General features: G+C 39.2%; 16 protein-coding genes and 1 long non-coding RNA gene across 21 annotated transcripts; 6 read left to right on the top strand and 11 right to left on the bottom strand.

The window, feature by feature from the left end:
- Positions 1–1,856: 1,856 nt before the first annotated feature.
- On the bottom strand, positions 1,857–8,265 carry emc4 (ER membrane protein complex subunit 4). 2 transcript variants are annotated; one of them, XM_028564148.1, is made up of 6 exons: positions 8,106–8,265; positions 4,379–4,526; positions 3,686–3,791; positions 2,800–2,953; positions 2,477–2,637; positions 1,857–2,137 (listed from the first exon to the last, which is right to left on the bottom strand). In XM_028564148.1, the coding sequence occupies exons 2-6, from the start codon at positions 4,480–4,482 to the stop codon at positions 2,102–2,104; spliced, it is 561 nt and encodes a 186-aa protein (XP_028419949.1). In that variant the 5' UTR covers positions 4,483–4,526; positions 8,106–8,265; the 3' UTR covers positions 1,857–2,101. The 2 variants fall into 2 exon arrangements, with proteins under 2 accessions (XP_028419949.1, XP_028419950.1); XM_028564149.1 differs by having other exon boundaries at positions 4,379–4,505.
- Positions 8,266–9,386: 1,121 nt separating this feature from the next.
- On the bottom strand, positions 9,387–21,771 carry cyld3 (cylindromatosis (turban tumor syndrome) 3). Its single transcript, XM_028563591.1, has 17 exons — positions 21,662–21,771; positions 21,199–21,431; positions 20,343–20,460; positions 19,555–19,712; positions 18,390–18,881; positions 17,614–17,719; positions 16,065–16,510; positions 15,151–15,316; positions 14,397–14,538; positions 13,751–13,873; positions 13,572–13,663; positions 13,398–13,461; positions 12,390–12,588; positions 12,035–12,143; positions 11,708–11,826; positions 10,813–11,020; positions 9,387–10,721 (listed from the first exon to the last, which is right to left on the bottom strand). The coding sequence occupies exons 2-17, from the start codon at positions 21,367–21,369 to the stop codon at positions 10,537–10,539; spliced, it is 2,898 nt and encodes a 965-aa protein (XP_028419392.1). The 5' UTR covers positions 21,370–21,431; positions 21,662–21,771; the 3' UTR covers positions 9,387–10,536.
- Positions 21,772–21,966: 195 nt separating this feature from the next.
- Positions 21,967–48,236, bottom strand: LOC114545315 (adenylate cyclase type 4). The gene is made up of 26 exons (XM_028563590.1): positions 47,955–48,236; positions 44,987–46,185; positions 37,417–37,614; positions 37,145–37,306; positions 35,237–35,386; positions 34,515–34,666; positions 33,390–33,501; positions 33,143–33,270; positions 32,204–32,362; positions 31,894–32,053; positions 31,357–31,533; positions 31,115–31,146; positions 30,812–30,874; positions 30,166–30,229; positions 29,917–30,014; positions 29,145–29,229; positions 28,634–28,771; positions 28,429–28,506; positions 27,222–27,397; positions 25,203–25,287; positions 24,919–25,077; positions 24,266–24,412; positions 24,071–24,178; positions 23,834–23,948; positions 23,422–23,546; positions 21,967–23,206 (listed from the first exon to the last, which is right to left on the bottom strand). Exons 2-26 carry the CDS (start codon positions 45,758–45,760, stop codon positions 23,072–23,074), a joined length of 3,780 nt encoding a protein of 1,259 aa, XP_028419391.1. The 5' UTR covers positions 45,761–46,185; positions 47,955–48,236; the 3' UTR covers positions 21,967–23,071.
- Positions 48,237–50,797: 2,561 nt separating this feature from the next.
- On the bottom strand, positions 50,798–53,029 carry LOC114545900 (uncharacterized). The gene is made up of 3 exons (XR_003690953.1): positions 52,944–53,029; positions 51,483–51,577; positions 50,798–50,924 (listed from the first exon to the last, which is right to left on the bottom strand). It is a non-coding gene; the product is annotated as an uncharacterized LOC114545900 (long non-coding RNA).
- Positions 53,030–56,275: 3,246 nt separating this feature from the next.
- Positions 56,276–68,769, bottom strand: khnyn (KH and NYN domain containing). Of its 3 annotated transcripts, none has more exons than XM_028564712.1 (9): positions 68,351–68,769; positions 66,792–67,025; positions 65,548–65,682; positions 62,388–64,189; positions 61,339–61,469; positions 60,840–60,936; positions 58,742–58,849; positions 57,683–57,784; positions 56,276–57,158 (listed from the first exon to the last, which is right to left on the bottom strand). In XM_028564712.1, exons 2-9 carry the CDS (start codon positions 67,014–67,016, stop codon positions 56,780–56,782), a joined length of 2,979 nt encoding a protein of 992 aa, XP_028420513.1. In that variant the 5' UTR covers positions 67,017–67,025; positions 68,351–68,769; the 3' UTR covers positions 56,276–56,779. The 3 variants fall into 3 exon arrangements, with proteins under 3 accessions (XP_028420513.1, XP_028420512.1, XP_028420511.1); XM_028564711.1 differs by having other exon boundaries at positions 66,792–67,053; positions 68,320–68,768; XM_028564710.1 differs by having other exon boundaries at positions 66,792–67,053; positions 68,351–68,768.
- Positions 68,770–71,185: 2,416 nt separating this feature from the next.
- ripk3 (receptor-interacting serine-threonine kinase 3) lies at positions 71,186–86,668 on the top strand. The gene is made up of 13 exons (XM_028564680.1): positions 71,186–71,326; positions 73,321–73,484; positions 73,558–73,726; positions 75,089–75,244; positions 76,109–76,257; positions 77,566–77,615; positions 80,129–80,290; positions 80,385–80,467; positions 80,582–80,645; positions 81,475–81,539; positions 85,089–85,140; positions 85,269–85,426; positions 85,811–86,668. Exons 2-13 carry the CDS (start codon positions 73,327–73,329, stop codon positions 86,006–86,008), a joined length of 1,464 nt encoding a protein of 487 aa, XP_028420481.1. The 5' UTR covers positions 71,186–71,326; positions 73,321–73,326; the 3' UTR covers positions 86,009–86,668.
- Positions 86,669–90,668: 4,000 nt separating this feature from the next.
- Positions 90,669–96,290, bottom strand: si:dkeyp-74b6.2 (cerebellin-1). Its single transcript, XM_028563646.1, has 3 exons — positions 95,985–96,290; positions 94,298–94,417; positions 90,669–90,866 (listed from the first exon to the last, which is right to left on the bottom strand). Exons 1-3 carry the CDS (start codon positions 96,288–96,290, stop codon positions 90,669–90,671), a joined length of 624 nt encoding a protein of 207 aa, XP_028419447.1.
- A 4,570-nt stretch (positions 96,291–100,860) lies between these two features.
- LOC114545372 (E3 ubiquitin-protein ligase TRIM47) lies at positions 100,861–102,571 on the top strand. Its single transcript, XM_028563645.1, has 6 exons — positions 100,861–100,890; positions 101,076–101,313; positions 101,440–101,821; positions 101,977–102,072; positions 102,184–102,417; positions 102,509–102,571. The coding sequence occupies exons 1-6, from the start codon at positions 100,875–100,877 to the stop codon at positions 102,569–102,571; spliced, it is 1,029 nt and encodes a 342-aa protein (XP_028419446.1). The 5' UTR covers positions 100,861–100,874.
- A 20-nt stretch (positions 102,572–102,591) lies between these two features.
- Positions 102,592–104,444, top strand: LOC114545971 (pyrin). Its single transcript, XM_028564596.1, has 5 exons — positions 102,592–102,672; positions 102,780–102,806; positions 102,916–102,980; positions 103,364–103,486; positions 104,021–104,444. The coding sequence occupies exons 1-5, from the start codon at positions 102,597–102,599 to the stop codon at positions 104,420–104,422; spliced, it is 693 nt and encodes a 230-aa protein (XP_028420397.1). The 5' UTR covers positions 102,592–102,596; the 3' UTR covers positions 104,423–104,444.
- A 7,511-nt stretch (positions 104,445–111,955) lies between these two features.
- On the bottom strand, positions 111,956–162,009 carry LOC114545371 (E3 ubiquitin-protein ligase TRIM47-like). The gene is made up of 8 exons (XM_028563643.1): positions 161,783–162,009; positions 161,296–161,677; positions 160,980–161,075; positions 160,644–160,877; positions 113,073–113,224; positions 112,939–112,965; positions 112,765–112,829; positions 111,956–112,385 (listed from the first exon to the last, which is right to left on the bottom strand). The coding sequence occupies exons 1-7, from the start codon at positions 162,007–162,009 to the stop codon at positions 112,808–112,810; spliced, it is 1,140 nt and encodes a 379-aa protein (XP_028419444.1). The 3' UTR covers positions 111,956–112,385; positions 112,765–112,807.
- On the bottom strand, positions 115,416–121,853 carry LOC114545507 (tripartite motif-containing protein 29-like). 2 transcript variants are annotated; one of them, XM_028563823.1, is made up of 3 exons: positions 121,354–121,853; positions 116,204–116,362; positions 115,416–116,089 (listed from the first exon to the last, which is right to left on the bottom strand). In XM_028563823.1, exons 2-3 carry the CDS (start codon positions 116,287–116,289, stop codon positions 115,624–115,626), a joined length of 552 nt encoding a protein of 183 aa, XP_028419624.1. In that variant the 5' UTR covers positions 116,290–116,362; positions 121,354–121,853; the 3' UTR covers positions 115,416–115,623. The 2 variants fall into 2 exon arrangements, with proteins under 2 accessions (XP_028419624.1, XP_028419623.1); XM_028563822.1 differs by lacking the exon at positions 121,354–121,853 and having other exon boundaries at positions 116,204–116,498.
- LOC114545508 (E3 ubiquitin-protein ligase TRIM21-like) lies at positions 150,449–152,544 on the top strand. The gene is made up of 6 exons (XM_028563824.1): positions 150,449–150,783; positions 151,004–151,099; positions 151,204–151,427; positions 151,519–151,666; positions 151,774–151,800; positions 151,910–152,544. Exons 3-6 carry the CDS (start codon positions 151,245–151,247, stop codon positions 151,990–151,992), a joined length of 441 nt encoding a protein of 146 aa, XP_028419625.1. The 5' UTR covers positions 150,449–150,783; positions 151,004–151,099; positions 151,204–151,244; the 3' UTR covers positions 151,993–152,544.
- Positions 162,010–165,653: 3,644 nt separating the features above from the next.
- LOC114545505 (zinc-binding protein A33-like) lies at positions 165,654–170,248 on the bottom strand. Its single transcript, XM_028563821.1, has 10 exons — positions 170,195–170,248; positions 169,299–169,536; positions 168,798–169,209; positions 168,514–168,609; positions 168,178–168,411; positions 167,939–168,086; positions 167,808–167,834; positions 167,634–167,698; positions 167,103–167,225; positions 165,654–166,093 (listed from the first exon to the last, which is right to left on the bottom strand). Exons 1-10 carry the CDS (start codon positions 170,211–170,213, stop codon positions 165,692–165,694), a joined length of 1,764 nt encoding a protein of 587 aa, XP_028419622.1. The 5' UTR covers positions 170,214–170,248; the 3' UTR covers positions 165,654–165,691.
- Positions 170,249–189,618: 19,370 nt separating this feature from the next.
- Positions 189,619–191,536, bottom strand: LOC114545370 (erythroid membrane-associated protein-like). The gene is made up of 4 exons (XM_028563642.1): positions 191,512–191,536; positions 191,202–191,266; positions 190,959–191,081; positions 189,619–190,005 (listed from the first exon to the last, which is right to left on the bottom strand). The coding sequence occupies exons 1-4, from the start codon at positions 191,534–191,536 to the stop codon at positions 189,619–189,621; spliced, it is 600 nt and encodes a 199-aa protein (XP_028419443.1).
- A 940-nt stretch (positions 191,537–192,476) lies between these two features.
- On the bottom strand, positions 192,477–194,187 carry LOC114545369 (E3 ubiquitin/ISG15 ligase TRIM25-like). Its single transcript, XM_028563641.1, has 5 exons — positions 193,970–194,187; positions 193,495–193,864; positions 193,227–193,322; positions 192,715–192,948; positions 192,477–192,632 (listed from the first exon to the last, which is right to left on the bottom strand). Exons 1-5 carry the CDS (start codon positions 194,185–194,187, stop codon positions 192,477–192,479), a joined length of 1,074 nt encoding a protein of 357 aa, XP_028419442.1.
- Positions 194,188–208,033: 13,846 nt separating this feature from the next.
- Positions 208,034–214,304, top strand: LOC114545367 (E3 ubiquitin-protein ligase TRIM39). Its single transcript, XM_028563640.1, has 7 exons — positions 208,034–208,621; positions 209,614–209,709; positions 211,000–211,233; positions 212,386–212,533; positions 212,706–212,732; positions 213,551–213,726; positions 213,870–214,304. The coding sequence occupies exons 1-7, from the start codon at positions 208,034–208,036 to the stop codon at positions 214,233–214,235; spliced, it is 1,635 nt and encodes a 544-aa protein (XP_028419441.1). The 3' UTR covers positions 214,236–214,304.
- Positions 214,305–219,288: 4,984 nt separating this feature from the next.
- On the top strand, positions 219,289–226,100 carry vbp1 (von Hippel-Lindau binding protein 1). The gene is made up of 6 exons (XM_028564016.1): positions 219,289–219,429; positions 220,909–221,033; positions 223,896–223,962; positions 224,538–224,636; positions 224,901–225,039; positions 225,945–226,100. Exons 1-6 carry the CDS (start codon positions 219,349–219,351, stop codon positions 226,019–226,021), a joined length of 588 nt encoding a protein of 195 aa, XP_028419817.1. The 5' UTR covers positions 219,289–219,348; the 3' UTR covers positions 226,022–226,100.
- Positions 226,101–235,379: the final 9,279 nt, after the last annotated feature.

The following is a 235,379-nucleotide window of genomic DNA, read 5'->3' as shown; positions in this document are numbered from 1 at the left end:
TTACATATACCTACACTCTCCGTCTCTGTAAGATTGGGAATAATTGAGATTTCTCTTGGCACAGCTACCAGAAGACTTACAACTTTCAGACACGTTGCTTACGTCACATTTACGTTGTATCTGTCAGTTAGAGGCTGCGCAGTAAAGCAAGTGATCACCGGAAAAGTGCTTCTAATAGCCTTCACTGGTCTCCGTCCAGAGCAACGGGGTCTATTGGTTCATTGTATGTATGTCAATGCACCTAACATTGCCTAATCCTAGTGACTTCCAGGCATAGCTGCCTGGAAGTCGACGTTGGGGGCTTAAATCACCAAACACCGCAAGAGATTGGTCAACACAGACAGTAATTCGTCTTAGGTTTAACAACCTATGAAACTAATAATGAACAATATGAAACTAAAACAACATAATAATAATAATATTTAAGCTTAATTTAAAATGGCTTAGGAACTATAGGCAATTTAGAGGTGGATAAACTCAATTTAGAGGTGGATAAACGCTATTTAGAGGTGGATAAACGCTATTTAAGTATCGTCTCTGTCATGTTTAGGGATGTTGGTCAATTTGTGTAAATGTCCACCTTTTATACCTATTCATTCATGAATGTAACAAAAGCTGTACAAGTGTTCTGATTCTCGCCTCTCAAGTTTCCCCTTCGCCCTACCTGACTGCTTTTGTTCTCACAGCAGGGTGTTGCTGCAGATACCAAACACACCCACATTCAAGAAGTTTAACAAGCAGAAGGAAGAGAAAAAAGAAAAGTTAGCAGAATTTTTAAAAACTGCTTTTTATTTCTGGTAGAATTTAACATAATAATAATAATAAAAAAGTTGCCACAAGGTACCACACATGGGTTGCAAAATTGTCTTGTTTATACATGCTCCTTTAGTAACTTTAGTTATATTCATCCTGAAATGGATGGATAAAATATGGATAAAATACAATTATGTATTCAATATGTACTTTTCTTTTTTTAATCCATTTATGGATAAAATAAGCAGATAAAAATGGCTCTTTGGCTAATCCAGCATTAAATACTATCAGTTATTCATCACATCGCCTAAGCCATGTAAAGTATAACCCACAATGGCCTAAAACAACCAGATATCAAAGAGAATTTGACTATAAACAGTACATTAGTGAAGAAAATGTTCTAATCAACCACCTCCCATCATTTATAATCATCATTCAGTCATATTGCAAGACTTGAATTGTTTAATTATGTTATCTTTGGCTTCTTGTGGTTGTGACTGAAATATCGTCTTGAGCAAACAAATTCACGTTTTTCCAAAATGATTGCTCTATCTACATTGCTGACGATTCTCTACTGTAGATGCATGTTGGCTGAGCCTGATTACCGGCAATGTTTATGATCATAATGTACTTTAAAATGGGATGTTTACACACCCTTTGGGCCCTAAAAAGTACATAACATACAGAATGAACCACAATTTGTCCCATCATCTCTGTACAGAAAAGTCATTTTTTCATCCAACACATTTAGTGAGATAGTTGAAAACATGTTATTTTAGCCAATGAGGATTTATTCATTCATAGAACATGTTCATGTAGCAAATCAGTACAAATTAAACCGACTCATAAATTAAAACATATTAGTAAATGTTGCTGGCAAGCATGCTGAAAACATGTGTGTCACTACAAACTGAGAAACAAAAGCAGAAAAAGTAGTCTAGGGGAATAAAACCTAATAAGACTTTCTTTGTGACAAAATGAAAATGCTTTACAGACTGTTACCGCCATTCTCAGGAGTAATACATAGATTAAGTTCTGTTTTAATGAGGATTCTGTAAAATAACCTCATAAACAACCTGTTGTTATTTCAACTGGAAAGAAACTCGCTTTTAACCCTTTATTAACAGATGGATGAGGAACAAAAGAGGTGTAAAACATGAAGCACAGCAGCAGGATAAAGTAATGAAATATTTATGTTTCTGTCAAAGAAAGGCAAACAAAATAAATGTCTTGTAACTGCCACTACAAGGGGTTCAATCTGTCGTGGTTAAGAGCTTTAATAGGCTAGAATGGACAGTATATAACATCTGTAAATATCTAAATCTGGTATGTGCACGCTCCGTCCTTTTCACAACACCATCCCTCCACCCATGATCTCCATCCTCTGTTGAGGAGAAAAGAAAATGATTAAATCAAGTCTGTTTGGCCATTACTAGAAAGAAATAAAAGGACAAAAAACATGGATGACTGAATTTACATCATTTTTACTCTTGTTTATAAAGGGAAATAGCTTTCATCATTTTTATTTATACTTATTGGCTTTTGTATTTTTTTTATTATTACTCAATGTATTCAATGTATCATCTTTTGTTGAAAATTGCCTTAAAATAATCCAAATAATTGCAAAAAAAAAAAAAGCTTCATTCATTTAGAGGCAGTGGATCAAAATGAATGGATAAACAAAGTGAAATGAGATGCGTGCAGACAGTCTGCAACACTTTACCTGAGGCGGTCCTATGAAAGCCAGCCAATCAGAAGAGTGTGTTGGAAGCAGTCCCATTGACTGACACTTGTAGATGGCCAACGCCGAGCCCAGCAGGTTGCCGACCAGGTAGACCAGACCCTGAAGCCACTGCTGACTGGAGCTCTCCAACAGCTTGAAGGCTGAGACACAAGAGGTCAAAGGAATGAAGGAGGGCCAGAAAACAGAACTGAACATGATGTGAGCTGACTATAAAACTGATTCTACAACAGTAGCTGATCCAGACGAGGTGAAAAAAAAACACACTGGGTAAAAATGCTAATTAGGACTTGCTAGATACTCACTGGCAGACATGGACATGAGCGCCTGTATGGGCCTCCAGGCCATCATGCAGACCATCATGATGGGGAAGATGGAGATTGTGTTGCCCGACATGTACATGATGAACAGGTTCATGGGGATCTGTTTCAGGGGCCCCAGAGCCACGTCCCAACAACGCTGCACAACCAGAGTCAGAGGTACACTCTCAGCATTTTGTATTTATTTCCGGTCCAACATTTTATCTTCTCTCACGTTACATACACTCCTGTATGGATGATTAATATTATAAAATGCTTTCTTTGTGAGCATCACACCAAAAATTAACAAAAACGGCCCTTCATTTCTTTTTTAATGTTTAAATCTCACTTTTTTTTTTTTTTTTTTTAAAGATTATTTTTTTGGGCATTTTAGGCCTTTAATTATAGGACAGCTGAAGAAGTGAAAGGGGAGAGAGAGGGGGAATGACATGCAGCAAAGGTCCGCAGGCCGGAATCAAACCCGGGTCCGCTGCGTCGAGGTGTAAACCTCTACACGTGGCCGCCCGCTCTACCAACTGAGCTATCTGGGCGCCTAAATCTCACTTTTAAACTCACTTTTATCGTATGGCTTTTCATGGTATTGTCGTATTTATTTTCATCTCGTTTAATAGCTTACGTTTTGGATTTTATTTACTTTCATCATGTCATCTTTGTAGTATTTCATTTATTTATTTGCTTCTATTTGTGTTTGCCATTCATTTACACATTTATTTATATATGTGTATAGAGGACATAACCTAAATGTAACCTGACTTTAGCAGGTGCTCAAGAAACAGAAGAAACCCTGAGAAGAGAAAGCACTGGCAAAAAGAAGAACAATCTCTATATCCAAAGAAGAGAAAGAAAGGAAAGGTTTTCCTCCCTGCTTTACCTTCTCCACCAGGTTCTTGTCCGTCTCCTGGATGCTGGTGTCGGGGACGGGTTTCTCAGAGTAGCCGATGGGGTGAACGACGTCGCCCTGACCGCCGCCACGACTCCTGCAGCACAGAGAGTTTAGCGGTTATTCCCTGTGAACGACTAGAACGCTTTCAAATGCCTTGTCCTTTTAAAATATGTAGCTGTTGTCAGGGGCGTAGCCGTAATTTCCGAAGTAAGGGGGAGAGATTGTTAAGGAAGAGGATTTTTATTGAAACCCATTTGTCTCTCCAAATTGCAGATTCCAAGTAGTCTACATTTCATTTATGATTAATGGAAACACTGACGTTTCCATAAATCGTTCCATACTGCCTTACTATCTTGCCAAATGGGAGATTTTAACTGGCCACATAGAGGTGGAGCATGCCAATGAACCAAATATGTGGTACTAAGTTCCTCAATATGCAAAAACATAAGACATTTTTTCACATGTGAATCTATTACTCACAGGGACATTGGAACTATTTTGTGGGAGGGGGTGCTGTAAAATATATATGTGTGTGTGTGTGTGTGTGTGTGTGTGTCATGTGTGTGTACCCCTGTGTCCGCTACGCCCTTGGCTGTTGCCACTGTCAGTTACTGATCAATGAAAAAGCATAGAAAGCACAAGCCACAAATGTAAGTGTTTTGATGTACTCTGTTTGTTTACCTGGTGTTGCCCAAGCTCAGCTCCAGAGCCCACTTCATCCTCCTGGCCCCGCTGCCTCCTCTCGTCGACAGAGCTCCTCCTCCTTGTCCCCCTGGAGACGTCATGGCAACCGGCTTCACTGCTGGACCTCAGAGACAGAAAGCGATACCTACATAAAGACATAAAAACAACAGAAATCTGATGGGCAGTCGTTCCTTTTCGTTTAGCCCTCTACCAGCATCCGCACGGTGATCTCTTCCTGGGTGTAAACAGTCAATAAACCATCAAAATAGAATAGGACACAAATATACAAGTATCTCAGGAAAACCCAAACAAAACCTGAGAACTTAAAAGAACAGGTGAACAGTAACAGATATGTTTTTTTTTAATGAAGTCAGTGTCAAGAGAACATAATTATGAAAAACATCTATGCATGCCTCCGGCGGAGCTTTTCGTGCATCCCTGTGGAGGCTGGGGGCATTGAACCCGAGTGGACAATGTTCAAAGTTTCCATTGCTGAAGCTGCAGCGAGGAGCTGTGGTCTTAGGGTCTTAGGTGCCTCAAGGGGCGGTAACCCACGAACACCGTGGTGGACACCAGTGGTCAGGGAAGCCGTCCGACTGAAGAAGGAGTCTTTCCGGGATATGTTATCCCGGAGGACTCGGAGGCAGTTGCAGGGTACCGGAAGGGCCGAAGGGCTGCAGCCTCTGCCGTGAAAGAGGCAAAGCAGCGGGTGTGGGAGAAGTTTGGAGAAGACATGGAGAAGGACTTTCGGTCGGCACCAAAGTGCTTCTGGAAAACTGTTCGCCACCTCAGGAGGGGAAGCGGGGAACCATCCAAGCTGTGTACAGTAAGGATGGGACACTGTTGACCTCAACTGAGGAGGTAATAGGGCGGTGGAGGGAGCACTTTGAGGAACTCCTGAATCCGACTAATACGCCCTCTATGTTAGAGGCAGAGCTGGAGGATAACGGGGATTGTCGTCGATTTCCCAGGCGGAAGTCACTGATGTAGTCAAACAACTCCACAGTGGCAAAGCCCCGGGGATTGATGAGATCCGTCCAGAAATGCTCAAGGCTCTGGGTGTGGAGGGGCTGTCCTGGTTGACACGCCTCTTCAACATTGCGTGGAAGTCTGGGACGGTGCCAAAGGAGTGGCAGACTGGGGTGGTGGTTCCCCTTTTAAAAAGGGGGACCAGAGGGTGTGTGCCAATTATAGGGGTATCACACTTCTCAGCCTCCCTGGTAAAGTCTACTCCAAGGTGCTGGAAAGGAGGGTTCGCCAATAGTCGAACCTCGGGTTGAGGAGGAACAATGCGGATTCCGTCCTGGTCGTGGAACAACGGACCAGCTCTTCACTCTCGCAAGGATCCTGGAGGGAGCCTGGGAGTATGGCCAACCGGGTCTACATGTGTTTTGTGGATTTGGAGAAGGCGTATGACCGGGTCCCCCGGGAGATACTGTGGGAGGTGCTGCGGGAGTATGGGGTGAGGGGTCTCTTCTCAGGGCCATCCAATCTCTGTACAACCAAAGCGAGAGCTGTGTCCGGGTTCTCGGTAGTAAGTCGGACTCGTTTCAGGTGAGGGTTGGCCTCCGCCAGGGCTGCGCTTTGTCACCAATCCTGTTTGTAGTATTTATGGACAGGATATCGAGGCGTAGTCGGGGTGGGGAGGGGTTGCAGTTTGGTGGGCTGGGGATCTCATCGCTGCTCTTTGCAGATGATGTGGTCCTGATGGCATCATCGGCCTGCGACCTTCAGCACTCACTGGATCGGTTCGCAACCGAGTGTGAAGCGGTTGGGATGAGGATCAGCACCTCTAAATCTGAGGCCATGGTTCTCAGCAGGAAACCGATGGAATGCCTTCTCCAGGTAGGGAATGAGTCCTTACCCCAAGTGAAGGAGTTCAAGTACCTTGGGGTTGTGTTCGCGAGTGAGGGACAATGGAGCGGGAGATTGGTCGGAGAATCGGCGCAGCGGGTGCGGTATTGCATTCAATCTATCGCACCGCCAGGACGAAAAGAGAGCTGAGCCAGAAGGCAAAGCTCTCGATCTACCGGGTCAGTTTTCGTTCCTACCCTCACCTATGGTCATGAAGGCTGGGTCATGACCGAAAGAACGAGATCCAGGGTACAAGCGGCTGAAATGGGTTTCCTCAGGAGGGTGGCTGGCGTCTCCCTTAGAGATAGGGTGAGAAGCTCACTCATCCGTGAGGAGCTCGGAGAGCCGCTGCTCCTTTGCGTCGAAAGGAGCCAGTTGAGGTGGTTCGGGCATCTGGTAAGGATGCCCCTGGGCGCCCCCTAGGGAGGTGTTCCAGGCACGCCCAGCTGGGAGGAGGCCTCGGGGAAGACCCAGGACTAGGTGGAGGGATTATATCTCCAACCTGGCCTGGGAACGCCTCAGGATCCCCAGTCGGAGCTGGTTAATGTTGCTCGGGAAAGGGAAGTTTGGGGTCCCCTGTTGAGCTGCTCCCCAGCGACCCGATTAACGGATAAGCGGACGAAGATGGATGGATGGATGGATGGATGGATGGATCTATGCATGCTATTAAATGGCCAACAAGGTTACAGTGCAGATACAGTACAGGCCAAAAGTTTGGACACACCTTCTCATTCAATGTGTTTCTTTATTTTCATGACTATTTACATTGTAGATTCTCACTGAAGGCATCAAAACTATGAATGAACACATATGGAATTATGTACTTAACAAAAAAGTGTGAAATAACTGAAAACATGTCTTATATTTTTGATTCTTCAAAGTAGCCACCCTTTGCTTTTATGATAACTCTGCAAACCCTTGGTGTTCTCTCAATGAGCTTCATGAGGTAGTCACCTGCAATGGTTTTCACTTCACAGGTGTGCTTTGTCAGGGTTAATTAGTGGAATTTTTTCCCTTATTAATAAAAAAAGCAAAGGGTGGCTACTTTAAAGAATCTAAAATATAAGACATGTTTTCAGTTATTTCACACTTTGTTTGTTAAGTACATAATTCCATAGGTGTTCATTCATAGCTTTGATGCCTTCAGTGAGAATCTACAATGTAAATAGTCATGAAAATAAAAAGTGTGTCCAAACTTTTGGCCTGTACTGTATATCACTAGTAACTTTAGGTTTCATCTTGATGTGTTTTTGTAATGTTTAGTCAGTTTGTATACCCTGGTCGTAAAAAGAAACAGTTCAGTAGTATTTGTTATGGTCGAAATGACACTTCTTCACTCTCACTTCGTCTTTACTTATTCAATAATCTTTGTGACAGGTATTTTGGAAATGCTTTAATGGTTTTGCACCTGCAATCAGGACCGTTACAAGAATTGCGACTCGACACCAAAAGATCGTATCGGTGTAGCTAAGCCTTCCAACGAATATGATCTGATGTAGTAAAATGCTTTCAGCCATGTTGGACAGTTTCCCCTAACAGTACTTGTAAGAAAAGAGAAAAAAAAAGGTCAAAGGGAGGCCGTTATAAGCAAAGGTTATTGATTGCTAATAAAGCCGATTTGAATGCAGCAACATCGCACAGTTTCGCCTGTTCGAGTAGAAGCAATGTTAGCACAACAATTCAAACTGAAAAACAAAGACAATTTAAACGACCAAACGCGATGGCAAAAAAATGAGGATGTTACTATCACTTGACGTCGCTGTTTAAAAGCAACTCCATCCGTATTTACATATAACGTCATGTTGGAGCTGCTCTAACATGACGTTATATCTAAATACGTCAATAAGCAGTAATTTAACATTCATTTTACCTTATAGAAACATTCAAACGACCGCAATCTGGTTTATTTGTCGTTATTTCTGGATGAAATTAGCAAAAATATAGCTTGCTGTGCAGTGGACTATGCCGACCCTTCGTCGCTCGCTCGTCGATGTGGGGCACGCAATGATGACGTTGTTGACGTTACCCTGTGATCCGGATCTTGCGTCAGGTCATCCCTTCAAAATAATTTGTTTTATAAACAAATGCTTTTAATTTGGAATAGATATATTCTGTATAAAAATAAATATAAATACATGTTAAAAATAAATGTTTTCTTTCAGAAGTGGCTCAATAATATTTTATTACTTTTAACTCTGCATTTATGTGGTTTATTCAGCACTATAGGATCATTGTTATGAATCCTCAGTTGTTTTTGGTGCTGTCCCCCCAAGCATTATTTTATATCTTCAAGGTTTTAAGGAAAATGGCAGTCAATATTTTTTGTTGAATGCAACTGAAAACAGCCGTTGGGGGAAACATTTTTTTTTAAGAGTAAATATCAGACAATTCATCAACCAAGACATATTGTATTGGTCCAGTTTTATTGGAAATATATCGGTATTATTTGTCCCCCCATAAACAAAGTCAAAGTGGTATACTTTAAAGAAAGACGATAATGTAAGCTGTACTTTTTTGTGGGAGGCTCAAAAACATGTTAGCGCATTTGTTTTGATCTTGCCTTTATACAAGACTCTGAATTGAATCATCAAGAATTATTGCTGATCTTATTTTCCCTCAATTTAGATTACTTTGAGTATGACAGGAATTCTTGCTCTCAGTTTTATGTCATTATTTGTTATTCTGACCAGAATTTATATTCATAAATCAAAATTTACAAGCAGGGAAGCCAAACTTTGAACTAATTAGCTGAACGTACAAACAAAAGAGTTGTTAAACATAAAACACCTACGTACATTTTACACGGTCATCCAATTAGTTGTTCCTTTTGGTTGTATATAAGTTGTATACACAAGGTATACTTTATATATTTGCTATATTTGTTTTAATAAAGGGAGAAATACTTCAATCACATCATTTAATGGGTAAATTTACATATATTATATGTATATATTTCTTAATATATTATATATATTACCTTAAAGACTAATCAAAAACAAACTTATTTGGTAAATGTTTTTATATTATTTATATTAAGGTATTTTATTACTTATTTATATACTCTATATTATTTGGTGTGATGTCTGGATGCACCATAGTACCTTGTATCAAGCTCCATCTACATGTTTGTGGGAACATTAAAAAAGAAAACTAGAAGAGTATCATTTATTAGTCAGGACTGTTTCCCCATTGTTCACAGCAGTATTATATTTAACAACCTGGAAACAATAAAAACGTTTAAGCATCTGTGTGTAATCGTTACAGTCAGTTGAAGGCAATGCTATTATATACACACATACTGACATGTAAGTGAAGCAGTGCAAATTGAATTGTAAAGTGTACATGTGTTATAAGTTACAGGCACAGAGGTTCTGTACAATATAGCAGTATTAAGACACAGGTAAACTCAGGTGTGAAGACTAAGTACTGCCACCCATCAGATCATTTACTATCAAGTTCATGAGTGTACATGTGTACTACAGGCTGTTTGTGCATTAGTCACATTAGATCATACTGCTGATCTTTATTTAGCTTACATGTACTGTAGTTCTGAGGCCCTGTTCTTTCCTTTTTCAAGCAGATAGTATAACTAGATATGACCTACAGTAGATCCAGGTCAAATTGCAGTAGAAAAAGTCTCAAATGCATTTCGAATGAGATCCGATTCAGAAAAAGCCAAGCATCCAATTTGCTGTAAAAGAAATACTCTGCAATCTTTGAAACCCAGAATGTTATTTAAAAACACTTTTGCAGTTCTGAATGTCTTAACCGAATTCTCTAAAAGAGTCTTTTAACCATCTGGATGAAAACATGTCCCGCCTGCTTTACAAAAAAGAAAAGAAAAAAGGTATCCAGTTTCAAAGTCACATCGGTTTTCTATCTAGGAAGCTGGAAATGACATATCTCGTTGGTCTTTTTTTTTTAAAACTCAAATTAATAAAAAGTAACATTAAATAAAGTGATGACAAAATTCTTAAAGTTTAGTTCACATTGTACAAATTGATTATGTACATGTGTCATCATTGTTTGGATTAGGAAATGGAGTCGGGGAAACTCCCGACTATTTAGGCACAAACTGATGCATTTTACTGCAAAGTATGAACAGGGCCAAAAAGAAAATCGGTGTTAATGAACATTTCATATTCTACTGAATAAAGTAACAGGGGCTCTGATTATCATTACCCAAAAGTTACTAATTTGGACGTCATTTGACAGTTAAGATAAGACTAAGCCTGAGTATAATATGTCAGCATCAGTTTGACAGCATCTTGTTCCACGCTCACATCTGTGTGTGTGTTGGGTCACTTGTACAGGCTGAGCTCGGGGCTGTGGTACAGACACATGTAGGAGTCACACAGCAGGCGGCGGGCGGACTCCCGTAAGGAGACGGGGTCAACTCTGCTCAACGCATCCTCTGATAGGCTGAGGTAGCGGCCCACCTCCGGACACGCCTTCACCCGGGGGATGTTGAAGCCGTTCTCGCCACCTGGGTGAGAGATATATACGAGCGCTTTAACAGTGCATGTTTTTGTGTTTTAATCCTGTCACTAGAATGTATCGCAGTGAGGATCTCTCACCTTCCCGGTCTGCCATACTGTCAAAGAACAGCCAGTCGGTGGGGAGGGGCCCGTGCTTGACGAAGCTCACGTAATGGCTGGTTTCGATGCACGTCACGGCAAAGAGAGACATTCGTTGGCGGGTGCAGTGCAAAGGGCCGGTCCACGTTCCCCCGGGGACAGCAATCTTCACCGGGCCGTGGGACGCCCGCTTCCTGTGACTGTGGACCTGGTGATTAATAGAAAAGACCATCAAAGCCAATATGTAAAGCAAAAAAAAAGACACTAAAGAGACTGAAAATGAGGGTGAAGCTTGATTTATGCTTCTGCGGAGGCTCCACGCAGAGCTTCGCCGTAGCCTACATAAGTGGCCTGATGTTAATACTTGTGCGCTGGTGTGTGCATCAAGCCGGTGTGTGTGTGTGTGTGTAGGGAGTGTGTTGTAGAGTGAGGGAAAAGTGATTGAGTGACGGCGATTAGCTTCGGAGCGAGTAGCGACTCTAGAGTCATGGTGAGAGAAACAAAGTGTCTCCCCGGTTCTTTCTGACCACGGTGGGAAATCTTTAGCAGGAAAAGTTAACCCTGTCCTTGATTTCATGTTGTTTATGGAGAAGGAGAACCAGGAAATGAGTTGGGGGAAATGCAACGCTACCAAGCCACGACGTGCGTCGCCGCGACGTGTTGTTACATTTTTTGAGAGGTGCACGTCCGGTTACGGCGTAGGGTCCGGCGTAGATTCGTGCCTCCACGTACCGACGTATGTAGCCACGTAGATTTTACGCAGAAGTATAAATCACCCTTAAAGAGTGCTTTACATTGAACTTATACCGCTTTCTTTTTTATATCATATAAACCTGCAATCATTGTTTTTTTAAGGCTACAAATTAATCTCAGATCCACAGTAAGAAGTGGGTACCTGTGTGTTGCAAGTCTGGCAGTACTGTTTGAGATGACCGGGAGTGATATCTGGGTCTTCATAACACTGGAGACACTCCCACTCAGCTACAGCCTGACAGATACTGCACTGTCTCAGGGCTAAAAAAGACAAAGAGAGACAAAAAGTACACTGCAATTAAAACTAAACTGGGTACAGAACAAAAACTGATGTGAAACTAGCTAGATCTTAAGATTGCTTCAATAAAAAAAATCTGATCTGTATTCATCTGAAACTAAACCTAGAGTGAAACCAGGACCAAAAACAAGCTAAAATGTAGATTTCCCCCCCCTTAAAAATTGTCTTTACTGTCATCCAGCAGGTCTGTGATGTCCAGGCTGAGGGTGGGCAAGATGGCGTCAAACATTTTGAACTCCTTTCCGAAACGAGGCATGAGCAGTAAGAGGCAGGAGGGAGTCTGGTGGGGTGATCAAAACACATTGCCTGATAGTTAAAGTCTTGGGTGACTCAAACAGTAAAATATAGTCATTTCTTTTAACAACATGTAACAACTTGTTTCTGTCACGCTCGATGGTGTTTTAAGCCCCCACCGTCGACTTCAAGGCACCTAACCCTAAACCTTTGCCTAACCCCAGTGCCTTCCATGCAGCGCTGCCTGGAAGACGACGTTTGGGGGCTTAAAACACCAAACGCCTTCTGTCACCTCGACAAACTTGAGGCCGGCATGGAGGAAGGAGGACTCCAGCAGCTGCTGGACGCTGGCGACCCGCATCCGACTGGGCGAAGGCGAGGTGAGAGGGATGGGGGAGTCAACTGGCGAGACGGTTGAGGGCGAGGAGGGAGGAAGTGTAGGCGGGAAGAGTTGGTAGAGGTGACACTCCTGAGGCCGCTGAGTCATCGATCTGAAAGTACAAGGAAAGAGAAAAAGATGTGGGTAATTGAGATTTAGAAATGTGTCAAATGTGGGCATCTGCTAAAGGGGGGAAAGTTTCTCTGAGTCACATTTTTAAAACAGGTCACTGAACTTAACATGAAAAGAAAAAAAAAAAAAAGATGTTAGACACAAATTACTATTCCATTAATAGTATTTTTATGTCTTAAACCATGTCTAGAGGGGATCTTTAATAATGTAAATTAAGGGAAAATCTCATTGTTCTCAACCTTTTTTGGCTCTTTAAAATAAAAAAATATCACCAGTTATTATTTTTTAAAGGTTTTTTTAGAGGCTTGAAGAGGTAAAATCACTCAGTAATTAACAAGGGAAAAATATAAATATTAGAGGAAAGTCTGAAGAATTGGTTGAAATTTGTTTTTCTTGTGCTTCCCACTCTGGTAATCATCTTGAAACCACTGATTCAGAGTTAAGATGAGACAAATTGCAAATAGATTTGATTCTCTAGGTTTAGGAATTCACTGGTTATGAAATATCGGGCTCATTTTCAGCCTATGTGACATTTTACTTGAGCAAACTTTAACAAATAAGGAACTAAAACATAAGCCGGGTCACTTCTCTGTGATGGACTTAAGAAAACGACTTGCGAGTGTGATCACAACATTAATCACCTTCTCACAGCAGAATACAGGAAACGCAGCGGAGTTGACTCCCAGCCAGCGTGAGAGCCTTTTCAACCTCCATTATATCAAAGAAGAACATTTGGCCTGTGTGATAGTGAAGCAGAGTGTGTGCGTGTGTGTGCGTGTGTGTCATAACCTGATCTTGAGGAGCGGCTCGACTCGGAGGAGCTGGAAAAGCTTGTTGAGGAACTCTTCAGGATCTGTCGGAACAGAACAGCGTGACAGCATTCCTCAGTCTGATCACATGCACACACATACACCTGCTGTGCTAATGGAAGAGGTAGGACAGAAATCCAGAGTACACATGTACCTTTCTCCTGGTTGGTGAAACCTGTGTCTCTGTTCGCAGCCTCCAGAAGTCGTCTTAAGGCCATGGTCTTACTGGCACACACATAGCCATACCTTAAAAACACCACTGATGTATCATTAGGAGCAAAAATGCATTTGCAATAGAACTGTAGTTACTTGTGTGTATACACAGTTACACACCTTCGCAGGGGGTTGACTATCTCACAACGCAGCAGGTCCTGAGCCTGACTGGAGTCTTTGCCAGTTTCGGGGTCAGAGGGCCAAAACAACACCCAGTCTGCTGAACTGCAGCAGGAGAACAGACTGTAGAGCACAGAGAGAGAAACAGACATGCAGGTGATGACCGGGGAAATATAATAATCTATTTGTTATGGATACATTTCAGCATAAATTTACACCTCAACAGCTGTAAGATCAGATTTACCAATGTAGTATCCCAGTGAGGCACAGAATAGAATTGAAGTTTCTTTTTATTATCCGTTAGTTCATTGGAGCAATCCGTGTTGATCCTAACTAGCCACGTCTTCTGTTTATTCTGAATTAAGCTGGAAAAAAAAATCAATAAAAGCCACCGCTTCATGTACAACACAGACTCTCATAGAAAGGATCAACCAGAGTTTTTAAAAATAGATTTAGTGGCTTTTAGTTGAATCACCATTACATTAATCAGAAGCAAAGAGGAGCTATAAAACAATGACTTTTAGGAACATGCTGCATAATATTACAGGTCGAGTAAACTGACGTGTTTTTGAATTTGATGTTGATATATTTAATATACTTTTTACCCTGACAATCCTCTCTGTTACTACCGAGTATGTAAAGTTACCTGAACAGCGTAGCGTCCAGGTAGCAGGAGTTGAGGTGACCCTGGATGCCTCTCTTCCAGCCCTGGTAGAACTCAGTGGCCTCGTCCCCGTCCACAGGAGGAGTGTTATCCTCCACACGCTCACTGCCCCACTCTGCAAAGGCTGGGAGCCACACAAGAGACAGGATTACATAATTAAAACATTCTGATACACTACATTCATATACACACTCACGTGGCACGCAAATTTTATGGCTGGAGTGAAGAAGTGTATTTAGAGCCACTTCCTCCAATAGCCGTTAGATACTAGGGGTGAGGGAAATCGATAACAGCATAGTATTGCGATATTTTCCGTGGCAATACTGTATCGATACACAGACGCCAAGTGTCAATCTATTATTATATACATGTGTTGGTCAGTTTGTCTGCTTGACAATCCCATTTTGTTGCAATACAACTGAAGTGAGATGAAGAAACAGAGAAATGTATCCTTTTAGATAAAAACAGATACTGACAAAGTTTCCTTTTGGGGATATCATTTGAAAATGGGAAAAAAAATAAAGTCGGAAAAAAGGTAATAAATTGCAATATATTGCAGAATATTGCATTATGTTTAAAATCGCAATAATATCGTATCGTGACAATATCGTGAGGCCTCTGGTGATTCCCACCTCTATTAGATACTGGCACTAACGTCTCTCTTAAAGTACTTTTTTTTTTTCTCTCACAGTAGTTTAGTCATTGTGCCAGACACCACCAGACCATGCTTTCCTACCTATAGAGTTGCATCGCTCCACTTGATTGACAGGTGCCTCAGGGGCGGGAAACCTGGAGTCCCGTCTGCAGTTGCGAAGCTTGACAAACAGCCCCTTGTTGGCCGGGCAACGGAAGTGGCGCTCACCGAGATAACTGCCATCTGTACCTGCAGACAGCTCCTGGTCCTGACACACACAATGGGTTTGTTTTTTTATCAGTGTGATACACTGCGATACAATATCATACATTAGTTTGCTGTTGTTGGAAGAAAAAATTATATCAGAGGAATTCCATGTGTTTATCATGGTTTTCATCTTTAATATAAAAATAGAAGAAACTAAGTGGTGCCAAATGCACACATGGTTAATAAGTCATCCAAAAGAAAGAGCTGAATTCCTGTAGAATGGCAGCCACAAAGAATCAAATTCACAAAATGAAACTACACTACAAACTACATCTTCACTCTCGAGCCGCAGGTGGTAACAACAAATCAAAATTCAACAATTTCTTTACAAAAAGAAAGCAGTGGGAGTAATTTACTGTTATCACTAGGGTTAAACTAAACCATTAATTTTAAGATATATGAGAAAATGTCATCCTTGTTAAAGATTTTGAAAAGTTACTGCCAGTACTTTTTAAATTTCTTAAATCTTTCTACAATTCACATCCCAACGTAAATGCACAGAACACAACACAAACTTTTTGAAATTCCAACACAAAGAAAGTGGAAGGTAACGGACACCCGGCCGAAAAGACGGACATCTGGCGGAATTTCCGAAGGCACCGGAGCAATCCCAGAAGTGCAATGTCGTGGATATAGACTAGCCTTTTGCGGACATTTGAATAATGGATTGTACTTTAAGCTTAAACTATGAAACAGGTATAAAAACGACGCAGTTTTAGTGTTAACAGCTTAATAAACTTTCACCTTACCAGCTCAATTCCTGCTACTGGCTCTAAAATCCCACCGATCCGTCCAATCCAGCGAATAACCCCAAAAAGCGGCGGGTCGTTCACTTCAACCATTGAGCCCACCTCCAGCTCGCCCTCCAGTCCTGCTTCCTCCTTCTCTTCTGCAGCTACACCGTCGGGTGGGTCGGGTATGCCGTTGAGGTGCTGCAACTGGTCGGTGGCGGTCGGCGACGTAGGGCTGCGGGGTGCGGGAGGGGGAAGAGGCGGAGGAGGCAGGGCCTTTTGGGTGGGTTTGGGTGGCGGCAGTGGTGGAGGTTTAAGGGCTTGTTTGCTGGGGGGCATCAGGGCAACTTTGGGAGCAGAGGCAGGTGGGGGCATGGGGCCTGGTTTAGTGACGGGGGGCAGTGCTGGCTTCAGGATGGATTTGGTAATTTGGTGTGGAGGGTTGTGACGGTGGGATTTCGACTCTGAGGACAAAATGGAACAAGAGTTAGATGTTGCCTGAAATGTTTTCACGACAAATAGGTGTAAAGTCTCCTGCATATGAAGTGTTTTTTGTGTTTCCATGAAGCACTTTTACTGCCTCATAAAATATATAAAAAAAAATATATTTTATATGATCACGACAAAACATTTAAAAAGGTCCAATGTGTGGGAATTTCTCCCATTTAGCGTTGAGATCATATATCGCAATCAACTCTTTCGCACCACGCAGTTCAAAGTACGTATTACAGATACCGTAGCCTTCACGCTTCAAAAAGCCGGTCTCTTTTTATTATCCTTTTTCTGGTCGAAGAAGAAGACTCCTGATCCTGAAATTAGGATTTTTAATACGTGTGGTCCTCCATGTTTCCTTCTTCAAACTTGCCAGGGCCGGGAAGCTACGATACCCATTAGCAGCATTAGCAGCACCTGCGAGTTTATCATGTGACAGCGAAAACACGAAAGGCGGAGCAGTGTGTCCTGTATGTCCCTTACCGGCTAACGTATTTCAAGATGGCGCACTAATATGGGTCTACCCCAGTTCGTGCGAATGCAAATGTAACATTTCAACACTTGGAATTGATGCTGGTGGTAAATATTCATGAAAAAAAAACAGTTTTCACGTTTGTGAACGGGCAACACAGATTTTGATAATGAACAACGTTACTTTTATGGCACCGAAAAAAAATACTCCAATCCTATGAGTATCGAAAAATTATTTCTCTTTCGGTGCCAAATTTCAGTACCAACAGCGTCTGAGTGCATAAGCGCAAGCTTATCTGTCCTCTCTGCATATTGACAGATGCAGTTTTGTTGAAGTCACAGAGAGTCACGGTTGGTTTCAAGTGTGGTTACCGTTTTTTAAAACTTCACGCAGACACCGTTTGCTGCGATGTGATATTAATGGCGAGCCGAAAGCGGTCGCTGTGCTGTTAACGTTACACTTCCTCTTACTAGACAAGCAGGCACAGCGGTGGTTTCTCTGCCCAGATGACTGACTGACAGGCTGAGCCGTAAACAACAGTAAACTCTTACCGGTTCCCTGATTATACTGTAAATGGCGACTAAAAACATACTGTGAGTGTACCTGAGGAAACCTTGGTGATTGGCAGAAGTAGTCCATAGAGGGGGGAAGGAATGTGGCAGAGCTTCTCTCCCTTACAAAGCCCGTCCCAGTTACCAACAGGAACGTCCTGTAACACACAAAGTCAAACACAAAGCTGCAGACACAAGTGCTTCTCAAAGAGAAGGGATTCAAATCTAGTGGAAAACTATTCTAATAAACACATATGATTGCCCTAATTAGGAATACAGTAATAATTTATATCACAAAGGCATAGACTGTGCTAGGGATAATGGCTTATACATTATTACAACGTATTTCTATCACTTAGAAGGAAAATGAGGACTATCTACATCATCCAACTTTATTTGTAAGCCTGGAGTTTTTTTTCCTACAATTATTTTGGGAATTTTATGCCTTTTATTAGAGTCGACAGTAGAGAGATGACAGCAAATGAGGGCAGAGAGAGATGAGGTGTGACATGTGACAAAGGTTCAATTATGCAATTGTCTTAATTTTGTGCTTAAAAAAAAAAAAAATAATAATAATGTAGCTGTCAATGTTTGAGCTTTCATTTTCTCAAAGGCAGAGCAGGATACCCAGGGCTCGGTTTACACCTATCACCATTTCTAGCCACTGGGGGACCATATATTAATGTTAAAAAAACCTCATATAGTGACATTTTCATGCCATGGGACCTTTAAGATGATAAATGCAACTAAAAATAATTAGAATTATTAATGATAAAAACTTAATTTGGAATCAGACTCTTCATATAATCACAACTTTGTCGTACTGACCAACAGGACTCCGACATACATCCCTGACGAGGACCGGCCGGGCAGGAGACCACAGTAGCGCACCTCCCCCCCATAGACATTGTCTTCCAGGGGAAAACAAACCCGCTGGCCAACGTGGAACGGCGGTGGGGACGTAGGGCCTCGGACCTGGACCTGGTTTTTAGCTGTGAGGGGCGCCGACTCCGCCGTCCGAGGGACGATGCCCAAGGGGTGCGGCTGAGGAGGGCTGCTGGGACGATGCTGGTGGAAACTAATGTGATGACTGTGCTGCTGCTGATGAGGATGGCGGTCATCGTTGCTCTGATGCCCGTTGCTGCTGCTGCGGTGGACTCGCTCGCGGGGTCGCTCATGTGCGTCGGAGCCATTGTTGCTAGACCAGTGGCGGAGCTTGATGTGGCTGATCGGGACGAAGAGGGCGCAGGCTTCGGGGCAGCTGAAGAGACGGTGGCCCTTGAAGGAGCCGTTGCTCACTCCTCTACCTACTGCTGAACCCTGCAGAGGAGACAGAGAGTGGAAAACACACAACAAGGTGATCAAGCCTTCTTTCCCCTGATCATGTAAATCAACTGTACTTTCAGGGTTCAAACTAAGCACCACCTAGCCAAATGCTGGTAAAATATGCAATTGGCTGGATTTGCTTTACTCACCAGCCAAAAAAAACAACGGTAATCTAAATCTATTGAATGGATGGTAAAAACTGAACATTCACTAGCCATTTGGCTGATAGATGAAAAAGTTAATTTTGAACCCTGTATGTAGGTATGAATGTTTTTATTTGGACATTTGCTGTTTTTTTTATATTTATGTAGCTTTAATCCTTAAGATTTGTATTAAATCAAACCGCACACAATTTAGGGTCACCATTTTTTTCAGCAATACTCATTCAATGTATGTACAGTCTGTAAATGCCTCTCTATACTGTACTTTTTAATTGTTAGCAGATGGATTTTAAATTTGGGATTCAAAAGGAAACAAGGCATGCATGTGATCCAGCATTACTGTTTTTAATTTTATATCACTCTCCTCCTAATGTATCAGAGCTGTATTGCCAAATCACCCAGGACTGAAACCTTAGGGATTATAACTTTGATGTTAATAGTGTTACATCCTCAAACCTATGTGGGATGCTAAAAAGTTTCTTCTTATATCCTGGATTCAGGTTTACCTTGAGCTGTACCCCAAAAAGCACAGCGCTGCTCCCTCTGGTGAGCGGTCCAATGTATTTAAGATCTGCCTCCGCAAGCTCGTCATGTTGGCCTATTTGGACCCACAGTGGACAATCGACAGGCAAAGTAGCAAAATGATGCAGCTTCCCGGGATTGCCTGGAAAAATACAATGAAAACTAGAAAGGGAGGAAAGAACTGATGTACATATGCTGTTAGTTATCCCAGAACATTATCAAATAGGCCAGTATCGAAGGGACAAAAAATGTAATCTGGCTTTACTTCCCATTTCCCACTTCAAAAACCCACATTTTAACTCCGTCCTCAGAGCCTTTATATGTCACGTATGTCAATAAATAAAATAAGTAAAAAAATTAAAAATACAAAAAGTCACACAATTAAAACTACTAAGACAATAAATTACACCACAAAAATCTCTTTTCATAATTACTACTAGTATTTCTTCATTATTGCTCCTGTCCCCATGTCTATTAATACTACTACTACTACTACTACTACTACTACAATTGTCATTAACTGCTACTACTATTACATTCATCATTACCACTATTTCATGACCAATTGTTCTAGTTTGTTTATTATTATTATTACTACTACTACTACTACTAAAACTACTAATACTCTTACTTTTATCAATATTTCTACAACTATCACTGCAACATTTCCAATTGTTTCTCCTCTTATTAACACATGCATGTCCAGTATAATAATACAAGTACATGAGCACAGTACTGTAACACTACTACTAAATAACAATTAATGAATTACTCAGAAGTCTTAGGCGAGCCTCTGGGTCAGATACAGGCTCCAACAGGCCGTTAAGGTCAGTCGGGACTTCAAGCAGGAACTTCCTCTCTATTTTCAACATGATGTCATTGTCTAACACCTGTGGAGAAAACAGGAGGTGGAGAGAAAGACAAATATAAGGGAGAGAAGAGGAAAGAAATTAGGGGTGAGGCGCATACACGACAGAGTACTACACTCAGAGGGAGTGAGATTAGTTAAAAAAAAAGAGTGCCATGATAGGAGACACACTTTAGGATTTAAAAAAAAAAAAAAAAAAAAGATAGCTGGTTCCCGATCTGTCTCACATTATGCAGCCTTTTAAGTGACAGAGTACCAAAGGCCAGGTCTGACCGGTGAGAAATTATTTTAACTCCATCAAAAAGTTTGAAGAAAAAAAAAGTATCTTTATTGATCTTAAATAGGGGTGGACAACCATTTGTTATCACAGGAACCATGTAAAGAGGTAATTATTCTTCATAAAACGACCTGAAAAAGATCCCTGAATGATAGAAAAATTTTGGAAGACAATATAGTTCCTCTTTGAAGACAATATAGTTTAGTTGATGTAGCTAAGTGACTAGTGTTTTCAGTATCAATTGACCTACAAATTATATTATATTTTCTTTTGTTTGGTTTAAAAAATGCCAGAACTTAGTAAAAATGCCCATTACACCCAGAAATATTACAACTATATGACAAAAAGCAGCAAATCCTGACATTTTTGCTTTAACAATTACTATGTGTTAATTATCGAAATAACTGCTAATTAATTCAATTAATTGTTTACCTTAAAATTAATTATGCCGCCTTAAACTAATGTAGGTTACTGTGTCAATACCTTGAACCAAGGGGCGTCACCTCTGTTCTTGCCCGAATCTTGCTCCAGGCATATGTACCCCCGCAGCAGCCGAATGGTACCTTCCAGCTGGTCCTGGACCTTCAGGTCTGTCGAGAGCAAGAACATTTTTGGGGGGCGGCGCTTCCTGGTTTGCTCGTGGGCCCCTGACATCTTACGCGTGTCTTTATAACGTTGTGTAGCCGGTTCGCAGAGGAATTAAATCCTTCATTTTCCTGTAAAATTAAGAAATATAATTATTTAAAAACCAAACGACAAGAGGGCCGAATTGTCCGCCCACCTAAAGTGACGGTAACGGTTAGCTAAGGTAAACTAAGTAACTAATAGCTATCGTTCACATTTAAACTGTCTTAAATTTTCAAAGAGAAGTCCATTTGTGAAAACCGTTTCATTACCGTCGACGAACAAACACGTCGTTAACTTTGTTTAACATTTGTACACTCACCAACTTCATCAACTCCGACCGTCAACATTTCCCCTCACATTTAAAGGAGCTGCGCTTCAATAACAAACCGCATCGTGAAGCAGGAAGCAGCGTGACGAATGTTAGCGGGAGCAAATGGCAAGTGAGAAAAGTTCAGCGGGTGAGTAGTTCTAGCCAATTAGAGTGTCTGTGGGCGTTACCGGTACGGGGGGATTACAGTCAAAGGGGAAATTCCACTTTGTTCAAGATACACATTTTATTTTTATTCATGTAAGAATCTGGTATATACACACACACACACACACACACAAAAAGCACGTCAGTGGTTGTATTTTTTTTTTTAAATTACTTTATAAATAGAATAGAAAAAAAATGTCCCTATACTGAACATACTCTAGCTCTTTTTTATATTCACACTTCATATCATCCCTCACAGAAATACTTTAAAGAAAAGAAGTATTCTGTGCACAATCAACATTCAGATTGTAATGCAGAACTCCCTTTCAAAAATAAGAACATATTAGAAAGTGCAATGCAAAATTTAAATAATAACAATAAAGAAACCATGATTTAAATCAACATGGCTGCAATAAATCTCTCCGGGTCCGGACCAGCGGTGAGCATTTAAACCATTGGCCAATGGTCACTTACGTTTTTTGGTTTGGGACACCTTAAATAAAATAAAACAGTGTGTACTTTATGTATGTTTACAGTACATATATGCATGGGGTGTACAACCTGTAAACTATGACTGAGTTTGAACAATTTTCAATGGGCTTAATAAGTAGAAATATCCAGGATTTCACAATACAAGCATAGAATAGAGAACAAATACCATTAAAAAACTAACTTTAAAGAAAGAAAGGAAAAAAAAACTGTCTAAAACGTAAATGCTGTTTGTAACTTGTAACAATGTAGTTAAAAAAAAAAAAATTCAACCTAAAATAAAATGTTTTTTTGCTTATTTGAATCATAAATTACTATAAAGTATAATTTGAGATGATATGTTCTCAGAAACGTCATAATACAGTGAAAAGTGCTACTCTAGTTTCACAGGATAACCCAGATACAGTACAGATACAGATACAGTAAGCAACATGGTTTGCCAATAAATGGTCCATGAGTAGACAGCTCTCTGCTTTCAGTTCAATTGTAGTCTTCATTTAACCGGTCAGGATTTTATTTAGTGTCTTATCCAAAAGACAAAGGCAGCTCCTATATGGATGTAAATGATTAGCAGGTGATACATCTTCGTTTCAGCATTAAGTCAGTGCATAGGTTTGTGATGAATACAGGTAGTGACAGGTTAGTTCATAAGACCAACCCAATTTGGTACACCAAGTTCATTTAAACAAACACTAACAAGCATTTGCAGCTAATATTTGGACCCAGGTCTGAGTGATAGATCTGTGCAGCATCTGACTGTGGAGGTCAGAAGTGAGGAGACGACTGGTCCGTGTTAATAAAGTAGGTGGTGAGTTCCCCTTTGCCCTTGACTTTGACTACTCCTCTGAGAGTGACGGTGTATCCCACGCTCTCGACAATCTGGGCTGTCTCCTCCGTCACCTGGGTGCAAAAAGAATAGTACTAGTACACAGAGAAATGCGTGAGGTTTCACTGTCCCCATTAATCCATCCATTTTTTTGGACTCAATAAGCCTAGAGCTAATGAACACACCTGACATGCGGCATTTCCTGTTTAATACTTTGCATCCACTGATCTATCCACAGTGGCTGACAGTGAACTTATACATTTGAGCCACCTCCACCCTTCCTACTGACCTGTATCTTGTCCAACACTCCTGTGCTGTCCATCCTGCTGGCCACGTTAACAGAGTTCCCCCAGATATCATACTGAGGTTTATTGGCTCCAATCACTCCTGCAATCACTGGACCGTGGTTTATTCCTGTAAATAAACAACAGGGATGGATGATTAAATGTAAACATAGAACATGCTCTTTCCTAAAATTCCCTCCATGGAGGTTTAAAAACAGTCTTGCATGCACCAGAAAATATTAGATGGAAAATATTGTGTGATTTCTCTGCCACTTTCTTTCTTCCATCTCACATTTTAATATATATTTGTTAGTACAGTTCAAACACTAAAGTGGTGCACAGGAATCTGCAGTGTGTACAAATTATATTAAGAAAATATGTTATGAGTTTGTCAGAATTAATCTAGTATACACTCACCGATCCGTAGTTTGAAGCTGTTAAAAGAGTGCATGTTGATGAGCTCCAGTTTGCCCATCAGAGCGATGGCAAACTCCACCATGGAGCGCACATGGCTGTAGGACACCTCCACTTTCTGTAAAGGGAGCCAGGGATCATGTTCATGTAGGGCAGGGTATCTTAACTAGTTTTGATTTACATTGCAATGATTGTTTTGCAAAAATAGGTTAAAAGTTATCTAAGACAAATCAGGCAAACCTTTTGTTCGTCCCGTTGAGGAGCGTGTCTCAACCCCGCAGCAGCCATGTACGTACTGCCGATAGTCTTAATCTTCTCCACTGAACAGAATTTGGGCTTTGAGAGAATCTGCATGAGAGAAATGGAAAACAGAGTATAGTTGGAGACACAGACTGAATGTAACACTGGCAGGATATCATATCTTCTTCCTTGTACCTCATCAAAGTCTGATATGATCTCGTTGAGGAAGCGCAAACACTCCAGACCGTCCCTGTTGGCGCTGCTCTCGCTGTAAAATTCTTTGAACTGAGGCACCGAGGCGAACATCACACACACACAGTCATATGACTGGCTGTACAGGTCCTGAAACAAAAGTAAAAGGACTTCATTCAAAGATATCATGCATTCTGCATAATTTGCAGTCAGAAGTCAACAGCGTCAAACCTGTATAGTAAAAGATTTTTTTTTACTTTAAAATGAACTGAAATCATCACCTCAATGACAGCATTTATTTCTAAGTGTCAATTATTGTCTCAATGATGGATTTCTAATTTTGGAATGAACCCTTTCAAACAGGTTAAAGGGTTAAGGTAGAATAAAAACATATTCTCATATAAAGACAATATCACAAAATCACAATTTTTTCTTTCTCAAAATTTCCTAATTTTTTAAAAGATATGCTTTCAAATCTTTTCGCAGCTTACTTTTTTGTGATCTAAAATGTATTATGCCTTATAATTTCAAACAAATGTCACATTCTGTGTACAGTAGAAAACGATGAATGAAAGTTGGCATGGCTAACAGTGTGGCAGGATAACCAAGGAACAAAATTGACTGTACATCTATTTGCTGTGTTTTGTTTTCTTTACCTGGTTGCGGACAGTTTTGCCCATAAAGAAGGAGGCGACATGGAGCGGCAGGACGTTCTGAAGGAGGAGCTTGTTGACGTTCTCCATGGTCTCCATCTCCTCTCTCTCCGTCTTGAAACAGCGGTCCAACAGGAAGTCTACTCTGCAACCCAGCTCGTCCTGGCAGAGAAGGACACAGAGTACAAATAAGCATGAACAAATTTGCATATACAATCATTTTGTTTCAAAATCCTTCATTAAATGACAGAAAATACATACTGTATACTCATTTGTGAAACACGTACCTGTCTTGCCAGAATGAGGCATACAATGTAAAAGATGACCAGCCAAACCCCAGACATGATCTGAGGGTCCTTCAGCACTCCTGGTCTGTAGAAAAACACATTCACATATTTAGAGCCATACTCACTCTTTTTTTTTCCCCCATCCATTACATAATAGTTCAGACAAGAGTGTCTTGTGTCTCTCAGTGAATGGGGCCTGGACCCCCACGCAGGCCTCTTGCCATAGAAAGCTCTTGAATAAATGATGGTGAATGGAAACTCCAGACAAGGATTCACAATCTGAAGTGGCAGACAAAAGACAGGAAATTTAACACCTTGGCTAAGCAAGACGGACAGTGTGATGACTATAGATAGCAGTGAATGAATGTAGACGAGTGGAAAGTGAATTTAGGCAAGATTACTGTGTGGACAGCTAGCAGGCTTGAGCCATATATATATATATATATATATATATATATATATATATATATATATATACAGTACAGGCCAAAAGTTTGGACACACCTTCTCATTCAATGCGTTTCCTTTTTATTTTCATGACTATTTACATTGTAGATTCTCACTGAAGGCATCAAAACTATGAATGAACACATATGGAATTATGTACTTAACAAAAAAGCATGAAATAACTGAAAACGTCTTATATTTTAGATTCTTCAAAGTAGCCACCCTTTAACTCTAACTTTTTCCCATAATGACTGTACAGTATGTTATGACTGTAGCAGGGTGACCATGAGGTTAAAAAGATTATTCTAACAAATGCTTTAAACAACTTAATAGTGCTTGAAGTTGTTATATGGTTATTTTTGCCTTTACATAACCTTTCTTTAGGAAAGTACTATATAAATAAATATTTACATTCTTACTTTTATGGCCCTAAATTGAACTAAGAGGCAGTTTGAGTCATTATCACGTTAAGTGCTGTCAGTGAATTTCACACAACATGCACATGTTTTAAGTCTATCTGCAATAGGATATACTGAAGGTAAGCATCTAAAGTAGATGGAAACCTATAGGGCTGCAACTATTAATTACAGTATTGTCATTTCATTAGTGATCGAATATAATAAGTGTTTAGTCTACAAGATTTTGGAAAAAAAGTGAAAAATCTCCAAGAGCCCAAGTTTAAGCCTTAAGTTTATTTTCCATGTTCAAAAGACTGCAAAACCCAAAGATATTCGATTTATAATGATCCAAATCCTGAAATTTGAAAAGCTGGCAACAATGTTTTTTGGCAGATTTTCCAAGTTTATAATTTAAATGGTAATGCATGAAACTGTTGAGTACTTTTCTGTCGATCGTCTCATAAAAATTAACTGAGTAATCGTTTCACCACCCGAAGGCTGCTCATTGCTGTTAGGGAGGCAATCTTAAGTCTTATTTACATGTGTCAATATTCATAATCAGGACTTCATTTGGCAAAAAAGGAAAAGAAAACAGAGCAGCCCTGCAGCTGCTTCATTGTAATTTTCAAAATAATGTTAAGGCACATAAAGCTACATAGAACCCCAGGTGTTTCCATGTGATTGCTAGCCTAGAAATCTAAACGCACCCTATCGGCAGCAAATGTAATTTGCAGCCAGGGGGTCTTCTAGCAACTCTCCGTTGGCTCGCGAGCTGGAAAAACCAAACTCTAGTCAGGCCAATCACATTGTGTATAGAGTCGGTGGGAGGCCTTAACATAATAACGGCAGAGTTACGACGGTTCCGTGTGAATTCCCTGCTACTTGAAAACAAAGACGATGGCTGCTGCTGCTTCAGAACGGCACTGAAGTCATTCTTAAAAAAAGAAGATGTGTTCGGAGTTTTGCCGACCGAATACGGCAAAAGTTTAATCTATCAACTAGCGTTGCTCTACCGGGTTGTAACGCTATCCTATTGCGTGCAGAGGCAATTTGAAAGACAACCGTTTATCCCGCCCCTCGGATTGAGCTCTGTCAATGGTGAGTTCCCAGACCCAACATCTTGATGTGGGTCTGGCTTGTCAGGCTATGTGATTGCATTTGCAGTGTCACTCACTGGGTGTTGTTGTAAAGCAGGTTAATGAGGCAGTAGGACCTCGGTGCGTAAACATAGAGGAAGAGGGCCAGGTAAACCACCACCGCCAGGGTGAGCAGCAGGACCTTCGCTGACATGCTTGTCCTGATGAACACGATCACTCCCAGCATGGCCAACAGGCAGCAGTAGAGGTAGTACTAGATGTTTGAAGAAAGGAGGAGAAAAAAATGTGTGTTGCGACAAGGTTTGTCGGTTTGATGTTCAAAGCTTGTACTAAAGCGCTCAACATTCAAACTAATAATGAATCAATAAAGAACCTTTCTTGGGGTTATAAACTATCTTTTTTAAGGTGCAGTTCTCCTTTATAAGTGAAAAAGAATGAAGGCCGTCGTCTCAGCAACAATTATTACATTACACCCTACTAAGGTTCACCAAACATGTACCTACACCATGCCGGTCATCCAAACAGCCATACACCATCCATACACACATTTACCCTATATATGACTTGCACATTTGTACATTAAATCTTCAGTCACACCAACATTTAACATAACTGTTGTATACATTGTCTGTGAATGTCTGTAGGTATGTTTGTCTATGTAAGTGTATTGTTTACTCTATTTGTCACCTTTTTGTTACACAGTATCTTCACAAATAAAAGAAATTATAAAAAATATGACGGCAAAATATAGTTTTACCCTTCAACAGCAAAAAGAAAACTGACTGTTCATCAAGGGCTGAGAGATGGCTGACGTACTACTAAATGCCACCTACAGACATGTGAGGGGGACGCTACATGCATTACCTGTAAACTAAGTTACCTAACTAATTCTGTACTTTTTGATAAAGAAATGCAACTTGTAAGAGTATAATGAACATATAATGAACAAACAAATGAATAATACCCATTTTTGCTCCGTTGTTTTGTCTTTTCTTAGGGTTTTGTATGTGTATGTATCAATGTATCTTTTGTTTTGCTTCTTCCGTCTTGTGCATGTGAAAAATGAAATGAAATGAACAAGTGCTAAAAATTACAACATGTCACGGAAGACATAGAATAGTTAAAGTTTTTAAAGTACTGTGTTACATGCAGTTCACTGAAAGGCAAGTGATAAATCAGGCCTGATTACAGCATGACAATATTTTCCTTCAGGAATTATAAGCCATATAATAAGAGGACATATTGATTAATAACATGGTGAAATGTTAATCTGGAGGTATTTACAGGCACAGTGTAGAGTTTGAGACCCTCCAGCTCTGTCCTGTTGGTAATCGATGTGCAGTTGTTTCCCGGAAGGAAGACCTGAGAGACAAAAACAGGAGGACAACAACCGAGAAAAAGTGATTGATAAATGTATCTATTGATGACAGGAAATAGAGCAAGAAGGACAATTAGGACAGAATAACTGGCAGGCAGAGGAAGAACTCACAAAGTTGAGGATGGCCATAAGCAGGGTGATGAGAACACAGAGAGTGACCACAAACAGACGCAGCGCCGCCTTGGTGGCGACGCCACGGGACAGCCCCGAGATCCACTGAACATTCAACGGCATCTTTGATCGCCACTTCTGAAAACAAACATACATTCAAACATTCAGACATGTTGATATAAAATGAAACTAAGTAATGACAACCAGTGAATATCAGGAAGATAAGAAACTTTCCAAAAACTTGCACTACATTAAAGGTAATAATCAGCAATAGTGTACACACAGTTTGTAGTTAATGTTTCAATACATACAAAACCACCAGCAACAAATTAATGACCTTAAATCTGTTATTCGCATCTTGAATTTATGTTTACATAGGCGGAAGAATGTAGTTTTATCACCTCATCTACAGTAGCATTTTATTTAGATGCACCTGCTTTCATTTGCTGCTGTTGAACAAGCTACTGAACTGTATACTTCTTACCGACACAGTGCCAATATGTTCATTTACCTCCAGGTATCCAGTGAAAGCGATGGACAGAAGCAGCACCAGCACAGGGAAGGCTGCACCGTACGACACTGCCATCTCAAAGTTACTGGGAGGTTAAAACAATTGACACTGTTAAATTAAAGATGTGTGTATACGAGTTGGTGGAAGAAGTATTCAGATCCTTTACTAAATTGAAAGTAATAATACCACACTGTAGAAAATACTCTGTTACAAGTAAAAGTTCTGCATTGAAAATGTAACTTAAGTAATAGTATGTACGTATCATTGGGAAAATGTACTTAAAGTATTAAAAGTAAAAGTACCCAATGCAGAAAAATCCTCACATTTTAGAAATTAGAAACAATCAAAACAGTTCTGTCAATCAACTAAGTTGATTGGTCTAATCATTTCAGCTGGACTTGTAGGCCGTTATATTGTTGGGTAGTTTAATTTAAATAAAACATCACATTTTTTAACTACATGTGTTTTGTGCGCAACAAACTCTGTAAAGTAACTAGTAACTAAAGATGAATGTAGTGGAGTAAAAAGTTGAATATTTCTCTCTGAAATGTAGCGGAGTAGACGTAGAAAGTAGAATGAAAAGACTCAAGTAAAGTACAAGTACCTCAAATTTTTACTTAAGTACAGTACTTGAGTAAATGTACTTAGTTACATTGCACCACTGCATGTATATGCAATGGTGAGCAAGAGACATAATTTTACTTTGATTAAATTAAAAACTTAGTATAATCAAGCGAAAATGAACTGTGAATGTGACCGAAGTGCTACTCACTTCTTAGAGACAAGCATTTGGACGGCAAAAAGAGTGACGAAGATCAAAGCTATGCAGCTCATTGAATGGTGTACACCCTTTACCTCCGAAAGGCGGAACTGGAACACAAACTCATAGACATTAGACAAACAAAGAAATAATCAGACACACAGGCACACACACACACACACATACTGTACATTCTGCTCTTTCATGCATACATAGTGCCCTATTTATGTCTTCTTAAATTAGACCAGAGAATGAAACTACCTCTCTCTCCAGGCTCAGGTCGTTGAACAGCAGAGTCAAACAGTTGAGCTTCTTTGCTCTCCTCCTTAATGAGAAATCAAAATCAAAGGATGCATGATTGGAAAAGAAACTGGCAGGTTTAATCCCAAAATAAGAAGTACAGCCTGAAAAACATACAGTAGTAGTAAAATAAGGAAGAAATCAATGGAATTATCTATTTTTACAAAGATCAACACGGCCTAATATTTCAGAACTTATATTCCCAAATTCAATATATATATATATATATATATATATATATATATATATATATATATATATATATATATATATATATATATATATATATATATTTTAGGGCTTTTCCACCTTTAATTGATAGGACAGCTAGGTGAGAGAGAGGGGGAAGACATGCAGGAAATCGACTCAAACCCTGGACCTCTGTGTCAAGGAATAAGCCTCTCAGTATATGTGTGCCTGCTCTATCCACTGAGCCAACCAGGCCACCCCAAATTCAATTTTAACTAGCCTTGGTTTAATGTTTTTCACAAAAAAAGAAGTAGCTCAAAAACGTTGGCCAAGACAGAGAGTCTTGTCTTTTTCCTCCTGGCATATCTCTGCTGATTATCTACCAACTAAATACTACTTGCAACAGATAAAAACCTACCCTGCATTATTCAGTGGGTCCAGTGATCCCAGTGATCCCCTAACACTATTATCCACAACCAAACTGGAACAAAACAAGAACACATTAGAAACAGCCGCAACCAAAACAATATACAATGTAGTCCTGATTTAAAAACACTCATGTAACCAAAAAGAAAATGCACCAAATGTGATGTTTTGCTTTCTGTTGAATTATATTCACTTTGAATGACAGAAAATGGCATGCTTTGTTCTTATTCTACTTAAGTTAATAAAGCTGGTGTACTAAATTTCTCAGGTGTTTTCAATAGACCTGGGAACTTACCAGTCGGAGTTGTTCTGGCAAGGTGGTCCTTCCTGAAGCAAACGCACGCACGCACGCACGCACACACGCACGCACGCACACACGCACACACACACACACACACACACACACACACACACACACACACATACGCACGCACGCACACACACACACACACACAGTGAACAAAATGCATGACCTAAGGACAACAGGAAAACAATATGATTTACGCAATATGTACTGGAAGCAGCACAAATACATACTGCAGACAGCTGTGATTGGTTCATGGCGAAATTGGTGGGGACTTTTTTCTTCTTGGAGGGTGTGGCATTAGGGTCGCTTAGGTCTGCGAAGGGATGGATAGTCCGCCAGGACTGCAGGTACTCAGACATCCGGATTGACGCCCGCAGCCTGGTCTCTCCTGATTTAAGAGTGTTTGCCTGAAATTAGGATGGAGATTGCTTTATTTTACTTAAATTTCCCCCCCCCTCAAGAACTGTAATTTATTCCTGCATTATCCTTCCTGAAGCTAGATCACAGCAGAGAGAAAGATGCCCATGTAGTGCATACAATAATGATAGACAGCTTTTCAAAATTAAGGTTAATCTGCTTTCTACACACGTACAGTCTATGTCAGGAAGTTGCATACTTACATTGCCTAACCAGAAACTTGATACCTTAGTTTGTCAATTATGTAATCATGTATAATTAAAAAAATATATATTTTTCTTTCATAAAATTTAATTTTGAAAGCACAACTTCAAACATTAAAGCAATGCACAAATAATGAGTACACCTACCGATTTCGGTATACTGGAAATGCTGTTCGGCTTGCAGGGGTCCATCACCAGGTACGTATTTCTTCCTTTAAGAAGAGCATCCCGACTCCCCCCATCCCCGTTCTCCACTATATATGCTCCGTTTAAGTGCTGCATTGTCTCCTCTGTGATGTGGACTCGCCTATTAATAATTATAGTATTAATAACAGTAGAGAAAAGTAGAGAGGCAACACGACTCAAAGTGTATCCTCCATCATCACCACACCTTCATTATCATCTGCACTAACTCAGAATTTTGATTATCTCTGAGCAGATTTTGAGATTTTCTCACCCAGGAAGACCTCCAGACTCCATGTGGTTGGCTAACGTGACGTCATGGGACCACACGTCGTACTGCCACTTCTGCAAGCCAATCACACCGCAGAGCACGTTTCCACTGTGAACGCCCACCCGCATGCTGATCTCGACCCCCGTCGCCTCTCGCAGTTTACTACAGGGAGACATAAGTATGAGTAAAATCATATAAAAAAAAACAACAATATTCACTCATGCTAACTTCTGTCACTCCTTGTTGGGCCATGAAGTTATTTGAAAAATGATTTGGTGCTTAAGTTACTTTAATAAACTATATATCTCACACTGTTTTAAGTATCCCGATGAAGAGGGTACGATTAGTGAGGGGAAATTAAATATTCCGTCAAATTTAAAGTGAATCGCGACACAATGACAGGAAATATTGTGCAGGTCTTTGCGACCAAAGACATTTAAAGATTAAGGATATATACACAAAATATTTTTCTCTTTCATCTCATTTTTCTCACAAAAATTTAAAGAAATCAATTTTAAATTTCCTAAAATCCCCATTCAATGCAACCAAAAAGCCAAAAGAAATATGTCCACATTTGATTTACATGGAGCAAACACCAAAAGGCCTCACTAAAAATGTGCAGTTTGATAATATAATGGTCAATTTATGGTGCTGCCTGTATGTACACTCTGCATGCTTTGAGTTGTAATACATAGTGTGGTTTCAGTTGTAGAGAAAAGAGTAGTGAATTAAAAGTGCCAGAGAACCACCAGGAAGTTATATGAAGAACAGTAACATCAGATGCAAATTAAGAGCACTGAATAACTTTTATGGGCGGAAAAGCAGAACCCAGGTGGGAGGCACCTCAACACAACGTTACAAAGAAAGAGTGCACAACACGCATTTATTTTATAATAGAATTTTAAATAATCACAGACAATGAAGGGGGGGAGGGAAACTGACCTGATTGCAGTGCACATGTCCAGCCCCATCTGAACACAGTTCCTGGCGTGCGTGGGAATGGGGTCAGGTAGACCAGATACACAGTAGTAGCAGTCACCCAAGATCTTAATGCGAAGACACCCATTCTTCTACAGATAGAAAGAAACAAAGAGGGGGAGTCAGACACAGAATTAGCTAGTTCAAAACCAACACAAAACTGTCCTTTGTGAAGTTTGATTTTGGGCACGACGTGTGCTGGTATTCTCACCTTGGCGATGTCATCGAATCTGCCAAAGAGCTTGTTTAGCACAGCGACCAGCTCTTCTGGTGTGCAGCTACTCGCCAGCTCTGTGAAGCCCACAATGTCTGCATACAGGATGCTACACAAACCCACACAGAAAGACAAAAATATTAGGCACGCATTTACAAGATAACAGCTGTTAGTGACTCTACAATAAATACAGTAAATATTCACATTTCTCTGATTTATTGCGACACAATTGCCAAGTGGGACTTTTGCGTTCCTATTAAAATATAGTTTTTCTAGCTGTGAGAAGCACCTCGCTAGGGGAGCCACAGGAGAGTTTGAGCAAATAAGTGTTCATAAATCCATTTAGAAATCATCATGCTTCTTAGAACTCCAGAACTTGCCTAAAATCATCACATTTTAAGTTTTCTTCAGTATCAAAGTAATCCAGCGACAGTTAAAATGTATTAATTTTAACTTTTTTCACGTTGCACTGTAAATATTTGTTGTCATTTCTGTTTTGAGGGGGTGCACATATTGTCAGAAAACCACTGATATGCATGATCAGTGTAATAGGGTTGTAAAATCTGACTTATGTCTGTCTTTAGACAGTCAAGTGCACAGCTTTACGCCACTCTAAAAAAGATATCTTGAGATATTAAGAAACAGCTTTAGAGTAATCTATTTAGTGTTTTTTGGTTTTGTCATATGTGGTAAAATTGTAACTGATAACTAATATTAAAGCAGGTCAAAATGAGCTCCATATTTCTTTGCAAAGAAAATCCTACTTATACCGCTTCAGTGCTTTAATATTTACACTTTTGAATGCACACAACAGTCAAACACAGGGGCGGATTTATATTAATATATTTATATTAACTTCTGGGCCCTGTAGAAAGGCATTTTCTATGGGCCCTTCCCCACATCCACAGCTATTCATTCTAAAATCTTTTTGGGCCTCCTTAAATGAGGGCCCTGGGTACTCAGTCCCCCCCAACAGTCCGACACCCCTGGTCAAACACACCAAAAAGAAAAAGTTAATACAAGGAAGGAAGAAGGAGAGAGACAAGTTATGGTTCAGCTACAACATTCTGAAAAGCTAACATCCTTAACATCACCTTAACAGCGCAACAGTGTGATCATCACCTGACGTCTTTGTGTTTCCGGACATAGAGGCTGTGAAAGTTGTTGGAGTTGGACTCCTCGTCATCGCACTTGGGCTTGAAGAGCTTCTTTATCACCTCCGTTTTCAGCTCCATGGCGATGTACCGTGGCAACACAGACAGGAGGAGCTGCTCCTGTTGCCGAGGACACAGAGAGGTCGGGGGGGTGAAAATGTGTGTGGAGACGGTGGGTAATGAGTTTTGAGATCTTGTACACTGGGTCATTGGATTTCTGTCTTACAGAGGCGACGCTCTGTACAGGCTGTAAAAGAAATAGCCATCAAAAGTCCCTTTGAAGCGATGCCATGTTTACTTAGTGGACCACGTTTCATCTATTTGTTTACTTGATGGGAATAGTGTCTATTTGGGTTTGCCTAGTCTATTGCTGCTGGGCTTCAGGCAAGTGAATGATTAATCTGTTGACCAAACAGCCAGAAAAACATACAGGAACCAAGCCCAGGCTGTCCAGGTAAAGAGCCCTTTAATGAGAATGATTACACATAACAATTTTAAATATGGAGTAGCTGAAACAAGCTGCACAGAAGAGAACCAGACAAGATTTCTATAAATAAAGCAAATAAAGGCTGAAATTGAATGAACTGAGCTGTTATGTTCTTTTTTAGCTGAAGTCAAAGAAATAATTTAACAGTTGAATTCAAGTTAAAGTTATGCTGTCTTATGAGTTTGAAGCCAGTGGTTTTTTACCTGCTGATATTTCCTTATTTCCTTCCGGGAGCGTATGTTGCTGAACTTTTCTCTCTTTCGATTGGATATCCTGAGATCGTGCTCCGTCATCCACAGATGGAAAATCCCGACGCAGTTCACACACACAAACAGCAATGCATTTGCCACCAGCTGAGAATGAAGTCAGATGAGAGCGAAGGAGATTATTGATACTTTACGAATTGTGACGTCCCTATTGTATTGCCAGCACAATAAGAGCAGAGGAACTGAACCACTATTGTAATATGCCAGATGACAGAGAGTTGCAATACATGGACATTATTATTCTTAATTTGTGTACATTTCATGTATTTTATAACTAACTGAAAACCACAGTCTGCTATTTACCAGAAGACAAACAACGGGTTATGTAAAACCAGGTTTAGGGTGATGCAGATTATTTGCATATTTTTTTCCAGTAAAACAACAGGACGACCTTTGCTTAACATCACATTTGAATTTGGAGGCTGTTCTTTGGTACATGCACATGGAAGATGCACATCTCTCTCAATGTGCTGGTCATTTGCAAATGTTTGCCTCCCCCTTAAATTTGCACATACTTTATTATTCAGGTATTTGTTTTTTAATCAATACTAAACTATGCATCAGTACTGACACACATAGCTGTTACTGATTATAAATGAAAGAAACTAAAGCTGAAAAGAAAATGGAAAATCTATCTAATATATTGTAAATGGAAAATCTATCTAATATATTGTGTTAATTAGTGAGCTTCAGAGAAGCTGGTAGGCAATTTTTTGTACCTTTAAAGGTCCCATGGCATGAAAATGTCACTTTATGAGTTTTTTTAACATTAATATGAGTTCCCTCTGCCTGCCTATGGTCCCCCAGTGGCTAGAAATGGTGATAGGTATAAACATTTATAATGGACCAACAGACCCCGTTACTCTGGACGGAGACCAGTGAAGGATATTAGAAGCACTTTTCCGGTGAGCGCTGAGCGTTACTGCGCAGCCTCCAACTGAGAGAGACAATGTAAATGTGACGTGAGCAACCTGTCTGAAAGTTGGAAGTCTTCTGGTAGCTGTGCCAAGAGAAATCTCAATCATTCCGAATCTTGCAGAGACGGAGGGCATAGGTATATGTAAGGAGATAACATAGGCACAGGCTAATTATTGCTAACTAAAATGATAGTTAACATTAGTAATTAAGTCGAAACTGCCTGCGAGCTTCTCCTGTACTGTACGGTAATTCCTCTACTATGCGACAGTAAGTCGCTTGGTTATCACACAATCGTTAGCGTATTTTTACAAAAACGTCTGCTATGGATCCATAACGTGAGGTACAAGGTAATGGAACCTTTTATACATTGTCGTGTTTCTTTAGAAATAAACAATGGACAAATAGAGTCTTTAAATGCTTCAGATGTGAAGTTATTCGCTGTCAAAGTGACGTCAAAATGAATGGCAGTCAATGGAATGCTAACGGGAGGTGATCTCTTTGTAGCATCAAAATGCCGCCATAGGAGGTCCGAGTTCTGAAGCGAAGCGTACACCCTTGGCCCTGGGTATCCTGCTCTGCCTTTGAGAAAATGAAAGCTCAGATGGGCCGATCTGGAATCTTGCTCCTCAATAGCTACAGACACAGAAATGGCACGTCCTAAGGAAAGCTCATTGTGGGACCGGCTCTAGTGGCTTTAATTCTGCACCAAGGCTGAATTTCAGGAAAGAGACTTCAGATACAGTATTAGGGGACCACTAAGGTCTATATATAAAAGCATCCAAAGAGCACCATGTCATAGGACCTTTAAAGAGCGCTAAGCTAGCTGTTTCACCCTGTTTTCAATCTTTATGTAAAGCTAAGCTACCTAAATGTAGCTTTACATTTTACTTAGCTTACAGATATGATAGCAACACGGCAAATCTTTACCTGCACAGCCATGTCTGGTGTCTCTGGGCTCGTGACAGGGACGTAGACGCTGATGATGATGATGTGCGAAATGCTGGTCCCAATCCCAACCATGAGGGCCCAGGCCATAGAGAGAGGCAGCACTGTGTATACACTCAGAGAAAGGAAGAGGAAAAACCCTACCTGAAAGGGTAGAGAGAACCAGGTGGAGAAAGACACAAAGAGTTAGAGGTTACCAACAGTTACATAACAAAATAAAATTCATAATTTCTTTCTCGTTGCTTCCTTCTCACTTGTTCCCAAGTAGTGACAGGTCCCCCAGTGAACATGAAGACTATGGCGATGACATACAGCGTCCCCCAGACGAAGAGGGCCAGGGCTCCTCCGCAGCGCCTCAAGGTGGCCAGCCAGGGCAGGCAGACGAGCAGGATGGCACTCAGGCAGAGAACCACACACAGCGCTGACAGAGCAGCTACATGGAAAATGATGTTCTGTGCAGATATGGGTGAAAGGTGCAAGTTAAAAAAAAAGCCACGTTCTCTTCCGTGATTTACTGTTAAATAGGGCAGCATGTGTAACCTGCCGAATTTAAAAGCAGTAATGTCTTCAACTGTTTTCTTCATCGCTGAATAGATGCTGTGTGGCAAGCAGTGTTTAAAATAAATGTAATTTGCAGACACAAACAGAGGCAAAGGAGCACGTCATGTTAATATGCATTTGCAAAGACCTACCTTGCAATGTCCTATTTTGACCTAGCTGTTCACTACATCCAAAAAGTCTGCCCTACACAAAGGACTACAATTAAAATGCCTTTATTCATCAGACATGAAAGCCAGGCTGAGCTTTAAACAGCTGGGGCAGTGTTTTTAATCTCCTCCTGCCATGTGAAGTAAAGGTATTTTAATTTTTCCAATGAGACATGTCGGGTGATACTTTTTTCTTTCTTCCAGGGAATTAACTCGTTGTTGGTGACGACGTAGACTTCCAATGGCCTAGTAACAAATTCATTTGTAGTGTGTTCAACAGGTTAGTTTGTGTCAACCCAACTTTCCACTGATCCATGACATCTTTGAATTTGTGGAAAAGCTAAATAAGAAAACACATTTAAACACAGTCAATATTTGCAGCTCTAATTTGACAAATAAAGGATAAAGCTCTGTGTGATTGGTTGGCAATCCAGCAGCATCCTGGTCTTTTGGACTTTTTATGATGTCAGAAAACACTATCAGTATGAGACGCTCTGTAGGAGCGCCTGTTTCTTTAAGCCCTCTTCCGAAAAAGCCAAGTCTGCTCTGATTGGCCAGCATGCTTCCTGGAAACTCCGGAGCCTCGACTCCGTGTTTCACTAGTTGAAGCTGTAGCTACTGCAACAGAGTATAGTGGCCTGAATTTTCTGTTATTATGCAATTATAATATAAGCAAAAATCCCAATCAAACAGTCCAATTTTCATAAACACAGGCTTTTGGCTTGGTCTCTCTGATTTAAACATAACTTCTCACCTTATCAATATTACATTTGGCATAATAAGGACAATATCTTCAAAAACTAATCTTTATTTTTTGAAAACTGGTACAGGAATAATAAAAAAAAATTGACACGAATGGCAGACAGTACAGTTATTCCGAACTTTCAAATTCCTGTTTCGGTTAAGGAGTATGTAATTGTCTTCAATGCAATTCCTTCTGGAATCAGAATGCTGCTGGGAGGCATTAATTTCCCATGGCCACTGACTCACAATATGGATATATCTGATACTGCTGTGGGGAGTTTATGCTTTTCTGCGGAGCGCCGGACTAAAAATAAAACAATTAGGACTTCATACCAAAAAGATATTGTTACTATTCCTTATATAATCCCATATTGGAACAGTTTGATAGAGAATGTCCCTTGGACAAACGTTTAGTCTTTGCCTTTCAAATATGTGCTTACTAAGTGAATTAATTAAATTAATTCACAGATTCTACCCAGCAAAGTGTGTACTTAAGCAGTATAAACCAGATATTGAATCTGAATGCTCTTTCTTTAAAAGGTAAGATAAAAATATGTCCCATTTATTTTGGAAATGTTCCTACACAGAAAAATTCTGGTCAGATGTCCTTGAATTTATCCTAAATGATTTCATTTTTTTCTGGATTTTTTATTATTAATCTTTTATTTCTACTCTATATCACATCCATAAAATTAAGTTCAGGGGCTCTAAACCTTTCTTTCCTGTGTTTGAGTGTGAAGTCAATGAATATTTGGACTCCATAAGATATTCAAAGAACTTTAAAGCTCCAAAGACTGTGCAGATATATTCAAAACTTGTCAAATCACGTGACTGAATGATATTGGAACTCACTCACTGATTTATGCTATGAATTGGACTGCTTGTTGTTTAGCCTTGCTGGACTTTGCAGACTCCTTGGGATATGATTTGTTTATATATTTATTTTGTAGTTGAGTGTATGTGTACTTGAATGTGTTGTTTGTAACTGCAAATGCTCTCAATAAATTAATTGAATAATAAAAATAAAAACTGCAACAGAATATATAGCAGAACTTTGTACCGTGAAAAATACTGATAAAGGCTTTGAAACCAAATATTACACAACCGGACATCCCAGCAGTAAAGTGACGAGAATTTGGGGCCGAGATTACAGCTACGTCGCGTTAGCATGTAGCTGCTTAATAGTTAGCACTTAGCAGTATGCTAACGTAGATTGTAGTGGAATGAAGCAGTACCTTCTACCGTCAAAATTTGCAGATAAAGGCTTCTGAACCAAACACTACCCAATCTGACATGTTTCAGCAATAATGCAACTTGGAATTGGGGAGCGTTTAACAACATTGGCAGCCCAGATGACATTGTTTTCTGACGTTAGCCATGTAACGTTAGCTACTATAGTTAGCAGTGGACACTGTTAAGAAATGTCTAAATGACGTCGTCGTTCTGATTTCTGGAGGAAGGAGGAGAAGCTGGGGTCGAATTGAAAGTTAAGCAAGAGGTTTAATAAAACAACATGAAAACGACAGTCAAAACACAATCAAACATAAAACATAAAACACTGCCAGCAGCAGACTGCAAACATGATTCCCCTTGTGGGGACACAGATTGCAGCCATGCGACATGACAAAACAATACACTGTAACCAGCGGACTACAGGAGCTTCCCCTTGCAGGGTCACAGGCTGTAGTACCGAATCTTACTCAGGATCAGAATTATATCCCTTGGAATTGTGGGTGTTTCCCTGAATGGAAACTGTCCCAGGTTAAAGACACACCTCTGATTTCAGGTTTACTCCAGGTCACAGACAAAGGTCGTTTCACATGGTAGTGCCGATTCTGTTCAAGTTTACAGAGTTTGCATTTCCTTTGTTCTAATCACGTCTGGCCCTGCAGGGAGTGGTTCCCCAAAAGCAGAAACAATAGTTACCTTTCCTGTGGGGACAATTAGTCTTCTTCATATGCTAAATGTCAGACATGACCTGATTAATTCTTTAGAAGCTAGGTTTTGGGTGAGGCAGTCAAATGCTGATTAGTGTAGTTACTTGATTAAATTTAGCTGCAGGCCCCATTAAACATTGTTTTTCAAACATAGCCTGGCTTTAACTTTTTTAAACCTAACAACACTTAACAGAATATAGCAGCAATTTCTACAGTTATAATAAAGTCGCAATAATAAAGGCACTGGCAGCCAAGGTGACATAGACTTCCAGTGGAGTGAACGCTGGCGCTGTTAGCAGCCGCTGCTCTGAGGAACATTGAACGTTTTAGCTTTTTTGGACTACGGTTTTAGTTCATTGTTGTTGTGTGTTTATTTATCTGCCTGGACTGCATACAAATTTTGTACGTTTGTGCAAGATTTTGGATTCTCCAAGATCTTGCTGTTACCTGGGACTATTGCCGGCGTTGCTGGATTCTTCACCTGTTAAGTGGTTTGAGGCTGCCCGTGCGTCTGTCCTCCCTCAGCTGCGGCAATGATGATCGTTAAACTGACTGTATGGATTGCAGTTGTGTGGATTGTCCTCTGCTCAGTCTTCCATCCTGTGCATTCGCTCTATCACTACTCGGCAGCGGAGTTGTTGCATCTGCGTGTGCATTATGGCGAGCCTCCGTCTGCCTTAAACTTACATCCGGATATTGCCTTCATACCACGCTGTAAATATGTTCATCGTGGATCTCGCCGGAGTTTTAAAGTTATCTCTCCAAGTGAAATTCCATCAATTTGGTCTACGAACCCCCGTCCTCCAAGGAAACATTTTCGGACTACTGATCACAGTGTCTTAGCCAAGCCAACCAAGGTGACTACCTCTATAAAACCAAGGTGAATACGATCAATCTCTGAAAAAACACTAAGTTCGATTTTCTCTGTCTTACTGAGACATGGCAAAAAAGTAATGACTTTTATCATCTGAACCACTCTATTCCTCCTGGATATGCTTTTATCTGTAAACCACGCACTGTTGGCCGGGGTAGGGGGCTTGCAGTACTATATAAGGAAAAATTGAAAGTTACTACTCTCCCTGTAACTGATTTTACTTCCTTTGAATCTGTTGCCTTACAAATCAATGGATTCATACCGACTATCATTGCTACTGTATACAGGCCTCCGAAGGCAAATTCTGTATTCCAACAGGAATTTTCAACATTTTCCAATCACATTTCGAAAATATATAGAATATTGATCCCTTGTGTGAAGCATTTATGCACTTTTTTAATAAGAAAATTGAACATATCCACCAGCAATTGGTCTCACCAAACCCTTATTGTAAATAATCTCAGTCTAGCTTTGTGTCATCTCCGTTATCTTCATTTTCTGCTTTTAAAATTCCTACAGTTGAGGACATTGGTCTCATTGTACAAAAATCTAAGTCTGTCACTTGTCAACTAGACCCATTACCGACCCACTTGGTTAAAGCTGGTTTATCATGTCTTTCAATTTTAATCACTGACATTATGCATACATCACTTCTTTCAGGGACTGTCCCTACTGCACTTAAAACCGCTGTTATAACACCTATTCTGAAGAAACCTGGGACAGATACAAACAATTTTTAAAATTTTCGACCTATTTCAAATCTGCCGTTTCTGTCAAAAATCCTAGAAGAAATTGTTGCTCTTCAACTCCGTGAATATCTCTCTTGCAATAGTTTATATGAGCAGTTTCAATCAGGGTTTCCTGCTCTTCACAGTGTTGAAACTGCCCTTGTAAAGATTTCTATTGATCTATTACTAGCGGCTGATGCTGGTCTTTTATCAATACTTATACTTCTTGATCTTAGTGCGCCATTTGACACCATTTCACATCCTATACTTTTGAGTAGGTTGGAATCTATTGGAATCACTGGTATGGCTTTAAGCTGGTTTCGTTCTTATCTCACAGATCGCATTCAATTTGTACAACTCAAACAGTTTAAATCAAATCCTACTCCTGTTGTCACTGGTGTTCCCCAGGGCTCTGTTTTAGGACCACTTCTGTTTACTATTTACCTTTTACCTATTGGCACTATTTTTAGGAAATATGATATTAAATTTCATTGTTATGCCGACGACACCCAACTTTACCTATCTTCTAAACCTTCATCAAAGTTTCCCTCTTCTGCTCTTGGTGAGTGCTTAAGTGAATTAAAAAATTGGTTCTCAAGTAATTTTCTAAAATTGAACAGCAGTAAAACAGAAATTCTTCTTGTTGGTACACAAAATACGATAAGAAAGTCAAATATTTCTTCTATGGTAATAGATAACTGTTCTGTTCCTCTATCGAATCAGGTCACAAGTTTGGGTGTCATTTTTGACACAACATTGTCTTTTGAAGCTCACATTAATAGAATTACCCGTTCTGCATTCTTTCACATTCGCAATATAAATCGTTTGCGTCCTGTACTTTCACTCAAGAGCACTGCTACGCTGGTGCATGCTCTTGTAACATCACAAATCGACTACTGTAATGTTTTGTTTTATGGGCTTCCTTCAAAATCTCTCCATAAATTACAGTTGGTACAAAACGCAGCAGCTCGAGTCATTACCAAAACTCGCATTTTTTAACACATTTCTCCTGTCTTACAAAAGTTGCATTGGCTCCCGGTTAAATTCCGTGTAGATTTTAAAGTTTTGCTTTTAACTTACAAAGCACTTCACAATTTGGCTCCTTCATATCTTCAAGATCTTCTTCATATTCACACTCCTTCCCGCTCTCTAAGATCTGCTTCTGCACTTACACTTGTTCTGCCACGCACTAGGACAGCTTCTATGGGGTCACGCGCTTTTGGCTATGCTGCTCCCCACTTATGGAACTTCTTCCTGTGGAAGTTCGTAACAGTTCTAGTCTCTCAGTTTTTAAATCTCGTCTTAAAACGTATCTGTTTAGGCAGGCTTTCATGTGATTAATGTTTGATGCTGTACTGGTTTGATTTTTCTTTTTCTTTTTTTTAAATGATTTTTATAAATTTTGTAAGGCGTCTTTGAGTGCCATGAAAGGCGCTTTTAAATAAAATGTATTATTATTATTATTATTATTATTATTATTATTATTATTATTATTATTATATTTTACTGCAGTTAGCATGTAGTTACATGGGACAACATTAACACCGCAGTGGCTTAAAAAGAAACACTCCAGTCCTGCCTTGGAGCAGATGACCAATCATAGCAGGCCGGCTTAGAGATGCGCAAGACTTAGAGCGTTCAGAATAGTTGGAAATCTGAACGTTTTAGCTCACAGGGATTTGTCTGAAATATGTTTACCTCATTATTTTAACATTATAACATTGTAGATATGACAGAAACACGGAAAAGCATTATATGTCCCCTTTAACATTTAAAGTTAGCAATGTGTTTTGATTGTCTTTTTTAAATTGCAGGTTGATATAGATGACAAACTGTTTTTCATGAGTGCCACGGTTTTGTTGGAATGAGAAGTCATGTTGGCTTTTCAATTAAAGCACAAGAATGTTGTGGTGTTTTTGAAGAACAGGTTTAATGCTCCATTTCCTCCCCATGGAGTTGGCTGTAAAACCTTGTTCAGCAGAGTGCTCGTGTTGACAAGCACTAAACTGATGTAATTATATTTTAATGTCCTCATTTACTTTGTCTTCCCTGTCTTCTGAATCTTTCAAAATGTAACTGTCTCTTGCAGTGATAAAATGTAACCTATAAGCAAAATATCACAACTTCCTTCCTCATACCCAATGAGTTTTCTGGGATTAGTACAGTTATCCTAATTTAAATAGGTCCAGGGTGCAACTAATTATTTCTTTCATGAGATTAATTAATCTCTCATAGAGCTGAAATGATTTGTAATTAATTGATTGGTTGATCATTAGAAAAATAAGCAACTTTCTTTGAAAAGCAAGTCATTTTTCTGTAATTCTTCACATAAAACAATGGAAATAAATTCAAAAATTTTTTCTCGTTTCAGGTTTTCCAGTGTGGGGACTTCCTCGCATAATAGTAAACTGAATACATTCTGGTTCTGGACTTTTGGTCAAAGAAGACATTTGAAGATGTCACTTTGGACTTTGAGATGTTATAATCAATAATTAAAATATTTGTTGGTTGCAGCTCTTTTTTTCCAATTATCATTTAATTTATAATGTTTTTTAGTTTTTTTAACATAGAGCCCAAGGTGAGGTCTTCAAAATCAAAAACAGTCAAAATCCCCCAAAACTGAATTTGCAATTATACAAAACAGAGACAACATTTGATAAATTACTTAACTATTACTGATTATCAAAACCTTTATGTATTTGTCAAACAGACACGTGGCAGATTGTGAAGTAAATGTAAAGTTTGCGCAGCATGCACCTCACACACACACACACACACACACACACACACACACACACACACACACACACACACACACGCTTTCCATATCTCACCATTCGTGTGGTGGCAATGATGACGATGAGGGTCACACAGAAAGCCAGAGACAGCACCAGTCCTGTCAGCATGGCCGGAGTCTCCTCCACGCACTGCAGAAAAGCCCTGTGGAACGCCTGATAGCAGCAACACACCCCCTCTTTCACACTCTGCCTGGACCGATTGCTTTGCCTTTCCTCACAGCCATCCTCGTCTCCGTATTTGTCATCCCACCTGACATCGATGCTTTGCCTTGTTTGGGCAACTTTGAATGAAACTTCGGGGAGTGCGGGCGTACTGCCGCTGAGTGAGTTTTCTGCTTTTGGTTTAACAGTAAGGTCTGTTTTGGAATCACCTCTTTCATCGTCTGGACTATTCTTGGTGTTTTTGTTAGAAGTGTCTAAACTGGTTTCAGAAAAAATGACAGGAGTGTTAGGTTTCGTCTTTTCAAAGGGCTTTCCATCGAGCGCAATGCAGTTGTTTGTTTGCGATGAGGTGCTGTCAGTTTGTAGCCTGTCAGAGGATGAGTTGATTGGAGCATCATGATCCGTAGCCTGCGGAGTCACACCTGTTCCCTTCAACCAAGAATTGGCCTTGAGAGGTTTAGTGGCCTGCGCTGTTTTGGCCACACCAAACTCTACGAAAACCTGGGAATCACCAAGTCCTGACTGGCTCACAGGGATTTTGCCCGCTCTATCACTGGAGACGGCCACAATGTTCGGCACTAAAGACACCTGTGGTGCTTCTTCTCCAGGCATATCCTTTTCCTGAAAACCTTGTAACTCGTCTGGCATTGCGACCTGTGGGAATGTGATGGATCTCGCCGTCTATCGACTTGTCACTTTGCTTTTTCTGGCTGTCTGTCTCTCAGTCTACATGATAAACACACTTTATTTCTTTTTCGTTTCCTTGTCAGGTGTTGTTTAGGTCTGTGCAGCAGGGAGAGCTTCCACCTTTGTCTGTGTGTCGGATTAAATTCATTAAGACAACAAAAATAAGCAATGTTGAGACTGTTCCAGCAAGAGTCCAGCTCCTTTTTAAATCCTCTCCTACAGCTAAAAGGATATTATCCAAATAGATTATGATGATGCCAATAATGAAGACGGTGTTCTTTTGAGGTTACATAGATCCGTTAAGTCCCAAAGATCACTGGTAAGGACTCTTAAACCATAGCACAATCTCCTTTGACGAGTGCAGATGCATACTGGATGGAGTCTCACTGCCAAAATAAAAGATCAACAGAAAAGTTACAACACAATCAGCACAGCCAATTAATAATAAACAAAGCTAAATGTATAAATTCACTGCTGAACCTTTAGTTTTAAAGCTTAGAGAACGTGCTTGTGTCTGTGATGCTAGCAAAGTCCAACAATGCGAGCGTGGAAGTCATATCCGTATACATTGTTTTAATGCCATTTAAGTGACAAGCTTCTTCAAGGCATTTCACCATGCATTATGCCAAAAAACTTGTTAGTCTAGCTGCTGGCTCTTCCCTCTGCAACACACTGTTAAGGTGTTCACTGGAATGAAATGTCAGTGACGCACCCAGTGAAATAAAAAAAATAAAAAATTCCAGTCCCTACCTACATGTACACTTAGTGGTTTTACTCTGATGCGCCTCTCTGTTGTCTTTCCGCTTGTGCTTCTTCTTCCCTATCCCCTGACTGTACTAGTGTCCTCATACCCAGTCTGCTCAAATGTCACCATCAATTCCAGGATTAAAAAAAATATCCCTTTAATCTGCCTTTTCTGCTACAGGTACTAATCTGATTTAACAGCAAAGTCATGGAAGGATCAAACAGTAATTCATCTGATTCATCCGTTCACCTTGAATAACCTGCCCAGTGTTGCACATCCACCCCATGCTGTGCCCTTTTACACTACACCAATTGGGTTTCTTTTGTACACTTTTACAAGAGGAGGAACTGTGTGTCTTTTGACAAACTTTAAACTGTGACACTACGTGGTAATGACAGTACATTTATTGTTGTTCCACTGGTGTCTGTTTTCCCTGTCTGGGTTTCACTACTCTGTTCTGCTTGTGTGTAAAGCAATTTGCAAAAAAGAAGAAGAGGGGTTTTCCAATACTTACTCAGATCTATTTTGTTCAAAATCAAAACCAGGAGCATGGTATTTTTTTTAATTTGTCTTTATTAAAATGGTCCAGTTTCTTCTGTGCTTTCCCAGTTAAGATTAAGTTGGACTTGCAGTTAATTTGACTTTTAGATGAGTGACATTTCAATAAAACCCACATTACAGACATCTCCTGATCATACTTTGAGCTTTATTATATTTTCTATAAAATGCCCATTACCACTCCCCAGAGTTCTCAAATAGTTTTTTTTTTGTTCGACTAACAGTTTGAAACCCCCCCCCAATACATATTTAGGTTATCAGACGAACAAAAGCAGCAAACCTTCATATTGCAGAGGGCGCAGCCAGCAAATACAGTAAAAGTAATCAACTACTTGTTTCAGTTCTATTTGTTCATTTTGAATATGATATGATGCACTTTCTTTAGTGATTCTTGTGATTAAAAATGTATGTTTCATGCCTCCAACTTTAGGGTAAATAAAGTGATGTGTCTCATGTGTTCAAAGTGGACTAAGAACATCAAATCACACACTTTGGATTTGAATGGCAAAAGATGTTATCACCAATGGGAGAACATGAATGTCTTTTTGAGCTTTCTTTAAAATCAAACTAACTTGATCTCTAACAGATGACGGCAGCAGGTGTAAAAGCCTTAAAGTCACTAATCAGTCGTCTCTCACTGTTAAAAAAAACGACACTTTAGGCTACTCATTTATTTTATTAACGTTAATAGTTCACCTATGATTGTAATATTATGGGTTCAGTAACTTATTTCACGTTAATAAAAAGTCACTGGGTGACAGGACAGAAACAAACACTGGGTTAGGACAGTAACAGTTGATGCACGAAAAGTAATTCAAAGGAACTCATTGTAAAGATAAATAATATTCTTACCTCATTGTTTATTGACGTCTCTCTCGTCGCTCTCTCCCTCTGACTTAACGTCAGTGTCATACACACGATGAGGGATTCATAACTGCGTATTTATCGCTCATCTTCCTCCGTCATCTTTTTAATTGTTGTCAAAGAGCACTCAAACGCATCTTTTAACCGTTTAAACCGGATTGAAAAGTCGAAATTATCCCGTAACTCTGCATGGTGTCCTGCGCACGAGCGAGTGTCTGTTTCGAGCGCGACTAAAGGCAGGTGAGTGGTTCAGGTGAATGCGGAGGCGTGCACGCGACGACAAGCACGAGCGCTTTGGTCCGGCTATGCAAATAGGATGGGGTAAACAGAGAGGCAGTGAGATAGAAGAGGAAGGACAGGTCAAAGGTCAGACTGCAGGTGTTTTCTCTTTAAATGAGAGGGAAAGCTTATGTCAGACCTTTTTAATTATAAAAACATGTTGTCAAAGCTCCTACAAATCAGTTGCAAGTTCATTAAGTAGGATACACCTAGCCTATTAGGCTACTACTGGATAATGCAACAGCATCATCATAAATCATCCCTCAATGGAGGGTATTATGGTCAATTTTAGTTTTAGAGTGACGTTGATTCAACTACAAAATAAGGGAACCTGGATATAACCCAAGAATGGCAGTTACACACAGCAAAATGTCCACAACAGTCAAGATAACAACATAGTGTCACATTCACTGACCAGCAAACACACAGGAATGCTTGTATCTGCATGCGTTTAATGTGTCTGTGTGTGTGTGTGCGAGGTGCAAGAGGTGTATGTGCATGCATTTTTGATACATGGCCTAAACAGTCCCTCATAATACAAGACACCGATTGCACTCTCACTTTCTCTTCATCTCTTTCTCTACAAAATAACCATCAAATAGGGTCCAGGGCGGCCAGCAAACAAAAATGAGTAAAGTGGCAGTGGGTTATGTTCCTTTAACCAATATTTTGGCCTCACACATTTCAGTGGGTGCTAGTTTTATGACAATGGAGAAAAACACATTTTGTTGATTGTGGCAAGCCATAGTTCTAATACTGACTGAAATGAAAACAGGTGAAATATAGAAACAGCATGAACACTTAAAACAAATTGTCAATTATACTATTGAGACTGCAGAAACATTCATAAAACATTACATACAACAATGATGTATGTTGCCGTGGTGCATGCAGGGAGGCTTTTCTCTTCACCTTCCTCTTTCCTCTTCCTGGGATGCTAAATGATCCATAATGTATTATTTTCTAATTAATTTCATTTTACAATATTCAGTACACAGTTTGTGGGCACTAACAAACCAGATAAGGGTCATTTATGCCTTATGAAAAGCATTTCAATAAAAATAATGCTATTGTCTCTCATAGCCCATGATATTTCATTTGTTTCCATAGTTTTGACATACTCACTATCACTTGCTGTTACTTCTCCATTAATCATCCATGCAAATGTGTTAAACTGGTGTTACAAAGACAAAAACAGCCTACACCCACTTCATGTGACTTTTGAAGGGGTGAATCAGACGTCAATGACTGGGCGAGTCCATTGAGCAGCCTGTGAAAATCAATGTCATGCTCAGGATGTTTCCAGAATAGATGTGGTCTATATTCACCATTGTTCACAACTCACTTAACCGGTTTTATAGCTAATGTTAGTAATAGCTATTCTCGGAAGGAAGCGACTTTAAGTCTAAAAAAGGTAGCAAAGCTATACTGTATTTCTATTTTGCTGTATAAACACAAATATATGTTTTGTGTTATCATTTTTTATAGGCTCTGGACAAGCAAAAAAACACAAAAGTCACAATAGCAAGAAGAAGCGGAATAAGGCGAGGACAGAACAACATTCCCAATAGTTTGCAGATGAATTCATGCAGGTGCCTCCCTTTATTTTTGTCAGCTACTTTGGAGAAAATGTCACCTGAGAAAAAATTAGGTAAAGTCTACCTAATATTTCTCAATACATTACACAACTGATTACTTATAAAAAGTAAGTAACATTACCTCTTGATTGTAAGCACGTAATACTTAATAATTGTTATTAATAATTGAACAATATGAGTAATTAATCATTACTTATTCAGGGAAGGTAAACTTTACTTTAAAAAAATTATTGTCAGACACAGGAGATATTTGATCATCTCAATTTCTTTTAATCAATGAAATGTTCAAAAAAATAAGGACAGGAGGAGGTACAAAAGAACCCTCTCCACTCTGCATATTCAACTGAAACAAGTTTCTTAAACCCTTCATATGTGGATTCCAGTTTGTTTGTTATACCAAACATGAACACCTTACATTTTTTTATATGTTTGAGGAACATATGCAGATATTTGCAAAGCCTTATGGGGTGTTGAAGATAACCAGTCAGTCTGTGCCTGAACAAAAAACAGCATTTTCCACATCTCAACACCGTGTCCTTTTGGTTAAATGAATTGACAGCCTAGTACCAGTCAGAAACACACTGAGTTCAGTCCTTGCTCAACCAATATGTATCTTTTGAATAACATTGATCCATGAGATGATATGCATTATTTGAATGTAGTGAATTTCAATGTGACACTGCTCTTTGGGAGATGAAATTGTCTGATTGCATTGTACAGTGAGCATTCTTCAGCACCAACAGTAAGTTCCCAGGAAACAGTCTGTGCCTGAATACGGTGACAAACAGTTCATCATTAGCTTACTTTTGAGGCTTTGGACCTTCTTGAGCAGCTTTGCTCTGTCAAGCACCAAAAGAGTTTCTGAAATACTTTAAGTATACTCAAGCTTCTTGGAATACTCAAGTTTGAGAGCGTAGATCAATCCCATCAACAGCACACATGCCTTGGTTTGGTTTCCACACACGTTCAGCACTTTGTTTCCCTCCATCGCAATCAACACATCTGCTGTATGCTCCTTGGCTGCAGGATTATGGATTACAAGCACCTTCATGGTTTAGTCCATGTTGTCCTCATTTTCAGCCTCCATGTTAAAAAAAGAAACAAAAATATGCACTTTTAAGTTAAGGACAATAACAAGATACTATCCCAATACATTTATTGATCATGTTTTCTTGGTTAAGCCAAATCAAACCAAGTAGAGTTTGTTTTTAATAATCAGCACTTCAATACAATTCAGTGACAAATTAAAACTGACTTTATTGCCTATTTCTCACCTCAAATGTTTTTAAAACCCTATTTTAGTAACTGATTAGCAGTAATGTGAGAAAGTTTGCATAAAGTATGTTGGTTTAAAAACCTGCATTATTAATATAACCAAGTTACATTATGATTTTAATTGTGGATAGACCTCCTGCCTCATTACAAACTAAACTGACATTAGAAGGGGTGGCATGTCTGTCCCATAATGGTGGCTGTGCCAAGTATCCACAGTTTCTATGTACTATGTGTGTGTGTGTGTGTGTGTGTGTGTGTGTGTGTGTGTGTGTGTGCGTGTTATCGGAAATTAAACAATTGTATCAGGGCAACCCTATGTGTAACCATGTAATACCTTGAATTGATCGATCATTTAATAACATACCTAGCAATCTTGGATGAAATCTTCTTGATGTTCCCCAAGGTACTCAATGAGGCGTCAAACAACTGCATCCCTTTTTCTCTCTCGACACATTGGGACTGTGAATAGATGCATTTAGTGATTAACTTATTTCTACAAATTCTTTACACTTATCAGTGAAAAAAAAAAAAATATATATATATATATATATATATATATATATATATATATATACACACACACACACCTCATTTACAGTGTATTTGTGTATTGTAGTTAGCGTATGCGTGTAACAGAGATTGACCGGTTGTTGCACTGCCCTCACAGTTGAGTTCACCCTTTTTTATCCACCCCTATCTCAATTGAATTGTATATTAAATAACAAACGGATTTGGTAAGATGAAAGCTGAGTAAGCCAAACTTTATGTAGCTAAGGTTGGCCTAAAATATATTTTCTCAAAAGCAGGTAATGTCGGGGCTTATCAATACTATTAGGTAACCTTACTGTATCTATGTATGATGCATGCACAAGCCAATAGTCTCTTACGTAAATTTAGGGCATGTACGGCTGGTGTAAAGATATCTCTGTTCAAAGCATATTGCACACCGTTGTATACTGCGCACTTGTGGTCAAACTATAAAAAGGCAAGTCTTTTAAAATTGAAAGTAGCATATAATGACGCAATGAGAATATTACTCACAAAACCAAGATGGTGTAGTGCAAGTGAGATGTTTGTGGTTGCAAGAGTGAATACCTTTCATGCTGTTTTAAGAAATCTAATGTTTAAATTCATGTGTCGGCTTGATGGGCACAAAATGTAATAATAATGGGCTTAACTGACATACGTCTAAGCACTACACGCTACCAATCCCGTATGTGGAAACATTGGTATAATTGTCTCCTGGTAGAACAATAATCTTTTTTTTTTTTTTTTTTTTTTAATTTGTTTGTTTTTATATTTATTAAATGTGTAGGTAGGTGTGTATGCATGTGCGTTTATTGATATGTATTTATGTATTGTTGTGGGTGATTTGGACCTTGAGTCTGTAATAAAAGTTTTGATTGATTGATTGATTGATTATCTATCCGGCTACCTAGCTAACGTTAGGTGACATTACCTGTAATGTTAGCTAACAGTTAGCTTACATGTAGAGCCTACATGGTTCAGCCGTGAAAGCAATAACGTTACATTGTGACACTGTCAAATGCCACGACAGGTAACGTTAGCTAGTTTGAAGTAACGTAACTAACATCTCTTCCAACAATCTTCACATTGCTACGTTTTAGTAACATTAGAAGCTAACGTTAGCCTTTCAACTCTGGCATTAGCTAGCTAGCTGGCACTCGGTAGCTTGCTAACTTTTAATGACAGACTGCCATTGAGTAACTTGTTAACAGCCTAGAGAAGCAAGCCAAATATACACTCTAAACCAACCATTAAATAAGTTTATTACACACAGCAACTTGTTAAAAAGGAATCTTACCTTAGCTAAACCGAACAGCTTGACTCCAGTGTCCCGCCAGTGAAACGATAGATCTTGGCCAAAAACCAGCACTGACGCATGTGCACTTTGAACTGCAGACTTATCATTTTGGGGTAGATTTTATTATATTTGTTTAGGCTGGAAATGTTACTGTTATAAAATATGTAATGTAGCTAGAATTTACCCATTATTGTATATTTGCTTGCTGACTAATATATTTGCAGTAAAATTTAAACAATTTGCATGTGTTGTATTTACTACCCTCTGAAATCCGTTTTTACAGTGCATATGAATCTCTGTTTTAATCATTAAACTTAAATATTTGCATTTACAGTGGTAATTTCTGAATGGGAAAACATAATTTTACAGATTCTGTCTCTACAAATTTTTATAAAAACTGAGGATACATTGATCTTAAATCACTTCAGAGATGTTTGAACATGAAACTTTGGCAAAAGAAAAGGGCAGAAACATAATGTCTTCCAAACATGGATGTATCATCAAAAACTGCATATATAACATTAATTCAATTCTATTAACTGGACTTTTGGCATCATAGTCACTCTTTCATGTAGTTTACTTCCAATTTTCTAGATTTGAGACGATTTTAATCTTCTGATTTCAGGACAGAGAAAACTGAAATAAGTAATACAGAAATAACGAGACGCAGACTACCGTGGAAAAAACACTTTAAAGACCAACAGTTTCCAACAACAGTTTCTTAGATTTTATTTTTTATTCTTTGACTGGAGAAATACTTTGATACAGAAACATGGGCAGAATTCAGCATTGAGGTCTTAAAATGTACATATATAAATACAAATAAGTTGATTGTATATCACAATTGGTGAACTATGTCAAAAACTGCCTTTGAGTGGCCGGAATGAGGATCTGATGGTTGGTCACAAGAGATATGGATGAGAAATGTATTTGCTCATCTTCATCTTTTGGTTTGATCTCCCCTCCTCAAGCACAGTTTCTTCATCCAAATATAATCTTAGGCTCAAAGCTACGATCATGACAACATCAGAGTTAAAATACGTTTTAAAAAAAATATAAAATTAAGTGTATAGAATATTGCAGGGATTGGTTTAGTATTATTCTAGCGGTGTAAAATGACATCAACCTCCACAGCTGATGAGAAAACAACTATCCACAACTACCAATGTGCCTCTCACACCTTTTTGTCTGCAATAATTTACAGGTAGCTATACAAATGTTCAGTTTAGCAGGATACAATAAATGCAGAATGTTTTATATATATATATATATATAGATATATATATATATATATATATATATATATATATATATATTGCTCTTGTTCTAAACAGGACTTTAATGATGCTTTCCTAAAAACCTGTTGCTTCAAAAGTGACAAACAATAGAGAAGGTGCTGGTTTTAAGAACAACATGGCTGCATGATGAAGAAACACCTCGAGAGGTGTGCGGTCGCCAAAGGAGGACCTCAAACTGTTAAAACAACCCTGAGGAGTAAGTTTGGTAGGCGTCGGTCTACGCATTGGTCGTGCTTTTAAGACATTAAACCAGACTAAAAGAGTCTACAGCCATGCTCTGTGAAGCCGTACTCGAGCTAAATGCTAACATCAGCGTGGAACACAATGACAATTCTAACACGCTGATGTTTAGCAAGTTTACCATGTTCATATGTTAGCTTAGCCTGTTGGCATGCTAGCATTTGCTAATAGACACATTGTATAGCTGAGGCTGATGGGCTTGTCATTAGTTTTGCAGGTTTTTGGTCATAAATCAAAGTGCTGATTCTGGCGCTAGAGGAAAAGTCAGGGGATCATCAAAGTCATCAAGATGAATCCTCTGGGGAAATGGTCCCTCTCCTTATGGCTAGTAGCTCTTTGAATCTCTTTCTGCCTGCCCTTTTCTAGCCTTAATGATTTCCCAATTTGGTCCTTTCACTAGAATTGGATCAACATAGAATGCTGAGGGAGAAGGAAGAAGAGGATGGAGATGAGGTTAATAGGGGGCAGCATTAGTCGAGGCCACTGGAGGGTGAGGAGGAGTCAAGGTTGCTTTGGATAGAGAAGACAAAAGAGGTGAAACAGGGCTGTGTCTAGATGCTAACCCAAGATTTGCGAAACTCTCCTGAGGTGGTTGAGGTTAGGCATTGACCATGAATGTTTAAAGTTAGGATAGGTCGTATAGAGTTTTTCGCAGATCTAGGGATACCATCAAAGAATTTCTAATATAGGAAGAAGTTCCACTCCCTCGTTACTTCCGGCTTCTGAACTGGTTGCACTTCCACCAGAGGTCCACATAGGGGGCGCTCACAGGCCAGTGCAGAATGAATGGGATTCTATGGAGCTATACCCCTCAAAATCCACTTTTCTCAGGATATAATTTTTTGTCTAGTAATTTGAATGTTGCATTTGAAAGTGGAGGCAAAGAAAATACACACTGCTGGGTGTTAGATTATTTTAAAGTCGCTTTTTTGTTCTAAAAAGCCTTTTAAAATGTCAATGACGTCATACACATATACGGCCAGAGATACTGCTTTACGGCAAGCTCTGAGTTGCTTCCTTTGTTCTCTCTGTCATTACACATGCTAGAAAGAGGTTTGCTGATGTTTTAAAGACCATGCCGAGACATTTTGGTTCTGCTTCCGTTCAGCGGGATCTCCGATCGTAATCAGTCCTTCACTGACCAATCAGCATTCAGAAACATGCTAGCGTGTTATGGGCAACAACGACTCACCCTGTAAAAAATCAAAAGGACGTAAGTACTTGTGCTTTCAACTTTCGACCTATAACCCATGTTGAACTTGCAAAAACTACAATCAAATCTGAGGTTTCTCAACGACAATCGGGCAAAAGAGACACATTTAGCCGTCTAGCTCCATAGAGTCCCATTCATTTTGCACTGGACCGCGATCACCCCCAGTGGAACTCTGGTGGAACTGCAACCAAATTCGGTACAATGGGGCTGAATAGGGAGTGGAACGGCTTTCCGTAGACCGGCTTTGGATACCATCTATAGCCTGGTCCTACCAGACTCTTGTACATTTCATTTGTACAGAGAGTCTGGCCACTCTCCATTGACAAGTGTTAACTTCTTTGAAGGCGGGTACTCTGTTGAAGTTTAAAACTATTGGATCTGCCCAGGGCCACTCTGGTAGCCTGGCTCCGCCCTCCTAAGTACTATCTGGTAGGACCAGGCTAACAAGAGGCGAGACAACAACAACTATCGCCATAGCCAACTCCTTCACCACTAACGGAGTGAGCTGGAAAATCTAACTTTTCCCGAACCCTGTGGGGAGGAGGGCCACAACATCATGGCTGCCAACACAATTCAGCAAATATTGTTCTTGTGCGGGCTTTAACTTCTGGATATTCGGCAGCTTTGCCACAACGGACCGCATCTTTCTCCGCCTAGACATGACGCGTGAAATAGGGGCTGCTACTTGAAAGTTTGACAAAGCTGGTCCAGTTTCAGCTCTGCCTTTAACAACAAGAAAGCAGAATTAACGTACTGTTTCAGGTTTGGTACAATATCTGGACTTTTGTTTCAGGGAAAACTAGTCCAACCCTGCTTTAAAGTCTAACGTTACTTTTCAAAAATGGAGAGAAACAGTAATACGTGAGACAAATAACCTGTATTCAAAATGCAGGACATGATAGTTACTGTAAATTATGTGTATTGGACTGTCAACAGAAAGTTCAACCACTCATCTGAAAATCTGGTCTTTTCGTAAAATTCGGTGTGATTTGTTGTAGTTAAACCAGGGCAAATTCAGGGTAAAAAAAATATATATTCTGAATTAACCCGGGGAAAACACTAAGACTCAAAGATGTCTTGTCCTTCTAATGCTCCAAGATCAGATCAGACAGCACATTCATGTCCGTCTCTGCCGGGTGGCACTGCAGCACCAGCGCCACCATGTTGTCCTGACCCGGGAAAATGTGACAGAGCTGCTCTCTGAGGCCGGCTGTTTCCTCGGGGCTCCTGTCTGCACCGGAACCTTGTACCACAGATCCAAGCTGCCTCTGCTGGTGTCCCGTGTCCCATCCCTTTCCACGTCCTCTTCCTTTACCCCGGCTCCCTCCACCTGCTGCTGCGTTCAGAGCTCCACCCAGTGTCCGGTCGCGGAAGTTCAGGACCTCCGTTTGGGAGCGTGGAGCTTTGGAGGAAGGGAAAGTTGTGGCTACTCCGGCAAAAGAGTGGTTTCCTGGGTCGGGAGTACTGAGAGGAAATAAAGAACAGGGACCATGTTGGAAAAAAGTGTTTTTCACTTTTACATGTTATCCCTTGGATCCCCCTTTGTTGTCTTTCTATATCCATAAATAAACCAAACCAAACCAAATTATTCAGAGAACATCACAGTATATATTATATAATATTTTTTAAAAACTCACCTTTATACCTTTATATATTAGCCTTTGTGTAAAGGGCTGCACCCCTTTTATGCTGTATTTAAATTTAATTTGTATTTTTTAACTCATGTTTATTCTTATTTATTTCATCTATTGCACGTGTGTGTGAAGCACTTTGTAACTGCATGTATTTTAGAAGTGCTATATAAATAAAGTGTTACTTACTTACTAACTTACTATATAGCTTTATTTCACCTGAAACTAATTACACTTTTATTTTTTAAACTAAAAGGTTTTGAGCTGCAGAAAAAAAAACTGCAAAAACATGCTTTGACAAATTTAAAATATGCATGTGTGTCTATCAGTATGGATGTGTGTGGTTGTGAATAATACCTGTGTCCTGAGCGTAGGAAGTCATCCAGGTGAGGCCCTCCTCTGCCCAGAGGGTCGTCCGGCACCATGAAGTGATCCCCGACAAACGTGTACTGAAGAAGCCTGCATGGGGAGGAAACATGACATCATATAACACTGTAATGAGCGGACTAGCCCTTTAAGCAGTTTTCCATGGGAGACTTAACATGTGAGTCTTTGTTTTCAGCTCTATTAAATATCAGATTTTTTCATTTAGTCAGAGAAAGATTGTGGGAGATGTTGATATGGTTTTTGTGTTATCCAGCAACACCAGACCTTTACATTTATTTAGGTACATAGAAGTTGCTTCATATGCAGTATGGCAGGACCACTTGTTCATTACATTTGGTTACTATCACTACTACTACTACTGCTACTACTACTTGTACTTGTGAGTATTTGCTTTTTTATGCCACTTTATACTTCTCCTCCACTACATTTCAGAGGGAACAATTGTACTTTTTATTTGACAGCTTTAGTTAATCTATACATTAGGCTTTTTGATACATAAATGAATGACGAGCTTATCAAATATGTTTTGTTATGAATTAAACTACTGCACCTAACAATATATACAAGAGCTGAAACGATTAGTTGATTAATTGATTTTATTAGCTGATGAAAAAGAATGGCGACTAAATTGAAAATCGTCATTTTTCATGCAAAAAGGCCAAACATTCATGGTTCCAGTTCCACAACTATGAGGATTTTCTGCTTTTCCTTGTAATTAATTTAATAATTGTATTTCATTTCTAATAATTTTGATGTTGACTATTGGTGCGACAAAACAAAGAAACGTATCTTTTACTTCTCTTTTTCTATCGGAAAGCTTTCTCATCATAGAAGGAAAAATTATTTCCTGCATTACCAACAGCATCTGAACACAACACTTAATCTAAAATATACTTAAATAATACTTAAAGTAAAGGAAAATTACTGATCGTATAGCTAAAAATACAATTTTGCTGATTGATATGACATAGTCCTGATCCAACATGTAGGGAGTCTGTCACATTTGAGTGATATACAGTCTTTTTATACCTCTTTTTGATGATCTCCCTCCATACAAGGGACTCGTCTGAAAGGTCTCTCAGGTTGTCGTTAGTTACGATCACTCCGTCTGTCTTCTGTGCGAGCTGCAGCATTAATCTGTGGAAACAGGGGAAATGAAAGATTTCACAGCAGCCTGAAAATCTCCTTTGGCCTTCCACAGTAGTGCTCTCAAACATTTATGAAGTGGCTGAAAGCAACACAAATGCACAGTCCCAATTCCATATGATAGACTGATTCTAAGCAGGTTTTGTAGTGTGTTCACTCAAATATACTCAAACCAGACAGAATGCTAAATAAGCTCCAATTTTGAGTGTGCTGTTGATGCACACTATTCTCCCATAATGTAATGCACAAAGGAAATTGAGGAGCTACGCGTTATGGAAAAACTCAGGAGCAGCTCGACTCTGGATCATACATAAAGAAGGTCCGGCAGACTTTGAGGACTTACACAGAAGCATTTAATGAAATCTCGATGGAGGAGATTTCGGTTTAAAGATACAGTGCAGTTTAACCAACATAGTATATGGTATTTACAAGAAATGTGTCTACTGGTATAACTAAAAGGGCCATCACCACTTTTGATGGGACACAAATTGAAAAAGTTTCCAGCTACAAGTATCTGGGCATTTGGGTGGATGATAAACTGCCTTTTAAACCCATAAACACATAACAGAACTTGTAACGAAATTCAAACCAAAAATTGGCATTCTTTTATAGAAATAAACCTTGCGTCATCCAAAGTTGTAAGAAACAGATTTTCAAGCTACGTTTCTATCAGTTTTGGAGTGCTTCCTCTACATTGAAGCCACTCTGCCCTAAGATTTATATCTGCCGATGGATTTAGTACCAACTACTGTCTCCTTTATCAAAAAGTAGGCTGGACTTCCTTGGCTCTAAGAAGGGAGCAACACTCCATTTTATGTATTTACAAAGCCTTGCTTAAAAAATTGCCTGTATGTACAAGCTTGCTGAATTTTAAATCGTGTATCGCTATGGCACTCGCACTAGTGATTCCTTGGTCCTACATATTCCATTTGTTAGGACACATTCAGGCAAACTGCATTTGAATATTATGCTCCATTTAAATGGAATAACTTGCAGATTAAAATAAAATTGAACAGCTTGATTCTGTTTAATCACTTTAAATGTCTTCTTTATGAAGCCATGTATTCTGAATGTAGACGTACATGCACTTTGACTTGTTTAGCATGCTGTAATTGTTTTATGTGTGTACTGTGCATTGCAAGTGTATATTGTATATTAATTACTATGTTCAGTAATTTTATATGTATCATTGGAAATCAGAGCTTGCTCTCACTTGGCTCTCCCTGAATAAATAAAGGTGATATCTGTGACTATCTGGGTCAAAGAACATCTTATCCAGTGTTTCTATTGTGTACATCACTTCTGCAGTGTGTCTGTGGGTGTATTTGTGTAAGTAGGTGTATGTAACTTCCTCCCCTGACCTAGTATGGTAGCGCTTGAGGCAGCACTGTCTTATCAAGCTGATACGTCTCCCGTCTTGTATGCAGACATAGAGTTGAACTACTACTGAGACAGGTTATGACCTAATGCTGTTATGCTGGACACTAAGCTGAATGAGACCTGACTAAGCTATTCAAATAATAATTGTTGGCATGATTTTACAAATCATGTTTTAATGTGAAACATACATGTGAATCCTTAAGGATTAACTATATCTGTGGATAGCTATAGTGACTACCGTACCTATAGGCCAGTAAGCCTATCATCAGTGGGGTTTTATATTTGCTAATAGTATGTTGGATTCATGTTAAGACATTTTAATTTTTGAAGAAAACTTTCAAAAATTAACAATAATTTGGAGGCCCCCCTGCAGTGACTCTAAGGACCCCCTGCTGAAGATCTCTGGTATAAAAAAATATGAATGTAGTAGTTATTTATCTTGAGTTCTTTTTTGGCAACTTCCTGTCTTACATGAACCCAGCAACTTCTTTTTTTATACACTTGCTTCTCTAACCTCTAGGCCTCAGTATTCACCTATAACCATAACAACACGATAAGAAGACTAATACAAGACTTTTTCTTAGTGCAACAGTGTGTCTACCTGTCGTCGTACGAGCTGATCCTCTTGCCCTGGATCTCTCTGGAGGGGGTGTACGAGAGCAGGCCCAGCTTCTGCAGCTCAGCCATATAGTGCTGCTCTGAGAGGGCAGGAACAAACAACGCTATGTTTAGTCTGCACTGAAGGGGGAAAACAAACGCCCACATGGTCTGCCCAATTCTCATTTGTTTTCTTCCCCTTGCATGTGACTCAGAATCAAATACTGTGTAAGTGGCACACATGCACGGATGTGTAGAGGCCTTTGTCATTTTAAAACCACAATATGACAAAGGGTAACTTTGGCACTGAGAACTTTACTGGAAACAGCTTGTCTTGGCATTCAAAAGACCAAACTAAATGTCGTACTGTATTCAAGGTAATTAATCCATAATGGAAATAATCATTAACATGTACACATCAATGCACACATTTACAATACTTTTAGTTTCCAAAATAGAGATATCAAGTTTAAATTACTACATGAGGAACAGGGAGTGTTTACCTTTGATCTTGGGGTCACTCTTCTGTCTCCACTGTGGAAGGAGGGCACTGATGTGACGATGGCCTCGGTCCCAAAAGTGCTGGACGGCCAGAGCTATACCTCGACAGGAGAAGAAATGACCCAACCCGTGACTGTGGAATAAATGGGACAGTATTTGTGACAATATTGAGTTTTGTAACAAAGTCAGATGTCACAACAAAGGTGGAAGACGGAAAAAAAAGCTGTTATGAACCTTAATTTGTTTTCTAAAAGTTAAACACTGATCTCTGCATTTGGCTACTCTCTGTGTCTGATATTAACACTAACACCCAACTGAAACCCAGTTCATACGCTTATACACCTGCTCTTCTAAACAGTTACAAAAGATATTCCTTTTTCTTAATACTGTACAGGAAGTGTGGTGTTTTATTTGTCCAGCAACAGCTCTTTAACCAAAAACCAATTGGACTAATGGAAATGAACTCTTCAACTAAACAGCGTCATTATCCGGAATTGTTCTATTCTAAAGTCTAATATCAACAATATTTTATGACTTGTCGCTCTCCAAGCTATTAAAAGGTACCATGTGGAATTTCTGACCACTAATAGTGCTATGGAGCAGTGGGTCCCCATTTCGTTTGTATGAGGACGCAAACACAATACACAGCGTGCAATTTGCAAAACAAAAAAGACTTTGCATTTCAATGTTTGTTAGATCTCAGTCTTTGTTTGCTTGCAAGGGAACACCACAAGGCACCTTTAAGACATTCAACAGTGTGAATGTCTTAAACAGAGTGTATAGTTTGTGGCATATTGTACCACTCAGGTGGCGTAATATGCTCTCATTATTCATTTTATTTCCTTTCTAGAGTAAATATTTATTCAAATGTCAGTCAAACCCTTTATATTTACTTACATTTATGTGTACTTTCTTCAAACAGCACATGGGAAACAAATGGAAACGCCCTAAATTATCATCCCATATTAACCCTAATCAAAAAATCTATTAAAATATCATAAAATAAACACATAAGAGAACATTTACAATACACTCTTTCTGCATTTCCCACCTCATGGCCACGTTGCTCCCGTCAATGATGATTGTCCTAACGCTCGGGTTGCCAGGTTTGTCTGTTAGCCGAAGTTCGAAGGGCATCTGCAGGCCTTCGAGGAAACGCTGCTCCCCTGTCACCACTACCGCGGGCACAAAAACCTGTCTTTCCCCCGCCCTGGTGGGAGACGAGTCGTTTCTTGTGGAGATGGGGGATTGAGGGGCTTGGAGCGCTTGTTTTAAGGAGTTAGAAGGCTGGGGCTTTGGGTTCAAGATGTTGTCTAGGGTTAGATGATTTTGTTTTGAGGTGGACGGGTTAGGCCAATACGTGGTTTGTCCATATTGTTTATTGGATTGGAAAATTGTGAGTGGAGGATCTAGGGTTGGGGGATAAGTAGGCCTGGGCGGTCCTTTGACTTCAGGAAGGATGACTCGGTGTGGAGTTTGTGAGTTTGTGAGTTTATGGAATTTAATATACTCAGATACAGCTAGATTTGGCACGTCGACCCGTCCTTTATCATCGGATTTTCTCTTTTCTGCTGGTGTGAAAAGCTCAGGTTCTCTTGCTTTGTCCTCAGATGGTCCAACTCTTGTTCTCTCTTTCTCCAGCACCACATCATCCATCTCTCTCGGCCCCTCCCTAAAGGTGTCCATCTCTTTGCTCCCCTCTCTCTGCAGCTCCAGGAGCAGCTGGTGAGTGGATCCATCAGGCAACCTGTTGTAGACGTTGGCCACTTTCTGCTCCATGTAGCCACAGCTGGCTGCTGCTTTCTTCACCACTCCCAGGACAAAGTCTTCCTCTTGTCTTTCTTCTTTTTCTTCTTTCACCTCGGCACTCCCTTTTCCCTTGAAGTGTCTCGTGCTTGCTGTCGTTCCATCTTCCTCTCCCTCGCAAATGTTTCCCACCTCTGCATTATTACTGATCACCTCATCTCCTCCTACTTCCATTTCTTTGTCTTCTCTGTGCTCTGTCTCGCATGGTCGGTTGTTCTCGCTTTGATTCAAGGCAACACCTTCTGGATTTTCCTTTCTCTGCTTCCGGTCATTGAGATCCTGCTCTTGTTGAACCACGTCCAGTATCTGCGAGGCCTCTTTAGGACCCGTTCGGGCAAGGACTCGTTTTACTACATCCTCAGTGTAGCCCATGGCTGTAAAGAACTTCAAAAGAAGCCAAAACTCCTTGTTTCCCACTGATAACTGCAGCTCCTGTTCTTCCTCCTCCCCCTGTCCCTCTTTTACTTTGGTACCTAACGTTGCCACTTGTTCCAGCTGCTCCTCTTCTCCCAACTCCTGTGGAGCATGCATGAGTCTTTCCTCAGCACCCTCTGCCCTCCCTTGGGCTCCCGCAGACGTAGACAAAAACTGGAAAAAGGAGTCTGCAGAGTCTTTCCCCGAGCCTGCAGTCATCCCTTCAATCCACCGATCAGCAGTCCTCAAAGGTTCAGGAAGTGTGTACGTAATGGCGGAGGGTTTGTCCCATCTACCTTCCGAATCCTCACGTGTTCTTGCCGGTGGATTTCCATCTGTCAGCAACGGGCTGAGACTTGATCCAAGCCCCGATTCTTTCACCAAATCCAGCAGGATTTCCTTCACTGACCCCGGCAGCACCAGGAGATCCAGGATGTGCTTGTCCTCCCATTTCTCCACCAGAGTTTTGAATGCCCGGCGTGACTCAAGAGACTCGCCCAGGCCTCTGTCTCCAGCGTCAGAGCGTCTGGACTGTGTGCCCTCATACCTCTCCACCAGGTCTGCAATAAGGGAGTAGGCTCGCACCACCGGCTCTGCGAGGCCTGATATAAGCAGGCATCCTGTAGAGCCAACCTGGTTTCGTGAGAGGAAAACAAAATGACATTAATCTTAGTCCTCTTAATGACAGCGATATGAAAATGTAAGTAGATGTTCAGATTGAGAACAGACCTGCTTTTAAACAATGCAAGCAGCTGCGTTGGTGCTTCAGGTACAACCCAAGAAATCCAGTTTGGGTAACAGATCGATGAGATTGAAGGTTTGTCAAACTCTAAAACACTGCAGAGCTGTTTATAATACTATGAGATAGGATACATTTACAAATGTGCAAGGTTATCATCTGGCAATTATTTTATTGTTCGTCGCGACGATTGTGATGTAAGCCAAGATCTCGGCCTAAGAAGTAAAAGTACTTGTTGGACTGCCCGTAAAATGACTTCCTTGAAGCTTAAAATAAACTTTCATGCATATTAATATTGGTACTTTAGATTATTCTCGGTTGAGGTTCACCAATCACCTCCATTTTTATGTGTAAAACTATTTAACAACATGATAAACAACATTCAAATAAATCAGGTAAGTCAAGTTGAAAAACCCATTGTTATTCCTTTAAAGGGATGAGGTCGCATTAGCAAGGGCTTTCCAAGTAATTAGCAACAAGTAGCAACTAATAGTGAAAAAGGAAGTTGTCAAAAGTAATGAAAGTTCCCCCAAGTTGAATATTTGCATTCTAACAAAAAATTCTAATAGTAGCTTAAAATTCCCAGTGACATCACAATGTTAAATTAAGAGGCAGTTGTTACTTCATAAGGGGTTTGACACATTTTTAGATGATGAAATTGACTAATAATGTAATTTTCTGTAAGAATAAAAAGAAAGCAAGATATCACGTTATTAGTCAATATAATTTTTGTATCATCAGTCAAAAATTGCCCAATATGTATGCTGGTGGGGGATTTGTACAATGACGCAAGCAAGTGATTAAACTCCTTTTTGGAGTCATAACTCAGGCAAATGGGAACACACAGACAAGTTACACATCCTTCTAAATTCAACGTGACTTATACTTTCAGAGGATACAGTTATCTCTGATGTCCATCGCAAATAAACATCTATACATTTGCTTAGAAATCACCAGAATTGCCTGAGAAACATCACATTTTTAAGTTTTCTTTAATATCAAAGTAGTCCATGGGTACGTTGCAAACAGGAGCTGCTAACAGTTAATTTGGCATGCGTTCAATGCTGCCATTTTGGCAAAATGTAAACAAATATAGACAGATAAATTGGGGCTCAAGTCGCATAATTCCATGTTGTCACTTTTCCACTTTTGATGGCTCTCCTTTATTCTGGGTAACTACAGCAAAAAGTTCCAATCCTAATATCAGTTTTGTGATTGTAGCCTAAACAAAGACCCAGAAAGCAACACTTACCACAATATGTGCTGAGGTGGTTTTTGTCAGGCAGTCCATGAACAGCCCTCTGGCTCCACAGAAGATGCAGTGAAGAACTCCGGGAAAAGAAACCTCCTGCTGCTCCTCCTGGTTCACAAGTCCTTTCACAAATAACTACAAGACAGAATTATTTTACACCATTATTGTGTTGTTATAGTATCATTGTAGTGGTGGTGAAAATACTGTAGTAGTACTAGTAGATAAAATCTAAATATTACGTGTCAATTTTGGGAAACAAAAAACATTTCTTCATTCTTGGCATTGAAAACAACATTTGACAAAATAATCTCATTGCCAATTTACTCACATGTTATTATTTACTGTGTTTGAACGTTTACACTTCCATGACAACTGAGCAAATTCTATCTGCAGACGCTGACTGTGTATTTATAAAGTGTTTAAAAAAGGACTTTACTGCTGAGTTTTAACTGTGTGGTTTACATTGATTTTTTTTTAAATAGAGTCAATTGTTAGACTTATTGCCCGTTAGGTAAAAAGTGAAACGTTTAATAGTTAAAAGGCTATACTATCCACAACTTGTTTATATACAGATTTTAGTTTCAGCTTTAAAGGACAGGCACACAATTCTTCAAGTCTTAAAAAAATCGTCATATGAGCGTTGGGAACAGGTTTTGGTTGTTTAAACTGACCATAGGGGACAAAATCCAGTCCTCCCTCCTAGCAAAACATGTACTAAAAAGTTTATTTGTAACTAATATGAGGCTTTAGAAAAATCAAGTGGATATCTTCCAATGTTAAGGTCTATTTAGTACGAAATTCCCTCTTTATGTTTTGAGCAGCTCAACAAGGCAACCCTGTTCTGGGAAACTAGAGGGAATTTTCTACTGTAAAGAAAGTAACTTTGGGAGATACCAACTTCATTTGACTAACTCAGACTCCTGAAGCCTCATTTAGCTTTGGAAAAATATTTTGGAGTGTATTTCTTGGATGAGGAGTTGGTCCCACATCACTTATATTGAAAGTGCATGAAGAATTGATATTTTAATGTCCTATATGAACAGGAGGAATACAACATAAAAAAATACAACATAAAAAAAAACCTTGATGAGTCATTTCCCAGTTAGAGTGACTTTTATCAAAGTGCACTGTAGACCACCACTACCAGTAATGACAATAGCAACTTTACTTATGGCACCTTTCCAAATCAAGGGTTAAACAATCAGGACTATTGTACTGTAAAACAAAAGGAAATCTGGCCTTACTTTTGCAGCTTTGACATTGTTGCTCTGCCCACGCAGTTTCAGCCATATCTGCCCGTTGTTGCCATGGGACAAATCATCCGCTCCGATACCAAACGTCACACTGAATATCCGCTCCACGGTGGCGTGCAGAGAGGTCAGAGATCCCCGCAGCATCCCAGCACAAGCAAACTCATCATCCACCTCCGGTTCTCCTTCTCCGCCTCCATCACTTCTCTCACCGTCCATCCCCTTGTTCTTAAATCGGCGTCAAAGTTGGAACATACTGTTAAAAACACATAACATAACATCAATTTTGGGGGCAAAATATAAAGTTTGACAGCATTAGGAAGTCTGATCTCATTTCCTAATGTATAAAAAGAACAGAGTTAACTTTTATGAGTGTGCTACTTCATTTATGTGGTACTTTATTTATATGTTGTGACCCTCTGCGGTCTTTTTATGCTGTCTTGTGTTGTATCATGTTATTTATCAAATGGAAAACAAACAAAAAAACCTGTAGTCTCAAGTATTGCCCTGACTTGGGTTTTGAATTACATTTAGACCCATTTGTTCCCATCGTTATACATTTACACATCATTCCTAATAAGTGAATGCTTTTAATTTAAAAGCAGCATTTTAAATGTGAATTGTGTTCAACTGAGTGACATTTCTTTCTCCTTCCACTATTCTAATGTGTTTCTTTGTTACAAAGTGTGAGGTGTTTCAAGGACAGTGATGCGTTCAATAACAGTCAGTGTGGGCGGTTTCCAAATGACATGTAGAACACCTACAGTACATATTTAGCCTGCATTTACTGTACAGTATTATACAACCCTGTATTTTAGGCTATGTACATTTATATCTATAAACACATAAATAAGTAAAATAGGTTGATATTTAGATAAACTGAGATGTTAACGTTGTAACTGTATTGTTTAGCCACTGTATATGCTCAGTGCAAACATTGTTGACTATGTGTAATAATGAATAAGTGAGTATTTGAATATGGACACATATTGAACAAGTTGTTGCCAAGACAAGTTGCCAAGGCAAGAACTACAGTAATGGTTATTCCAACAAACGACAATGTGTAGGCTACATAGCATTACAGTTCCAGGAGTTAAAAATACACAATTCCTCTTTAAATAGCGAAGTAGAACTTTAGCATGCAATGTAGTAGCCTAACGTTACATCCTCCAACATGTAAACACGTCTCTCTCTCACTCTCTCTCTCTCTCCGGACCGCTCTATGATTAATACAGGCCTATATTACATATTATACGGCAAGTTGTTTGACTGCTGCTTGTTATTTGCTTTTGTTCAAGAACAATATTTAGACCGACTAACATCCCACTCTATGCTAAAAGACAGAAACTGTCTTACGAGCTTACAAAATATGGCTTATTTCCAGATAATTAGATATAAGTATTGTGAAACATTTATCTGGCTGACGAGAACTATTAAACGTGGTTTTAGCAAAGACTGAGCAGGGCAGTTCAGAGTTAAACCCCCCCGCCCCCCATAAAAACAAAAACAAAAAAAAACATACAAAATGAAATGTTTCTGGGTCGTTTTCTTACGTGAGGTCGATCGCTCTGCGCCTTCAAAGTTTCGTTTCCAGCAGCTCCAGAGGCAGAGGCAGTGCAGCTGGCTCGGGGCTTCCGCAATCAAAAAACAACAACACGCAACCTATCAGACCGAAGTTCAACGCATGCTGTAATGCCACTAAATGATCGGAGAGGTCGGACGGAACTTTAGACAACCACGGAAGAAAGACCTTGTCCCTGCTGCTGCGGATTCCGGGTTTAGGAAGCTTCGTACACATCAAACCGCCGGTGGAAACCCCGAAGACAAAACCGAAACTAAACGAAAAACATCTTATCTGAGATTCTGGGTGGATAGGCTACTCGAGGCTGGGTACGGTGCTCATGGCGTCTCTGTAACACCCACATGCTATTATTTTAATAATCCTATACACTCAAATCATGTCTGTGAACTATTTTATGTAGGCCTATGTTATTTTGCTCCTTGTTTTGCATTGCCGTGCATGGAACATACATTATTATTATTATTATTATTATTATTATTATTATTATTATTATTATTATTATTATTATCATTATTAGTAGTAGTAGTATTATAGCAAATACGTTATAAAAGTGTACATTTATTGACTGTATTTTAAGATGAAGATGTTAAAAAAAAATTGACTGTGTGTCAGGGTCAAACAGGAGATGAAGGGGATTTCCACTGACGTCAGAAGCAGGTTTTTTTGTTTTGTGTGTGTGTGTGTGTGTGTGTGTGTGTGTGTGTGTGTGTGTGTGTGTGTGTGTGTGTGTGTGTTTTGGTCAACTCCTGGATGACTCTGCTCATTGACAGACAGGCCTTTGTAAAGGAGAAACTGGGTTTCTGCAACACATTTCTGCCTCTAGGCCTATATTAATCCAGCAGATGAAAAGACTTTTCAAGATACACTTTAATCTGTTTACAATGTGGTTTTCTTGGTGCAGTTTATATATGTGTCAAAAACAGGAAGACTGTTACCTCCTACATCCTGTCTTACTTCAGTCTGTTGTGGTAGAATGTAACATCTAATGGATAACACCATGACATTTAAAGGATATGTTGGGCCATGTTATGTATTTTTCTTATTGTCAACAAATCCGAAAACCAACAATGAATTGATTCTGCTAACCTAAGTATTGTCTGTGTGTGCAGTGGTGGAAGAAGTAAACAGATCTTGTACTTAAGGTGCTCTAAGTGATGTGATGCCTTTTTTAGGTTACAACATTTTCTGTCACATACAGCAAACATCTCCTCACTATCTACTAGCTGCCTGTCCCCTGAACACACTGTAAAAAAAACGCGATCTCTGTAGACAGCCCAGGCTCAACAAACGCCAACTGCCCCACGAACCACAACAAACAGCGTTCCAGCCAATAACCGACAAGAAGGAGCTGGTTGAGCCATCACTGCAGCAGCGTTAGCACGTAGGCTACTTCCACAATGCGTATTCATGACTCAACCAGCTCCTTCTTGTCGGTTATTGGCTGGAACACTGTTTGTTGTGGTTCGTGGGGCAGGTTGGCGCAGTTTGTTTTTGTTGCCGTTTGTGGAGCCTGAGCTGTCTACAGAGACCGCGTGTTCAGGGAACAGGCAGATAGCGGATAGCGAGGAGATGTTTGCTGTATGTGACGAAAAATAAAAACGTGTGACATCACTTAGAGCACCTTTAAAGTAGCAATACCACAGTGTAGAAATACTCTGTTAGCTTTCAAATGAAGTAAAGTTCAAAGGTACCGTCATCAAATTATACTACAAAAGTTCACACAAGTAGCCTACTCATTATGCAGAACGGCATATTTCAGAATAATGTACAAATGTATATTATATTAATGGATTATTGGTGCATTAATGTGTTCATCACTTTAATGTTGCAGCTGGTAAATGTGGGGCTCATTTTAATTACTTTATATTAAATGGCTTGGCAATTTCTGTCCATGGATCAATGTTTTCTCTTAATCTGTACATAATTAATAATTAATTATATAATAATTATAATTTTGCATCATAATGTATTTGTTGATTATATTTTGTTAATTGATCTGAATATGCAAAATAACTAAAGGTATCAAATGAATTTAGTAAAAAGTACAAAACTGTGGAGGAATGTGACCTCAATGCAGAGCAACTGTTAAATTGCATCATTCTAAAAATGAGGAAATACAGGTTTGGTGTCAGTCACTGATTTTTATTAACCCCATCCATTTACTGTAAATCATTTTGGAGACTATGCCCTCTGCTGGCAAACCTTAAAACACCCATTGTAGTCTTTTCTAGAATTTGTTTTTGTGTGTAAACATGATTATAATTTGGGCTATAAAAAGCTTGAGATGTGTAGCCTACATTAAGTTGGGTGTCATGGCGGCCTATAGTGGTCTAAGACAAGAATCTTATCTCTTGAACTTCCCTGGTTTGAATCCAGTTCCACATTAATATCGTCCATGTCCTACCTTTCCCCTATAAGACTGTCTGCTTTATGACTATCAAATACGGATATAAAAAGTAATTCTAAAACATGACTTGAAACAACAACAACAACAACACTGGCTGTTCTTCCCAAATGTAAGCCTGGAACCCAATCAGATTCTCATACATTACAGTAAAGGTATTTCAAGTGTAACTCCACTAACTTGTGTCACAACAAAGCTAACTGAAGCACTCTTAAATGGATGAAGGAAAGAAGGCTATTTAAAATAAATGTATTAAAAAAAAAATACTCATAAATACAAATACATCCACATAAGCAGTCATTAAATCTGACAAGAATTAGGGTTAAATATCCTACCCTGTGTCACCACACACTTGCCTGTTTGCCGAGCAGTCCATAAGCAGAAGTACAAAAATAGTTTCACTTCTGTTTTTCGCCTGTTGAGGTGGAACAAGAGCGGCTGCTGTAGCGAGTAGAAAGCCACTGAATGAGCAGCAGGGTTTTTACACACTTTTACCTCCGTCAGTACGGTTGAATGATGAGGAAGGAGCCTATATCCCTAAAGGTGAGTGGTTTCCCCATTTTCAAAAAAATCACCTTGATATTCTTATTAGTCTTTTAAGTGTCTGTGGTATTATTTTGATGAATCGTCAGACTTTGTAGTGGATTTCTACCTTTTAGTCTAGTGTAGACTGTCTTTTCATTCATATAGGCCTTTTATGTAAAGTAACGTAAATCGATTGTCTTAAGCTCATGCATTTAACTACAGTAGATTTATTTATTTTTTACTTAAATGGAAAGAGTTTAGTCCTCAATCCACAAAATGTATACCCATAATGCAATCCAATACTACAACACAAAGGACCAGAGACACAATCTCAGGAAAAACTTATGTATTAGTGAGTGTTGTTGCATTTTACAGGTGTTCCTATTATTTTGTCCTCACACAGGGGCTTTTTATTATTTTTTTACGTGTAAGGTAGCCTAAACTACAAAGACTGTGGGTTTCCTGTTGTGTAGGTGAGTTTAGGTGCTAGTAAAATGTTCTTCTGTGAGAAATGTGAATGGTACATGAAAAAAAAAAAAAAAAAAAAACTTAGAAGTTGAGTTAAGTTGAAGAGAAAAGGTGAAGACTCAGTGTTATATATTAGTGTTAGGAAACAATTTCGTGATTTCGAATCCTATCATCTAGGCTTGACCTCTGTGAGTTTTTTCTGAAAGCAGTGGCGAGCTCGGAGAACAAAGTGACACAAAGTAGGGTTCTGTTCACAGTGTTCTAAAGGTTTAAGCAGACACATAAGAATATATACATTTTCTAACAATCGCTCCATTCACTTTGATGACGTGAGAGTAGATTGACAAGAAAGGGGCTACATAGGAGAGGGGGACCGGTTCAAGGTTGGTTCACACAGATACATCTTCAGGAAGGAAAACAGTACAATGTATGGTACAGATGTATGAAACCACTTCAAACAGATGAGAGATGCTTTGTTCAGAGTTTTCACGGAATGGAATGTAACATATTCACCAAAACTAGTTGTACAAAAAGATGTTAATCAAACAGAAAGGCCAAACATTTACTGGTTTCAGGTTGACTGTTTTTCTCTGTTTTGTAAATTATATATCTTTGGGTTTTAGACTGTTGGTGACCAAGCAAGATATGTAAAGACATCAGAATAGACTCTGGGAAATGTTGATGGGCATTTGTCACTGTACTTTCTGTCATTTTATGAGACAAACATTTGATTAAAAAATAATCAATAGATTTTAAGTTTATGCTTAAGTTTATTGTCGTCTGTATAGGAATTACTTGTATGAAGGGCACTCTTATTTTAAAAACCACACACATCTAGAATTAAAATATAGGATACAGTTATAAAAGTCTAGATGTAATCTGATACAAAACAATAGATGCATTTGTAATGATACACTGCAATGCAAAGACGATTCTCGATATGATTTGATATTATTACTTGTTCAGGAATAAAAGTAGGCTATGTATTATGACAGAATCAGAAAATGTGTTTCCTATTATTTATTTTGTTTTATTCTTTGTTCAATTATATTTTCTGTGAAGTTGTGTCTCCTTATATGTTTCAAATGCCAAAATATAATTCTGGGATGAGAATATTGGACTTACATTCATTCAAGTTGACACCAAATACCTCCAAATGAATGGTAATACTGCTCCATATACCTGCTAGATGTGATATAAGCCAATGTTTTTACTGGTTTAAGTTCATATTTCCTGTCTAAAAACAACAATATTTAAAAATGTTTAGTCTAAAAAAATAAACTAGCTTCCCTGACTAAGTGACTGGTAAGATCCTCTTTATTTTAGAGCAGTGGTTCTCAACCGGCACAAATCGAGGATGATTTGAGGCTACGTTTATCAGACATTTTGCCAAGAAATTGGAGGGGGGGGGGCCCAACTGCAATGGACCAGCTTTGGGGGGGCCCAGCTTGCAAAAGGTTGAGAACCCCTGTTTTAGAGGAAAAAAGAATTTCATTCTAATGGCATGTGAGGGTTTAATTATCATGAATATTGTCTTCCTCCAGTGAAGTATGGCACTGAGTAGCAGTCAAGCTCCTATATTGGTGGAAGACTCCAGCTTGGAGGGCTGGAAGGTGATTGGCTCCGGGGGTTTTGGACAAATCTACAAAGCCAGGCATCGTCAGTGGGGCTGCGATGTGGCCATTAAACTGCTTCATTATGATGACGGGTAAGTGGTAACAAAGAGCAAGCTGTGTACATTTAAGTTTTGAATTACTCAAAATGCTAACAAACACACACAGGACCAGTGCGTCTTTGCTGCGTGAGCTCGACATGATGCGCAGAGGAAGCAGCCCGTATGCTATTCAGGTCCGAGGGGTCTTCAGGGGTCGAGTTCCCTCCTCTGGCTTGTCAACACAGCTCGGTCTGGTCATGGAGTTAATGGAAAGAGGATCACTGGCCTCCCTACAGGTAACCAGTGGTGGAATAAGTGCTTATACCTCTACTTAAAGTAGCAATACCCCTCTGTAACAATACTCTGTTATAAGTTAAAGTCTTGCCTTAAAAAATGAAAAAGTAGAGGAACAAAAGTGTAAGAGTATTTAAAGTACAAAAAGTAAAAGGACTTGTTGGGCAGAGCAGCCCCCTTTAAGAGTGTAATGTTATTATATATGTATCATGTAATTGGAATATTATTCCTGAGGCATTGACACATAAGACATTATGATTAAGATGGAACTCATTTTTACTAGTTTAATCTATATTGTGTCATACAAAACATATGATCAACGTATAAAGTATGTAAAGTCATAATCTGCAAAGTAACTACTTACTATTTTCCAGACAAATGAAGTGAAGTAAAAAGTACAATATTTCTCTCTGAGAGGTTGTAGAAAGTAGTAGAAAATGGAAATACTCAAGTAGAGTACCTCAAAACTCCAAGTTTGTTTATGGCAACAAGCTAATAACGTTCCCGTCAACAATCTCAGCTGTACTTTGTTTTTAGTGCAATGTAGCAAATGTTAGCATGCTAACAACGCTAATGGCGCAGAAGGTAAACATTATATCTGTTAAACCTCACCGCATGTTAGCGGCCACAACCAGATCCGTACTGGAACCTAAATTAGTTTTAACCCATCTCCTGACAAATGGTTGGCTAAACCTAGATATGCAAAAGCTCTTGTGAAACTCAATATCCGATGGGTTATCCTAACCATTTATGTCCTGTTATTGTAATTTATATCTGCCAAATGGGACTACAGATGGAAATTAGCCTTTGGACTATAATCTGGCACTTTTACGTGTACTGCTGTACATGTTCATTAAATGTGCATTGTCCTTAAATAAATAAATAAATAACCATTCGAGGTCAATGCCTAACATCAACCATCCCACGAGAGTTTTGCAAATCTAAGGTTAACATCAAAGTTTCTCTAAACCATCTCTGTTACCATCTAGACAGGCCCCTGACCAATGGGCTACCCTGACCCTAATCATTTGAGCTTAATGCCTAACCTAAACCATATCTGCACATGCTTAGACCAAATCTGGTTTCTGGTACAGATCGGGCAGCAACATGAGCATTAGCATGCTGATGTTAGCATGCTAATGTTAAGTTGTAGCTCACAGCACTGCAGTCCCTATTAAGTATAGCCTCACAGAGCTTCTAGCATGGCTGTATATACTCTCTTGTTTATGATCATGAAACCATAAATAGCACCTACTTCCTACTTGTATCAACTTTTTCTTTTGTCTTTTTATATAGTAAAAGTAGCTCACTGCAGCACAACGACCACTACTTGTAGATCTGTAACTATGAAAATAATCTTACAGGAAACCTTATATGGAGCACCACCCTGGCCATTGGTCTTCAGACTGGCACACCAAGTGGCTCTGGGCTTAAACTTCCTCCACAGTCTGTCCCCTCCCATGCTCCACCTGGACCTGAAGCCCAGCAACGTGCTGCTGGATTTCTATCTCAATGCCAAGGTGAATCACAAGCTTTCAGTGAAGGCCAGGCTTCGCCTGCTGCATGCTTACTTTATTATTGTCATATTAGTTTGCGCACACTATGGAGACTATGGAGGCTGAACTTAATTTAAACCAAAAAGACACAAATATGGTTTTACCCCTAAGCAGAAATGACATTAGATAAAAAGGTAGTGAAAGAGTTTTACTATTCTACAGGAGCCCTTAACATTGTGTAGTAATCATATAGTGGCACAGAGGATCACTCCACTGTGATGACGCATTACTTACTTAAGAGAAGTAAAACTGATCTTTGCTTAAATAAGATCATATCCAATGGGAAGTGATCCTAATCCCTGAAACACCATTTGAATTTGGAATTGAGTTTGTCCAATGAAAGTTCTGTCAGTTTTTCAAACGAAACATACAGTTTTCTACTTTTATTTACTTTTAAGATCATTGAAATCATCGTAATTTTCGGACAGTGTTTTTCAAAATTGCCAGTTTGTTTTCAGTCAATCAACTTATTTACTAATTGTGTCAGCTGTTTTTGTATTAACATTTGGGTAATTTAATTTATCACAAAACCTTATATTTTTTAAGCTCTTTGTATGTTTTGTGAGTACCAGTGAAGTTTTGAAGTAATTTTGAATTAAATAAAGCTGTCTGTCAGATAAATGTTGTGAAGTAAAAAAGTACAAAACAGCAGAAGTAGAAAGTGGCAAGAAAAGAATAGGCTCAAGTACCCCAAATGTGTACTTAAGTACAGTACTAGAGTAAATTTACAATGTTACATTCCACTGGCCATCATTTAACTTTTCACTAACTGCCTCATTCCTTTTAATGCTAATAGAATTAATTTCTTAATTTAATTTATCTCTCCAGCTTACAGATTTTGGCCTTGCCCGGTATTACCGCAGCGTCACGCGGGTTTCCAAGAAGGACAGTGGAGAGGAAGGGGGGACGATCAGCTACATGCCACCAGAGGCGTTCCAAGTCTCATATAGTCCAACCTTAGCTTCTGACATCTACAGGTACAAGGGCATCGACCCAGCACTTGGATTGGAGTGTTTTATATCATATAATGACCAATAATGACACCTAATTTTAGATGTACACATTTTACATGATCATATGGCTTTACGGTGTATTGTAATGTGTATGATGTACATTCAATTCAATTCAATTCAATTTTATTTATAGTATCAAATCATAACATAGGTTATCTCGAGACACTTTACAGATAGAGTAGGTCTAGACCACACTCTATAATTTTCAAAGCCCCAACAATTACAATAAGTCCCTCAAGAGCAAGCAGTGCGACAGTGGCGAGGAAAAACTCCCTCTTGGGAAGAAACCTCGGACAGACCCAGGCTCTTGGTAGGCGGTGTCTGACGAGCCGGTTGGGGGTGTGATGAAAAGTGGCAATAGTAGTCACATTAATAATGGAACAGTGACTTCAATGGTAGTTGTAGTAGTTCATATCAGTGCGCTGCAGGGCGTTACAGGATGTAGCGTGGCCGAGCAGAGCATGGGTGGATGTAGCGGGAAGCTGCGGGGTACATTCATTATTGCATTGTCTGATTGTAAAGATAGTTCTAAGGACCTCAGGAAGAATAGTTGCTGCAGTGCAGGAGCTAAAGTACGGTGGCCGATGGGGGCAAACGCACTGCAACTTGATGAAACACAGGCATATAGACAAAACACAAGCAAACTAAGAAAACATCTTCATTAATTTGACAACGAATGTGCAGCATTTAGCAAACGCGCTGCAAATACACACAACACAACCAAATACAGAAATGATGCAAAAAGAATAGCACACAATCCCCGAAAACAAGTGCAACAAATAAAACGCTGCATCCAGTTTACACAACAAAAGTTCTCCAGGCCTCTAGGGGGAGCACTAAGTGGAACAGCTTGATTTATGACCTCAAATCAAGTCAATTTAATGAAGATGTTTTCTTAATTTACTTGTGTTTTGTCTATTTGCATGTGTTTAATTAAGTTGCAGCGTGTTTGCCCCTGTCGGCCACCGTACTAAAGAGGATCCTAAATAAACAAACGAATAAGCAAGGGTAATTCACCACCAAGCAATTTTAAAGTGTCACTCAGTGTTGATACATTTACTTATGCACACTTGTTAAACACAGGTTCAGTCATGGCAGGAAGTCAAATATCAATGGTTTAGGTCTTTAACAGGTTATGGAAATGATTGGAGTAAAAGCATTTACTGGAATTGATCAAACTTCCAGATTTTCAGGTGACTTAAACCGCACCTTAATGCCTGTTAAGATGTAAATAGTAATTCTGGTATGTAACTCTCTCCGTCTCTTTTTCAGTTATGGTATACTCTTATGGTCCATTGTCACAGGGAAACAACCATATGCACGTAAGTGTCTTTATGCCTCTTAGCCTTTCTCTTATTCATTTTTTTTACATTTGAGTTTTTTTTTTCCACATGGTGCAAGGATGGCATGATTTTATAAGTGTAACCACACTTACCGTTTGTTTTCTTGGCTCTGAAGTGGCTTGTAAACAAAAGTCCTGTTCACTTAAGGGTTTTTATTGCAATTTTAGCAAGTGCCTTTTTTATTTTATTCTTATGTCATTAGATTTTGTTTTTCTAGAAAAATGAGACAATGGCAGTGGAAATTGGTGCACTATGTGTTGCTTTCAGCCCGTTAATTGCATGGAGAGGGGGTAGCAAGGAGTATTTTTTAATCCTACCATGGGGGGGCTTCTTATTATCAAATTCTACTCAGCTATACAAAGTGGCTTTAAATCTCAATTATGTTGGAGGTGGTGCAACAAGCTGTAAACAATATTGACATATTGTCACCTTATAAAGTGACAGATGCTAAAAGGCTCCAGAGATACAGATACAACTGCAGAGTTGGGTGAAAATAGTCTTTGCATTTGACACTACAAGCAACATATTTTACATTACAAGTTATCATTTAACCCATTATTCGTATAAAAATGTAGATTAATGCTAACCTGACTCCACCAGATGGATCGCTTTGCATTTGCTCGGCATATCCATCTGGGAACTTTCCTTTGGAGAACTTTTGGGAAGGGGCGGAAATACTGGTTAGCTGATTGGATGAACATTCTGTCTATCACCTATAGTTGGTGATAGACAGGCCAAATCAACCAATCAGATCCACAAAGCGTATGAAAATACAACCACAAGCCCGCCCTTGCTGCTGCAGGCAAAGCATAGCTCGCTAGCTCAGCATGCAAGCAACATGTCGGTAAAGGATATTTGGCGTTTGTGTAATGAGAATTTAGGAATAAAAGACACCTACCAGGGGGTGCGCAAAAACCATCCTCTCTCCATAGCCGTTGTGTTAGGATGAGATGGTCGCTGCGTAGGCTTTGACTGTAGATGGAGCCAAATCATTAACCACTAATGTTTGGAGATAAGCCGATACGAGAGGCAGGGGACACGATATAGGGTCCGCTTCCTACTCCATGCACCAGCGTTGGAAAGCAGACCAACGTCAGGCGTAACACGCTGTAGTGGAAGGGGCTCTAGCCTTCTGGATAGTGCGCACCACGGCAGGAGTCAAGCCTAATTTCTGCAAGCGTTACCGCTCAGCAGCCAGCCCCGCAGCCGCTGGGTTACCACCGGAGGTGAAATATCGCGCCGTCCAGCTGTGACAGAGCGTCCTCGCGCCACAGCAGTTGCCAGGGGGGACCCACCAGCAGCTGAACCAGAGTCGGGAACCAGGATGCGCTTGTGCGCTCCGGTGTCACTAAGATGATGAATGGCCGAATGCTCCGTGAAGCGCGGCCCGAGTGCAGCCCGTGAGAAGGGCGGGTCCTGAGCGTAAACATCCCCGCTCAAGAGGCCAAGGGCGGGGGCTGGAAGCTCAGCTCAGCCGGGAGCGCTATGCCTCTCTGGTCTGCCGCCTTTTGATGATCTCCGGCAGATCCAAGAAGAGAGCCTCAGCGGTGAAGGCCACCGAAACGGTGCCCCCGGCCGTTTCAAAGATGGGGAGAGCCGCAATGAGAGGGCATCGATCCCCGTTTCGAGGTCCAGTCCTCCCAGGGGGGAGGAGGGACAGCCGGTGACGGAGGCGTTATCCGAGGGAATCGAGCCATCGGGCTCGTGCTCGTCGATAAAGCCTTCCTCCAGCGGATCCAGGGTGTTGACGGATTGCCGTCTGTCTGCCCAGCTGCCATCCCCTTCCCCGCTAGCCTGACAAGCCAGTAAGCTTCCGCCCGCCGGTTAAGCTCTTTAGATGGCAGGCGGGTGCAGAACTGGCAGGAGGCGTCGGGGGCGAGAGCCGGGCTGGCGTGAGCGGCGCCGAGGCAGGTCTTGCAGCGGGGATGGAGGTCCGGTGGCGGGATGTAGCCGGTCCGGCAGACTGTGGGGCAGAGGCGAACACCGCTGGAAGTCGTGCGGATCCAGGGTGTTGACGGATTGCCGTCTGTCTGCCCAGCTGCCATCCCCTTCCCCGCTAGCCTGACAAACCAGAAAAGCTTCCGCCCGCCGGTTAAGCTCTTTAGATGGCAGGCGGGCGCAGAACTGGCAGGAGGTGTCAGGGGCGGGATGGAGGTCCGGCGGCAGGATGGAGGTCCGGCGGCGGGATGTAGCCGGTCTGGCAGTTGGAGCAGAGGCGAACACCGCTGGAAGTCGAGTTTGTCTTCATACTGCTAGCTTGAAGAAAAAGTGGACATATACAGTATCTGCGGACGTAGTTGAAGCCTGTACTGTACGCAAGGGCGGGAAAGAAAATCTTCACGACTGCGCATGCGCGAAGGGATAAACCCAATAGCGTAGCCTTAGAGGGCGAAGCCTATACGAAATAGAACTAAATGTTAGCATTAGTCCAGACCTTATTCCCGAGGTCTCACTAACCTCTGACATACTTTTTAATCCTTCCTCCACTGTAGATGCAAAGTCCAGCTTAGTGCGGCTTCGCATCCCAGAGGGAGACCGTCCATTGTTGGACGAGATCAGGGTCCAGGCTGCGGGGCGTGCAGGGTTGACAGGACTGATTGAGCTCATGGAGAGATGCTGGGACACCAGACCGAAACAAAGGCCCTCCTCCCTTGGTGAGAAACTCCTTCATTTACACAGAAAATTATACTTTTAATAGCTTGTGATGCTTGGCCTTAATGTTGCATCTTTACTCTGTGTTGTTTACAGAGTGTACAACCGAGACAGAAGAACTGTATAAGATACACAAACATGCAATCAATGATGCTGTCCATCAAGTGCTGAAGAAACTGGTGAGGAACAAATATCTTCATAAACACTCAATTAATGCTGAGATGCTGTAAAATTTTGCCATGACACAGCAAATCACTATTTTTGTGTCTTTCTCTTCCTCTTTCTCTTTCCAGGACCAAAGGGAAGAAGAAACAATGATTGAGCAGATTGGGAGGGTTCATATCACTCAGGCTTCAGGTCTGCTTTTATTTGTACAAAAAATATCCCTACCACCTCTAAAGATGCTTCTTCAACACGCTTATTCACTTTTTAAGAGAGATACCACTCTCATGTCTGTATGCTAACTCTGAGGCTAAAATCAGCAGCTGGTTAGCTTAGCTTAGCAGAAAAACTGGAAACAGAGGAAACAACTATCTAAATCTAAAAGGCCACAAAATCCACATGGTAACAGCTCTAAATCTCACTAATCAACAGATATATTTTGTAATCTGTACAAGAGCCAGGCTAGCTGTTTCCCCCTGCTTCTAGTAGCTTATAGTACCTATTGATCTTCTACATTTCCCAAAAACATCTAGCCTGTCTCTGTCCAAAGTTAAAATATTCCCCTAACACCACCTTTAAATGTCATAAATAACACATTATATCTTGTTTGTTTTATCAGGTTAGCTGTTTCCCCGTTTCCAGTCTTTATGCTAAGTTAAGCTTACTAGCTGTTGGCTGTAATTTCATATTTACAGACTGGCAAACATTTCTTTTTGTGTGTGATGTTTGTGAGTTTGTAATGTATTTTGTATTTTGTTTTAAAATGAGAACATTAAAAAGGTCCACTTACTAACTTTTTATGTAGCTAAAGTGCATCTCACAGTCTTCATGAGAGAAATAGGAACTTCAGTTATTGTCAATTAAATGTCAAAATAGTACTATTTTCAAAGTCACTTTGACTGACTGAGTTTGATTGACCCATGTTTAGCCAAATTAGAACTTGATGTTATAAAACAACAACATTTTTTATTTTATAGCACTAGTTTTCACATTTCACGTAATTTGATTTGGTCTTTTTTTGCAGCGGGTGAACGTTTTGAAGAAGTGAACATTTATGATAACGCACCCACAGGCGGCCCACCAATTCAGGTGAGATTCAGACATAGACATTCATTTCTTGTCTTTATCTCCCAGGAAATGTTTGAATTAGCTGCACAGAAAGGCTCAGTTCCAAAACACTATTTAGGTATCCTTAATGTAGAACAGACAACACTTAAAGTCACAATTTAGTCTCTTTCTAGGACAGTGTTGATGACATTGTTGTTCTTTTAACCCAAGAACGACTCTCAATGTGGTCTGTGAGATATTGGTTGTTTTTTGCCACAAATTGGCCAATGCGTTTTGAGACTGAACATTTTTTTGCTTCTCTGGGGAAATATGACATGCATCACTTCCTGCTGCACCAGGGGAAATTTAACAGAAAAGAATGAACACAGCAAATGTAAAAGCCTTGATGAAATGCATAAAGTTCAAGTCGAGGTTGGGCAATTGGTGATAAAATGTAATTACGAAATACAAGTTTTAGAACATATTCAGATATTTTTATTTCATAGTAGTTCAGAGTCCAATTATTGTCTTTGATTTCTTGCCAAAAGTAAGATGAGGAGAATACTACCACTGTCATGTCGGTACGCTTAAACGTACAATATGTAACTTTCTTCCGCTAGGGGTCTATCAACCAAAACAATGAATTGTAAACACAGACGTATGATTACGTTGGGAAGTTATGTGGAATTATAGGAGTTTTTATTGCTAAACACTATCTTCGATTATAATGCATCTGTTCATGGACAAGTTTACCCATTCGTTTATTTACGTTACGTTTAGTAACGTTTATTCATGTCATGCTAATAAAATATCTGCAGTTTCCTCAACATAATTACGTTTTTCTTGATTCAATCTGTATTGGTAGCTAGCTGACCTGTTAGCTAGTGAACCAGCAAGCTAACATTAGTGGCTAACGTTAGCAGTTTTACCACACTATCACAGTATATTTCACATGGCAATCTCACCTTTTGGATTTTACCGGGTGGACGGAGTTTGTTGTAACGCTAGCTAGCAGGGGGAATCTCCGCGACGGCGAGGACATTCGATACCTGTTGTGCAGCAGCAGAACATCTCCCAGCTGCCCTATCTTCCCATTCACTTTTCTGTTATCTTAAATATTCGTTTTGGTGCTTAGCCTACCTTTTGTCGGGTTAATTTAGCTAGCTAACTGTAAATTCGGCAGGGAGGAGATTTTCGGTACAAACATCGGTAGCGTTTACGGAGACGTAGCTAGCTAGCTAACATTATGGATGGCCAATGTTTCGACTAGGATGCCTGGGTCTGATATTCTCTGTTTCCCGACGCTTTGGGGTTAGGGTTAGCACCCGGCACCGACTGGGGCTAACGGTAACTAGCTATTGCTACATTTCCCGGCTGTGTTGTCAGCTATCATCCTGAAATAAAAGTATCTTTGTGTCGGGGGAGTGAGGCAGGCAGACCAGCGTGTGCTAGCTGCCTAACTTAGCATTAGATTAATCGTCTATCTATACAGCTAACGTTAACGTTACTAGTGAACTTATTCATGGGTTAGCGCAGTGCTGCTTTTATCCATGGTCAAAACAATCATACTACTAATAACTTCATGAGTGTGTTGAACGATGTTGTAACCCTAAAATGTTATCCACCAAGCATTAGCTAGCATTAACGTTAGCTACTTGGCAAACCAGCACATACATTGTAGTAACATTAAACTGGATTAATATTGATATGTATCAATACATAAGGTTTCTGCTGTATTACTGTGTTGCAAAGTGGCATGTAATTAATCACAAAATGATGCCTTTTGGCAGAAAAAGCAGTGTTACCAGTATTTTGTTCTGTGACATTGTATGATTTACAATTACTCTCGAACGTAGCATCTGGGTGCCGGTGTTTTGAGGGAAGTTACGAGTAACTAGATGGTGAAAGGTTATATGACGCCACTGATGGGCGACTAAATGAAACGTGACGTGTCTGAAAATAAAATAACAGATTTCTCTGGGTTTGCCATTTGATGGAAACATTTGGGATAGTGTAACTACACAACTTAAAAAAAAATATATAACATAAGTTTGGTCTTTTTTAGACATTTTAATGCAGAAAAGTTACATATTGTACCTTTAATATGCACCGTAGCTGTAGCCAGCAGCCGGGTAGCTTAATTTAGCATTAAGGCTGGAAACAGGGTGAAACAGCTAGCCTCTGTCTAAAGATATTACAATCCGCCTCCCAGTACCTCTAAAACTCACTGATTAACAAGGCCATGTGTTGTTTACTTAATCTGTACAAAAAACAAAATGTAAAAACAACCAGACAACAAACGCAGACATTCAGACACTGAAACGAGAGAACGCCAGAATACACACATGGAAAGGAGGGTCTTAACCAGGGACAGGTGACATAAGGGCTGACGAGGAACAGGTGAAACACATCAGGGCAGGGCAGACAATCACAAAGGCAGGAAAAATTATCTCACGGCAGAAAGTAAAACAAGAAATGAAACAGGAAAAGAACCCACTAAATAAAACAGGAAACTAAACAAAACCTAGGATCATGACAACGGCTGGATCTTACTTCCCTTATCCGATAGCTCCGCGGTCCTCAGCTGAACCAGAAGTTGTCCTGGCCCTCCTTCGTGAAGGCCTTCTCAGAGCTCTTATTCCTGCCCCTTGGGGCGAGAATTGAGCATCGAGGAGAGACCATCGAGGAGCTATGAGCGAGGATACAAGAGAGCAGCCTTCCCGGAGACTGTGCAGCTAAAAGCAGTTGCTAACTCCGCCGAACCAGCTGACGAATTCATGTGACGCTTCAGAGGAAAGGACGTCTCATCCCTCTAAAACACATTTGCTCGTTGCCTCTCTCCTCCCGTGATTTCCTCGCGTCTGTCCCGTGCTTCCTCGGTGGAACGGCCTAAGACGCGAGAAAGGGAGGCAAGTGGAAGAGCCGGGGATGCAATTTCAGAACCTAGGATGCACCCAATGATGTGAAACATGTCCCCAACTATTTCTTGGCCACAACCAGTTGCCTGGCAACCAGACTGCAGGACACAGGACGTGATTACAGCCAAGAAATAGTCCAGTAAATACCCCCCCGTAAAACGGTGACTTGTCATTTTAACATTTTAGTTTTCAGACAAGGTGAACAAATAAAAAGACGTGTTTTACATGTCGTCACAATAAGTGAGTTTTAGAGGTGCTTGCGAGGCAGATTTTATCTTTGGACAGAGCCAGGCTAGCTGTTTGTTGCTGGCGGTAGCTTCATATTTAGCATACTAACGTGTGAGTAGTAGTAGCCTATCATCAAACACTTGGCTAGAAAGTTAATGCATGTATTTCCCAAAATGTCAAACTTTTCCTTATCTGTTAATCATTGATTTCACCTGTTTTTTTTTTTTTTTGCCTCTGCCTTCTTTTTTTCCACAATCCAAACAGTGCAAACTAAACTGTATAGCGCTAGTAGTAACTTTCTTTTATTTAATTTTTTTTAAATTGGACATATGGTCAACTTCAATTTTGAGCATAGCTAAGTAGAAAGTTTCAAAAGATTTGATTGAAGTGGTGAGAAAATGGTTTGTATCTTGTAACGTGCAACTTTTACTTACTTGTGTTGCAGGAAATGGCTGGTGGTTGCACTGCAAATCAAACAGACAATGCAAGAGTTAAAGGTAAAAAGGAAGTTGGTGTTAAAGCTGCATAGAAACCACTGGGGAAACTATCACTTTTAGATCCAAAATCAGACAAACCAAATCCTATATCATGGCTTAATGTTTCAGATAAATGTCATCTGTTTCAGATCCGCCTTCATTTGGACCTGCAAGCGTGTGTTATAAGTCCTCTGTTTGTCCCATTGGATCGCCATCGCCCTCTCCTTCGACTGAGAGGTCAAGTGAAAGCAGCACAGCGAAACCTTCCCAGCAGTCTTTCAGACCACATCTGTCTTCACAGTACCACGTGGGTTTTTTACTTTGAATCACTGCATTAAAAATATGTGCCATAATGAAAGAGACCATATACTGCATTAAAAATACAGTATATTCCTTCAGCCAAGAGTATTCACAAAATTAGCTAAGGTTTGATTTGGGTTTGAACTGGGGATATAAAGTCTTCCATATAACAGTATATATAGGCTAGTATATCCCAAAAAAATGTCCTTCAGTGTAATTCATTGGTATTAAAATGTAATTTTCATGCAGAACAATCTGTCTTGTAGGTGTGATTTGTAGTACCTAGTGTCTAAGATAATCAATTCTCATGAACACAGCATTTATCGAAGACTTGAACAACCTTAACCTTGACTGCTGCTATTTTTCTCTCTTTTTATTTATGCATCTGCAGCGTCAGTTTTCCAGCCCCGACACTTTCCAAATTCACCTCTGCAACGTAACCGGATTTCAGCATGGCAACAACAACATCATGCACATCCAAGTTATGGACCCCTCAGACAGGAAACGGCACCCGACAGCACCATCTAGGGTCGACCTCCCGCCGCCACATCCAGGAAGCTGGAAGGACAAGACAGGAGGGGTCGGCTGAGTTCACATGGGAGCTTTACTGCACTTAAATTTACTGCATTACTGCATTTAAATTTGCTTTTCAAATCTGGATAGGATTAAGATGTGGTTTTAGTAGATTGCATGCTTTCAAAAGGGTTTTGGTAAAAAGGTTTTTTTAAACATATTTATTTAGCTTCTTTTGTTAGAATATGATAAACCAATGAGCAAACCACCTCACAGCTCTCTTTTGCTGTGTCAGCAGTATAAATGTTGGCCAAGTCATATGGTCATATGGTTTTGCTTTTCCACCAACTGTGGACAACAGATATCCACAGCACAGTGCCAGCTAACGATCAGGTGCCAAAAATTGCCATAAAGTCTTTATGAACTATTGATCATCTGTATATATAGATATTTTTACAAATATTATATATTTTGTACTTAATGCATTGGTTTTGTCTTTCATATTTATATTTTATATGTGTCCTTTTGTGGGTATATTTTTACAAACTTATGAAAATGTTCCAACTCAAACAACTTCATTAACCATTTCATATACGTTTTTTTTTTTATTTTGATTGAATTGATTGACAAAAAAAGCAAACATGAAGTTGAATTTTAACAGAAGTGTGTACATAATTTCACCCAGAATTTTGCAGTTGATGTATCAGTGCTTCCAATAAAAAAATGGCATCTTGAATACTTCACTCAGTTCAAGCATGATGTAGCTTCAATGAAGTGTTGGAATAAGCCATGTATGGAATATGTATGTGATAAAAAATTGCTTTATTTTAAAGGGTAAATCTAGGATGGGATTATGGGATTTGTTGACACTTAAAAAACAAAAGAAGCCTCTGAGAGAAGGAACTATCAACACCTGCATAACGTGCCGTTTGAATAATCCACTTCCACTCTGGGATATGCGTTTAAAGACTTAGTGTCCATTTCAAAATAAGCAAAAAAACAAAATGATAAAATCCAGCATGGCACATTAAAAATACTATGAATAAAGGTGAACATGGAAATGGTGAAATTTGTGGTCAACAGAAAATGTAAGAACCCAAACTCACCCCATCTGTAGCTTCAGCCATGCAAGTGCATAAATAGACAATGATGACTGCTAGACCAACCCCCCCCTCTTCCCACCTGTGAGAATTTGCTGCTTTTTTTTTATATCATGTAAATTGAATATATGTGGGTTTTGGACCATTTGTCACACAAAATGACATGTACTGTGAGTGAGGAGTATCATAGAGCTGCAACAAGTAGGCCTACTTGATTAATTGATTTATTACTATTTAATTTTATGAAAACTTTTTTTTAATTGCTTAAGTCATTTTTAAGCAAGAATACAAAAAACCTTTTCTGGTTCTAGCTTCCTAAATGTGAGAATTCTGCTGTTTTATATCTTTGTAAAATTTAATATTTTGAAAAAGTCTTGCTTTTTTGAATAAAATATATAAGAGCCCGACCCGGGAGTTCAGTCCCAAATTCCTTTTTTAAACTTATTTCGTCACATGTTGTTGTACCATCTGGTGTTTATCTGTCAATCAGTGAGGACTGTAACTTTCCATGTGTACAGTAGGTGGCACTCCTGTTTTTCTGTTCAACTTCGGTGTCTTATATCTACCCATTTATTCTTCTATCCAAACAAATCACTTCTATTGCTGCTGGATATGTAGATGTCATCACTTCCAGTTCACCAGGAAACCTTCTTCTCCCACAACATCACAGCTGTTTAGAAAAAGTTAGTTTATGTATTGTATCACAGCGATTCAAAAGCGCTTTTGCACACTTCTTTTTTGGGGCAGGTGTGTCGGAAAAGGTAAAGGTTCACAATGTAAAATAAAGTATTTGCATTCGTAATGGACAGTGTGTGGGACTTCTTTAACAAATATCTATCACAGCAAAATAAATGATCAAAATGGACATTCTTTTATATAAAATGTTACAGATAAGGACTTAAGGGGAAACATGGCAGGCCCAAACATCGTTTTTTATGCACTGATCAATTTTGAGATTTTGGGCTATTTGTCTTCCTTAACATGTCCATAACATGTCTGCTTTAGTTGTGTGAGCCCAAATAGTCGTCGTAAGATAAAAACAAGACAGTGATCAGGCGGTGGAGCCGGGGTATCGAAATCCCGTCTATGCAACCAAAGGATACCATGGACCTCAGGTTGAGGATCATAATCTCTTGTTGGATCACCCTTTCAGAGTGACTACAATTGTGTTACCAACAAAACACATTTAGCAGAGGATAGTGTCGAGCCATTGACCTCTGGGTTATGGGCCCAGCACGCTTCCGCTCTGCCACTTTGCTGAAAGTCACCCCAGATGGGACTTGATCCAACAATCCCTGGCTTAGGAGGCCAGCACCTTATCCATTAGGGCACTGGGGCCTTACAGCCCACTAATTCACCAGTTCAGGAGAGATACATATACAGTTCTGGAGACGCCGAAAGACAAAAACAAGACAGGCGGTGGAGCCGGGGTATCAAAGTCCCGTCCATGCAACCAAAGGATATGATCAAAACCTGTCAACAGGCCAACCACTTACCAATCACATTACTGGAAAGTCATCATTACTACAGGGTCCTGAAACGTCAGTGGATGCCGATTTGTCTTAACTTTACTCAGTGTTAAAAATGCTAGTTTTGGAACCTAAGTCTTCACGTTGTTTTGTACTCCAGATACGCATCTCCACAGTGCTAACACAGGCCTCTGTGGTGCAGCATGGCATTGAGACTAATCGGTTGTGATGGTCCAGTGTGAACTCAGCAGGCTTCTGGCACCAGATCCCTTCCTTTACTGCCATTCCTCCATCTGCCACCGGATCCACCGCAGAGAGACGCACAGTCGCTGTGTGTAACCGGAATGAAAACCTCACATGAGATTATACTGTATGCGTGTCATTTAAATCTTTACAATATAAGCTGAAGTTTTGATGCTTAAATTATATTTTCAAGTAGCCTATCAGTAGTGGAGTGTGGACATGTTTATAGTCAAAGTCTTGTAGTGTAAGCCATCAGTTAACCTTAAAGTGCTCATATTATGCTAATTTTCAGGTTCATAATTGTATTTAGAGGTTATATCAGAATAGGTTTACATGGTTTAATTATCAAAAAACACCATATTTTTGTTGTACTGCACATTGCTGCAGCTCCTCCAATGTGTAGGAATTTCTCCCATCTAGCATTGAGATCATATTTCGCAATCAACTCTCTTGCACCTGCAGCTACAGTAGCATTCAGTGTCTCTTGCTCTTTTCAATATATTTTTTCTTTTTCTGGGCGCAGAAAAAGAATCCTGTTCCTGAAATTTGGATTTTGAATATGTGTGGTCCTCCATGTTTCCTTCTTCAAACGATACCCATTAGCAGCATTAGCAGCACCTGTGAGTTTATCATGTGACAGCGAAAATGCGAAAGGCGGAGCAGTGTGTCCTGTATGTTCCTTACCGGCTAACATATTTCAAGATGGCGCATGTATATGGAGCGTCTACCCCAGTTCATGTGAATGCAAATGTAAAATTTCAAGCCAATAGGAATACTTGGAATTGATGGTGGTGGTAAATATTCATGAAAAAGGACAAGTTTGTGAACGGGCAACACAGATTTTGATAATGAACAACTAAACACGTTACACACTGGACCTTTAAGTTTTCCTTTACTCATCAGTGACTGGTTAAAAACACAAGCATTTAATTTTTTTCCTTTACCACAATTTAGTTGATGAAAATTAGGTCATTTTATTTTTCAACTCCTTCATTTTACCTATATATTTTTTAGTGTTGGAACACATTAAACGATTTATCTATACACTATTTCCCCCATGCAACATTAACCATTTTTCAATGCATAACGTGTCTGTGCATGTCCAAAGTGCACAGTTAGCAGCTAGCTTGCTAAAAAACAAAAACACTCTTTCCTCATGTCAATACTCAGTGAAATTGGAACACACAGATGTGATACACGTATATTTAGATTCAGTGTCACTTACACTTCTCGCGGACAGCAGTATCTTTGATGTCCATTAGGAATAAATCCATAAATCCGCTTGGAAATCATAGGAAAAAAAAGACACTGCTTTAAACCACCAAACTCGTTTCACAATCCTCAGGTTTTTCACTTTCTTTAGTATGAAAGTAATACGGTGATAGTTGTCTGTACAATTCTATTGAAGCTAATTTGCCAAAGTGTAAACAAATATAAGTAAATAAGAAACAGGGGGGAAAGTTAGCCTGCAGTAATTTAGCTCAATGGCATTACACTTCCTGTAAACATCCCCCAAAGCTCTCAAATTATGGGAAATGTAGTTTGGCAAGTTAGCTAGATACACAGATAGAGAGGCAGAAAATAGACACAATCATTTTCTTTATTGCCAAAAAGATTTGGTGCCAAATATTTCATGCATTAAAAGAAAATCATAAACCTCTGACAAGCTGTTGTTTTTAGCAAGCATAGATGACACGACACATCAAATAAAAGTGCAATGGAAATGGAAGTTACATTCAGGATTATGTGCTGTGACCCATTTATCCGATACATATAAAGATGCATCAAAGCGGTTTGATTGAATTCAATATGTATGCATTATTGCTTCCGCTCTTCTGTTAAATAACACTCTTTATTTTATAGCCCGCCCTCCCCTCCACACCTTTTGACTTGGACGAGAACATAATTCTACCTTAACCTAAATCTACAAGGGGAACACCAGAAACCCGGAGAAAGTGGAGTACTTCCACCCTCCCATTAGGTTCCCCCTCTCCAGTTTGAGGTAAGCCTTGTCCCCTCTCTCCATCATCACAAGCCCAGCATTGGTGGCAGCTTCCCTGGTCACGTCCTGATCGCCTGCAAAGGCTGAAATCACCGGCCAGCCGTTGAGAACCAAACTTACCTGGGAAACATGGATAAGGAGAGCAGGTGAGCAGAGGGGAAAGACATTTGCAGCGAAAACTATGGTCAGAAAAGATAGATGATATATAAATATACACCCTAAAAAATGCTGGGTTATTTCATCTACCCAACCGCTGGGTTATGAAATGTTTTACCCATTATGGGTTATTTATATAGAAGTTGGGTTATTTTGTGCAACTCATGCGTTGAGTCAAAATCCATCAACCCAGCATACATCGGTTGACCCAGCACTTGGGTTGTTTGTGCTTCGAACGTCATCAGATCATCACCAGAGTCCACACACCGAGCGCTTGTCACAGCAGAGAACCAGTCTGGTCATCCAACGAGGCAAATAAATAATAAAAGGTTTGTGTACACTAGCTAGTCTAATTCACATTGTCTGTGTTGCGTTACCTATTAAAGTACTATCTTTATATTGTGAGGCTAGTTGGTTAGTTTGGCTAACAACGTAGCCTAGCAAGGGCTCTCATACCAGGTAATTATTAAACTGAAAAATGATTTGATGAAGCAAAACATCCATATTTCAGTGAATGACAACTTTCTTGTTCTTTTTTACAGAATGTACCATATCAGATGAACGTGGGTCACAGCTTAAAGAATGGTTGGGAAATAATTCTCAGCCCCTCAGCCAGATAGAGACCTACATGCCGAACACAGCAGTCTACAGGGCCAAGTGGATTAGGGACAACAATTGGACCATCGATCAGATCCTCGAAGAGTTCCCTCACCTAATGACCAAAGGCATGGTAGGTATAGGGAAATATGATCTTACATATAAGGATGCATTGTTTATAATGTTTTATTAGTGTGCCACATTGAATTGGTTTTAAAAATGTGTTTTCCATTTTATAGATTGCATAGGCTTGTCCTGCATGGGGATGCTGCATCAAAGTTGTTTGAAACTTGGTAACGTGAAATGCCAGGAGGGGAGTCTAAAATGGTAAAGTTTATTCAAAGTAGAATACTTGCTTGCAAGTAGAGCTAATGGCTCTTAATAGCAGCTTTTTAATAGGAATTTGAATTTGTTCACAATAGACCTGTTGAATGTTCAGCCAGTTCATTCGTAATTGTTGTTTTGCTCTGAATTTTTTCCTACCTGAGTGATATGAACTGCACCAGTTCCACTATATTGTTGATATAATAATTTTTTTTCAAAGATTCCATTATGTTGTTTTGTTTTTGTATTGTTTAAGTGTTTATTAAATAATATATGTATACATCTAGCATATATTCTGTTCTAGGTTTGTAGTTTAACAGTTTTATTGCAATTTATTTTCTTAAATTGTACTGTAATGTGTTAGAATTAATCTGGCATATGGGTTAATTTTGCCCAGCATTTGGGTACACTATATAACAAATATGTAGTTGAATCAACCCAGAATTATAATTAATTTGACCCAGCATTTGGGTACACTATATAACAAATATGTTTAGTTGAATCAACCCAGAATTATAATTAATTTGACCCAGCATTTGTGTAGAATATTTAACTCATCTGTTGGGTTAAAAATGACCAACCCATCTTGCTGGGTCAAATTAACTACTGTTGGTCCGGTGCAATAGTGATCCAGCGGTTGGGTTATAAAACAACCCAAGTTGGGTTATTTTTAACCCATCATTTAGCTGGTATTACATAGCTACTGTAAAAGCCTTGAAATTCATAATTTTTTTTAGCTTTTAGCTTGTCAACCAGGCATATTTTATCCAGTTATGCTGCAGTTGTAGAACGGTTTTGTAGTAAACCTGCTAGATTAGGGGTCTTCACGTTTTTTAAGCCAAGGACCCCTTAACTGAAAGAGACACAGAGTAGGGACCCCCTACTACATTTTGTATTAAAATTAAGTTGCATATTTAACTGGGCCTATAATAACATGGCAGCCTCACGCCTTTATACACACCTTTTTAGTGCATTGAATACTAAGCTATTAAAATAATAATTGTTGGCATGATTTTATAAATCATTCATCAATTCATGTGGCAGAGTGAATCCTTAGGATGAACTGTATCTGTGGATCTTAGTGACTACCTATGGGCCATAAGCCTATCCTCAGTAGGGGGTTTTCACAAATTGTGAAGCTGATTTATATTTGCTTATAATTTTGCAAATAATATATTGGACTCATATCAACATATTTAAATTTTCTTGGAAGCTTTCAAAAAATCAACAATAATTTGACGGCCCCCCTGCAGCAACTCTGAGGACCCCCTAGGGGTCTCAGACCCCCTATTGAAGGTCTCTTGCCTAGATAATTTCCATAACCTGTATTTGAATGCTAACATTGTTAGCAATTATTTAACAAAGTTTGAGCAGCTGCTGTACAGCTTTGTGGGTGAGCCAGCAACTACATGTAACACACCGTCAAGTTGGGAGCAGTGTTGGAATGTAACTAAGTAAATTTACTCAAGTACTGTTCTTAGGTACACATTTGAGGTACTTTTACTTTACTTGAGTATTTTCTTTTCATGCCACTTTCTACTTCTACTCCACTACATTTCAGAGAGAAATATTGTACTTTTTATTCCACTACATTGATCTGACAGCTTTAGTTACTTTACAAATGTTTTATTATGAATTCAACTACACAACAATATACAGGCCTACAAGAACAGCTAAAATGGTGTAACGATTAAACACTAACTGACAGAACTTTTTGATTGTTTCCAGCTTCTAAAATGTATTTTTCTGCATTGAGTACTTCTACTTTAAGTACATTTTTCTGATTAAACTTTACTTTTGCTCAAGAAACATTTTGAATGCAGCACTTTTATTCGTAGTAGATTATTTTTACAGTGTGGTATTAGTACTCTTACTTAAGTAAAATATATGAATACTTCTTCAACCACTGGTTGGGAGTGTATGTTCCCCAGCTCAATATCTTTTTAATATGACACATTAAGGATACCTTTCCAAGGATTTTATCTTCTCAGCAATGTTATTTTCCCTCTGTCAAATACTCACTGGTTTCCCTGGGTCAATATGTAAAAATCAGCCACCTACATCTTACAGTATAGCCTACTGATGTTATTCGCCTTCAAGCCTATGCCCTTACATTTGTGGGCAAGACATTTTTTCAGTGCTGAACAGATTTTTACAATTCAAACTTTTTATAGGAATAGTTTGACATTTTTGGATCCTGGCTGAGAGTTACATTCAAAGATTGATTCTATTCTAATGTCTTGACAGTATTAGCTACGGCTAGGACCTGGTTAGCTTAGCTAAGCACAAAGACTAGAAAAAGCTAGTTTTTTTTGTAAACATCAAACTAACGATAATGTGTTAATTAGTGAGCTTTGAAGGTGATGGTTTAGGGTATTTCTTTTTTTTTTTTTACATTTGGACACAGACTAGATTTTTCCCTCTGTTCATACTAAGCAACATGTTGAACCATTCCTTTAAGCTGGTGTTCTTACTTGTATTGTCTGCCGGTTGTAAACTTTGACAACATGAAAGCTGAAACTGTAGACTCCTTTTGTAGGGGCCACGAAGATACTCCTTGCCGGATCAAAATGGCTGCCAACGTTTACTAGGATCTAAGAAGAATAGGAAATGAAGAGAGAGAATAAATAATACAACCAGGCCCTGAGCCAAGCTGCTAAAAATGTGTTAAAGTTTTGAAATATTTAATCAAAAATCTGTTATTTGGGAAAGTTAGAACTACATTTTTGCCAGGAGAACAAGAGAGTGAGAATATAAACAAGGTGTACTGGCAGGACATTTGAGTACACCAAAAGCAGGACACAAACCAGATATACTGAAGCATTATTGTCTGATCATGATTTGTATTAGTCTATTCTTACAGTTCCCAGACATCTCAGCCAACAGGACACTATTGTTTCTGTGCAATCCTTTTATTAAATATGACGTAACACATACAGTGCATTGTTTGTGACCTGGTTTATGACTTCCAGTATGTCAAAACACTGACTCAATCGCGTGACTCAGGTCCTAATGTTTGTTACGGAAAAGAGTCATCTGCAGTAATACAATGTACTTCTGGTTGATGAGTGACTGGCAGTCAAAAGGTTTTCAATGTGAATCAAGCAAGCGAGAGGCAATGTCGGTCCACCACTGTATTAAAGTGGAAATACCCAACAACTATTAGATGGATTGCCAACTTGAGTTTGAGTCAGACAATTACAAGCCAAACCAATCAACAGGATTGTACTTTCTTGCCCAATTCAGAAGACATTTTCAGAACAGCTTTCTTAGTTTTCCAGTTTTTTAAATCAGAAGCAAAGACCAATCACAGACCAGTATATTGCATGTTTATCCAAACTGCTGTAGAAGAGTTAAAATATAAGCCCACTGACCTTTTTTCTAATTGTACAAGTCTCCCAGACACTTTGTTATGAATACTATGATATTTGGATTAACCATATGCCAAGATTGGGACAACAACAAGATTCTGAGCAGATAATTGAAGCTGATGCTAATCGTGTTGACTGAGGTAAAATCTACAAGCAAATGCCTAATGAGCCTTGTTAGATTGGGCTGGCTTTGTGAAGCTAAGGTTCATCTGGAAAACATCTATTGCCCACATACTTAGTAGGCGGACTAAAATACAATTCAATTTGAACCCAGCTGCTGGTAGCTGAAGTTAGCAAGCATGTTGTCAAAGTTAAAAACATAAATAAAAAAAACGGGAAAGGCTTGTTCAACACTAACTGTACTGCACTAACTATGCCAATAAAAGTTCACTGTGAAAACTGTGTTCACAAATGAGTTGGCAAAAAATATGTAGGCTATTCATTTTACCTGGGGAAAGCATGAGACCAATGTGCTTAATTTGCAAACAAACTATACTATACTATAAGACTATTTAAAGAGGTAGGGTACAACGTCACTACAACACCATACTTAGGATCAGTCTCTCTGCCTGGTTGTCACATCTTTTGTGCCCAGGTTTAAAGACTTAGTGATAAAATGAAAGATGTAATTTCAGAATACAATACAGAAATGTGATTTGTGTACATGTTGAGAATTTCTTAGAACTTAAATATCATATGGAACTTAATTCATCTTTTCTGGGACTGTGAAACTGTGGACATGTGGCAAGTGGACCTTTTGTATACACTAGTGTCAACTTCAGAAACCCACCTGGTCAAAATAGATGGTCATGGTGCGGTTGCTCATCTCTGAGGGTTCGTGGTTGGTATTTCGGATGGCTGAAAACGCCACCCGACCTGTTCCTGACCTCACCGACATGCCCAGGGCGTTACCCGATGGCTCTGCAGAGGGGGTGGAGTCGCACACCACTAGACATTTTCCTTCCAAAACAATTGGCTCTGTGTCATTCTGGCAACTGACCTCTGAGGGCCCCCAATGGACCAGAAGCAGCAATCCAATGGAAAAAACTGACTGGGGAGCAAGGTAGGGCGGAGAGGGAGGAGATGGACAGGGCATAGTTCCAAATGACGCCGTGCTTTCGGTGTTTCTGGGGCACAGTGACAATATGGCTGCCACAAATCGTCAGCGAAAATGTGTCTTCTTGAAGAACACCTCACTTCAGCAACAGGATCATAATTTCACCTGGAAATTCAACCAAGGATTTCTCGCATCTCATGGGACATTAATTGATTCAGGTAATCCTCACCTGACAGTTCTGCCAACACCGGGTGGAGAAAGAGTCTCTCTAGGAAGGACTATAAGTTGGCACAGAGATGGCGGCTTCCCATAAGAGCAGACAGGAAGTCCCTATAGGTATACTGTAGTTGGAGGTTATCCAGTTCCTCACACCACAGCGAGAACGGCCATCAACCAAACAAAATCCAAACTGGCTTTGGGGCAGTCAAGGCTTCAGGCCTGTTTAAAAGCATTAGACACAATTTTGCACATGAAAATGTTGTTTATTTCTGTATATGAAAACAATAATATGACAGAAACTCAGCTACCTCAAGACACTATTCTAGGTTTATTATTTCAGAGAATTGTTGAGGACGGTTTGATTGGAAATGGCATTCAGATAATGCTAAATTCTCAGTACGCATTAAAGGAGAATGAAGCATACTGTATTTATCGACTAAGCTTAAAATATGGGTGTACACATAGGTTTGCCTATGTAATGTGTGTTTTTAATGTTGAAAGGTGGTGGTGCTGTTTTTCTGACCCAGGTCAACTAAGACCGACAAAGAAGTGATTAAACAAGAGAAAGATGCTTAAGGGAATGGCAGTGGATATTAAGAGGAAAATGATTATGCTGAAAAAAAAAATAAGTAGATGAAGAAGTGATGAGGTAATGTTTTGGCCAGGAAGAGGGCGTGTGAGTGCCAGCTGGACTCAGGAGGGGGGATAGCGGAATATCACAATCCTACCACCGAGAGGCCATCTGTGAATAAACATTCACACTCTTTCTCCCTCTTCACCTTTCCAATTATATCCCTGTCTAGCTCTAACATTCCTTTCCACAAACACCCATTAAACACACTATAAATACAAATGTTACAATACTAGTTCAAGCATTATGTGGGTGACAGATGTGTTGATCAGAAAATCACCATAATTCACACAGCAGCTGACTCTTCATGCACTGCAGGGAGGCATTTGTCCTAATGCTAAAACGTTTTTTAAAGAGTCAACATTTCATATGATAAAACTAAAGAGTTTAGCAAAAAATAAAGAGAAAATCTAGCATAATTTTTCAGAGTTTAATGAATCCCCACAATTAGTGACTTAACAACACACCCAACAATAAGCAGTACAAGCATTTTCACAACATGCATAAAGATAATATGGTTTGTTCAAAAATATTGCCAAAACACCCACCTCTCACTCTAAGCGTTGGCTCTGCAGCAACATACAGAAACCAGCTTTCTTCAGTAAAGTTAGAGCATCCCAAGAACCCTGTTCCCCGTTTCCTTCAGATCTATCTTTTGCTCCTCCTCTCTTTTCTGTTTTCCCCATCTCTCTCTCTCTCTCTCTCTCTCTCTCTCTCTCTCTCTCTCTCTCTCTCTCTCTCTCTCTCTTTCTAACGATCTCTCTGTTCCAGGGAACCCCTGTGTTCAAGCAGACGTTTAATCACATCATGAGTGTCGCGGTCCTTCTGTTTTCATGGCTCCTCGACCCCCTACTGCAACTGATTTCCCTCCCTCCTCCTTCATCTCTTTAACCTCAGATATCAATCTGGAAAACTGAACTATACAAACAAAGTTAAACATTTGTATTTTTTTCACTTAGTACCATTATACTGTTGTCGGATAGAAGCCATCAGTATGTTTATTAGGTTAATTTAGCAGTCTGTGATGATTTGGTACAGGTGAAATTCACCTTTAAAAAGAAAGCGGTCAAAAGTTGCAATTGTCATTTCCAGTAAGCGCATAAAGGCTGTGTGCGATTTTCGAAATTCACGCACTACGCAAGTGCATGAGTATACATTACTACAAGGAAGTGCACTAACACTAAGTATCCAAATTGAGACACGTCAATACTTGAAAACAAAATCTCATATGAGAAGGGTTTTCTTAATTAGTCGCATTTACGCATTCACATGACCTTGCCTATCATGCCATTTAGGCCAACCTAATACAATGCAGTTAAAGATGGAGTCAGAGTATCTGTTCTTTGTCTGCTGCTAGTTCAATCAGGAGAGACCTCCTTTTCAGAGAACAATTATTTATTGATGTGAGAACAATAAAACAATAAAAAGTCTTTGGCGATTTGACCCCATCGTGACGCCATCGAATTCCCATCGTGACATCATCATATTTTAAAAAGGGGCTCGAGAAGCCGTGAGTATTGTACGAAATCCCCAAGATGGAGTCTAGACACTGGTGGTGATGTTGTTGAAAGAAGGAGGATGCTGAGATCTGGATGAAGGAGAAGAGGAGCGAGCTCTGGTGAGCTCAGACCTGGGAGCTGAAAATGATGAACTGGAGGTGAACAGGGAGGAGAAGGGGCGTGACGATTCACGCTTAAAATGAGAACTGACACTGATAATGTGAAGCAGGAGGAGAACACAAGATAGTCCTCTGGCTGAACTCACGCTGATCTTCATTAGATTTATGTTGGCTCTGCCTGCACAAGTCAAAGTGACACGTGTAGGTCAAAACATCATGTAACATGAATACTGGGCTTTCAAAAGAATACTCATCCAACTTTTACTGTGTATTGATAACTAACAGCTACATTTGATTTTGGGCGTGTTTTTTCTCTCTTATTCAGTTCATTTAAAGCAAGAGTTCAGTATTTTTCAACCATGACCATAATTTCACATGTTTTTATGTCTGACTAATTGGAGCAACAATTTTTGAAATTGGTCCAATATTGAGCAAGAGTGTTCCAATTTCAAAAAATGTTGTTCCCATTAATCACAACAATATAGGAAAATGGATCCAGGCTAAAAAATACTTAAAATTCCATTTAACATGTTCCTAATTTAAAAAGGGAAAGTTTTTTGTTGATGCTTGATGGTATTTTGCAAACAGGTTTCAGGAATTGACTATGCCAAGGATCATTGCTTTATTACCGGAAGAGGCACAACAACATGACTCAGCATCTAAGTTAAGAACATGGTGAAAGCACGCGGATGAATCACACTCAGACCTGATGTAATGACAGCTGGATACTAAGGATCATGGGCCATTTCTTCATAGAGTAACTCATACGGTTTCCTGTTTTCTTTGCATGTGCCTGCTGATTTACACAATTTTCTTTGAGTTTAACACAAAACTGTTAGGTTCATTGGTTGGCTCACCACTGAAATATCTCAGATATTTGGTGGATTGAAATAATCTTTGGACAGACCTTCATGTTCCCCAGACGAGAATTCCTAATGATTTTGATGATCCTGACTTTCATTTTGGTACCAGCATGAGGTCGAAATCTGTTATTGTTGTGAAATAGCTAAACTATTGATGGATTGCCATTGCATTTTACACAGAAGTTCATGTCCCACTCAGAATTACATTTTTAAACTTTGGGGATCCCTTTAGCTTCATGCAAAACTAGTGACATTTCCGTCAGCCTAAGCTGTACACTGCTCCGCGTCATGTCTTACAATGCCTTATATGCCTTATTGTGTACACGCAAGTTTGCATACCTATATAACAAATTGGAAAAAACAAAATTAAAGACCTTGGAGCAAATTAAAGAAAAGTTAGTCCTGAATCATTATTTACATCTTGTTTATCTCGAGATCTTATGTTGCATAGTTGGGAGCTGCCATTCTTGAAATTGGCAGAAAAAAAAATACAAGGTTATATAAAAGAATATGTGAGCTGTGGGGTTTTGTTAAGGCGGAAAATTAGTTGTGGTGTCTTTTCAAACTATGATGCTAAAAGAGAGTTAATTTTCCAAATATCAAAATTTTTTCAAAAACACGTTCATAAATTATTCTAAAAGTTCAGTCAAGTTGGTTGTCTAAATTTTCAAACTCTTTTTTTGTTTGTTTGAAAATGAATGAACATAATTCTAGATCTGGCTAGTCTAACTCAGCAGATTTGTGGGATTACAGTATTGCTGGGATAAAGCCTGACATCTCTCATGCGACGGATGTTGCTATCTCTATCTATCTATAGGGGCTTAGCGGCGCCTAGGACAGTTGTGATTGATTTAAAGAAAAGCAAACAAACCAGAGTACTTTTCATCCTATCCCAGAACATACAAAAAAATACATACACATACATATTATTCTTATCTCAGGTGATCATCTAGGCTACATTTTATTTTTTCACAAACACTCACGTTTATTAACCTGAGAAACTAATTTTTCACGTGTGTGTTAGCATGTAGAACAATTATTGTGGTATGCAGCTGAGAGCCAAACAGTCAATTCTCGTACAAGGACAACATGTTCTCATGATAGAATAACAAGATGAAACAGAGGAACCAGAAATACCAGAAGGTGTGATGTAAGGTAGTGCCTTGGCGGGGAGTAACTAGACATCATGACTAATTCACCTGCAAACAAAGAGTGACTGAGGAGTATTTAAACATCATCACTGCATCCTGTACTATATTCACAATCTGATGAGGACGATCAGGACGCTCGACATGACAACCCAAACAAGTAAGACGATGCTGATATTAGACTACTGCAACAAGAAATCAGAATGATACACTGTGGGACTGCTCCAGTGACTTTAATTAACATCATTTTGTGGATTTTAAATATTTTGATGACTTTTTTTATTTTTTTTTTAAGTTAAGTTTTAAGTTTAAGTTTAAGTAATATAATGTGTTCTTTTTCTTCAGTAACAAACATGGCGCTTGATGTGCCGTTTAAGGAGCAGTTCAAGTGTTGCATCTGTCTGGACATCTACACCAAGCCTGCCTCCATCCCTTGTGGACACACCTTTTGCCTGGACTGCATCGACAGCTTCTGGGACACTAAGACCAAGGCTGAGTGTCCACTGTGCAAAGAGACATTCAGAAAGCGTCCACAACTCAGGATTAACCAAGGATATGAACAAATCATTGATTTCTATATAAGGTTGGTTTCTTTTTTTTCTTTTTACTTTTCAGGCATCCTGCTTCTTTCAGATGCGTGGAGACCATGTAAAAAAGCAAAATATTTGAATTTAATTGCGATTTAACATAATTTAATTTGAATCAAAAGGTCTCAGGAGGAGAATGTTGATGGTGTGGGAAGCAGGAAAACTTCCCTAATCCCACTTTTCGAGCCTGAAGAGATTCCCTGTGACATCTGCCATGGAGACAAGTCACAATCAGTCAAGTCTCCATCAGTCAAGTCGTGCCTCGTGTGCCAGGCGTCTTATTGTGAACTTCACCTCACACCACACCTGAGGGATCCAGCGCTGCACAGACACCAACTTACTGATCCGGCCACCTTCGCCACCAGTCACCTCTGCAGAAAGCACCACAAGCCACTGACAATGTTCTGCAAGAAGGACCAGAAGCCTGTTTGTGGTCAATGCACAGAGAGGGAACACAAACACCACAAGACCGTCCCCATGGAGGAGGAGAACAAGAGGGTCAAGGTGAGGAAATGTTATTGTCTTCCATTATGTTTCTGTATTTTTTAAGTGAGAGAATTACCTCAGTCAACATCTTTCCCCTTTGAGACTTTTTCCCTCAGCTGCTTATTGTGCAGCAGTATATTAATTTTTTTTAATCTTTTTTGTACCTTTTGCAGATTCGTTTGAGGGAGACGATATCCAGCATTCAACCAATGATCCACGCCAGACTGAGAAAAGTGAATGAAATAAAAAATTCAGTGGCTCTGAGCAAAGTAAGTTATTGATTGGATGCATGTTCAAAAAAAGCTAACTGGCCAAGTTTGTCTGTTTCTTTCTGTAAATTAAATTGATTAATTAAATGTTTCTATTGTTTCAATCACCAGAAAATCACAGAGAGGGAGATAGAGAGAAGTGCTCAGATCTGCAGCATGCTGATAAGCGCCATCGAGAGACAGCATGCCGGGCTGGTCGAGGAGCTGGAGAAGAGGCAGCAAGAAGCTGAGAGGAGATCCGAGGAGCTGTTCCAGGAGCTGGAGGAGGAACTCAATGATCTGCAGATGAGGAGCAGCGAGCTGCAGCACCTGGAGCACACTCAGAACCCTGTTCACCTCGTACAGGTTAGATACCTCCACTGCATTTATACTGATCTGAATCAGCATTTTAAGAACTGTACTCATGAGAAACCATTGCATCCTTCCCCATCTTTAGAGTTTCCCGTCTCTAAGGCGACTGCCTCAAACTAGAGAGTGGTCTGAGGTCGCAGTCCACTGAGGTCGCAGTCCACTCACATAACTGCATGGGGGTGGTGATGAGAGCTGTCTCCAAGCTTGGAGACATCTGCCAGGAACTTACCGACAAACTGTCTGAAGAAGGTCAGTACATCTTTTGGCAGAAAATTATTATCTACATTCCAAAATGACTAAAGATTGTTGTGAAAATCAGTGCATAAAAATCACCTTTTACTTCTACCTTTTTGCAGAAGCAGACAAGATGGATCAATATGCAGGTATGTTCACAATCACACATCCACTGCTTATTTCTATAAACTAGTTTAACTTTGGTTAGTTTAACCTTTTTATTACCTGACTCACTGTTTTTCTTCTTCGTTTCTGCAGTCAATGTCACTCTGGATCCTGAGACTGCTTCAGGCTGGCTGGTCCTGTCTCCAGACAGAAAGAAGGTATTGTCTGACGTTTGATCATTACATGTGTAATGTAATGTGTAGGAAACTAGTAGTTTTTCAGAGTAGATTGGATTTTTCACATTTAGAGTCTGTAAAGACGGTGAATTCTTCAGAAATTGGTTTGAATTTGGTTGAGCTTTTGCACTAAAAAACATCCCCTGCTGTGGGACATTTTACTGTAATAGAGGAGGAAATTATGAGACATATTGTCACATGAAAATTGGAAAGGGTTGGATTGTGAGAATCCATTTCAAAGGGAATTAAGATAAAACTAAAATTCTCTGACTGGGAAAATGATAAGGTTATTAATTCCTAATGAGGCTAATGTTTAGTAAGATGAAGATGATGATGATGATAATAATGAATATGTTAATTAACAGGTGAGCGTCAGCAGCAAGAAGAACAATTCTCCACTCTCAGACAGTCCTCAGCGCTTTGACTCCTGCGTCTGTGTTTTGGGGAAACAAAGCTTTGCATCTGGAAGACGTTACTGGGTTGTTGAGGTGAGAAACTCAGAAACAAGAAAACACACTTTAAGCTAGCTGTGTATTTATACAAATCCAGTTGAATGTGGCCTGCCACCACAGATGTACAGGAGCGGCTTTTACAATTGAAAAACTACAAATTTCCGATTAAGACCAGCAGCATAAGAAATTCAAGTTTTACATTTTTTGTCTAAAACAGAATTGGGAATTTCTGACCCAAATGTGACTCTGTACTTGGCTTTGATTGTTTTAGTGTTTCCACAAATTGGTACTTTTTCACCTTTAACATCAATAGGAGTCAAGCAATTTAAACCAGTTTCAACAGGCACACATTTATTGTATTTTACAGTTAAAGTAAAATTACCAACATGACATTATTTGATAAAATATTGTACAAATCACACAATACACTAGATATATTACAACCTTTACTTCCAGCAAGTTCTACATGTAGTAAATTCTAACACAGCCGACCTAAAGAGAATCACAGCACTTAAACTACAGATAAAGGAATCATGCATGTCTGACTCTATTCTGGACATTGTGTTTCAGGTTGGGGATAAAACAGACTGGGATCTTGGCGTGGCCAGTGAGTCCATCAACAGGAAGGGGGTCATCAGGGTGCGTCCCGACAACGGTTACTGGGCGATCTGCCGGAGGAAAGGTAGCAGTCTCAGTGCCTGTGCCGGTCCCACCGTCACCCTCCACCTCCAGGAAACCCCCAAGAAGGTGGGCGTGTTCCTGGACTACGAGGAAGGGTCGGTGTCCTTCTACGACGCAGAAGCAAAGACCCACATTTACACTTACAGCGGGTGTGACTTCACTGAGCTCCTCTACCCGTACTTTAACCCCTGTGTTCAAGAAGATGGGAAGAACACCGCCCCGCTGATTATCTGTCCTGTTGATGGAGGAGTCAGGGAAGGACGGGACATAACCACTGAGTCAGCTGTATGACGTGTCATAAGAAAGGATGATGCTAACGGATGTAAAAAAAAAAATTAAGTTTATATATATTATATTAGGCCTATATTTATTGTACTGCAATAATATTTGACCAACACTGGCCTGCAACAGGCCAACATCCATGAGTAAAAGTTTTTATTTTATTATTCAAAATAATCTTTACAAAATGATATCGCACTTGTAATGTAAGCAAATGTAAATAAAATGTGTTAAATGTTGTTGATTGCACTGCAAAATGTCATTCCATAGCCTAAATGGGCAATGGATAACTTAAAATTGTGAAACTGAAAATAAAAGTTATGTATTGAAGATAAAAACTGTGAGATTGTGTCATTAACTTTTATTAGCATTGTTAGTATTATTACAGTTTTGTTAGTTTTTTTTCATTTTTTGTTTTTGTTTTTAAAAAGCCTCCTGTAGACTGGTGTTTAAAATTAGCATGTGTTTAATTATTTATTGCCTTTTACAACCCAGTGCATCTTTAGTTTACTTACACCTCAAAGCGCTTTTGTTGGGAATCAGCTTACATTAACTGCTAAAGCCAAAGAACACACACGCTCATATCCTGAATGTAACCTTCCATTTGTTAGCTAAAGCTAACCTAGCTTGTTAATGTTGACTTATGATCAAATAGACCTGTTTTAAATTTTTGTTTTATATCAGAAAATATGGGACATAGAAATAAGAGATGAAAATGTAAAGAAGAACAATTTTACAACTTAAAGCATTGGAAAAAGCAAAAAACTGTGAAAAAAAGGCATCAAAAACGTTTTTCGAGGTTGACGGGGAAGACCGCACAAAGGTACAACAAAGAAAACCACAACTAAAAGCTAACCTAGCCGGTAACAAATATCCCTGTCTTCTTTTCCCTATGTGTTGCGTTCAACGTGAGGATGAGACCAACTAGCCTGGAGAGAACTACTTTGAGAGGGGTTTGTTTTCTGTCTGACCTACGTAGTTGTTTTGTTCACGTCTGAAGACGGGCCTGTCCTGGCCAAGTCCGCGCTCTGTCTTGTACGTCAGGTTTCAAAAGATGTATTTACAAAAGTTTGTATTGTTGTAAAACAAGAAGGGCAGTCTTTTCTGTCTCTCTTTCAGTATATCTCCATGGTAGCATCTCCAGTTTGCAGCTTTCACTGACTACGTTTACAAGCTGTCGATACGCGTTTACATGACCAAAATTTCGGTTAGAAAAGTGGTAACCCAGGTAGCATATTCGGGTTTTTAAAAACCGGAATATGAGCATATTCGGGTTTTTGCCGGTGTTTACATGGCCGTGCGCGACTGGGTTATTGCTAATATTCTGGTTTTGAACAGGTTATTGGCTGCATGTAAACGTAGTCACTAACTACGTCTACAAACACATAATATTCCGGTTTTTGCCCTAATTCCGAAAAAAAAACAATATTACGACTAAGCTGTTTACATGGCTAATAAAAGTGAGTATTCCACTAATACTCCTGTTTACATGTAGCTGTGCAAAACAGGATTCTTTTCAAAGTTTACCAGCGGTGGCGGACTTGTTGGACCGTGTGAACACAGCTTCCCTCTTTCATTCCTTCAACCAGCTTCTTGAAAAGGTTGGTGTAGCGATCCAAAAACCTGTTGATATCCAAGTCTTTGATAATATTTAAAAGTAGCTGTGTTTCTCCTTCTTATTGGTCCAGCATTGCAAACTGTCTGCTGGTTGGTTTGTGTACAGAAACCATACCAACGCACAGAGCTGACCAAAAGCCTGCTGTAAAAACCCTGACTGAGACACATATTCTGAATGCGCTGTATACATGTCCAAACAATGCCTCTAAAACACGAATAATATCGGTATAACCCACGTCTTAATCGGAAAATGCTATATTCAGAAAAAGGCCTTATTCGGAATATCCAACCGGAATATGTTGTTTACATGACCTGTAGCATATTCGGAATATTGTCATATTTGGAATAATAGTGGAATATTGGTGTGCATGTAAACATACTGACTGTCTCTCTTCCAAATCCATGTGAATCAATTTCCCAGAGTGTAGCTTGCTAGCCTGATTGCATCCCAAACACCTGCCGCCTGTTGGCCTGATTGCATCCATCACACCTGTAGCTTGTTGGCCTGAGCTCCGGTTTCTTCATAAAGACGTGCATGCAACTAGGACTACAGTTGAAAAATAACACTGACGCAATTACAGAAATGTTGATTAATGTGCATTGTCCTAATCAAAATAAATAAATCTTAAACACACATTCAAACACTTGCAGAGGCTGCCATCCAGGGTTAAAGGTTTAGTGTTCAGCTCATGGACACTTCGGCATTGACATTTGCAATTTGTTTAAGTTGCACCACATATTGGTTTCAACTGCTAGGTTTCTCACAAGTCCTTTTCTTACTTTATTAAGGAAATGGTGTTGAGTATGCATGTTATTTTCAACTACTTGTCCCACGTTCAGCTATTTGGTTTCACACAGCATGGATGTAACCTGTTTGTTGTTGATGAGCAATTGAGGCATTACTTACCCTAGCCCCAACCCAAACCGGTAATTTTTTTTCTACTGTGACCTGATAATTTAAACACTCTTGCATGAGATTTAATGTAAAATGCAAAAGCCTTACTGTTAACTCTAGTACTTTAACTCAACCCATAAAGCTCTGACAAAAGAACTACAAAGATATTCTTCATTGTTAGCACCAATATAACATTCCTTTTTAGAAATGTTTTGAAAGATATGATTTAAACATGTCAAGGAGGCACAGATTGAATGTTCGTGTGTCGTGTGCTGACCTACATCTGATAAACATGTTGAGGCTATTAGACTGGAGATCTCCCCGGAACAACAAGTCCTCCTAACCATACGATGTTGTAGGTCGTTTATTCCTCCGTTCTAAAGGTGGCAGGAAATACGACTCACGGGAGTGCTTTCCGTCCTCATATCTAAATCAGAGAATGTAATGGTCGTCGTTTTAAACACGTTAATGTCAGAATGTGACTTTAGGCAGCTTTTCATTTTGTTCCCAAAGTTGCATGTTTTGGATAATTGCCCAGTGTGAGTTTTATCAGTGTGTGTTTTTAATTTGGTTTTACAACCCGGTCTCACGCCAGTTCGTGAAATGGTCACGTTATTTTGATTTATTGATTCGTGTACAGGTCATGATTTTCTCGTTTATTTTGTGTACAGGTCACGATTTTCAAACGTGACCATTTCACAAACTGGGCTGCTCTGGGGGACGTAACAATGGGGAAATGAAACGCCACACGCTGGCGACGACAACGGGACGGACTGCCAAACGCGAGACGTGATCCCCGGGCGCAGGAACACGATCCAAGGTCTCCGTGGCACGCAACAATGGGGACATGAAACACCACACGCCGGCCACAACAACAGGACGGTTGTGGTTAGGAAAAGAATAACGGGGAAAGGTTGTAGTTAGGAAAATAACACCGACATTTTAACAACAAAAATACATTACTTTAAAATTCGTGCTCACCACACGAAAATAAAGTCATTAACTTGTTCAGTACACGAATCAATAGATTCAATAACGTGACCATTTCACGAACTGCCATGAGACTGGGCTAGGTTTATTAGTAGATGTGTTGCACGTTTTAACAGTTATTATTTGCATGGTTTTGTGGAATGTTTTAACAGTTATTATCTGCATGGGTTTGTGGATTTGCAGTGTTTTTCTAATTATTTGTTCGACTTGGAATTAGGATTATGAGATTGTCCACAGGATCTAATGATGTCCACAGGATCTAATGATGTGCTTGTTAAAGGTGGACGCGAAACAGGTGCAGGCGAGGAAAAACAAGCAAAACAGATGACAAATCAGGAATAAATAAGCACAGCAAACCAAACATACTTGCACAAAACTATAACCAAACACAAAAACTCTGCTGTGTGACATTAGGTTTGGGCACCAAAACTACTTTTACCCCGTTTACACGTACATGGTTATTTTGAAAAACTGAGACATTTCCCTTCGTTTGTGCCCTTTGTTTTCAAACTGAGAATTCGCCTCTGAACACGATTCTTTCTACAAACTCCGGCCAGAGTGCAGATCTTGGAAAAATTTGTTTGCACATTTGCATGTAAACTGAGACAAACGGAGGTTTAGGCAGCCGAAGAAGTGAGGAAGAGAAGAGAGAGGAAGTGATTCGTTGCTGTTGTTGCTATTTTCGGGATTCTGACTAACGTGGCTCTGGCTAACGTGGGCTTGAGCTTCTCGTTACACTGCCACCTAACACGTCTGGCATGCTCTTGATGGCATTAATGGCATATATACACGGGTACGTGTAAACGAACACTTTTCTGAAAACTGACAGCTGTGCATAATGTTATTTTTGAAAACGGAAAGGCGGAAATGTCCGTTTATGAAAATAGCCGGCTACGTGTAACCGTAGCATTAGTTAAGTTTAGAAAGAGATTGTGGTTTAGGTTGAAATTAATACAGTTGTTACATTACGCCTTAGTACTTACTGGGATAGGGAGGAGGTTGGGGCAGATGGGTGGCTCCCAAAGAAACAATGTACAATAAGGGCCCTATTTTAACGATCTGAAAAGCAAGTATGAAATGCAAAACGCAAGTAGCTTTGTGGGCGGTGTGGTTTGGGTGTAACGTGAAAATAAGGTAGGTAGCGATATTGCTGTGGCCTCTTGGGCGCATCTCCTCATGTCTGTAGAGGATTGCTGCAGCCATGGAGTGTGGGTCTCCAAACACACCACCTGCACCTGTTGTGCCCCTTCCTCCTCCCCCCACTCCATCTCCGTCCACCCCCTCCATCAGCAGCACATCGCGCATTGCCACTCCCGGACCGCCAAGTGTCCAATCCCACCGTAGTTCAACATCACATCTCCTTAAGTCTTCCACCTGAAGCGCATTTTCAGTAATATTTTTCTTGTAATTATGCATGGTTTGCAAAAATGGGAATTGCTGCGTCCGTGTAGATGAGGGAAGCAAGGTGTATGCGCGTTGTGCACACGCTACATTATGGCCAAGCATGCGACCCTAAAATAGCATCTGAATAACGTGCCACTGACTTTAGACTAGCGCCACTGACTTTAGACCAGGTTTTTCTTGGTCAGTGGCGGAATTGTTTTCTGAAACTGCAAAATAGCACCAGGGAACGTTTGCGCCGGAACACGCCTCCTCTTTTCGCTGACGTGCGTCTGTGGAGGGAAAAGTCCGCTGTGCGTCGGGTGCAAAATAGGAATGATACATGCGTCAGTGTAAAAAGGCAATTGCGCTGAGTGCAAGATAGGGCCCTAGGTCTGTTCGTCATGTTCCACAAATCGTCACCTTCCTAAAATAATTGCCTAAGTAATTTTTTAACAAAAATGATTTTGTTGCCGAAATCATCTCCTCATGGTGATGGCCACCTCTGGTAAAATTTCCTACATCCTCAGTTGAACAGGTAATGAGATTCTACACCTAGTATAATTGCCTATGTCAAGCATGTGACTTAGGCCGTTTTATTTTTTGTGTTTTCTGAAAAACCTGAAAAGATGACTTAGGCAATTATTTTAGGAAGGTGACGAAATGCAAAGTGGGGCGGTATCTTTTTGTGTTCAATACAAACAGTATTTATATATTTGTTTGGTAAAATATTGTGATCGGACTACAAAAGCCGAAGTGGCAAAATTGTGATGAAGTAGGCCAAAAAAACATTGAGCTGCACCAACTGAGAGTGTAATAAGTAGTTGAAAATAACATGCAAACTGAGGAAATAAAGGTTGAATAAGACAAAGACTTTGCAGTTGAAACATCAATTCATTTTGTGGTTCAACTTAGACAAATTGCAAAATCAATTAGAAATAAATCAAACATATAAATCAAAATATGTACAAATTCTTAGGCAGAATTGAATTTGTTAAACTTAAACACTTGCAATTAAACAGGAGAGAATAAAAAAGCAATTAGCAAAATGACACAATCTCACTTTTATTTTGAGTGTCACAATTTTAAGTTATCCATTGCTCATTTAGGCTATGACATTTGACATTTTGCAGTGCATTCAACAACATTTAACACATTTTATTTACATTTATGTACAAGTGCGATATCATTTTGTAAAGCTTATTTTGAATAATAACATACAAACTTTTACTCATGGAAGTTGGCCTGTTGCAGCTCAGTGAAGTCACACCCGCTGTAAGTGTAAATGTGGGTCTTTGCTTCTGCGTCGTAGAAGGACACCGACCCTTCCTCGTAGTCCAGGAACACGCCCACCTTCTTGGGGGTTTCCTGGAGGTGGAGGGCGACGGAGGGACCGGCACAGGCACTGAGACTGCTACCTTTCCTCCGGCAGATCGCCCAGTAACCGTTGTCGGGACGCACCCTGATGACCCCCTTCCTGTTGATGGACTCCCTGGCCACGCCAAGATCCCAGTCTGTTTTATCCCCAACCTGAAACACAATGTCCAGAATAGATTCAGACATGCATGATTCCTTTATCTGTAGTTTAAGTGCTGTGATTCTCTTTAGTTCGACTGTGTTGAAATTTACTACATGTAGAACTTGCTGGAATTAAAGGTTTTAATATATCTAGTGTCTTGTGTGATTTTTAGAATTTTTCTGTACATTATAGTTTATTTCCAACAAAATAATAATTTTTACTTCATTTTCATTTAAATTTGTTTTTTTTCATTTTATGGACTTTATGAACTAATAAGTAATTTATTTCCAACAAAATAATCCAAACAAATCTGTAAAGTCAGTAGTGCAGGGAGTGGATGAGAAAAAATGTGCTCCATGAGTGCGGCGTTGTCAAAACACAGAAAACAAAAGCCACAGTGTGTGGGGAGAGGAAATAATTCAAAAGGACTGGCTGATGCTCTGGCTTGTATGCAGGACACACCAGACCCAGGTGTGTCTCATTCTGCTGATTTAACTCTGCAGCCAGACACTGAAAACAGAGCACCAGCAGGGAGAACCAAGCAGAGTGACACAATTATACTTGATTAAATGTACTTAGTTACTTTTCACCACTGGCAATTATGTAACCTCAAGGTTCATGCCTATATGTGTAATTTGACAATCATCATGTTGTTATGTAACAGGTTATATAATGTTTTTTTTGAAGCATTTTTGCACACACACCACAGACTTCCTTGAAATGTAACTACTTTTATTTGCCAACACAAACATACTGTACACACACCTGCCAAAAATATTTCTCTTTGTATTCACGTCAAGCAGTCAGACGACTTTGATAAGGACAGAATGTTTCTTGCCTTGTTTGTCACCAAGACAATGCAGGTGTAGAACAAAAGGGCGCCACTGTTCTCAAACTGTCATGGGTGAAAGCATCTCAGAATCACTGTTGCACTATTTACCTACTTGCAGAATTTCTGTTAGCTGATGTTAACATAAGATCATTTTTGCTAAAAACTGTGGCCTGGTGTCTCTCACAACAAGCAGGAGGAAAAATGGAGTGGTTTAATGCTACAAGGTCAAATATGGATTTAACATTTTTCTTTCTTGACACAAGGAGGAAGAAATAAAGAGTTTATTTGTAAAAACAGATACAGTATCGTTTCAAATAATGTCATGTTGGTAATGTCTCAACTGAAAAATACAGTAAAGAAGAGCTTGAAATACAAACAGAGTAAATATGTGCCTGTTGAAACTGATTTAAATTGCTTGACTCCTATTTATGTTAAAGGTGAAAAACTACCAATTTGTGCACACACTACAACGACCAAAGGCAAGTACAGAGTCACATTTCTTTTTTAGACAAAAAATGTAATTTCCTGTATCCTGCTGGTCTTATCGGAAAAATTGATTTGTATAAATACACAGCTAGCTTAAAGTGTGTTTTCTTGTTTCTGAGCTTCTCACCTCAACAACCCAGTAACGTCTTCCAGATGCAAAGCTTTGTTTCCCCAAAACACAGACGCGTCTGAGAGAGTCAAAGCGCTGAGGACTGTGTGGGAGTGGAGAATTGTTCTTCTTGCTGCTGACGCTCACCTGTTAATTAATATATTCATTATTATCATCATCACCATCTTCCTCTTACTAAACATTTGCGTCAATAGCAGGAATTAATAACCTTATCATTTTCCCATTCAGAGCATTTTAGTTTGATCTTAATCCCCTTTGAATTGGATTCTCACATCCCAACCCTTTCCAATTTTCATGTGACAATATGTCTCATAATTTCCTCCTCTATTACAGTAAAATGTACCACAGCGGGGGATGTTTTTTGTGCAAAAGCAGTTTCTGAAAAATTCATTGTCTTTACAGACTCTAAATGTGAAAAATCCAATCTACTCTGAAGAACTACTAGTTTCCTAGAAGGACTGTGCTCTTTACACATTTAATTTAATGATCAAAAGTCAGACAATACCTTCTTTCTGTCTGGAGACAGGACCAGCCAGCCTGAAGCAGTCTCAGGATCCAGAGTGACATTGACTGCAGAAATAAAGAAGAAAAACAGTGAGTCAGGTAATAAAAAGGTTAAACTAACCAAGGTTAAACTAGTTTATAGAAATAAGCAGTGGATGTGTGATTGTGAACATACCTGCATATTGATCCATCTTGTCTGCTTCTGCAAAAAGGTAGAAGTAAAAGGTGATTTTTATGCACTGATTTTCACAACAATCTTTAGTAATTTTGGGACGTAGATAATAATTTTCTGCCAAAAGTTGTACCGACCTTCTGCAGAACTTCTGTTTGTTGGCAATTTCCTGGCAGATGTCTCCAAGCTTGGAGACAGCTCTCATCACCACCCCCATGCAGTTATCTGAGTGGACTGCGACCTCAGACCACTCTCTAGTTTGAGGGAGTCGCCTTAGAGACGGGAAACTCTAAAGATGGGGAAGGATGCACAGGTTTCTCATGAGTACAGTTCTTAAAATGCTTTTTCAGATCAGTATAAATGCAGTGGAGGTATCTAACCTGTACGAGAAGAACAATCAATAACTTACTTTGCTTAGAGACACTGAATTTTTTATTTCCTTCACTTTCCTCAGTCTGGCGTGGATCATCAGTTGAATGCTGGATATTGTCTCCCTCAAACGAATCTGCAAAAGGTTAAAAAAAAATACAATTTTGTATATAATGCTGAAAAAAAAAGCAGCTGAGGGAAAAGTTTCAAATTCTTAAAGGGAAATATGTTGACTGAGTTATTTTTCCCACTTAACAAAATACAGAAAAAGGTTTCTATATTCGTACAAAAGAAGGAAAGTGGGCTTTTTTAAGGCTAAGTTTAAAGGAAGTTAATAAAATAAACGTTTCCTCACCTTGACCCTCTTGTTCTCCTCCTCCATGGGGACGGTCTTGTGGTGTTTGTGTTCCCTCTCTGTGCCTTGAACACAAACAGGCTTCTGGTCCTTCTTGCAGAACAATGTCATGGGCTTGTGGTGCTTTCTGCAGAGGAGAAAATTATCTCTCCTTTTTCACAAAAGAAACCACAACTAATTTCTTCCGCCTCACTGAAACCTCACAGCTCACACTATCTTTCATATTGCCTAATGTTTTTCTGTATACCGGGTGTGCTCACACTCCCCCGGTCACTTCTGGTCTCTACCTTTCCTCTCCTTCCCTACAAACCCCTCTAGCTCTCCCTTGCGGTTGAAAATAGTTACTATCATCAAGTTTTCTCAAGGCCTTGGAAACAGTATCAACCCCCCCTACTGCCAGTCACTGGCAACAACACGGCCTCTTCTCTATTCTCCTATTCAGAGTATTTTAACAGTGAGGTCCTGTGATGGAAGTTTCTGGACAGCAGAGTGGATAAAGATGTCTTCAATAATAAAGATGAGAAGAACCAAACTGTCTTTGTTTGTTTTATTAGTTTCAAGCAGAAAAACAACTTTCACAAAACAGAGTGCAGTGTGAAAGAGTCATGAATATAATTGCTCACGAGCAGACAGCTGGTTTCGCCACATTATTTAGGGTGCAGTGAAAGAGCTCTCAAAGTACATGCAGAACGTCTGTCTCCTTTATACACAGACAACAAAGAACACTTGAACAGTCTCTGATACCTAGAAAACAGGAACACCTAAAGGGTAAAATTTATGAAGAGCAGGAAACGTCTGAAAGCACTTGTCAAGGGGCGATTTATGTCTCGTCGCCATCCAGCTTCTATAGTCTGAACCTTTGCCGTCTCTATGACCCTTAGGTCAAACCACAGTATATGTAATGTCTATTTAGCAGGTGCTGTCGCATTATTACAAAGAAACCCCATTGCACTTGATAACCTTTTCAATACATCAGCGTTCATATGTTTTCTTGTTACAAATAAGCATGATTATAAAATTTCCGTTACAATTCCACTCTTTTGATTAATAAAATCACACAACATGAAAATGAAAATTTTAAACAAGTTGTGAAACACAAAAAAAATCCCTTTTTATAAATGAATTTAAAAAAAGAATATTGCAAAACTGTTTTTGTGAGAGATACACCCTCTCTGAGTAAGAGCAAGCTATATGATAATAAGGTTAAATGTAAAAATATCAAGGCTATAACAATACAAAATATTGCTAATTATTTTTGCGAGGGTTAATTACCCTCTGGTCTTTAGCAAGCATTTCTACTAGAATATGAAAACAACATCCAAAAAAAAAAAATCTGCGTAAGGAGGTTGGTTGGGGTGGTGGATTTTGGGTGGGTCCCAAAACAGAGGACTTTCAAGCCAGGCAATGGAGTTCATGTCCCAGAATAAGTTAAGTAACTTAGTACATATTACATAATTACATAGTACATAATTCTATCCTTGTCCCATTGTCCTTGTACAGGAATTGAATGTTTGGCTCTCAGCTACAGACCACAGGAATTGTTGCATCATTATTTCTGTCAGGGTACAATGGCAGACTCAAATGCACAACTCAGGACTCAAGAGGAACAGGTAAGTTCAATTTATTGCTCAAAGAACAATCAGACAAAAGTACAAAAACGGCAGGCAAAATCATTGCCTGCGAGATGACGCTCTGATTGGTTTATTGCACGTTACGCTCAAACCAAGGGCGCAAGAGTCATTTATCCCACCGGTATAATAGCAACAGTGCCCGAGATCCGCCCACAAGCTACTTGCGTTTCACGTTTGATACTTGCGTTTTAGATCGTTATAATATGGCTCTCAGTGTCTGTCAGAAATATATTGACTGAGTTATTTTTCCCACTTGACAAAATACAGAAACAGGTTTCTATATTCGTACAAAAAAAGGAAAGTGGGCTTTTTTAAGGCTAAGTTTAAAGGAAGTTAATGAAATACATGTTTCCTCACATTGATCCTCTTGTTCTCCTCCTCCATGGGGACGGTCTTGTGGTGTTTGTGTTCCCTCTCTGTGCATTGACCACAAACAGGCTTCTGGTCCTTCTTGCAGAACATTGTCAGCGGCTTGTGGTGCTTTCTGCAGAGGTGACTGGTGGCGAAGGTGGCCGGATCAGTAAGTTGGTGTCTGTGCAGCGCTGGATCCCTCAGGTGTGGTGTGAGGTGAAGTTCACAATAAGACGCCTGGCACACGAGGCACGACTTGACTGATGGAGACTTGACTGATGGAGACTTGACTGATGGAGACTTGACTGATGGAGACTTGACTGATGGAGACTTGACTGATGGAGATTTGTCTCCATGGCAGATGTCACAGGGAATCTCTTCAGGCTCAAAAAGCGGGATTGGGGAAGTTTTCCTGCTTCCCACACTGTCAACATTCTCCTCCTGAAACCTTTTGATTCAAATTAAACATGTTAAATCTCAATTCAAATATTTAGCTTTTTATGTTTTTGTAAGCCTCTAAAGAAACCAAGCTTTTATATAATTCAATGATTTGTTCATATACTTGGTTGATCCTGAGTTGTGGACGCTTTCTGAATGTCTCTTTGCACAGCGGACACTCAGCCTTGGTCTTAGTGTCCCAGAGGCCATCGATGAAGTCCAGGCAAGGGATGGAGGCAGGCTCGGTGTAGATGTCCAGACAGATGCAACAATTGAACTGCTCCTTAAACGGCACATCAAGCGCCATGTTTGTTACTGAAGAAAAAGAACACTTGCACACAGTTTCATTTTGTGCACAGGAAGATTCTAAACAAGCCTCACATTTTTTGGTCACTAAATAATTAGAAAAGATATTTTGAAAGTTTTCCAAGGAATGCACCATACTCTAAAATTGTTCATAATTGTGCATAATTATTCCATGTAGCCTGCAAACACAGACGTTAGAAAAACTAACCACACATGACAAAATACTTCCAAGTGTTTTATACTTCATATATCCATCACAACCCTGTTATTTATAGCTTTGGACATTTTTTATGCAAGTTTGTGTTGTAATGTGCTGCATTCATTGAAATCAATATAGACTGTTCATGTAGACCTAGGATAGTAGTAGTTTGAACTGAACTGAAATAACCTCATGTTCATTATTTCATTATTTTATATAAATTATATTAATAAGTACACCAAGCCTCCATGAGATACAAGACACCATATATGAATATATTTTTGAGTAAAAGAGTTAAATAAAACACAATTCATACAATCAGATAGTCAGATTGTTGTGTCTACAGCAAACTTTACAAAATGTAGATTAAAAAAAGGTTTTAAATTCGTAAAATGGTAATTAGTGTCCCAGCAAAGGAGTGTAATGGCAACATTTTATTTTAACATGATTGTTTAATATTCTACAAGATTCTCTTATATTCTTAAATTTTGTCAAGACTCTTTCACTCCAAGTGAAAGAGCTGAAATTGTAAACCTTAAGTCTAGCTGAAGTTATTTTTTGTTAAAGGACCTCAGTCCCTCATGCTGTTTTACTTTTAGCAGATAAGTTGAAAAAGGCCATAACATGTGAACTGTGTCTCTTTCTGTCTTCTGATATAAACAGTTTCAACAGGAGCAGAAGGGAAGGTTGTATACATTTGACTTTTTATGGTGTTTTTTTAAGTTTCAGGCTTCTAAAGATATCTTGCAGAGGGGTGGCCTTTAACTGAGTTTCTGGTATAAAGATGTGCTGAACTTTAGTTCAGATAGAAGACTTTTTCAGATGTGCTGTGGTACTTGTGAAACTATATTCCTGCATTTGCAAATGTAAAATAAATACTCAAATCAAAGACCACAAACTTTGGTTTAATTCTCAAATAGTCTTTAATTCATCTCATCTTGTGTTTTTGAAACGCACTCCTGCTGCTAATGAGAAAAACTTCCACCACAATCTGGCGTCACGAACAGGATTGGATGAGATAACAGAGAAAAGAACTCTGTGGGTCGCTGATGACTGGCTATCCAGGGATCAAAAATCGCCTGCCTCATACCTCTAACCTTAAAAAGGTATTTCAGATAGAAAAGAGGATTAGGATCGCGGAGGACTCTTGACTGTTTCCACTCCGATCTAAACTAACAGGAAGAAATTTCAAGCAGCACGGGTAAGATCAAAATTGATTAATTGCAATTGGATTGTGAATTCAAGGTTTTGAACAAACATTACAAACAAAAATTCCTAAACAAATTAAGTAATGAATAATTTGCAAAATCACAGTCATTATTTGAAGAGGATGAATGAGACAAATACTGACATTTGGAAATTGAGTAATTAGATTCCTTTTTGTTTCTTTAGATTTTTTTTTTTTTTTTTTTTTTGGGGGTTTCCTAGTTAAAAACAAATAATAGAATTGAATTCATGATTATTCCAGTGACATTTTGGAGAAACAGACATATTTCTGATTATTTCCCTGATGCTGGCATGACAATAGATTGACAGAAGAGACAGACGTTGGGCTGGCCTATAACTAACTTTAATAGGCAGAAAGCCTAACCAATTACAATTGAACAGAAATAATCGGCGGGACTATTAAATTACGAACAAAATAAAAATAGTCTATGAAACTATTAGCACGTTCTTGACTATTAAGAGACGGTCTGCGGGCTGTTCTGGGTTTTGACAAGGTTTGCCGAAAAATAACTTAGCTTTGTGGTGACGATCACATCGAAAAATAAAAAGTATACTAGAATAAAGCTTCTGTAACTATGAGGAACGAAACCTCAAAGCCATGTGAAGCATCTGGACCCATAGTTGGTGAGATGATTGAAAAATATGGACCGGACTGACCCTGGACAGACACTGACATTACAAGTGCCACCAGCCATTTGCCTACCTTCAAAGACTCAGGTGCATACCTCACTGAGCTTCTCATTAAGGTTGTTAAAGATGCAGTAGGTAAGTCTTATAAAACTAACTTTCTGTCACATTTGCTGAAACTGACCCTATGTTCCAGTAGAACTACATGATGTATGTAATGTAAAAAAAATCCAGCTCCTCTGGCACCACCTACAGCCTGCACTGCGATTGGCAAAATTCCACCGCTCCCGGTTGATTTTCTCCAATCAGGGCCACAGGGGGGTGTCTATCTGCCTGTCAATCACTGCTCAGGCACGTACACTCATATATAGCGTTCTCCCTTCCCCGCGCACGAGATGCAGAAAGGTTTCCCAAAACTCCGGTGGTGAAGTGGCTTTTCAGAGGTGGCGTGAGCTCCGGGATTTTAAAGATCTGAAGAACGATGCAGACGTAGCCACATTTCTTCTCGACAGGTAACATCATTACCATGAATGATTTATCTTTCACTTGGTTATTAGTAGTCAAAAGTCCACAAAGCTACATTGGTGAGGATGATAGTAACGTTTGCACAGTGGTCGGTCTGATATGATGCTTAAATGGCTAACGCTAGCATGCTAGTTAGCATCGTTTTACTGTTGGTGAGTAAAGTTAACATTGTGTTATAACCAATTCTGGTTATTGGGAGCTCTGTACTGCGATAGGCTACAGTACCTACGGTCATATGTGTCCCCGGGGCTAGATATAGCGGGCGATATAGAATCCCATCTAGAGCTGCTGGCTAAAAAGAACTGTAAATACAGTAAGATCATCCTTCACGTAGGGGGTAATGGTCGTAAATCGGAGATCACTAAATTGAATGTTGAGTCACTTTGTGCATACGCAAAGACAATGTCGGACTCAGTAGTTTTCTCTGGACCCCTGCCAAACCTGACCAATGATGAAATGTACAGCCGTACGTCAGCCTTCCACCGCTGGTTGTCGGGGTGGTGCCCAGCTAACGATGTGGGGCGTTCTGGGGAAAGCCTGGTCTGATGGAGAGAGACGGCATTCATCCCACCTGGGACGGTGCCGCTCTCATATCAAAAAATCTGGCCGAGTTTATCGGACATAAACCATGACAACCCAAGTTTGATATTAGTAATCAGGGGTGCAGTACTATGCGCCCCTCTGTGCTTCCGTTGGAGCAGTCACCCACTCATAGTCTAATAAGCACGGTGTCTGTTCCCCGACTCAGATTGGTTAATTCAAAGGTAAACAAAAGATGCGCTATACTTAACAACCTAATTGGAATTAAAACGACTGCAACGATAGAACAAAATAGGAAAATTAGATGTTGACTATTCAATATTAGATCTCTGTCTTCTAAAGCATTATTGGTAAACGAGTTGATATCAGATAATAACATTGATTTATTTTGTCTTACTGAAACCTGGCTGGGCCATGAAGACTATGTTAGTCTAAATGAAGCCACTCCTCCCAGTCATATTAATACTCAAATTCCTAGAGGCTTAGGCCGAGGAGGGGGAGTTGCAGCCATCTTTGATGCAAGCCTGTTAATTACTCCTAAACCTAAATTAAATTATAACTCGTTTGAAAGTCTTGTTCTTAATCTTCAAAATCCGGTATTATGAGACCATTCTTTAATTACGTTTGAATTCTTCTTACCTGACTATACTACATTAGATAAAAGCTTCTACACTAGATGCCTATCTGACAGTGCTATAGCTAAATTTAAGGAAGATATTCCAACAGCATTTAACTCTATGTCATGCTTTAATATAACAGAAGACCTTTATGTTAACCTCAGTCCCTCTCAAATTGATACATTTGTAGACGGTGCTACGACCTGCCTACGGACGACTTTAGACTCTGTTGCTCCCCTCAAAAAGAAGATGATGAAGAAAAGGAAACTAGCACCTTGGTATAACTCCTAAACTCATAAATTAAAACAAATCTCGCGAAAGCTTGAAAGTAAATGGCGTTCCACCAAACTGGAAGAATCTCGTTTGGATTGGCAAGGCAGTCTCAAAACCTATAGGAAGGCCCTCAGAAATGCCAGATCAGACTATTACTCATCATTAATAGAAGACAATAAGAACAACCCAAGGTTGCTTTTCAGCACTGTAGCCAGGCTTACAGAGAGTCACAGCTCTAGTCAGCCATCTATTCCTAAATCTCTGAGTAGTGATGACTTCATGAGCTTCTTTAATAATAAAATTATAACAATTAGAGATAAAATCCATCACCTTTTGCCCTCAACTTGGTTCACCTTTAAACACAGGACTGCTAGAAGGAACGACGAGATCTGACATATACTTAGACTGCTTTTATCCTATAGACCTTCAACAATTAATGTTAAAGATAGCTAAGCCATCTACCTGTCTCTTAGACCCCATCCCAACGAGGCTACTCAAAGAAGCGCTACCTGTGGTTAACACTTCATTACTAGATATGATCAATATGTCTTTATTAACAGGTTATGTACCGCAGTCATTTAAAGTAGCTGTGATAAAACCTCTTCTGAAAAAACCCACCCTCGATCCCGAGGTCTTAGCAAACTATATACCTATATCTAACCTTCCCTTTCTCTCCAAGATCCTTGAGAAGGTAGTTTCTAATCAGTTATGTGATTTTGTATATAGCAATAGTTTATTTGAGGACTTTCAATCAGGATTTAGAAAGAATCATAGCACAGAGACGGCACTGGTGAAAATTACTAACGACCTTCTAACTGCTGCAGACTAAGGACTTGTCTCCATACTTGTTTTACTAGGCCTTAGTGCTGCATTTGACACTATTGACCATACAATCCTGTTACAGAGATTGGAACACTTAGTTGGCATTAAAGGAATCACAGAAAGCAGCAAGTAACCTACCTTTAACACACCATTCGGGCGTTAATGTTTCTTGAGGCTTCCGTTTGGCATTAAATCAGCACCAGAGATCTTCCACAGAGCTATGGAATCCATAATAGAGGGTCTGGAAGGCACCAGAGTCTATATAGATGACCTGGTTGTCTGGGGAAATACAAAACAGCAACACGATGAAAGACTGTAGAAAAGAATGGACTAAAACTGAATAGAGACAAGTGCCTTTTTGGCGTTTCAGAGATGACCTTCTTGGGGGACAAGGTCATGAGTGAAGGGGTGGAACCTGATCAGTCAAAAGTGCAAGCCATATTGGACATGCCAGCCCCCACTGACAAGAAAGGTGTCTTGAGAGCCATGGGAATGATCAACTTTCTGGGAAAATTCATTCCTAACCTTACCTCCAAGACAGCAGTCTCAGGGAATTGCTACAACACAACACAGTGTTTGAGTGGACTGCACGACATGAGAGAGTGGAAACAATTAAAGGACACTGTAACTACGGAGCAAGTCCTCACATTCTTTGACCTGTCAAAATCGATAAAAATCTCCACTGACGCCTCAAAAGATGGCTTGGGAGCTGTGCTGCTCCAAAGGAACGTAGACAAATGGCAACCTGTGGCATATGCGTCTAGATCAATGACAGAGACAGAGCAATGCTATGCTCAGATAGAAAAAGAGACTTTGGGTCTGGTGTTTTGTTGTGGAAAGTTTAACAGTTATGTGTATGGATTGCCAAACTTTACGGTAGAGACTGACCACAAACCACTCATATCGATCAGAAAAAAGAACCTCAATGACATGTCACCCAGAATTCAGCGCATGATGATGGTGTTGCAGCGCTATGACTTTGAGCTGATTTACACACCGGGAAAATACATTGTGCTGGCAGATGCTTTATCACCAGCACCTAGCAGTGACATGTTGGTCAGCCCAACAACTGAGGATGCTGAAACACACATAAACATGGTGACTGCTTCGCTCCCAACGTCCGATGTCATGTTGCAGTAAAAAAAATGTCTGGTCAAGAGGAGTATGCCCGGGGTTCTACCTGGTGCATGCAGACTTGTGTATGGCTAATGTACTGGTGCTGAGACAAAACAGGATTGTCATCCCACAATCCATGCGCCAGGATATGCTTCAGCGTATCCACGAGGGACATCTAGGTGTGGAGAAATGTAAGAGGAGAGCGAGAGAGGCAGTTTACTGGCCTGGCATCAACAAGGATATTGATAGCTACCAATAGGGGGAGCTCTAACGTCAGCAGGTGCTGGATTGACTGTATGAGGGATCAGAGAGTGAACTTCCAAGGGGGGCGGGGCCATTCATTAAAAACTACTGAAGCTAACACAAGATGGATTCTTGATGTTTTATTCAAATAGATGAATAAGAACGTTACATCTCCTGTATTAGCTTCTCTGCATTGGCTTCCTGTGAAATCCAGGATTGAATTTAAAATCCTTCTCCTGACCTACAAAGCTCTAAATGGTCAAGCACCATCATATCTAGAAGAGCTCCTAGTATCTTATTGTCCCACTAGAGCACTGCACTCCCAGAATGCAGAGTTACTTGTGGTACCTAGAGTCTCTAAAAGTAGAATGGGAGCCAGAACCTTCAGCTACCAGGCTCCTGTCCTGTGGAACCAGCTCCCAATCTGCTAAAAGCTTATAGTTAGGGAGTGAGGAGTTGCAGCGTCCGCCTAGCCCGGCCACCTGCTTCTCTTCATAGTCGTCAGATTAATAATATAACAAAAGTAGAGGGAGGCAAGCCAGTACAGCCCGACCCGGCAGAGCGTTCTAGCCCAACAAGGCTCCTCTCCATAAACTGCCGGTCTCTCTTAGTTACGCTGTTATAGTTCTAGACTGCTGGGGGACTTCCTTCCTTCCTTTGACACACTGAGCTGCTCTCTCCTCTCTCTTTCCATTTGTGTGCATCCCGTCCCAGAAATGCTTGCTACTAACCTAACTCTGAGGAGTTTCCTCCCTGGAGTCCTTATGTTTTTTCTACCCAGCATATTTCCTTGGAGTATGTTGGCGTCAAGATCCTGGTTGTAGCTGTCGCCGTGGTCCTGCTGCACTCCCTGCTGAGCTTTGCGGTGCCCTGCAATGTCATGCTGCGTCCTGCTGAACCCTGCTACTTCCTGCTACGTCCATCCATGCTCTGCTGTGCCACGCTACATCCTGTAACGCCCTGCTGCGCCCTGATATGACATGAACTACTTTGACTACAGTTTGAAGTCACTGTTCCATTATTAATGTGACTATTATTGCCACTGTTCATTACATCCCCAACCAGCACCGTCAGACACCGCCTACCAAGAGCCTGGGTCTGTCCGAGGTTTCTTCCTAATGGGGAGTTTTTCCTCGCCACTGTCGCACTGCTTGCTCTTGGGGGAATTATATATAAAATGGCTGTCGATACAAAATTAATTTTAAATCATGAAGCTGATAGTTTTAAAAATAAATGTTGTCTTTTCAGAAGGTTCTAAGTGTTCTAAGCACAAATCCAAAGGGTGAAGAAATCTTCAGAGAGTATGACAAAACTAAAAAGCTGTCAGATGCAACACGCAAACAAATGGTCATTTTGGTCGCAGAAATTAAAGAATCTTATGGGTAAGAAATCATTTAATGGAATGAAAAAAATAAAATCCAACTGTACACAAATGTAATAAATATTTTGTTTTAAAAGGAGGATTCCACCAAGAAGTGTGTGGTACAGTTTTGCACTTGGAATTGTGACCCTTTTTTCATATCTCCAAGATCCTTACTCAAAACATGGATATGTAAATTTGAATGTGTCTTTGTAGTCCGAACATATGTTGTAGTGTTTGTATTAGACTATATTTCTGCCTTATGTTAGGAATGCACAATATTATTAGCACAACCTTAATATCAGCTAATAATAGCTTTAAAATGAAATTTTTTGTCAATAAGACAAGCTGATGAAATTATGCTTCAATTATGCCCTAATACTCAACAAAGTGCTCGATACAATGGTGATGCTATGTCCGTAACCTAAGTTGAAGTATTGTGCATCCCTACTTTATGTTAATAATGTGTGTGCATGCGTTACCAGGAACACTTCTATGATCCTGAGGCCAATTCTGGCTATCTTGCCTGGAGACTCAAGACAGTCCAACACAACAACTATGGCATTCAAGACCTAATTTAGATTTTTGTCCTATCACCAGGGTTCCCACAGTCAAGAAATATCCATAAGAGTTATGAAATTAGAAAATCCAAAGGTTCTGCATTGTTGTGGACCAGAAAGCCATCCCATGCAAGGCTCAGACATCAGTGGCTGCTTTTGATGTACTATTCAAAGCTCACTACGTCTTCAGTCTCTCCTATGATGAAGCGCTTTCTGCATTGTACACTTTCATCCAAACGACAGTGTACAACATCGATGTTGGAAATGCAAAGGAAACCCCACGAATCAAGGAACTGAGAGCATGACTACTGCAAGACCATTAAAAGGGAAACCAGTTCAGAAAGGTTGGAGCACTAATAGAAAATCTGTCTGAGTATGTTCACATGTTTTGTTTGTAAAATGCACCACAAAAATTGTTCAGTCCTTTGTCAACATTTAAAATTTCAGCATGGATTATATCCAGCTAAAACCTTTGTTTGAAATGTGGAGAGCAAGGATGTCCTTCAGCTTTTTGTACATAAAATGGCTTCAGAAAGCACTTGAACACTGTTCATAATGATGAACCAGTCAATACTAACCAGGAAGTGGCCACACAAAAACATTTTGAGTTTGAATTTACAGTGATCAGCCAAAAACCTCTGCTGCACCCATGTTACAGGTTCCTCCTGTTATCACACAGAATGCAATTGAAAGAATGTGCGTTTCAATTGTTGCACACTTGCAAACCTCTGGTATTTCTCAAAGCACTGTCCAAACAATATTTTCTTCAATGGAAGAAGTTATAAGTGATAATGAAACTCAGCGCAAATTCTTTCAGGAAGATGTCATTAACCCAATCACTACTCATTCTTAAATGAAATCAGCTGTTCAAGAAGTGACGCTGTCAGTTAAACCAATCAGACTTGGCCACGAGATTCAAGGGCCAATCACAGCCTTACAACTCTGCTTTAAATCTGTTCGCTCCTTGTGCTGTCAGCTGTCGTTTCAGGCAAAGTGCTCGACCCTCCTCCTCCCCTGCTGCCTCCGGTCGTTGTGTTTCTCCCGGCTGACCGCTCCGTTGCCTCTTCGGTTCGGGGCGTTTCTCAATACCAAGAATGCAAAGTACGGACTTGTGTTCTTGGGGAGAACGTTCTTGCTGGTTGTTCTTGGAAGAATAAACTCGCAAGTTCACAAGCAAAGAAAACGCTGTTAACAGTTTGAGACAATGCGTTCTTCCTGTTATTGCTCAACACCCCCAGCACAGAGGCTACCTGCAAGGCTCCAAAATAACAGCTAGCTATAAAAAACACAACAATATAACCACTTTGTATTAAAACAATATCCGGACAAGAAAACCTCATAATGCTACAACTATTGCAATAATATTGAAAAATAAAACTAATTGAGCTTTAGTTTTATTGTTAACACCCTTTACTTACTCTTTTTAAACTTATTCAAAATAGTGGAACGTGATCCCTATTATTAGTGTATGTTTAAGTCAGTTTAAATTAAAAAAAAAAATATGCATATGCACTGGTGTGTCCTATGAGTTCCCATTAGTATTATTTGGAATTATCATTTCTATATTACTGTAGTGCACTGTATATGCCCAGGGAGATGGAAATTAGAAATTCAAATTATAAAGGTTGGTGTCTCCCCTTTAGTCTACATAACATGTCATAGCATGTTACCACTTTATGTACAACTGTTCATTTATCATACAGACTGAAACTCAACTTCTAATAAATCAGAAAACAAATACACCAAAAATATGAACTAAATACAAAATATCATGTAGGCTATAGCCTATGGCATAATTTAAACAAGTCTCCCGAAAAGAAACGGGTATATCTCATAGACTAATACAGTCTATGGTAGGCCTATATCTCTCCTCTGCCTGCTGTGTGTGTGTGTGTGTGTGTGTGTGTGTGTGTGTGTGTGTGTGTGTGTGTGCGTGTGTGTGTGCTTGTTGAGTTTAACTCCAAAAAGACAGTTAACACAGGTTTGCGTTAATCTTATGATGGGCATGTGTTGTGATATTTAAACAAACGATCTGTCAACGATCTGTCCGAGCGCTGAGCTAGTGGCCCCGGCAGGTGCAAGCTGGTGGCCGCGTCAATTTATGGAGCTCCGAAAACTTTGGAGCAAATTGTCAATTCGGCAAAGATTTTCGCAAGACTGCCTATATTTGAAATCTAAACCTTTCATTTCTCACCTAAAATGTTCTCAGAAGTGAATTTAATGATGAATAAGATGGCGAAAATTGTTAAAATTGTCCCGTTTTTGGGTTGTCTATGTACTGGAAATCCAACCATCATTGAATGCCGAAATGAATGTTGGAATACAGGTACTGCAAAGTTCATACAAGTTACCAACTGATGTATCCTCGGTAAATGGGCGTGTCAAGAATACATCCGGGAATTTTAACTGTTCTTGGCGAAATGGGAACTTGTGTATTGGGACAGTAATTTCGCGACACAAGATGCCGTTTCACAGGGACACAAGAACACAAGTCAATAGAAGAACACATATTGGGAAACGCCCTCGGTCTCTGGTCTCTTCGCCGCCGCCACCAGTGTCTGGACTCCAATCTCCAAAAGACTTTGTTCATTCAATATCATACAGTTGTACAATAAATATCTTTGCATATCTGCAAATGAAGTCTCTCCTGATTGAATTCATGGTCAAGCACGAGAAGCAGTTCTCCAAACATTTTCTTCTGAAACCAAAGAGTCAGAAAATCACAAGAAAATAGAGCACAAGTTTAAATCAATTAGGTAATCCTTTTTCAACATTTAACACAGATAGGAAGAGGCAAAAAGAGTTTGTCCTTGGTGTGAGAATGGATACACGTACAGATAGAACTACAGGTGCCTAGGCAAATTCCTGTCAGACAAGTACACGTTTGTCCCCAATTTAGGTACATTGAAATCCATTTTCAAAAACAGTGAAATCAGAGAGTGCTTCTTACAAGAGAAACACTGCAAAAATGGGATATACAAAGATATTAATGATGGGTTATATTATCAAAACCATCCTCTTTTCTCAAAACAGAGGCCTGCTCTACAGATTTTGCTTCATTATGATGATTTTGAAATGGCTAACCTTTTAGGTTCTAAGAAGGGGATCCACAAACTTGGTTGTGTTTATTTTACACCAAACAATCTCCCACTTAAGGTAAACTCTGTACTCATGAATGTGCATCTGGCAACTCTTTTCTATCCACAAGATTTAAAAACCTATGGTTTCGAAGAAACACTAAAGTCTATAATTGACGATTTGAACATTTTAGAAACAAAAGGAATTCAACTTCCATTTATTAAAGAACCATTGTTTTGCTCTATAATTCAAGTCACAGGAGATAATCTTGCTTTAAATGGATTGCTTGGTTTTGTTGAATCTTTCAGTGCAGCACAATGTTGTAGGTTCTGTCTGACAAATAAGGAAGAAATTCAGTCTGAATTTACTGAGGATAACCCTGGACTAATTCTACGGTCCAAAGAGCTTCATACTGAACATTGCAAGTGAAGATCCTTCTCTACCTGCTGTTTATGGTGTTAAAAAACCTTGTGTATTACAATATTTTCACAGCACTGACAATTTCGCTGTGGATATCATGCATGATTTGTTAGAGGGTATCGTGCAGTATGAGTTAAAGCTATTTTTTCAGTACCTGATAAAAAAATGGATACATATCTTTGAACACATTGTCAGACAGGATATACAGTTTTAATTATGGTCATCTGGAACGTAAAAACAAACCAAGTGGCTTAAAAATGGATGACAACAGCAAGTACTTAGGTTTAAACGCCATTCAGTCATGGTGTATTCTCTGAAATACCCCTCTTTGGTGATGTGGTCGAAAGAAACAACAATCACTGGAACTTAGTTCTCCTCTTGAAACAAATTGTCAATATAGTATTCTCCCCTGTCCTTACTGATGGCATGATATGTTACCTAAAACATTTGATTTGTGACCACCATAAGATGTTCAAAACATTGTTCCCTGATAAGAAACTGATTCCCAAACACCATTTAATGATTCATTATCCACAGTGTATCAAAAGAATTGGCCCTCTTATACACATGTGGTGTATGTGATTTGAAGCAAAACACAATTTATTTAAGAAGTCTTAAAAATTTTAAAAATCTTACAAAATCTCTTTTAATTATTTAAATTATTATTTTAAGTGGTTACAGATTGGTCTTTTGAAAAGGAAGGTGGAGAATTACTCAGTCAAACATTACATTTAGATCCATGTTCAGATGTTTCAACTGCAAATTGGGTCAGAAATTATGGCACAGAGTACCAGATTGATTTGTTTGTATGCACTGGAACATCCAATGACCTACCTGTATTCAACAAAATCTGTAATATAATATTACATAAATGGTGTGCTTTAATTATATCAACTACTGTTGATACATTTTATTTTTATGAACACTTTCATGCATACTGTATACGGGAACAAAGTAATGGACATGCTTTGATTTTTGTTGACCAGTTAACTGACTTTAGACCATTTCAGAAGCAATACTCTAATGAGAGTGAAAGGACATGTTCCATATTGTAATTTCAGTTTTTTGTGGTGCAAGTATTTAAATAAATGTTTATTTGTAAAACACAAGATATGTCCACCTTTATTTCAGCAAACTTTAATTTAAATATAATTTCCAGGAGGAGCTGTATTTACACCTTTTAAGTGTTATGGGGTTAACACTTGTATAGTCAACAAATGATCCTCTGAGAGAGTGAATGTCTAACACTACATAACAGTGTTGAGAAAAACTAACACTGGTTGGTGTTAAGAAGTGTTAAATATTAACTCCAAAAAGAGTCAAAAATGACACCAAAGCAGTGTTAAAGTACCAACACTCCAAAAAGAGTTAATTTAACACTTGTGGCGTGGACCCATATAGACACTTTAAAAGTGTTGAAATTAAATCTGACAGTGTTAATTTGGGTATGCTAATTTTGCTGTAATGAGTCATGTTATGTTTGTTCACTATTTCCTCACTCACAGAAACAAGCTACTCCAGTAAAACCACAACCATTGAACTTTACGGAAGCTATCTGTGCTCTGACAGCACTTAAAGATGTCAGAAACAAGGGGTTTTATTCTGCCTCTTCTCAACCGTCACCCTGTGATGGTTTTGCTAATCGCACTGTGCGTGCTCCCTATGGTACTATGTTTACTACCAAGAATGGAAAAGTATCTGATAGTATAGGACAATTTCATCACAGCCTTATGAAAAATTTGACACATGCACTATGCATTGAACGACCTCGCCGTACAGGTTTGCAGTACTTGGGTATAACCACGGGTTGTCAACGGACTCTGAACTGTACATGCGCAACGGTGAATTTATTGTGAAATTATTATTATTGTTCCACTAATCAGGAGAATGATTTTTATGACAAATATGATTCAATATCAGGCACTGCAGAACACTGAGTCCTCTGACTTGTTTCGTCTTTCCAAGTATGATGATAATGTCTTGGACACAGCCTCCGATACTGTGTAAAAATGATTTATTTTGTTTTTGTAGCGCCTCTCTAGCGGGGCTGGCTATAGTGAGAGGTGGCTAACCGGAGTTCTTTAAAACTTCTATCCAATTACTCTAATAAGTGGGGTTTCACTTAGTGATGCACCGATGTGAAAATTGTGGCCGATACCAATAACCGATATTAATATTGCTGTTATGGCCGATACAATATTTACCGATGTCAATATCTCTGTATAGAACACATTTTTTATGATAATCAAATAAGGAACTATTTTCCAAAAGGCATTTTTTTTACTTTTGTGATTTATTTTCAGAAATCACTGATATTGGGCACCTTTACCTGTGTGCAAAATATGACTGTCATTCAGAATTACTTTTAGCCTTTAAGCAACTCAACTTTTAAACCAAAAAATACTCTTTTCTTAATTAACTTAAAATATCAAAATAGTCACTAACCACAACTGTTCAAAAATAGGTTAGTAATTAAATGTATCTTGCAAAAACCACTTTTCAGATCAAAAATGCATTCACATTCAAAACATAAGGGCCCAAGAAAATAAAATAGCCGGCAATAACCTAGCCTAATTTGAAATACCCTTCCAATGTCCGAATGATGCAGGCTTGTATGTAGCTCGGGTACGTTGTATCCTTTAAGAATGGCGGCTCCAACACGCAGGCCAAAACAGAAAGAGTACCTGTACTTAATGGGAATGTAGCTTCACACACGCAGGATGAAAGGCGACAACCGCAGGAGGTATGACGAGAAGATCCACGATGAAGAGAAAAATGGTTGAAAAGAAGATTCACAGGGTTGACGAAAAAACTAACAGCTGACGATCCCGGCAAAGTCCACACTCGGTAACGCTATCCGGCTCCGTCAGGGTCTTTGTCCGCCGTCCGTATCGCAGTTCCACACCAAGGGGGTAAGCTTCGCTTCAGAACTCGAGCCATCATGGCGCCATTTTGTTGCTAACTGGCCATCACCTCCTGTTAGCATTCCGCTGACCGCCATTTTTTTTTACGTCACTTGACTGCGAATAACTTTACATCTGAAGCGTTTAAAGACTCTATTTGTCCGTTGTTTAGTTCCAAAGAAACACGACAATGTATAAAAGGCTCCATTACCTTGTACCTCACGAAATGGTTCCGTAGCAGACGTTTTTGTAAAAATAAGCTAACGATTGTGTCATAACCAAGTGACTTACTGTCGCATAGTAGAGGAATTACCGTATAGTACAGGAGAAGCTCGCAGGCAGTTTCGACTTACATGAGATGTTTAGGTTTAATTACTAATGTTAACTAGCATGTTAGTGATCAATAATTAGCCTGTGCCCATGTTATCTCCTTACATACACCTACAGTCTCCGTATCTGTAAGATTGGGAATGATTGAGATTTCTCTCGGCACAGCTACCAGAAGACTTACAACTTTCAGACACGTTGCTCACGTCACATTGTCTCAGTTGGAGGCTGCGCAGTAAAGCTGGCCATCACCGGAAAAGTGCTTCTAATAGCCTTCACTGGTCTCCGTCCAGAGCAACGGGGTCTATTGGTCCATTATATACTGTCTATGTTCCACACAGGCTTACACTAGTCCAGGCCGCTAGCCGCTAGCTTGTTAGCAAAGTCCATAGGAAAGCATTAGCCACTTAGCCGGCAGCTAACTTAAACTTCTTTCGGTCTTCTTGTGCTGAGAAGTTCACTCAAACAGACAGAATTATCACCGTTAACGTTTCGTATAAGAGTCCTGGTTTAACACTCTCACTAAACTGGTGCATTAACATTAACCTCTAGTATCATTCAGCAGACAACACGCTTCTCCCATACTCGTTTCTTCTCTCTCCCTCTCTGTTTTCATCTACGTCTTTCTTGCTCTACTCACTTCCTGTTACTTTGAACTCAAATGTGATTGGCTCATTCACAAAACTGTCACAAATGAAATAAATTCACAAAACATTAGTGTAACTCTTTCTTCCTATTCTTACAGGCATTTTCAAAGCATTTTCACATACATTATTACAAAACAAATATTTAACCTTTTAAAAGCTATATTCAGTAGAACATGAACATTACCCAATATGCATTTCTCTCTGTGGGCAAATAACTTCATTGCTGATCAATAAATCTTAACTTTTTTAACCTTAACTTATATTTATTAAACCATGAGGTTATTTATTTAGGCTGGTATATTTTATAAAAATGAATACATTTCAACAGGGTTACATTTTATTTTTTACTTAGATGTGATGCTTGCTTTTATTAAGAATGTTTTTTTGTACCTTTTCAAAAACATTTAAGTGATATATATCCATATGTTTTAATGTTAAAAGTAATTTTGTTTATGTGATTATTTTTGGTAATCAAAAGATTGAAATGTAATGGCAAAATTTTATTTTAACGTGATTGTTTTTATATTAAACTTGATTTCCTTTATATTCCTACATTTTGTGTCAAAGTGGAAAAGCTGAAATCGTAAACCTTGGTGCCATTTGAACATGTTTTTGTTACAGGACCTCCGTCTCTCCTTCTGTTTTAGTTTTAGCAGATAAGGGTGAAGTAGGCCATAAACAAGTGTGAACTGTGTCTCTTAAGACGCATTCTTCCTATCCCTGGCAGCTGAGCAAAGGGAAGGTTGCAATTTACTTGACTGTTTTTTTTAACTGTTGGCCTGCTAAAAATATTTTGAAGAGGGGAGGATCTAACTCGGTTTCTACTATATAAGATTACTATATAAGAAGACTCTTTCAGATTGTGCCGTGGTACCTGTGAAATTGTTTTCCTATACTTGCAAGTATAATAAATACTCAACGACCAAACTTTGGTTTTATTCTCAAATAGTCTTTATTTGTTTCATCTTGTGTTTTTTGACACATACTCCTGATGCTACAAGAAAACTTCTACTACAGAAACCATCAGTATGTTTATTAGGTTAATTTAGCAGTCTGTGATGATTTGGTACAAGTGAAATTCACCTATTAAAAAGAAAGCGGTCAAATGTTGCAATTGTCATTTCCAGTAAGTGCATAAAGGCTGTAGCCTCGTGAGACCGTCCTGATCTCGCGAGCTCCAGTTTTCCACTCGCAGATCAGTCTGACATCTTGAGGCAGAGAAAATTTGGAGCCGTTAGCCAAACGACCGGGCCAATCAGCGTTGGTTTTGAGGTGGGTTAGGTGGTGATAGACAGATGGTTTATCCAATCAGCTAACCAGTATTTTCAGACAGCGGTAGCCCTAATTCTGTTAGCCGCTCGCTAATGCTTTTTATCTCTTGGATCCTTCTTTTGGAATATGGTCCGGGAACCTGAAAGGGTGCCTTTTATTCCTAAATTCTCGTTACGCAAATGGCAAATCTCCTTTACCGACATGTTGCTTGCATGCTGAGCTAACGAGCTATGTTTTGCCTGCAGCAGCAGGGGCGGGCTTGTGGTTGTATTTTCATACGCTTCGTGGATCTGATTGGTTAATTTGGCCCGTCTATCACCAACCTAGGTGATAAACAGATGGTTCATCCAATCAGCTAACCAGTATTTCCGCCCCTTCCCAAAAGTTCTCCAACGGAAAGTTCCCAGATGGATATGCCGAGCAAATGCGAAGCAATCCATCTGGCGGAGTCAGGTTATAAAGGCTGTGTGCAATTTTCGAAATTCACGCACTATGCAAGTGCATGGGTATACATTACTACAAGGAAGTGCACTAACACTAAGTATCCAAATTGAGACGTCAATACTTGAAAATGAAATCTCATATGAGAGGGGTTTTCTTAATCAGTTTAATCAGTTCAGTTTCGGCATTCACACATTCACATGAAGTTGCCTATCACGCCAGGTAGGCCAACCTAATACAATGCAGTTAAAGATGGAGTCAGAGTATCTGTTCTTTGTGAACAATTATTTATTGATGTGAGAACAATAAAACAACGAAAAAAGAAGTCTTTGGCGAATTGACAGCATTGTGACGCCATCGAATTCCCGTCGTGACATCATCTTATTTTAAAAAGGGGCTCGAGAAGCCGTGAGTATTGTACGAAATCCCCCTGATCGAGTCTAGACAGGAGACAGGAGAACACAAAATAGTCCTCTGGCTGAACTCACGCTGATCTAGATTTATTTAGATTTATGAAAGCTCTGCCTGCAGCAGGTCATAGTGACACGTCAATACATCACATAACATGAATACTGGGCTTTCAAAAGAATATTCATCCAACATTTTACTGTGTATTGATAATTAACAGCTACATTTGATTTTGTGCCTGTTTTTTCTCTCTTATTCAGTTCATTTAAAGCGAGAGTTCAGTATTTTTCAACCATGACCATAATTTCCCATGTTTTTATGTCTGACTAATTGGAGCAACAATTTTTGAAATTGGTCCAGTATTGAGCAAGAGTGTTCCAATTTCAAAAAATGTTGTTCCCATTAATCACAACAATATAGGAAAATGGATCCAGGCTAAAAAATACTTATGTTTTGATCTAACAAAAGTTTTTTGTTAATGCTTGATGGTTTTGCAAAACAGGTTTCAGGAATTATAGGTTGCTTTATTACTGGAAGAGGCTCAATAACATGACTCAGCATCTAAGTTAAGAACATAGTGAAAGCACGTGGATGAATCACACTCAGACCTGATGTAATGACAGCTGGATACTAAGGATCATTTCTTCGTAGAGTAACTCATACAGTTTCCGGTTTTCTTTGCATGTGCCCGCTGATTTACACAATTTTCTTTGAGTTTAACACAAAACTGTTAGGTGCATTGGTTGGTTCACCACTGAAATATCTCAGATATTTGGTGGATTGAAATAATCTTTGGACAGACCTTCATGTTCCCCAGACGATAATTCCTAATGATTTTGATGATCCTGACTTTAATTTTGGTACCAGCATTGAATTTTATCATAGAAGTTCATGTCCCACTCAGAGTTACATTTTTAAACTTTGGGAATCCCTTTAGTTTCATGCAAAACAAGTGACATTTCCGTCAGCTTAAGCTGTACACTGCTCCGCGTCATGCCTTACAATGCCTTATATGCCTTATTGTGTACATGCAAGTTTGCATACCTATATAACAAATTGGAAAAAACAAAATTAAAGACCTTGGTGCAAATTAAAGAAAAGTTAGTCCTGAATCATTATTTACATCTTGTTAATCTCGAGATCTTATGTTGCATAGTTGGGAGCTGCCATTCTTGAAATTGGCGGATAAAAAATACAAGATTATATAAAAGAATATGTGAGCTGTGGGGTTTTGTTAAGGCAAAAAATGAGTTGTGGTATCTTTTCAAACTATGATGCTAAAAGAGAGTTCATTTTCCAAATGTTTCCAAAACACGTTAACATATTATTCTAAAAGTTCAGTCAAGTTGGTTGTCTAAATTTTCAAACTCTTTTTGTTTTGTTTGAAAATAAATGAACATAATTCTAGATCTGGCTAGTCTAACTCAGCAGATTTGTGGGATTACAGTATTGCTGGGATAAAGCCTGACATCTCTCATGCGACGGATGTTGCTATCTCCGCTATAGGGGCTTAGCGGCGCCTAGGACAGTTGTGATTGATTTAAAGAAAAGCAAACAAACCAGAGTACTTCTCACCCTATCCCAGAACATTAAAAAAAATACATACACATACATATTATTCTTATCTCAGGTGATCATCTAGGCTACATTTTATTTTTTCACAAACACTCACGTTTATTAACCTGAGCAACTAATTTTTCACTTGTCGTCTGCTGCTGGAATTATGTCAGTGTGTGTTAGCATGTAGAACAATTATTGTGGTATGCAGCTGAGAGCCAAACAGTCAATTCCTGTACGAGAATGTTCTCAGGTGCATTCTGTAGAATAACAAGATGAAACAGAGGAACCAGAAATGCCAGAAGGAGTGATGCAAGGTAGTGCATCTGCGAGGGTAGGAGCTTAACAGTAATTCAGGGAGTAACTAGACATCATGACTAATTCACCTGCAAACAAAGAGTGACTGAGGAGTATTTAAACATCATCACTGCATCCTGTACTATATTCACAATCTGATGAGGACGATCAGGACGCTCGACATGACAACCCAAACAAGTAAGACGATGCTGATATTAGACTACTGCAACAAGAAATCAGAATGATACACTGTGGGACTGCTCCAGTGACTTTAATTAACATCATTTTGTGAATTTAAAATATTTTGACGACTTTTTTTTTTTTAAGTTAAGTTTTAAGTTTAAGTAATATATTGTGTTCTTTTTCTTCAGTAACAAACATGGCGCTTGATGTGCCGTTTAAGGAGCAGTTCAAGTGTTGCATCTGTCTGGACATCTACACCAAGCCTGCCTCCATCCCTTGTGGACACACCTTTTGCCTGGACTGCATCGACAGCTTCTGGGACACTAAGACCAAGGCTGAGTGTCCACTGTGCAAAGATACATTCAGAAAGCGTCCACAACTCAGGATCAACCAAGGATATGAACAAATCATTGATTTCTATATAAGGTTGGTTTCTTTTTTTCTTTTTACTTTTCAGGCATCCTGCTTCTTTCAGATGCGTGGAGACCATGTAAAAAAGCAAAATATTTGAATTTAATTGAGATTTAACATAATTTAATTTGAATCAAAAGGTCTCAGGAGGAGAATGTTGATGGTGTGGTAAGCAGGAAAACTTCCCTAATCCCACTTATGGAGCCTGAAGAGATTCCCTGTGACATCTGCCATGGAGACAAGTCACAATCAGTCAAGTCTCCATCAGTCAAGTCTCCATCAGTCAAGTCGTGCCTCGTGTGCCAGGCGTCTTATTGTGAACTTCACCTCACACCACACCTGAGGGATCCAGCGCTGCACAGACACCAACTTACTGATCCGGCCACCTTCGCCACCAGTCACCTCTGCAGAAAGCACCACAAGCCGCTGACAATGTTCTGCAAGAAGGACCAGAAGCCTGTTTGTGGTCAATGCACAGAGAGGGAACACAAACACCACAAGACCGTCCCCATGGAGGAGGAGAACAAGAGGGTCAAGGTGAGGAAATGTTATTGTCTTCCATTAAACTCTGCTTTCCTCCTTTTGTGCAAATATAGAAATATGTTTCTGTATTTTTTAAGTGAGAGAATTACCTCAAGCAACATAATTCCCCTTTAAGACTTTAGATATTTCCTTCAGCTGCTTCTTGTGCAGCATTATATAATTTTTTTTTAATCTTTTTTGTACCTTTTGCAGATTAATTTGAGGGAGACGATATCCAGCATTCAACCGATGATCATCACCAGACTGAAAAAAGTGAATGAAATAAAAAATTCAGTGCCTCTGAGCAAAGTAAGTTATTGTTTGGATGGATGTTCAAAAAAAGCTAACTGGCCAAGTTTGCCTGTTGTTATCTGTAAATTAAATTCATTAATTATATGTTTCTATCGTTGCAATCATCAGCAAATCACAGAGAGGGAGATAGAGAGCAGCGCTCAGATCTGCAGCATGCTGATAAGCGCCATCGAGAGACAGCATGCCGGGCTGGTCGAGGAGCTGGAGAAGAGGCAGCAAGAAGCTGAGAGGAGATCCGAGGAGCTGTTCCAGGAGCTGGAGGAGGAACTCAATGATCTGCAGATGAGGAGCAGTGAGCTGCAGCACCTGGAGCACACTCAGAACCCTGTTCACCTCGTACAGGTTAGATACCTCCACTGCATTTATACTGATCTGAATCAGCATTTTAAGAACTGTACTCATGAGAAACCTGTGCATCCTTCCCCATCTTTAGAGTTTCCCGTCTCTAAGGCGACTCCCTCAAACTAGAGAGTGGTCTGAGGTCGCAGTCCACTCAGATAACTGCATGGGGGTGGTGATGAGAGCTGTCTCCAAGCTTGGGGACATCTACCAGGAACTTGCCAACAAACTGTCCGCAGAAGGTCGGTACAACTTTTGGCAGAAAATGATTATCTACGTCCCAAAATTACTAAAGATTGTTGTGAAGATCAGTGCATAAAAATCACCTTTTACTTCTACCTTTTTGCAGAAGCAGACAAGATGGCTCAATATGCAGGTATGTTCACAATCACACATCCACTGCTTATTTCTATAAACTAGTTTAACCTTGGTTAGTTCCCCTTTTTATTACCTGACTCATCGTTTTTTTTCTTCGTTTCTGCAGTCAATGTCACTCTGGATCCTGAGACTGCTTCAGGCTGGCTGGTCCTGTCTCCAGACAGAAAGAAGGTATTGTCTGACTTTTGATCATTACATGTGTAAAGAAAACAGTCCTTCTAGGAAACTAGTAGTTCTTCAGAGTAGATTGGATTTTTCACATTTAGAGTGTGTAAAGACTGAATTTTTCAGAAATTGGTTGAGCTCTTGCACTAAAAAACATCCCCTGCTGTGGGACATTTTATTGTAATAGAGGAGGAAATTATGACACATTGTCACATGAAAATTGGAAAGGGTTGGGTACTGAGAATCCATTTCAAAGGGGATAAGATAAAATAAAACTAAAATTCTCTGAATGGGAAAATGATAAGGTTATTAATTCCTGCTAATGAGGCTAATGTTTAGTAAGATGAAGATAATGATGATGATGATAATAATGAATATATTAATTAACAGGTGAGCGTCAGCAGCAAGAAGAACAATTCTCCACTCCCACACAGTCCTCAGCGCTTTGACTCCTGCGTCTGTGTTTTGGGGAAACAAAGCTTTGCATCTGGAAGACGCTACTGGGTTGTTGAGGTGAGAAGCTCAGAAACAAGAAAACACACTTTAAGCTAGCTCTGTATTTAAACAAATCCAGTTGAATGTGTCCTGCCACCACAGATGTACACGAGCGGCTTTTACAATTGAAAAACTACCAATTTCCGATTAAGACCAGCAGTATAAGAAATTCAATTTTTACATTTTTTGTCTAAAATAGAATTGGGAATTTCTGACCCAAATGTGACTCTGTACTTGGCTTTGATTGTTTTAGTGTTTCCCCAAATTGGTAATTTTTCACCTTTAACATCAATAGGAGTCAACCAATTTATATCAGTTTCAACACCACACATTTATTGTATTTCAAGCTCTTCTTTACTGTATTTTACAGTTAAAGTAAAATTACCAACGTGACATTATTTGACACAATATTGTACAAATCACACAATACACTAGATATATTACAACCTTTACTTCCAGCAAGTTCTACATGTAGTAAATTCTAACACAGCCGACCTAAAGAGAATCACAGCACTTAAACTACAGATAAAGGAATCATGCATGTCTGACACTATTCTGGACATTGTGTTTCAGGTTGGGGATAAAACAGACTGGGATCTTGGCGTGGCCAGGGAGTCCATCAACAGGAAGGGGGTCATCAGGGTGCGTCCCGACAACGGTTACTGGGCGATCTGCCGGAGGAAAGGTAGCAGTCTCAGTGCCTGTGCCGGTCCCACCGTCACCCTCCACCTCCAGGAAACCCCCAAGAAGGTGGGCGTGTTCCTGGACTACGAGGAAGGGTCGGTGTCCTTCTACGACGCAGAAGCAAAGACCCACATTTACACTTACAGCGGGTGTGACTTCACTGAGCTCCTCTACCCGTACTTTAACCCCTGTGTTCAAAGAGATGGGAAGAACACCGCCCCGCTGATTATCTGTCCTGTTGATGGAGGAGTCAGGGAAGGACGGGACATAACCACTGAGTCAGCTGTATGATGTGTCATAAGAAAGGATGATGCTAACTGATGTAAAAAAAAATTAAGTTTATATATTTATATTATATTAGGCCTATATTTTTTGTACTGCAATAATATTTGACCACTGGCCTGCAACAGGCAAACATCCATGAGTAAAAGTTTTTATTTTATTATTCAAAATAATCTTTACAAAATGATTTTGCACTTGTACATAAATGTTAATAAAATGTGTTAAATGTTGATTGCACTGCAAAATGTCATTCCATAGCCTAAATGGGCAATGGATAACTTAAAATTGTGAAACTGAAAATTAAAGTTATGTATTGAAGATAAAAAAACTGTGAGATTGAGTAATTTACTTTTATTTGCATTGTTAGTATTATTACAGTTTTGTTATTTTTTTTTTATTTTTCGTTTTTGTTTTTAAAAAGCCTCCTGTAGACTGGTGTTTAAAATTAGCATGTGTGCTAAAACAACCAAGAAATGCATCTGGTTTTTAATCTATTTATTGCCTTTTACAACCCAGTGCATCTCTACTTTACTTACCCTTGTTAATGTTGACTTAGGGTGAAATTGACCTGTTTTCTATTTTTTTTTTAGATCCGAAAATATGGAAGTAGAAATAAGCGCTGAAAATGTAAAGAATAAAAATTTTACAATTTAAAATGTTAGAAAAAGCAAAATCAAACTGTGAAAAAAAGACGTCAAAGACACCAAAAAAAATTTGTTTTTTTTTTAAGATTGGCGGGAAGACCGCACAAGGGCACAAGAAAGAAAACCACAACTAAAAGCTAACCTAGCGGGTAACAAATATCCCTGTCTTCTTTTCCCTATGTGTTGCGTTCAACGTGAGGATGAGACCAACTAGCCGGGAGAGAACTACTTTGAGAGGGGTTTGTTTTCTGTCTGACCTACGTAGTTGTTTTGTTCACGTCTGAAGACGGGCCTGTCCTGGCCGAGTCCGCGTTCTATCTTGTACGTCAGGTTTCAAAAGGTGTATTTACAAAAGTTTGTATTGTTGTAAAACAAGAAGGGCAGTCTTTTTCTGTCTTTCTTTCAGTATATCTCCATGGTAGTGTCTCCAGTTTGCAGCTTTCACTGACTACGTTCACATACACATAATATTCCGGTTTTTGCCCTAATTCCGAAAAACAACAATATTCCGACTAAGCTGTTTACATGGCTAATAAAAGTGAGTATTCCACTAATATTCCTGTTTACATGTAGCCGTGCAAAACAGGATTCTTTTCAAAGTTTACCAGCGGCGGCGGACTTGTTGGACCGTGCAAATGCAGCTTCCCTCTTTCATTACTTCAACCAGCTTCTTGAAAAGGTCGGCGTAGCAATGTTTGCGCATATCCAAAAACCTGTTGATATCCAAGTCTTTGATAATGTTTAAAAGTAGTTGTGTTTTTCCTTCTTATTGGGTCTCCAGCATTGCAAACTGTTGGCTGGTTGGTTTATATATAGAAACCATAGCAACGCACAGAGCTGACCAAAAGCCTGCTGTCAAAACCCTGATTGAGACACATATTCCGAATGTGCTGTATACATGTCCAAACAATGCCTCTAAAACTCGAATAATATCGGTATAACCCACGTCTTAATCGGAAAATGCCATATTCGGAAAAAGGCCTTATTTGGAATATCCAACTGGAATATGTTGTTTACATGAGCTGTATCATATTTGGAATATTGTCATATTTGGAATAATAGCGGAATATTGGTACAGATACTCAAGAGACACTGTCGTAACAGCTTTACCAACACACGCCAACATTCACCCTTAAACACACACACATTCAAACACTGAGGCAGAGGCTGCCATCCAGGGTTAAAGGTTCAGTGTTCAGCTCAAGGACACTTCGGCATTGACATTTGCAATTTGTTAAAGTTGCACCACATATTGGTTTCAACTGCTAGGTTTCTCACAAGTCCTTTTCTTACTTTATTAAGGAAACGGTGTTGAGTATGTTATTTTCAACTTCTTGTCCCACGTTCATTTGGTTTCACACAGCATGGATGTAACCTGTTTGTTGTTGATGAGCAATTGATGCATTACTTACCCTAGCCCGAACCCAAACCTTACTTAGTTTTTTTCTACTGTGACCTGATAATTTAAACACTCTTGCATGAGATTTAATGTAAAGTGTAAAACCCTTTCTGATATGCTGGACTTTTGTGCTGCTTATGGATGTTTGAACGAAAGAAAAATAGCAAGGGATAACATTTCACAGGTGAGAATGTGTTTTATGATATATATGCTGCCTTTGACCTGCAATCTGAGCTCCAGTGGCAGTGGGAGGCGGAGAGTTCCGTGGACGCCGACAGCGTCTCTTTCCCCGGGCTGGAACTCAGCTTCGCCTCGCTGCTGCGGGGGTCCCCCGGTCATGTTTCGTCGTCCTCAGTCCGAGTCCCGCCAGATTTCCTTTAAGAAACCTGTGATTTAAACCTCAGCAGGCTGTGACAGTCCGCTCTGCTCAATCCTGGTACTGGTTCTGCCGGGCTTCCCTTCCCTCCAGCGGGCCCAGCTTCTTGGTGTCGGTTTTGGCTCCCAGGATGCAGGCAGTGAGCTCCAGATCCTGCAGCCCGGCACCGCAATAGCTCCTCTCCGTCCGCCTTCCACCGGCAAAGGCAATGGAACTTTCCGCCGAAATCGATGTATAGGTCGTCCTGGATCTTCCAAGTAGTCCAGGACGACCTATACATCGATTTCGGCGGGAAGTTCCATGGCCTTTGCTGGTGGCCGGTGGCCGGCGGATGAGGAGGAGCTATAGAGACCCAAAGTCACGCCCCTTCCGGTGGACCTCATGGGACCTTAACTCAAAAAAAATATGAACGGTAGTGAATGGGGAGAAGCAAATTATTTTTTGATCCCGTTTGAATTGAGCCATGGATTACAAATATGATGTTCTGCTACCTTTCCTCCGGCAGATTGGCCAGAAACTGCTGTTGGGATGCACCGTGATGGCCCCCTTCCTGTTGATGGACTCCCTGGCCACGCCAAGATTCCAGTCTGTTTCATCCCCAACCTGAAACACAATGTCCAGAATAGAGTCAGACATGCATGATTCTGTAGTATCTGGACTTCTAACGGACTTTTTATAAACTTTGTCTTAAGTTTTTGGTAACAAAGAAACTCGTATGAACTTTAGCCTACAGTCGCTGGACACTTCTCTGGAAACATCTGGAAAGTGTTATCAGTGGATCACTAGAATTAGGGATGCCCTTGTTGGCTTGGTTCCAAAAGGATGATGGCCATTGGTCAAAGTATTGTTTTCTCCCCCATCTATGTTACACATTATAGAATATATACCATGTTCAAAAAAAGAAAGTTAGAGGACTCATCAGAGAATTGGGAAAACGGTCCTCTCCAAGCTCTTCAGAGCTTGTCAATTGATGCTGATTTCTTTGATGTAAATAAACCTTTATAATCAAGAAACAGTGTTGGCAGATTCCTCACCACACAATATTACAGCATCGCTACCAACTACACTACAATTCCTTTATCTGTAGTTTAAGTGCTGTGATTCTCCTTAGTTTGGCTGTGTTGGAATTTACTACATGTAGAACTTGCTGGAATTAAAGGTTATAATATATCTAGTGTCTTGTGTGATTTTTAGAATTTGCCTGTACAATATTGTTTATTTCCAACAAAATAATAATTTTTACTTCATTTTCATTTAATTATTTTTTTTTCATTTTATGGACTTTATGAACTAATAAGTAATTTATTTCCAACAAAATAATCCAAACAAATCTGTAAAGTCAGTAGTGCAGGGAGATGATGAGAAAAAATGTGCTCCATGAGTGCGGCATTGTCAAAACACAGAAAACAAAAGCCACAGTGTGTGGGGAGAGGAAATAATTCAAAAGGACTGGCTGATGCTCTGGCTTGTATGCAGGACACACCAGACCCAGGTGTGTCTCATTCTGCTGATTTAACTCTGCAGCCAGACACTGAAAACAGAGCACCAGCAGGGAGAACCAAGCAGAGTGACACAATTATACTTAATTAATGCTACGTTTACACGTGGCCGGCTATTATCATAAATATGCCATCAATGCAGTCAAGAGCATGCCAGACCAGAGGCCTGTACTACGAAGCAGGATTTGGCGTTAATGAGCTAACTTAAGGCTCAACCCAGAATTTTCTGTACTACAAAGGTGGATCAGTTGTTATCAGGTTCAATCGCCGTGGTAACTCATGCTGAACACCTAACCTGGTCGGGAGCAGGTAAATGGAAGGAAAATGTCTGCGTCTTCCTTTCGTGTAAACTGGGCTTTTATGTGCTTAGTTACTTTTCACCACTGGCAATTATGTAACCTCAAGGTTCATGTCTATACATGTAATTTGACAATCATCAGGTCGTTATGTAACAGGTTATATAATGTTTCTTTAAGTCTGGAGCTTTTGTGCACACACACCACAGACTTCATTGAAATGTAAATACTTCTATTTGCCAACACAAACACACACAAAGATATTTCTCTTTGTATTCACGTCAAGCAGTGAGACGACTTTGATAAGGTCAGAATGTTTATTTCCTTGTTTGTCACCAAGACAATGCAGGTGTAGAATAAATGGCGCCACTGTTCTCAAACTGTCATGGGTGAAAGCATCTCAGAATCACTGTTGCACTATTTACCTACTTGCAGAGTTTCTGTTAGCTGATGTTAACATAAGAATTTTTGGTAAAAACTGTGGCCTGGTGTCTCTCACAGTAAGCAGGAGGAAAAAATGGAGTGGTTTAATGCTACAAGGTCAAATATGGATTCAACATTTTTCTTTCTTGACACAAGGAGGAAGAAATAAAGAGTTTATTTGTAAAAACAGATACAATATTGTTTCAAATAATGTCATGTTAGTAATGTCTCTTCAACTGAAAAATAAGGTAAAGAAGAGCTTGAAATACAAATAGAGTAAATGTGTGCCTGTTGAAACTGGTTTAAATTGCTTGACTCCTATTTATGTTAAAGGTGAAAATCTACCAATTTGTGAACACACTACAACGATCAAAGGCAAGTACAGAGTCACATTTGTGTCAGAAATTCCCAATTCTGTTTTAGACAAAAAATTTAATTTCCTGTATCCTGCTATAAATACACAGCTAGCTTAAAGTGTGTTTTCTTGTTTCTGATCTTCTCACCTCAACAACCCAGTAGCGTCTTCCAGATTCCCCAAAACACAGACGCAGGAGTCAAAGCGCTGAGAACTGTGTGGGAGTGGAGAATTGTATGGAGCTAGAACAGTCTCAATAAAGATAAATGCACACACATGATTCATAAATACACACACAGGATTCACAAATTCACACACAAAATTTTAAAAGCACAGAAGATTCACAAATGCATACAAATTCATAAATGCACACAAAATTCATAAATGCACACACAATTCAGAAATGCAAACACAATTTACAAATGCACACACGATTCAGAAATGCACAGGACAAGATTCAGAAATGTATTTCTGATGCACACGCAAATATATCTTGATTTACAAACTGCTTGCGCTCTGTGAGCTGTGAAGCATTTGTGTGTGAATTTTGAGACTCCCCTGACGTGGCACAACTCACAAATGCATTTTTTTAAACAGGGAATGATCTGCAACCAATCAGATATCTCCCTTGTTTTAGCCAATCACAAGAATGCACCGCACGTGGGGGATTGTTTACTTATAAGCCAATTGAGAATGACTAGGTGTCGTCAGGGCACAGCACCCCGCCCCTTCTTCCATTTTGAACTGCTCATGTTCATTGTTTATGTTGGTTGCTGAGACGTCGGATTTATCGGGTGGCTGCCATTAGAAGAAAGGACTTTACTTTCGACCTAATCTCCCAGTCGATGAGAGTGTTCTCTGCATAGTAATTTGGGTAAGTTTTCTTAAAATGTGTTTATGTTGTCGGCTCTTAAAGCCACAAAGTGCACCTAGCTAACGTTGTTGCCTAGCCTGCTAGCTAACTACTGTGATAGCTAAGCATAAGTGAACACACCCATGCTAATCATTTAACATAAGGCTGTTAGCTGGGTCGCTGTCTTTTGTGCCATTTGTGTTTGTAAAGTTTAATGTCCGGTGGCATTTTCATCTATATATATATATAGTAAACAGTTTTTCAATATCTATCTTTCCATCAAATTGTGACCTGGAGATAGGAAACTTCTAGCTGAATAATTATACTCAGATGCTACCTGTTTTAATAACTAGTTAGGTATACAAGCTTTTAAATGACATTAACAAAACATGTATCTTTATTATAACATTTATTCAAACATGACTATATACTGTACACAAGTATATTTAACATGAAGCAACGATCAGACTCAGCTGCCGATGATGGGGTTGCTTCCAGACTGCAGACAGAAGGAGAAAGCTTTAGGTTAGTCTAGTAGTTATCCAACCTGTCTGTGGTAAGATTAGAATTGTATCACAAGTATATTTAAGCATACTGTAACATTAAGGTACTTCATGTAACTGTGTAGTGGTGTAGTTTATTCATCATGGTCTTAACTGGCAACTGTTGACCATTTAAAGGAACACGCCGACTTATTGGGAATTTAGCTTATTCACCGTAACCCCCAGAGTTAGACAAGTCGATACATACCCTTCTCATCTCTGTGTGTGCTGTAACGCTGTCTGACGGCTCCAGCGGCATCAGGCCAGCACAGAACATGCAGGTGACTGGTTCCAGTAATCCTACTGCTCCGAATAAGTGACAAAATAACGCCAACATGTTCCTATTTACATGTTGTGATTTATAGAGTCACAGCGTGTACAAAAAACAACGTAACATGAGACGTCTTCTAACTGTAAACAAACCGGGAACTATATTCTCAGGCGGAAGAATATAGTACTTGGGCGGAGTGATATGCTCGCAGCAAGCCTGTCTGAGAATATAGTTCCCGGTTTGTTTACTGTTAGAAGATGGCTGAAGTTGTTTTTCTGCTTGAAACTAATAAAACAAACAAAGACAGTTTGGTTCTTCTCATCTTTATTATTGAAGACATCTTTATCCACTCTGCTGTCCAGAAACTTCCATCACAGGACCTCACTGTTAAAATACTCTGAATAGGAGAATAGAGAAGAGGCCGTGTTGTTGCCAGTGACTGGCAGTAGGGGGGGTTGATACTGTTTCCAAGGCCTTGAGAAAACTTGATGATAGGAACTATTTTCAACCGCAAGGGGGAGCTAGAGCTAAACATCAGAGTGCAGTGTGAAAGAGTCATGAATATAATTGCTCGCGAGCAGACAGCTGGTTTCGCCACATTATTTAGGGTGCAGTGAAAGAGCTCTCAAAGTACAAGAAGAATATTGCAAAACTGTTTTTGTGAGAGATACATCCTCTCTGAGTAAGATCAAGCTATATGATATAAGGTTAAATGTAAAAATATCAAGAATATATCAATACAAAATATTGCTAATTGTTTTTGCGAGGGTTAATTACCCTCTGGTTTTTAGCAAGCATTTCTACTGGAATATGAAAACAACATAAAAAAACCCCCAAAAAAACAAACATATGGTTTACACAACAGTATCTTTCATAATCATAATGTTGGTCAATAGTCGTGTCACTGTCATCAGAGTCGGTGGTAAGGTCTGTCAGTTCTGTGGCACGCATGTCAATTCATAGGCTTTAAGACGCAGCTGCAAGGCCAGATATTGAGTCAGCACGACTACGTAGCGAGTAGTATGAAATGCCGAAAATCTGCGTAAGGAGGTTGGTTGGGGTGGTGGATGGGTCAAACAATTCCAGACTTTCACCCTGGAGGCTGGGGATCGCGTCCCACGTGTGGTGTTTTGTTTCCCCGTTAACCGTCACGTTATTGTTGTGCGTTCACTGCGGCCGTCTCCCGGCGTGTGAGGCGTCCTTTCCCGTTGTTTTTTTCCTTAACCCAACCTCCGCCATCCCGTTATTGTCGCGCTATTGTGTTTGTAATTTTGTTTTTTTTAGTCTTTTAATCTTCATTGGTATTGTATTTGTTTTTGCTTGTTTATTTTCTATTTTGGATCCTACTGTATTTTAACAAATGTCTATTGTGTGAAGCACTTTGTGGCTCTGTCTGTAAAAGGTGCTATATCAAATAAATTATTATTATTATTATTATTATGCTCAGAGCGCCGTCCAGCAAAAAACTACGAAGCTTAAAACGCTGCTTCTTGCCATGATTGCTCTGCTACCAGCCTCTGTCACGTACGGTGTGGAGCTTTTGAGCGCGCAGCTGAGAAGGCAATGTCGCTGTCAAATCTGTCCCTGGGAAAAGTAACGTTGCGCCAAATTGAAAAAGGAACTACGTTTCGTTACCAAATTTTCAGTAGTAGCACGTAGCGTAGCGTGAAGAGGACACTCTCCACTATCAACACCCGCAAGGCAACAGGCCCAGACAACATCACTGGTCATGTGCTGAAGGCAGGCGCAGAGGAGCTTAAGGATGTCTTCACGGATATCTTTAACACTTCTCTGAGACAGGCTGTTGTTCCATCATGCTTCAAGGCCACCACCAAAGAAACTACTACTCCATCCTGCTTTAATACCGCCCTGCGGCACTGACCCCCATCATTATGAAGTGCTTTGAACAGCTACTCATGTCACACATCAAATCCACCCTCCCTCCCTCACTGGACCCATTCAGAGGTGTCAAGTAACGAAGAACAACTACTTTGTTACCTTACTTAAGTAGAAATTTTGGGTATCTATACTTTACTGGAGTAATTATTTCACAGCAGACTTTTTACTTCTACTCCTTACATTTTCACGCAATTATCTGTTCTTTCTACTCATTGCATTTTAAAAATAGCCTTGTTACTCCTATTTCTGTTTGGCTTCTTTTCATTCCAACTTGTCATCGTTCAAAAACACACACACACACACACACACACACAAAAAAATCTATTCAGATAAATCACGCCATCCGGAGAGAGAGAAATTGATTGTGGTTGGATGAGAGGTATAAACATATACCATTCTGACACCCTATTGGTTTGTATGCGATCCATCGCACCTGCACAGAACCGGTGCTAATACGGCACTGGTGCCTTAACGACTGCCATCTACTGGACCAAATAGCAATGCCGATTTCTGTGCCTTATTAGGTGCCACTTAAATGACTGCGCTTCTCTCCGATTCTCCAAAAATGGACGTTAGAGGGAACTGAAACATCGCCGCACGGGACGCTAGTTAACTTGACAGCAGGTAACGTTAGCCTACCATTAGCTAGCAGCGGGTGTAAACACGGTTAAAATGCTGACAGCTAAACGGTGTAAAAGTGTGTCTGTATTTCACTGGAGAGGATTGTAACACCAGACTGTAGCTGCCGTTGTCTGAAAAACACCTTCTCAGCCTGGACTGAGTTATTGCCCTTTTTAAGCCCTTCTGAGTTTGCAGGTATGATTTTAATATAACATAGTCATTATGGCCTTTAGAAAAATGTTTGGGGTGGGGTAGTGCACTGTGGGGCGGGCTAAGCTTTTGTCTTTAATGGCATTTTTTTCCCCTTACATTACTTTTACTTTTATACTTTAAGTAGCTTTGAAACCAGTTCACTTTACACTTTTATTTTAGTAAAAAGCTTGAGTTGATACTTTTCAAACCCTAGTATCTATACTTCTACTTGAGTAATGAATGTGAATATTTTTGACACCTCAGGACCCATTCCAGTTTGCATACCGAGCCAAACGGTCCACAGAGAATGCAATCTGCTCTGCCCTACACCCAGCCCACACTCACCTGGACACAATGGGCTCATATGTGAGAATGCTGTTCATAGACTTCAGTTCAGCATTCAACATCATATTCCCACAACAACTCATCTGCAAACTAGACCAGCTGGGGCTCAACACCTCACTATGCAACTGGCTGCTGGACTTTCTCAGTGAGAGGCCACAAGCAGTAAGAGTTGGCAACAACACCTCAAGCAGCATCACACTGAGCACCGAGGCTGTGTGCTAAGTCCCCTCCTCTTCACCCTGCTGACACACGACTGCACACCAACCTACAGCACAAATCACATGGTGAAGTTTGCGGACAACACAACTCTGGTGGGTCTCATCACCAATAATGATGAGACCAACTACAGGACGGAGGTCGACCTTCTGACCACATGGTGCAGAGACAACAACCTCCTGTTGAATATGAGCAAGACCAAGGAGGTTGTTGTTGACTTCTGGAGAGGTCACATCCAACACCCACCACTGTCCATCAATGGTGCTGCTGTGGAGAGGGTGAGCTGTACCAAATTCTTGGGGGTGCACATCAGTGAGGACCTCTCCTGGACCATCAACTGGCGAAGAAAGCACAGCGGCGCCTCTATTTCCTCCACAAACTCAAGCGAGCAAGAGCCCCCTGACCCATCATGGGCACTTTCTACAGGGGCACCATTGAGAGCATTGTCACCAGCTGCATCACTGTGTGGGGTGGGAGCTGCACTGACTACAACAGAAGAGCCCTGCAGCGCAGTGAACACAGAATAGTATGAATTTTGGTGAAGACGATCTAGTGATAATCTAGGTCACATCTTGTTTCACACACTCTCGTTCATTAACCTGAGCATAATAAATTACGTTTTGGCTGCTGTTTTATGACACACATGGCTGGAAATAATTTTGTTTGAGATGGAACATTTGTTGTGGTCTGTCGCTGACAGCCAGACATTCCCGTGCAAGGACAACATGGCCTCAGGACAAAAACTGAAAACAATATGTACTAAGTACTGAATGACACAAAGAGGAACCAGAAATACCAGAATGTTTGAGTGATGTGGGGGAGAAGCATCTGTGGAGGAGGAGCTTATTGAGACGGAATGACTACAGCACAGTATTTAAACACCACATCCTGTACGTTCTGCATCGGTGACATCTGCCATGGAGTCAAGTCTCCATCAGTCAAGTCTCCATCAGTCAAGTCACAATCAGTCAAGTCTCCATCAGTCAAGTCGTGCCTTGTGTGCCAGGAGTCTTATTGTGAACTTCACCTCACACCACACCTGAGGGATCCAGCGCTGCACAGACACCAACTTACTGATCCGGCCACCTTCGCCACCAGTCACCTCTGCAGAAAGCACCACAAGCCGCTGACAATGTTCTGCAAGAAGGACCAGAAGCCTGTTTGTGGTCAATGCACAGAGAGGGAACACAAACACCACAAGACCGTCCCCATGGAGGAGGAGAACAAGAGGGTCAAGGTGAGGAAACGTTTATTTCATTAATTTCCTTTAAACATAGCCTTAAATAAGTGCACTTACCTTCTTTTGTACGAATATAGAAATATGTTTCTGTATTTTGTTAAGTGGGAAAAATAACTCAGTCAACACCTTTCGCATTAAGACTTTGAAACTTTTCCCTCAGCTGCTTGTTTTTTGCAGCATTATATACAAAATTGTATTTTTTTTTAACCTTCTGCAGATTCCTTTGAGGGAGATGATATCCAGCATTCAACCGATGATCCACACCAGACTGAGTAAAGTGAAGGAAATACAAAATTCAGTGGCTCTGAGCAAAGTAAATTATTGTTTGGATGCATGTTCAAAAAAAGCTAACCGGCCAAGTTTGTCTGTTTTTAGTCTGTAAATGAATGTACATGTTTCTGTCATTTTAATCACCAGCAAATCACAGAGATATAGAGAGAAGTGCTCAGATCTGCAGCATGCTGATAAGCGAGAGACAGCATGCCGGGCTGGTCGAGGAGCTGGAGAAGAGGCAGCAAGAAGCTGAGAGGAGATCCGAGGAGCTGTTCCAGGAGCTGGAGGAGGAACTCAATGATCTGCAGATGAGGAGCAGCGAGCTGCAGCACCTGGAGCACACTCAGAACCCTGTTCTTCTCGTACAGGTTAGATACCTCCACTGCATTTATACTGATCTGAATCAGCATTTTAAGAACTGCACTCATGAGAAACCATTGCATCCTTCCCCATCTTTAGAGTTTCCCGTCTCTAAGGCGACTCCCTCAAACTAGAGAGTGGTCTGAGGTCGCAGTCCACTCAGATAACTGCATGGGGGTGGTGATGAGAGCTGTCTCCAAGCTTGAGAACATCTGCCAAGAACTTGCCAACAAACTGTCTGTAGAAGGTCGGTACAACTTTTGGCAGAAAATGATTATCTAAATCTCAAAATGACTAAAGATTGTTGGGAAAATCAGTGCATAAAAATCACCTTTTACTTCTACCTTTTTGCAGAAGCAGATAAGATAGATCAATATGCAGGTATGTTCACAATCGCACATCCACTGCTTATTTCTATAAACTAGTTTAACCTTGGTTAGTTTAACCTTTTTATTACCTGACTCACTGTTTTTCTTCTTTGTTTCTGCAGTCAATGTCACTCTGGATCCTGAGACTGCTTCAGGCTGGCTGGTCCTGTCTCCAGACAGAAAGAAGGTATTGTCTGACTTTTGATCATTAAATTAAATGTATGAAGAGCACAGTCCTTCTAGGAAACTAGTAGTTCTTCAGAGTAGATTGGATGTTTTTCACATTTAGAGTCTGTAAAGACAGTGAATTTTTCAGAAACTGGTTTAGCTTTTGCATTAAAAACATCCCCTGCTGTGGTACATTTTACTGTAATAGATTAGGAAATTATGAGACATGTTGTCACATGAAAATTGGAAAGGGTTGTGTTGTGAGAATCCAATTCAAAGGGGCTCAAGATAAAACTAAAATGCTCTGAATGGGAAAATGATATATTGATATATTATATTAGGCCTATATTTATTGTACTGCAATAATATTTGACCAACACTGGCCTGCAACAGGCCAACTTCCATGAGTAAAAGCTTTTATTTTATTATTCAAAATAATCTTTACAAAATGATATTGCACTTGTACATAAATGTTAATAAAATGTGTTACATTTTTATTGCACTGCAAATTGTCATTCCATAGCCTAAATGGGCAATGGATAACTTAAAATTGTGAAACTGAAAATAAAAGTTATGTATTGAAGATAAACTCTGTGAGATTGTGTCATTTACTTTTATTAGCATTATTTTTTTTTAATTTTTTGTTTTTTTTATTTAAAAAGCCTCCTGTAGACTGGTGTTTAAAATTAGCATGTGTGCTAAAACAATCAAGAAATTAATCTGGTTTTTATCTATTTATTGCCTTTATACAACCCAGTGCATCTCTAGTTTACTTACCCCTCAAATCACTTTTGTTGGGAATCAGCTTACATTAACTGCTAAAGCCAAAAAACACACACGCTCATATCCATTTGTTACAAGGGTTAGCTAAAGCTAACCTAGCTTGTTAAACAACAAAGAACACCACAACTGAAAGCTAACTTAGCCGGTCTTCTTTTCCCTACGTGTTGCGTTCAACGTGAGGATGAGACTAACTAGCCTGGAGAGAACTACTTTGAGAGGGCTTTGTTTTCTGTCTGACCTACGTAGTTGTTTTCTTCACGTCTGAAGACGGGCCTGTCCTGGCCGAGTCCACGCACTTTCTTGTATGTCAGGTTTCCAAAGGTGTATTTACAAAAGTTCCCTTTTACATGTAGCTGTGCAAAACAGGATTCTTTTCAAAGTTTACCAGCGCGGCGGACTTGTTGGACCGTGCAAACGCAGCGTCCCTCTTTCATTACTTCAACCAGCTTCTTGACAAGGTCGGGGTAGATATGATGTGGGCGCATATCCAAAAACCCTGTTGATATCCAAGTCTTTGATAATGTTTAAAAGTATTTGTATTTCTCCTTCTTATTGGGTCTCCAGCCTTGCAAAATGTTGACTGGTTGGTTTGTGTACAGAAACCATAGCAAGGCACAGAGCTGACCAAAAGCCTGAGGTAAAAACCCTGAATGAGACGCATATTCTGAATGCGCTGTATACATGTCGAAACAATGCCTCTAAAAGTCGAATAATCGGACTTAATCGGAAAATGCTATATTCGGAAAAAGTCCTTATCCAGAATATCCAACCGGAATATGTTGTTTATATGACCTGTATCATATTCGGAATATTAGTGTGCATGTAAACATACTGACTGTCTCTCTTCCAAATCCATGTGAATCAATTTCCCAGAGTGTAGCTTGCTAGCCTGATTGCATCCCAAACACCTGCCGCCTGTTGGCCTGATTGCATCCATCACACCTGTAGCTTGTTGACTTCCTCAGATCACACAAATAATCACCCCTCATGTGACATGTCACACTTTGGCATTGACATTTGCAATTTGTTTAAGTTGCACCACATATTGGTTTCAACTGCTAGGTTTCTCACAAGTCTTTTTTCTTATTTTACCTTACTTTATTAAGGAAACGGTGTTGAGTATACATGTTATTTTCCACTACTTGTCCCACGTTCAGCTATTTGGTTTCACACAGCATGGATGGTCTTGGAGAGGACTATACTGAAATAGGCTGGAACAGTTTGGCTTCAAACCTAAACATGGCATGGATATGTGTATTTTTGCCTTAAAGGAGGTCCTAGATTTGTATAACAGGCATAATTCCACAATTTGTATGTGTTTTATTGATGCCTCTAAAGCCTTTTGATCGTGTAAATCATGAGAAGCTATTCTAAAAATTGCACAACCGAGGGGTTCCCAAATATCTAGTGAGAATCTTGGCTTTTTGGTATGCTAATCAGTCAATGTATGTGAAATGGGGTAACTATGTCTGCCCCATTCAATGTAAGCAATGGATTTAGGCAGGGAAGCATTTTATGTCCCTTTCTTTTTAATATTTATATGGATGATCTATCAAAGCTGCTGAACAACTGTGGAACAGGTTGTATGGTTGGGGACACCATTATCAACCACCTGATGTACGCAGATGATCTGGTCATTCTTTGTCCATATAGTGCTGGCCTTCAACAGTTACTAAGGGTCTGCTCCCAATATGGCTCAGACTTTGACATTAAGTACAATTCTAAGAAGAGTAATATAATGATTGCTAGAAGCAGGGACAATAAAATCATTTCCTGCTTTCTCTCTGTCTGGTACTGTCCTTAAAGTGTGTGATGAGGTCAAATACTTGGGGCACTATATAACTGATGACCTGTCTGATGATAGGGACATTCACAAACAGTACTGTATGTTGTATGCACAAGCTAATATGCTGAATCGCAAATTTAGTATGTGTTCACTGTCTGTAAAGACCACACTTTTTAAAGCTTTTTGTGCTCCAATGTACACCGCCCACATGTGGCGGCGCTATTAAAAAAAAGCAGTATGCAGAAACTCACTGCCAATGTTTGTAAGTGTTGACGTATCCACCTGTCCTGCTGTACTCAGGAATCTCATGTACAGATGTATGTGTAGACTAACTGAGTCATTCAACAGCATCATTGCAACACTAGTGAACCCTGCATTGAGTGCAGTTAGGTTCACTTGTTTTCAATTGTGGAACCATTGGCGTTTTAGTCTATATGCTATTATCTGAACACTCTTATTGTGTATTGTGGAATTTTGACTGTTGTAGTCATTTCTTATTGTATGTGTTTTATCTTGTATCTGTCTGTCTTTTGCTATGTTTTATGTGCTATGGACCATTTTTTGTGTGTGTCTTGAATAAAGAATATGATGATGATGATGATGATGATGATGATGTAACCTGTTTGTTGTTGATTAGAAATTGAGGTATTACTTACCTTAACCCCAACCCGAACCTTACAGGTTTTAGATTTTTTGTTTTACTGTGACCTGATAATTTAAACACTCTTGCATGAGATTTAATGTAAAATGCAAAAGCCTTACTGTTAACTCTAGTATTTTAACTCAAACCATAAAGCTCTGACAAAAGAACTACACAGATACTGTGTTTTCTTCATTGTTAGCACCAATATAACATTCCTTTTTAGAAATGTTTTGAAAGATATGATATAAGATAGCTTGATAGTTTTATTGTCATTGCATATTTCTACACAACGAACACCAATTCTCTGGGCTGTTTTAGTTACCCGCTGCAGGTCTTTTTTCTCCTCAGTGGTGCAGCTGGAGAACCAGACTGTACAGCTGTATGCCAGCAGACTCTCTATTGTGCACCTGTAGAAATTTGTGAGGAGTGTCTGCGGGATCCCAGTGCTTCTTAGGCTTAGCAGAAAAAGAGTCTCTACTGAGCCTTTTTCCCTATCTCTTTGGTGTTCACTCCCCAGGTCAGATCCTCCGCCAGATGCAACCCTAGGTATCTGAAGCTTGGGACCTGTTCCACCTCCTCTCCATGTATCGCAAGACTGTCATGTCTTTTGTTTTTACATTTCCTAAAATCAATTATGATTTCTTTTGTTTTCTTTGTGTTGAGGATTAAGTTGTTTCTGCTGCTCCATGATACCAGTGATTGGACCTCCTCCCTGTAGGTGGTCTCCTCATTGTCGGTTACCAGCCCCACCACAGCTGTGTCATCGGCAAATTTGAAAATGGAGTTTGAGTCGTGAATGGGAGAACATATGTGAATATTGAGTAGAGGAGTGGACTGAGAACACACGTCAGTGAGAAAGTTCTTAATCCACTTACAGAGGTGAGAGTCCAGGCCAAGTAACAGCAGTTTGTTGACTAGCTTGTGTGAGTGAGGGCAGTGTGAAGTGCAAGTAAACACTGTTGTAAAATTTTGAATTAAATCATTTGATCCCATTGTGGAGATGGATGCTCCTACTTCCTCATTTCTGAGCAATAAACATGTAATTAGTCACGTCATTAAGTGTGCCTGTTGGTAATGTTTGTGTCGTGTGCTGACCTACATCTGATCAACGAGTGCTCATAATCACACTACATGGTTTACACTACATAAGGTGTGGTACAAACCTTTGTAGTTTTTAGGTCAATGTCACTCTGGAGCCTGAGACTGCTTCAGGCTGGCTGGTCCTGTCTCCAGAGAGAAAGAAGGTATTGTCTGACTTTTGATCATTAAATTAAATGTGTGAAGAGCACAGTCCTTCTAGGAAACTAGTAATTTTTCAGATGAGATTGGACTTTTCACATTTAAAGTCTGTAAAGACATTTTTCAGAAATTGGTTGAGCTTTTGCATTAAAAAAACATCCCCTGCTGTGGGACATTTTACTGTAATAGGAGGAAATTATGAGTCTATAGTTTTAGGTCATGTTGTTCCCTTTCAACAGTCCTCTGTAAAGTAGGAACAGTTTTGTTCCATTTTCTTCAATAAAACATTGAGGCTATTAGATTGGCGATCTCCCCGGAACAACAAGTCCCCTAACCATACGATGTTGTAGGTTGTTGACCATGTAATGGTCGTAGTTTTAAACACGTTAATGTCAGAATGTGATTTTAGGCAGCTTTTCATTTTGTTCCCAATGTTGCATGTATTTGTTAATTGCCCAGTGTGACGTTTAACAGTGTGTGTTTTTCATTTGGTTTTATTAGTAGATGTGTTTCATGTTTTAACAGTTATTTGCATGGTTTTGTGGAATGTTTTACCAGTTATTATTTGCATGGGTTTGTGGATTTGCAGTGTTTTTCTAATTGTTTGTTGGACTTGGAATTAGGATTATGAGATTGGCCACAGGATCTAATGATGTGCTTGTTAAAGGTGGACGTGAAAGGTGCAGACGAGGACAAAAAAAGAGAATCCCTGATGTGACCTGCCAGAGGAGAGTTGTGTTTTTACGTTTTTTTTTGTCATTTTTTTATTGCTGTGCAGAAGTAACAGATTTGATTTTAAATACATTTTTGAAGAAACCATCCTGTGGAACTTAAGTTTTTTTTTTAACAGTGGAAATGTCTTGTTTTGCTGGTAACAAAGGACCTCACACCGTGTGACATTAATGCCATGAAACGGTTGCAGCTTGGATCAGTTTAGGCAAAAAACCTACTTAGTTAGTATGGCGAAGGGTGGGGGGGTTACGATAGTTAGAAAAAATTATAAGTGTGTTGCTCGACAATGCCACCTAGTTTTTAATAGAGATTAGGAACTCTACATTTAAAATACATAAAACAAATTACTTTCAAAAAAAAAAGGCACAGGTCTTTTATGCAAGGGAGAGCAGTGTAGCCCAAGGAACAAATGACAAAAAGAGATTATAATAAACCATGATAATTTATTTCAGCAAAGCAAGTGAGACTTCAAAAACAAACAAAAAAACCTTTAAAAAAAGAAAACATTTCTCAAATTCAAACTCAAAAAAACAAAAAGGTTAAAAGGTAAGGGAGCTCAGCTCGGAGCAAGTTATCCACTGCCCATTTAGGCTATGGAATGACATTGTGCAGTGCATTCAACAACATTTAACACATTTTATTTACATTTATGTACAAGTGTGATATCATTTTGTAAAGAATATTTTGAATAATACAATAAAATCTTTACTCATGGATGTTGGCCTGTTGCAGGCCAGTTATATAAATATTATTGCAATACAATAAAGATAGGCCTTATATATATATATATATATATATATATATATATATATATATATATATATATATATACACACATTTTTTTATTTTTTATTAATTTTTACATCAGTTAGCATCATCCTTTCTTATGACACATCATGCAGCTGACTCAATGGTTATGTCCCGTCCTTCCCTGACTCCTCCATCAACAGGACAGATAATCAGCGGGGCGGTGTTCTTCCCATCTTCTTGAACACAGGGGTTAAAGTACGGGTAGAGGAGCTCAGTGAAGTCACACCCGCTGTAAGTGTAAATGTGGGTCTTTGCTTCTGCGTCGTAGAAGGACACCGACCCTTCCTCGTAGTCCAGGAACACGCCCACCTTCTTGGGGGTTTCCTGGAGGTGGAGGGTGACGGTGGGACCGGCACAGGCGCTGAGACTGCTACCTTTCCTCCGGCAGATTGCCCAGTAACCGTTGTCGGGACGCACCCTGATGACCCCCTTCCTGTTGATGGACTCACTGGCCACGCCAAGATCCCAATCTGTTTTATCCCCAACCTGAAACACAATGTCCAGAATAGAGTCAGACATGCATGATTCCTTTATCTGTAGTTTAGTTTAATGCCGTTATTCTCTTTAGGTCGGCTGTGTTAGAATTGACTACATGTAGAACTTGCTGGAATTAAAGGTTTTAATGTATCTAGTGTCTTGTGTGATATTTACAATTTTTCTGTACAATATGGTTTATTTCCAACAAAATAATTAATAATTTTTACTTCATTTTCATTTAATTAATTTTTTTTAATTTTATGGACTTTATGAACTAATAAGTAATTTATTTCCAATACACACCTATAATTAACTCAAAATACTTCTATTTGCCAACATATACATACTGTACACACACCTGCCAAAAATATTTCTTTTTATTCATGTCAAGCAGTGAGACGACTTTGATAAGGACAGAATGTTTCTTTCCTTGTTTGTCACCAAGACAATGCAGGTGTAGAACAAATGGCGCCACTGTTCTCAAACTGTCATGGGTCAAAGCATCTCAGAATCACTGTTGCACTATTTACCTACTTGCAGAGTTTCTGTTAGCTGATGTTAACATAAGATAATTTTTGCTAAAAAACTGTGGCCTGGTGTCTCTAACAACAAGCAGGAGAAATATTATGTGGTTTAATGCTACAAGGTAAAATATGGATTCAACATTTTTCTTTCTTGACACAAGGAGGAAGAAATAAAGAGTTTATTTGTAAAAACAGATACAACATCGTTTCAAATAATGTCATGTTAGTAATTTCTCTTCAACTGAAAAATACAGTAAAGAAGAGCTTGAAATACAAATAGAGTAAATGTGTGCCTGTTGAAACTGATTCAAATTGCTTGACTCCTATTTATGTTAAAAGTGAAAAAGTAACAATTTGTGAACACGCTACAACGATCAAAGGCAAGTACAGAGTCACATTTGGGTCAGAAATTCCCCATTCTGTTTTAGACAAAAACTTTAATTTCTTATGGGTTACAGTTAGTAACCCCTAACCCTAGCCCTGTATCCTGCTGGTCTTATCGGAAAGTGGTCATTAACTGTAAAAGCTGCTTGTGTACATCTGTGGTGGCAGGACACATTCAACTGGATTTGTTTAAATACAGAGCTAGCTTAAAGTGTGTTTTCTTGTTTCTGAGTTTCTCACCTCAACAACCCAGTAGCGTCTTCCAGATGCAAAGCTTTGTTTCCCCAAAACACAGACGCAGGAGTCAAAGCGCTGAGGACTGTGTGGGAGTGGAGAATTGTTCTTCTTGCTGCTGACGCTCACCTGTTAATTAATATATTCATTATTATCATCATCATCATCATCATCATCATCATCATCATCATCTTACTAAACATTAGCCTCATAAGCAGCAATTAATAACCTTATCATTTTCCCATTCATTTTCCCATTTTAGTTTTATTTTGAGCCCCATTTGAATTGGATTTTCAAAACCCAACCCTTTCCAATTTTCATGTTACAACATGTCTCATAATTTCCTCCTCTATTACAGTAAAATGTCCCACAGCAGGGGATGTTTTTAATGCAAAAGCTAAACCAGTTTCTGAAAAATTCATTGTCTTTACAGACTCTAAATGTGAAAAATCCAATCTACTCTGAAGAACTACTAGTTTCCTAGAAGGACTGTGCTCTTCACACATTTAATTTAATGATCAAAAGTCAGACAATACCTTCTTTCTGTCTGGAGACAGGACCAGCCAGCCTGAAGCAGTCTCAGGATCCAGAGTGACATTGACTGCAGAAACAAAGAAGAAAAACAGTGAGTCAGGTAATAAAAAGGTTAAACTAACCAAGGTTAAACTAGTTTATAGAAATAAGCAGTGGATGTGCGATTGTGAACATACCTGCATATTGATACATCTTGTCTGCTTCTGTAAAAAGGTAGAAGTAAAAGGTAATCATTGATTTTCACAACAATCTTTAGTCATTATGTGATGTATATAATCATTTTCTGCCAAAAGTTGAACCGACCTTCTACAGACAGTTTGTTGGTAAGTTCTTGGCAGATGTCTCCAAGCTTGGAGACAGCTCTCATCACCACCCCCATGCAGTTATCTGAGTGGACTGCGACCTCAGACCACTCTCTAGTTTGAGGCAGTCGCCTTAGAGACGGGAAACTCTAAAGATGGGGAAGGATGCACAGGTTTCTCATGAGTACAGTTCTTAAAATGCTGATTCAGATCAGTATAAATGCAGTGGAGGTATCTAACCTGTACGAGGTGAACAGGGTTCTGAGTGTGCTCCAGGTGCTGCAGCTCGCTGCTCCTCATCTGCAGATCATTGAGTTCCTCCTCCAGCTCCTGGAACAGCTCCTCGGATCTCCTCTCAGCTTCTTGCTGCCTCTTCTCCAGCTCCTCGACCAGCCCGGCATGCTGTCTCTCGATGACGCTTATCAGCATGCTGCAGATCTGGGCGCTGCTCTCTATCTCCCTCTCTGTGATTTGCTGGTAATAGAAACATTTAATGAATTAATTTAATTTACAGATAAAAACAGACAAACTTGGCCAAGTAGCTTTTTTTGAACATCCATCCAAACAATAACTTACTTTGCTTAGAGACACTGAATTTTGTATTTCATTCACTTTTCTCAATCTGGCGTGGACCATCGGTTGAATGCTGGATATCATCTCCCTTAAACAAATCTGCAAAAGGCAAAAAGAAATAATACCATTTTTAATATAATGCTGCAAATAAAAGCAGCTGAGGGAAAAGTTTAAAAGTCTTAAGGGAAATATGTTGACAGTTATTTTTTCCCACTTAACAAAAATACAGAAACAGGTTTCTATATTTGTACAAAAGAAGGAAAGTTGGCTTATTTAAGACTAAGTTTAAAGGAAGTTAATGAAATACATGTTTCCTCACATTGATCCTCTTGTTCTCCTTCTCCATGGGGACGGTCTTGTGGCGTTTGTGTTCCCTCTCTGTGCATTGACCACAAACAGGCTTCTGGTCCTTCTTGCAGAACATTGTCAGCGGCTTGTGGTGCTTTCTGCAGAGGTGACTGGTGGCGAAGGTGGCCGGATCAGTAAGTTGGTGTCTGTGCAGCGCTGGATCCCTCAGGTGTGGTGTGAGGTGAAGTTCACAATAAGACGCCTGGCACACGAGGCACGACTTGACTGATGGAGACTTGACTGACTGAGATTTGTCTCCATGGCAGATGTCACAGGGAATCTCTTCAGGCTCAAAAAGTGGGATTGGGGAAGTTTTCCTGCTTCCCACATTGTCAACATTCTCCTCCTGAGACCTTTTGATTTAAATTAAATTATGTTAAATCTCAATTCAAATATTTAGCTTTTTATGTTTTTCTAAGCATCTAAAATTTTGAAGAAACCAGTTTGATGAAACCAACCTTTTAAATAAATCAATGATTTTTTTATATCCTTGGTTGATCCTGAGTTGTGGACGCTTTCTGAATGTCTCTTTGCACAGTGGACACTCAGCCTTGGTCTTAGTGTCCCAGAAGCTGTCGATGCAGTCCAGACAAAAGGTGTGTCCACAAGGGATGGAGGCAGGCTCGGTGTAGATGTCCAGACAGATGCAACAGAACTGCTCCTTAAACGGCACATCAAGCGCCATGTTTGTTACTGAAGAAAAAGAACACATTATATTACTTAAAAATTCACGTCGGAGTGAAATATTATAGTTTGAACTGAAATGAAATAACCCCATGTTCATTATTTTATATAAATTATATTAATAAGTACACCAAGCCCCCATGAGATTACAAGATACCATATATGAATATGTTTTTGAGTAAAAGAGTTGAAGAAAACACAATTCATACAATAAGATTGTTGGATCGTCTTGTCTACAGCAAACTTTACAAAACGTAGATAAAAAAAAAGTTTTAAATTCGTAAAATGGTAATTAAAGTCCCAGCAAAGAAGCTGCTGCATTGTCCTAAATTTTACCTGTAGTTTGGGTTGTCATATTGAGCTCCTGATCATCCTCATGCAGAAGAGATGCAGAACGTTCAGGATGTGGTGTTTAAATACTCAGTCACTCCATCTCAATAAGCGGATGCTTCTCCCCCACACCACTCAAACATTCTGGTATTTCTGGTTCTCAGGACATGTTGTCCTTACACGCAAATTGAATGTTTGTCTCAGCGACAGACCACAACAATGTTTTTCCATCTAAAACACTATGTCCATGAATGTGTGTCATAAAGCAGCAGCCAAAACGTAATGAAGTATGCCCAGGTTAATGAACGAGAGTGTGTGTGAAACAAAATGTTACCTAGATTATCACTAGATTGTCTTCACCAAAATTCACACTATTCTATTCAATACAGGAGAAATCTGAATAAATACTTATCAAATGCCTTCTCTTCTAGGCTTTTGAGACAAAGTTAGAAAACTTAAACATCATAATTAAACAACTACTCCAATTCTTTTATCATCCGTACACCTTAATTATTTGGTTTTGCAAACATTTAGTGGAAAATGATCTCTCCTTTGTCACAAAAGAAACCACAACTCATTTCTTCTGTATTTCTCTCACACAATCTTTCATATCGCCTAAATGTTTTTTTGCCAACTTCAAGAATACCAGCTCTCAACTGTGCAACTTACGATCTCTAGATAAACAAGATATAACCAATGATTCAGGACTAACTTTTCAATGAGGTCTTTAATTTTTATACAAGATGTTATTCATTACACATATCTTGCTTCTCAAGATGTATGTGCATAAATCACAAACATGCAAGTTCCTCATTGTACATGTATGGATGTCAAGAAACATGTCAATTCGTTCTCACTCTGAACTCGTAAAATACGGATGTTTAGACAGTGGCTGTTAGCGTCTGAAGCGACAAAAAACCCTTCAGCGTGTTTGTAGAAAGTACCGGGGAGAGCAGCATCTACACTGGGTTTACTGATGAAGTAGGCCTATGTAAGAGGGAAATTCCACTTAGGGAGGTTGGTAGGGGTGGTGAATGGGTCAAACACAGGACTTTCACCCAGGAGACCGGGATTCATGTCCCGTGTGTGTCTTTAACTGTCCTGTTATTTCTGCGTGGCACGGAAGCGTAAACCCACCCACGACCTTTTCCTTAACCCAACTGCGTCAAAAGGGACGCCAATAGTCCCGACCAGGGGTGTTAAGTTAAAGCGCATTACATGGTGCTAAAGGAGACTTTTAGCGTCAATAACAACGACGAAGGCACCTGACGTCCGTATTTTACGAGATGAGATTGAGAATGTGTTGAACATGTTGATTTCTTTCTCACGAAACAAAAGTATCTGCAGACTGTCAAGCATGAAAACATTTTCCGATTAGATGAACAGATTAACAGAGCTTTGTGTTGCTGCGAACTTTCAAGGAAAACAAACCTGCTTAGCCTAATTCCACCTTTATTTTCATAACAAAAAACAAAGTCCTTGCGTGGTGAATAATCACACGTGCATCAGAGGGACATTTTTTTGCTTTCACCGCATTGACACAGAATACACGTGTGCAAAATAATATTTGGCCAACTCCTATCAGAACCGCATTGCTTTCTTTAGAGAATCTACTTTCAGCTGACTCTCCAGTCGTACCCAAGTTTGGATCCTTTAGTTGATTAAAAGTAGCAATACTGCAATATAAAAACGTTAAATTAAAAAGGTGGAAGTTTTAACTTTTTAACTTCAACAGAAGTCATGCATTGGAAAGAGTACTCAAGTAGAAAAATGGTGAATCATGAATGTGTTTGTAAATGTGTATCTGCAAAATAACTAAAGCTGTTAAATACATGTAGGGGAATAAAAGTAAAGTACTGAATTGTAAGGAGTAGAAGTACAAAGGAAATACTTACAGTTGTCTAAATAAAGTATAAGTACCTCAAAATTGTATTTGCAATAATTTTTAGACTTTTTTTAGTTAACACAACATGGTGTCATTATTTTAAGTTGATATGGTGAGCAAACAGTTGCTTATTTACACGTCCAGTAGTTACAGAGCAACTTAAATCATTCATTAGGAGTTGTGTTTGTGTCTACTTAATGAATATTAATCCAATATTCACTCTCGTTTAACAGTTTTTCCTGAGGGAAGTATCTGGTTCTTTAGTTGCTAAATGCTCCGCTACAGTATGTTCACCAGCAGTGTTGGGGAAGTTACTTTTAAAAAGTAGTGTTTGCTCGTTACTCATTACTTCTTAAAAAAGGAATCCGTTACTTTACTTAGTTACAACCCTATTAAAAGGTAACTTTTTACTTTATTTGTTACTTTTAAAAGCAGGCGTCTCTGGCAGAGACTGAAGTTAATTATACAAAAACTATCTTTGTGTTAGGCTGGGCTGTCCGGATTCAAGAGCAGACACAGAGAAAAAGGTCGGAACAGGTATTGAGGTTTATCGAACACAATGAGTAATGCAGGAGATCGATATCCTCTGGGGCTAAGAGCGGACAGGTACAAAAAAACCCCCAAAAAAACAAGTTGGCTCAGGTAGGCAGACTGGGCTTTAAGACAGGAGTGGTGATTGCTGGATGTGATTCAGGTGAGCAGGAAGCCACAGGTGTCCTGACGAGGAGGGAGAGAGCCAGGAGCGCCACACCTACTCAGCACATGACAGACAAGACAAACAAGGGAGAGGGAAGAGGGAAAACAGACAGCACCATGACACTTTCACCATAAAGCCAATCTATGGTTTATCAGTGAAGTGAACTACACTGCAGACTGGATTCTCTAGCCTACTCACAGACTGATGGCTGATTCATTATGAACGAGTCCAGCTCGGGTTGAATGCAATGATGAAATAAATCAAACATATAAATCAAAATATATACAAATTCTTAGGCAGAATTGAATTAATGTTAAACTTAAACACTTTAAACTTTAAACCTGAGAAAATAAAAAAAGCAATTTGCAAAATGACACAATCTCATAGTTTTTATCTTTAATACATAACTTTTATTTTCAGTTTCACAATTTTAAGTTATCCATTGCCCATTTAGGCTATGGAATAACCTTTTGCAGTGCATTCAACAACATTTAACACATTTTATTTACATTTATGTACAAGTGCGATATGATTTTGTAAAGATTATTTTGAATAATAAAATAAAATCTTTACTCATGGATGTTGGCCTGTTGCAGGCCAGTGTTGGTCAAATATTATTGCAATACAATAAATATAGGCCTAAATATATATATATATATATATATATATATATATATATATATATATATATATATATATATATATTTATATAATTCTTTTTATTTTTTATTAATTTTTACATCAGTTAGCATCATCCTTTCTTATGACACATCATGCAGCTGACTCAATGGTTATGTCCCGTCCTTCCCTGACTCCTCCATCAACAGGACAGATAATCAGCGGGGCGGTGTTCTTCCCATCTTCTTGAACACAGGGGTTAAAGTACGGGTAGAGGAGCTCAGTGAAGTCACACCCGCTGTAAGTGTAAATGTGGGTCTTTGCTTCTGCGTCGTAGAAGGACACCGACCCTTCCTCGTAGTCCAGGAACACGGCCACCTTCTTGGGGGTTTCCTGGAGGTGGAGGGCGACGGTGGGACCGGCACAGGCACTGAGACTGCTACCTTTCCTCCGGCAGATTGCCCAGTAACCGTTGTCGGGACGCACCCTGATGACCCCCTTCCTGTTGATGGACTCACTGGCCACGCCAAGATCCCAGTCTGTTTTATCCCCAACCTGAAACACAATGTCCAGAATAGAGTCAGACATGCATGATTCCTTTATCTGTAGTTTAAGTGCTGTGATTCTCTTTAGGTCGGCTGTGTTAGAATTTACTACATGTAGAACTTGCTGGAATTAAAGTAAAATAGATATATTATTAAAAATAATATATCTAGTGTCTTGTGTGATTTGTAGAATTTACAATATGGTTTATTTCCAACAATATCATTTTTTTTTTTTTCATTTTATGGACTTTATTTCCAACACACACCCAGACTGGACTCAAAATACTTCTATTTGCCAACACAAACATACTGTACACACACCTGCCAAAAATATTTCTTTGTATTCATGTCAAGCAGTGAGACGACTTTGATAAGGACAGAATGTTTCTTTCCTTGATTGTCACCAAGACAATGCAGGTGTAGAACAAAGGGCGCCACTGTTCTCAAACTGTCATGGGTCAAAGCATCTCAGAATCACTGTTGCACTATTTACCTACTTGCAGAGTTTCTGTTAGCTGATGTTAACATAAGATAATTTTTGCTAAAAACTGTGGCCTGGTGTCTCTCACAACAAGCAGGAGGAAAATGGAGTGATTTAATGCTACAAGGTAAAATATGGATTCAACATTTTTCTTTCTTGACACAAGGAGGAACAAATAAAGAGTTTATTTGTAAAAACAGATACAATATCGTTTCAAATAATGTCATGTTGGTAATGTCTCTTCAACTGAAAAATACAGTAAAGAAGAGCTTGAAATACAAAGAGTAAATGTAATGTGCCTGTTGAAACTGATTTCAATTGCTTGACTCCTATTTATGTTAAAGGTGAAAAAGTACCAATTTGTGAACACACTACAACGATCAAAGGCAAGTACAGAGTCACATTTGGGTCAGAAATTCCCCATTCTGTTTTAGACAAAAAATTTAATTTCTTATGGGTTACAGTTAGTAACCCCTAACCCTAGCCCTGTATCCTGCTGGTCTTATCGGAAATGTTTTCTTGTTTCTGAGTTTCTCACCTCAACAACCCAGTAGCGTCTTCCAGATGCAAAGCTTTGTTTCCCCAAAACACAGACGCAGGAGTCAAAGCGCTGAGGACTGTGTGGGAGTGGAGAATTGTTCTTCTTGCTGCTGACGCTCACCTGTTAATTAATATATTCATTATTATCATCATCATCATCATCATCATCATCATCATCATCATCTTCATCTTACTAAACATTAGCCTCATTAGCAGGAATTAATAACCTTGTCATTTTCCCATTCAGAGCATTTTAGTTTTATTTTGAGCCCCATTTGAATTGGATTTTCAAAACCCAACCCTTTCCAATTTTTGTGTGACATGTCTCATAATTTCCTCCTCTATTACAGTAAAATGTCCCACAGCAGAGGATGTTTTTAATGCAAAAGCTCAACGCGTTTCTGAAAAATGTATTGTCTTTACAGACTCTAAATGTGAAAAAATCCAATCTACTCTGAATAACTACTAGTTTCCTAGAAGAACTGTGCTCTTCATACATTTAATTTAATGATCAAAAGTCAGACAATACCTTCTTTCTGTCTGGAGACAGGACCAGCCAGCCTGAAGCAGTCTCAGGATCCAGAGTGACATTGACTGCAGAAACAAAGAAGAAAAACAGTGAGTCAGGTAATAAAAAGGTTAAACTAACCAAGGTTAAACTAGTTTATAGAAATAAGCAGTGGATGTGTGATTGTGAACATACCTGCATATTGATCCATCTTGTCTGCTTCTGCAAAAAGGTAGAAGTAAAAGGTGATTTTTATGCACTGATCTTCACAACAATCTTTAGTCATTTTGTGATGTAGATAATTTTCTGCCAAAAGTTGAACCGACCTTCTGCAGACAGTTTGTTGGTAAGTTCTTGGCAGATGTCTCCAAGCTTGGAGACAGCTCTCATCACCACCCCCATGCAGTTATCTGAGTGGACTGCGACCTCAGACCACTCTCTAGTTTGAGGCAGTCGCCTTAGAGACGGGAAACTCTAAAGATGGGGAAGGATGCAATGGTTTCTCATGAGTACAGTTCTTAAAATGCTGATTCAGATCAGTATAAATGCAGTGGAGGTATCTAACCTGTACGAGGTGAACAGGGTTCTGAGTGTGCTCCAGGTGCTGCAGCTCGCTGCTCCTCATCTGCAGATCATTGAGTTCCTCCTCCAGCTCCTGGAACAGCTCCTCGGATCTCCTCTCAGCTTCTTGCTGCCTCTTCTCCAGCTCCTCGACCAGCCCGGCATGCTGTCTCTCGATGACGCTTATCAGCATGCTGCAGATCTGAGCGCTGCTCTCTATCTCCCTCTCTGTGATTTGCTGGTAATAGAAACATTTAATGAATTAATTTAATTTACAGATAAAAACAGACAAACTTGGCCAGTTAGCTTTTTTTGAACATCCATCCAAAAAATAACTTACTCTGCTCAGAGCCACTGAATTTTCTATTTCATTCACTTTTCTCAGTTTGGCGTGGATCATCGGTTGAATGCTGGATATCATCTCTCTCAAACGAATCTGCAAAAAGTAAAAAAGAAAAAATACAATTTTAAAAAGTTTCAAAGTCTTAAAGGGAAGTTTGTTGACAGTTATTTTTCCCACTTAACAAAATACAGAAACGAGTCTCTATATTTGTACAAAAGAAGGAAAGTGGGCTTTTTTAAGGCTAAGTTTAAAGGAAGTTAATGAAATAAACGTTTCCTCACCTTGACCCTCTTGTTCTCCTTCTCCATGGGGACGGTCTTGTGGCGTTTGTGTTCCCTCTCTGTGCATTGACCACAAACAGGCTTCTGGTCCTTCTTGCAGAACATTGTCAGCGGCTTGTGGTGCTTTCTGCAGAGGTGACTGGTGGCGAAGGTGGCCGGATCAGTAAGTTGGTGTCTGTGCAGCGCTGGATCCCTCAGGTGTGGTGTGAGGTGAAGTTCACAATAAGACGCCTGGCACACGAGGCACGACTTGACTGATGGAGACTTGACTGATGGAGACTTGACTGATGGAGACTTGACTGATGGAGATTTGTCTCCATGGCAGATGTCACAGGGAATCTCTTCAGGCTCGAAAAGTGGGATTGGGGAAGTTATCCTGCTTCCCACACCGTCAACATTCTCCTCCTGAGACCTTTTGATTCAAATTAAATTATGTTTAATCTCAATTCAAATATTTAGCTTTTTCTAAGCATCTAAAATAACCATTTTGAATAAACCAACCTTTTATATAATTCAATGATTTGTTCATATCCTTGGTTGATCCTGAGTTGTGGACGCTTTCTGAATGTATCTTTGCACAGTGGACACTCAGCCTTGGTCTTAGTGTCCCAGAAGCTGTCGATGCAGTCCAGACAAAAGGTGTGTCCACAAGGGATGGTGGCAGGCTCGGTGTAGATGTCCAGACAGATGCAACAATTGAACTGCTCCTTAAACGGCACATCAAGCACCATGTTTGTTACTGAAGAAAAAGAACACATTATATTACTTAAAAATTTATGTCGGAGTGAAATGTTTGCACACAGTTTAATATTGTGCACAGGAAGATCCTAAAAGAGCCTCACATTTTTCGGTCACTGAATAATTGGAAAAGATATTTTGAAAGTTTTCCAACGAATGCACCATACTCTAAAATTATTCATAATTGCGCATCATTTATTTTTTATATTTCATATATCCATCACAACCCTGTTATTTATAGCTTTGTGCAAGTATTTATTTTTTATGCAAGTTTATGTTGTAATGTGCTACATTCATTGAAATCCATATAGACTGTTCATGTAGACATATTAAAACAGGTACTGTTTTAGACCTAGGATATTATAGTTTGAACTGAACTGAAATAACCCCATGTTCATTATTATCATTATTTTAAATAAATGATGTGTGTCATGCATGTTAATCTTAAGCCTCCATGAGATTACAAGACGCCATATTAATATATATTTTTGAGTAAAAGAGTTGAAGAAAACACAATTCATACAATCAGATTGTCAGATCGTCTTGTCTATAGAAAACTTTACAAAACGTAGATTAAAACATTTTTTTTTAAATTTTAAATTTGTAAAATGGTAATTAAAGTCCCAGCAAAGGAGCAGCTGCGTTGTCCTAAATTTTACCTGTAGTTTGGGTTGTCATATTGAGCTCCTGATCGTCGCAGAACAGATGCAGAACGTTCAGGATGTGGTGTTTAAATACTCCCCCACATCACTCAAACATTCTGGTATTTCTGGTTCCTCTGTGTCATTCAGTACTTAGTACATATTGTTTTCAATTCTGTTCTGAGGACATGTTGTCCTTACACGCAAATGGAATGTTTGGCTCTCAGCGACAGACCACAACAATTTTATCCACCTAAAACACTATGTCCATGAATGTGTGTCATAAAGCAGCAGCCAAAACGTAATGAAGTATGCCCAGGTTAATGAACAAGAGTGTGTGAAACAAAATGTGACCTAGATTATCACTCGTCTTCACCAAAGTTCACACTATTCTATTCAATACAGGAGAAATCTGAATAAATACTTATCAAATGCCTTCTCTTCTAGGCTTTTGAGACAAAGTTAGAAAACTTAAACATCATAATTAAACAACTACTCCAATTCTTTTATCATCTGTACATCTTAATTATTTAGTTTTGCAGAAATTTTGTGGAAAATGATCTCTCCTTTTTCACAAAAGAAACCACAACTCATTTCTTCTGTATTTCTCTCACACAATCTTTCATATCGCCTAAATGTTTTTTGCCAACTTCAAGAATACCAGCTCTCAACTGTGCAACTTACGATCTCTAGATAAACAAGATGTAACCAATGATTCAGGACTAACTTTTCAATGATGTCTTTAATTATTTTATTTTTTTTTACAATATGTTATTTATTACACATATCTTACTTCTCAAGATATATGTGCATGAATCACAAATATGCAAGTTCCTCATTGTATATGTATGGATGTCAAGAAACATGTTGATTTCTTTCTCACGAAACAAAAGGTTAAAAGTATCTGCAGACTGTCAAGCATGAAAACATTTTCCGATTAGATGAACAGATTAACAGAGCTTTGTGTTGCTGCAAACTGTCAAGGAAAACAAACCTGCCTAATTCCACCTTTATTTTCATAACAAAAAACAAAAAAGACCTTGCGTGATGAATAATCACACATACGTCATAGTAGTCACACATTGCTTCTGACACAAAATGCGAAATAATATTTGGCCAACTCGTCATCAGAACTGCATTGCTTTCTTTAGACAATCTACTTTCAGCTGACTCTCCAGTCGTATTCAAGTTTGGATCCTCCTGATTAAAAGTACCAATACTGCAATATAAGTCATGCATTGGAAAGAGTACTCAAGTACAACTGTTACTAGCAAAAAGTTCTGAAAGTATCAAAAGTAGACGTACTCATAATGCCGAAAAATGGTGAATCAATGTGTTTGTAAATCTGTACCTGCAAAGTATCTAAAGCTGTCAAATACATGTAGGGGAATAAAAGTATAGTACTGAATTTTACTGGAGTAGAAGTGCAAAGGAAATACTTACAGTAGACTAAGTAAAGTATAAGTACCTCAAAATTGTATTTGCAATAAACTTTTCAGAATGGAACAAAGTTGTTATTATCTTAAGTTGATACAGTGAGCAAACAGTTGTTTATTTACACATCCAGTAGTTACGGAGCAACTTAATCATTCATTAGGAGTCGTGTTTGTGTCTACTTAATGAATATTAATCCAATATTCACTCTCGTTTAACTCTGTTAAACAGTTTTTCCTGAGGGAAGTATCTGGTTCTTTAGCTGCTAAATTCTCCGCTACAGTATGTTCACCAGCTAGTCTCTACAGTAACTGTGTCTGTCTGCTGTTTGGTGCACCTTCAAAACAACCTCATCCCATCTGTGTTCTCTGAGATTTGTGGGCTGAGCCCACCCCTGCCCCTCGCTATCGCTGGCCTTGGTGAGAAGTGTCCAGTGTTCCACATTCATGTAATAATAGTTAACTGCATTACTTTTCAGTGTGAACGCAATTATGCACTTAAAATAGCAAGTGGAAGTACGAAAATTGAGACACACATGTGTCCCTTGACCTGTCTTACCAAATAAAAATTGTTTCCTTTCAATTTATGACACAGAGAAGACTTAAAAGAGAGTAAGCAAGTGCCCCTTGTTGCAGACTCTGGAGCCTTTCAAAACATGGAGAACAGGTGGATTTTATTTAACTACACCAATTGCATGCTCTTGGGGGAATTGTTGGGTGCTCTGCATGGTGCTCCATCACAGTGGCGTAACGAGCCAACACCGGGCCCCTATACTACAGCACGTGATGACGGCGCAATGTCCACGAGTAGGCTACCATGAATAGGACATGATAGGATCATAGAGACACAGCATATAAGAGATGAGATGACAAAATCAGAAGTAGCCTACACGCACCACAACAGCAACAAAAAAACACTGGTGAATGCGCACCATGATACATGAAAAAACACAATGGCAGTCCTTCCAGGATTTCGCAGCCTTTTTTTTAGATTGTTGCGGCCCAAAATGCCTGATTTCACGGGAGCTTTTGTAACATCCTGAGCTTTTTGGTAAGGTTCCTAGGAAATCTCAGCCCAGAGTAATTAATTAATAGTAATAATTATTATTCTCCCCAAAAGAAGTTTCCTTTTTATTTTTAAAAAAGAACTATAAAAAATAAATTGCAACTTTTTTTTGCAACTTTCACTGTCTTCTGCAACTTCATTGCAACAAACATACAAAAGACATTGCAACTTTTATCGCAATTTTATACAAAAGCTCCCGTGAAATCAGGCATTTTGGGCTGCAACAATCTCAAAAAAAGGCCACGAAATCCTGAAAGGACTGCCCTTGTGTGTTTTTTCATGTGTTATGGTGCGCATTCACCAGTGTTTTTTTTGTTGTTGTGGTGCTCGTAGGCTACTCCTGATCATCTCATCTCTTATATGCTGTGTCTCTATGATCCTATCATGTCCTATTCATGGTAGCCTACTTGTGGACATTGCACCGTCATCACGTGCTGTAGTAGGGGGGCCCGCCTTGATAATCCTCCATAGGGGCCCGGTGTTGGCTCGTTAGGCCACTGCATATCAGCTGTAGTTGGCGGTTCAGTTAACCCAAGAATAGGTGACTTTGAGCGGGTACAGGGCATTGCGAGCTGCTGGTTCGGCGGACATTACGGTTAAGTTTAGGCGACAAAAAGTGTGCATTATGCGGAGACAACAGTTAAGTTTAGGCACCAAAACGTTTACTTAAGTTTAGGAAAAAGATTGTGGTTTGGATTAAAACACTCCCAAGGAACCCACATTCCCTGAGAAGCAACCTCCGCTCCCTAGCTTAAAAGTTATGTGTTTTATGACCCACCCCACCACCCCGACCTCCTGCCTATGCGTGCAACTGCGTTCTTAAACAGTAGCAGTCATTAGGGTGTATACAGCAAAAAATACATGATTCAATTCAATTTTATTTATAGTATCAAATCATAAAAAGAGTTATCTCGAGACACTTTACAGATAGAGTAGGTCTAGACCACATTCTATAATTTACAAAGCCCCAACAATTCCAACAATTACAGTAATTCCCTCAAGAGCAAGCAGTGCGACAGTGGCGAGGAAAAACTCCCTCTTGGGAAGAAACCTCGGACAGACCCAGGCTCTTGGTAGGCGGTGTCTGACGGGCCGGTTGGGGATATGATGAACAGTGGCGATAATAGCCAAATTAATAATGGAACAGTGACTTCAAATGGTAGTTGTAGTAGTTCATGTCATATCAGGGCGCTGCAGGGTGTTACAGGACGCAGCATGACATTGCAGGGCACCGCTGAGCTCAGCAGGGAGTGCAGCAGGACCACGGCGACAGCTGCAACCAGGATCTTGGTGCCAACGTTCTCCAAGGAAATACGCTGGGGGAAAAAACATAAGGACTCCGGGGAGTAAACTCCCCAGAAGCTAGGATTAGTAACAAGCATTTCTGGGACGGGATGCACACAAATGGTAATAGAAAGGGAGAGGAGAGAGCAGCTCGGTGTGTCAAAGGAAGGAAGGAAGTCCCCCGGCAGTCTAAAACTATAACAGCGTAACTAAGAGAGACAAGACATAAGGAGAGGTAGCCTGTTCGGGCTTTAAACCCTCCCCTGCCGGATTGGGCTTTGCTGGCCTGCCTCCCTCTACTTTTGTTATATGTTATTAATCTAACAATTATGAAGAGAAGCAGTTGGGCCAGATAGGTGGAAACTGCAACTCCTCACTCCCTAACTATAAGCTTTATCAAATAGGAGAGTTTTAAGTTCATTCTTGAATGAGGTGACAGTTTCTGCCCCCCGAACCCAGATTGGGAGCTGGTTCCATAGGGGAGGAGCCTGATAACTGAAGGCTCTGGCTCCCATTCTACTTTTAGAGACTCTAGGTACCACAAGTAACTCTGCATTCTTGGAGCGCAGTGCTCTAGTGGGACAATAAGGTATTAGGAGCCCTTCTAGATATGATGGTGCTTGACCATTTAGAGCTTTGTAGGTCAGAAGAAGGATTTTAAAATCAATCCTGTATTTTACAGGAAGCCAATGCAGAGAAGCTAATACAGGAGAAATATGATCTCTTTTCTTAGTTCTTGTGAGAACACGCGCTGCAGCATTCTGGATCAGCTGGAGAGTCTTATGGGACTTATTTGAGCAACATGACAGTAAGGAATTACAATAGTCCAGCCTGGAAGTAACAAATGCATGGACTAGTTTTTCAGCATTGTTTTGAGACAGGATATTCCTAATTTTGGCAATGTTACGAAGATGAAAAAAGGCTGTTCTTGAGGTTTGTTTTAGATGGGCGTTAAAGGATATATCCTGATCAAAAATAACCCCTAGATTTCTGACAGTAGTGCTGGAGGCCAGGGCAATACCATCCAGAGTAGCTATGTCTTTAGATAATGAGGTTCGGGGGTGTTTAGGGCCCAGCACAATAACTTCAGTTTTGTTAGAGTTTAACATCAGAAAATTATAGGTCATCCAGGATGTTATATCTTTAATGCACGCTTGAAGTTTAGCTAGCTGACTAGTTTCGTCTGGTTTGATTGACAAGTATAATTGGGTGTCATCCGCATAACAGTGAAAGTTAATTTAGTGTTTCCTAATAATATTACCAAGAGGAAGCATATATAAGGAGAATAGAATTGGTCCAAGCACTGAGCCTTGTGGAATGCCATGGCTAACTTTAGCATACTTGGAGGATTTATCATTAACATTAACAAATTGAGATCGATCAGAGAAATAGGACTCAAACCAGCTTAGAGCAATTCCTTTAATGCCAACTAAGTGTTCCAATCTCTGCAACAGGATTGCATGGTCAATAGTGTCAAATGCAGCACTAAGATCTAGTAAAACAAGAAAGGAGACAAGTCCTTTGTCTGCAGCAGTTAGAAGGTCGTTAGTAATTTTCACCAGTGCCGTCTCTGTGCTATCTAAATCCTTATTGAAAGTCCTCAAATAAACTATTGCTATATAGAAAATCACATAACTGATTAGCAACCACCTTCTCAAGGATCTTGGATAGAAAGGGAAGGTTAGATATAGGTCTATAGTTTACTAAGACCTCAGGATCGAGGGTGAGTTTTTTCAGAAGAGGTTTTATCACAGCTATTTTAAATGCCTGCGGTACATAACCTGTTAATAAGGACATATTGATCATATCTAGTAATGAAGTATTAACCACAGGTAACACTTCTTTGAGTAGTCTCGTTGGGATGGGGTCTAAGAGACAGGTAGATGGCTTAGCTGAGGATATCTTTAACATTAATTGTTGGAGGTTTATAGGATAAAAGCAGTCTAAGTATATGTCGGGACTAGTCGTTCTTTCTAGCGGTCCTGCATTTAAAGGTGAACCATTAGAAGTTGAGGGCAAAAGGTGATGAATTTTATCTCTAATTGTTATAATTTTATCATTAAAGAAGCTCATGAAGTCATCACTACTTAGAGCTAGAGGAATAGATGGCTCAGTAGAGCTGTGGCTATCTGTCAGCCTGGCTACAGTGCTGAAAAGAAACCTTGGGGTTGTTCTTATTTTCTTCTATTAGTGAAGAGTAATAGTCTGATCTGGCCTTTCTTAGGGCCTTCCTATAGGTTTTGAGACTTTCTTGCCAATCCAAACGGGATTCTTCCACTTTGGTGGAACGCCACTTACTTTCGAGGTTTTGTGAGATTTGTTTTAATTTGCGAGTTAAGGAGTTATACCAAGGTGCTAATTTCCTTTGCTTCATCATCTTCTTTTTTAGGGGAGCAACAGAGTCTAAGGTCGTCCGTAGGCAAGTCGTAGTACCGTCTACAAATGTATCAATTTGAGAGGGACTGTGGTTAACATAAAGGTCCTCTGTTATGTTAAGGCATGACATAGAGTCGAATGCTATTGGAATATCTTCCTTAAATTTAGCTATAGCACTGTCAGATAGGCATCTAGTGTAGAAGCTTTTATCTAATTTATTATAGTCAGGTAGTAAGAATTTGAAAGTAATTAAAGAATGATCTGATAATACCGCATTCTGCGGAAATATTATTAAATCCTCAATTTCAATACTATATACCAGCACAAGGTCGAGGGTGTGGTTAAAACAGTGCGTCACCTTGTGCACACTCTGACTGAAACCGATTGAATCCAGTAATGAGTTGAAAGCAGTACTAAGGCTATCATTGTCAACGTCCACATGGATATTAAAATCACCTACAATAAGTACTTTGTCTGATTTTTGACATAGAATACATACAAAATGCAGCGCTTTACTTTCAGTAACTGTATGAACGTATGGTTCATGACAACACTGTTGCCCTGATGAACAGCAAACAGTGTTTAGTCAATAAAGCATGGTGCACTGGAGAAAACGTTTGTGTTTTTTAATGTTTTCATTTTTATTTCATTTTCATTAAATTTTTTTCATTTTATGGACTTTATAAACTAATAAGTAATTTATTTCCAACAAAATAATCCAAACAAATCTGTAAAGTCAGTAGTGCAGGGAGTGGATGAAAAAAAAATGTGTGCTGCATTGTCAAAACACAGAAAACAAAAGCCACAGTGTGTGGGGAGAGGAAATAATTCAAAAGGACTGGCTGATGCTCTGGCTCAGGGCGAACCAAGACAATCATTATGTCCTACTGAAATCGAAATACTTCTATTTGCCAACACAAACATACACCTGCCAAAAATATTTCTCTGCCAAAAATATTTCTCTTTATATTCACGTCAAGCAGTGAGACAACTTTGATAAGGACATAATGTTCCTTTTCTTGTTTGTCATCAAGACAATGAAGGTGTAGAGCATACAGCACCACTGTTCTCAAACTGTCATAGGTGAAAGCATCTCAGAATCACTGTTGCGCTATTTACCTACTTGCAGAGTTTCTGTTAGCTGATGTTAACATAAGCTAATTTTGGCTAAAAACTGTGGCCTGGTGTCTCTCACAACAAGCAGGAGGAATCGTTTGGCTTTCCAAAAAATGGAGTGGTTTAATGCTACAAGGTCAAATATGGATTACACATTTTTCTTTCTTGACATAAGAACAAATAAACCAAACAAATAAAGAGCTTATTTGTAAAAACAGATACAAGCCATTCTAATAATGAATAAACTGTCACTACTTTGATTGCTATTCCCTTAAGTGCACAATAAAAAACATTATTTAGTGAAATAAATAAAAACTGAGATATCTGTTTTTGCAAATGAACCCTTTAATGGTTTGAAAAGGTGAGACAGATTTCTAAAGGAACAACGTGGTTGAGTTGGCCTTTAGCTAACTACATAATAATCTCACTCATTTTATATCAGTGGTTCCCAAAATCTCAAGCACCCATAAACTGACACAAGGATTTTTGCTATTATATGTTTTACTACAGAAAGTGTATGAAACCCATGGCCAAAATAGGCATATATTCTGTAATTGTGATACTTATGGATGAAATTATAGTGAAAATAAATGATTACCCTTTTTGTTGCCGACCCCTTGGATTCCCCTAAAGGATCCCTGGGGGTCCCCGGACCCCACTTTGAAAACAACTTATATAAAAAAAGAATGAATGCCTTTTCAACCAAAACAGCGGTATGTGCTATTTTGGTGTCTCTTTGCTTGCGAATGAAGTTGAAAACTCATGAGCATACGTCACTAGAATTACATAACCTCAGTGTCGGGTGAAAACTTTGTAAGTCCAAAATCAATGTTTTTCAAGATCAGAAAAACAGCTAATCATAGCTTATTAGCTTTTTCTAAACATTATATTGAGCAATTTACCTCTGACGAAGTGAGACAAAATTGCCTCGTCACAGCTTAAATATTTGTACAACCCTCATACAGACGTAAAGGGTGACCAATAGCATTGCTTTATATATTTTTTTAAAAGGCTTTCCTCATTTATTTTAATCTAATGTTTCACAAATTCAATGTCTAAATGCGCATACTCATACTTCATAAAAATGTGATTCTGTTTTGTTATGTAAGACATGTAGACCAAATGTTGACCTCTTTTTACACTAACATAAATGCCCATGAACATAAACCTGTTGCACTGCAACACTGGTATGTCTGCATCATCTGTCATCAAGAGACGCGCTGCTTGGTAAATAGCCTTTATGAGTCACATCCAGTATGTGTAGCTTTCGTCTTGGATGCCAGCGCTTACAAAATAAGTTGGCAAATAATTTTGGAAGGAAAACACATTTAGTGTACATGGTGTTATAAATCACCTTAGGTACATTTTAAGCTATTATAAGAAGATTGTTTTTGTAATTATATACATGGTGAAGCAGGCTATTAGCTGCTGTAAAAGTATTTTCTATAATGGCACCACTGTGTTCATGTACTGTGTTCACATACACACACACACACACACACATATACATATATATATATATATATATATATATATATATATATATATATATATATATATATATATACAGTACAGGCCAAAAGTTTGGACACACCTTCTCATTCAATGCGTTTCCTTTTTATTTTCATGACTATTTACATTGTAGATTCTCACTGAAGGCATCAAAACTATGAATGAACACATATGGAATTATGTACTTAACAAAAAAGTGTGAAATAACTGAAAACATGTCTTATATTTTAGATTCTTCCAAGTAGCCACCCTTTGCTTTTTTATTAATAAGGGAAGACAAAGCACACCTGTGAAGTGAAAACCATTTCAGGTGACTACCTCATGAAGCTCATTGAGAGAACACCAAGGGTTTGCAGAGTTATCAAAAAAAGCAAAGGGTGGGTACTTTGAAGAATCTAAAATATAAGACATGTTTTCAGTTATTTCGCACTTTTTTGTTAAGTACATAATTCCATATGTGTTCATTCTTAGTTTTGATGCCTTCAGTGAGAATCTACAATGTAAATAGTCATGAAAATAAAGAAACACATTGAATGAGAAGGTGTGTCCAAACTTTTGGCCTGTACTGTATATATATATATATATATATATATATATATATATATATATATATATATATATATATATACCCAGATTTGTCCCTTTTAGTTTTTGTTATGCAGCGATTAACTTTTAGATGTTGTTTTGTGTTGTACAATGGTCTTTATTTGCTGGAAATTTGGATTTAGATGTGGTCTAATTTAAACAACACTAAGCAGAGCTTTGAGTTGAATGCTAAAGTCAGCATGCTAATATTTTCACACTAACAATGCTAAGATGCTGATTCTTAGTTTAGTGTGTTAGCATGCTAATGTTTGCTAATTTGCAACAGTATTTAGCTGAGGCTGAAGGGAATTTCATTATTTTGTTAGTATTTTGTCATAAACCAAAGTATTAGATAAATTTCAGTTTTGACCTGATGATGGTGCTATATGAAAACTTCAGGGGATCACCAAAATCAGTAGGATTCATCCTCTGAGAAACATGAATGTACTGCACCAAATTGTTTGCAGATCCATCAAATACATTTTGAGATATTTCAGTTTGGACCAAAGTTGTCAGCAGGCTGACCAGGCGTATATATCTGTATATACAGTTCAAGGGATATTTCACCGTTGGAAAGATGAATATATCTTTAAAATGAGTCACTTATGTAGTAGAAATGTGAAAATATTTTAGAAATTGGTGGCTTCTGCTTTAGCGTCAACTCCCAAGCCACGCCTACCGTTTACAGACAGTGAGAGAGTCAACTCAAGTGTGATTTATTGTAATTTCAGCCATATACACAAAACAGCGTTTCACTGTGGCTCAAGTGGTTACACAATTAAAATATATAAAAAACGACATTATATAAAAATGACATATGAAACACTGAGTGCACACACATTATATGCTCCGTAAAGTTCAGCTAACACACAGCTAGTAGCATTAGCGCTTGGTGGGCTGTAAAACACAGAGGGCTAGATTTATCAAGCCGTTTGCGCCTGTTTCCAGGCGCTATTTGGTTGCAAAGATGGACGTAACCGATGCGGGCTATTTACAAACAGGGCGCACTTGGGTAAAACCGCAGATTGTCTGCCACATGAGCGAGAAGAGACAAGTTGTGCTTTCAATATGCGTTCGTGGGAGGGTCGTGGGGAAAGTGGGAGTTCCACCCAAAAAGGTGGGAGGATAAGCGCAAAGTGCGCCTAATTATATATTCCGTGGTATTTACAAAGACTGTCAGTAAGAGCGCGTCTCTATTCTGCGGGGGAAATTCTCCGCCTCTTAAAAGCAGGTCTAAACCAGCCGCAATCGAGTTTCCTCGTAGACCTTTATCCCGCTGGTGAAATGGCAACAGTAATTTGAGCAAGACGAAGACATAGGCGAGGCTGAAAATATTTTTAACACAAGAATCACACTTTGTCAGTGAACACAACATCATTTATCGTTACAGATCAAGCAGCCATGCAATATTAGAGTTACTGGAAGAAATCAAAGATGACATTGAATCACCCACTCAGCGTTCACATTCCATTCCAGCAGTTGTTAAACTCCTCGCTACATTACAAATATTGGCAGCAGGATCATTTCAAACAGTCATAGCATCAGCAGTGGGAATATCGCAGTCTGCACTCAGCCGTATCATAGCACAAGTACCGCTTCGCTACAGCGCAATTTACGGACGCAGACGCTGATTGCCTGATGGGTGTCAGGGTTGATAAATACTACGCAAAATGTGGAAGCATAGCGTGCGCTATTACCGAACTCGCATAAACAGACGCAGCGCAAACTGCGCTAGTGTTAGTAAATCTAGCCCAGAGTATAAACACAGCCATAAATTTGCGTGGAATGTAGAATGGTCGGCATTTAACAGTCACAAACTCCCTAATTCTCATTACACAAACGGCAAATATCTTTTACCGACATGTTGCTTGCTTGCTGAGCCAACAAGCTATGCTTTGCCTTCAGCAGCAGGGGCTTGTGGTTGTATTTTCATACGCTTCGTTGATCTGATTGGTTGATTTGGCCCGTCTATCCCCAACATAGGTGATAGACAGATGGTTTATCCAATCAGCTAACCAGTATTTTTGCCCCTTCCCAAAAGTTCTCCAACGGAAAGTTCCCAGATTGATATGCTGAGCAAATGCGAAGCAATCCATCTGGCGGAGTCAGGTTACTTGCAAGCAGGATTGATGGAACAGGTTGCCGGCTAGCGTTAGCTTTCCACCGGCACACTCGTTCAACGTTCCCCACTGATGATGTCTCTTTACCGGCCAGAGGCATTGAGCAACACCGCTGGTCTCCATAGCAAGCTTGCGTAGTGTGTTGAGTATTCCGTCTGTAATAAAGCGTCCTGCATATTCTCTGATCTGTACCAATGTATCCCAGTGGTACACGTGTGTGGTAGTTTGAATGCACATACACCACAGGTCAAAAGTTTTAGAACACCACAATTTTTCCAGGTTTTTATTGAAATTCACAAGTCTTCTTGTACTCTGAAATGAAAGAATAGAACAAATGAACAATTTAAGTTAAAAAATAAATCATGGAATGAATTTATAAACCAAAATGTATTCTAAATTTTTGACTCATCAAAGTTACCCCTTTGGCAGATATAACAGCTGAACACACTGGTGGCATTCTTTCTACAATGGAAATCAAAAAAATTTCAGAAAGTTCTCTGTTGCAGAAGTTCACATAAATGTGTGGCACTTGTAGGCAAGGCAAGACAGCTTTATTTGTATAGCACATTTCAGCAACAGGGCAATTCAAAGTGCTTTACATAAAACATTACAGACCAGTTAGAAAACGATTAAAAACAAATGAAAACATTAAAAGACAAGAATAAAATTGATAGTGCAGTATAAGAATTTAAAGAACAGAGATAAAATACGCAAATAAAAGTTACAGTGCAGTATAAGAAATTAAACATTAAAGAGCAGTTATTGATTGTCATACAGTGTCATCAATGCAACTTCAGTATAACAAATGAAGAGTTATTTAATGAAAGGCAACATCAAAAAACGTTGTAACTCCTTTTTAGTAGTAGGCACAGGAAAATGTTCTACTGCCCTAACTTTGGCCTGGACCAGAGCCACATGGCCCTGCCCCACTACACGTTTCATCCCCCCCATGTTTCCGTAACTGTCATGACTAACTGACTAACTGTCACTAATCCCCACACCCTCCCCCAACTATATAATCACCAATATAGGTGATTGGCTGGAGTGCCTCTAGTGTTTGTTTGATGTTTACGACCCCTGTGTTGTCTCCCGAGACCGGCCTTTTTCACAGTGTGTTTCGCGCTAAAACCGTGCAGGAACTCATAGTGCACCTTTAAACCACAATCTGTTATTGTGTGCCATCCCAAATCCTTGTCTCTGTCTCTTTCCAAGAGGCATATACATGATCTTTGCTTAAGCTGACAAATTTGGGTTATGCAAAGATATTGATGGCGCCATACATACACTTGGCACCACAAACACATATGCTTATGTTGTTTTGCAAGTTCAGTCTATCTCTCTCTGGGAAATAGGCTAAGGTGTGTGTGAAGACCCTTTAAAGGAGACAGTCCCAGAAAACAACATTCCCTTTATCAACCTAGACTGGCTCAATCTCTAGAGACACATAAATTCATACTTGAACACAGGACAGGTTTGGTTGTTGGATTATAGCCGAATAAATCTTCACGTGCCCTGACCTGTGACCCAAAAATGATCTGATTTTATCTAAATTTTTCCACTTGTCTCATCTTACCACAATATGGTCTTTCTTATCTCACAGTCTATTGTGTACAAGACAATTGATAATGGAGCAGGCAGGTAATCCTTGTCAAGTAATAAAAAAGGAAATATTTGTAAAATTGTATATTCTGATGTTTTGTACTTCACTTGCGTTAAATATTTATTATTTATTTCTCTCCTTGTTCTTGTACAAGGTTAATCTTTAATTGTGCATTGTCCCTGTTTAAATTATTACATTACATTATAAATGTCATGTAGGTATTTGATTTCACATGATGATAATGCATGGATAAAAACATAACTTAACACATGACTGGAGGAATCAAACAGCTCTTGCAGGATTAATATAATGACCTGACAGGACCTGCAGGACAACTGTGAACATGAGAACCAAAAATACTCGAAGGGGTGCAGTCTATATGAAACTATAAAACATGTCAAACATTTGTTACCTGTCATAAAATTAAACCCAACGTGTGTTGACAAGAGCTGCTTTGTCTACAAAACACAAAGCACTGACAGCACTCACAATGCTCAGAATGTATTAGTGTTTAGCGCACAACTGGTTACTGACTGCACTCATATACTTCAGCAGAGGGTGTGCAGTCACAATGTTTTGGGGACTTTACATTTAAATGGTTGATGTATTCATTAACAACAAATGCCACCTGGTGTGTGTTTAGAGTTAAAGCAGCTTCTGTTTAGTCATGGTGGTCACACTGTTGAAACATAAGCGTCGGACTTTAGCCCCTCCTAGTGGTATTTAAAAAAAGGCAATTTTACAAATAAAACCTATGCCATTAGATTAATTTAAGAGATGCTTAAGTGCCATAAAAAGTCTACAAATCAAGGCAATAAGACTGAAATAAATATTATTTTATTTATTTTATTTTAAAGCAGAGGTTCTCAATTGTTTTTCAGTCGAGGACCCATTACAAGATAGAGAATATAGTCGGGATCCCTTTATGTACACACACCCACCCACCCACCCACCCACACACACACACACACACACACACACACACACACACACACACACACACACACACACACAAAGTTTAGGGTACCAGGAGGTCATTGCAGCATTGTTTTTGTGAGGACCACCAAAAATGTCCTCACAACCAAAAATGTCCTCACAGAAAAGGTTGTTTCTCAATATGTAAATACTTGGTCCTCACAAGTACAGCAATACTAACACACACACACACACACACACACACACACACACACAGTTTAGGCTACCAGGAGGTCATTGCAGCATTGTTTTTGTGAGGACCACCAAAAATGTCCTCACAGAAAAGGTTGTTTCTCAATATGTAAATACATGGTCCTCACAAGTACAGCAATACTAACACACACACACATAGAAGAAAAGTTTGAGGGAACGTTTTTCATTCTTTTTTCATAGTACATTGTACCCCACTTTGAGAATTATCAAATTTATCTACAGTATATACATTTATTTTGTTTACCATGTGTTGCTTTTCTGGAGCTAGGCACAAACAAATTTCTCTACATGCTGTACAAACTATGATTGTGTGTGGCAAATAAAACATTTGTGATTTGATTTTGTTTCAAGTTTATTGAAGCTTACATCCTCAGAAAAAAATATGATGGTAATTGTCTTCATAAATGTAAGCAAACTAATCAATATAAAAATGTTAAACAGCAGGTGACATCCTGGTTCTAAATAGGCAAAACGTTGAAATAAGGAATGCCAAAAATAAAAGCTAAAGTGAGGATTATTATAGTTTCACAGTTATAAACATGGCTTAATATTTAGACATTTACATGTAAGTAGCAATATCATAGTGTAAAAGCCCTGTATTCAAAATTTTACTTACGTAAACTTGTAATCATACAATAAACGTACTATAAGGAAGCCCCTGGTAAAAGTAAAATATAAAGAGAAGACATGGATTACCAAGGATAGAACCAGTGAAAGTGAAAATAAATACAAGTTGTATAACTGATTTCCATTATGTGATTACAGAAAAAGGAATATTAAAATTAAATATTACAGAAAAATAAAAATAACATTCAAATGACTTGGAAAGTAATTAATCATATTATTTAAAGTAGCCATATCATAAATCTGAAATTCCAAGCTATTTTCTAAATGGTTCTAATGACACAGTGGATAATTTAAAAAAGCATTGTTGAGGATTTCAATGATTATTTTGTGGGTGTTGGCTCTAGTTTGGCTAGAAGAATTGTTGTGTCAGATGACAAAAAAGATTTGTTTAATAATTTGATTGATAGTAATACCAATTCAATGTTCCTTTGTGCGATAAATGAAACTGATGTAATAAAAATTGTAAAGGGATTCAAAAACAAAAGATCAACTGATATAAACTATATGTAAACAGTCTTTTCAAAGAGGTATTTCCCCATATAACCTGATATTAGCAAAGTATTTCCAATGTTTAAAAATGGTGATAAGCACCACATGGAAAATTATAGACCAGTATCCCCACTACATACATTTTCAAAAAATATTTGAAAAAAATTACAAATAGTTTCTCTATCTATTTATTGATAAATATAGATTATGGATTTAGAAAAAAATAGAACTACTACATACATAGTAATGGAGATGGTGGAAGAAATATCACCAGCAGTGGAAAATGTTGAATGTTCTGTTGGTATTTATATTGATTTACAGAAGGCGTTGGATACCATAGTATGGCATAATAGGTATAGCTCACTCTTGGCTGAAAAGCTACTTAGAAAATAGACAGCAGAGTGTACAAATTAATAATACCATATCAGGATATAGAAAGATCACCTGTGGAGTACCCCAGGGATCAGTGATTGGTCCACAACTATGTTCTTACCAAAATGATAAGAACATAGGATAGGCATAAATAAGCGTTTGCTTGTTTTTATGATGACTGAATAACAGCGATGGGAAGTAATGAAGTACTGTACTCAAGTAGATTTTTCAGATATTTTTACTTTACTTTAGTATTTATTTATGTGCCGACTTTTTACTTTTACTCCTTACATTTTAACACGAATATCGGTACTTTCTACTTCTTACATTTTACAAAATTAGCTCGTTACTTTAGTTTCAAATAATTTCAGTGGAGTTACCGTTATTATAATTCAATCGAACTGGATGGGAATATACGTTGCACTTGGCGCACTACTACAAGACGACTCAACAGATTTGGTGGCATTCATTTGCGGCAAATCATTGCGGCTTGATGCCAGTAACGTTAGCACATAGCAGTATGAAAAACGAATTCTATTGAAGCTCTGAGTAATTGTCTACCTGAAATAAAAGATTGGATGTCATTACATTTCTTACACTTAAATGACAGAAAAACTGAAATTATAACTTTTGGGGAGCCCGATATCTCAGATTTAAATAGTGCTCTTGGCCTATTACTCTCTAACTACAGCCCATGTGTAAAAAGTCTTGGAGTTATTATTGATAGTTCGTTTAAACTGGATAAACAAATTAGCGCAGTAGTAAAAACAAGCTTCTTTCAGCTTAGACTTCTTGGGAAGGTGAAATTGTACCTACCCCAAAGTCAACTGGAAAAAGTTGTGCATGCCCTGATCACAAATGGCCTGGACTACTGCAACTCTTTATACTATAGTCTCAACCAGTCTTCTGTTCGCCGATTGCAATTAGTTCAAAATGCAGCTGCACGCCTGCTGACAGGGAAAAGGCGCTTTGACCACATTACTCCAGTACTATCGTCTCTCCACTGGTTGCCTGTCGCTCTCAGAATCCATTTTAAGATTTTATTATTTGTTTTTAAATCTTTAAATGGTTTGGCACCTTCTTATTTAGCTGATATGTTGATTTTACATACCCCAGTCAGAGCACTTAGGTCAAATGACCAGCTTCTTTTGGACTGTCCTAGATCCAGACTGAAAACCAGAGGGGACAGAGCTTTTTCAGTTGCAGGTCCTAAGCTCTGGAATGCTCTTCCCTTCAATATTAAAGCAGCTAGCTCTATTGAGTCATTTAAATCACTTTTAAAAACTCATCTCTTTGAAATGGCTTTTAACACAAGCTGAGCTGTGACATTGTTAATACTGTTTGTAATCATGTTTTTCATGTGTTTTAATTATTATTATTATTTCGGGGATACTATGTTTTTAATGGGTTTTTACTTTTTCTTCTTGGCTAATTAGTATGCTTTTATGCTGTTGCCGGTATTAGTATCTGTACAGCACTTTGGGGCAGGAGTGACTGCTTGTAAATGTGCTATATAAATAAACTTGACCTTGACCTGGACCTTTAGTAATTCATATTTTATCCTTTACTTTCTTTCCAGAAGCCATATTTGAGCACACACACATACATGTAGATTCCTTTAATGTTAATGTTAAGGGGAAGATTAAAAAAGAGAAACTGGATCTGTGAATTCTCACAGAATCACAATTGAATTCATATCTTGCTACTCAGTGAGAATCTTATTAACCTGGAGTCCCAGTCTGAGTCACAATAATCATATATGTGATGTTTTAGGCCTATTGGCAGACATACATTTAAAATGTAGGCAATGGCATATAAAGAGCCTTTTTCCATGTCCACTGAAGTTTCTCAGCTTGCACTCTAGTAACATGTGTGTGGTCCAGGTAGCTTTGCATAAAAATGGTTGTCATTCGCAAGGCTACTTTTACTTTTATACTTTAAGTAAATTTCCAAGCCTGTACTTTGATACTTTTACTTGAGTAAAGAAGTTAAATCAGTACTTCTACTTTTACCAGAGTATTTTTTAACACAAGTATCTGTACTTCTACTTGAGTACAGGAAGTGAGTACTTTTGCCATCTCTGCTGAATAAAGATACTACTACTACTACTAAACCTAAACAAACATTAGCATCAAAACATACTTAAATACAAAAGTAAAAGTCCTCATTGGGCAAAATGGTCCACTTCAGAATAATATATTATAGAATTATAATTATTGATGCATTAATTGATGCTGCAGCTAGTAAATGTGGCACTGATTTTAATTACTTCAAATACAGTACTGCTGTGTAGTTTGTGAATGCACGTGCATTTTGGCCTTACAGTTATTCTGTTATAAGGGACTGTTCGTTATTTATTTAAGGGGCCACCAAAGGACTTTTGGGACCTTTAGCTGAAATACACGTGACCCTCCCCTTGCCAGCAAAAAAACTTCTATGACCCTTCAACACAACATAGAAAAAAAGATTGACCCTCCCCCTAAAATGTATCAATACCTTCTGTACTGGTTTTCATTTGCCAAATATATATAAATTACAATAATTTTTTTTTTCAGCCATGACATATGTGCTTAAACCTCTGCATTCTCATCTGACGTATCATACTCCTCTGTTATGGTGTGGTGGCCATTTCAATAGATTTACTCACTAACATTGTTGTGGAAACACAATAAGCATGGAAACTAAATGCACACTTCCTGCATTACTGCATTACTTCAAATACTAAGTTACTCCTCTAGTAAACTAGTATTCATGTGAAATAAAACAATAAAATATTGAGACCATTCAGCAAGGCACTCTGGGTAACATTCAACACACAAACTGGTTGCTATGGACTTGTCACTAGGCTTTCTCCACTTTGCCGTTTAAACAAAGTGGAATAAACGTATAAAAGTCCAAATCTACACAAAACCCGCAATCTATTAGTAAGCTGGCATCAAATGTGGCATTTAGGAAACCTTTATTGCAACCTTGGCACGGTAAGATGTCAAGATTAGCAACAGTCATTTTCGTTTTTTGCGTCCTGCTGCTCCCATCATCAGCCAGGAAATACTTTTTTTTACTAAAGCAGTATATGAAATCAGATGTATTACCTACCACCATTTAGTTGTTTTGTGTTATTTAAGATATTTATAAAATATCTTGTCATGCCATACGTAATTATTCCACTCATTTTTTAAACAATGCAATTATCCGTTTCAGCCACCAGGGGGTCAGCTCCCCCTACCCCCAGCAAACTCATGGGTCAAACCCATCTGGTAGCAAAGGAGGGCCGAGACTAAGAACTACATGGAAAAATATGCACCAAACAAGCCACTTTGAAATTTTGCTGTTTCTATGAATACAAAAGTTGGGTGACCCCTCCCCCCTCCTCCTTCTGGAGTGAAAAATGTTGGATGACCCTCCCCTCAACAAAGAATAAAAAGACATGACCCTCCCCTATTTTCCTCCAGTGGTCTATTCCATAAATACAGAACAGTCCCTAAGCTTTTCAATTTGGTGAATGTGTTTCTGAACTTGTAAGTCTTTGAGCCTATTTATTTTTGTAATTGCTAAAGTGGACAAAAAACACTGTAAAGACCGTCTGCATAGCAATTATTTACTCAGAAGTTGGTGGTGTTCACCTAATTTAACCTTTCTTAAGACTGATAAGGAAATGTGCCTGAATCTCCCGTTCAAAATGTCGCAATCTCTTCAACGTGCCCAAGCTCAACAGGACAGATAATCAACGGGGCGGTGTTCTTCCCGTTGTCATGAAGACAGGGGTTAAAGTATGGGTATAGTGTCTCAGTGAAGTCACACCCGCTGTAAGTGTAGATGTGGGTCTTTGCTTCTGCGTCGTAGAAGGACACTAACCGTTCCTCGTAATCCAGGAACACAGCAACTTTTTGGGGGGTTTCGTAAAGGTGGAGGGTGACGGAGGGACCGGCACAGGCGCTGAGATGGCCGAATTTCCTCCGGCAGATTGCCCAGTAACCGTTGTCGGGACGAACCGTGATGGCCCCCTTCCTGTTGATGGACTCCTTGGCCACGCCAAGATCCCAGTCTGTTTTATTCCCAACCTGAAACACAATGTACAGAATAGAGATTTAGAGAAATAAGCAAATAAATATCCGACAATGCTCACTTAATACTGCCTAAATTGGAGCAGACCACAGCCTGTAAACAAAAGTCACAGGAGCCTCCACAGGACACAATTTGGGTATTTTGTCATCCTGCAAGATTAGAACATCCTTACAGCCACAAGGGGGTGCTCAAGAACTTTTTTTCCCATCAAGGGCGCATCTGCAGGTACGTTTTTTTACATGACAACCCCTGGTCACCATCACTTTACAGTAAATCCATCAAGCAGAAAAATACATAATTGTAACCTTTGATAATTGATTATTGGTTGCCGTAAGACATTCATTTCCTTTGCTCTTTGTTGTCTCGCAAATCCTACTGGTAACAACGTGTTTTTTAAATGCTCTTAGGTTGTGTCTTAGCACTTTAACAGAAACAAGATGTTACCTTTCAAATGAAGCCGAACATACATGCATTTTAGCCTAACAGTTCTTCTATTATAAGCTTTTCCATCTGGTTATGCCAAAAATGGCAAACTTCCAAAAATAAAGGAGGGAGTGATTGACTCTCATCCTGAAGATGAGAGTCAAATGGATAAGGGAGCGTTAAGATTTGCCTCATTATTCTGTGCTCACATCTGCCTCTTGTAAACACAAATACTTCAATTTCTCCTGAAGTTCCTTACAAGTCAGACAGAAATTCTAATCCTCCTTTGCTAAGGTTTCCAACTACCAATGAGATGCACTATTTTATAAAAAGAAAATAAATAAATCTAGATGTCTATCATGTTTTTTGTAATTCATTATGACATTTTGGGTATCTTTTGGAACTGACTTTAATTAAAAACAAAATCTTTAAGATAATAATGCAGACCAACAAAAATATGACCACGGTCATAACACATGTAATTACAGCACAAGTCAATAGTATAACCAAGGGTCTAAACTCCTACCTGAACCACCCAGTAATGTCTCCCAGAGGTGAAGCTTTCTTTCCCCAGAACTGAGACGCATGAGTCAAACCTGCGTGGGTCGTCAGGGGGAGAGGGTTTCTTCTGCTGGAGGCTGAGGCTCACCTGTGGATCAACAACAACAACATCAGTTAATGTCAAGTGTTGGACCACACAGCACACTATCTACAATATACTACAAGCTTGTCACATATTTCAGTCAGTAATCATACTGTCACACTTTACCTGTTTCCTATCTGGGGACAGACACAGCCAGCCCGAAGCAGTCACTGGATCCAAAGTCACATCCACTGGAGACGTATGGGTGAGAGGGAATAAAATTAAAGGAACATTTCACCCAAAAAAGCCATATTGAGGTCTATTCCAAAAAACCACAGGTGAGGTTCATATGTCCATGTAATATAAGTGTTTCAGAGTTCAACAAGGAGAATGGGGATTTTTGAAGGTACCATTGCATTGGCATAGTAAAACAGAAACTAACTTGACCAGACATTAGGTGTGACGAAATGATGACTTCATATATTCAGAAACTTACCTGCATATTGACTTGCCTTCCTCATTTCTACAAAAAAGGGAAAAAATGGATGGATTTTAATTTAGCTTCATTAAACAGTCCTACTCCCTAAAACTTAAAACAAAAAGTAAGGAAATTTGTGTTTGGTGGATTTTTTCTCTGTGGTAACAATGCTTTTTGGCAATAAATGTTATAACGTTGGAAAGCCTGTTTAGTTCCCTTTGAAATGGTGCCCCATTTGTAAGGTCATGCATTTGTGAAATGAGCAGCAGCGCTGAGTATGTGGGTTGCGCTCATGAAAAATTTGACAAATCTTCTCTGCCAATGCCAAACAGCTTATTTTGCCATTGACTCATTTGGTGTTTGGTGGATTGGATGATTGAAGTTTGAAGAAACAAGACATATTGGCAATTTAACAATTTATTCATTTCACAAACCTCAGTAGCGTGCGGAAGAACCATACACAGCCACAACAGCCTGGCACCTCCTCCTCATGCTGGTCACCAGCCAGGTCACACACTGCTGTGGGATGGCATCCCATTCTTCAACCAGCATTTGTCGCAAGTCAGCCAATGTGGTTGTGTTGGTCACTCTGGCACAAACAGCACGCATATCTCCACAGTCTGGGACTGAACTCTATCCTCCAAGATGACAACGCTCACCCCCACAGGGCGGGGTTTATCAGAGACTACCTCCAGAATGTGGGAGTGGAGAGGATGGAATGGCCTGCCAGCAGTCCTAACCTCAACACCATTTAACACTTGTGGGATCACCTTGGCCGTGCTGTTCGTGCCAGAGTGACCACAGAAAAATAATCCACCAAACACAAATTTCCTTACTTTTTGTTTTAAGTTTATTTTGTGATGTATAAATACTAAAATATGTTATTGGTAGACGGTTAAAAGATGTATACATGAGGATTTAACTGACCTCTTAGAAGGTGCTAATCCCAAACAAGCAACACAACAACAATATCACAACTGAAGTTACTGACCTTCTGCAGACAGTTTCTTTTCAAGTGTATGGCACACGTCCACCAGCTTGGAGAAAGCTCTCCTCACTGTCCCTATGTAGCTGTTCGAATTCACTCTGACCTTGGACCAGGCCCTGGTGGACAGCGGAGAACTCAGAGAGGGGAAACTCTAAAACAGAAAGGCATGCTTATGAGTACAAACACATATTAGGTATTGTGTGGATGAAAACATTTGTATGTGACTTTCTAACTTGTAGGAGATGAAGAGGGTCGCCGGAGTTCTCCAGGTGCTGCAGTTCAATTCGTCTCCTCTGCAGCTCATTGATTTCCTCCCTGAGCTCTTTGATAAGCTCCTTCTCGATCCCCTCAGATGCTTCCTGCTTCTGCTGGATCTCCTGGATTAACGAAGCCTGGTTCTTTTCAATGATGCCACTCACCATGTTGGCGACCTGAATGCTTGTTTGTAATGCTTGTTCTTCATTCATCTGCAGATGTGCATATATCATTATTAATTATAAGTAAAATAACGCAAATATAGGTATGTAAAAAAATAGCACCTCTCCCTAAAAACACAGCATAGCTTTTAGCTCTGTCTGTTTAAAATGTCCATTCATATGTATACAAATTGAACCACAATTCATGAATTCAGTTATCCAGGCAAAATAGAGGATTCATTCACACATTTTGATTTGAGGACTTAAAGGAATGAAAGAATAGTTTCCATCACATACATGTTTGAAAAACAATAGAATACAGAACGTACTTTTCTCGACTCTACTGAAGCTATGACCTCCTCCAGCTTTTTCATTCTGGTGTTGACCATATGCTGAAAGTCTGCATCGGCCTCCTTCAACTTAGTCTGCAAAGGTGAAAACAAATACATCATCAAAAGCACTGTAATATAACTATCAAAATGAGAAAATTACGTTTAATGATTTGCAGGCAAACAGGAACAACATGTACAGTATAATGGCAAACTTGGTAGAATTAATATGAAATCTCATGGTAAAAGACAGATCATTTTGTCTCACCCTGACCAACATGCTCTCCTTCTCTATCGGGACGATCTCATGGTGTCTGTGGTCTTTCACTCTGCATTTCATGCAAATAGGTATCTGTTCCGTCTTGCAAAACATATCCAGGACCTTGTTGTGACTTATGCAGAGGTGACTGGTGATGAAGGTGGGCGGATCTGTCAGCCTGTGCTTTGTCAACACTGTATCTCTAAGATGGGGTGTCAAGTGAGTTTCACAGTAAGATTCCTGGCAGATGAAACATGACTTAACCGCCGTTACAATGGTTCCTTGGCAGACGTCACAGGGAACATCAGACATAGAAGGTTGTCTTAGCATACTTCTCTTTGGTGGGGCTGGCTTGTATGGTGGCTGGCCAATTATAGATCTTAGGATTTAATATAGATCTTGTTAATTTAAATCAAACATTGAAACAATGGCTAAAAAATGTGTATTTGATTTTGCAAGACATCATTTGAAAATGTATGCAGACCTTTTAAAATGCTCGGTGATGTCTCTTAAGCCTATGTTGATCCTCAGTTCTGGGCGTTTTCTGAAGGCCTCTTTGCACAGCGGACACTCTGACTTATGTCTCGTATCCCAAAAGCGTTTGATGCATCCCATGCAGAAGTTGTGCCCGCATGGGATGGAGACAGGGTTGTTGAAGATATCCAGACAGATGCTGCACCGAAACTGCTCCTCAGACAACATATTTCTGCCTGAAGAATAACATTATTTTACTATAAACATGCATAGGCAACAATTTTTTTTTACATATTATAATGTATTTTTGTAGGAACAGCTCGCACATCAAAACAAATTCTACTGGGCAGGTGCGTTGGACAATAACATCAACTGTGAAACAAAGGAAAAAATCCCGCACTCTGCTCTAGAATCACCTTTTATTTAGAAAGACTAACGTTTGGGTCCCTCTGGACCTTCATCAACAGTATCTCAAATAACAAACAAAACTGGGTTGAAATACATTTCTCCCCTCCCAAGTACATATGTACATATTATAATGTAAAAATGACATTGAAAAAAAAATTTGTATATATAACCTACACTTGCTTAATTGTAGGGACTTACAGGGTAGTATCCAATGCTAAAAGATTTAAGTACAGCCAGGCTTTATCCCAAAGTGACTTTTCAGTTTAAAATGTAATAAACTCTTCAACATTATGTGCAGGAAAAATACTGTAATGCTGTTGATACAGTTGTAGTGTTGTTGTTATTAATAAAATATTTAAAGTCTAATTTATTAAATATAACAAAAAATGTAACGTTCAAATTAGTGAGCTCATCATGTTTTCTACACATCATTCTGCAGAGCTATGAATAAGCTACGAAATAACTAGACTACAACTAAAGAGACCTCTACTCAAATATCGTATTTACCACTGAAATAGTACTCAACCTTTTAATATAATGTTTTGTACTTGTGTTTTCCCTGCAGTAACTTCAAGATAGCTAAAATGATTCCATGCCGTCTCCCAGTATCATATATATTCTGCATGATTTTTTAATTTAAATATTCAAGTGGCCTTGTGCAATCATTTTGTACACATTCACCCAAATTCAGCTTGACATATTTTTTGCAAAAAAAAATTGTCAAATATAGTGCTTTAATTGAAAATTGAGCCTGCAGACTCTGGGGCCATACAAATTTGAGGTCCTGGTTCCGTTTGCAAAAAACACCTTACACCCACACAGGTGTTTTCAGTTAATCGGATTAGGCCATTACCCAGAACTGTGTGGGTGTGTATAGACTGTGATTGACATCTTCCTAAGTCTCCTGTTACCTCTGTTGCACCTTTGAGGGCAGGACTCCTTTGCTGATGGACTAAGTGTTTTTCACAGAATCTTAAAAGATTTCCTTAGTTAAAGGAGACCTATTATGCTCATTTTTAGGTTCATACTTGTGTCTTGGCAAACTTCTACTACTACTAAACACTTGATTTTTCTCATAATGTCAGTTTGAATTGACAGGAATAGGAGCCAAATCAGAATGGCTTGTTGAATCCCATGTTTTCTGATGTAATCAGCCCACAAAAAACTGAGGTTGTTATTTACTTATTTCACAGTTTGTGGATTGGTAAGCACTTCAGATACCCTAATGTATGTTCGCAAGCACTGCAAAAGTGACTTTTCCATATGTCCTCTTTCAAGAATAAGGTTAAGGAATCAATGAATCAACTGCAAATCATTAAGCGTATCCATTATTAGTTATTTTCTTTGTCGTTTCTTCGTTAGCCACAACCTCTGCCATGTTGTGGTAAACTTAGAGTCACAGGTACATTAGGTTTTTCACCTTACTTTGTGTTGCTAAGGTCTTTAGTGCAATGGTTTAATTAACTTTAAGGCATTCCTAAAGTCAAAGACCAAGATAAGGAGAAACCTTTATAGGAAGACTCAAGGATGTTTTGTACAACCAATTTTATCTTAAGGAAATCTTAACTGGCCCCACAGATGTACAGTAAAGGAATGTTGCTGCACAGGTACAATCAGATAATCCATTCTGGGACATTTATGTAAAAATTAGAAATACTATCTGTTAAAGGTGCTCTAAGTGATGTCACGCGTTTTTTAGGCTACAACATTTTTTGTCGCAAACAGCAAAAATCTCCTCACTATCTGCTAGCTGCCTGTCCCCTGAACACACTGTAAAAAAAAAAAAACATGGTCTCTGTAGACAGCCCAGGCTCCACAAACGTCAACAAAAACAAACTGCGCCAACCTGCACCACAAAACATAACAAACAGTGTTCCAGCGGTCCAGCCAATAACCAACTAGAAGGATTTGAGGGTTGGGGGATTAGTGCAATGAAGGGAGGGAGAGTTTTGTTTGACAATACTTATTATTTTTGTTTGATAATACGAACATCAACAAGAAGTGACGTCACCCAACATCGCTTAGAGCACCTTTTAAGAAGAAGCATATAGTGGGAGTTCCCAAATGTCCCAATGGTGCAGTTGCCTCAGGTCAATGCCGCAGAGTAATTGTAAAATTATAGGTTTGAATCTACCACAGGAATGTTGCAGTTTTGCTTTCCCATATATGTGCCCTCTGTTGTTTGAATGCTAACAAAAACACTAATAAAAAGCATAAAAATACATTTGAAATTGATGAAAGGCTTTTGTAAAAACAGTACCTCACATAAAAACATAGCAATGTTTGGCACACTTCTGGTCCTGTACAGATTTATTGGCCCCCTTACTCCCCTCAAGAAATCAAGTAATGACAACAAAACTGTTGGCGCATCCACATGATACAAGCCTTCCGTGATCGAACACCGTATATTTTTACTCTCTACACTTTCTGCTTTATATAAATAATGTCTTACCTTTGTGGGTCCTTAACAGATGTTACCAGCACTTGTATAGCACTTAAATAAATGAGGGCATGAGTTGAGAGCTCCTCCCACACCTTTGTCAAAACTGGTAATTCTGGTTCTCCTTCTCAGCCTTTCATTATAGTCACATCTACAGTAATTCAATGTAGTCAATGTTGTCACTTCAAATGTCTTATCCTCAGTTTCCATCAGCACCAATATTAAACATATGAACATATGAACAAAGTCTAACTGATACATTTTTTAATGTTGAGAAGAATAAATGGTAACTGATTGTTACGCCTGTTTCTGTCAATATTGGTAATATAAGTATTTCTTTTCATGTCCAGTGCTAACATGTATCCTGCATGGCCACGGTTGAGAAAAGACATAATTATGACGAATGGATAAACTATAAAATGCGAGAAAGAAACTTGGTATGATTGACGTTTGTCTGTAAATACAATGAAACGATCATTTATCATTGGTTCTGTTGTACTTTCATAGCTGTATCACATAAATCTGGTTAGAAAATAAATTGTCAAAAGTCTCTGGAAAACTGGCATAAAACATTTTCACACTTCAACACTTAGAAGTTTTTGTTGGTGCCAGCAGTAAGTCCCATCTCAAGTGAATGTACAGTAGTATTAAGTCTGCAGAGGCAACGGTCCACCCGACAGTGATTTCTAAAATATAAAATCAATAGAAGTAAGATGATAGATGCTAGACAGTTTTACATATGTGTTCTAGATGCATTTTGTCTTGGTAGTCAGTGAATAGTCCTGATAATCTCATGTTGAATGAATAGGTAGTAAAAAGTTAATAAGCATCTTGACTTGTGCAGACGTTTATTAGTGGGTGGAGTACACTGTACAGACAAACACAAATTAATGTGTTCATTCATTCATTGACAACACATCAATGTAAAGGTTATTTTTATCTTTAAAAAAATACATGGATTATCCTGAACATTGACAGTTGTTTAAGTGCAGCCTGGTTGACATGTTATTTTATCATTCAGATGTTTGCACAAGGGCCTAACTAAAATTGAAATTTTTAGCATATCAAACACTTCATTTCCCGAATCCTGGTGAATTTTTCCGCAACAATTTGTGCCTTTTCTGCATCAATTTATGGTGTAAATTGCTTTACCTGTGTAACAATCACAACCAAGCCTCAACATATCAATAACATAATATGCATCACAAAGTTTGTCATGTGATTTTTCAGAGCTGGATGTGATGGCAGCCATTGACTGCTGATTGCAGAGTGCATAGAATCCACAAATTTCATTTACAGTTTGTTCTTTCAAATTTTGACACAAACAGTTTTAAGAACAAAGGTTAAATTATTAAAGGACAGATGCTTTGTGTATGTTCTCTGTTTTGTACAGGTATGCAAATGCAGAGGGCAAAATGATATCCCTTATTAGTAAAATGATTACCTAATAATTATATTTTCTATTATTACTTAATAATTATAGTGGCATAATTTTCAAACAATAATTATGCCATTAATAAGTATAGTGGCATACTTAAAAATACTTGATATTAATTGTTCAATGATAGCATTCTATGGTCTGTTTGTAAATAGCAGACCGCTGCTGTGAGTAACAGATTGTTGCTATGGATGGAGTTGTGATTATGCCTGTATCACCAAATTTTGGTTCAATTGGCTCGGCTTTACATCATCCTTTACGTATGTAAAGTGTAGTGCAGTGTTGCAAAACAAAAATCGGAGTATCAGATGCAATTAAGATGAGGTTCTACAAACACTGCTTGAAAATTTTAAAGAAAGTTTTGATTGATCCCTGAAAAAGCGGACGATTACGATTCTTGTTGAACCTTCTGCTTTGCTAATTTGTTTGAAACCCCGATTAGTAGCAGATATATTAACTGTAAGGACAGATTTTGCTTACATTTACATTGCTTAATTTTGTTTTTTAAGTGGAGTTTTGAGCCAAAAGCGATCTTCGTGCATACACAGTGCTTTTAGCTCCAGTAGAAGAACTAATCTCAGTTTAAACTAACATGCCCAAACCGCATATCTCATCAACATTATCATAGCATGCCGGGGTAAACAGGAGGCAGCATGTTTACTCTGTTTACGCCGCTTGTTGCTGGTAGTTACCATGGTAATGTTAGTAGCTTAGTCTCAGAGAACCCAATCAGGCGGAGAAACATTGGTGTCAGTGTCGGTGTTGCCAAATGTCTCTGTTTGTGGCCGTTGAGACTGCAACACAACCCCATAGACTCCAAACCAAAACGGTCAGATGTGTTTTAATATTTCTCCGGTTTAGGGACTCTGAAACACCAAAGCAGTGTATATGTGAGGCGTAAACATGACAAAAGATATTCGTTTTTAAGCCAAAACGTAGCAATGTAATGTAAATTTGGCATCCATTTTGATGGAAGGTTTTTGGGACACTGCCAGTTGAGAAATAGCATGTCAACCAGGCTGCACTTAAACTACTGATAATGTTAAGGTCAGTTCACATGTATTTTTGTAAAGGTAAAATAACCTTTATATTGGTTTGCTGTCCATGAGTGAATGAATGAACACTTGAATTTATCTTTGTCTGTGTGCTTCGGCAAGGGATTTGTGGGTGAGGTGGTTCTTTAAAGTGGTTGAAGTTTATTTCTGGCTGCTGTAGTGTCTGACTTGTTTTGGCCACATTATGGTCAACATTACTACTGTACTATTGTAGTCTGCATTTTGTCAATGTGAACAAGTGTGCGGACTCTAATAGGGCCTAATGACATACATGTATTTCCCTTTGTATTTCCATAGTAGCATTTGTTTTAAATTAAACAAGTAATTACATTTAATCACATTACATTTACTTCCCATTTAGTCATGAGAATTTTCAATAATTTGATTTGGACTTTATCAGAAAATTGTGGACGGACGACTGTCCACTTGACATGTTAGAGAAGTTGTCATAAACTCACTGTTCCAACTCATTAAAGAGTGGTGAGAGAGGTGTCTGTATTTTTTTTGTTACCGAGTGGATCTTTCAGGACATTGCAGGAAATGCTTACATATTTATTTAATTCATTCATGCCATAAATTCCTTTATGCCACTTTAGTTGCGGTGGTGATTACATAAAAAGCCAAAACAATCAGAAGGCAAATACCTTTTGCGCTGATACATAATCTTTTCATCTTTGTGCACTTGTGTAGCCTGACAAGCCAGACCAACATTTGCTGCCACTAGGGTGTATCTAGATTTAGGTGCTATAGGCTAGCACTCGTGAACATTTGCTCATGAACTCTCTCATCGAAATGACTCAACATTATCTTTCTATATAAAGTTAATGTTGAGTCATTTCGATGAGAGAGTTTATTTTATATATACAAAATATGCACTAGCATTTCATGATATATCACTCTTTTTGAAGAAACAACATCCAAACAAATTATGCTGTGCAGGTGCGTTGGATGATAACATAAACCTTGAAACAAAGGAATATATCACTATCCATTTTATATGTAATTTCAGGACCCTGAATTATGAAAATGTATAATATTAGATTATGTAAAAAATAAGTTAAATGCGGTTTTCTTGAACTCAAAAGCTTAAACTGACCTACAACACAATACAAACAGTACATGCCATTGTTCTTTTATAAGACTAGTTTTAGACTTGTTGTCAGTATCAATGTCCTGTCACAGGACATTTGTTATTATAATCTCTTATTTTTTGTTTGTACACTCATGCTAAAAGAAGACATTTTTCAGTTCAACATACAGTTTGCATTAGACGTGACAGCACAGCTTTGCATCTGTTTTACATCCTTACTACCCCTTGAGCTCATGGAAAAAAATGTTTTAAACCACCCATGCTTCATTTAAACTCATGCAAATTATTAATTTAGAGGCAACATAGGAGAAAGTCAGATTAGTTTTGGCTTTACATACATCCTTAAAAACTGTAAACAATATACTGTATGCTATAGTTTCAAAAGTGTAAGTAGGTTTTTTGAAAAAGCAGGGCACTGTAGTTTTTAGCAAATGTTACACAAAAAGGAGTAAGTAGTGCTTTTGTTGGGGATGGGGACTATTTTTTAGCAGTGGATTAGCACACATCTGGTGCGTTCGTGAACACTCAAGATGTAACCCAATGTGGTGTGCCTTAATTGGTGTTTTTTGTACAATAATGGCGGTCTAATGGCTCAGAGGAATAACATCAGGCAACTTGATCGAGTATTTCAGTATTTTCATTTCATGATTCAATATTGCCAGCCAAATTCTTAAAGCTGTGTATTATATTTGGCCTACGTTTCGAAATAGGTCAATAATTATGAAAAGAATTATGGGTTTAAGTTGTTTTTGTTCAACTTTAATAACTATTTTTCACACGACACAGGAACATAGAAACTAAATGCCTAATTGCAAATAAAACATACATATATGCAAATAAAGTAATGATTACAGGTATGGTAATGACTACAGGTATGTGTACATGTGACACAATGGTAGGACCGTATAGTACAAACACAGACCCATAATTTACATCCAACAACATATCACATATACACAACAAGACAAATAACCATGTATAAATATCACATAATGTAAACATGAAAACATAATGTTGAAACTACTGCTTTCCTTGATATAGGCAGTCAACACATTCTACTTTCTAAGATGTTTTCAACCCAGTACTATATAAATAGTTTCCCACAGCATGTGAATTGAATTCAGCTCCAAGTCAGCTTAAAATGAGACTAATATTATTTCTGGTGCTCTAAAATTGCTCTTATATTGATTGGTATTTAAACCTAAAATATCAACCTTAAAAACTAAATAAGTAAATTTTAATAGTTTGATATACGGTCATAAATAGGTGAATGGTACAATGGTGCATCAGTAAACAAGGTTTAGATATTAAACATCCGCCTCCACTGCATCTGCATTCTCCTCTTCTTTGTGGAAGATGTTTTTGCCCGGCTTCTTTATCCAGAACATTTTGAAATCTCTTGTAATCCCCTCCTCCATCAGCTTCTCTTTGATCTGAAGAACAAAAATGTTTACCAATAATGTTACCAATAATAATCATACAATCATACAAAAATGGATAATAGCATAAATTACAAAATGTCCAAAAAAAGTTTCATTAAGTCCCCAAATTAAACAAAGTTTTCCCTTGAATGTTACTCCCAGAACACTGTTGTGGCATGTTTCCACCCTTGCCTAGACCCAATCACAATGTTTGTTTACAATATCTTTGGGCAGGAAAATTGACGTCGGACTGGGAAAAAGCAACACTGCAATAACATTATGAGATAAGTGCCATTCTAGTTTCTTATATAATATCACCATTCACTTACAGAGCATCCAATCTTACAGATTTATATAATAAGATACAAAAATAACATGCGTGATGATGATTACCCGATTCAAGATGGCGTCCGTCACAGCAGGGACATTCAAGTCGATTGTGGTTTTCAGTGCTGTCAGCTTAACATTAAACAACTGTGTCTTATCTGGTGATGACATAGAAATAGATTGGTGTTTAGAAATATTATGTCACGTTATCAACATGAGATCACCGAGAAATGAAAAATTACTCACTGTTTTGGCATATGAAATGAAGGTTTTCGTTACAGTGGTTTTCCACCCACTTTCCAAGGTGAGTAGAGTTGATCACACTTGCAGCACAGCTCTCAGTTAAACTTACCGGGTGTCCATCTGCCCAGTAACTGAATGAGCGGGAAGTGCCATCTGACCACCATCTCCAGGTGAATCTGTGCAGGCCGATCCAAACTCTATTTCCACTTACAGCCGTCTGGATCATTGTATTCTCAGTTTCGTTTCTCACACTGGCCAGGTCTGTGTAGTGCTTCCTGCAGTAGGCCAGAGCGTTGTCCCATGTCATCTCTTGGTCTATAAAGAAATATCTACTGATGGAAGTACTTGCCAGGTCTGAAAGATTTTGTTAAAGTTCAGCTGCTATGGTAAATCATGAAAAATACCAACAAAATAATTTGAAATATATGGCTATTAAAGGTTGATAAGGTAGAAAAAATGACATATATGCCCAGTTTGTAAAATGTTATACATTTACAAATAACAAATAACAAACCAAAACAAATAACTTGTTACTCACCAGGCAAGGTTCGGTTATAGCAGACAAAGCGGTTAGCTTCAGTGCAGTCATCATATGACCAGAAACCTTGCTGGAAAAAAACACACAACTTCCCAAGTCCCATCGTGCCATTTGGTTGACCTCCCATCCACCTCCTGAAGGTCCATTCTCCCACTCCATAGAATGTATTGTCCCAGAGAGCCCACCCCCAGCTATTAAATATGTCATACAGGCCTATCCAAGCTTTTCCCTCATAACCACTGGCAGCAGCTGCAACCGGCCGCTTCGTGTCCTCCATGTTCACGCTGGCCAGGTCTGTGTACTTTTCTCTGCAGTACTTTTGAGCTTCGAGCCAAGTCTTTGGTTCAGTGATTAAATGATAAGTATAAAGGCATGAACAGAAGCCTGTAAAAAAGGCGCATTCCTCATAGTAAGCAGACAGCAAAGATCCACACCTGTTATACATCACTTTTGAAAAAGATTATTTATGATCTGACAACACTGACCAACATTTGGTCAGGTTTGGGAAAAAAGTTTGGGTTAAAAAAGAAGCATATGTGCAAGGCTAGAACAATAGCGTGGTTTAGGTTGAAATTACTAATCTGTTAAGGTAAGGGTACTCTCTTTTGATGATGTCAGTTTCCAGCCACCTGTTTTTATATACATTTTCTTTGAGTGGAAATTAAGTAAATTTGAAAAAAAAAAAAAAAAAAAAAAAAAAATCTAAATATTTCAAAAAAGGTTTTTATGCTTGGCCGAGGTGGAAAATGTTATGTTTCAATAAAAACGTATGCGACGAAGTGCAATGGAAACATACTTAATGTATAAATGATGATGTGGCCACTAGTGGATTGAAAACTGATTTATTTGCAATTTCTGAATTTATGATTTTCCGGAAATTTGGAATGAAATTTGTGGCTCATTGAATGCAAGGCAGACTTTAGATGTTTCATATAAAGTCAATGGAAAGGCACAAGTACAGAATAATTCACCTGGGCCAGTGCAGACTGATTATTCCCAGAAACACATTGAAAAAAAAAAAAGAAGGTAGACACCTTATCTCATAGTTATGAATAACTATCTTAATATGTAATCTCATTGTAAGCATGTTTGCTGAACAACCACTAGTATTTTTATAATACTGTAAAATGAAATATAACACAAATATACACATCCAGACTGACCTGATAAAAGGAGAATACACAACATGGTCCTTCCAATACCTGAGGGTGAGAAACATTATTCAGAAAACATACAGTACATAACATTTATAGGATAACTTGTATACAATGACAAGATTCTGCTACTCATTTATTTATAGGAAGCCAAAACCGCCTTCTCGATAGTCGGGTAAGGCCATTGGAGTTTAAGCTTCCTGAAAAAACTGGTCTCTCCATTTGGCTATGCAGTAAATCTGTAAAAAGACTTTTCTTAAGATCCATATTTTTAAAACATATGTCTTACCTGGACATACTGTACTGCAGGCTGGTGACATCTCCAAACTCTCTTATTCTTGCCCTTTATCTATATCGCACCTAATTTTAAACTAATACCTGGACAAATGTTGAAGCTCTGCCTTCTTAATACCCTATTTCTCCCCCTCCCTTATATGTCCTTTCTTCAAAGCAAATCCTAAGTCATTGACTTGCAAATCACTGATCATCTCAACTCCTTACAGCTGTCGCACAATCTCTTGCGCCTTCCTTTGAGACACCAACAGTGATTAAAGCCTATGTCCCATCACAGACTCCTACAATTCACAATGAAAAAAACATAAAAAGTAAAAATAAAACTCTGAAAAAGGGCTTAAAGCACATGCATCAAGATGGCTAGAAACAACGGTATGATTCAGTCATAGTATATACAGTACATATTTCTTTTTTTATTCATGTATTTTTACAAATGATTTGTATATGCGACCGGAAAATGTCAGATAAATAGGTTTGTGGTGTCTTGTAATCCCATATGGGATGGGCCAAGTGTTTGGCATGACACAGAAATAAAATAAAACTAACTAACATTGGCCTACATGTTTATGCTTCACATGGCTTTGTGATCTGCAACTATAGTTTCAGCATTCTATCTGAACCCACTGTTAGTCAGACTCAAATGAGGAGTCTGTTGTGCACTAAAATTGGCACTTAGCAGACATATCAGAATGCTAAGTGTAGTTAGCATCTTTTATCAGTTTATTTTGTTTGTTAGCTTGTTAGCTTGTTAGCTTGCAGGTGTGTTTTTGTTTTCTGTTACGACAGTCCGCTATGCTCTGGAGATTTCCGGTTTCTTTGCTGGTTCTTGCGTATTAGACAGGTTGGTTTACAGAAAAATATAATCAAGCTTGCTCGGGAAGCGTTTGAATCTCAAATTTTAGGGAAGTGCAGAGACATCTTCCTCTTCAGGAGAGGAATGTGAAAACACCTCTCTAGCGACAAACTTTGCATGGATACATGTCAGTTTAGTCAAGGTCAGACATTTTAGGGGACATTAACATAAGAAAAGGGGGACTTTAAAATGTTGAATAGTGGAAAGTGGAATCTCATACAACAAACTGCAGTGTTGGATAAGGTCACGGATGGCTTAGAAAATGTTTGCTGTGTTTAATGCAAATCAGATGTAAAGCCACATGGCCTCACCTGAGGCAAACGGTATGCTAACATGAGGTGATGTGGGGGTTCCTTGTTTGGATGAGTGACATTTACAGTAAAATCCAGACATGGTACCACAGTAATCAATTTGATCAAGTCTGATAGCCTTTCTTTGATATTGAAAATTCATAACCTGTAGCACTATATATGTATAATGTACATTCAATATTTTTGCGCTTGTTACATTTCACAAGCTTCTTGGCCCAAATACAGGAGGAACAAATGCAAAAATGTATAAACTTTGATATGCCAATGAAGAATTCTCATAAAAGTTCCTGTTTGCACATAAATTCCCACAACTCAACATACTGTTCTGCATGTACCTTTTCCAACTCTTTATCAAAGCAGTGTGGCTTACTGTTCACATTGTACTTTCTGACTGCACCATAACATTAAACACAGATGTTTTTCATGTCTTTTGTGGATATGACCCCAAAGGTAAACCAATTTCTACCTTGGGTCTACGGTGCGATTCATTAAGAAAGGTACATGTAGAAAGATATTTGGTGGTTAATGTGGCAGTAAAGTGTACACAATCTGTAGTTAAATGTGTATTGTCAGCAGCTACTAAAATCAGTTAAAGCATATGCTTGTACTTTATGGGCTTGTTAAAGCTCCCATCACACACCTGTCAATGACCTCTCATCTGTAAATGAATCACCAATTTAAGACTACTGGTCTGGTTCCAGGTATTATCTGACAGGCAAACTGGGTGTATAACTGTTAACCTGCTTTATTTAAAAGATCACATTAACTTCTGTGGGAAAAGGCCTTTGCTGTGCATTAATGTGTTCTTCCTTATGTTTCAAGAGGAAGTATTTATAATGTTCTTTTCTGAAGCCAAACATGCCACTATAATGATAACCATTATATTTGTAATGCAATGCAGAGTTGCAGCATTCCAGAGGTCAGGTGGAGGTCTCAACAGTATGTTTAAGGTGTGTCATAAGTGGAAAATGTTAACCACTGGACTCAAACACCACACCCATGAGGCAAAGATGTGTCATTCACTGTGTGAGAGCTTTACTGTTACGTATTCCCATAATCATATATAAACACACACATGCACACAAATGTCATGCCACAACATGTGAACGTCACAGAAACTAATAGTAGGTTGTGCCGTAAAGGCTGCAATTTTAAGATCAGATAGTTGCAGTAAGGTAGACGGAAAGAGAAACCAGTGCTTTGCTCAGAAAAGGGAGGGCGCGGGCTAATGAATAACTAACCTAACACCTATCCCTGTAATGTGTTCATACTTTTTTATACAGCAGAAGAGTCTCTTGCTCTGCCATCACCGAGCACAGACGTGTGTCTGCCTAGCGAAGAAAAGTAGCTGTAAGTATGAGAAATAGTCAGCTAAAAACAAGATCTGTTTTGTTGTGAAAAAGCATGTGAATTAAAGTGATGTAAATTAGTTTAAATTGCTAAGAATGGGTACTTCCAGAAGGGGAACAGAACCTTTTTGTTTTTAGTAAACTGTTAGATATCTGACAAATATTCAAATATATGTTCACATAGACTGATGGAAAAACAGGCAAAATGCTGTTTATAAAATATTACTGCGTGGTCTAAAGGAGTTTTAAAGTTGCGGTTTTCTTATGTGCTGGAGAACTTCTCTTATTCTCCATCTAAATGTTAAAATGACCTTAAGATATGTAAAAAATAATACCTTCTGGTTATTATTGGATTGAATAATGAGCTGAGCTCCAGGTAGTGTAGGTTTGATGACTGAGATCTGTGTAAGGCCTATAAGCCGTACTCTGTCTGTTTGTATGTTAGTGAGTTTTAGAAGTGCTGGTAGGCGGATTTTGGACAGAGACTTTCAGACAGAGCCAGACTAGCTGTTTCCCCTTGATTCCAGTCATTATGCTGAACTAAGCTAACTAGCTGCTTGCTGTATAGCTTCATATTGAGCGGGCAGTTATGAGAGTGATAACAATTTGCTCATTTAACTCTCAGCAAAAAAGCGAATAAGCCTATTTCCCAAAACGTCAAACTCCCTGAGTCCAAATCCAGACCTTTATTGTCTCATCTTATTGATTACTTCAATGAAATCATCATAATCTTAATTATATTATTTTATTTAATCAAGTTTTTTTTCATTGGTAATAGCGTGTTGGTACACTGGTGTAATTATGTTTTCTATGGGAAGTGAGGGTGTGGTGGTGTGTGTGTATTTAGCAGAGAAAACAAGGCCCAATATATCAAGCACATCAAACAGTGCAGGGTGTATGAGTTCTGAGTTTCAAGACGTGCACAGTTACGCATATTTACACAGTTACAGCATTAGATAATAAATACAAGTTTAAAGTTAAAACTTTGTTTTTTTAACAACCTGTTTAATTCATTATGGAAGTTCAGCACTCTTTCGACTAGGCTAACTGTTCTTTTGTGTTTGTTCTGTGGATATAAATCATTCCATATACTTCCTCTATCAAAGATCATCCTGAGCAACTGATCACCTCTTTTTTTAGTGTTCTGCAGACAATGGCTTCCCCAGGCCATATGTTACCAGCAAAACAGTTCCTATGCAGCATCTGTCAGCAAGTGTTCACTGACCCGGTCACCACACCCTGTGGACACAACTTCTGCTTGGCCTGCATCCAGAATGTGTGGGACGGCAGTGAGGTCTGCCAGTGCCCCACCTGCAACAAAACATTCACCTCCCTGCCTGAAATAAGCATCAACACAGCCTTCAAAGAGCTGGCGGACACATTTCGAAATATTACAGTCTGTTCGTCGGCTTCACAGCTGTGCGCAGCCAAACCAGGTGAGGTGGCGTGTGATGTCTGCGCTGCAACCTCCCTTCAGGTGAAGGCCCTGAAGTCCTGCCTGGTGTGTCTGACCTCGTACTGTGAAGCCCACCTGGAGCCTCACCAGGGAGTCGCCACCTTGAAGATCCACAAGCTGATCGAGCCGGTGAACAACCTGCAGGAAAGGATGTGTAAAAAGCACGAGAGGCTGCTGGAGATGTTCTGCAGGGACGAACAGAAATGTGTGTGCCAGTTCTGCACCGAGATCGAGCACAAAGATCACCATGCTGTTACGATAGAGGATGAAAGCGGAGAGAGGAAGGTAGTATACCCTGCTTTAGGGATGTAGGCAATATGGGTTTGTGAAGATCAAAATGAATGCGTGATAATAGTTATTATTAATTAACGCATTAAAGCATTACAGATGCTCACTCTGCAAATGTTGTTCTTACTGTCCAAATGTCTTTAAACAGCTAGGACTAAGACATTATACCAAGTCCAAGCAGTTTGATATGGATCAGCCATTCAAAAGACTGTATAATTGCAAATCGTCAGTATATAATTAGGCTACATAGAGTGTCCAAATGAAAGTTTAACAAACACTGCGTCAACAGGGGTTCATGACAAAGTGCCATTGTTATACATGCACTTCTCTGTTGTAACTTTTATATTTACAGCAGTCTTTGGGGTTGTTTTCTTAAAGATCCTTCGCTGCATAAAAACGAAGGCAAACATGCTGCATGCAATTTTGTCTCAAGGATTAGGCTCTTTGGGGTGGGCTAATGAGCCGACATGTGTATTTAACTGCAGGGAGGTGCAACTGAGGTACACTGTAGATTTAAATTGACATTAAAAAACATCCAAAACTTGAAGGGCATTCGAAGAGCGCAGACCTTCACCAACCAAGGCCATAATGTTAATGCAGTGTGAAATTTCTCAGTCGGGAAATAATTTTTCATATTATTCTGACACCACATGAATGCAGCACAAATGTCTCACAATGTAAACGGAAGTGAAACATAATTTGTTTATAATGGTTTAATGGGTTCTGGAAAAAAAAAACATAACCTCCTTGGTAGAGGTAATAATCCACATAACAATAATGTTACCAAGATAGAGACAAGAGTTTTCATCTTGAAATAGTCAGCCTATAACCTCTATCTTTGGTGGTTGACAATGAAATCCTGAATATTGTTTATGTTTCGCAGGTACATGTAGGCTACTGTATGTCTAATAGTCTTATTTTCTAGTAGTGCTAGTGAGAAAGTTACAATCTGCCAACTAAGGATTTTAATTTCCATTCTGCCTGTTTAGGTCCAAATGAAGAAGACTGAGGCAGATTTTCAGCAGATGATCCAGGAACGACTGGAGAAAGTGGAGGAGATCAAAAGCTGTCTGAAGCTCAGCAACGTGAGTCCTAACGCAGAGATTCTGCAGGTTTTCACCAAGTTAAATTCTTTTAAAGACTTTTTAAGACCACTATTAATGACACTTAAGACCTATATATTGCATTAGAGGTAGGGAAATTAAAAATTATTTAAGACCTACCACACAATACTTAAGCTAATTTAAGACTTTTTAAGGCCAAAGATTTTGATTTTGAAATTTTGTACTTTTTTATACTTTTTTGTATGCTAACGTTAGATTGTAATGGAACAAAACAGCACTTTCTACCATCGAAAATCACAGATAAAAGCTTCTGAACCAAATACTACCCAATCGGACATGTTTCAGCAGTAGCCAGTTAGCCATGTAGCTACATGCAACAATGTTAACACTGTAGCTTTAAAAAAAAACAGTCCAGTCCTGCCTGGCTGGAGCAGATGACCAATCATAGAAGGCCGGCTTGGAGTTGCGTAATACTTAGCCAAAAGTAGAAAAAAAATGTTGAAACCAGAGCATTCGGAATAGTTGCAAAGCTGAAAGTTTTAGCTCACGGGGATTTCTCTAAAATACGTTCATTATTTGACGTTTTGGCCACTTTCAACTAACCTGACTCCGCCAGATGGATTGCTTCGCATTTGCTCGGCATATCCATCTGGGAACTTTCCATTGGAGAACTTTTGGGAAGGGGCGAAAATACTGGTTAGCTGATTGGATAAACCATCTGTCTATCACCTATGTTGGTGATAGACGGGCCAAATCAACCAATCAGATCAACAAAGCGTATGAAAATACAACCACAATCCCGCCCCTGCTGCTGCAGGCAAAGCATAGCTCGCTAGCTCAGCAAGCAAGCAACATGTCGGTAAAGGATATTTGCCGTTTGTGTAACGAGAATTTAGGAATAAAAGGCACCCTTTCAGGTTCCCGGACCATATTCCAAAAGAAGGATCCAAGAGAAAAAAGCATTAGTGAGCAGGTAACAGAATTAGGGCTACTGCTGTCTGAAAATACTGGTTAGCTGATTGGATAAACCATCTGTCTATCACCACCTAAACCCGCCTCAAAACCAACGCTGATTGGCCCGGTCGTTTGGCTAACGGCTCCAAATTTTCTCTATCTCAAGATGCCAGACTGATCTGCAAGTGGAAAACTGGAGCTCACGAGATCAGGACGGTCTCACGAGGCTAACTTTTAACATGAACATCCAACATTATAAAATTGTAGATATGACAGAAATACGGAAAAGCATAATATGTCCACTTTAAATCTGACATTCATTTTACATAGCAATGTTCAATTCTCTTCCCCGTCCAGACGAGTGCAGAGGAGGAGATGAAGGAGAGCGACCGTCTCTTTACGTCTCTGATTCGCTTCATAGAGGAGAGACAAATCGAAGCCAATGCGGAGATCAAGGAGAAGCAGAAAGCAGCGGAGAGGAAGGCAGAGGAGCTCGTCGACCAGCTGCAGCAAGAAATCACGGAACTGCAGAGTAGAAACGCTGAGCTGGAGGAGCTGAGCTTCTCTGAGGACCATCTGCACGTTTTAAAGGTCACAATCACCAAATTAAACTGTGGTGAATACTGGGCTTTTAACCAAGGGAGTAAGCTTCTCCTCGGAACGCGTAAAAACACACACACACACACACACACACACACACACACACACACACACACACCTATGTGAATGGTTCCTGTAATATGTAAAAGTGCTTTTAGTAGGCTACTTGTTAAAACTAGAAAAGCACTGTATAAATAAAGATTGAAAACACTGTAAACGATGAGGCTCCAGCAGTAGTGTCAGATCTGTGAGTCATTGGGATAGAGCGCCACCTGCCCATTGACACCTCGATGTGGCCGAACATGGTAATGCAGCCTATTTCTCCGGGCCCATGGCGCTCTAGATGAGGATTCGATTCTAAGCGAGTAGCGGCCACATTAAAAAATAACAAAACGACAACACAATCTAATGGGCTCGTATTTTCAACAGACAAAATAACTGAGAAAGTAGGCCTACTACAGTGTTAGCCGTGGCTAAAGGAAATGTGATTTAGCTTAGAGCCCAACTCACCATGACCATATACCTGATTAAAGTTCCTATTTTATGGATGAGTCATGAGAATTCGTATATACATTAATTTTACGTTGCATTTATGAGGCGTTACCCACAATTCCAATGGGCATCCTCAGCCAAATCAAAGCCATGAAAACTAAAGCAATTTAAAATCTGAACTCAGTGTCTGCAGTGACTATGAGATGGAGAACGGCTGAACAGAGTGTGTCCAACATGGGAATGAAAAGAAAAAAAACAAATGTGCACCGTCAGTGAAACAAGGCCTTTAAATACAGCTCGATTCCAGTAAAAGTTTTGTAGGTTGCAGAAATGCTTTTAACTTATGAGGGCTGTTGGTTAATGCGTAACTAAAGTGATATCCAGTTTTAGCATCATATAAACACATTTTCTGGTTTTTTTCCACCATGTCAAAGATGACATTTCTGAAGGAAACAAAACACTGAAATTTTGAATGTTATGTTAAAGGAAGAAAGTAGAGCCTTTTGGCTTTTTTAGTACAGTAATATTGGAAGTGTATTGGAGTTTGACTAAGAATGAGTCAAACTCTACAGGTCGATACTTTAAATCAATGCACTAATCACATTCATACGGTAACATTCAAATTCTATGTTTACTGTTTCCCTCTGGTAGAGGTCGCCCTCTCTCATGTCTCCTCCACCCACCAAAGAGTGGATGGAGATCGGCGTCCACCCTGAACTCTGTGTGGGGACGGTGAGGGGAGCGCTATCTAAACTGGACGACACCCTGAAGAGTGAACTGGACGGTTTGAAGAAGGAAGGTAAAGTGAAATAATTAGTGTAATAAGTGCTACCATTTTTACACTGCATAAAAAAACTAAACATCAAACTTGCCTCATAACTTATGACACTTCTTAATTTAACCTTCTCTAAAGTTGTTATCTAAACTGTGTCATTGAAACTGTCCAAACTGATTTTCATTTTCTTCAACAGAGATGAAGAAGATGCAGAAATATGCAGGTAAGACCTCACTCAGCATAATTATGTGCTTTCAGTGTGTGATTTATTTTATTTTTATTTTTTATTTTTTTGCATGTTGGATTGGAATATAGTTAATATAATATGGTAGGATTTGAAATGTTTAGATTTTGCTGCCCACTCGTGGTTGTGTCACAAAAAAACACCTGACAGCAATGAGATAATTGGGCTGAAAGCAACACACTGACTGCACCAATTTTCACAACGAATTTCTCATTGTTCTACAAACAAAAACGTATGGCAGCAGAACAATTTGAAAGATACAAAATGACACATAATGGCTTTGAATTCACAAATGTATTTATTTTTGGTTATACTTTTTTATTTGGATAGCAGTCTGTTATAATTTCATTTAAGTAGTAGTAGTACATATTCCTGTTGATCATATTTTACAAACTACAAAATAAGTTTAACTTTTAGGGATGTAAGGTCAGGACTGGAGGTCAGTTCTATTTGGCTGCTCATCAAACCCAGAAATTAACTTTATATCAGTGAAATGTGCACATCAATGGAACACCAAAAATAGATTTGCAATTTAAACATTTTCCAGCCACCACAACACGCATCGCATTTGTTTAGAAACTGTAGTAAATTAGAGGGAATTGCATACTGGGTGTCGAGATGAATATTTATGATTAAACTCTGTACCATTGTTTACAGGAAGGCTGAGCAGTAACTGGACTAGTGATCTGTACAGAAGTAGCACAATACAAGCAGTAGCAATAGAAGTGCACGTAGATGTGGTGGTATTTGTGGAAAATTCTGTATTTATTTAACTTCTCTCCATCTCATCTGCCCAGTTGACGTGGTTTTAGACCCAGACACCGCACATCCAAACATCGTCCTGTCAGCTGACGGAAAGGAGGCGGGCCGTGGCGATCTGCTGCACATCGTTCCCGACAACCCCCAACGCTTTGACCCCGTCATCTGCGTTCTAGGCAAGAGAGGCTTCCTGTCCGGGAGGTTCTACTTCCAGGTCAGCGTCTTGTTTGCTGATGGATCCATTGTAGAATGGGGTTCAGGATCAACTTAAAAGTGTTTTGGAAATATATATATATATATATATATACACACACTATGCTGTAGTTTTCATGTTCAATGTTTCATATTCTCTTGCAGGTTGCAGTGGGTTCAAAGACCTTCTGGGACCTGGGCGTGGTCAAAGAGTCTGTAAACAGGAAGGGGATGATCACCTCCAAGCCGGAGAACGGCTTCTGGACGGTGCGGCTGAGGAGCGGGGAAGAGTATCGTGCTTTGGACTCCCCCTCGGTCCTTTTGTCCCTCAAAGAGAAGCCGCAGATTGTCGGAGTGTTTACGGATTATGAGCAGGGGACCGTGTCGTTCTTTGACGTGGAGGCCAGGTCTCCCATCTACACCTTCACTGGGTGCTTGTTCTCAGGGAGGATCTTCCCCTTCTTCAGCCCGGGTGTTTTTGATGAAGGGAAGAATACGGCACCATTGGTTATCAAAGCTGTTAATCATTAGCCTGGGAAAACCCTGACGAACTTCCGGCAAATTTGAGATTTGCTCTGCAAGTCAGTCTGGCCAAGAGCCCATTCAAGCACATTTCAAATTTTTCCAAATCGAGGCACCAATCACAACCGTTGAGGCGGGCTTTACACGATGACGATAGCGCAGCGAGGGCATGCAGCTTCTTGTTTACATTCAACATGATGGCCACCGAAGAGCAGCAACCCGTTGATGCCGCTGTCGCTGCTACGTCACCCGGATGGTTGGTCTGATTGGTTGAAGGACTGTCCAATTAGTAGTTGCAAGAAATATTTTGACTTACAGAACTGATTCAGTATTCAAAGTAAAGTTTCTATAGTACATACACTAACATTTCTTAAAGATTGTAATCCCCCACATCCTCAATACAAGGAATTTTTTACCTTTCAGCAATTATAAGAGAAGTTTTACAGTTGCATGCACAAAAATGCATTCAGAGAAACAAAGACTGTACTGCTAAAGTATATCAGCCGATCCATTATGGTTCAGCAACCAACCCTGATCTGTGAAAGTATAAAAGCTACTACGGGTCAGGGTTCAGTAATGAGTGATTCAAGCAGTCCTGGTCACACCAGGCTAATATCGCACACAAAATCTTAAAGCCTCTGCCCTTTGATGAAACACAGCCAAACACACTCAGAACGCTGAAACACCAGCAGCTGCTTAAATAATCAAAACTTCTGAAGTATATAACATTAGAAAGTAGGTTCAATAGTCCTGATAATAATATGTTTAATTGTAATATGTTTTACAGGGTTATTTGTATTATTATGCATTGTTCAAAGGCCCAGTATGAATATATTTTGTAGGAGACAGGAATTGCTCTCAAATAAAACCAAAATATGGAATTACTACAAAACATGAATTGCTAGTGTGTTAATATATTGTTTTGTTATTTAAGGACAACTTTCGGCCCCAACCCCACCTCATGCCACCATTTACACCCTAAATCAAACTTGTGCAAAATTATACCAGACATGTTTATGGTTGTGTTGTGCTATGGACTCTACAGGCTTAGCATAGCATTGTATTTGCATTGCAGACTTTTAACTGAATTTTACATCAACATTAGGCTGGTGCTAATTAATGATGGTAAAAAAATAATTCCGACATTAATGCTGAGACTAGCATGTTTCAATCAGTGGTTCTATGGAGATTTGATTTTTGAAATAAATAAACCTGTTTCAATCTTGGCCCAGATACCTTTTCTGTTTTGCAAAACCTTTGCATCAGCCCACAAAAGAGCGTCCCTGTTTCCATGTGCTTTGCATTTTTAGAGAACATATTCCAAACTAAGCATGGAAGATAAAGAAGGAAGCATTCAGCCCGAAACTATTAATCGTGCACTACTCTACTGTGTCTGTGCAGCTTAAAGCTGCATCCATGGTTGTTGTTTTTTTACCACTTGGAGTGCAGCAATGTAAGCAAGACCTTTGACATATCATTTTTTTTTAAGCTTAATGGCTAATGTCTTAGCCAACTGTTGCCTATTTACACATCCAGCAGATATGGAGCAATATTAGCATTCATTGAGAGTCACATTTCTGGCCACCTGGTTAGATGTAGTTTTACATGGCATGTCAGTGTCCAGTAAGTAGATGGATAGGAAGATTTACTTAGAAAGAAAGCAGACCGGTCTCCTGTTTTGAATATATAAGTTGTGTCGCTTTAAAAGGTACAAGAAACAAGAGAAGACTACACCCAGGTTCTGTTGTTAGAGATCGTCTGCCTTCTCCATCATAGGTACATTTTATCATCACTACAAATAATAAATGATGGGTTCAATTGTTTTGTTTTTTTCCCCCTAAATTGGTCTTCAGAATCAGAATACTTTATTGATCCCCTCAGGGAAATTGTTCAGTTGCAGTTGCTCAGTCAAATTCAAGGTAAAAATAAGAGTAAGAAAAGAGAGAGTCAATAACTGTATAAATTAACATCAAGTAACATAGTGCAAGAAATTACAACATTAGCAAGGGTGAGTACACACAGCTTCCCCCTTTGAGATAAAATCATGTTCAGTTTTTTGTCAGTATGTTCAGTAGTGTAACACACACACGGACTCCTACTCTCAGATGAGTACACACAGTCAGGGGCGGACTGGGACAAAACAATCGGCCCTGGCATTTTTGGCCCAGGTGGCCCACACCCACCGTGATTGGTCAGACACATTCCCTGCAGACAGTCCTCTTAAAATACGCGTGCATTCTGCGTTCATGTGATAGTTTTGGATCCTTCAAGAGGGGTCTCAAGATTTATCATGCATTATGATTCCATGGAACTTGTATAAAAAGAAAAAGGCAGTTTTGTTTAAATCATCCTTTTTTGGTTCAAATAGTTAGATGCGAAGATCAATAGGCCTACCACTCTCATGTGAAACTACAGCAAACAGCCTTTTAGCTTTTAGCTTAAGCACAAGACTGGAAACAGAGGGAAACAGCTAGTAAATAAAGGACAGACATGATAGTGGTATTGATGTTCTCATTGAACTCTTGGCAACATTAACATATTTCCCCAAAACTATTCTTTTAAATGAGAAAATATACATTTTAAGGTCTTATAGTCTTTGCAGATCCACTGAAGAAACACCTTGTGAGACTGAAGCTGACTGTTGACGATTCCTCCAGATAGAAGTGACGAAACTCAATGAAAAAACTTGCAATGTAACCTTTTGTATCTCTTTTCTGTTGCATAGGTGGAAATGAAGCTGGGCAATAAAGGTGTAAAACTGAGCTGGACGAAGTTTCCAGAGAAGAATAAAAAACTAAAACAAGAGCAAACGGAAACACTTGAAAAAGTGTGTGTTCCATAATTCACACAACTCATTTTATTTTGTGCGTAATCCTTTCAGCTTTTTTAAATATGTGCATGAAAGAAACGTCTTATTTTAACATTATTCTGAGTAACATTAAAAGATAAGTTTATCATCTCCATTTTGGCCGGAACTGGACGCACCTAGATGATAAACATTAAATTGAAAATATATATCATAAAGTGTGATTATTTTGTACTTACGTAAATGTAAGTGTAGATGCAAAAATACAATATAAAGTATATTTCCTTTAAAAAAGTGAAAAATATAGTGGATGTAATGACAATTTGCTGTGATGAAATAAAATGTTTTGTACAAAATGTCCAAACACAGATGGGTTTTATTTGTGTGAGCAGTGAGAACATCAAATTTAAAACTTAGCATCTGCTTCGCATCCAGATGAGTGACAGTAAATTTCCATGATTCTGTTCCTGATGTGCAAGCGAATGTTTTGTTTCGTTTTATACCGAGAAAAGCCAGGTGGCATTCACTGTAATGGCAGAATATGGTGGGGCCCATGGACCCTTCAATACAGAAAAAAACTCAGATTTACAATTAAGTGCTTACAAACATCGGTCTTGCCTATGATCCATCTGCAGGTAAATGCATCACATGCAGATCATAATGAACTATGTTGATTGTTTGGTTTGAGATATTTTTATGGCTTAATGAATATATGGTAGCTGCGTATCAGAAATCATACCAGTAATCTAACTACTAACCAGTGCAATTCCAGGCTAATAAAACTCTAATTTTCATAAGTGTTTATTTTTCGAAGCATCCAAATAAAAATATTAATACAGCTTTAAAAAAAAAATACATTATCATAGATCTCCTTGAAAATTACAGAAACAATGATGTGAAAACTCCACATATGTTGCATAGTATATGTAGGATTTTTCACACTAGGTTTTGCAAAGCTTTTCACAAAACCTTTAAATTTGATGAATTCCCCCGTTGTTTCCATAGGTATCTTCGGTGCACCTGCTGAAGGTCTTTATTATTTTACCTTCTTCTTTTTTGCTGGAGGACTACAGGAGTAAGGGCTGTCACTGTATTGTAACTACAGCGTCATTGCCAGCACAACTGATCACAAAAGCTCTGACTCAGCTGATAATGGAGGAAATGCAGCAATCCTGCATCTGAAGAAAGGAAACCAGGTGTATGTGCGCATGAAAGCAAAAACTCACGTTTGGGCAGGCAGCCACCATACCTCCTTCATTGGGTTTCTGGTCAATTAGCCTAAATGTGAGAATGGATGATTCCATAAGGATGATTCCAGAAACCTGAGATCAATGATGCATCTATGTATTTCCATTCAAATTCAAATTCTGTTGCTGTCACAATAGGCTGTTTTGTTCAACCTGAATATTAAAGCAGTAGTCCTGTGAGTCTTAACTGTTTCATGTCAAAATCTATTGGTCCATACAGGATCAAACCTTCTATTTTGGACACCCTATTCGAATGAATCACCGGAGCAGGGCTCAACAATAAGGATTAACTATAACAACCCACTAGCCCACTAATTAATATATATATATATATATATATATATATATATATATATATATATATATATATATATATATATATATATATATATATATATTTCTATAGGGGCCTAATTGACTCTGGGCAAGAAGAATTTTTTTTCAACATTGAACCCTGCACCTGAGACAGCTGATCAGCGCAGTGCTTCCAGGTGGAAGGATAGACAAAGTCTTATCTGGCTGCTTCCCAGGGGTTTTGTTTTTTAAAAGAGCTGTTAACATCCATAGGCGTAATTTACGTGGGGATGTGGGGTTACAACCCCCCAAATATTCAAAACTCATATCAGAAACATCGGATATAATAGGAAAACACTGAAAACATTTTACTGCACTATGAATATACTTTATACTAGCCTACTAAATACATTTAGCTGATACATAAGCCTACTGTACATTTGCTAATGTGAAGTTTAGAAATCAGAACTTTTACTGTGGAGTATTTCCACAGTGTGGAGTCAATAGGCTACTTTTATGAGGGGCAGTTCAGTAAAGGATCTTCTTCCACCACTGCAACTGTAGTAGGCTACTGGTGTAGACAGTAGGCTATATAGCCCACTGTAATGTATTTATATATGGGTAACTTAGTAGCACTAGCAGCAAATGCAGCCTGTGGCCACTAGAGGCAGCCGAGCGTCCACGCGTCTATGTGGACCATTGATGTGGACGCACCAACTTGTACGTAAGCAGAGACGATTTGACGTAAGGAAGGAAGGAGTAGCCTCTCTCCAAGATGGCGGCGACCATAGACAACAGCAATGCTGCTCAGGCGACAAAGAGAAAGCACCTCGGAATCCCCGAAGCCGTGTTTGTGGTGCGTAAAGACTGATATTCCTCCCTTTTACTACGTGTCTTCAATGGTGTTAGGCCGTTGAAAACACACTTTTATACGTGTAGCCGATGTGTGGGGGCGTCATGCTGGCTACGAGCTAGCTAGTTAGCCGGAGAGCTAGCTAGCTAATCCTGCTGTGTGTGCAGGCTGGGCGGCTCCTCACCTCCATCTATGGACATCACAGTGGCTGTGTGTGAGCTGCTTCTTTATTTTCACTGTACCTCGTTTCCTCTTTAGGCTTTCAATTATTTAAGTTAGCCTGGTAACCTGCTTTGCTAATAAAGCTCTTGCTTAAAATAACGATAGCTGCCTTCAACCTTTCCCATTCATTGTTAGGTAATATTAATACTGCTTTATTCAGATCCTTTACTAGCTAAAAGTACTGACACTCTGTGAAAATACCCCACTACAAGTAAAAGTCCTGCAGTGAAAACTACATCAGAATACTACCGTAAGACATCCAAAATACACATTTAGGTGATTATTTTACTTTAGTTTTTCTATTTGCGACTGTAACGTTAGATTACTCCCAAATTTACCAAAAGTAAGCAATAGGGAATGCCTCATTTGCACATTTTAAACATAACATTTAAAAATACTTGTCATTCAAAAAATAATTTTCTTCTTCTAGCTATGTAATCAACTGGGGAAGTTTCATGGTGACATGTTAGCTAAAATGTTGTACTCTATTCACCTGTAGTGTCTCTGTTATTGCTGCATTAACATGTTGCATTTTACTGCTGCAGATGTTTACGGTTGTACTAATTTGAACTCCTTAATATGCTGTTGGGTAGTTTAATCTACAGCAATGTATCATATTTTATAAGATTATCATATGTATGTAGCGTTGCAGTCCTGTAAAAGCTTTTCATGTCGTCAGAAAAACAGCCCTGTTTTAAGCTTTGTGTCAATGCCTTTTTTTAAGCTGATCCAAGAGGCTTTTAAAAGACTTTATTTAGCTTAAGAAGTAGGAGAATTTTCATAACACAAAGGAACACTTCATCCTTCAGTTTATCAGGAACATTTACATTAAAAATAACTATGCTCATTAGTTTTTTTCTTGAGTAGGCCTACCTATTTGACGATTGTAGAGTCAGACCAATACATTGGCTGGGCCCATATTATTCGGAGCTATCTGCATAAAAAAAAGACATTATTTTGTATTGGTAATTTATCGGCTTATGAATCGCTAGAGATTGCAGTAAGGAAATGTCAAGATATGTTTCAGGTCATTTTTAAACTAGTGTTGCCATATAGCTTGTCAAACAGACAGCACACATAACTTTACTTTTCCTGCTCCTGGACATTTGTCCTAATTCTTAAAAAATTAAATCACTCCTAATAAAAGAGTGTTATGTTTGATGTTTGTTGAATTATTGTTATTGAATTGACTCGGATATCATTCCGGCTAGAATGTCTTGGCTTGACTGTGTGCTATTTCTCTTCTGCTGAATTTTACAGGAGGATGTCGACTCTTTTATGAAGCAGCCGGGGAATGAGACGGCAGATTCAGCTCTGAGGAAGCTGGACGAACAGTACCAGAAATATAAATACATGGAGCTCAATCTGTCTCAGAAGAAGCTCAGGTAACACAAAAGACAAAAAGACACCTAGTCTGCTCGCATATAATAAATTGACACTGGAGTTTGTCTTTGTGAAACTAGACAGTTTGCTTTCCTATTTTTTCATGTGCTGCCAGGACTGCTCAATAACCTGTAATGTGTAATGAGAAGATAGAAGACTGACTAGTACTTAATATGAATGTAAGCAGACGGTTTTGCTTACCAGTGAAAGGGGAATAGCCTTCATGCTGTCAAAACAAATAACTCGTTGGGTTTTCACTAGGGCTGTCCCAAACGATTATTTTTTTTAAACGATGAATCTAGTGATTATTTTTTTGATTAGTCGACTAATCTAACGATTAATTTTTCAATTAGCGATTATTTACCCATTGCTCAATTATTAACAATTTACACAAAACAAATTTCAATAAGGTTCAAATCTCTATTTATTAAAAATAGTTGGACAAGGAGAAGTTGGACAGTTTTATTTTGTCTCGTTCCAGTGATTGGCACATCTGGGTGATGGCGTCGGATATGCCTTAGAATGTTAGATGTATTTCCACTCACATATAATACCCGACAACTGCTGAACAACGCCAACGCACAATCCTCGTCTTATCCCCGACTCTCTCGCCTGTAGCCTACTACTGGAACTGACCCGAAGACCGAAGTTTTCGAGGCGGGGGCAGCATTAGACAAGAGGACGTGACATGGGAGGCTCCAGGCTGCAGCCATACAGTCTGCAAGTTTTGCCAAACTTGCGATCTTAAAGAGGCCAGCGGGGCACTCTTGTGGGTCGCCACCACTCGCCATACTCGTCTTTTCGTGCTGCTATCTCTGACTCACTCACTGGACTGTCATGTAGGCGGAGGAGCTCGGCTAGCTTCAGAGCTAAGGCGGCGGTACAGATTAGGTTAGGGTGACCAGATTTCCTGGAGCTAAAACCGGGACACTTTGCACGTGACCGTAGTGCTCGTGCACGCGCACGCTTTTTAACGTGAACATGTGCCAGCCCAGGTCAGACATATCCACAGACAGTAACTTCATTATTTTGATCATAGGCTCCTCATCTAATAATAGTGTTTTTTGCTGTAGAATTAACAAAAATGCAGCAACAGCCTTTTTCAGTTTAGTGTGAGATTTTTTCTAAAAAAAGATTCTTTGAAGTGTTATTTATTCTAATAACACCAAAAGAATTAAAATTATTTATTGAAAATTTTGAGCATAACCACTTCATTTCCTGCATTCTGGTGAATTTTTATGCATACATTTCTACCTTTTTCTGAATCAATGTATACTGCAACCTGCAAATATCTGTAGCCTAGGCATCATTTAGGCTACTCCTCCTTCCTGTTTGGCGTCTTTTGGTGAGGAAGTAACCTCCTTAAATGTGCATATGTCAATTATTCACCTCAGTGATTCATTCATTTTAATTTATAATAGACCCCTGGACTGTAATATTTCAGATGTGTTTGAGCAAGATTTCTGCTCATGTCCAAAACTTTGTGCACCTTCAAAATACAGTATATGTGTTCTCTGTGATTTGGAGGAGACGATGAGTCGTGACATTGGGAAAAATAAAGTTAGGTTAGTAGAGAAGAATAAAGAATAAAGTCCCTATATTTCAGAAACTAATCTATACCTGTACCATATAGTCTGCTGTGCATTACGTGATTGCTCTGCTGATACAGCAGATCTCAGACCTCCTTACTGACACAGTCCCGTTTGGGTCTCTGGTCTCTGAATGAGACAAATAGTTTAGCTAGAGAAGTAACTGAACGCTGCTCTACATCGGAGGTGGAAAACTACAGAAATTAAAGGGGCACAAACGCAACACATCTACCGCAGCATGCCCACAGCTGAGCGCGTTTTACAGAAAGAGTGGACACAAGCAGGTCTGCTTCAGAGCTCCGTGTGTCTGAGTCTGAACCGTAGACTGGAAACATCACGTCACAGGACCTTCAAACTAAATCATTAGCATTGCGCTCCTAAACTTTGTGTTGATGGCATCAATGTAGGCTATTACACTGATTTGGCTAGGATTCCTCCCAAAACTTCACCCGGCTTTCCTCACGGAGAGACGGTTGCTAGGTGATATCAACAAATACAGCATGGTCGGACCCCGCACGTAGCTGCCCGTTCTATTCGCCTCGGAAAAATAAACTGGACAAAGTTACATTCGGGGCTAAACTCAAAACATTCGGGGCTGAAGACCCGGCAAAATGGCTGACGCCGCTCCTGGTGTAAACCGGGACATTTTAGCGTCCCGACAGGCTTTTGTCGGGACTCGGGACAAACAATTGAAAATCAGGACTGTCCCGGTCAAATCGGGACGTCTGGTCACCCTAGATTAGGTGCCCCTAGAACCCGCGTATCTAACAGTAGTTCCACATTACATTAGTTCTGCATTACATTAATTAATTTGCACGTGAGTTTTATTTATTTATTTTATTTAGTGACGCGTCGACGCAAATTAATTGTCGACGCATTTACACGAATCGTCCCAGCCCTAGTTTTCACATAATGTTCCGGAAATGCAACAAAGACATTGGTGAACAAAGATTGTTGGTGTTTGTAGTTTTTTTTGGTGTTTTTTATTTTTTTTTATTGTATGTATGCTTCCTGTATGTACTTAAAACTCTATGAATAAGTGTTTAACATCACTGAATTTGTGCATTGTTCTCTCATGAAGAAAATGTATTATCATTATTTGTTATAATTCTACTTATTTATCATGTTTATATCTCTTATGCCACTTTTGAATTTCAGAAAATTCCTTGGTCTACACACACATACACTCCTGTAATAACATCCACATTTGCATTTGGCTGTGTATGAATGCCTTCCTTATTCGAACTAAAACGTTTTACTTCTCTTGTTATGTAGGTTGAAAAGCCAGATCCCACAAATCACACAGACGCTAGAAATCCTGCGACACATGCAGAAGAAAAAGGTGTGTATCGTCTTTTTTGTGAACTAATGTGGAAATGCTCTTTTACACCTCTTCTTAAAACTCATTTTTATTTTATGGCTTTATTTAAATTATTGACACCAATGCATGCAGCTTATTGGGTCATTAAATCTACATTACCTAACATTTAATGAGCGTTTGAGATTTGGACAATAGGGCAAAAACTTCAATCACAATATATTTTTATATCAATGCATATTGATAAATGTCGCAATATAGATTAAGTCAATATTTCTGATGTTAAAGATTTACTTAAGATTGAAAATCCTTAGTAGCTGGTTCTAAGTGTTTCAAATAAAAATATGTATAGGCTGCAAACAATGACTAAGTCAATTATACAAAAATAAACAAATCTAAGATCTTATCGTATAAATTCTTAAAAACCAAAAAACAATTCTTTATCTTCAAGGGTCTTTATTAGCCAATACGTCCATCTATCTGAGCAGTGTGTTGGAAAATACAAAACGTCTTAAGATCAAACTTAGTTAAAGAAACGGGTGAGTGTGATGAAAAAAATGAATGATGGACGCCTTGCTTTAATGTTTTTGTTTCCCCAGGAGACCACAGCGCCCATGGAGACACACTTCCTGTTGGCTGACAATGTTTACTGCAAGGCCTCAGTGCCGCCCACCGACAAAGTCTGCCTATGGTTAGGGGTATGTAGAGCTCCGATTTAAAGTCAGTTTTATTTCACTGGTATGTAGGCATCGCAAAACAGTGTAACAAAATGGTTATAAGTGCAAGACAAGCATGAGATATTTGGGCAGAAGTTATACATTTCTAGAAAAGGTAAACTTAAGTGATGAATGAAGGATTGGTAATGCTCAGGAGAGGTTGGAGGCTACATCGGTGAAGGCTATAACTTGAGTCCTCTCTGCATCTCATCCCCCTACCCCCCCCAACCCCCCGTACTCTAACAGGCTAACGTCATGTTAGAGTACGACATTGATGATGCCCAGGCTCTCCTAGAGAAGAACCTATCCACGGCATCTCGTAACCTAGAGACACTCGAGGATGATCTGGATTTCCTGCGCGACCAGTTCACTACCACCGAAGTCAGTATCCTTCCACTATGTGGTCCACTCAGGTTGGGCATTGTGCTCAGTCAAAGTTCTGTGGAGCTGTCGTTGCAGTTTTGTGTAGCACAAGCTATTGCTCATTGATAGTGCTGAATCACTCTGAAGCAATTGTGTTGAAAATGAGGACATCTGCTGGACAAACCTTGGTATTGCATCTGCTTGGATGGATTAAATCTGAGATGGTTAGAGGTCTTACTACTTTCATTATTATGAATTAGTTCCAAAAAACAATTAGCAAGTACATCTTGCATTCAAAACGAGCACAACACTTCTCTGATATGCAGGGCTGGGTATCATTCAAAGATTTTCAATACTGTGACTCCGAAACCGTTTCCTAAACAATACTTTTTTCGATACCAGTTTTAAGGAAATCCATTTTAACAAAAAGAAATTGCAACATCACACATTATGGCACAAATCTTTTTATTTATTTTTTAGCTCCTACTTCGTGAGCCCCGTCCCTGTGCAGTAATGTTGAGTTTTGCCTGCGCGTCTCTACTATGTGTAATGTTAAATGTTATGACAGCCAATCGGTAGCATTATTAGATCTTGGTAAGAAGCATGCTGCATTCAGATTGGCTCACTGACACTGATAAGATTTACTCCTTAGGTATTGAAATGATGAGGCATTTTTTGATATTCAATACTAAGGAGGCAATTCGGTCGGTGCCTGAAAAATATAGAATTCGGTACCAAGACCTTTTGGTGTGGTGAAGCGAGGCATGGAAACATCACAGGTTTGTTCTCTTGTCATACCTACTTACTAAATGTGCACACCTCCAGCTCCAGTACACTGTGAAATAAACATCAGAAACACTGTTTTTAATAGGACGGATCCTGCGGTCGCACTGCTGCTGTTGTTCCTTAACTCACTGCTCCCCTCAGACATGGCACGAGTCTACAACTGGGACGTGAAGAGAAGGAGCAAAGAAAACCTCCTGAAATCAGCAGACAAGTCTTAATATCGACAGGACAGCGTCCATGTCCTCCTTCTGCTAACTATCTTCTCCTTTAGTCAATAAAAAAAACAAGGCCCCCCATTCATGTGTATGTTCACCCCAGGGCTCGGCAGATAAGAGGACATGCTTGAAATATTTTTAAAAGTTGTAGTGCGTTTGATTTAAGTCAATGTGATTATTGAAGAAGCACACTTTATAACTTTTAGTTTTGAATATGCCCTCTATTAAGTCAGGCTCAAACCTCTACCACTACTGTTTTCTGTTGATTTGTTACTTTTAAAGTATTTTTTCAAGTAAAAACTAACAAAAAAAACAAAGGCAACCAGGCACTTTTTGTATTCTTTTTAACGATTTAAGTATGTTCCTGTTATCTTTGGCAGATTTATGCAGAATGAGGGTTCCTCGCATCGTCTTTTCTTTCCCTGCATTTTTCCCTCCTTACTGACCTGCACTTGCAACCTGCAACAGCGTTCACACATATGGGACTATTTACTTGAGTAGTTAGTTCTTGAAACACGTCCAGTTGCCATTATACTCCGTAGAATCAGACTTGTAGGATCACAAAGATCTCAACAGAAGAAATAGAGAACAAAACTTTTTCAGCCTCGTGGCTCCAGTTTTTACTTCAGAGGAATCAACTCCACACCTGCTGCTCCTCCTCTGTCCCTCGACTTTTCCACATCAAACCATCTCGTCCTCCTCTTCCTCTCCTCTTAGCCGCTGTTCTGTCTGTATTTATTTGTCTCTCACTGTATTCATTAAACAATGAATGAAGAACATTTGGGCAAAGAGACGAGACCTTGACCTGTTCTGTGTGATTATTCTTCTGAGGAGAAGACCTAACCGGTTAGAAACAGTGTTAGAAGTCAAGTACCTGCAGTTAAGAATAAACGGTACATAAGTGCAACATTGATTTACAGTAACTGCAGATGAAGGTTGACAGCATGGAGGGCCACAAGTGTCATGCAAATAAGTATCAAGCATCAATTGGAAATAAAAACAGGAATTAATATAAGGTTTTAAAAATGAATGAGTTATGCTATAAATTGAATACATTCCTAAAATTATGAACTTATTGATTTATTTTTTATTTGACCTATAATTGGATGGATTTACATTCATTTGAATAAATGTATATTCATTTCTTGTATATACATTTTTATTTACATCAATTCATGATTTATAATTATTTGTTCATTTGACACTTGCTTTTTATCCTTTTATATAGTTAAAAGATTGTCTTACTCTCGGTTCATCCCTCCTTTTCTTCCTCCTGGAGCTTTGTCTACGTTTCCCTCTCCACCTGAAAAGCCCCCAATTTCCCTTTTTCCATCTTGTCCTCTTCCAGCTTTAAACTTTGGATGAGAAACCTAAATGAGCATGCTGTTAGAGGAAACACTGTAAGGCAATTTAGCTGAAAGTATTTGTACAGAAAGCTTCTTCTAGTGTCCTCGCTGCTCCCACCCAGTGGTAATGTGTGAAACTACAGTTCAACAAACTATAAAAAAAGCCATTTGGCATGGTGTGTACCTGGGACACCTGTGTCTGCACCTTCAGGCTGAGTTACCTGCTTTTCCCGGTTAAAAATGCAGACATGAGTCTGTAGAGGCTGTGGACTCTCTCATGTCGAGGGAATTTGAAATGTTTTAAGAACCACCTACGAGGTGCTTTGACATCTTGAGCAACCAGATGCATAATTCTCAGCTTACCCCAGTGGCTCAACTCCAAACAGTAATACACAGATTCTTGGGTGTAGAACCTTTTTGTTACCGATGTTTGTTGCCTTCAGGTGCTGTCTGAAATATTACACTTAACGTTAATATAGGCTACATAAAGTATGTTAAATTGGAAGTTAGATAGGCCTGTATCTGTTTTCCTTCTGTTAAATGTTTATTTGTTAAGCTTTTTTTTTATACATTAAAAGAAATCTGTTGAATTCTAATGACCAGGGAACTCACTTCTATTGAAAGAAACCTTTCAAAGCCTTTGAGTGGGTTTTTAGATATTGTGAAATTAACAATGAAATGATTTATTTGGATGGGGGCACAGTACTATAATTATATGATCATTTCTATTTGATATTTAAAATATTTTTATTAACAGAAAATCAGGATCACAAACTAACAAAAGGTGGAACATATAAACACATGTCACATGCTTGTCTATTCTTTTTTTTTTTTTTTTTTTTTTTTTACAAATCAATCAATTTAATTAATCTTGAACAACACTTTTAATTCTTAACACAAGTTGTTAAACTGCTTAAAATTGCATAAAGTGTCCACAAAGGCTGTCACTATCTTGCATAATATATTTTAGAATAGATTTCCCCCCATGTTCTTTTGTATTTTTATTTTTTTACATACACATATCAATTTATTCAGAATCTGAATAAATTGATATGGGGAGGCGACCAGGGCAGGATCTTTTACTTTTTTGTCTTAACATTTTATTTCTGTCTTCCCTTTATCTATTTCGTTTTACTTTTGGGCCCCGGTAAGATATGGTTTATAACCTCTATAAACATTTACAAGTGTGTGTCTAGGTCAGCTCATCATCCGCTGTATAACTCTAATTTAAAAGACAAGGCAAACAGACATCAAACATACAATTAAGCCTTGTTCAAATTAAGAGTGTGGAGGCCACTGAGCCTATATGCAGCCTTATACACTTCGGATGTGGCTGCACACAAATGTTATGTATTTTTACAATTATATTTTATTATCAAATCATAAGTTATCACAGGACCCTTTTAATATAGAGCAGGTCTATTCAACACAATAACTTACAGATACCCAAATTACCCTTGGTGCGACGGCGGCGAGGAACAACTTCCTTTCAACTGACAGAAACTTCCAACAGAGCATCTGCCTTGACCTTCTGGGGTGAGAGAGAAAGACCACCTGCAGCTGCTGGTGTGCTGCTACATCAAAAGACTCCAACTGGTCCAGAACGCAGCCGTAGCCCCACGCCCCCCTTCCCTTTTAATCTCTGACTAAAGTTTGTTATGTTTTGCATTGTTTTTATTATCTACCTGCCTTGTAAAGCGACTTTGAGTTCGTGAAAAGCGCTATATAAATTCAATTTATTATTAATTTATTATTATGCAACGACTGTGATTAAAAAGATGGCAGCAAGGAAACCTACAGAAATAAATAGCCAGGACCTGGCGCAGATCTTTCTACAAACTGCGGGAGGAAGCCTTCATTGCAAGCCGAGCAAAAACCGCTCTTTAACGTGGACGATGGCTGAATCCACACCTAGATCCTGTAATATTATTGCAGACTCCAGCAGCCTCTTACCACAGAACTTCTTTGCACACTTTCTCGGTGATCTTGAAATCCAGGCAGAGGTCACGCTCACCGTTAGCAGGGTGACAAACATCTGTAGATCATCCACAAACATTTAGTAATACTATTCAGTTTTTCCCCCAACATCCCTCTCTTTCAAACACTTCACAGATACCAGGCTAAGGCGATAAGGCATAAAATAGCATTGACAATATGTTTGTTTTTCCAGCACATTTTATTAATTTTTTAGTACATTTCAATTTGCTGAGAGATAACTAGAGCAAAGGAAGAGAGGCTGTCCGATGATATACAGTATTGTCTGTACAGCTCAGAGGGTTGTTAAGAAGTGAAACCTTATTTTTGTTGCACCACGGCAGCTCCTGTGAGAAGGGTTACACTGTTGTCACCCAACAGATGCATGCTTTCGATGGCAGGGCTGACACATTAACGTATTGCCAAACTTCAGTCAGCTGGTTTTCCCTTCGTCCCCTATAAACAATGTGTCTGTGTGCGAAGTCAAAGAAAAGGATAATTTAGAAAGTGAGGTGTAGCATGTGCAATTTGTTTGAAATATTCAAACATCATTTATTGTGTTGCCACAAAATTAACAGCTTTACCCGTTCCATTATCAGCTTATTAGAATGAAATTTATTTTGGCAGGTAGACAAGCTCATTAGCCACAGCCAGAAATTTCACCAAAATATGGAGATTCATTTCACATCTGCTATGCACTGGAAATGCATTTCCTTTAACAGGGACATTATTTGTGTAAAAAAGTTGCAAAAGAATGATGAGGCCTAAAGGAATTTGACAGACATTTGGAGAAATATGCTTATTTGCCTTCTTGCCAAGTTGGATGAATAAATTGACACCACTCTCATCTCTGTATGGTAAATATGAAGCTATAACCAGCAGTCTGTTAGATTATCTTAGCATAAAAACTGGCTTGCCAATAGCTTCTTCTTTTTTAAGCCATGAGCAACTACTTCCTGGAGTCTTAAAATAGTGAGCTTTAGAGGTGCTGGTAGGCAGATTTTATTATCTTTAGACAAGCCAGTCTAGCTGTTTTCATTCTTTATGCTAAGCTAAGCGAACTGGCTGTTAACTTTAGCTTCATATTTATCGTAAAGATTAGCCCCAGTTTATGCCTGTTATGTATACATATTAGCAATATATTTTAGTCAGAGAGCTACGCATGTGTTTCTCTTAAAGATAATTACTTAAACAACCTATACAATACAATGTGTTTTTCAAACATGGCCGGGTAATTATCTTTCACAGAAATTATGCTTAGCCTTGTGACCGAAATGTAATGATAATACATGAGAGGCACGAACTGGGGCTAATATATAATATGAAGCTACAGCTAGCAGCTGGTTAAACCAAAATGTGTCATTTTAACATTCTGTTTTTTGTACGGATTTAACAAACGACTCATGAAGTGGCGTATGTATGACACGCCAATTGGTAGGCCGTAATTGCTGTGTTATGAAGACGCATACTCGCTATTCAGCGTGTTTATCAACGGCGTTTGTCCTCCATTGGCTTACATTACCTTCTGTTTGCGTGTGAATTGACGCCGTAGCGAGTAGTACGCATAGACATACATGCGGATAGCTCAAATGCGTACAGATAACACGCCACTTGGCTTTAGGAAAGTGGGTCTATGTTTACGCGAAGTCATGATGCCACGTTGCAAACGACATATGCGCGATGTACAGATATAAGGGTTGTATTGATCTTTTGATCTGACTCTCTGCAAAAGCAAATAAGTGTGTTTACTTCAAACATATATTTGTAACACAGCTACAACAGAACCCTATTTTCAGGTTGTGTGAGGGTGCAGTTTTGTTGATAGTGACGTCTTTACTGACAGTTGAAGTGAGTTCAGCAGTCCTATGTATTCTGTGATTGAAAGCAATCATAAATGCTGCCAAGGATCCTGGCAGTGATCGGTGCACAGTGCCAGTAAATCGCCTTGTACCTTTGTCTGGAAACCATCCAAAAAGTAGATTGCTTTGCTGTCAAACATCAAACTGCTTTCCCTCATATGAGTGCCTCCCTTGAACGTGCCCTTCCTTGAGTCCTTCATGAGTCCTGGGGTGTGTTTTGTCAGAAACTCTGAATTTTGAATTTTCACATCTTTTGATCGCATCAAACTAAGCCTCGGATCAATAAAAGACTGTTCGAGAAAAACTTGACAGAGTAGAGCTGGGCAATATATCGATATTATATCAATATCGTGATATGAGACTAGATATCGTCTTAGATTTAGATCGTAATATGGCATAAGTGTTGTCTTTTCCTGGTTTTAAAGGCTGCATTACAGTAAAGTGATGTCATTTTCTGAACTTTCCAGACTGTTGTAACTGTTCTATTATTTGCCTTTACCCACTTAGTCATTATATCCACATTACTGATGATTATCTATCAAAAATCTCATAGTGTAAATATTTTGTGAAAGCACCAATAATCAACACTACAATATTGTTGCGCGATCGATATCGAGGTATTTGGTCAAAAATATTGTGATATTTGATTTTCTCCATATCGCCCAGCCCTACCTTCAAGTTCAGTAATGTTATGTGACTTACTGAAAGGAAACTAACTTGATTTACTCACAGACTGCAGTGTCAGTTGAGGTGAAAAACATTAACAGCCACGTGCAGACCGTTAGCAGCTGATTGGGCTTCTGGGAAAGAAGAGGCCTCTCAAATGAAAGACGTTTTTAGTGTTTAATTGCTGGCTGCTTATTTCTCCACTGATCAAATTGTGTTTTACTGGAATCCTTTGATGGTATCTTCAGGATTAGACCTTACTTGGCTATTTTACTCTTAAAAAAAGGATGTCAGTGACAGTTTTGGGGTTTTGCTGTATTCAGTCAATATGCATATACAATTTTCAACACCAAATATACAGTATGTTGCTTATTCTTGCCAGAAAGCAATACAAATCTGTCACTTAAGATCTGATAATTCTTTTTTTAACAGTAAACCAACAATAAACTGTCAACATTTAACATGCCTGCCTCGAGCAGATGACATAAAAAAATCCGGCATGAGATGACGTTAGCTTGAGCTGAGCGTACAAAAAACTGTTGGACGCGAAGTGTTGAGAGCGGTCTGAAATCTGAGGTTTTTGCTCACGGGGATTACTTTTACATACGTTTACCGCATTATGTGAAGCTTTGGCCACGTTCAATATGAACATCCGACTTTGTAACGTAGATATTACAGAAAATAAGGAAAAGCATAATAGGTCTCGTTTAACAAACAAACATGAGAGTGTTAATCTTCTCATAAGCATGAGCATATTTTTGGGCACTTCTGATCTGTCTACTCTATGACGCAGACGTTTGTATGAATCAGGGTGTGTTGCTTTAACTCATTTACACATTTCTTATGTGACAACTCGGTGTAAAAATCTCACATTTCCCCCTGCTGATACATTCATTTGAAAATAAGATGACGCAACCTGCACTCTTTGGAGGCGTGAAAAGAAGGCATACAGTGTCAAAAAATTAAGCACTCACAGTTTCCTCACTGTAATTATGAACTGCAGGGGGAAAGGCATTGGATACATTAATTTAAAAAAATAAATAAGAGATCACAGCAAGGATCGACAAGGGCATTCATTTAGGATTGTGTATCAGTTTAGGGGCCAAAAAGAGTTAAAATATAAAATGCTAATCAAATCATATGAAAGGAAAAAAATAGTTTAAATAAAGATTGTTGAAGGTGTATAAAAATACAGATCTACACCAAGCCATCCAGGTGCTTAAGGTAGGTAAGGTACATTTAATTGCTAACAATGCTAAAAGTCTATGTTCCATGTCAGTGCCTAAATGACAATCATTTATTGTAGCAAATATAGCCAAATATGTAGGTCGATGTGGCTCACAAAACATTAAACAGATGAATATATTTGGTCCTGCACTAATCTCATAAGAATATGTAGCTTTTATTGGAATCGTCTGGAAGATTACTGGTATAATCAATCAACCAGACAAATTGCCTGTCAACACACATGATTTTTGATGTTCCTTGAAAATGCCTTTAAATACCATTTTTTTATGTAACAGGATGATTCACTGTCTCTGATTTTCCTTGGCTTTAAAAATAAACGTCAGCAACTGGCCTGAGAGTTTGAGTTAAAACACTAATGTAACAGAAAATAATTGCCTACTTAAAAAGTAAATTAACAGGCGCCTGGGTAGCTCACCTGTTAGAGCAGGCACCCATGTATAGAGGTCGACTCCTCGACCCAGCGGCCGTAGGTTCGACTCCACCCTACGCCCCTTTGCTGCATGTCATTCCTCCTCTCTCTCCCCTTTTCAGCCTGGTCTCAGAGAATTCCGTGAAATGATCAGGAACTGTTAACGCCGCATAACGTGGTGTTTGCATGGAATGTGTGAAAATTTCGTGTGGCCACCATGGAAACAATTCCAATGTAAAGTCAATGGGAAGATGACGTAGCATTAGTAGCGACTACGGTAGCGAGTAGTATGCAAACCCGAAAATCCGCGTAGGGAGGTTGGTTGGGATGGTGGACGGGTCAAACACAGTACTTTCACCCAGGAGACCAGGGATCGTGTCCCGCGTGTCATATTTCCAAAACCCAACCGTAACCGTCCCGTTCTTCTTTTTCTAAACCCAACCATCCTGTTGTTGTCCCATGTGTCATGGAAACGTAAGCCCACCCACAACCTTTTCCTTAACTTAAGGGGCCATGTTCATTTCAAGGAATTCTTCCGTGGGCCCATCACGGAATTTTTTGCGATTCCGTGAAACTGCCACAGATTTTGAGTTAAGGGGCCGTGTTCATTTCACAGAATTCTGTGAGATCAGGTTGTCCCTTTCATGTCTTCAGCTGTCCTATATAAAGGCCTAAATGCCCAAAAAATAATCTTAAAAAAAGGTAAATTAACACAGAACCACACAAAACAAATGATTTTAAACCCAAACAGTGATGTCACAATAGGTGTTCTGTCTTGAATTGGTGATGGCAAACACTTGCTTGACATCACAGCTTGTCTCATTACCGTAGAAGTAGGTGTCCAATGTGATACAGTTTGATCCATTTACACGAGTCATTTCATGTGATGAGATTTGAAACAATTGCAACAAGTGTTTGCACTTAGTCACATATGTGCATCTCAATTGGCAAGACAAAATTGTTGCTTTTCTTCACGGGCACATACAGTTTACCTTCCTGAAGGTTATAATATTCCGATTTAGTTTTGGAGCCGATTTAGAGAGGTGTTGATTCAACATGGTTATTTTGGAGCCTGAAGTTTGTGGTTCTGTTAAATTATCTTGCATCATACTGAGATGTTTTTCTAATACGTCAAACCCATTTATATCAATTGTAGAGGGTATCATGGGTAGAGTAAGAAAACAAAACGCCTCTTTATAATGCAATACAATTTAACAGCAGCACAAACTACGCGCTTCAAAATGATCATGAATTAATACCTCTTTCAAACTGTTTTAACAAAAAATGATCATTCATTGAACTTTCATGAAAGTAGGGCTTTTTTTGGTATCAGAAAGCTACCTGACCCATACAAAACCCATGTAGTTTCTAAGTGGGAAAATTCGCAAGTAACTATACCAGGTACATCAACCGGCAGCACTGGAGTGTATTAAAATGAAAATAAATGTTTGATGAGATAATTCACTTGCGCACACACATAGAAATGGCATATAAACCACTTGCTCAGGACAAAATGTAACCTTGTGGTTTTCCTTGTGCCTGTATCTGTGCTGGATTGATTTAACACCTGCCAATTGGACTTTTTTTGCATGATTATATTGTCCATATGCGTGCATTGTGGATAATGTGATTCTTTTGTGGAATCCGTGGTCTGGTCCCTCTGTCTGCTTTCAAGAAATCAATCTCCACTGTGTTTATCTGCACCCTTCAAAAAGTCCCAAATCAGGCTCCACAGTTACGATGGACTTGTTTGTGAAGGTGCTTTCTGGCTTCAAACGCGTATTAGTCCACCTTAACAAGTCCCCAGTTAAAGGCAAACAGTAAGGTGTTGTTAAGCTAGTCCAACAAGTCCACCTCGG

The sequence above is a fragment of the Perca flavescens genome, chromosome 19, assembly GCF_004354835.1.
Source record: "Perca flavescens isolate YP-PL-M2 chromosome 19, PFLA_1.0, whole genome shotgun sequence".
Classification (NCBI taxonomy): Eukaryota; Metazoa; Chordata; class Actinopteri; order Perciformes; family Percidae; genus Perca; species Perca flavescens.
The sequence above is the reverse complement of the archived record's forward strand: the minus strand, read 5'-3'. Positions and strand labels throughout refer to the sequence as shown.

Bases quoted from the DNA above. Each gene is read 5' to 3' on its own strand.
- emc4 (XM_028564148.1), bottom strand. From the start codon at position 4,482: ATGACGTCTCCAGGGGGACAAGGAGGAGGAGCTCTGTCGACGAGAGGA. The intron at 3,792-4,378 runs GTAAACAAACAG...TCTGTGCTGCAG, and splicing joins CTGAGCTTGGGCAACACCAG to GAGTCGTGGCGGCGGTCAGG. The intron at 2,638-2,799 runs GTGAGTATCTAG...CTTGTGTCTCAG, and splicing joins GCTCATGTCCATGTCTGCCA to CCTTCAAGCTGTTGGAGAGC.
- cyld3 (XM_028563591.1), bottom strand. From the start codon at position 21,369: ATGTCAGGGGCCCACGAGCAAACCAGGAAGCGCCGCCCCCCAAAAATG. The intron at 12,589-13,397 runs GTTATGACACAC...TTGTACTTTCAG, and splicing joins GAGCCGCTCCTCAAGATCAG to ATCGATGACTCAGCGGCCTC. The intron at 11,827-12,034 runs GTAAAGACAATT...TGTCTTTTTTAG, and splicing joins CACAGACCTGCTGGATGACA to CCCTGAGACAGTGCAGTATC.
- LOC114545315 (XM_028563590.1), bottom strand. From the start codon at position 45,760: ATGCCAGACGAGTTACAAGGTTTTCAGGAAAAGGATATGCCTGGAGAA. The intron at 33,271-33,389 runs GTGAGAATACCA...TTCTATCTGTAG, and splicing joins GATTCGATGACATCGCCAAG to AAGAATGGGTGTCTTCGCAT. The intron at 32,363-33,142 runs GTCAGTTTCCCT...GTCTCCCTGTAG, and splicing joins GACATGTGCACTGCAATCAG to TAAACTGCGAGAGGCGACGG.
- khnyn (XM_028564712.1), bottom strand. From the start codon at position 67,016: ATGGACGGTGAGAGAAGTGATGGAGGCGGAGAAGGAGAACCGGAGGTG. The intron at 64,190-65,547 runs GTAAGTGTTGCT...TCACGAAACCAG, and splicing joins CCACCTCAGCACATATTGTG to GTTGGCTCTACAGGATGCCT. The intron at 57,785-58,741 runs GTATAAAAAGAC...CTCCCCATGCAG, and splicing joins AGGGAGATCATCAAAAAGAG to GCTTCTTCAGTACACGTTTG.
- ripk3 (XM_028564680.1), top strand. From the start codon at position 73,327: ATGGCACTGAGTAGCAGTCAAGCTCCTATATTGGTGGAAGACTCCAGC. The intron at 73,485-73,557 runs GTAAGTGGTAAC...AAACACACACAG, and splicing joins CTGCTTCATTATGATGACGG to GACCAGTGCGTCTTTGCTGC. The intron at 77,616-80,128 runs GTAAGTGTCTTT...CCTCCACTGTAG, and splicing joins AGGGAAACAACCATATGCAC to ATGCAAAGTCCAGCTTAGTG.
- si:dkeyp-74b6.2 (XM_028563646.1), bottom strand. From the start codon at position 96,290: ATGCCCTGTCCATCTCCTCCCTCTCCGCCCTACCTTGCTCCCCAGTCA. The intron at 94,418-95,984 runs GTGGGTTTCTGA...TATTCTTCTTAG, and splicing joins TGACCATCTATTTTGACCAG to ATCCTAGTAAACGTTGGCAG. The intron at 90,867-94,297 runs GTAAGAACACCA...CATGTTTCCCAG, and splicing joins ACAACCGGCAGACAATACAA to GTAAGTTTGGTTCTCAACGG.
- LOC114545372 (XM_028563645.1), top strand. The intron at 101,822-101,976 runs GTGAGGAAATGT...TACCTTTTGCAG, and splicing joins AGGAGAACAAGAGGGTCAAG to ATTCGTTTGAGGGAGACGAT. The intron at 102,418-102,508 runs GTTAGATACCTC...CCCCATCTTTAG, and splicing joins ACCCTGTTCACCTCGTACAG to AGTTTCCCGTCTCTAAGGCG.
- LOC114545971 (XM_028564596.1), top strand. From the start codon at position 102,597: ATGGGGGTGGTGATGAGAGCTGTCTCCAAGCTTGGAGACATCTGCCAG. The intron at 102,673-102,779 runs GTCAGTACATCT...ACCTTTTTGCAG, and splicing joins CGACAAACTGTCTGAAGAAG to AAGCAGACAAGATGGATCAA. The intron at 103,487-104,020 runs GTGAGAAACTCA...ATTGTGTTTCAG, and splicing joins GACGTTACTGGGTTGTTGAG to GTTGGGGATAAAACAGACTG.
- LOC114545507 (XM_028563822.1), bottom strand. From the start codon at position 116,376: ATGTGCCGTTTAAGGAGCAGTTCAATTGTTGCATCTGTCTGGACATCT. The intron at 116,090-116,203 runs GTATATGAACAA...TTGAATCAAAAG, and splicing joins CACAACTCAGGATCAACCAA to GTTTCAGGAGGAGAATGTTG.
- LOC114545508 (XM_028563824.1), top strand. From the start codon at position 151,245: ATGCTGATAAGCGAGAGACAGCATGCCGGGCTGGTCGAGGAGCTGGAG. The intron at 151,428-151,518 runs GTTAGATACCTC...CCCCATCTTTAG, and splicing joins ACCCTGTTCTTCTCGTACAG to AGTTTCCCGTCTCTAAGGCG. The intron at 151,667-151,773 runs GTCGGTACAACT...ACCTTTTTGCAG, and splicing joins CAACAAACTGTCTGTAGAAG to AAGCAGATAAGATAGATCAA.
- LOC114545371 (XM_028563643.1), bottom strand. From the start codon at position 162,009: ATGGCGCTTGATGTGCCGTTTAAGGAGCAGTTCTGTTGCATCTGTCTG. The intron at 161,678-161,782 runs GTTGGTTTCATC...TTAAATCAAAAG, and splicing joins ATCATTGATTTATTTAAAAG to GTCTCAGGAGGAGAATGTTG. The intron at 112,830-112,938 runs GTATGTTCACAA...TTATTTCTGCAG, and splicing joins CAAGATGGATCAATATGCAG to TCAATGTCACTCTGGATCCT.
- LOC114545505 (XM_028563821.1), bottom strand. The intron at 167,699-167,807 runs GTATGTTCACAA...TTGTTTCTGCAG, and splicing joins CAAGATGGATCAATATGCAG to TCAATGTCACTCTGGATCCT. The intron at 167,226-167,633 runs GTATTGTCTGAC...ATTAATTAACAG, and splicing joins TGTCTCCAGACAGAAAGAAG to GTGAGCGTCAGCAGCAAGAA.
- LOC114545370 (XM_028563642.1), bottom strand. From the start codon at position 191,536: ATGAGGAAGGCAAGTCAATATGCAG. The intron at 191,082-191,201 runs GTAAAGTGTGAC...GTTGATCCACAG, and splicing joins TGTCCCCAGATAGGAAACAG to GTGAGCCTCAGCCTCCAGCA. The intron at 190,006-190,958 runs GTAGGAGTTTAG...ATTGTGTTTCAG, and splicing joins GACATTACTGGGTGGTTCAG to GTTGGGAATAAAACAGACTG.
- LOC114545369 (XM_028563641.1), bottom strand. From the start codon at position 194,187: ATGTTGTCTGAGGAGCAGTTTCGGTGCAGCATCTGTCTGGATATCTTC. The intron at 192,949-193,226 runs GTACGTTCTGTA...GCACATCTGCAG, and splicing joins CTTCAGTAGAGTCGAGAAAA to ATGAATGAAGAACAAGCATT. The intron at 192,633-192,714 runs GTTAGAAAGTCA...TTTCTGTTTTAG, and splicing joins ACCCTCTTCATCTCCTACAA to AGTTTCCCCTCTCTGAGTTC.
- LOC114545367 (XM_028563640.1), top strand. From the start codon at position 208,034: ATGGCTTCCCCAGGCCATATGTTACCAGCAAAACAGTTCCTATGCAGC. The intron at 211,234-212,385 runs GTCACAATCACC...TCCCTCTGGTAG, and splicing joins ACCATCTGCACGTTTTAAAG to AGGTCGCCCTCTCTCATGTC. The intron at 212,733-213,550 runs GTAAGACCTCAC...TCATCTGCCCAG, and splicing joins GAAGATGCAGAAATATGCAG to TTGACGTGGTTTTAGACCCA.
- vbp1 (XM_028564016.1), top strand. From the start codon at position 219,349: ATGGCGGCGACCATAGACAACAGCAATGCTGCTCAGGCGACAAAGAGA. The intron at 221,034-223,895 runs GTAACACAAAAG...CTTGTTATGTAG, and splicing joins CTGTCTCAGAAGAAGCTCAG to GTTGAAAAGCCAGATCCCAC. The intron at 225,040-225,944 runs GTATCCTTCCAC...TGCTCCCCTCAG, and splicing joins GTTCACTACCACCGAAGTCA to ACATGGCACGAGTCTACAAC.